The 238,137-nt window shown below is 53.8% G+C and overlaps 5 protein-coding genes and 1 long non-coding RNA gene across 7 annotated transcripts; 4 read left to right on the forward strand and 2 right to left on the reverse strand.

Annotated features, from left to right (window-relative positions):
• Positions 1–9,990: 9,990 nt before the first annotated feature.
• On the forward strand, positions 9,991–13,054 carry MIURF (mitochondrial elongation factor 1 upstream open reading frame). Of its 2 annotated transcripts, none has more exons than XM_070790443.1 (2): positions 9,991–10,374; positions 12,814–13,054. In XM_070790443.1, exon 2 carries the CDS (start codon positions 12,842–12,844, stop codon positions 13,052–13,054), a length of 213 nt encoding a protein of 70 aa, XP_070646544.1. In that variant the 5' UTR covers positions 9,991–10,374; positions 12,814–12,841. The 2 variants fall into 2 exon arrangements, with proteins under 2 accessions (XP_070646544.1, XP_070646545.1); XM_070790444.1 differs by lacking the exon at positions 9,991–10,374 and adding an exon at positions 10,391–11,079.
• A 5,719-nt stretch (positions 13,055–18,773) lies between these two features.
• On the forward strand, positions 18,774–25,224 carry MIEF1 (mitochondrial elongation factor 1). The gene is made up of 4 exons (XM_019961836.2): positions 18,774–18,917; positions 20,588–20,765; positions 20,964–21,226; positions 21,754–25,224. Exons 1-4 carry the CDS (start codon positions 18,774–18,776, stop codon positions 22,558–22,560), a joined length of 1,392 nt encoding a protein of 463 aa, XP_019817395.1. The 3' UTR covers positions 22,561–25,224.
• Positions 25,225–28,672: 3,448 nt separating this feature from the next.
• ATF4 (activating transcription factor 4) lies at positions 28,673–30,774 on the forward strand. Its single transcript, XM_019961837.2, has 3 exons — positions 28,673–28,874; positions 29,460–29,774; positions 29,869–30,774. The coding sequence occupies exons 2-3, from the start codon at positions 29,555–29,557 to the stop codon at positions 30,693–30,695; spliced, it is 1,047 nt and encodes a 348-aa protein (XP_019817396.1). The 5' UTR covers positions 28,673–28,874; positions 29,460–29,554; the 3' UTR covers positions 30,696–30,774.
• A 2,580-nt stretch (positions 30,775–33,354) lies between these two features.
• RPS19BP1 (ribosomal protein S19 binding protein 1) lies at positions 33,355–37,031 on the reverse strand. Its single transcript, XM_019961838.2, has 4 exons — positions 36,873–37,031; positions 36,591–36,719; positions 34,190–34,287; positions 33,355–33,810 (listed from the first exon to the last, which is right to left on the reverse strand). The coding sequence occupies exons 1-4, from the start codon at positions 36,922–36,924 to the stop codon at positions 33,676–33,678; spliced, it is 414 nt and encodes a 137-aa protein (XP_019817397.1). The 5' UTR covers positions 36,925–37,031; the 3' UTR covers positions 33,355–33,675.
• A 38,812-nt stretch (positions 37,032–75,843) lies between these two features.
• On the forward strand, positions 75,844–190,692 carry CACNA1I (calcium voltage-gated channel subunit alpha1 I). Its single transcript, XM_070790445.1, has 36 exons — positions 75,844–76,117; positions 94,455–94,566; positions 96,082–96,215; positions 116,543–116,640; positions 133,405–133,564; positions 140,181–140,496; positions 141,865–141,957; positions 145,187–145,493; positions 148,498–148,922; positions 158,447–158,598; positions 159,374–159,559; positions 159,870–159,987; positions 160,609–160,764; positions 161,265–161,358; positions 162,023–162,225; positions 162,873–163,340; positions 163,692–163,792; positions 164,449–164,572; positions 164,852–164,920; positions 165,444–165,628; positions 166,066–166,192; positions 167,491–167,616; positions 168,979–169,068; positions 170,755–170,947; positions 171,528–171,679; positions 172,938–173,047; positions 173,658–173,791; positions 174,549–174,619; positions 177,957–178,035; positions 178,749–178,870; positions 179,424–179,768; positions 180,023–180,169; positions 181,154–181,276; positions 183,195–183,360; positions 184,887–185,083; positions 186,340–190,692. The coding sequence occupies exons 1-36, from the start codon at positions 75,885–75,887 to the stop codon at positions 187,006–187,008; spliced, it is 6,585 nt and encodes a 2,194-aa protein (XP_070646546.1). The 5' UTR covers positions 75,844–75,884; the 3' UTR covers positions 187,009–190,692.
• Positions 190,693–197,426: 6,734 nt separating this feature from the next.
• On the reverse strand, positions 197,427–206,553 carry LOC139183012 (uncharacterized). Its single transcript, XR_011566490.1, has 2 exons — positions 206,456–206,553; positions 197,427–199,959 (listed from the first exon to the last, which is right to left on the reverse strand). It is a non-coding gene; the product is annotated as an uncharacterized lncRNA (long non-coding RNA).
• Between the last annotated feature and the right edge of the window lie 31,584 nt (positions 206,554–238,137).

Below are 238,137 nucleotides of genomic sequence, written 5' to 3' on the forward strand. Positions count from 1 at the left end.
GGGACACCGGTTCGATCCCAGGTCCTTGAAGATTCCACATGCCTGGGAGGAACGAAGCCCGGGTGCCACAACTATGAGCTCTCGAGCTGCAACTCCTGAAGCTCTCACCACAGAGCCTCTGATCCACAAGAAAGGCCACCCGGCCCCCGAGCCTCTTCTGTGTCCACACCAGGCCCTTTGGCTATATGATCTCTCCCGTAATCCGAACGAAGGGTTTCCTCCCACATTCCAGAATATGAGATTGGAGGTGGGGAGCCTAGGATTTCGGGAGATTAAGGGTAGAATTGCTGAAAGGCTGGGAACCGCTTCCAGCCGGATTAAAGACCAGGGCTCTACCAGCCTTCTCGTGGCGCAGCGCTGCCCCCTAGTGGGAGAGCCAGAACCCGCCTCGCTTGCTCCCTTCTTTCCTTCCTCTTCCTTCTCGCTGGACACCACCCTGGATGTAAGCCAGATGATAAAAATACAGGCCACAGAATGGAAAAGCAAATGTATAAAAATTAGAATTTTGGAAAATGATAAAAGAAAACCAATCTCAGGAAGTAACACAACACGATGAAGGCGATGCTGGGGGCATGTCAGAGTGCTGAAGGCACAGCGGGGTAGGAGGTGGGGGTGGGGGAGCGAGGAAGGGAACCTTCTCTCCCCTTTACAGAGGAAGTGAACCAGAGGTGCTGGAGCTCCGAGAGAAGCATGAACAGAGGACATACCTCTGGAGCATCTCTCTTGTCTACGCAGAGGGGCTGGGCCTCACTTTTGGGTCTCCAGTGGTCTGCCCCAGGCCTGGACACACTCACTAAATCCTCCATGAATTGTACTGACCTGGGCACAGAGTAACTCACCCTTCCTCGGGTGACTGGTCTCCCTGGCCTCTAACTTGTAATAACAGTAGTAGACACTGGAAGGCAGTACCCTGACCTGGAAGTCGGCTAATGTGAAGTTGCCACTCTGTTCTGAAGACTTGGAGACGGGGTCCTCAAATACACACAGGAATTTGATATATGATAAAAGTGGCATTGGGGGAAAGAAGGATAGTTTCATAAATATCAGACAGTCGTTTCAAAAAAAGATTAATTACAATCCCTCCCTTGCTCCTTGTAACAAAATGAATTCACCATAGACATAAGATTTTTTAAAAAGTACAATTTGGCCAGTCTTTTCTGTCTCTTGAGTGGCTGTACAGTTGAAGAGGGGGGTCTGTGCAGGGGAAAAGTTAAGCTGAATAAACTCTCAGGTCTAACCCTCAGCCCAGCGACCCTCAGCCCTCCACACCCACTGCTGCTGCTGCTGCTAAGTCACGTCAGTTGTATCTGACTCTGTGCGACCCCACAGATGGCAGCCCACCAGGCTCCTCTGTCCATGGAATTCTCTAGGCAAGAATACTGGTGTGGGTTGCCATTTCCTTCTCCATCCACATCCACCTGCTTCCTGTAATACTTTGCCCTTGACTGGAATAATCTTAACTCTCACTTCTTCAACTCTAGCTGCCCCACCATGCCTGGATTTTCTCCTGGGACTTCCAGGAGGCGGGTTTGGGAGCCCTGCAGGTCCCAGCACTCTCCAAGAGTCCACCTTGGCTCCCAGGCTGTACCAAGAACTTCAGCTTCAGTTCCCGTCCTGAGCTGTGGAGGTATTTATCTTGGCTTTGAGCACAGCTGTGCTGTTCCAGTTTCCTCTTTCTATATTTTAAGGTTTGATGCTTTGTGATTATAGCTGGGAAGATACGTCAGAGAGGGTACCCATCCTGACTCTGGTGGGCAATCATGCTTTCTCTCCGAATCCCTTTCCTTTCCAGCTCAGATGAGAAAGCCTTGTGAGGCTTTGGAAGACTCGGCAGGATACAGGAGCCCAACGAGTCATGTAGATGAATGAACACCCATGGATAAGATGACAGGGAGCAGTGGGGATCAGCGTGCGGGGGGAGCTCAAACTCTGAGCCAGTGCTTCCAGATATTCTAAACATTTAAGCCGAACTAGAAAGCTGTCTTTTATATTTGTCTGTATCTTACAAAGCTTGATGTGAAGCAAGAACACATCTTGGTCCAGCCCAGCACGGGGACTTCCAGTTTGCCCCTTGAGGAGGTGAAAGCCTGTTCAATAGCTAAGTCATGAAGCTGTCTGAATGGTGCCTCATCTGTCAAATGGGTACACTGAGAGAATTCGCTTGTGATCCAGGGGTTAAGAATCTGCCTTCCAACAAAAGAGGCGCAGGTTCCATCCCTGAGTGGGGAACTAAGATCCCACACGCAGCTGGGCAACTCGAGTCACATCATCCCAAGTGATGAAAGATCCCATACGATGCAACTAAGACCCAAGGCAGTAAAATAAATATTTAAAAAATTGTGGTACACACACGTAATGGAATATTATCTAGCAGTAAAATGGAATAAACTGATATGACAACATGGATTAAGCTTAAAATAATTTTTAAAAGGCAATGGCACCCCACTCCAGCACTCTTGCCTGGAAAATCCCATGGACGGAGGAGCCTGATGGGCTGCAGTGCATGGGGTCTCGAAGAGTCAGACATGACTGAGCGACTTCCCTTTCACTTTTCACTTTCATGCATTGGAGAAGGAAATGGCAACCCACTCCAGTGTTCTTGCCTGGAGAATCCCAGGGACGGGGGAGCCTGGTGGGCTGCCGTCTATGGGGTCACACAGAGTCGGACACGACTGAAGCGACTTAGCAGCAGCAGCAATTTTTAAAAAGTGGGTACGCTAGTGCACTGCCCTGGCGGGCTGTAGTCAATCCATGGGGGTGAAGGATGTGAAGGAAAGCCAACTGCCACTCCCCGAGCAACTGCCCTGGGCTGGTCACTGTACTCAGTCTCCCCGTCTCTCTTCTACGTCCTGGAACTCCCCGAGGTGCACAAGTGGAAAGTGGGGAGCTGGGATCTGGGCTCTGAGCCCACACATCTTCTGCCCTCAGTCCGCTACTCCTGGTGCCTGCCAAAGAGAGGTATTCAGTGAACAAGCTTCCGTTCCCTTTGCCCATTTCAGCACCACCTGGCACAATGTGGGCAGCAAAGATTTCACAGGACAATGGGAGAAACACCTGTCCAGGGGTATCAGGTTCTAGTCTGGTAAATACAGAATCGATGACATCTGAAGATAGCAAACCCCATGAGGATGGAGTTAGCTCTCAGAGAATGATTTCCAGGTCCCTGGCCGCTTATATCACGGAGTCTTCATTGATCCGGTCATAGTCAACATCTCCGTCATCCTGGGTAGTAAGAGCATCTACACTTTCCTACACCCTGAGTCTCCCTGGGTAGGCTGGGGAGGGTTGGTGGGCTAGGTTGGCTTTCTGTCTTGTTGCTGTTCAGTCTCTAAGGCACATACAACTCTTCGTGAGCCCCAGGGATGCAGCACACCCAGATTTCCTATCCTTCACTGTCTCCCAGAGTTTGCTCTGAAGAGCAAGAAGAGTCTGCGGGAGCTTATCTGAAGGGCAGATGCCCAAGGGGCCTTCCTCTTTCCTTCCTAAAACTAATGTTCTCCAGAACAGGAGGGTCAGGGGAGATATAAAAGTTCCCTTGGTCTTCCAGCTGGGAATGTCACCAATTAGGCTTATGTGGGTCACAAAATTATTTCCTTAAAGAGCAAAGTAGGGCAGCCTCGAAGAGTTGGAAGAATACACATTTTGGAGTAAGACAGACCTGGGCTCCACAGTGAGCCTCTCAGCTGCCTGGCTTGGTGTCTTAGGGAAATGCCTGAACCTTTCTCTGCTTTGCTTATCATCATCAGGACAATCATGCTGACCCAACATGGACTTTTGACATAAACAACATTTGTAAAGTACTTAGCCACGTGCCTGGCACACAACAGCTGCTTCATAAAGGCACATGTAGGGTCTGCTGCCATTTCGGTGTTTCTCCCACACCAATCCAGCCCTCGGGGAATGATGCCTAAGATCCCAGATGCCACACACATTATTACTCCTAAATCTTAGCCTCCTCAAGGCCCCTATCCAGGTCCCTCCCTTTCCTAGATGTTCCAGGGGTCCACGGTCTCCCCAGTATTGATGGGGCTCCCTCTGTCATGGGAGATCTTCCTTTATGTGAGTGGAGACTCTAGACCCCAGAAAACTGCCTTCTCTTAGAAACATGGGAAGCCTGGAAGATGCTCTTGAATAGGTTGGAGCAGGGGAAGCAATAGGGCATTACTCAGGCAGGACCCCAAAGCCATGGTTGACCCTCCGTCTCACTCCCCCATCAACAAACTGTGGCCCTACCTCCGAATACTTCCTGGATCCGACCACTCCCCTCCACACTGCTGCCCCCTGGGCCAAGTCCCTGTCCTCTCTCCCCTGGGGCTTTGCAGCAGCCTCTTGACCAGTCACTCTGCTTTAGCCCTTCAGCCTTCTATTAGTCTCCAGTCAGACTGATCCTTTGAAAATAGAATGCAGGGGCCTTTTTCTCAAAGATGACACCAAAAGTGAAGAAGAAAGCCCCTGCCCTCCCAGAGCTAACGTCAAAACAGACTTTGAAGGTCAGGAAGGCAGTGCTGAAACGCAACCAAAGACACACACACAAAAGAAAATCCACATGTCACCCACCTTCCAGAGGACATAGACACCATGGCTACAATGGGAGCCTAAATATTCTCATAAGTGCATCCCCAGGAGAACCAAGCTTGACCACTATGCCAGTACCACGTCCCGCAGGCCACTGGATCCACTGTGAAAGAGAAGACAGCAACACACTCATGTTCTTTGTGGAGGTCAAGGCCATCAACACAGGTATCAGACAGGCTGGGAAGATGCTTTTATGACATCACCTAGCCAGGCCAGCACCCTGATGGGGTCTGATGGAGAGAAAAAGGCATATAGGTTCGACAGGCCCTGTAATGCTTTGGGTGGTGCCAACAAATTGTATCATCTAAACTAAGTCCAGTTGGCTAATTCTAAGTATAATTTTTTTTTTAACCACAGACAAACTAATGGATGTCAGATCCCATCACTACTTTACTCCAAATCCTCTGGTGGCTCCTGTCTCAGATGGTCTCCTCTCCCCGTCTGTGACAAGGACCTCCTGTCTTGCCTCTTCTTCACCTCTTGCTCACTCTATTCCCCCAGGCACTGGCCGCCTCCCTGGCTGCTCCTAAGATAGACTAAGGGCCCACCTGAGGGCCAATACCTGGAATGCCCCTCCTGCAGGTCCTACTCAGGTCCTCTTATCAGACAGGCTCTCCAGCAACGTTTCAGGTATAAAAGCAGCTCCTTTCTCTCCATCCTTACGCATTATTTTTTCCTCCCAATTCTTATCACTTCCTTTTACATCTGGACGTGATCTCATCTCATCGGCCACTCGCGTGGCAGTGCAGGGCATGTTGTTGTTGTCCATTCATTCAGTGTGTCTGACTCTCTGCAACCCCACAGACTGCAGCACACCAGGCCTCCCTGTCCTCCACTATCTGTTGGAGCTTGCTCAAACTCATGTCCATTGAGTCAGTGATGCCATCCAACCACCTCATCCTCTGTTGCCCCTTCTCCTCCTGCCCTCAATCTTTCCCAGCATCAGGGTCTTTTCCAGTGAGTCAGCTCTTCGCATGAGGTGGGCAAAGTACTGGAGCTTCAGCTTCAGCATCTGTCCTTCCAATGAACATTCAGGGTTGATTTTCTTTAGGATTGACATTAGAGACCCCAAACAACGATTTGTGCAAGAATAATTGGACGGGTGGGCAACTGCTCTGTGGGTGCCCACCCCTTCCTGCTCAGTTCAGTTCAGTTCAGTCGCTCAGTTGTGTCTGACTTTGCAACCCCATGAATCGCAGCACGCCAGGCCTCCCTGTCCATCACCAACTCCCAGAGTTCACTCAGACTCATGTCCATCGAGTCAGTGATGCCATCCAGCCATCTCATCCTCTGTCATCCCTTTCTCCTCCTGCCCCCAATCCCTCCCAGCATCAGGGTATTTTCCAATGAATCAACTCTTTGCATGAGGTGGCCAAAGTATTGGAGTTTCAGCTTCAGCATCATTCCTTCCCATGAACACCCAGGACTGATCTCCTTCAGAATGGACTGGTTGGATCTCCTTGCAGTCCAAGGGACTCTCAAGAGTCTTCTCCAACACCACAGTTCAAAAGCATCAATTCTTTAGTGCTTAGCTTTCCTGACAGTCCAACTCTCACATCCATACATGACCACTGGAGAAACCATAGCCTTGACTAGACGGACCTTTGTTGGCAAAGTAATGTCTCTGCTTTTTAATGTTATCAAGGTTGGTCATAACTTTCCTTCCAAGGAGTAAGCGTCTTTTAATTTCATGGCTGCAATCACCATCTGCAGTGATTTTGGAGCCCAGAAAAAGAAAGTCTGACACTGTTTACACTGTTTCCCCATCTATTTCTCATGAAGTGATGGGACCAAATGCCATGATCTTAGTTTTCTGAATGTTGAGCTTTAAGCCAACTTTTTCACTCTCCTCTTTCACTTTAATCAAGAGGCTTTTTAGTTCCTCTTCACTTTCTGCCATAAGGGTGGTGTCATCTGTGTATATAAGGTTATTGATATTTCTCCCCGCAATCTTGATTCCAGCTTGTGCTTCTTCCAACCCAGCATTTCTCATGATGTACTCTGCATATAAGTTAAATAAGCAGGGTGACAATATACAGCCTTGATGTACTCCTTTCCCTATTTGGAACCAGTCTGTTGTTCCATGTCCAGTTCTAACTGTTGCTTCCTGACCTGCATACAGGTTTCTCAAGAGGCAGGTCAGGTGGTCTGGTATGCCCATCTCTTTCAGAATTTTCCACAGTTTATTGTGATTCACACAGTCAAAGGCTTTGGCATAGTCAATAAAGCAGAAATAAATGTTTTTCTGGAACTCTCTTGCTTTTTTGATGATCCAGCGGATGTTGGCAATTTGATCTCTGGTTCCCCTGCCTTTTCTAAAACCAACTTGGACATCTGGAAGTTCACGGTTCATGTATTGCTGAAGCCTGGCTTGGAGAATTTTGAGCATTACTTTACTAGCGTGTGAGATGAGTGCAATTGTGCGGCAGTTTGAGCATTCTTTGGCATTGCATTTCTTTGAGATTGGAAGGAAAACTGACCTTTTCCAGTCCTGTGGCCACTGCTGTGTTTTCCGAATTTGCTGACATATTGAGTGCAGCACTTTTACAGCATCATCTTTCAGGATTTGAAATAGCTCAACTGGAATTCCATCACCTCCACTAGCTTTGTTCGTAGTGATGCTTTCTAAGGCCCACTTGACTTCACATTCGAGGATGTCTGGCTCTACGTGAGTGATCACACCATCGTGATTATCTGGATCGTGAAGCTCTTTTTTGTACAGTTCTTCTGTGTATTCTTGCCACCTCTTCTTAATATCTTCTGCTTCTGTTAGGTCCATACCATTTCTGTCCTTTATCAAGCCCATCTTTGCATGAAATGTTCCCTTGGTATCTTTAATTTTCTTGAAGAGATCTCTAGTCTTTCCCATACTGTTGTTTTCCTCTATTTTCTTGCATTGATCACTGAAGAAGGCTTTCTTATCTCTCCTTGCTATTCTCTGGAACTCTGCATTCAAATGCTTATATCTTTCCTTTTCTCCTTTGCTTTTCACTTCTCTTCTTCTCACAGCTATTTGTAAGGCCTCCCCAGACAGCCATTTTGCTTTTTTGCATTTCTTTTCCATGGGGATGGTCTTGATCCCTGTCTTCTGTACAATGTCATGAACCTCCATCCATAGTTCATCAGGCACTCTGTCTATCAGATATAGTCCCTTAAATCTATTTCTCACTTCCACTGTATAATCATAAGGGATTTGATTTAGGTCATACCTGAATGGTCTAGTAGTTTCCCCTACTTTCTTCAATTTAAGTCTGAATTTGGCAATAAGGAGTTCATGATCTGAGCCACAGTCAGCTCCCAGTCTTGTTTTTGCTAACTGTATAGAGCTTCTCCATTTTTGGCTGCAAAGAATATAATCAATCTGATTTTGGTGTTGACCATCTGGTGATGTCCATGTGTAGAGTCTTCTCTTGTGTTGTTGGAAGAGGGTGTTTGCTATGACCAGTGCGTTCTCTTGGCAAAACTCTATTAGCCTTTGCCCTGCTTCATTCCATACTCCAAGGGCAAATTTGCCTGTTACCCCAGGTGTTTCTTGACTTCCTACTTTTGCATTCCAGTCCCCTATAATGAAAAGGACATCTTTTTTGGGTGTTAGTCCTAAAAGGTCTTGTAGGTCTTCATAGAATCATTCAACTTCAGCTTCTTCAGCGTTACTGGTTGGGGCATAGGCTTGGGTTACTGTGATATTGAATGGTTTGTCTTGGAAATGAACAGAGATCATTCTGTCATTTTTGAGATTGCATCCAAGTACTGCATTTGTTGACCATGGTGGCTACCCCATAGTAGATATAATGGTCATCTGAGTTAAATTCACCCATTCCAGTCCATTTTAGTTTGCTGATTCCTAGAATGTCGACATTCACTCTTGCCATCTCCTGTTTGACCACTTCCAATCTGCCTTGATTCATGGACCTGACATTCCAGGTTCCTATGCAATATTGCTCTTTACAGCATCGGACCTTGCTTCTATCACCAGTCACATCCACAACTAGGTGTTGTTTTTGCTTTGGCTCCATCCCTTCATTCTTTCTGGAGTTATTTCTCCACTGATCTCCAGTAGCATATTGGGCACCTACCAACCTGGGGAGTTCCTCTTTCAGTATCCTATCGTTTTGCCTTTTCATACTGTTCATGGGGTTCTCAAGGCAAGAATACTGAAGTGGTTTGCCATTCCCTTCTCCAGTGGACCACATTCTGTCAGACCTCTCCACCATGACCCATCCGTCTTGGGTGGCCCCACATGGCATGGCTTAGTTTCACTGACTTAGACAAGGCTGTGGTCCATGTGATCAGATTGGCTAGTTTTCTGTGATTATGGTTTCAGTGTGTCTGCCCTCTGATGCCCTCTTGCAACACCTACCATCTTACTTGGGTTTTTCTTACCTTGGATGTGGGGTATCTCTTCACAGCTGCTCCAGCAAAGGGCAGCTGCAGCTCTTTACCTTGGACGAGGTCGCCCCTCTTGACCTTGAATGTGGGGTAGCTCCTCTCGGGCCTCTTGCGCCCGCGCAGCCACCGCTCCTTGGATGTGGGCTTGCTCCTCTCAGCCACTGCCCCTTCCTGCTAGATGCTTTTTAATCCTCACAAAGGCTGAGAGGGGCTGAGAGGGTCTGAGAGGGGTCAGGTTAGGAAAGTTGCCAGAGGGCAGGCTGCTCTCTTTAAGGTAGAGCTGAATTTGGAGCAGGCTGGGCCTGATTTCAAAGCCTGCCTTTTCCCCTCCCCTTCTGAGATGCTGAGCTGGCAAAAGGGGGAAAAGGGCTGACAGATTCCATAAGGACATGGGCTCCTGCCCTCAAATCTGATGAGAGACAAAAAGTAATGGAGAAATTTAAAAACAGTGCCTAGCAAATAACAGGCGCCAATAAACGTGTTTGTGTACTTCCCTGGTGGTCCAGTGGCCAATATTCTGCACTCCCAACGCAGGGGGCCCAGGTTCCATTCCTGGTCAGGGAATTAGATCCTACAAGTCACAACTAAGAGTTCGCATGCAGCAACAAATATCCTGAGTGCCCCAACTAAGACCCGGATTAGCAAAAAAAGAAAAAAAAAAAAAAAAAAAACACACAAAACCCAAACAATACATTTCCTTGAAGGACTGAAGCCCTAACTGGGATGTGCAAACAGTTCTGTGGGACTCAAAAGAGACACCTAGGTGTGTTGGATGAGGGGCGCGGAATGAGCTGGAGACTTCTAGTGGGGATGTTTGAGGAGGACCTTGAACAGTAGGTCTTTAACAGTCGAGCGGTAACAGCGCGGAAGGATGAAAAGAGAGCAATCTCGAAGAGCTTTAAAACCCACGATAGAGAACATTGTTAGTGCTAAACCTCCCCAGGGACCCTCCACGGCTCCAGCCCAAGATCAGCAAACAGTGCTGGGGCCTGACAGGTCATAGGGCTGACAGCAGGTTGGGTGACCAGCCCGCACAACGGTTTCCCCCTCTTTTCCACCGGACCACTTGTCCGCGGCCCTCTGGGGCCCTCTGGGCGGGGTCCAAATGGCCTGGCCAGGCCCATCCTTAGGTGACGTCACGTATAGAGGCGGGACTCAGGACTGTGGGGCGGGGCCCCGAGAGGGGCGGGGCCCGACGCGGCTCCTGGCCCCACCCCGAGAGAGGCCTAGGCAGGGGAGACCGGAAGTCCTTCAGCCACCGTCGGCTTCCCGGCTCCCTTCGGTTCCTCCTCTCAGCTCCGGTCGCAAGGTCGTGGCCCGGAAGTAAAGGGGCCATGTTGGTGGGTGACCCTAGGAGAGGTACCGGGCGAGAGGCGAATCTTGAGTAGAGGAAGTGCGCGCGGTCCTCAGGTGAGCGAGGGGAGGAGTGACGGCTAGGGGTGGGGGTTCGCCACGCCTTCTCTCAGGGTCGCTGTTTGAGTCCCCAGCCCGGCCGGGGCCCACACTACCGGCCTGATCACCGGGGGTCTCGCCCCAGCCTGCCTTGGGTTTTCCCCTGGAGGCCGCTCCGGGGCCTCGCCCCAACCTCCGGAGCTCTCCCGGTGCCCCAGAGCCCCCCTGCCCCAGCCTCAGGGTCTTTCCACCCTGGTTCGGTGCGATCCCCCCAGGTAGGGGGAGGACCTGGGGACCCTCCAGGGCCCACCCGCCCATTCGCCTGTCGACCTTGTAACAGCTCTTGCATGCCAGTCCCCTCCTACTTCGTAAAACACTTTACTGTTGATTTCTGGATTCATCTGTCCCACTCAGGGAGACTTGGCGCCGAGGGGCGCTCTTCTGCAGTTGAGGGTAAAGGGATGAGGACGGTGGCTGGCTCACCCTCGCGCAGCAGGCTCGCAAAGCCAGAGGCTGACGGTAGCTGACTTTGGGCCCAAAGTTTAGACCTTTTTACCAGTCAGATACCTCTCCCATTCAGTCTCATTTATTTCAGAAAGAGGGGTGATCATTTTTTCCACACAGGGACACTGTGAGCGTCCTTCGTTATTTTTTGAGCCCTCGGTATGTGCCAGGCGCTGAACTGGGAAAGTCTGTACAGCACCTAGAAGTGCTGTATGCATGGTAAGATCCCAGCCCACGGTAGTTTTCATTCCACAGGCAGGCTGAGTCGGGGTCGGAAGTGCACCCCCCCCTTTACAGCCCTGCCTGTGGGCGAGTTACTTCTCTCTGGCAGCATCAGTTTCCTCCACTTAAAATGGAGATACTGGTGACACTAGAATTGTTGATGGAATGAGATGTCACGTGGGACCTGCTTGGCCAGTGCGTGCTATAATAGTAAACAATCAATAAACATTAACCATTGTTGTTATGAACCCTGTCCACTTCATAAGTTCCTCAGTTTAAATGTGATAATGGATGACAAAGCACTTTGCAAATGGTAACACTCCTGGTTCTGTAAGGGTTTATTGTTACTGAAGGTAGATGATGGTGGTTTATGTGTAACTAAATCTGATACTTATTGAACACTTACAAACACACAAGGGGAGGTAGCATTAATCATAGCTGCCACAATAGATGGCTTGGCATATGCTGAGTGCTATTCTAACCACATTTAATCCTCATACTAACCATATGGAAAATACAGTTTTAATCCTCATTTTACAAATGAGGAACTAAGGTAAGCCCAGAGAGGTTAAGAAACTTGCCCAGGGTAATTAGCTTACTAAGTGTTGGTGCTAGGATTCAAGTATGACTGAGGCCCCTTGTGGTGAAGTTATATTACGTGTGCTTCTTCCCTGGTGGCTCAGATGGTAAAGAATCTGTCTGCAGTGCAGGAGACTGGGGTTCAACCCCTGGGTCGGGAAGATCCTCTGGAGGAAGAAATGGCAACCCACTCCAGTTGCCTAGAGAAGCTAGGCTCCAGAGGAGCCTGACGGGCTACATACAGTCCATGGGGTCACAAAGAGATGGATGTGACTAACTAATATTTTTACTTCCTTTCACTTTACATGCGATATCTCAGGCAAGTTTCAAAATAATCCTATGAGGTAAGTACTATTAGCATAAAAGTACATAGCAGTATATAAATGTAGATAGCATTATTTCTATTTTACAAGTGAGGAAACTGATGCTCAGAGAGGTTATGTACTTTGCCCAAAATCATATGGCAGGTAAGTGGCAGAGCCAAAATTCAAGCCCAGGTAGTCCAGCTTCCAGTCCCTGACCTTTCAGCGTAGCTGGTAGTTTCCCAGGAGCAGGAGTCTGTAGGCTGGAATCTAGTCCCGGCCCTGCCACTAAGTCACAGTGTGACCTTGAGGGGCTCTCTGAGACCTGGATTAAGAACTACAGAATTACTGGTGACTCAGATGGTAAAGAATGTGTCTGCAACAAGAGAGATCTGGGTTCAATCCCTGGGTCAAGAAGATCCCCTGGCAAAGGGAATGGTTACCTACTCCAGTAGTCTTGCCTGGAGAATCCCATGGACAGAGGAGCCTGGCGAGGTACAGTCCATGGGTTTGCAGAATCAGACATGACTGAGCAACTAACACTTTCACATTTCACTTTCATAGGTCCTTCTGGGCTTTCCTGGTGACTCAGCGGTAAAGAATCCACCTGTCAATGCAGGAAATGTGGGTTCAATCCCTGGGTGGGGAAGATCCCCTTGGAGAAGGAAATGGCAACCCACTGTAGTATTCTTGCCTGGAGAATCCCATGGACTGAGGAGCCTGGCAGGCTACAGTCCAAAGGGTCACAAAGAGTCGGACACAACTGAGCAACTGAACGAGAACAACAGTGTAGTTCCCTTCTATCATTAATTCTGATTCTAGGCTTCTCTTTCTTCCCTCCTGTGTATAGCTTGACGCCCAGCCCCTGTCAGTCCCCCATGGCCTCATGGAGCCGAGAGGCGGTGCTGAGTCTCTACCGGGCTCTGCTTCGCCAAGGCCGACAGCTTCGCTACACTGATCGAGACTTCTACCTTGCCTCCATCCGCCGTGAGTTCCGGAAAAACCAGAAACTGGAGGATCCCGAGGCCCGGGAGAAGCAGCTGGAAAAGGGCCTGGTCTTCCTCCACAGCAAGCTGGGAGGGATCATTTAGGATCCTCTCCTTTCCCCTCCCATCCTAATTCCAAGGGAAAGAGGACACAGGTGCCTTCCAGAGACACGCCTGCCTCTCTCCCACCTCCACCTCACAGATGCATTAAGAAGTCTCAGGTAGGTAGGCCTGTGTTCCTGTAGGTTTCATTTTTTCTGATACAGGGGACCAGGAAAGGGAGAATCTTTCCTTTTAGGGGCCAGAGTTCTTCAGGCATACTGAAGGAAATACCAACATAAATAACAGAATGTTCCCTTATAAAATGCTCCCAGTTAAAAAGGCCCTTAGTTTCAAGTCCTACTAGGGATCATTTTTCTTCATAGAACATTTAATGTATGAAAATGCTAGAAAAATTACTGGTTAAAACTTAGATCTTGTTCCATCTGGCTCATTCTTCAGTGGATTCAGTTCTCTTGAGGATTAGATCATGTTCCCCCAAACATAACTATGTGGTTTAGTCACATAAGTCCAGTCCTACTCTTTGTGACTCCATGGACTGTAGCCCACCAGGCTCCTCTGTTCATGGAATTCTCCAGGCAAGAATACTGGGGTGGGTTGCCATTTCTTTCTCTGAGGATCTTCCCAACCTGGGGATTGAACCCAGGTCTCCTGCACTGCAGGCAGATTCTTTACCAACTAAGCCACTGGGAAGCTGTAAACATAACTATACTCTGTTTCAAAAGTCTCTAAAGCAAGTATAGTGTCCAGACCTCAGAGGACTGCCTTTGTGGCTCTGCTGCTAACAACTGTGGGATTTAGGGCAAATCATTCAATCTGTCCAGGCCTCCATTTCCTCATTTGTAGATGAAATAGCATCCCACTCCAGTATTCTTGCCTGGAAAATTCCATGGACAGAGGAGCTTGGCGGGCTAGCTACAGTGGGGTCGCAAAGAGGACACGACTGAGCACCACCACTAAAATAGTACCCACTTCTTCAGCTTATTGCAAGAGTTAATGAGAAAATGCACAGAGTGCTTCAGTGGTTCTTGGCCAGTGGTATGTGAGCTCTGTTTCCTGTCATGCCAAGGTGACCAGCAAGTTCCACTGTAACCTGATGACTGTATTTAATTCAGCAACTAGATGGGGAAACAGTGGAAACAGTGTCAGACTTTATTTTTGGGGGCTCTAAAATCACTGCAGATGGTGACTGCAGCCATGAAATTAAAAGACGCTTACTCCTTGGAAGGAAAGTTATGACCAACCTAGATGGCATATTCAAAAGCAGAGACATTACTTTGCCAACAAAGGTCTGTCTAGTCAAGGCTATGGTTTTTCCAGTGGTCATATATGGATGTGAGAGTTGGACTGTGAAGAAAGCTGAGCACCGAAGAATTGATGCTTTTGAACTGTGGTGTTGGAGAAGATTCTTGAGAGTCCCTTGGACTGCAAGGAGATCCAACCAGTTCATTCTAAGGAGATCAGCCCTGGGATTTCTTTGGAAGGAATGATGCTAAAGCTGAAACTCCAGTACTTTGGCCACCTGATGTGAAGAGTTGACTCATTGGAAAAGGCTCTGATGCTGGGAGGGATTGGGGGCAGGAGGAGAAGGGGACGGCAGAGGATGAGATGGCTGGATGGCATCACTGACTCGATGGACGTGAGTCTGGGTCAACTCCGGGAGTTGGTGATGGACAGGGAGGCCTGGCGTGCTGCAATTCATGGGGTCGCAAAGAGTCGGACACGACTGAGCGACTGAACTGACTGAATTGAAGACAGGTGACTGGAGTTGAGACTGACCCAGGTCTAGAAGGACATCCAATCTCCTGTTGAGGAAGTCGTGATATCTGATGAGGGGGTGGTGGGCACCACAGCTTTGTCAGCCGGGGAGTGGTGTGGATGAGGGGTCAGGGCAGGGGCAGCATGCAGAATAAATCGGTGAGAGGCCTCAGAGTGGGTGAATCTGAGCAGATGAGGGACTGAGGCGGTGGGGTGGCTGCATGTAGGTGCAATGTGGGCAGCAGGGGACTTTACCAAGTGGGGGCTGGTGTAGCAGGAGGAGGGAGGATGAAGGATGACTTTGAGGTGGAAGGCATGCCAGCTGGGTGGAGGGTACTGTTTTCAACAGAGAGGGAAGGCAGGAGGAGCCATGTGGAATGGTTTTGGGTTGATTGGCAGACCTGCCTTTGGGAGTAAACAGCAGGTACGAAGTGATGCCCACTTCCCTATGCCTGCATAGGGAAAGTGGAAGTGAGTACTGAAGACTTTGTGTTCAGAGTCTGTTTTGAGTGTGAGTCGCGTTAAAGGTGCTGCCACTACCTCCTCCAAAAACCAAAAATAAACATAGACTTAGTAGCTCACGGGTGGAACAGATGCATCAAGTCCTGTCTGTCAAGTACGGCCCTGGGGGCAGTGAATGAGCCAGAATGGTCCTGGGGCATATGGTCTAGTGGTGCGTGGAGAGCAGGTGGGTACAAGGTGGGGCTGCAGGCTGTTTGGGACCCCTGTAACCTGCACCCCAGCACCGTGAGCTCTAGGTTCAACTCACGACTGCACAGCTTACTCGCATGGTGACTTTGGGCCAGTTACCTGACCTCTGCCTCAGTTTCTTCATCTGACAGGGGAGCTAACAATGTGACTGACCTCATGGGATTGTTGTGAAGAGTAAGAGAGCAAAGAGGGGAAAAATGCCCAGCACATGGTACATGCTCAATGTATGTTAGTTCTTATCATGTATACTTAAGCCAGGTCATGTTTAGTTCGAATCATATGACCTTTTCAAGTAAAAGAAGTTGGAATGTTCAGAGTTCTGTGTCGTCATCCTAGGAAGCCACAGGGCCAGTGTTACTCATCACCGCCACTGCCAGTACACGGGGTGGTGAGTATGTCTGTTCCCATTCTTGTGTCTGAGGAGGCAGGTTAAACACCGTGTCTGAAGTGTCAGCAGAGTTCACATTCTGCATCCTCAGCCCTGCCCACTGGGACAGTGGTTCCTCCTTTTTTTTAAAATACTTTTAACTAGTTGTATGTGTACAGTTCAGTGGTGTTAAGAATATTCATCTTATGATGTAACAGATCTCCAGAGCTTTTTCATCTTGTAAAACTGAAACTAAACCACAGGGCTCCTTCCTAATTGCGCAAGGACCCAGGCTCCTTCCCCCTTGTTAGGCAGAGCTCCTACCCCTCACTGGCTCCCAGCTAGTAGAGCACGGCCTGAGTGGAGGGTATACTGTGGATAAGCAGTTTCAACTGGAACAGGTTGAGTTCAGTTTTAGAAACTCTGATCTCCCTGGGGGAGCTTGTGGGTGTTCTCTCTTCTTGCTGGTTGCTAGGTCATCAGCACCACCTGGTCCTTGGATGGGGCAGGGAATATACTGCGCTGGTGTAGAAAAGCCTTTTCCCAAGTCTGCTCAATGTAATAGTTTTGGTCTCAAGCCCAGGATGGCATCAGTGTGGGTTTCAGAGACCGTTCCTGGCTCCATTTCAGAAGGTGAAATGGACCTCACAGGACAATCTGGATTGCTGAGTGCCTTCTGAAACGTGACCTTTGTCCTGTGGATGGAAATCGTAAAAGACTTGATAGCCCACGTTCGTAGAGTCCTTTAACAGTTGATAAAATGTTCACGTGCAGTATTTTAGTAGCCGTGTTGTCCTTACTACAACCCTGTGATTGAGGCCGTGCCGGCGTCATTATCCCCTTTACATAGCTGAGGGGCTGAGTAACTCATTTGAGGTCACCCAGCTAGTCAGTCAGGGCTCAATGGCAAGTTCTCAAGATTTCTGACTCTAAGATTTAGCCTCTTCTGTCGTGCCACCTCACTGCCTCATTCTCACCAGCCATCAGAGGGTCAAGGACTAAATGGCCCAGAGAGGCTCCTTCCAGCTTCCGCGCAGAGGGGAGCTGGGCCCTTCTTGCTCTGCTGTATCATATGCAAGGATCATTTAGGAGATGGTTCTCCCTATTGTAAATATATCCCTAAAGAGCCTTTTGTTTTAAAAGAAATAAAACAGTGGTTGGAATAGAAAATGGCAGCCCGCTCCATTATTCTTGCCGAGAGAATTCCATGGACAGAGGAGCCTGGCGGGCTACAGTCCATGGGGTCGCAGAGTCAGACACGACTGAGCGCACACAGAACAGCGCTCATCATTCTGTATGGGGACTGTACCTGTCAGCTTTGTCCTGATTGTGTTAGTTTGTCTCAGTGGCTGCTGGAGGGACGATAATGGCTGGAGTTCCTGGCTGACCCCACCTGCAAATACAGTTTCCCTCTTCTCAGCCTTGCTTGCTCTGAGCATTTGAAGTGGAAGTGTATTTAATTTGGCCAAGTCTCTCATCCTGTCCCTGAACCCGAAGCGTCTACTAACTGCAGAAGGTGAGAAGAGAACAGAAAAGTGCCAAAGTGGTGAATTCTAGTTAGAGAAAGAGTAAGGCTCGACTGCAACTGCTGCTGAAATAAGTGGGGTCAGAAATACTCCTTCCTTGTTGAGGAGGGCAGAAGCACTCGGTGTGAGGTGAGCAGTGCTCGGTTGTAAGGGTATTCGAAGGAGATCACTTCACACTGGCGGGCGCACCAGCGATCTTGCCTCTCTGTCCTCCCATTCTGGGTATACGGGTGAATGGTACACAACTGTTTACAGGGAGTTCCTGGGATACAGGGCACGGGGGGAAGAAGCAAGCAGTGTGAAGCGCCGTGCTCAGATCTGAGCCACTTTGTCATCCCTCATCTGGGTTGGGCCCAGGGTTTTAAGTCCATGGGAAATGGGTTTTTGGGGGGATGAGGGGAACTTCAGTCAGGATGACCCCGTTGTTGCCAGGGAACGAAGGTGAGCTCACCCTGCATGAACCCTGTACGGAGGCCAGCCTCGTCTGCACTGTGCCTGTGAACTCCACTCGGGGGGCCACATTTTCAGCGCATTTTTCAGGTGCATGTGAACGGGTGGATTTTCTTGTTCTCCAGTTAGCAGCTTAGTCTCCAGCAACCGTCGTGTTTATTCAGTCTCTGCCCCAGAGCCAGGCTCACCTGAGCTTCTCATGGTCCCCTGCGCACTCTCCCCGAGAAACAGCATTTGTCAAGTGGGACTGTCCGCAGAGAGTTCTTTTCTTCTTTGGCCCTTCCTCACACATGGACTTGTAGTTACACCTCCGTGTGCCAGGGTATTCAGTCCGTGTCATCGTTGTTACCGTTGTTCGCAGAAAGTTCGCAGAATAGGAACAGTTTGATCTGGGCGAGGGTAGACATGATAGAGGAGGAAAAGCATCACGCTAGGAGTCGCGAGTTGTGCACGTGGCTCTGTCATCCCTTTTCTCTGAGCCCTCTGACAAGTCACCTCCCTGTGTGTGAGGGGATGTGATGGGACTAGATGGGCCACCTCTAATTAAATGAGACCTTCTCTGCTCTTCTTTCCACAAGCAGTGGCCGAAGGATCAAAGCACTATCTGCGCTACAGTGTTGGGAAAGGGGCCGGAGGATTGGGTTTCATGGTGGGGTTTTCACTCTAATACAAGAAAGGGTTGACCATGAGCTTAGTGCTCTATAATCTCAATAGACGGGTGGGGTGGTTTTCCCATAACTAGCATGATCATTTCCTCCGCCTGCATCTAGGTACATCCAGGACACACTACCTCCCTCCTGGCCCTCGAGCGTGGAGCCCTAGAGTCAGGAGGATTTGGTTTGCTGGAACTCAAGAGTACCCTGGACTGGCCCAAAGCAGGAGGGAGGAGGAGGTCTGTTCTCAGGGTCGCAGATGGTGACAGCTGTGTTCTGCCTTCGTCCTCAGGTGCGCGATGGCAGGCTCTGGTGAGCGCAAAAGCAAGAAAGATGACAATGGCATTGGGACGGCCATCGATTTTGTACTCTCCAACGCCCGGCTGGTGCTGGGGGTCGGAGGAGCAGCCATGCTGGGCATCGCTACGCTGGCGGTTAAGCGGGTAAGTGCACTCAGCCCAGGCCAGGCATTGGAGAGGTGGTGAGGCTGCCAAGTGGAGCTGACCTAGAATAAGACCGTGATACTGCTAATGGGAATGTAATATGGCAATTTGACATTATTAGACAAGACCTTAAAAGACTTAAGTAAATGTGCTTCTAGGATCCTGTTATAAAGTAACTGTTGGAAATACAAAGAAAGTTTATCCCAGGGTTAAATTGCAAATAACCAAAATAGCTTCTTGTGACCACCTTACTTAAAATAGCAGCACCCTCACCACACATATATTTCCTATTTCCCTTTCCCGCTTTACTCTTAATTAACACCTGTATCTGCCTGCTTTTGCTTGTTGATTATGTATCTGAATCCCTGTACTGGACTGCAGACTCCATGAAGGCAGGAATTGGGTTGGGAAACTGATTTATTTTGTACACCTAGAACAGTGCCTGGCACAGAGTAGCCATTCAGTGATGTGTTTGTTAAATAAATGGATCGGTGTTTGACATTACGGTGCATTGATAAGGTACAGTGTTGTATCATCAGAAATTGTACCATATTGTTCAGCCCTGATTCATTCTTAGTGATACGAGGAGTGATAAAAATGACAAGTAAAAAATCAGTTTTTTAAGGTATATATAGAGGAAGATTGGAGAAGGCAATGGCAACCCACGCCAGTACTCTTGCCTGGAAAATCCCATGAACCGAGGAGCCTGGTAGGCTGCAGTCCATGGGGTTACTAGGAGTCGGACACGACTGAGCGACTTCACTTTCACTTTTCACTTTCATGCATTGGAGAAGGAATTGGCAACCCACTCCAGTGTTCTTGCCTGGAGAATCCCAGGGACGGGGAGCCTGGTGGGCTGCCGTCTGTGGGGTCACACAGAGTTGGACACGACTGAAGTGACTTAGCAGCAGCATAGAGGAAGATGCTAATTATATAAATACATATTTCCAGAAAGAAATATACCAAAATATTATTAGTTATCTTCTGGTGTGACTTCCCTGGTGGCTCAGGCAGTAAAGAGTCCACCTGTAATGCAGGAGACCTGGGTTGGGAAGATCCTCTGGAGGAGGAAATGGCAACCCACTCCAGTATTCTTGCCTAGAGAATCCCTTGGACAGAGAAGCCTGGCAGGATACAGTCCATGGGGTCACAAAGAGTCGGACACGACTGAGCAACTAAGCACACAGCACGGCACTTAGTCTGTCAGACCCTGTCATGTCCTGAAATGGGTACTGAGGCCCCGAAAGCACCGATGGGGCCTGACTCAGATGTCAGCCGCTCCTTGTGGGGTCCGGCTGGTGCCTGTGCCCCCAGAACAGAGAAGTGGCCCTGTGGACAGGCCTGGCAGGGGCACAGGTCTGACCCACGTCAGGGAAGCCCTGGGGCCTGGGTGGAGGAGGGGGTGTCCCCGAGTCACCCAGCAGGGTCTTATGAATAGAACTAGTAGAAATTCTGAGTTTTTTTTTTCTGGGTTGTGACATTATAGATAAATGTGTTTCTTACTTATTTATATGATTTAGTATTTCCTGAGATTTTTCTGTGTGGAGCAAAGCATTCCATAATCTAAAATAAAATGACATTACTGAAAAGTAGTAGTGGAACTCAATATGGGAGAACTGGTGGGAAGCAGGAAAGAAGGTCCACATGCTGGGTCCTCTCTGCTCTTTCAGATGTACGACAGGGCTATCAGCGCCCCCACCAGCCCCACCCGCCTGAGCCATTCAGGGAAAAGGAGCTGGGAAGAACCAAACTGGATGGGCTCTCCTCGACTGCTTAACAAGGACATGAAGGCAGGCCTGAGCAGGTCCCTGCAGGCCCTTCCCACAGGCTCCTCTGCCTTCGACACAGGTGAGGAAGGCTGTTTCCCTCTGGGACTCATCTCGGGCTCTTGGTGCTACTCTTGCCCTCAACATGTTTCTTAAGGACACACGCGCCAGGCACCACGCTGGCCTTTTGTGCTAAGCCCTTCTCCTCTCTGGGGCTGAGGTGGCTGTGGATGAGCAAGCATGGGATGAGCTCACAGGCCTCTCTTTCTTGCCTTGGCAGATACATTCTGCCCGCCCCGGCCCAAGCCATTGGCCAGGAAGGGCCAGGTAGACTTGAAGAAGTCACGACTCCGCATGTCCCTGCAGGAGAAACTTCTCACTTACTACCGGAACCGGGCGGCCATTCCTGCCGGCGAGCAGGCTCGGGCCAAGCAAGCTGCTGTGGACATATGTGCTGAGCTCCGGAGCTTCCTGCGGGCCAAGTTGCCTGACATGCCACTTCGGGACATGTACCTGAGTGGCAGCCTCTATGATGACCTGCAGGTAACCAGGGGGTGCTTACGAAGGGTAGGGTGGTTCTGACCACGATGCTTCTCAATAGTGCCATTGGGGCAGAAGATCAGTGTCCCAGGCTTGCCAAAAAAGATTAGTCTTACTCCTTCTGAATTCTGCACATGTGGTAACATTTGATCCCTGCCTTTAACTCGTTTCAGTCATAAAACTTCTAGGAAGCTTTTAGAGGCTTCCTCCTTCCTTATTCTTGTTCCAGTTTCTCCTTCCTGGCTTTCTGTCTTCTGGGATCTTGAAGGCATGGAGGATGTTATATGTACTTCTGAGTCCATAAACAGTGGGGTGTGTGGAACGAGCACAGGCTCTAATGTCTAACAGACCTGGGTTTTAAGTCCTCACTCTGAATTGATGTGGTCATGTGCAAGAATTTTTAGTTTCCTTTTTTGCTGGGTTCGGAGGGTGGTGGTGGGGGATACAAGATGGTGAGACCTGTGTTTGGGGAAACTTGTCTCTTGAGGAGATGAAGGTCCCTCAAACCCTTTTTAATTTTGCTATAATAGGTGGTGACAGCCGACCACATCCAACTCATTGTGCCCCTCGTGTTGGAGCAAAACCTGTGGTCATGTATCCCCGGGGAGGACACCATCATGAACGTCCCTGGCTTCTTTCTAGTTCGCCGGGAGAATCCAGAGTATTTTCCTCGCGGTAGCAGTTACTGGGACCGCTGTGTAGTAGGGGGCTACCTTTCTCCGAAGACGGTGGCAGACACGTTTGAGAAGGTAGTGGCTGGCTCCATCAACTGGCCGGCCATCGGGTCCCTCTTGGACTACGTGATTCGGCCAGCCCCGCCCCCAGAGGCCCTGACTCTGGAAGTGCAGTATGAGCGGGACAAGCACCTTGTCATTGACTTCCTGCCATCAGTGACCCTTGGTGACACTGTCTTGGTGGCCAAACCACACCGGCTAGCCCAGTATGACAACCTGTGGCGGCTGAGCCTGCGTCCTGCTGAGACGGCGCGCCTGCGGGCCCTGGACCAGGCCGACTCGGGCTGCCGCTCCCTGTGCCTCAAGATCCTCAAGGCCGTATGCAAGTCCACTCCGGCCCTGGGCCGCCTCACTGCCAGCCAGCTCACCAATGTCATCCTCCACTTGGCCCAGGAGGAGGCTGACTGGTCCCCGGACGTGCTGGCCGACCGCTTCCTGCAGGCCTTGAGGGGGCTCATCAGCCACTTAGAGGCCGGCATTCTGCCCAGTGTCCTGAACCCCAAGGTGAACTTATTTGCAGAGCTCACCCCTGAGGAAATAGACGAATTGGGATACACTCTCTATTGCTCGTTATCCGAGCCAGAGGTGCTGCTGCAGACGTAGGGCAGGTGAAGGCCAAAGCAGGTGTCGGGTGCTCAGGCCCGATTCTCCGTTAGAAACACTTGGCTACATAGTTGGTGCCTCACAGGGTCCCTAGGTGCCTCCTGTCTTGCTGGTCATCACCCTGGTGATTAGATTCTAATCTAATGGCAGATTAGAATGCCATTTCTGTCTCCTCTTTTCTCACCTTCCCTTTCGACTTTTGTTATCAAACACTGTGCTCCCTACTCTTCCCCTCCCCATGCTCCAGGCTAGTTTTCCTTGAATGAACTGAGAAGGTGGAGCCCTAGCCTGAGCTGTGGCGACCACTTGGTATTTTGCATCTTGGCCTAGGTCTGTCGTGTCGGCTGTGCCGCCTGCCCTTCTTCGGTGTCTGCTCTGTCTTTCCTGCCTGTTCACATCTTCTTTGTTGCTCTTTTTTCCTGGAGCGCATCTGCCTAATTAAGATGTTGCCTTGCAGTTGACTGTCACTGAAGTTAGGATTGCATGTTTCAAACTCAACTCTGCAGGGAGTGCTCAGACAGTATTTAGGATTTCCGGGGATAAAGCTGGTGGAAAAGCTGGTCTTTGACCCAAGTTCCTGGAAAAAAGAAGCCCACCCCCACCTCTTGACCAATTCATATCCAGAAGGACCAAGAAGGTCTCCTGGGCACCCTTTTGGCTGCCGCACAGGGGAGTGAGGGCTCACGGTAAACTGGATGCAGAGTTATTCGGAGACTGTCTCTCAGTGGCCATTGGTGAGAGTGCAGGTGGGTGAACCTGGAGGTGGCGGTGGGGTCTGCGTGCCTGATGTCTGTGCCTCACCAGGGGCTGCTCCCGTCCGGCGCCGCTGGGTGCAGGTGTTGAGAGACGCGGGCGGAAGGGCTGCTGTTGGCCCCTCCCTGCCGTATTGCTAATGAGGACAAGGCCTTCAAGGACACAGTCCTAGTGCGTGAGGTTGACAGGCAGCTGACCATCAATGACCAATTCCTCCCTGTCAGGCCTGCGTTTCTCGGATATTGCCTTAGCCCAAGAACAGGTCCAAGAGCCAGCCCAGTGTGTGCCGTGTGAACATGAGGGAGTGTTTGCTGAACTCTGCAGGCATCACCAGAGGGCAGGCAGACATGCACAGACCTCCTCCCTCCATCCCGTCTCTCACCCAGCACCTGGGGAGATCGGTGCTACCCAGGAAGAGCACATGGCTAGAACACATGAGAGGGAGGTGGGTACTTCCCACATTCCTTCTTGTTTTCTGCTGCTAAAATTGCACTATTTATTGCAATGTAAAAAGTATCCTGAGAGTGGGGAGGAATATTTAATATACAATGTCAGTGCATCTTGTTTTGTGTGGTTTTTTTCCTGTTTGTGGCAGGAGGCTGATGATAATTCTATTTCTGATCTTCCCATCCAGTATTTTGTTCTCCCATCAAATCTTATTTTTATTCTTACTACCTCTCCATCAATGAGATTCTGGTGAAGCTCTCTGCAGCTGTCTCATTCCTTTCCAATGACAGCGACATGAAATGACTCTTTAAATAGCATTGAAACCTTAGCTTCCCTTTGAATTTAAGGTAGAGACTCCTGTCCCCTTTTTTGTCATGGTTTAGTAGGTTGAGCAGTAGGGTTAACATTGGCTATATTTAGAGTCTTCCTGTCTCTTCTCTTACATACATGCAAAGGCCCCCTGAAATGGTTCAGTTGTTCCCTTTGTATGAAGACATTGAGAGAGAATGAAAAACAACAGCCCCGAAGCCTGAGAGAGGTTCTCCCTCTTGGCTGTTCATCAGTCAGACCGGGAGTTTACAACGCTCTGTATGCCTGAGTACCATCCAGGGTGACTAGTGTAGAGGCTGTGGGGTGGAGCCGAGCACTGATGCACCCATCTACTGTCATTAGAAGAAAAGGACAGGGCCACGAGTGTTTGAAAAGCATTCCTTCTTGTTTTTCTTCATTCAGAGAAAGGATCTGGTTTTCCCCATGTGAATATTAGAAAACCTGGAATTTTCCCAAGGTGTCTCTGACCAAATTCTATATAAGACATTGGATGGAGACTCAAAAAACAAAAGACTTTAAAGACCAGATCCCAAATCATCTAAGCCAAGTGTAATTGTGATTTGAGTTTATCTCCGAGCACCCTTCTACAGGCAGGTCCGTCTCTTACCTGTTTTCAAAAACCAAAATGCCTAACTCTGCCATTTCACAAGCAAGAATCTCTTAGCGGTCCTCAGAACTAGAAGCAGTGGGAATTCTTGACTCTAGTCCTGGTGGATTTGCTGACTGAGATGGGGCAAGTCCCATCATCACATGTGGATGAAGTTCAGTGCTTTGAGATTCTTGGATGGAGGAGGGGACCCCCCACACACACCTACACACACACACTTTTTTTTTTCATCTTTGGGGAAAGATGTAGGGCCTTTCCCTGCCTTTCTACTCTGTAACTTTCACCTTTGCCTGAAGTAACAGCATCTGCTTCTACTCCATCTGGAAATTTTTTTGCACCATCTAGGTTAACAAACCACATAGTTAGCTTAATGCTTGAAAAAAGACTCATCATCTCGAAAACCCAATCAATTCCAAAGTGTATTTTGGTTTTCCCTGTTGCCCCTTCCTAAAACATGAGTTCAATTCAAAGTACTTTATACTCTTGGTTGTGACTTTTTTTCCAAATAAAAAAATAACTGAAGCTCATGTTTGGAAAAATTGTGTTGTGAGACCTATAATCTTTCCTCTTGGGCTCAGCCCCTGTGGTCCTCCTGTTCATATTCTTGATTGGCTGGTGTTGCTCCCTGGTACTTCACTCAAGTTGAGAACGCAAATGGTTTTGATGAGGAATCAGCTTCGGGATCAAGAAGCCCTGGAGAGGATTGGGGGGTGGGGATGTGTGAGCGGGGATCCCTGCCATGTGTCCAGAGGCTCTGTTGTGGCCCATCTTTGAGACTATGACCCTGGCCGAGAACTGCTCTCACAGGACGTGTTAGAACCCTGACCTTTGAGCCGAAGCTTAAAGCCAAAGAGAATGGTAAGAGGACCCAAGACTAGAGCTGTGAGGCGGTAGCCCTCGTAGATACACTTAGCTGATTGGAAGAGGCCAAAATATCAGAGGTGTGTGTTCTGGGGCTAACTGTGTACAGTGCGTTGCTTATCTTTTCATTACAGTCACCTCATGCTCTCTATTCTTCACCCCTGAGGCCAGGCCCACAACATGCCATCCAGTCATTTGCCTGCCCTTCAGTAAGAGGTTACTATGTCTGGAGGATAGGTTTGGAATCCAGCACCAGTCTTTTCTGTCCTGTCTGGGCTAGGTCCAGAGAGAAGCAGCTTAGCCCTGAGACCCAGACAACTACTATCCTTTTTCTCCTTGAGGGAGGAAATAAAGCCGGGGAATGTGCTGTCTGTCTACAGCACGGGAAGACGAAAATAAAGAGTTTCCAACAGCTTTGGCTTGTGTGTGTGGTATGAAACATTTTCCTACAGGACTGGGACTGGTTCTCCATTTGCAGGTAGGAGACACTTTGAACTGGGTTACCATAATGGAAAGGATGGGATGACCTGCTACTGGAGTCATTCTCCCACCCCTCTGCAGTGTCAGTCTGGAGCAGGATTACTTTAATTCTCAGCCATCGATATGGTCATCTGTCAAGAAGCACTGACAGCTCCCTCCATACAGCAAATGGAGGACATGTCCCCCAGGGTCCTTGGTGACACCTTGGGAACACTTGAGTAGTGGCCCAGGGGTTCTTACTGTCTTTGCACTAGACTAGATGCCTTATGTATGTCGAGATATTTGTGATTCCTCAAGGGGAAAGAAAAACCGCATCTAGTATGCTTTGCCTGTACTAGTTGTTCAGTTGTTGATTTCATCTCTGTAAATAATAGTCCTCTGAGGAAGCAGGATGATGTAATGGAGATGGGGACGGGGGACCTAGGAGGTTCAGAAGACCTCAGTTCTAATAAAAGTAGTAATAGGAACTATTTATCCAGCACTTACCAGATACCAGGAGCTTTGGCTCAGTGCTTGCATGTATTATCTTACTTCATTCTAAGCATACTCATCATGAGCCTCATCTTACAGATCAGGAATCAGACTCAGCAAGGATAACTCACTCAACCAAAACGTCTCCACTAATAGCCAAATTTGGGGGTATTTGCCCCTAAAAATCTCTCAACTCCTACCTCATACTGCCTTCACGGCGCAAGAACACTTCATCCCTTTAGTCCTCAGTTTATCACTGAAAAGAAATTGTTAGGCTAAACCGAATCAAGTCAATAAAATGGTCAGTAGTCACGGAGGACAGTGCTTCCTCAATTTTTCACATCACAGTCCTCAAAGGAATATTTGTAGAGCCCACTTAAGTGGATGGAAGCAAAAACTCAAGGTTTCCACCTCTACAGGGCTTTCCTCACCACTCTTAACAGTTCCCCAGTAGAGAGTGCAACACACACACACACACACACACACACACACACACACACACACACACACACACACACACGTCGCTCAGTCGTGTCCAACTCTTTGCGACCCCATGGATTGTAGCCCACCAGGCTCCTCGGTCCATGGGATTTTCCAGGCATGAATACTGGAGTGGGTTACCTGTTTCCTTTGCCAGGGGATCTTCCTGACCCAGGGATCAAACCCAGGTCTCCCGCATTGTAGGCAGACGCTTTACCGTCTGAGCCACCAGGGAAGCCCATCGAAAACACAGAAGAGTAGGAGTAAGTTTCAAAAGGATTGTCAGTTGAGATCTTTTATAGATGAAATCTACTTCCTAGAAGTCAACTCGCCAATTATATGCACAGTTGGAGACAAGAGGCTGCATTAAAAAAGGTCCAACTGGAAAATATCTCGGGTACCCAATTAGATCCAGTTATTCTGCGTCTGTGGATTTAAAATGATCATCATCCACGGTGGAATAGATGTGTCCCTCGTTGCTTAGAAAACCCACAGCTAGCTTGACTGAGGCTACGGACATGTGTTGGAGTTGGTTCTTGAGATCCTGAACACAAACTACCGCAATTGGGCATTGCTGGGAAGGACTTGCTGGGAAGCGATTGTGCCTTGGAGTTACAGCGGTGGGAGATAATTGAAACTACCCGAGAGACAGCAGCTTAATAAAATCTCTCCTTGTTCTTAGCGGAATTCAAACTACATAAATGGAAAGAAATCTCCCCTGTAACAGAATAGCAATTTATATTTTAGCAAAATGGATTATGTAAAAATACATTGGGCTGTAGGATTATGCATCTCCTCGACTTTTATAGTCAAAACTAGGGACGCGGAGCTGGCCTTTGATGGTAGGTGGGCACAGATGAGGCGATTCGACTGACGTCATCAGCCAATCTTTTCACAAGTGTCTGCATGAAAACGACACTGTGAAAACGCACTCACGAAGTGGCACTTCCTTTTGCCTTTTATCTTCGGGCCTGAAACTGGTCGCTAGTTAGGGGCTTCACTGAGAACGGCAGGAAAGGACTGCATGGCCGGGACCTAACGCCATTATTTGGGACGCACTAGGGGAGGGCTGCCCCAGGCAATCAAGACCGGCTCCGGGCCGACCGGCCTGAGAAAACCACTGCAAAGCGTTACCACAGAAAAAAGCGAGTGGGAGACAGCGCCAGACGGCGGGAACCTCACCGGCCGCTCCGCCCCTTCCCGCGCAGATCAGGAGCTTGAGCCAATAGAAATTGAAGATATATATGACTCACCGTGCCTGACCAATCATCTCGACGCGCTCTCTCCTCCATTATCTCGCGCGAGAACCAGGAGACCGTCTACTTCACAATAAAAACCTTTCTTGGGGTGAAAGACTTCTTTCTCCGCCCCTCGAGCCAACGCCGGAAGTGAGTGTACGGATCCCTCCGCGCTCTCTGGCGGAGGCCTGGAGTGACTCTTTGATTTTAAAAGCCTTGTAAAAAAAGTGCACCTTTTTCCTGAAGCCGTAAATAAAAAACTTAACAAACTCCCTCTTCACTGATATGCCCTAGACATAAAAGTCGGAGATTTGTAAACGATCGGGGCGTCGGAGAGCTGACAATACGTGGGCGGGAGGTGCGAGTCACGTGACGGCGGCGGAAGGATGTGGTCTGTGATGCGTCCTCACAAAGGCAGAGTCTATAAAGGATCCGCGCTCGGCTTGTTGCTGCCATTTTTCCTTCTTCCCGTCCATAGATGTAGTTCCTCCGGGCAAGTGCGCAGTCTCTACTCCCGCTCCCCCAGGGTCCGCGGCCACCATGGCGCATTAGAGGCAGCAGTGCCTGCGGCAGCATCGGCCTTTGCAGCGGCGGCAGCAGCACCAGGCTCTGCAGCGGCAACCCCCCCCAGCGGCTTAAGCCATGGCGTAAGTACCAGGGAGGAGCCGCTCTGGCCGTGATCCCCGGGTCGGTGAGGGGTTTTCGCCTGCTTGGGTGCGGCCGAAGGCCTGGCGGCGTCGCGGAGGGGGAAGCGGGTTTACGAGCGCCCAGGACGCGTGACTCCTGCTTGGGTGTCCCCGAAACGCCGGCGCCCTTGTGTCGGGAGATCGCGGCATTTTGCCGCGGAGCGAAGCCCTGGGCGGCCCCGGGCTCCCCGGAACCCACCGGAGTCCCATCTGGCGTCCCGTGAAACGTGGCAGCAAAGATGGCGGCGGGGCAGGGCGGCGGCCGCGGCTTGAGTCGGAGGGGCGTGGGCGGGGCCGGGAGGCTGGTGCCGGATTTGGACGCGAGGGTGGGGCGACTTCCTCTTGTGGCCGGTAGGGAAGGGCCGGGCGTCCATCTTGTGCGGCCTAATAGAAAGGTGACACCATGGCCTTGGGGTGTCACCATGGCCGTCCCTGTTTTCAACACGGAGTGGAGTTTTGATTTGGCCATCCTGGTTAATGGGTGAGAAGATGAAATTCTCGGACCAGCTGATGTCTAATGGGACTCGGTTTCTAATTGCTATCCAGGCTTTTCACGGCATTCAGCAGCAGCCTTGCTGTAACCGACAAAGACATCTTCGAATTAAGCACATTCCTCGAGTTAAGCACCAAAACCTCGCAACATGGCCGAGATGAGCTTTCTGAGCAGCGAGGTGTTAGGGGGGGACTTCGTGTCCCCCTTCGACCAGTTGGGTTTGGGGGCTGAAGAGAGCCTAGGTCTCCTAGATGACAACCTGGAGGTGGCCAAGCACTTCAAACATCATGGGTTCTCCTGCGACAAGGCTAAGGCAGGCTCCTCCGAATGGCTGGCTGTGGATTGGTTGGTCTCAGACAACAGCAAGGGTAAGAGGGACTTTTTTTTTATCTGCTCGTGGGATCTGGTGATAGGGGCTCCTACGTTTGATTCAAGTTTCTTCCAACTTTTTATCTTTTCCAGAGGATGCTTTCTCCGGGACAGATTGGATGGTGGAGAAAATGGATTTGAAGGAGTTTGATTTTGATATCCTGTTCAGTAAAGATGACCTGGAAACCATGCCAGATGAGCTCTTGGCCACGTTGGATGACACGTGTGATCTCTTTCAGCCCCTAGTCCAGGAGACTAACAAGGAGCCCCCCCAGATAGTAAACCCAATTGGCCATCTTCCAGAAGGTTTACCAACAATTGACCAGGGTGCCCCCTTCACTTTCTTTCAACCTCTTCCCCCTTCCCCAGGGACCCTGTCTTCCACTCCAGATCATTCCTTTAGTTTAGAGCTATGCAGTGAAGTGGTTATCCCTGAAGGAGATAGCAAGCCAGACTCCACCACTACTGGGTTTCCTCAATGCATAAAAGAGGAGGATGCCCCCTCAGATAATGATAGTGGCATCTGTATGAGCCCTGACTCCTCTCTGGGCTCTCCCCAGGATAGCCCTTCCACCTCCAGGGGCTCTCCAAATAAGAGCCTGCTATCTCCAGGTGCCCTCAGTGGCTCTTCCCGCCCCAAACCCTACGACCCTCCTGGAGAGAAGATGGTAGCAGCAAAAGTCAAGGGTGAGAAGCTAGACAAGAAGCTGAAGAAAATGGAGCAGAACAAGACAGCAGCTACTAGGTACCGCCAGAAGAAGAGGGCAGAACAGGAGGCCCTCACTGGTGAATGTAAAGAGCTAGAAAAAAAGAATGAGGCTCTGAAAGAGAAGGCAGATTCCTTGGCCAAGGAGATCCAGTATCTTAAAGATCTGATAGAAGAGGTTCGCAAAGCAAGGGAGAAGAAAAGGGTCCTCTAGTTAGGGTAGTCAGGAGTATGTGCGCTTGTATATAGAAGGCTGAAGCTGTGTTTTAATAAATTATTTTGTAGTGAAAGTACTACTGCACAGTCTGGTCTGTTGCCTCTGGTAAGAGTCCTGATGAATCCCAAGTCTCAACTGCTGTGGGATTGGCTGTCAGTATTCAAATGCACAGTGAGATTTTTTAATTTCCTGACCGGCTGGGCCATAGGTGAAGATTTTTAAATAACTGCTGTGCTAGGTTTTATCCTTGAGTAGGGATGGAACCTGGACCTTCTGCATTAGGAGCAGGAGTTTTAACCTTTGGGCCACCAGGGAAGCCCCAGGATGACTGATGCGGTTGGGCCTGAGACAATGAGTGGTTTACATCCCTTCAGTAGGTTGATGGGTTTTTGCTGAAAACCAAGAACTATCAGACTTGATGCTGGTGGTAGGAAGAGCCTGGACGCCACTCCTGTTTTTGTGCCAACATTAAATACCCAGATAAAACCCCATGAGGCTGCACTAATCTGAATTCTGTACAGGCTTCTTCCCATAAGGGTCTGTTTAGAGAAAGTGGGCTCTAAAGTGGTGGCTGAAATGGGTGAGTGGGGTCAAAAGGCTGGCTGGTTTTGAGGCTCCCCTCTGGCACCTAGGCCAGCTGGAAGGCCTGCTATGCATTGGGGATGGGTCGGGGGAGAGTCAGCATGGAAGGGCACGGGCTGCGCTGCCCTTGGCAACCCTGGCTGGTAATGTCCTAAAGCGGGATATGGCAGACATTTTCTTTGGGATTGTTGAGATGATCCCAGCCTGGGTAGGTTTCTTCCCTTATGTCCTTTGGGGCCTGTGGAGGGAAGATGAGTGTACTATCATGAAGGACAGTGTAGCTGAGTGTGTGTCATAAGGGTGATGGGAATGTGGCACCAGGCACTGTTCTGAACACAGTGCCCATGTCCTACAGCAGGGGGTGTTCAGAGTGGTAGGCCTAGCTGTTTGAATCCAGGGCTGGGCTGATTGGTGACCTAGGTGTGAATTTTCCTCCAGCACACCAAAGGTGTATGTGGCCTTGGTGACTTGGAGAAGGACAGGGAAAGTTGTGGAGACACAGAATGGGGAGGGCACCTGAGAAAGGAGCTCAGGCAAAGCCTTGGAGGTGGGGATGAAACCCCAACAAATAAACCTCTCGCAAGAGGACGGCCCTACCCCAGCTGTGCTAGAGAAAGTCACTGGAGATGTGTAAGCCTCCCACCCACACGTGCCCATGCGGCTGTCTGGCTAGGGCCTCAGTCAGCCCTTCCACTCATGGAGGCTCAGGGCAGTGGATGGCTGGAGCAGCCCACCCCATGTGGAAGCCACAGGAAGCCTGGGCTGGGGCTCTGTTGGTTACCCTAGGGTCTCCTCCAGGCAAATGTGCCAGCTGCTCCAAACCACCAGAGACATGCTTCCAGGTGCTTCACAGCCACTCAGAACTGGTCTTTCTAGCCTTGGTCTCAATATGGTAACCCAGTGTCCCCTTTCTTGGCTCCTGAGCCTTTCTTTCCCATCAGATCTGTCATGTGCATCTTTGTTAGGAAGGGGGCCTGATCAGCCTGTTCTTCAGAGAACAAACTCCTGGTGAGAGGCAGTGAGCAGCTGAGCCTGCTTCTTGCTAAGCTACTTAAAAGAGGAAGCACACCCAACCACCTTGCTCTGTGGGGGGAGGACGGTGGAGAGCTCAGGGCACACCAGCCTCTCCCTTCTTAGACAAGCCCATCTGAGGACATTGGCACAATACCGATGTGGAGTCTCAGCTCCTTTCCTCCCACCTTGACTTCCTGAAAGGCCGGCCAGCTTTCTACTCAGATGGTGGCCACCTGCAGACAGGAAGGATTCCAACTTGGACTCAGGCAGGTCTGTGGTCCTCTGAATCCCCACTGAGGATGGAAAGCTGGCTAATAACCAGGGAAAGTGCTCCCCATCCCAGGATGGGTGTGTAAGGAGTAAAACCACCTGCACTAAAGAGGCCGTGGTGGGATGGGCCAACTCTTCCTAGCCACGGGGCCCTTCGGAAGTTCTCACCAGCTTTTTAGGCATGGGTGGGTGGGGGCCCTACAAGAGCCAGACTAGCAGCCTGAAGGCCTCCAGGGCCCTTTCTCCACAAGGCCCCCAACCTGTCCTCAGAAGGAACTCCTGGGGCTACCAGGACTTGTCACCAATACCACACTGAAGCCCAAACTGGGCAGCACCACTCACCCACTTGGGCATGCCGCTCAGCACTGCCTGCGGCCGCCAGATGCAACCCAGCCTCCACCTTCCCCCTCACCTCGCTAGTTCCCACCTCGTGACAGAAGTAAGAGGAAAAAAAAGTAGCCTTTGATATCTGTCCCCCGACTGCGTGTGCACGTGCCCTGGGCACTGGCCTGAGGCAGCAGTGATCCCTCCCTCAGACCCTGGTGTTGGCTTCCCTGGAATGAGCCCCCAGCAGCTGTGGGTGCTATTTTTGCCTCAAGAGCTGCCTTCTCAGCCGTGGCTGCCCGCCAGGGGGAGGAGGCTCATGGAGGCTGTGAACTGCTCTCCGCTGGCGCCTGCACTGGGGCTGGGCCCAAGGACTTCTCATCTGGAGCCTAAGCAGCAGCTGGAGGGGTGGGAGGGTGGTGGTGGAGGCTCCTTGGTACCAGGGGAGACAACGGGAAACACCCTGTTAGAGCACTACACAGCCCCTGGGCCACATTTATTAGAACCCGAAGCCTACCCAGTGGCCCTCCTCCTATCAGAGGTGTGGTCCCCAAGGGCCCAGTGACCGGCCTCTCCACAGCAAATAGCTCAGAGGCCCTTCCTGGGTTAAAGCAAACAAAACAATCAGAAAGGTTTCTTCCTGGCAGGCAGGTGGCACCTCCTGAGCCTGGAAATGTCAGCTCAAGTCTGAGCGAAGGTCCTCCTGTGGGCTTCCAGCTCGCCAGCTCCCCCAGGGGTTCCCCACCCCGGGCTGAGAGATCAGAGGAGGCTGTGCCCTCCTGGGAGCCTAGCTGCCGAAATATTCCCGCTGGAACTTCTGGAAGTCTTCCTCGGTGAACACGGTGCCCTCGGCCTTCTTCTTCTTCTTCGTCTTGGTCACAGGCCGGTCACAGGCCTTGCGGCCCCGGTTCTGGCGCATAATCTGGGGGCGTGTGGGGGTCAGGAGCCCTGGGTGGTGACTCCACCACCTGGAGCTCCACAGCCTAGCGCAGCCGCCCAAGGGCCGCCCTCTCCCCCGGCCCTCACCACGTCTGGGGAGGGGGAGGGCACATCGTTTCCATTCACAGAGGAGCCAACCGAGGCCCAGAGGGGTAGCAGGGGAGTGAGGCCAGGCTCCCACCTCCCCTGTTATGCTGTCAGCCCTCTGAGGAGGCCCCTCACTGCACAGCAGTGTGTCCAGCTCTCAGGAGCCTGGAGGGGGGCCCGCCCTCCACCCTAGGCTCAGGGCTGAGACTCCCACGGATCCGCGGGACAGCCTCAGCTTTCACCCCCACTTCCCACAGCCCATCCCCCTGACGAACCTGCCGGGTGACGGATTCGTCCACTGTGCTTCTTGCACTGGTCATAAACCTCAGGTTTACTCCAAGGTAACCTCGACGCTCTTTCTTCCGGAACTCAGCTGTGGAGGCAGGGAGGGTGGTATCATTCCAGATTCACTCCCTGGAAGCCTTCTGGGGTCCCTTCTGACATCTCCCCACTCCACCCCTGCTCCCCAGCCCTGCCGAAGGCCCCATGGTCCATTCCCCACGTCACTGCAACAGGCTGACTTCTTATGTCAAAACCACACTCCACACAGATCCCACTCAGAGTCCCCCGTGGTTCCAGCTGCTCAAGTGATTTATTCAACAAGTGCGTCCTGGGCATTCACTGTGTGTCAGGCATTGTTCTAGGTGCAAGAGCACAGAGCCGGAAACAGAACAGCCCAAAAGTCCTGCCCTCGTGGAGCTTCCATTCTGAAGGGAGAGAGACGGTAAACAAGGCAAGCAGTAGTTTAGAGGGTGAACATTTTATGGAGAAAAAGAGAACGGCAAGCAGAAAGGAGGAATGCAGGGGATGGGGGGAAGGTGGCAATTCTAAAAAAATAGGAGGCTCTGAGAAGACCTGAAATTCACTGAAAGAAATTCTGAGCAAAGACTGGAGGAAGAGAGCATTAAACTGTGGGCGGAAGAGCATTCTGGATAGAGGGAACAGTCAATGCAAAGGCTCTGAGGCAGAAGTGTGACTAACGTGCTTGAAGGACAGGGAGGGGCGAACCTGAGGGTTGGAAGCTGGAGGGGGCAGATCACGGGGGGCCCTCAGCAGGCACGGAGGCATGGAGGCATGGAAAGAACTCAGGCTCTCACCAGGCCGATGGGAGCCCCTGGAGGGTGAGAGGCAGGGTAGAGACAGGTCTGACTTAGGATTTTACGGCATCACTTCAGCTGCTGTGGTGAGAACCAGATGACTGGGGGAGGGGGATCAAGGAGACCAATTAGCAAGTTTTTGTAATAATCCAGGCAAGAGATGGTGTAGCTCAGACCAAGGTGGCAGCCACAGAGGTGTCCTTTAGGTTGGCCCTGAGAGTCCCCTCACTCATGTGCCATGGCAGGGTGGTGGGATGGGGTGGGTGGGGATGGAGGGTGTGCCCGCTCCACCCTGGCATCACTGTGGCTCAACCCAGGCTCACTTCCCTGCTTTCACACTTGCTCCTGTTGTCTTACCTCCCCGAGATTCATAGTTCTTTTAACAGATACTTGAACACCTTTATATTGATTGCACCAGGCCCTGGGGAATTGAGGCTTCTCCTGTGGCTCAAGACAGTAAAGAATCTGCCTGTAATGTGGGAGACCTGGGTTCGATCCCTGGGTTTGGGAAGATCCCCTAGAGGAGGAAATGGCAGCCCACTCCACTTTGTTGACTGAAAAATCTCATGGACACAGGAGCTTGGTGGGCTACAGCCCAAGGGGTTGCAAAAGAGTCAGACAACCACAAAACTAACACTGGGGATTTGAAGACACACTAGGAGCTCAAGTCCTGCCACAGGTCAAAACATCCAAACACCCCACGATCCTGCCCACCCTGTCCCTCTTCAAGTCTGTACATCTCATTAAGTGGCACCAAATCCCTCAAGATGCTCCCTCCATCCTCACAGCCAATCCACCACTGACACCATCAACACAGCTTCCAGCCGCAGGATTCTTGTTATGTCTGCACTGTCACCGCTGCTCAGGCCACAGCACCTTCTACTTGAAGGGACAGGTGGGAGCAGGGCTCTGGAGACACACTGCCTGGTTTCCACCGGTACCATCTGGGCAGGGGTCTGTTTCTGCATCTGAGCAATGCGGGTAATGACAGCGCCGGCCTCACAGGGTTGTGATGAACAAATGAGCAAACATCTGTCAGAGACTGAGAACAGCACCCGCAGTGTTAACTTGTACTCAACACTCAGTCTCTGACCCTCGTTTACTATATGTCACCTCGACCAGACTTCTTTCTTTCAACATTTCAAAGATTAATAATAAACTTCTGATTCCACATATGATAACAGTATACGTCCCCCATCATTCTTATATTTCCATCAGGTCTGTGCTTAAATGTCGCTTCCTCAGAGAAGTCTTTCTTCTAAGTCCCTTTCGAAGTACCCTAGTTTTACAGCACAAACCTCATCACAGAGATCCAACCTGACGCAACCCAAACCCAAAATCAGTTTCAAAACGCTGATTTTGAAACTCCTCAGTGTTCTCTCCCCACTAGGACTGTAGACCTTGAGGGTCGGGACGATGTGATTCGTTCATCTCCGTGTTCCCAGGACCCCGCTCCGCGGCCGTAGCATGGCAGGTAGTCTAGTAACGCCTGGGGAACATTTGAAGCCCTGACTCCAGCGCCAGTTCCTCCAAGGCACCGACCCCGGAAGCAGCGCGTTCAGCCCCTTCCCAAGCTCACCCAGCGCCGACTTGGGCACCTTTCCCTTGGCGGAGTTCCGCAGTTTCTGGGCCTGGGTCGCCTTCGCCTTACGGGTCCGCTTCATCGGAGCCTGGCTCGGTTTGGTGTGTCCTGGAGCGGCGCCGGGGGCTGTAAAGAACTGACTCGGGTCGGAGGGCGCTCAGGGTTCCCATCCCACCGAGGCTAAGACTGGTTTGGATCGCTGGGCGCCCTCGGGGTTCCTGCCCCCAGCCCCTGCCACCTTCCCGCCCGGCCGAACGTCCTCGGGCAGAGCCTCCTCACCCTCAGGAGCCCCCAGTAGTTCCAAGCCCCGCCGCAGCAAGGCAGCCGACATAGCTGCCCTGAGTTCTGCCCACAGTTCTGCCCACACGTCTCAACTACTTCCGCCTTGGCTCCCGTGGTGGTTTCGACGGAAACCTGAGCCAGAAGCAAAAGTTCCACAGTGAGCGGACGGAAGTGCCCACCTTCCTTAGAACGCATGCGTGAGGTTTACTAATCAGCGGGAAGGAGGCGGGATCTGGAGGCGGGGCCAAAGCGCCGAAGGAAGCATTTGTCGTCCAATCGCAACCCAATCAACCCTTTGCGAGACAGGCGGCACCTTCTCCCGGAAGCCGCCCACCAGTAGCTCAGCCTCGTAGGTACAGCCGCTGCGGTCAGGCCGCTACGTAGTGGGCAAGGCAGGGGAGGGGACTTAGTATTCTCAATTTTTACGAAAAAGGAGAATATGTTTTTGGAAATATTTTTTTATATACTTCAACCAGAGCAACGTTTAGTTCGGCGTGAGAATCCAGCTGTCTTGCATTAAGCCAGATATTAAAGATATTTGCAAAAGCGTAAAACACTATCAGTGGTTTTAGTAGTTTTTTCTAAATAGTTTTTAATAGTATTTTTTGAACTATTTTGTTTGGTTTTGGAAAATACAACCATTTTCATTAAAATACGTCAGTTACGTTAATATGTGAGTTTGATACTGTTATTTTAAATTAATATTTTAAAATGTATCTTTTAATTTCTAACATGGTAACCCTCATTAGATAGTTATGTATGCAGAAGCTCTTAGGGATTCTGAAGTTTTTTAAGAAGGAAGAGGATCCGGGGCCACCTCTTTACCTCTCAGTGGTAAAGAATCTGCCTGCCAGTGCAGGAGACACAGGAGCCACGGGTTCGATCCCAGAGTCAGGAAAATCCCTTGGAGGAGGAAATAGCGTTCCACTCCAGTATTCTTGTCTTGGAAGATCCCATGGACAGAGGACCCTGGCAGGCTGCAGCCAATGGGGTTGCAAAGAGTTTCTTAGATAAAATACTGATAGTTTGAGAAATCCTGGCTTAGAAATTAGTGCTCTTCTTGCTGCGGGGAGGATCCCTGTCTTGTTCACTGCTCCTGTGCTCCTAGCCCAGTACCTGGCATGCAGAAGGCACTCAATAAATGAGTGGAGAATGAATTCGCAGGACAAACATGTTCTGAGGGCCTTTTGTGTACTAGACACTGTAGAGTGTAGGACATGGAGGGGACTCAGTTGCTCCTATGTGAATGAACCTTACTAACCTCCACCAGCTTGTCCAGAAGGGAGAGAAACACCTAAACAAACATTAATAACAAACACTACCTCGAGGTGCTGTTTTCAGTGTTTTACATTTGTTGGCTCACTTATACCATCCCCCTCACTCTGAAGTAGAAACCACTGTTTCCCTCATTTTACAAATGGCCCAGAGGGTCACACAGGTGGTGTCAGAGCTGGGAATAAAGACCATGGGGCCGGAGCATTTATGCATTGCTGGCCTGTGCCAACCACCCAAGATGTGGTGTGGGTCAGGAGGCCTCTGGAGAAGAGCTGACAGTGTGGGAGGGGAGTGTCCGGGGCAGGAGGACCCTGTAGTGGGGGCATGTCCCTTGGGACAGGTGTGGCCCTGGAGGAGCAGAGGGCTGGGTGGTTTCATTGGCATCAGGGCCACAGATTTGCCCTGAGGGCTTGGTGGGGGGGTGGTCCCAGCATTCCAGTGATGTTGTCAGACAGGCTCTTTTTTCCTGCTTCTGAAATGACCAGATTTTCTTATTTCTGTTATTATATATTCATTGGAAGGACTGATACTGAAGCTGAAACTCAACATCAGTTTGGCCACCTGATGCGAAGAACTGACTCATTGGAAAAGACCCTGATGCTGGGAAAGATTGAAGGTGGGAGGAGAAGGGAACGACAGAGGATGAGGTGGTTGAATGGCATCACTGACTCGTTGGACATAAGTTTGAGTAAGTTTCCGGAGTTGGTGATGAACAGGGAAGCCTGACGTGCTGCGATCCATGAGGTCGCAAAGTCAGACACCACTGAGCGACTGAACTTAACTGATACATTCATGCAGTGTTTAATGAATGTTTCCCCACCCATTCCTCAGTGTAAACTCTATAAAGAAAGGCATCTTCCTTTATTCACTGTTACATCAAGCGCCTGGAACAGAGTCTGGCATAATGTAAGTGTTCTGTAAACGTGTAAATCAGAGAGAGGAAGGCAGAGATGTCCAGGTCCACTCAGCGTGGGATGAGTGAGTCTGCCTTTCAGGAGGGCAAAGGACAAAGCCTGACTGTAACCCATTTCTCCTCCCTACGTGGGATGGTCAGCACATGGTCGTCGTCGTGGAGGGATTTTTTTGTATCCCGATGTCCCAAACAACCAGTTGGATTCCTGTAGCATTTCCGCCGGCCTCTGGAGGGGACAAGCGGCCACTCCGGCCACTAGGTGGCGCCGCAGGACCACTTTCTCCCATCGCGCGGCCCTGCAATCTGGTTTGCCACTGTCCAGGCTCGGGTGCCGGCGTGGAGTGGGCACATCCCTCGGAGTCGGCTGGCTCTTTGTGGTCAGCCCTGCATGGCCCTGGCTTCCTGCTGTCCCTTCCCCGTGGCCTTCCAAGACTGGGTGGGGAAGCTGAGGTAGAGCCACCAGGTTGGACTGCCCAGTGGGGCGATAAGGCTTTCTTATGCAAAGGTGTGCAAACGACAATGGGGCATTCACCCAGTCCCTTAACAGACAGTGCCTCAGTTTCCTCATCTGTTAAATGGGGCTTAGCTCCCTGATAAAGTGAGGAGCCAGTAAGTTAATACTGATAAAGTTTGTATTACCCGACTAGAAACTGGGGAGGAAAGTACCCCACGAGGGTTCCTGGTGAATTTTACAGCCAGGTCTGCCCCACTCTGATCAAGAACTAGGTGCCTGCAATTGGGCACCTTAGAAGGGCCAGGCCTGTCCTGGTCCAGCTCCAAGAGGGCAGCTCCCTCCTGCTCACTCCTGCCCCTGGGGAGCGGGGGGTCCTGAGGTCTCACAGGTGGGTTTCTGTCCTGGCTGCCTGACTTCCTGATGCTTTCCTGCTCTCAGCCTGTTTCTTCATCTGTTGGTGGAAGCGCTGGGTTCCTGCCTGAAGTGAAGTGAAAGTTGCTCAGTCGTGTCCGACCCTTTGTGACCCCAATGGACTGTATAGTCCATGGACTTCTCCAGGCCAGAATACTGGAGGGGATAGCCTTTCCCTTCTCTAGGGGATCTTCCCTACCCAGAGACTGAACCCGGGTCTCTTGCATTGCAGGCAGATTCTTTACCAGCTGAGCCACTAAGGAAGCCCAAGAATACTGCAGTGGATAGCCTATCTCTTCTCCAGCGAATCTTCCCAACCCAGGAATCGAACTGGGGTCTCCTGCATTGCAGGCAGATTCTTTACCAGCCTGCCCCCACCCTTCTCTGGGTGCCCCTCTGTGCCTGCTTGGCCCGGGCCCTTAGCCGCACAGAAGAAGCATCCAGGTGAGGTGGCCGCCTCCCTAGCCCCTGTTGCCCACACGCCCCATCCTGGTCTCCTTCCTGGCCTTTCTGGAGCCAACTTAACCTCACCGGGCCTGGGGGCGGGGAACCTCAAGGCTCAGAGGGAGGTAGGGTCTTCTGCAGAGTCACAGGGTATTTCAAGAGCAGGGGGAGGACTAGGACCCACAACTCTGAGTCCTGATCAAGAGCACATGTGAGTGTGTGTATGAGGCCATTTTGAAATTTCTTTCTTTTTTTAAAAAAATTATTTGGCTGTGCTGAGTCTTAGATGTGGCCTGTAGGATCTTCAGTTGCAGCAGATCTGGTTTCCACTGTCCAGGAACTAGGTGTGGGATCCAGTTCCCTGTCCAGGGGTGAAACCCGGGCCCCTGCACTGGGAGGAGGGGTTGGCCACTGGGCCACTGGGCAAGTCCCTGTGTGGCTGTTCTGACTTGTGTGTTGGGGAGCACCTGGGATCTGGTGACTTGCTTTTGCCTCCCCCTCTTTGTGTGTCTCTTTATCTCCTCGCCTTTATCTCTGACTCTGTCTCTCCATGTCTCTCTCCTCTCCTTTTCTCCCTATCCCTGAGTCCTCTCTGTCTCTTTCTCAGTCACTGCACTGTCCCCTCACCCCCACCCCAAGCCCCCAGCCTCTCTCCATCTTCAAACTGAAAACCCAAATGGAATTTCCAATTGCCTTTTCCGACTGGTGATTGTGCGTCTCCGAGCCCCGTGTGCCCGGCCCTCTCCCTTCCCTCTGCCGCCTGGCCTCTCTGCCTCCTTCCCTCTCACCTCCTGCTCCTGCTATCAGTGGCTTTGAAGTGTGTTCACAAGAGCGTTCAAGAGAAAATCCATTTCTGCTCTGTCGGGTTCTAAATGGATGGGGAATGGGCTCTTTTCGGCCTCTGGTCTCATCGCCTCCCTCTCAGGGTCTCTGGAGCTTTCTTTTCTGAAAGGTGATGCTCGTGTCTCCTGTCTCATCTCCTCCTGACCAGGCTGTCACCAGGCAGTCACTCGTCCGCAGCCCCCATGGGTAGGGGAAGGCCCTGTGGGCCAAGGGAGGGGTTGGGAGGTGGGCAGGGCTGCGGCTGGTGCAGAGGCTCTGGGCTCACACAGCCGCGTGCCCCAAAGTAGGCTGCCTTCCTTGTGTAGGGCTGTTTCCTCCTCTGTCAATTGGGCTTTGAGAAATATTGTCCGGCCCTCCTCCCAGGGCTGAGGGTTGGGGGCGGGGGGCGGCGCCCAGAGCTCCTGGCTCCAGGGTCCTGAGGTCTGGAGGGGAACATGGGTTCTGGAGCCAGGCTGTGTACGTTCGGATTCGGGCTTCTTCATTCACTAGCTGTGTGACCTTGGGCAAGTCACATAACCTCTCTGTGCCTTGGTTTCCTCATCTGTGTGTTCATTATAATAATGGTCCCTGCCTTCTGGGGTGGCTGTGGGGATTGAGCGCAAAGTGTTAATACTTGGAATAGCACATAGGGTACAGAGTTTAAGCACAATGTGTTTGAAAATGAAGGATCGGCAGTGTGCCCTGGGACCTCTGTCCACGTCTGTGAGTGTGATCTGTGTGTCTGTGTAGCTGCTGGACCTCCATGCTCTTATGATCACACAGGGAGAGTGCTGTTCAAGAGCCTGGAGTCAGCAGGCTTGTGTTCAAATGCAGCCTTTGTCACCCTGCTAGAAATTCTCCATGGAGCTCTGGGGTCAGATAGTGACTCTGGGTGGGGGTCAAAGATGAGATCTTTTTTTTTTTTTTTGATGGGGACCATTTTTAAAGTCTCTATTGAATTTGTTACAATACTGCTTCTGTTTTTATGTTTTGGGTTTTGGGCCAGGAGGCAAGTAGGAGGGTAGCTCCCCGATCAGAGATCAAACCCAACCCCCTCACTGGAAGGTGAAGTCTTAACCACTGGACTGCCAAGCAGGTCCCAAAGCTGGGATCTTTTTATGGACTTAGCCCTGACCAAAGACACTAAGTTGCTTGGGCCTCAGTTCCCTCTGGAGTGAGATGGGAGGGTTCTCACCCCCGGCCCCGGCCCCAGAGACCTGCCAGGTCCCCAGCGTCATTGAGATGTTGTGAGATTACAGGGAGAGGAAAAGTGAGCTTGGAAGAGTCAGGGGAGGACCCGAGGGGCCCTCATCAAGCCAGCACCCCTTGCTCTTGTCAGATGGGGGGGTCCTTAGGCAATGCAGACTCTGGGGACCTGTCCTCACTGTGAGATTTTGAATAAGTCCCTTCTCTGCTCCAGGCTTCAGGCTGCCCATCTGGGCAGTGGGGACAGACACTAGGAACCTGGCTGCAAAGTGTCAGGATAGGGCTGGGGGACGGGCGAAGGGTGGGGAATAGAGGATGGTTCAGGTTCCAAGTGGCCAGGAAGGGTCTCATCCCTTCCAGCCTCAGCTTTTTAATTCTAATTACATCTCCATTAAAATGCAAATTTCCACAAACACCCAGGAAGGAGGACCTGTTGTCATGGAAACTGGAATCTGAGGGATGGGGGAGAGGGGAGCCGGTCTCCATCTCCTGAACTTTCAGTTTGCTTGGAACTGCTCTTCTTCCCTCTCATGCACCACCTGGGGGTCTCCGGCCCCAAGGCTGGGTCTTTAGGGGAAGGGAGCTGGGTAACCTTGATGAAGTCATTTCCCTCCTTGGCCTCAGTTTCTCCATCTGTGAACTGGGGATAACACTATAGGCCTCTTTTGTAGGATCGCCCTGGGGATTCAGTGATTAAATGTACAGGACATCAGAGCAGGGTCTGCTCTCCGGATGCAGTTCCAGGGTACCCGATTAAGCCGTGGTCTGGACCCCTCCCCGTGACGAACCGAGGAATTCTAGCTTCTGCTGCATCCCTAAACCAAGAGCCAAAATACTGGCATGCGTGACCGTCAAGTCCTGTGTATGCTCAGGTCCTCCGTTGGAGCCACTCTTACATGCATACTGCAGCCCTTTGACTTCATGCTGTTCCTTTCTTGCAAGGGAGATGTGGATGCCTAAAAAATGGTGGCGGGATCTTTGTACCCCAAGTGAATCTGAAAACAGGGAGGATAAAGAGAAGGGCAAAGACAGCTGGTGAAAGAAGCCAGAAGGGATGATTACATGAAAGAAGCTGTATCCCTTTTTGCCTCTGTTACTAGGAAGCTCAGATTGGATGGCATTATTACTGTAATACAGTAATAAATGTAACCGATTACATTATTATGTTACCATATTATTCAGCTGTACTGTGTCCATTTCAGCTTTCTAATCTATCTAGCTCACTCTTTTTCCCTAAATGATTTCTAATCTTTTTATTTTGCTTCCTGAGAAACCCTCTTTAGAAATAGCTGAGAGTATACATGTTTTGATAAATAAATCATGATGGCAGAGAGAGAAAGAATGAGCATGGGCTGTTCTGTGCAGACCTTTCAGCCTCTGAACCTGTGGGTGACTGTGGCCTTATTTTAAGTGCTGGAAGCGGGAGACAGGGAGTGGGGGCAGGGAACAGTGGCTATAAAATGTGTCTGATGATTGATTTTGTGTTCTTAATGCTAAGTGGTTAAGATCACATCCCTACAAGAACAAGGGTGGGGCTCGAGGGTCTGGTCTCGGAGGGGCCAGATATTGAACAAGGTGGGGGTCAGTTCTCAGGAGAGGCCAGGAAGTGTGCATCAACCCCCTTACCCATCCTGACGGCTCAGTGCTGGAGTTTACAGCAGCTCACCAACCTTGATCGCTGGGTGGGGTCAGAAAATGAGTTCTGGCTGATGGTGTGTTGGTGGAGGAAATGACACAACTCTGGGCCTGGCCTGGCTCTTGAAAGCACCCCTTGCAATCTCCAGCTCATTTTCTTTCTTTTTTCCTTTTTTTGGCTGCACTGCATGGCATGTGGGATCTCAATTCCTTAATCAGGGGTCGAACCTGCGCCCCCTGCATTGGAAGCTCGGAGTCTTAACCACTGGACCCCCAGGGAAGTCCTTCCAGCTCATGTTCCTTGCTACCACGACCTTGGTACAATATACTATGGAGGGCAGAGGACAGTCCAGTAGAGCTGTGACACTCATAAGAAATAAACTATTGTTACAGTTTTTTATAACTCTGAGATTCAGGATCAGTTTGTTACCATAGCATAGCCTACCACATCCTGACTAATACACCTCCCAGTTCCTCTCCTGAGCGTCCCCAGGAGCCCCCAAGAGGTCAGGCCGGGGCTCCAGGATGACCTATATCGTCTATGCACAAAGGCAGAATGAGAAGGAGCAGGCTTTGTCACGGTTTCAGGATCCTGTGTCTGCTCAGTGGTGAAACTCCTGTCCCTGAAGGCTCAGGCTTCATGCATGCAGAGGACTGAGAGGCCTGGAGCTGGGGCTTGAGGCCTGTGGGTGTGCTGAGACCTCAACCAGGTCTCTGGGGCTTCCTCAAGCTCAGAGGAGGACACCCCAGGGTCCTGAGATGGCTGACAGGGAGGCTTAGTGAGGAACCAGGGTCAGAGGCTGGGGCAGGGTCATCCCACTCCTGCATGTCCTTGCTGGCAGCCCAGAAGAGGCTCCAGCCAACCTGTGGAAAGAGAAGGTGTGGAATGTCTGAAGCTCTTCACCGCACACAGGTGGAGCTGAGGGCACGGGTGATTGGGGCAGGGCCAGTGATGGGGGCTTCTCTGGACCCCAGAGCCCCGAACTGGGTGTATCTTGAGAGGCTGCCTCCCAGTCAGGACCCTGGGACCAGGAATCAGGATGTGGTCAGAGGGGAATCCCAGGATCTCCCAGGAGGACACAGAGTTAGAAATTTGGGCCAAAAATTCCCCCAAGGAGGCTGAGCGCCAAAGAATGGATGGTTTCGAATTGCAGTGCTGGAGAAGACTCTTGAGAGTCCCTTGGACTGCGTGGAGATCAAACCATCAACTCTGAATATTCATGGGAAGGACTGATGCTGAAGCTGAAGCTCCAATACTTTGGCCACCTGATGTGAAGAGCTGACTCATTGGAAAAGACCCTGATGCTGGGAAAGATTGTCGGCAGGAGAAGGGGACGATGGAGGATGAGATGGTTGGATGGCATCACCAACTTGATGGACATGAGTTTGGGCAAACTCTGGGAGATGGTGAAGGACAGGGAAGCCTATTGTGCTGCAGTCCATGGGGTCGAAAAGAGTCAGACACGACTTAGCAACTGAGTAACAATGACTCCACCAAGAACCCCCAGGAAGGGTCAGTTTATTCCATCCCAACCCCACTGGTCCGACCCAGCCAATACTCCCCAGGGGTCTGCTTTTGCTAGCCCCATGCTGGGCTTTGGAGACACAGAGAAGAATTGCTCTGACCCCACCATCATCAAGGAGCCTGGTGGGGAAGACGGTGACAGTGTCCTTTGACTTGGTGTGATTAGGGCTGGCAGGCCTGAGGAAGTGGGGAAGGGAAGGAGGGAGCATCTGTCAGAGTCCTTGTTCCCTGAGGGCAGGACTAGCTATTTGTGGATCCCTGTGCAAAATAAGTGTGGCGCCCCTTGTTCAAAATGGAGACGGTGAGCTGAGAGCAGAGCCTTTAACCAAGCATGAGGCCCCTGGGGGTGGAGGTGGGGAGCCCAGTGGGACTGCCCATGCCTGGAAGGGTTTTTCAGCTTGGGATTTTTCTAAGGCACCCCTCACCCCTCCCACTGCAGCACAAGAACCAGCCGGTTTCCTCATCTGCAAAATGAAAAAAAAATGACACCACCTTCTAGAGTTGTGAGGATTCAGGAGAGTGTAAAGCCTTGAGGTGGGGTGGGGCAGTAATGGATCCACAGGTGATCCACCCTTCGATCTCAAATGACCATCACACACCTCCTGCCGCCCCTGCCCCCCACCCCCGCCCGTGTTCACTCCACAGCACTAACCACTGTCTGACCACCAGATATTTTATTCCACTTCTTATTCTTATTTGTTGTCCGTCTTCTCAAACGTGATGTGAGGCCCACAGGGCTTCTATATAGCCTTTTTTCCTTCTGTGTCTTTTGATTGAAACCTTCAGTCCATTTACGCTTAAATTAATTATTAAATGTAATAGGAATGCACTTATTGCCATTTTGTTAATTGTCTGTGATTGTTTTTCTTGTTCTCTGCTCCTTCTTGCTCTCTTTCCTTATGATTCGATGACTTTCTTTAGTGTTATGTTCATCTTCCTTTCTGTTTATCTTTGTGTCATGGATTTTTGGTTTGTGTTTACCATGAGGTTTTATATAACAACCTACGTACATAGCGGTCTAAGTTGATGGTTGCTTAAGTTTGAGTGCATTCTAAAAGTGCTACGTTTTTATTATCCCCCTACTACAGAGTGAGGTGTGTTTTTGATGTAATATTTTACATCTTCAATTTTGTGTATCCTTTAACTCATCACGGTGCTTCCATGGTGGCTCAGATGGCAAACTGTCCGCCTGCAATGCGGGAGACCCAGGTTCGATCCCTGGGTCAGGAAGATCCCCTGGAGAAGGAAATGGCAACCCATTCCAGTACTCTTGCCTGAAAAATTCCATGGACAGAAGAGCCTGGTGGGCTACAGTCCATGGGAACGCAAAGAGTTGGACATGACTGAGCGACTGCAAACTCACTCACACTCACTAACTCATTGTAGATTTTCTGCTTTTATCTTTCGACCTTCATATTAGCTCTATAAGTGGTTGCTCTACTGCCTTTACTACTTATTTGCCTTTATTGTGAGATTTTTTTCTTTCATAATTTTGTATTCCTACTTATGGCCTTTTCCTCTTTTTCCTTTTAAAGGAATCCCTTTAACATTTCTTGTGAGGTTTTGCTTGTTTGGGAAACTCTTTATATCTTCTTGGCAGCAGCCACAGACCCTCGAATGGTGCCTGGCAGATATTTGTTGAACGAATGAATGAGTGTCAAGCCATTTGTTAGGTAAAAAATATGTACTGAGCAGCTACTGTGTGCCAGGGACTGTCTGAGGTTTCCTTATGAGTGAGCTTTGGGGCAGAAGTGAGGGAGGGGAGCAGAGTGAGTGTGGATGCCGGACAGTAGAGGGGCAGGCGGGGTGCAGATGGTGTCCACAGACTCAAGGACAGGGAGACCGGGTTGGGGAGAACGGGCTGGGGGAAGGCTTGGTCGGGAGGAGGGAGCATCCGTTCGTTGTACGGCTGTAACCTGTCACGGGGAGCCCACTCCTCAGCAGGCAGCCTGTTTCCTGGCAGGATGGCCTTCAGACCTGAGTCAGCCCCTGGCGCCTGCACTGTCTGCAGCATCTGTGCTGAAGGTCCTGAGTCTGGAATTGCCGGGAAGCGGGGCAAAGCCCAGCCTGAGGACAGTGTCACTTGTTGCTTCAGTCTGGGAGGGCGTCCTGGGTGATCGCCCCTTGTGGGGGTTCTGACTTGGTGGACACTGGCAGGACATGTCCCCAGTTGTTCTTGTTCAGTCGCTCAGTTGTGTCCGACTCTTTGTGACCCCGTGGACTGCAGCACATCAGGCCTCCCTGTCCTTCACCATCTCTTAGGATTTGCTCAAACTCATGTCCATTGAGTCAGGGATACCATCCAACTGCCTCATCTGTCGTCCCCTTCTCTTCCTGCCCTCGTCTTTCCCAGCATCAGGGTCTTTTCCAATGAGTCGACTCTTCACATCAGGTGGCCAAAGTATTGGAGCTTCAGGTCAGCATCAGTCCTTCCAATGAATAGTCAGAGTTGATTTCCTTTAGGATTTACTGGTTTGGTCTCCTTGCCAAGGGACTCTCAAGAGTCTTCTCCAGCACCGCAGTTCAAAAGCATCAATGCTTTGTCCCCAGAGGGTCCTGGTAGTTCCCCTCAACTCCTCTCCTGAGAAACGGATCAAAGGAGGCTGGTGAGTCCACTGGTCCTTGGCCAAGCCGTCTCAGGCTGTGTGGCTTCTGTGTGAACTCCGGCCTCTCTTTAGGGCCCAGACTCATTCTCCATGGGCTCCTGGCGTGTCCTCTGCTCTTGTGTGTTGCACGGGCCTCTCAGCCTCAACCTGTCCCTAAGGGAGCTTGCTCTCCTCACCCAAACCTGCTTCTCCTCTCCTCTGTCTCACTCCAGCCAGGAACTGGGGTGCCAGTCTCCCCTTGTCCTTTACCCCACCTGAGAGGAGTCACCCGTCCTGTCCATTCAACTTTCTAAATCACCTCAGAGTCTGCCTTCTCTCCACCCCCAGGAATGTGCCCCCAGGGTCATCAGGCCCTAGAGATGACTTCTCATCTGTCCCGAGGCTTGTGCCTGCAGATGCTTGCTTGGGATGGGAGTTGCTTGCAGGCCTGCCTGGGGAGTGGGCAGCTTTTGCCTGTCCAGCTGTGGCCTTTAGGGTGGCTGTTGCCTCCTCTGCTGGCCCCAGGGTTGGGAACACACCCTCTCCCCCCATACAGACCTTTTGTGCCTGAGGACCCATGGCTTAGGCTTCTACACCGACAGGCTGACAAGACCCCTTGGTCCTGGGGATGGGGCGCTAGGCTGTGCCTCCACCCCAGTCTGGTCCCAGAATTGTCCCTTCTTCTGCCTCTGCCTTCCTCTCTTCTCTGTCAGATGACCTCCTCCTGTGTCCTCCCAGGCCTGGTTGCTGGCTCCCTTCCCTTCCCTTTCCTTCATGCTCCCAGGTGGAGGGAGCAGAACCTGATGGTTAAGAGCATGACTCCGGAGTCAGATGTCTGGGTTTAAATCTTAGCCCCACCATCTATCTGCTGTGTCTTAGGCAAATTACTTAAACTCTCTGTGCTTTGGTGGCTCCATCATAAACTGCTTAATGATAATGTCAACCCTGTAGGTTGTCATAAGGATTAAATGAACACATTCTAAGCACCTTAGGAACCTAGCTGTTAAGTTTTTTGGTGCCTATCCATTTGTAGAGTGCTTTCCCAGTTAAACTCTGGGCCTCACACCTAGTCTATTTGGTGAATGCGGAAACAGAGGTTCCTACCTACTCGATGCAGTGGAGAGCATGAGACTGGGAGGTCAGATCTGGGTGTGAGTTTAAGTCAGGTCGTTTCCTGTGTGTCTCTGGGAGATGCCTCCTTCTGAGCCTGTTTCCTGACCTTTAGAGTCAGAATTATAAGCCTTACTTTCCAGGTATGTGAACTTCAGCCAGGTTACATGTCTCTCAGTGCCTCAGTCTCCTCACCTGTAAAATGGGGGTGATAATCCGAGCACCTACCTCACAGGGCTGATGTGAAGGTTAAATGAGGTCCTATGTGAAAGTGCTTAGAACAGCGCCTAACTCACAATAGAGACTGTATACATGTTTGCTATTATTATAAGTTGATGAAATTTGCACATGGGCACAAGATTTCCCAAACATTTCCAAGAGGTTCATTCCTGGAGTGTCAGCATCCTTGGATTAGATATCCCCTGGGATTCCTTGTCAGAAATGTGTGAGTGGGTGTTGGAGATCCCTGTGGAGGTAGGACATTGAGCTGGGGCTTCTAGCCAGAAAGAACACCTCTGAGTCCTGGTTACGTTTCTTACCTACCTGGTGGTCTTGGGCGAGTCATCTCCTCTCCTCGAAACCTTGGTTTCCTCTTTTGCAAAACACAGATGGTAATATTGGGAGGTAAAGGTTAAATCGGATGCAGTGCCTGACAAGAGAAGACCCTCAAGAAATGATCACAGTGATTAAAATGCCCCAGCACGAAGCAGGCAGTCCACAACCAACTTCCTGCTATGCGTGTGAGCTCTGTGGCTTTTATTTCTTTAAAATAGTGAGCTTACTTATTCATTTTCTTAAAAGCAGATTAAAAAAATTTTCTGTATTTATTTTTGGCTGTCTGGGTCTTCACTGCTGCACAGGCTTTTCTCTGGTTGTGGCAAGCCGGGGCTGCTTTCTAATTGTGGCGTGTGGGCTTCTCATTGCGGTGGCTTCTCTTGTTTTGGAGTGCAGGCTTTAGGGCTCCCAGGCTCTGGAGTACAAGCTCAGTAGTTGTGGCCCATGGTTTTAGTTGCACCGTGACATGTGGGATCTTCCTGGATCAGGAATCCAACCCATGTCTCCTGCATTGGCAGGTGGATTCTTTACCACTGAGCCTCTAGGGAAGCCCTGAGCTTACTTTTTCTTTCTTTCTGGCTGCACCGGGTCTTCTTTGCTGCTCGAGGGTTTTCTTTAGTTGCGGCGAGAGGGGGGCCACTCTCTAGTTTTGGTGTGTGAGCTTAGTTGCCCTGTGGCATGTCGAACCTTCCTGGACCAGGGATTGAACCTGTGACCCCTGCACTGGCAGGCAGATTCTTAACCATTGGACCACCGGGGAAGACCACCGTGTCTTTTAAAATATGGGGATTTCCCCAGTACGCCTTGCTTCCTCCACCAGCTGCCTCCTTACCCTCTGCTAGCACCCTGCTTACCCCCAAGTCTGATGGAGGGATTCCCTGCAGGGAAAGTGGGGGGCACACACAGTCCCAGAGGAAAAGGGGACCATGGCCTCTCTTTCTCCTGTCCCTGAAACAGGGAAGGAAATCCTCCCCCCATCTTGGGAACTATTGAGCATCCCCTCAGACTCCAACTCCAACTCAAAGCTCCTCAGAGACCTGAATGAATTAAAGATGTAATTAAATTAGGAATCCTTCATTATTTGAAGGCTGGGATTCTCTGGCAGGTGGGGTGATGGTGGAGAGGGGGCAGGGCCATTTTTCCTGCAGAGGCTGTTAGATTCTCTCCTCGGGGCATGTGTGTGGCCAGGCTGGGGCCCAGAGACCTGGGAGACAGAGCCAGCTCCCTTCCCACCTGCTCCCACTCAGAAGGACCTCCCCTCAGTCTCGGGCAGCTTCAGGCTGCCCACTGTCTTCCTGGCCAGCCCTGCACCAAGGCCCTTCCTCTCTCAGCCGCAGTTTTCTCATCTGCAAAATGACACAAAGCAGGGAGGGAGGATTCTGTTAAACTGCTTTTCAGGTTGCTGTAGGCAGTAAATTTCCATCTAAGAACTTGGGAGACCTCTTCCTTCGAACGCCTGCAACACTCTCCTTCTAGAGGAGTCAATTTGCACCCCTCCTCCTCAATCCTAGGGCATTTAGTTAAGCATTTCTTTGACTCAGCTCACTCATCTAAAAGGAAGGGAAACCCAGGAAATGGATATGACAGGTTCTCTGCTGGCTACCGGGGATACTGAGTGTGGTATTTCCTGCCCTGCAATGTCCAGAGGAGGAGACAGAGAAGCTGGGCCTAGAAGGAGAAGAGGGGGAGGGAAGGCTCTCCGGGTTGGGGGTGGGAGAGGGTCACAGCATGTGTAAAGACCTCAGAGGCAGGAGACAGCAGAGGGAGGAGGCGAGTGTAACTGGAGCACTGGGGGGCAGGTGTGTGCAAGGGAACAAGGCTCCAGAGCCTGGTGTGTGATGGAGAAAGGGAGGGCTAGCACTCTGCTACATTCCCAGAGGAAAACAAAAATTTTCGAAACTGTCAGAAATGTGATGGAGCTGTCAGGAGTACATGAAACAGCCACGTACCCTGGGAAATGGAAGTCAAGGCTCTGTTTGTTCCATGGCAGTGTGAAAACTCACAACCTTTTCATCAAGATGGGTAAGAAAAACACAGGAACACTAAAAGCGTTTTGGTTCAAGTCTGCTGAGGATGTTACTCTCAGCCCGCCCAGTTTCCGCCCTCCGGCCTGGATTCGTTTGTGCATGTCAACACTCGCCCAGATCAGCAGACATCTCTCTCTGCTCTGGTTTCTCGACTTGTCAGCCATCTTCGCTGTGGTGTGCTTGGTCACTGTGGTTCTTTGAAAACGATGTCAAAGGAGAAATTGCTCTCCTTGAAAATCTTTGGCTGGAGTCACCTCTCTTACAATCCCTGTCCTCTGTCTCTGTCTCCCGCTTCCTTCCTGCCACTCTCCTCCCCCAACCCTGCTGAACTGCTAGGAGGGGTGTGGGTGGGAATGGACACTGTCCAGGCTGAAGAGAGGCATTGAGAGGTTCAGCACCACGGACAGCGACACAGCCTGCCATCTATAGAAAGTGATTCTGCAGGCTTAAGACTGAGCGAGTGGAGGGCTTTCCTGGTGGCTCAATGGTGAAGAATACACCTGCCAATGCAGAAGACACTGGTTGGATCCCTGACCTGGGGTGATCCCACATGCTGTGGGGCAACTAACCTCGTGCACCACAGCCGCTGAGCCTGTGCTGTAGAGTCTAGGAGCAGCAACTACTGAGCCTGTGTGCTGCGGCTACGGAAGCCCCTGCACCCTAGAGCCCGTGTTCCATAACAGGAGGCCACCGCAGTGAGAAGCCCGCACACCACAACTAGAGAGTAGCTCCCACTCTCCACAACTGGAGAAAAGCCCGAACAGCAACGAAGACCCAGCACAGCCAAAAATAAATACATAAAATGATCTAAAGAAAAAAAAAAAAAGACTGGTTGCATGGCCTTGAGTGCCAACTCAGGAAGTTGGGGTGCAGGTGGCTGGGTTGGGGGTGATGATGTCAGAGAAGCTCCCTGTGGGTCCAGAGATGCTTTTTCCAGTGGAATTCTCTTTTATTTTTTCAAGACCCTCAGTCACCAGCCCTGCCCCCAGTTCCATTTCTTCCTCTTCTGCAGGACTTTGCTCATGCTCTGTCTCCCCCCAGGTTCCATGCTCCCTTCTCCAGGCCTCAGGTTGCCTGTCCACAGGCACTCAGCTCACCTCCTCAGGTCCACACCCCTGGCTCATGTGGGAGATCCTGGCCTGGCTGTCACAAGAGGCTCTGGTGAGGCTCAGTTACTTGCATGCTGTGTGACCTTGGGCAAGTGTCAACCCAACCGCCCCCCCCCCACCACCGCCTGACCTCCTAGCATCAGAAGGGGCAATTTGGACCATGTTATTTCTGAGCTTGGAGCCAAATCTCATGGTCAACTCCTGGCAGTCAATACACTGGTGGGGAGCTGTAGGCAAGGGCAGGATGCGTGCTGTTGGCCGCAGGAGGCCACAGGCAGGGCTCTGTGGGCTTGGGGGAGGGAGAGGCAGGGACTCTGAGTGTGTATGTGTGTGTGTGTGTGTGTGGGTGCTGGGGAGGGGAGGCGAGGGCGGGAGGAAGAACGCAGAGGAGCTGCTGGACCAGAACAGAAGAACCCCTTAGCCTGTATATTTAGCTCATCGAGGTATATAAACAGAAACCTGGAGCCAACCCAACGCTCCCCCCGAGTGTGAGTCATCTGTGCTTCTGCAGCTAAAGTTAGGCTCCAATCACAGGCTCCCTCTCCCTCTCTTTCCCTTCTTCACTCTCAGTCCCTTACTGCCTCCTTATCTTTTCCTCCCCATCTTTCCCCTCTCCTGTCCTCTCTTTCTCCCTAAACCTCTCTCCTCTTGGATGCTCTGAACTCCCCCCTTTCCCTGATCTGCCCATTCCCTCCTTCTCTCCCCTCCCTCGATTTTTCCACCTTCCTCCTCTTTCTCATCCCTTTCCCTCTGTCTCTCTAACACTTAACTCTGTCTTTCTGCCTTCACGAGTGCATCTGAGAAAGGGTATTTTTTGCTCTTGTGTTTGTGTGAACCTAATAACAGTAACGCTCAAGTGGCTGTGTGTACTTGAGAGGGAGTGTGAATGTATCTGTGTGAATTTGTGTCTTGCTGTGAGGATGTATTCAATAAAAATTCTGTCTGGGTGTATATATGGAGCTGTCTGTGGTGTTTGTGGTTCTGTGTACACACAGGAGTGAGGGGATTGTGTGTCTCTGTGTGTTTCTTCTCCTTTGAGGGGTGCAGCTCTATGCCCTGGAAGGGAAAGCAGTGGAGAACCCCTCCCCACTTTTACACAGAGGCTTGGGGTGCATGGAGATCGCCAGATGCCCTAAAGACTGGGAGCAGGGTGGTTACAGGCTCTAGACTATCTAGAGAGTGGACCCAGGCTCGGGCTTTTTGGCTCTGTCACTTTCTGCTGTGTGACCTTGAGTCAGTCTATTGGCCTCTCTGGTCCTTGCTTCTGCATCTGCCAGAGGAACATGATCCCTGCTCACCCTACAAGGCTGGAGGTGGGGACCGAGGGAAGTCCTAGGTGTGGAGTTGGTGAGGACATGCTGGTCACCAGAACACCTGAGGCCCCTTCATCAGGTGTGAGCTTTTCTGCTTCAATGGGTTGGCTCATGTTGCTTCCCCAACTGTGTGTTTATAATTTGATGTTCAAAGAATTGGAGGCTGGGTCCTCCCACTGGAAGTATCCCCCATCTTAATCCGTGGATGGCTAATCTCACCTTCAAGATGCATCTTGAAAGCCACCGTCTGCAGGAAGCTTCCCAGATCTCCGCCAAGGGTGTGTATCTGCGTCCTCCATCCCCCTGTGAGCCCTCTAACACCCCCACCATGGTCTGTGTCTCTGCCCTTGATGGAGGGATCCCTAGAAGCATTTTATGAAAGGAGATGTGTGTGTCCTGGGAATGGTGGAAGAGAATGGAAGATGAGAGGTGGATGGGAGGGGCAGAGATAAAGTGGGGCAGCTTGAGCCCCAGGCTCTGCTCACCCAGAGGGAGAAGTAGGAGCCTGGGCCTTCAGCTGGGCAGGTGGGCCCCGATGTCAGGGGCCATTTGCATCAGGGATCAAGGAACCTGCTGAGAAAGCATCAGTCCTCTGGCCCTAGAGCACATGGAGATGGGTGAGCAGTGCCCCTCCCAGTCTGGTCACCATGCAGCAGCCAGGGCAACCCTTTTAAAAAAATATTAATTTATTTGGCTGCTTCAGGTTGCAGGGAGTGGGATCTTTGCATCATGAGAGATCTTTTGTTGTAGACTCTAGTTGTGGTGCGTGGGCTTAGTTTCTCCGCGGTATGTGGGATCTTAGTTCCCTGACCAGGGATCGAACCCTTGTCCCCTGCATCACAAGGTGGATTCTTAATCACTGGACCACCAGGGAAGTCTCTAGGGAGATCTTTTAGGATCTGAGTCAGATCACTACCTCACTTTAAATGACCCATCTGTCCTCACTGTCCATCTTGCTTTATTTTTCTTTGCCTGGAAAATTCAGTGGATGGAGGAGCCTGGCAGACAATAGTCCATGGGGTCACAAAGAGTCAGAAACTACCGGTGAACTCAGCACAACACACGACGTGTAGGCTGATCGTATCTGGTGTACTGTGCTTCCCTGGTAGCTCAGCTGGTAAAGAATCCGCCTGCAATGCAGGAGACTCTGGTTCGATTCCTGGGTTGGGAAGATCCCCTAGAGAAGGGATGGGCCACCGTTCCAGTATTCTTGGGCTTCCCTTGTGGCTCAGATGGTAGAGAATCGACCTATAATGTGGGAGTCCTGGGTTTGATCCCTGGGTTTCAAAGATTCCCCTGGAGGAGGGCATGGCAGTCCACAGGGTCTCAGAGTCAGATGCGACTGGGCGACTAAGCACACATGTATTTCACACTTTTAGTAATGGTAGCAGCAGTGTTAGTAGCTCAGTCATGTCCAACTCTTTGCGATCCCACAGACTGTAGCCTGCCAGGCTCCTCTGTCCACGGGATTCTCTAGGCAAGAACACTGGAGTGGACTGCATTCCCTCCTCCAGAGGATCTTCCTGACCCAGGGATCAAACCTGGGTCTCCTGCGTTGTAGGCAGATTCTTTACTGTTTGAGCTACAGGGAATATTTTCTGACTTGCTCACTACAATATAAGATCCAAGATGGGGCAAAGACTTCATTTTGTTCATTGCTGTGCCCCCAGGGCCTAGAAATGTGCCTGGCACATAATTGGGGCTCAGAGAGGAGCTGATGAACAGACAGAGCAGCCCTGTCACGCTCTCCTGTGTGATAATCATTCATTCATTCATTCAGCCATTCATTCGTGCTGCCACCTGCTCTATGCCAAGTTCTACCCTTCTTTGCAGGGGACTTGGCCTGGCAGGGCAGGACAGAGTGCTAGGCCATCAAGATGGGGAGGGGGTAAGGAGTGAGGACCTCTGACTCAGCTGGTGTGATGGGAAGAGGAGGCTGAGCGGGGCTTGAAGGTGCAAAGGCACTCTCTAGGTGGAGACATTTGATCATGGTTTTTCATCTCCTCCCCACAACCCCCAAGACCAAGGCTGAACAGAGGGCAGGATGGGGATTACTCTCTAAAGCTCAGAGTAGGCATGGGTACAGACCTGGCCCCAGAGCTGGGGCAGTGGGCTCCTTGATTCTTCCCAGGGTCAAGAGTTGGGGTGAGGGGTGGGAGTGGGTGGGGGTGGAGGGGTGTGGGGTGGGTTCCAGTTTTAACAAAGATCAGAACCTTAAAAGAAAGGAGAAATTTCAGCCATCCTGGGTGGCCGAGGAGATGGTCCCCAGAAGGCCCATCCTGAGTCAGCAGGGGTCCCGAGGTTGCAAGGCCAGGAGGCCTGAGGCCAACCTGGAACAGCCTCTCCAGCCCAGGACCCCGCTCCTACCTGGACAGCCCCCAGCCGTCTCTCCTGGAGGGTGGCATTGAAGGTGGCTTTCCAGAGGCCTGACTGCAGGGGTGCCAGCCTTTGTCCAGCTGAGGATAAAGGAAAGAGCGGCCTGCTCTATTATTCTGTCTCCAAACAGCAGGCAGGGCAGAGGGAAAAAGGCAGCCAGAGCATGTGTGGGGGGGAGACTTACACACAGAGGATGGAGACAGAGCAGCCCTCCTGAGTTAGGGCGAGGGGAGATGCTGGGGAGAGGGGACAGGGTGGCGGGGGGAGGGGGGGTGGGGGTGCGGGGGAAGAGGGGCAGAGCCGGAGAGAGGGGGAGACAGAAAGCAGCCTTCCTGAGTTAGGGCGAGGGGGAGATGCTGGGGGAGAGGGGACTGGACGGGACGGGGGCAGGGTGGGGGTGGTGCTGGTGGAGGAGGAGCAGAGAAGAAAGATGGGCAGAGCCCGAGAGAGGAGAAGACAGGAGACAGCTGAGGAGGGGGGAGCCGGAAAAGAGGAGAAGGAGAACAGAGAAAGACGGAGAGACCGAGACAGAGAGACAGACAGAGACAGAGAGACGGAGACAGAGGGACAGAGACAGAGACAGAGAGATGAAGACAGAGAGACAGAGGGACAGACAGAGGGACAGAGAGACAGAGACAGAGAGACGGAGACAGAGAGACAGAGACAGAGAGAGAAGGACGGAGGGAGAGAGGGACAGAGAGACAGAGAAAGAGAGATGGAGACAGAGAGACAGAGGGACAGAGGGACAGACAGAGGGATAGAGACAGACAGAGAGACAGAGGGACAGAGAGACAGAGACAGAGAGACAGAGACAGAGACAGAGAGACGAAGACAGAGAGACAGAGGGACAGAGACAGAGAGACAGAGACAGAGACAGAGGGATGGAGGGACAGACAGAGGGATAGAGACAGACAGACAGAGAGACAGAGGGACAGAGGGAGAGAGGGACAGAGAGACAGAGAAAGAGAGATGGAGACAGAGAGACAGAGGGACAGAGGGACAGACAGAGGGATAGAGACAGACAGACAGAGAGACAGAGGGACAGAGAGACAGAGAAAGAGAGATGGAGACATAGAGACAGAGGGACAGAGGGACAGACAGAGGGACAGAGAGACAGAGACAGAGAGACGGAGACAGAGAGACAGAGGGACATAGGGACAGACAGAGGGATAGAGATAGACAGAGAGACAGAGGGACAGAGGGACAGAGACAGAGAGATGGAGACAGAGAGACAGAGGGACAGAGGGACAGACAGAGGGATAGAGACAGAGAGACAGAGGGACAGAGAGACAGAGACAGAGAGACGAAGACAGAGAGACAGAGGGACAGAGGGACAGAGGGACAGACAGAGGGACAGAGACAGACAAAGACAGAGAGACAGAGGGACAGAGGGACAGAGAGACAGAGACAGAGAGACAGAGGGACAGAGGGGCAGACAGAGGGACAGAGGGACAGACAGAGGGACAGAGACAGACAGAGACAGAGAGACAGAGGGACAGAGGGACGGAGACAGAGAGACAGAGACAGATGGAGACAGAAAGACAGAGGGACAGAGAGACAGAGACAGAGAGACAGAGGGACAGTGGGACAGAGACAGACAGAGACAGAGAGATGGAGAAAGAGAGACAGAGGGACAGACAGAGGGACAGAGACAGACAGATAGAGAGACAGACAGAGGGATAGAGACAGAGAGACAGAGGACAGAGAGACAGAGACAGACAGACATACAGACAGAGGGAGCAACAGAGATAGAGAGATGGAGACAGAGACAGAGGGACAGAGGGACAGAGACAGAGAAAAGGCAGCAGAAGCTGCTTTCCCTGGTTCCTCCTTCGCTCTCCCCTCCGGCTCCCCCATGTCTCCTGTCTCTTCCTCCACCCCTCTCTCCCCAGGTCCTTCATCTCTTCCTCTCCTCTCTCTCTCCTGAGCCGTCTCTCCGTCTCTCCCGCACTGTGCCCGTCTCACTCCCATCCCAGAGCCTGTCTTGCTGGGAGCAGCCCTGGGGGCTCTGTTGGGGGAGATATCAGGCATCGCCACCCGCCTGGGGAACGCCAGAAACCAGAACCCTTCTTCCTCAGCTTCCTCAAGTCCTGTCCCTCTGCCTCCAGCACATCCCTCGAGTCTGCTTCCATCCCTCCGGTCAGCAAACCAGCCCAGGCTCGGTAGGCCTCTGGGCCTGGGTTCTGCCCTCTGCAACAGGCTCTCACAAGGTACCCAGGTCCAGGCTTCACCACAAACCTGATGTTGCCACTCACGACTCACCCCCCACCCCTGGGCCTGGCATTCAAGGCCGTTGGTTCCCAAGACAAGCCCTGCTCCTTCAGAGCCCCAGGCCTTTTTTCCTGCTCTTACCCCTGCCCGGGATGACCTCTCCCACCGCCCACCATCCCTCCAGAACTTCACAGGGCTCTCTGCAATAGGAAACCTGCTTTGACCCTCCTCACGGGAAAAGATGGTTTCCTTGTGGGGGGCCCCTTCTCCACTGCGCTTCATCAGGCTTGTCAGGCCATCGCCCTGCTGGGCTGCAACACCTCCAACACCTCACACACGGTAGACGGTCCCTAAGTGTCACTGAATGGCCCCCTGGAGTGATTGTCCGCGTGCCACATCTTCTCATGACCTCATTTTCTCATCAGTAAGGTGGACGTGCAAACAACTGCTCAGAGTGCTGGCACTCAGGAACGCACTGTGCAAACAGCGAGCACCTACTCTCTGCTGTTACACACGCCGGATGTCGAGAGGCACCAAGAGGGTGGTGTGCTCACGGTCAAGCACCAGCCGGACGTGAGGGGGTTTCTGGTGTCGTCTGGGGGTCTGGGCAGTCCTCCCTGCGCTTCTCTTCTCTGACGTTCATCCGGGAATGCAGGTGCTGGTGCTCCTGGCCCCCTGGTCCCCACACCCACTCCTGCCCTTTGCAGACCGCTGGGGCATCAAGTCACCCTGTCCATCTGCACTCAAGCTAGATTCTTCCAGCCCCACCCAGGAAGCTTCTAGGGCATCAGAGGCTTCTTTTGGGGCTTCCCACCAGGCAGGAACCTGGGGGTCCTGAGATCCGTCTCCTCCCCCTCTGCCCATCTCCAGCCTTCTTCCTGGGCAGGCAAGTGGGGGACGGGTCTCTATGCTCTCTCTGTCTCTCTCTCACACACACACACACACACACTCACTCACTCACTCACTCACTCTAGCACAGAATCCTGTTTCTGCCGCTCATTAGCTGGGTGACCCTGGGCAATTTACTTAATTTCTCTGGATCCCGGCTCTCCCATCTGTAAAATGAGCTTCCTGACCCCTCTCACTGAGGACTGCTGTCAGGTTAAGTGGGCTAACGAGGAGAAGGACACCTGTCTGGCAGAGGGGGCTGCCGTGCCTCAGCTGGGTACGGAGGCTGGACCTCCCCTCCACCTTCCAGCTTGGGTGGAATTCCTGGGGCTGCAGCAACTCTGGAGGGTTGCCAGCATCCTCCTGGGCCCCTCTGGCTCTGACCTTTGCTTCTATCAGCTTAGTCGAGTTGGGGGATGGACTGGCTGACCTGCCCAGGGCTGGCCTCGTGCACATCAGGTCCAAGGGGAATCCAGCCCCATACTGAAAACCCCACTCTCACAAGGCCTGTGTGCATCTAGCAACTTCCCCCGGGGCTTGTGGGGAGAGAAGACTGGCATATCCAAGTCCTCCTGTCTGGGGGCTCCTCCCTGGGGGCTCCCCCTCGATGTGACTCCACCTCCTCCTCTCCTCTCTTCTGCCATCACTTTCTGCTCATTCCCCTCTGAAACTTCCGATTCTCCCCTGACCAATCCAGCCACGATCCTCCAGACTGGGCTCTGGGTCCACCTTGGCCTCTCTGAACCCATCAAGCGCCTGCTCCCGGGAGGCCCAGCATTTGGTTCTCCTTCCCTCTGAAAGTAACTCTAAATCTCCTCCCTGTTTTCATCCACAGTCAGCATTTCTGGGCCTTTCCATCTCGTCACATTCTGCAGCCCTGGCATAGGCCTGGTACCCAATAGATGCTTAATAAAATCTCTTGGAATGTTGAAGTTTGTTTTCTGCCATTGATTTGCTAGCTGCTCCCATGGTGGACTGCTTCCAGGGCCTGGTTCTTAGGCGTCCAGGGAGCTGGACTGAAAGCAGTTCCTCTCCATGCCCTGGAGGGGATGCCCTTGAAGGGCACGGGGTGGCCAAAGTGAGGGTATCACAGGCCATCCCCTCTCTGCTTTAGTGGATGGGGTTACTCTGCCTGTTTGGAGCCCTGAAACCTTGACTCTTAAGAGTTTCTGGGTCTTAGAATCCAGGAGCCTAGTGAAGAGTACACACTCTGGCCCCCTGAATTCAAATTATTAGCTGTGTGACCTTGAGCAAGTTACTTAACTTTTCTCTGCCAGTGGTTCCTCATCTGCAACACAGTAGTGACGATTTACAAGACTGCAGAAAGGACTCAAAGCGTTAATATTTGTCAAGGGCTTAGACCAGGGGCTGGTGCACATAAATGCTCTGTAAGTGTTTGAGAAATAAATCAGTGTGGATTCGGAGGAAATTGGAATCTGTGTGCTCTCAGGATCTTTTGGCCTGGGAGGGACCTGTCTCATGTCCTTGGGCAGGAATTTGACCCCAGCTTCCTTTAGTCCCAGCTTGCTTATCCCCACTGACAGATGTTCCCTACTCTTGCAGCCATGACAATTGCTAGAAAGTTCTCCTCAGGGATGGAAAGGAGTCTGGGCTTCTCTGCTCAGCAGCTGCTGGAGTGTGAGGACCCAACAAGGCCTGGACTTTGTTCTGGGGAAGGGGATGGTGAGCCTGGTCCAGCTGTCAGGTGGGTGCACAAGGGGACTCCAGGCCAGGGCCCAGCTCACTTACCTCCTGGCAGGGGCCTCCCTGCTCCCAGGGCAGGACAGGGCCTAATGAGTGTGTGCGGCTGCTGCAGCCTTCTGCAAATACCAGGCGCAATATAAATAGCAATAATGAATAAATGAAGCTCCAGCAGCCAGCGAGGGCCTCCAGGAGGGACTGGCACAGCCCTGCTTCTTGTGGAGACCTGGAGTTGCAATCCCATCCCCCAGCAGGTTTGAGGGTCACCCCTCATCCACACTGCTTCCATGACCTTTACTCCATGTGCACCCTTCATGTCCACAGAACCCATCCCGATGTTGAGCGGTGGGGTGGGCAGAGGGTAAAGGAATGCACCAGGAAGCTTTTTGCTGAAGCAGAAAGCATCTAGGTTGGACACAAAGCAGGACTTCTTGCCAATGTGGACGCTTGAAGGAGGCTGGGGAGGGGGTGTTAATCCTGTCGGGACAGGGAGGGGACTGGGATCATGGAGGGGGGCAAATGTCTCCTTCAATCTGAAAAAGAATCGTGAATGATCGGAGTTGCTCAGAGAACAAAGGAGCCGTCCCAGGAGGTGGTGAGATCTACGTCACCTCAGGTATGCAGGCAGGAGCTGGGCCCTCACTTCAGGAGACTGTGAAAGAGAAGCCCCGGTCCTGAGAATTCACCATCTGCTGGCTTCTCAGGGTCCAGCCTGTGAACTTAATGAAAACGTTGCCAGAGGAGACTGGAGAGAAAGCGAGCAGTAGCTGGCATCTTCTCCCTGCTTCGTCGTCTGATCTCTTTCACTCTCCTAAGCCCGGGGCTGTCCAGCTGGGTACTCAGCCGGTCAGGGCATGGAGTGCCTGCTCACGCCACCTCCTTCCTACCTCCGAGTCTTTGCACATGTCCCTTTTCCCTCTTCAATGCCAGTTCTCCACCCACCTCGTCTCCTCTTATCTCAATCCTGCACGTGCCTTTGAGGTCCCGTGCAAGCCTTTGGCCCTGGATGAGGTCTTCCCCGAGACGTCTGATCTGCAGCCCACTCTGTTCTGAAATAAATCCATCCCGCCCGCGGACGCCTTCTGGCCTGCTCAGTCCATGCCTGTGAGACACCACCGCCCAGGCTGGTGTGTGCTTACATGACCTTGCGCTGCGGTCTGGTGATGAAGGTTTGTCTGGTTTCCCTGGACAGATGAAAAGGTAAGGAGCAATGAATGTTTGTTGAGCACCTACTATGTGCCAGGCATGGTGCTAAACCCTTTTTAGACTTCTCATTCTGCAGAGCATGAACTTAAATTCTTTTACGGGGAATCTGTGTGTTCCTTTCACAGAAGAGGAACCTGAGGCCCAGAGACTTCAGGGGGTTTCCCAAGGCCCTCTAACAGAAAGGGGCTGAGCTGGGATCAAGCTTGTAGGCATCCTCTTACAACTCTGTCCATTTAGCAGACCAAGTGGTTCCAAGGGAGGTCTCAGCATCCCTTCGCTAAAGCCCCAGCCCAGCAGGGTGTCCCCGCTCCCCCAGTCTCCAAGGAGATGAAGTGGGGGTGGGAGAGCTGAGCAGAGGTTCTGACCCTTCTGGGTCCTGTGGCCCCCGCTTCCCTGGAGGAAAGTGGTGAGGCTGGGGCATTTGCAGGTGGGGTGAGGTTTCCTTTCCACCTGAGAGCCCTCTTGGAAGCCTTCCTGGAGGAGATGGCTTTTCAGCCAAGCCTTGAAGAGTGGGAAGAAGCTGAGTGTGGGTGAGAGGAGGGGAGGCTGCCTGGGCTGTGGAGTGAACCTTTGGATTTGAGTTCTAAGCCGGGCTCCACCTTGGAAAAGCTGGTGGTCTTAGACAGGCAGCCCCTCACCGGGGCAGCAAGGACCCTCTCCCCGCCCTTCACACAGCATCTCGGTTAGAATCCGGACAGTAATGTGGCCAACCAGGCAGCGGGTCAGTAATGGGGTCCCTCCCTTTTTAATGCATGACGCAGCCCCCTTGTGGAGGGGATAGGACCCTCCCCCGGGCACGACCCTGATTGCTGAGGAGGTGGCCTCAAGGCTAGGGCGGCTTCCTGTCCTCTCGGGAGAAGAGGGGGCTCACCAGCCGCCGCCGTCGGTCTGTCTGTCGCCTCCACGCCTCCCCCCTCTAGCGTCCCGCGCCTGCAGCTTTCCCCGAAGACATTTGGTGTCAGTATAAGGACGGCTTTGCCTCGCACGCGGCGCGGCTCGGTCTCGCCGCCGCCGCACGTCCCCGCACCGCCCGGCGCTCGGGCTCCTCCGCAGCCCCCGCCGCGCGCAGACCCCGCGCCTGGAGCCCGGGGCCGGAGGCGCGAGCCCAGCCGAGCGGGGCGAGGAACGCGGCCCCGACCCCGCGCCTCCGCCCCGGGCCGCCGCCCGCGCGGGCTCCTCTCCGGGCACTTGCCCCGCCGCGCAGTCCCCGCAGCGCCCCCGCCCCCGGCCCCGGCCCCGGCCCGGGAGCGCCGCGCTCCCGCCCGCCCGCCGCGCGCTCCAACTCCGGCTCGGTCCGCGGCTCGTCCGCGCTGCCGGCTTCTCGCCGCCCGCCGGAGCCGCGCGACACTCCCGCCAGCCCGCCGCCTCCTCGCGCCATGGCCCGGGCCCCGGTGCCCGCCGCCCACCGCCCGCCGCCCCTAGCGCCCCAGGGGCTCAGCTGATCCTGAATTGGCGGGGGGCGCCTGGCGGGGCTGCGGGTCCCCCTCGATTTCCGGCTTCGGGGGACGCATCGCCCCCGTAGCTCTAACGTGGACGACCCCCCCCTCCCACCCCCCGCGGCCCGGCCAAGTCCATGCCAAGGTAGGTGGGGGTGGGGGTGGAGCGGGGGAGGGAACTGGAAGCAAGGGAGGGCTCCGCTCCGATGCCAATTTCTTGGCGCGTCGCGTTCTTTATTGGGGCGTTTATTTATTTCTGGGGACCTGTCCCCCCACCTGCGCGTGCCCATCAGGTCGGCCCCCCACCCCGAGCCTTGTGGGTAGGTGCCTTGGGAAGAAGGACGGGAAACTTTGACCGGTCCCTTCTCCAAGGCCACGAAAGTTCTCTCCGTGCCAATGCTGAAGCCGGCTGAGCCAGCGCTGCAGAAATTTATTCAACAAGTCAGGCTGCCGGCCGGGGGTTGGGGGCGGGGGGGCCCAGGCTGCCTGTCCGTCTATCCCGCTGTCCCTCCGTGGCTGCGGCTCTGCGGCCGGCGGGACCAGAGCTCGTGCCCGTGTCCAGGGGGCTGAGCTGGGAGTGTTGGCGGAGGCAGGGCGGCCGCAGGGGGATTGAATGGGGGAATCCCAGGCAGCGTTTAACTTTCCTCGAGGCCGGGGTGGGAGCCGGCCCCCTCCTTGGTCAGCACCCCGAGGGTGCCCAGAGCCTGGCTGTGGGAAGCCAGGCGGGGGTCGGAGGTGGGACTCTAGGGGGTAAAAGGAAACCTCAGTAGGTTGGGGCTGGTTATATAATGAGTGTTTATGATGACTGGGTTTTAATTGTGTGCTGGGTGGTGTGTGTGTAGGATGTGGGGGGACAGGAGGCCTTGGCAGGGGTGGCAGGCCTCTGGGTGGGGGGAGGGCATGATGCCTGGTGGGAGGGGGCTCTTAGATGGGCCCAGGCTGAGGCGTCAGTCAGCTGCTCTGCCTGTGTCTTTCTTTCCCTTCAGGGTCCTGGGGGCTCTGGAGCTGTGAATGAGGTTGGCCTCTGGAGACACCTCGGAGCTGTATTCTGGCCCTGGGAGTCTGTGGTCTGGGGCCAGGTGTGTGCATGTGTGTGTGTGTGTGTGTGTTTGTGTGTGTGTGTGTGAGAGAGAGAGAGAGAAAGCGAGAGGAAGCTTGCTTGCATCTGCTGTGGGGTGTGATCAGGTCTGACATGTCGACACGCAGTGTGACGGCATCCTAGGGGGCTGGGGTGCTCAGGATGGTCTGACCAGGGAGCGGGTCTGTCCTGCTGTCTCTTGCTGCCTAGGGGACTCAGCCAGCAGATTCTGGCCCTGTCTCGTGCCAGGGTGCTGTGCAGATGGAGCTGTGGGTCCGTGGGCCGGGGCCCGTGGGAAAGGGTCTGGCTGAGGAGCTAGGCTGCTTGCCTGCTGCTCAGGCCCTGTCCACTCTGTCAGACCACCACTCAGATCAGTGTCTCCCCTCAGCCGCCAGGACTGGCCCTGGAAACTCTTGTCCACCCTTCAGGACAAACTTTCTGTTCAGGCTCCAGACTCCTGGGCCTTGGATGGGGACTGGGCTGGGGCATCTAGAGACCTCCCTGTCCCCTTCCCTCCTCCACCATCCATGCTGAGCCCAGACGGGGAGGACCCAGGGGGTGACAGGGCAGGTGGCACTGAGCTGGGACGATTCTGGGGCTGCAGTCTGGGGGAGGAAAAGGGAAAAGCCATATCCCGAGGGAGTGCTAAGCTGGCTGGCGCCAAACTCGCCCTGCCCCCCAACACCCCCACCCCCGGGGGGCCTGGGTACCACTCCAGGATCTCTGGGCTCCCTGCCTGGCTGAAGGTAGGGAGCCCAGAAGCTCAGCTCCCAGCTCTGAGCTGCCCAAGGCTGCCTCTGGAGCTCTGTGGGGGGCAGCTTGGGGGAGGGGCGGCCAGCCTGGCTGAAGGTCTCTCCCGGTTGCTTTGATGGAGGTCCTCCGCTCCTTTTCCCTCCACCTCTGTTCCAGGTGCTTCCAAGAGGGCATCTTCTAGGCCCACCAGGGGGCACCACGCAGCAGTTCTCTGTGCCCTGACTCCCCTTGACCTTGGGTGGGGAGGTGGGGGCGGAGGTAGCTGCCAGAACCCCCTCCCTCCCCTTCCTCTCCCAGGTGCTGGCTCCAGACAAGCCTGTCCCTCGCGAGCCCTGAAGCCAAGCTGGGAGCAGTTTCAGGGACTGGCATGTGACCGCAGCCTCCCGGGGGTCCTGGACCCAGATCCACATCCCGAAACCGCAGCGGGGGGTGGGGCGGGGGAGTCGCCTCCGACTCACCTCCCCCTCTCCCCCTCCACAGCCGTCTCTGCCCCTTCACCCTGTGCCCCAAGTAGGGCTCCTCGGGAAAGTCTGCTTCTGGGCCCCGCTCTGTCCCTCCCCAACGCTCGAGGGGCTCCCGTCCCTGGCAGCTTCTGAAGGCACACAAGGTAACAACAGGCTCTCGTGAGGCTCCTTGGTTTGTGCCATTTCCTCCTGGGCTGCCTTTTTCACCGGATGCCCAGTCAGTGTACTCAAAACTATGTCTGGAAAGAGAGGCTGGGTAGGGGCAACAGGGGGTGCATGGCTCTTCTCCCTTCTTCCCCATCCCCTCTCCTCTTCTGGCTTCCCGCTTCCTTTGGTCCGCCCTTCCCCTTGCTCCTTTCTGACCTCTCCCCGCCCTCTGGTTCTTTTCTGCAGAGCCTTTTCTTCCCACAAGTTCCCAGGAGGTGCTCTTGGCTAGTGCCCTCAATCCTTCTTGCCTGCAGGAGGCTGGCGTGTGGCTCTGCTGGGGGCCCAGAGACCACCCAGAGCTGGGAGCGTATGGTCTGTGGGCCTGTTCTCCGACATCCATGGATCTCTGTGAATGTGTGAGTGTGTGGGTCTGAGAGCCTTTAGATCTGTGGGACTGTGGGTGAAAGTGTCTGCGAGCCGGTAGATGTGTGGGTTCGTGGGTCTGTGTGTCCGCACTTTCGTGGGTCTGTGGATCCTCATATCCAGGAAGATGTGGGCTAAGTCTCTCCCCTTCATGGCTGCCAGTCTACAGAGGGAAGAAAACAAATCCGATTTCCTGGATTCCCTTCTCTCTTTTGTGTTTGATAAGCACCTACTATGTGCCAAGCCCCGATCTGGGCGCTGGAGGGATGTAGCAGTGAACAGAGGGAAGAAGACGAAGGCTTGGAGCATCTGTGTCCCTAGGAGGGGTCTGGGCCATCCCCCCTGCCAGGTGCCCAGGTGTGGGCACGTGGTCATAGGGCCTGCTTTCCTCGTTCGTGCTCAGAGAGGAGAACCAGGCTGTGTTTGGCACCTGTGGGGAAGGGTGCAGATCATGGAAGCCTTTGGAAGCACGAGGCGTTTGGGTTCCCTGGGAGCTAGTGCTGGGAGCTTCCGGGGCTTCTTGAGCAGGAGAAGATGAGAGGGAAATGGTTTCTCCAGGGTGGAGGCCACAGTCTTTTGGGGCCAAGGTCAACACAGGCCTGGTCCTGCCTTGCCGACCTTCTCCCTTCATCTTGGAGGCCCTCACTCTGCCAGTTCCCCGTCTCCTGCACTCTGGCCTGGGCAGTCTCGCTGAGAAGAGTGTCAGGGTTTTCCTTCTTACCGCTGACCACCGGCCCTGATGAGCAGTCAGGGTTGCCCTTCACTTGCCACTGGTCCAGGGACTCAGGCTTCCTCCCTGGATCCCTCAGCTCTTGTCCCAGCCGGAAGAGACATGAGCCCGTGCAGGGTCACAGGCCTGGCCCCTGAGGGGCAAGGCACTTAGCATCATGGGAGCATTGGCTTCTTATAAAATTGGGAAAATAGCATCCACCTTAAGGGATTTTTGTGAGGCTTAGAAATGTCTCTGCAATGCCTAGCACGGGGTCTGGTACAGGGAAGCTGCCTTTTTTCCTTAAGGTGCTTTCTGAATCTCCTTCCCCATTCACTGCCCCGTTTGAGAGATAGAGAAAGGACCCTGTGTTGCATTTTATACAAGAGAAATGAAGCTTGCTGTGACTACGATTCAGAGCAGGTGGAGCTGGGACTCCAGACCCAGGGTTCTTCCTGCTAGAATGCTCTTCCTCTGTCAGGGGCCACCGTCACCCTGACTGGTTCACTGAAGTAAGACCCGAGGCCCTACGTCCTGCAGAGGGACTGAAAAATGATCAGCAGAGTCACCAGATGGGAGATGTTCAAACACATGGATGAAGATTCAAACACAGCCCCACTTGCTGGGACTTGTCTTGAGGCCGAGGGCCGACGAACAAATGATGATGCCTAGTGACAGACACGTGGACAGGTCCTGGGGGTGAGAGCATGACTTCAGCCTTCCGTCTACAGCCTGGCCTGGACAACTCTTTAACTGGGGAGCTGGATTTGAATCCCCTCCATCCAAATCCTAGCTCTTTGACTAAGTACCTCTTGACCTTGGGAAAATCCCTGCATCTCTCTCTACCCCGGTTCTTCGTCTCTAATTGGAGAGGGCAAAAGTGCTTACTTCATTGGTTTGTAAAAAGTGCCTGGCACATAGCATGTGCTCAACAAACAGTGTCGGCTGTGAGTCTTGTTAGCTGTCTTGGAGGGGTTGCTCATCCAATTCATCAATTGTAGCAAGGATGGAGGGTGAGCTGTTGATTCTGGTAACAGAACCAAGGTGACTGCAGTATGTGGGCAGGCTCAGCTGGCCAGACCAGAGCAAGTTTTGTGTCAGGTCCCGCATTTAGAGGCCAGATTTCAGCCATTCCTCTTTAGGCTAGAGGAGCCTTGACTTGGCTGCTGTTCCTCTGAAGAAGATTAGAGGAGACCGGTGGACCACACACCTCATAGTTGCTTCAGTCTGGCTGCTAGGCTCCCAGACTGCATCAAAAGAGTTCCCTCTCCATCTCCGCAGAGTCAGGAGCGGACCTGTCTGCTCTACTCTGGGTGACGTGGTGCAAACCTGGTCTAGCCCTTGCAGGGGGGAGGTCGGCAGACTCTAGCATGACAGGGGAGAGGGCCCAAGGAACAGATGATCTGGAAATTGTCACCCAAGAAATGGATCAGGGAGCTGGTGACAAGAGGCCTGGGGCAGATAAGGTTTGGGGGTGGGCGGGTGGTTGTCACACATCTGCTGGGCTGTCATCTGGACGAGGGAGCAGACAGAGGGTGCGGGGGGCTCTGATATGCCAGCCAGAAGATTCTGGTAGGCAGGTTTCCCGCAGCCTCATAGAGACTTTTTCCCAGGCTTTGCATTGGAGGGTGTGGTGTTTGTGTGTGTGTGTCTGTGCGTGTGTGATAATGAGTGTATGAAGTGTGTGCATGCATGTTTGTGTGAGTGAATGTGTCTGTGTGTGTGTATCATGGTGTGTGTGCGTGTTTGTGACTGTGACAATGTGTAAGACATCTGTCTGTGTGAGTGTGTGATTGTAGGTATGTCTCTGTGTGTGATTGTGATTGTGATTGTGTTATCTTGTGCTGGTGAATGTGTGTGGTGATGATCAGGTCACTTTTGGGGTCTCAGTCTTTTCAGAAGTTCCTTGTGTGGAAATCTGGAGCCACTGCGTTTCTGGGACACTTGAGTTCCAGGGTGCTGGAATTCTGCGGCTGATGCGCTAACACGTTTGTGAAACCATCACAGGTTCTTTGTGCACCGGCCCAGTGGCTGGTGGCGTGGTCAGGTGCTGATATGTGTGTTACCCCATTCATCCTCCCAGTGGCCCCACCACAGAACAGCCAATAGCCTCACTTTATAGGCAGGGCATCCGAGGTCCCTGCCAGGTTGTCATGTGCTAAGGTGAGTTGGTGTCAGAACTTGGACTCTGATACAAGTCTTGGCTTCCAGCTCTGGTGCTCTGAAGCACACGTTATAGAGTGTAAGGTCATCATAGTTAATATCTTGGGTCTCTAAGGTTCGTTCTGGGCGATTCTAAGATATTCTGATTCTGAGATTCCTGGATTCTAGGATTCCCAGAATAAATCTGTTGTCCTTGGAGCTGTGACATTAGCTGATGTGTGGTTGTTGACAAAGGGATAAACAAGTTGCTGGCCTGTGTGTACCTGTGAACACACACACAAGCACGCACACACACATGGCTTGGGTAACCCGGCCAGGCCTTGGGTTCTTCTCCACGAGGACTCTGGGCTCTGCAGAAACAAGGCTTCCCCATACCATACTCTAAATGCTCTGGCATGCCTGTGGAAAGACCCTGGCAGGCAGATTACCCCAGAGACTTGGGAAGACTTGAGGGGCCTTTGCCCACACTGGGGGTCTTGGCTGGACCAGCAGCTGTATCTTCAGTGCCTGGTGACTCAGCTGGGAGGGAAAGACTGGCTCCAGGGTACCTTTCTTTGTCCCAAGGTGGTGCCTGTGATGGTTCAGTGGGCTTGGGCTCAGGGTTGGCAGGCCAGGCCTGGAACCTGACTCTGCCCTATCCTGGTTGAATGATCTCAGGCACTGATGGACTTCCTTGGTCCCCAGTCACATTCTCCATGAAGTAGGAATAAGCATGGTGTGTATATCATAGGACTGTGGTGGAAATCAACATGGACAGTGCATAGGAAGCCCTTTGCCCATTGCCTGGTATAGGGTCAGACTCAGTCAGAGCCTCTGTGATGCTGTGATGGTGGTGGTGATGGTGGTGGTGGTGATGATGGTGGTGGTGGTGATGGTGGAGATGATGGTGATGATGGTGGTGATGGTGGAGATGGTGATGATGGTGGTGATGATGGTGGTGGTGGTGGTGACAGTGGTGGTGATGGTGGTGGTGATGGTGATGGTGGTGGTGGTGGTGATGGTAGAGATGATGATGATGGTGGTGGTGGTGGAGATGATGATGATGGTGATGGTGATGATGGTGGTGGTGGTGATGGTAGAGTTGATGATGGTGGTGGTGGTGGTGGAGATGATGATGGTGATGGTGGTGGTGGTGGTGATGGTGGAGATGATGGTGATGGTGATGGTGGTGGTGGTGATGATGGTGGTGGTGATGGTGATGATGGTGGTGATGGTGATGGTGGTGATGATGGTGATGGTGGTGGTGTTGACAGTGGTGGTGATTGTGGAGATAATGGTGGTGGTGGTGGTGGTGATGATGGTGGTGATGGTGGAGATGGTGATGATGGTGGTGATGGTGGAGGTGGTGGTGGTGATGGTGGTGGTGGTGATGGTGGTGGTGTTGACAGTGGTCGTGATGGTGGTGGTGATGGTGGAGATGATGACGGTGGTGGTGGTGGTGGTGGAGATGATGATGGTGGTGGTGGTGGTGGTGGTGGTGGTGGTGATGATGGTGGTGGTGGTGGTGGTGGTGGTGATGATGGTGGTGATGGTGGTGGTGGTGGTGATGATGGTGGTGGTGTTGACAGTGGTCGTGATGGTGGTGGTGATGGTGATGGTGGTGATGGTGGAGATGGTGATGATGGTGGTGGTGGTGATGGTGGTGGTGATGATGGTGGTGGTGTTGACAGTGGTCGTGATGGTGGTGGTGGTGGTGATGATGGTGGTGGTGATGGTGGAGATGATGACGGTGGTGGTGGTGGTGGAGATGATGATGATGGTGGTGTTGGTGTTGGTGATGGTGATGGCAGTGGTGGTGGTGGTGGTGGTGATGATGGTGGTGGTGATGGTGATGGTGGAGATGGTGGTGATGGTGGTGATGATGGTGGTGGTGATTGTGGTGGTGATGATGATGGTGGTGATGGTGATGGTGGTGATGGTGGAGATGGTGATGATGGTGGTGATGATGGTGGTGATGGTGGTGGTGATTGTGGTGGTGATGATGGTGGTGGTGTTGACAGTGGTCGTGATGGTGGAGATGATCATGGTGGTGGTGATGATGGTGGTGGTATGATGGTGATGATGGTGGTGGTGGTGATGGTGGAGATGATGGTGGTGGTGGTGGTGGAGATGATGATGATGGTGGTGGTGGTGTTGATGGTGTTGATGGTGGTGGTGGTGATGATGGTGGTGGTGATGGTTATGGTGGAGATGGTGATGATGGTGGTGATGGTGGTGGTGGTGGTGGAGATGATGATGGTGGTGGTGGTGTTGATGGTGGTGGTGGTGGTGATGGTGGAGATGATGGTGGTGGTGGTGGTGGAGATGATGGTGGTGGTGGTGTTGATGGTGGTGGTGGTGATGATGGTGGTGGTGATGGTTATGGTGGAGATGGTGATGATGGTGGTGATGGTGGTGGTGGTGGTGGAGATGATGATGATGGTGGTGGTGGTGTTGATGGTGGTGGTGGTGGTGATGGTGGAGATGATGGTGGTGGTGGTGGTGGAGATGATGGTGGTGGTGGTGTTGATGGTAGTGGTGGTGATGATGGTGGTGGTGATGGTTATGGTGGAGATGGTGATGATGGTGGTGATGGTGGTGATGGTGGTGGTGGAGATGATGGTGGTGGTGGTGGTGGAGATGGTGGTGACAGCACAGAGACGTTAGGGTGACAGCCATTGGGGATGACACCACTGGCCCCATACCTGCTTGGGCAACCACCTTCATGGGTCCTATAGCATCTTTCCATCTGTGTCACATTGCCTCTTCACAGGAGCCTGCAGAGGGAGGCAGGAGGAAGGCTGAGCTTCACAGAGAGAAAACTGAGACTCCAAGAGGCCAGTGGAGTCAGGAGTAGGTGGGGGTATGCTGTAGATACAGTGGGGTCCTGATCCTGCCCTGGTCGTGGAGGCCAGTCTAGTCACACACCACTGCCTGTGGGTCCACCCTGGGAGCACTTAGGGGGAGGAGGCTCTGAACATGGAGGCAGCTCAGACTCTGGGGGCAGATGGACCTGAGTTTGAATTCATCAGCGCTGCCTACCACCTAAGGTGAGTGGTCTGCTTTCTCTGAGGCTCCATCTGCAGACAGGACAAAGCCCAGGGGGGCCCAGCTGCCAACTCCCCAAGAACCTTCAGCCACAGACAATGAGCAGCGGGGGACAGGAGCTGGGCTACAGGCACAGAGCAGAGGGGATTGGGAAGGGAGAGCTGAAGCCAGAGAGCTATGGCCTGGGCAGCTGCGAGGGAGCAGGCCAGCAGGAGATGGCCTGGAGGGTCACGGGGTAGTAGGTCAGAGGGTGGAGGCTGGTGGGGTGGTGGGCAGTGGATTGATGGCCTTGGCAGTCGTGGTCTCTAAGAGCCCTGCAGTGTGCGAGGAGAGGCGTGAAAGCAAGGGACAGCACCGTGTGACAGCTCTACACAGGCCAGGTGAGGCAAAGAGCAAGTCAGTACCGAGTGGAATGAGCTGACAGCGAGGAGAGGAGGCGGTTCTGTGCGGTCCCAGAGGCCACGGCAGCTGTTACCACCTCTGCTGCTCCCAGCAGGGCTTTGGTGGAGCTGGGCGAGGTGGCACTGGGGCCAATGCCAGGCCAGGCTCTCCTGCCTGTAAAATATACCTCAAAGCCACCCACCCCTTTCTTTTCACCTCCTCCAGCATCCCAGGCCAGCCCAGCCCATCCTCCCAGGCTCCTTCTGGTCCTCCCCTGCCTCTCCACCTCCTCTCCCTGCAGCCCACAGAGGGGTGGGGTTAAAACGCAGCCCCAAGCACACCACTCCCTGCATAAACCCTTCCGTGGCTTCCTGTCGCACTTGGACTAAACCCAAGCTCCTTCCGTGGGCTCACAGCGGGCCCTGCCAAACTCTTCAATTTCATCCCTCCTCCCTGGCGCCGGCTCCGCCACACTGGCCTCATTTCTGTTCCTTAGACGCACCAGCTGTTCCTGGTACCTGGAGGCCTCTTCCCACCGAGCATCCGTGGCTGGTGCCTCCTATTCTTGTTTTTATTGTAAAGATCTGTCTTTAGAGGGCAAGATGGGTTCTTCCCGAGCCCACCTTTCTCCCTTGTTTGTTTACTTCCCAGCACTTTTTACTTATTTAGTCACCAACTGTTTGCTGAGCACCTGTTATGTTCCAGGTGCTGTCCAGACGCTGGGGTGAATGACGCAGACCACAGTCCCTGCTCTCTTGCAGCCCCCTTTCAGGTCGGGAGACAGACGCTAAATCATAAATATGTAAATACATAAATTATGCGGCATGTTGGGTGGTGATAAGAGCTTTGGAAGCCTAGAGAGAAAAATGAATTGACCCATGTTCCTCTCTCTTTTGCTGGACTGAAGGCTGAATGAAGGCTGGTGCCGAGTCTGACTTCTTCACCAGTGTAGCCCCCTGAGCCTGCACACTGCCTGCACATAGTAGGTGCTCAGGAAATCAGTGTTGGGCAAATGAATGAATCGTCAGGGCCTGGGAGAAGGGAGGATGGGAGATGGGGAGAGGGTGTTCTCGGGAGAGGGAGCCGCATAAGCAGAGGTCTGAGAGGAGGCAGCCTGCGCCCAGGATGGGACGAGGCAGTGTTTGGCAGGAGCGCGGGGCCAGTGTGGGGAGCGGTAGATTCGGGCTGGCACAGCCGTAAGCAGACCTGCAGCCACCCCGGGGAGGATGTTTTTCCGCCCAGTGGTTGACACGTGGCGGGCCGAGGTGCCTGGGAACTTATGTAAGGCCCGTGGCTATTTCTCTAGAACCAAGAGCAAAGCTCTGAGCTCAGGAGAAAACTCGGCCTCACTGACCAGCCGGGCGAAGAGGCAGGAGGTGCCACCTCCCGCCTGTTGCCCCCAAGAGCCAGAGAAATGTCCAAATGTATCAGCTCTGGGTGGCCCAGCTGACAGCTTAGCAGCCACAGGCAGCAGCTGGGTGAGTACCACTCATCCCTGACTCCCACTGCCCAGCCTGGCACTGCCAGGGTGTCAGGGCCCAGGAGACTCCCCTGGAGGAGGATTCAGGGATTATTAACCTCTTGGGTGATATGGGCAGGGGCAGGCCCTACCCTTGACTGGCTGTGGAAGGAGCTGAGCAAGGCCACAGTCAGTTGTCACTGAATCTGGAGGCTGGTGCTGGGCTTCTGGCCTCTAGACCTGCCCTAGTTTAGCCTGTGCCTAGGTGTAACCTGCGCATGCCCCTCCCATCTCAGTTTCTCCATCTGCTAAATGGGCCCAGTAAGGCTTCTGGGGTTGTAATGAGCATCAGATGAAGCCAGGCTGTCAAAGTACCTCTGAGTGGAAGTCAGGACCAGTTAAGTGAGTTGCAGGTCCCAGCGCAAAATGAGAATGTGGGCCCCTTGACGAAAAGTATTAAGGATTTCAAGTTTGTGACAGCAGAACATTAAACCAAGTGGAGGGTCCTTCTGAGACACCAGGAAGCCAGCCCTGGTGGAGTTCTGTCTCTGACTTTGTGTCTGTCTTCCTCCTTTGCCGTGTCTCAGTTCCTCCAGCTGTAAAACCAAGAGGTTGGTGTGTGAGGTCCCTCTGGGTTCTCAGCTTTATGGAGCAGTGGGTGGGGTGTCCCTGGGCTCCCCTGTAGGTCTCGGCTCAAGGGTCACTTCCTCAGGGAAGTCTGCCCTGATCCTACCCCAGCTTGCTCGGGTACCTAGAAGTCCCACGGCACCTCTGCTTTGCAGCACACGTCATCCTGGCAACGTCTGTCTTCCCGATAACTCTTGTCTTTCTCCTGCAACTTTTCTTCGATGATGCAATAAATATACAACTCTGGTCTCATTGGAAAAAAACAAAAAACAAAAACTGTGTTCTAAGAAGGTTTTATTCTCTCTACATTTCATCTCCTCCGAATGAGGTTCACCAAGGTTGACCAGACCTGCCCCAATACCACCAGCCTGGAAATGGATTCCAACTTGGGTGCCTCCGGGCCCTCGACTCTTCTGACCCTCACAGCCAGAGTGTGGGCGAGGGGCCTGCGGGGCTTAAGGCTGGGCTGTCTGACCCGTGTCCCTTTGCCGAGGGAGGCAGGTGCCAGGCTCGCCCCCAACCCCCTGCCAAGTGCCGCCTCTTTTTCTTCTGCAGGGCTCCCTGCTCAGCGCCGACATGGCTGAGAACTCCCCACCGCCCCCTTCCCCCACCGCAGCCCGAGTGGCTGAACCCGGAGTCACGGAGCAACTGGGGCCCCAGAGCCCCCCTCCCTCTCCTCCTGGCCCAGAAGAACCCCTGGACGGAGTTGACCCAGAAGTCCCTCACCCGGACCTGGCCCCCGTTGCCTTCTTCTGCCTGCGACAGACCACCAGTCCCCGGAACTGGTGCATCAAGATGGTGTGTAACCCATATCCTTTGTGGGGCCTGGGTTTATCTGGATTCTGCCCGGGGCCCCGCCGGTCCCTCTGGCCAGGAGGCCTGCGGCCCAGACTGAGGCTGAGAGGCTGTGGTGTCGGTTAGCAAGCTCAGGGGCTGGGCCTGGGAGATCTTGGACCACAGAGCTCGGACGGATGAGGACCTGGCGTCCTGCTGATGTGAATGTTCTGGAAGTTGCTGATGACCGTGGGTGGTCAGTGCAGTGTCCAGGCGGCTCAGGAAGCCCTCTGGTGTGAACTTTAGGTCTGCAGGAGGAAGCAGAGTTAAGTCAGACCCTGGCCTGTGGCCCAGCTCCTGGTGATCGAGTCATTTGGGGGTTGCTGACCACAGGGGTGATGAGAGCCTGACGAGAAACTGTGGGCCTGGACCGTTGGCAGGTGACTCTGACACGCAGGGTGAGGCTCCACCCACCTCACCTCCTTACAGAGCTTCCTGCCTCCACTTGCTGCATCTCCTCCACTCGGGTCACCCCCTGGTGAAGACCGTTCACCCTTTCCCGTGGTCTTGGAGGCACGAGCAGAGTCCTACCCAGCCCCCAGGCCCTGCCCCGCTCCCCTCATTCTGCTTCCCCTGCTCTTCCAGGCCTCAGGGCCTTCTCACACACTCTCTCCTTTGAAAAGCCTTCCCTTCCCTCTTCACTGGGCCAAATCCTTTGTTGCCTCCTTCAAAACCCCACTTACACGTCACTTCCTCAGGGCAGCCCTCTGTGGTTCCTCCTCCGCCTCTCTTGCTTGTCCTGAGCTCGTGTGGGACTCAGACTCTGGCACTGTCTCCTCCAGGGCTCTGCCAGGTGACCAGGACACAGACCAAGCCTATCTTTTTGCCTGCGGGACCCCAGCACCCAGCACAGTGCCTGGCACATCGTGGGTGCTCCTGCAGTGTTCGCTGGGCGCGTGTCTCCACAGTGAACGGAGCAGAGGCCCCATCACGGGGCACTCAGGCTGGGCTTTGGGATCTTGGGGGGATGTAGTGGGATTCTTTGATCCCGTGCCGAGGGCTCCAGGATTCTTCCCCAGCCACAAACCTCCCTCCTGCCCCTCCTTCCTGGGAAGGAGCTCAGGAAAGGAGCATTGCGTAACCCAGTGTTCCTCAGTGCGGGCAGGGTTGGCATTTGGAGCGTGATGGTGTTGTGTGGTCTGAGCTGTCCTGCAGGGCACAGGACGTTTGCTCTTCCTGGCCCCTAAATATTGGTAGGGAGCAGCCCTCCGTTATTGCAACAACCAAAAACGAGCCATTGCATCTGCAGGCTTTGCAGGAGCCTGCTCTCCATCAAGAACCCAAAGGAATGGTGGACATGGAGGTGTCAGGGTCAGGCCAGTAGGGAAAGGCTGTCAGGACCTGCAGGCCGGGGTGGGAGCAGGGCGGTGTGGGAGGTCCGCCCGGGACAGACTGTTCCAAGTGCCGGAGTCCCTGGTGCTGAGGGGCCCTGGCTCAGAGCCAGCTGCCCTTTGAAACTTGGTGCTTCCTGACTCAGCTCCTCCCCCAGCCCAGAGGCAGGCCCTGAGTCACCGCCTGACTCACTGGAGAGACAGAAGGCCGCTGGGACCCTCCGTAAGCTGCCAAGCTGGGGTGGCAGAGGTCCAGTCACCCAGAGGTCAGCACTGTTCCTTACCTGGCCTGGGCCTTAAGCTCACACTGTCAGCCGGGTTTCAGCTGGGAGGACTCTGCGTCTGAAATGTCAGGGGGTCCGTTGTGCTGTTCTTTTTTTTTTTTTGAATCAACTAATTTATTTTAAAAAATATTTATTCTTTGGCTGCTGTGGGTCTTAGTTGCCATCCATGGGGTCTTTGTTACATCATGCAGGGTTTTCACTGAGGTGCAGGGATTCTCTAGTTCTGGTGTGTGGACTCAGGAGTTGCAGTGCCTGGGCTTAGTTACTCCATGGCACGTGGGATCTTCGTTTCCCGATCAGGGATCGAACCCACGTCCCCTGCATTGGAAGGCACATTCTTAACTATGGGACTGCCAGGGAGGTCCCCCGTTGTGCTGTCTGACTCATGGGTAGGTGGCATGTGGAAAGCACTGGGGACCGGAGTAAGACAGACCCATGGGCTGGTTCTGCCTGTTATTTGCTGTGTGACCACAAGCTGATTTCTTAACCTCTCTGAGCCCCAGTTTCTCCATCTGTTAAACAGAGACGGTATTTACACATTTCACTCTTATTACCTGTGCCCAAAAGTGATCAGGGCCCTCACTTACAGCTGAGTAAACACTGCTCGTGGTAGATTCAACAAGACACCGGGCATCACGTCTTTGGGTAGAACATAACGCCTTCAGAGGGCATTGTTCCCAGGGAAAATCAGATTCTGTCTCTGTGATTTAGGTAGATTTGTGCCAGTTACCGTGCTGATAACTGTGCCCTCATCCGTGCAGACATTGCTAATCGATCACAGCGTCCTCCAGCAGGGCGCCCTTGGCAGCATGACTAATCAGTTTGAAACCCGTTTTCCACCCTCGATTAGATTTTAAGAGCCTTTCTTAGGCATGTCACCGGCGGTGTGCGGGAGAAAGGCCAGTGGTGGGTTGTATGTACTCTGGTTTCCTTTCCCTGAGCCTTAGTTTTCTCATCTCTGTGATGGGACAAAGACGATTAGAGATGATTCTTGCAAAGCACCCAGCCATGTGTCCAGCCCAGAAGTGGGGTCAGGGAGGAGGGGCGGTGATAATAACAAGAGCCAGCACTTCAACTGTGCTGAATGCTTTGCCTGCAGTATCACCTTTTAACCCCTATAACCACCCCCTAGGAGGTAGGCTTTCAGAGCCCCATTTACACATGGGGAAAGTGAGCTCAGAGAGGTTGACTAACTTTTATCCAGGTTGCACAGCCAGGATGTGGTAAAGCTAGCACAAAAACCTCAATCTCTCTGAATTCCCCAGGCTCAGCTTTTATCCAGGACACGGCTGCCACCTTCGGAGGCTGGAGACAGGTTCTCCACACTCCACCGGAGCAAGGATGCTTTGCAGTTCCGGGCGGCTGGGCGAGGGTCTTCCTGGGTTCCAGCTTCTACCTTCGGCAGCCACCTCACTGTGCCCTGCCAGGGGCCACCCCCCAGGAGGACTTTGCAGCCCCCTGCCTCCCCGCGTGCCCCTGGCTGCTGCCTGCCCCATGCCAGCCTGCGCTGAGCCAGAGCCGTGGGAGCCAGCCATGCATGGTGGGAGCCGGTCGGCTGTGGAGGCTGCCTCTCTGCTGGGCAGGGGGAGGGCGCCAGCCTGGGCCGGGAGGCGGGAGACACCAGCTGCCGGTGACCTTGGGCAAGTCACTTCCCCTCTTTCGCCCTTGGCCTGCCTGTCTGCAGGATGGGGAGACTCGGGCAGTCTCCCCGAGTCAGGAGGGGCTGTCTGGGGTGCTCACTTCCCTGCTGCCTTTGTCAGAAAGTGTCCCCGTGGTGTGCAGGGATGGGGCTCTGTGTTCCCGGTGGGCAGGTGTGCTCGCTCTGTGCTTTCATGGCTGTGGTCCTGGTTCTCATCTGCTCCTCCGTCCCTGCCTGGCTCTGCTGCTAGGACTGAGGGTCTGTGGGTGCGCTTGCATTGAAGCCCACCTGGCTGAGACCCCTGCCACCTTGCAGACCCTCTGACCTGGGTCATCATGGGGCAGGAAGAGACAGGGTCCATTTTCTCATCACAGCCCTGCGGTGTCAAGCTTTGTGCTGTTCGCTGTGAGGGTTCAGTGAATTTGCTGAGGTGGGCAAACGGGCTCTTGTTCATCCGTCCTTTACTCACCCATTCATGAGCTGGGTCGGCAAGCCTTTACTGAGTGCCTGCCATGTACCAGGCTCAGAGGCCAACTATGGCTGTTTTGTGCAGGGGAGGGTCACTCTGGCTCCCTTGGTGAGAAGCCAGCTAGGAGACCATCATGAGAGGAGATCTGGGGAGGCTGGTGGCTGAGGGTGCTGGTGGGGCCGGAAAGGGGGTCCGAGTGGAGGCATGGCTGCCTTGGGGGTCACAGAGGTGACCCCAGGGATTGTAGCTTGGTCAAGCATGAATGTTAACCTTCTTGGCCAAGGGGCTTTTGTCTTTGCTGAGCCTCAGTTTGCTCATCTGTGAAATGGGAACTTCAACGACCCCCAGTTGGGAATATCAGGGGTTCCAGTGAGAATTCCAGGGCAAGCATTGACTGGGAAAACTGCTAAGTGTGGAGTAGCAGCTGTGCGCACCCTGGAGCCAATGATGGAGCTGACGGGGACACACTGGGGTGACTTGGGTGACCCGGCTCAGGACAAGGGTTTTCAAGGTTGGTGGATAGCTGGGTCCTGTGTCTGGATGATGGTCTGAGAAGCCTGTGGGCTGGGTTGCCCCCAGGGAGAGAGATGCCGACTCCTGCAGGGTGGAGGGAGGGCATGAAGTTTGGGGAGTGAGGGGGAGAAGGCCAAGAAAGCCCTCACCACAGGAAGAGAAATGGGGTGTCACCACCCTCCCACCGCCCTGCTGCCCTTGCTCTGGTCATTTAGTCCATCCCCCTGCCTCTGGTGGGCTACGTCTCTGCTGCATCAGATGGGCCTGGGGTCAATTGATAAGCACCTTTTGGGCCTTCTGAGGCTCTAGACTGACTGTCAGGAAGTCCTCCTTAATCTAACCCCCCTCCCCCTCCTGTTCTGAGCCCTTTCCCTGGGTCGGGGTCATTGGGAAATCCGAGCCTGTATTCCTCCACCTCTTCCTGTGTAAACAGGTGGCCTCTGGGATCTCACCCCTCCTGCCCCACTGACAGCTGGCATCTTCCTCCTTCCTCTTTCCCACATGGTGGAGAGAACCCCCGAGCAGGAACCCAGAGCGTAGCGCCCTCTGCTGAGTGCCTGTTTCCTGCACCCCTCCTCCCCACTCGCCTTCATCCTCCGGGGGTCCTGGGCTCCCGGTGTGGACGCGGTTTGTCATCAGTTAAGGGCTGTTCGCTCCCTCCCTCCCTTGCTGCCTTCTTCCATTTGTTTGCTTATTCATTCCTCCCTCAGAAACCTTCAGCGGCAATCTCACCCCCAGAATAGTCTCACTTAGCCTGGATTCGGGGCCTTCCACGATCCACCTGGTTGGCCTCCAGCCGCCTTTCTGCTGTTTCTCTTCACACACTCTGTCCTGAAGCCCAAACACGCTGCTCGTGTTTCCTGACACCCCTGCCTGCCCGTCTTTGCTTACGCTGGGTCTGCCCCCTGAGACACCCTCTCCCCCAGTCTCTAGGGTGCCAAATCCTGCCAGCCCCACCAGCACCAGCTTCCTGGCCACCACCTGCAGGAATCTCAGCTTTTTCCTCTCTATCCTCCCGCAGTCCTTCCCTAGCCTCCGGCCTCGGGAGATTGTTGGTGGCTAGCCTTGTCTCCTCCTCCCTCAGTGGGGTCCCAGAGGGCTGGGCCCGTGGCTCTCACTTGACTCTGTCTCCAACGCACAGGCGTCTCATCACTTTCTGCCTTACAAAGTACTTTCCTGCTTGCCACGACCTCTCAGATACTCTCCTCCCGTGGGGTGCCGGGACCAGAAGTCTGCTAGCTCCCCATTCTACAGCTGGGAAGCCTGAGGCTGAGGAAGGGAGCCTGACCTGCCTGAGGGCACGTATTGAGTAGTGGACAAAGCCAGCACAGATCAGAGCCCAGGACTCTCAGGCCAGGGCCTGCTAGTGGCTGGGGAAGGGGTTCTTTCGGGGAGGGTATCCCCTCCTCCTTCAGCACTGGCCCAAAGGGAACGTCCAGACGGACGGCAAGTGTTGCTGGAAGAAGCAGCACATGTCTGGGAAATTGTCCGTTTCCCTCCATCTGGCGTAGAGAAGGTTGTTTTTCTCAGAAATACAAGTCAGCACCAAGCTGTGCCCTGGGGATGCTCGCGGTGGTCAGAGTGGATGCTGCACACTCATTGGTCAGCAGGGTGGACCTGACAGCCAGTCGGAGGAGCCTGGCTGGGCCAGGGAGAGCCTGACCCACAGGGCAGTCTCAGGTATTGTCACCTGGAGATGTCTATATAAACAGAGCTACAGGTGCAGAAGCTGCCCCTGACAAAGCCTAGGAGGGTTGGTGAAGCCTACCTGGAGGAGGGGACATTTGGCTGGGTCTTGCTGCATGAGTAGGAGTTTCCCAGGAGGGCAGATGAGGAATGGTGTTTTAGGCAGGGGGACTAGTGTAGGGAACAGGAAGGAGTTTAGTGTGGCTGGAGTGGTGTGAGGAGGGGCGGGATAGCAGGGTATGAAATGCCAGGTTAGAGCTTACTCTCCATCTTGTGGACACTGCAGAACCACTGAAGGATGTCCAGCAGGGATAGGGCACATGTAATTTCATTTATTAGAACAGTTCCTCCTGAAGCAGAATGGCAGGTGCTTGAGGGAGAGAGACTAAGGTCAGGAGACCAAGCAGGAACCACCTGTAATAGATACAGATCAATCAATTGATGGATTCAACAAGCGTTTAGCGAAGCCCAGCTTCAGTAGTGTTGAACACTGTCCTAGACAGAAGTGGAGGGCTGTTCAGCCACGCTGGGGGGGGCCACAGTGTACCAGGCCTGGCACCCAGCCTTGGCCCCCGGGAGACCCCAATCTGATGGGGGAGGCAGAACTACACCCAGATCATACTCTAGTGAAGAAAAACGGGGTAAAGACTGGGCAGAGGGACCCTGAGTGGGCTGTGGGCACCAGGAGGCTGGTCAGTCCGTTGTGATTGGGAAGCCGCAGGAGCCCTCCGTGGACGAGGAGTGGGGCAGGAGAGACTTTGGTGGGGGAGAAGGTGGGGACGGGGCATGATATCCCAGTGGAGGAAACAGCCTGATCGGAGGCTCAGAGTCAAGCTGGGGTCACCAAGGTCGCTGACTACAGCCTGGGGGCTGGGCTGGGAGACCAGAGGAGTGGGGTCTGAGCACAGAGGGACATTCGGGGTCTAGATTCTGGAAGGCTGTGCCAGAGAGGATGCTGGTGATCCCTAAGGGCCTCCCATGCACTGCCTGGTGCAGCTCAGGTCCCTCCTTGAGATTTCCCATTTGACAGCCGAGGCTCAGAGAGGGGACATGCTTGTCCAGACCACCCTGCCAGGCGGTGGCTGAGGAGGCTTGGGGCAGGGGCCCGGGCCTGTGTCGCCAGCCCCTCGAAGCCCCGAGGTGAGCCCAGCTGGGAAGCCTCGTTGTGATTGATATAGAGCGGGCGGATTAGAAGGAGGGCTGGCTGGCTAATGAAGAGTCAACCCCCTCCTGGGACATTTAAAACACGATTGGATTTTTACTGTTCAGTCCCCCCTCAGCTGCAGCTTCATGTCAGAGGCCGACTTTGACCTGTCGCCTCCCTCAGACTGCCTCGCGGCCCTGTTGGGAGACAAATGGCCCCGTTCATTTCCCTGGGAGAGAAATCGATATGTCTTTTTAATCAGCCAGAAGGTCTTCCTGCTCATCTCCCTCCAGCTCTCCTATGGGGCCGCCATCCATGTTTCCTTCCCCAGCTGCCCTGGGGAGTCCTGCGTCCCCTGTCTCCCGTCAAGTTCAAATCCTGACTCTGCTGCTGACTGCTGTGTGGTACTGAGCAAGCCACTTGACCTCTCTGGGCTCCAATTTCTATCTGACTCCTGTATATAGATGAGAAAGCAGAACGAGAAGCCTTGGCTGACTGTGAGATTCTGTATGAATATTGGGGGCTGGGCTAGGGGAAGAGACCCAGCCCAAGTATAAGCCCTGTGACCTCAGGCGGTCACTCCTCCTGTCTTCATCTCAATTTCCAAAAAACAAAAAAACCAGGACTGAGGAAGGGGTTGAACCGTATCAACCGTGATCTTCAGTTGGGTGTGATTTTGCCCACGGTATTTGACAACGTCTGCAGACATCCACTCCAGTGTTCTTGCCTGGAGAATCCCAGGGACGGGGGAGCCTGGTGGGCTGCCGTCTCTGGGGTCGTACAGAGTCGGACATGACTGAAGTGACTTAGCAGCAACAGCAGACACTGTTGGTCGTCACAGCTCAGGGAGGGTGTGCTACTGGGCATTGTTGTCTTTCAGTCGCTAAGTCGTGTCTGACTCTTTCCGACCCCATCCACGGACTGCGGCACATCAGGCTCCTTTGCCCTCCAGTATCTCTCAGAGTTTGCTCAAATTCATGTCCATTGAGTCAGGGATGCTATCTAACTATCTCATCCTCTGCCACTTCTTTCTTCTTTTGCCTTCTATCTTTCCCAGTGTCAGCATGTGTTACTGGTTGCCAGTGGGTAAAGGTCAGACATCCTACAACGCACAGGCTAGCCTACAACAAAGGGTCCTCCATCCCTTGATGTCAATAGTGCGGAGGCTCAGAAGGTCCCTGAGATCTCCTGAAGCTCCGAGAGTGTGGAAAGCATGGAGCTGAGGGTCTTGTGAGGAGGAGGGCTGAGACGGAGGGAAGCTGAGGATGATCACTGAGAGAGAAGAGGAGGACATGCAGAGTCCCAACTGGCAGGGTTTCTTGTGGTCTCCTAGACTTGAGTTTGAGTCCTGGAGCTGCCATTTACTAGGAGTCACATTCTCGATCACCCCCTTCCTTCCACCCACCCATCTCCCCACCCGCCTTCCTTTGCTTCATGCATCAATTCATCCAGCCACTCCCCAACCCACTCATCCATCCATCCACCCATCTATCCATTCATCTTTTCATTTCTTCATCTGTTTATCTGCACACCCACCCATCTATTCACTCAGTCCTTACATCTGTGCATTTATCTACCCACCTTCCCAATCATCTACCCATTCAATCATCCATCGCTCCAACCACACAAAGGCCTCCTTCTCACCCTCCTACCTACCCATCTATCAACCATTCAGTTATTTGGCAAATGCAGAATACCCAGCCCAACCCTCTGTTGGGCACCATCACTCTCTCCTTGTAGCACTTACAAGACCTCTTGTACCTGACTTCTTATTTTCACCTTCTGCTAGACTGTGAGCTCCCTGAGGGCAGGCTCCATGTTCCATTAATGCATGTCTCTTCTTCAGCCTTGACCCTCAGCTCTATGCTGCACATAGTGGGCGTGCAGCAAAGCTTTCAGCAAAGCACATCCTAGTCAACAAGGTTGGAGGTGGAGGTTATACAGACAGAGAGGAGGCTGGCCAAAAGCTCTTACACAATGGAACGCAGAGCCAACGAATCTGGAAATTCTCTGGAAGGCAGTAGGGAGCCATGGAAGGCTTTTGGTTTTGGAGGAGCCCTCGGACTGCTGCGTGGAGGGTGTGTAAGAGAAGGCAGGGCTGCAGGAGGAGCAGGCTGTTCATGGACTTAGGAGTGAGAGAGCGAGGCTTGCCTGGGGCAGTGGGGTTCAGAGGTGGGATGGAGAGGAGAGATTTAGGGGGTGAGATGGACAGGTCTCTGAGATGGACGTCAGGGGTGAGGGGAAGGAGGGCTCTGAGGGGTTCTAGCCTGGACAGCTTGCAGGATTGGTAGTAGTTGGGGTCATCGTTCATGGGGTGGGAAGTTCAGGGGGGCGTTTGGTGGTCTGCAGAGAGGATGACCTATCCCATTTTAGACATGATGACTTTGAGAGGTTCCCTGGGACATCCCAGAGCAGTGCTTGGGAGGCTGTGGCTCACTCTGGACCTGTCAGTCCAGGGAGGATCATCGAGGCTGTGGCTCTGGGTGTGGGTTCAGTGGATGGAGAGGGAATCTCAGGGGCCTGGGGAGCCCGAGAAAGGCCAGCAATTAAAGGGTGAGGTCCATCAAGCAGGATGAGGGTCTGTCCAGGGGCTTGTGGTGTCCCCAGCGCCCAGCAGGAGTTTCTGGAACAAGGGTCTCAAACTGAGGTTCATCCACTTGAATCGGGACAAGCTTCGTGTTTGGTTTCATTGACTTCCAACTGAAATGTAGCATTTCTTTGTGTTATGAACAGAGGCAGCCGAGCACAATGGGGTTGCCGGCAGTTCCTGCGACTGTCACCAGCAGCAGTCACCGATATTTTGAGCCACATCACGGTTCCTTGTAGAGCTCTGGGAATGTCATTGTCATTCTCCCCAGCTTCCCAGGCACACAGGCTCAGACCCGCCCCTGGCTTTGGTTATTCATTGTGTTGATAATGAAGCACACAGAGTTCTCCATCACAAATTTGTTTTCCTAAAAAATATTTTGACAACTATTTTAACATAACTGTCTTCTTTCTTTTCTAATACTAAGCTTTCTTAAAAAAAATTATGCACTTAAAAACAGTATTCTGAGAAAGGGTTCATGAACTTCCCCAGGAGGTACAGAAATGCTTAAGAGCTGCTGGTGCAGGGAAGAGAGTGGGTCGGCCGTGCCCAGTGCTGCTGCCCCCAGGGGGCCGTGGAGGCTGGTGTGCACACACTTTGGCGTGTGTAAGTGTGGGAGGGGCTCCGTGTGAATGCACATGTGAACATGTACACATGTGTGGTCAGGGGCAGGCAGAGAAGACATGTGGTGGGGGATGGGCCCCCAGGAGGCCAAGGAAGAGCGGCATCACCCTCTGTCCAGCCCTCACCCTGTCCAACCGCATCTCCGTTAGTGTTTGTGTCTGCCCATGGCTTCTGCAGGGCAGGGACCATGTCATCTTCATTCAGGGCTTCCAGGGTCACTGTGGGCCAGACAGAGCGGGGGCGGGGGCTCAGTGAAGAGGGGCTGAGTATAGGAATAGTGAGTGATGGATGTTAGAAAGGAGAGGAGGGGGCGTTCGAGGTGGGGAGCGGGGCTGCAGATCCCTTCAACACAGAAATCCCTCTTTAGCCTCCTCGATGCCTCCAAATGACGGGCACCTCACTCCTTCCTGAGGTTGTAGATGCCCTGAGCTGCTGCTCCAGGTGGGCCTCTGGGCACAGAGAAGGTCGGATATGCGCTGCCCTTGGAGAGCACGGCCTGGTTGGGGGCAGGACACTGGGACAGAACCACACTGTCATCAGGGGCACGTCTGAGGTTCTGTAAGGGGCCCGGGGAGGCCTCCGCACCCCCTGCTAGGACTCCAAGAGGCTCCCCGGCAGGTGCACCTTCTTTGTGGATGGGCTCCTGAGGCTGGGTCGGCTCGCAGACAGCGGGACCCTGGTCCCCAGGGGCCTTCCCTGCCCGTCTCTTCAGCAGTGGCTGAAGTGCGGCATCTGGTGGGTCTCCTTGGCGGGAGCTTCCTTCCATGGACCATCCACCCCGGTTTTCTTCCAGGCTGGCGGCCCCAGTTCCCTCGCCACTGCCTCCTCCACTTCGGCTGTCTGCACTGGGCATGGAGGCCTGCTGGGCATCTGGGAATCAAAGACTTTGGCCAAATTCAATGAGTTGTCAAATTACACAGACTCTAAGAAGTGGGCTTGGGGGCAGCGACACTCTTTCTAAGGGATCTCAGCCCCCTGAACTTATAGCTTATCACTAGAACCAGTCAGCCTGGGGAAGGGCTGTGTGTCGTGTGGGGAGCTCCCTGTCACTAGAAGCACGTAAGTGGAGAGAGAATGAGGACCATCTGCCTAGCGGGTCCATTCACTTTGTGGAACAATTTTCTGTCTCAGCTGAACCACTGTGTCAGCTTGGCCAAATCCTGCCATCTCTGAACTTTCATTTTCTTTCTTTTTTTTTTTTTTGGCCACACCATGAGGCATGTGGGATGAGAGAGCTTAGTTCCCTGACCAGGGATCAAATACATGCCCCTTTCAGTGGAAGCGGGGAGTCTTAACCACTGGATCGCTAGTGAAGTCCTGGGACCTTCATTTTCATATCTGTAAAGTGGGTGGAATGATGTCTGCCATGCCCATCTTCCAAGGTTGCCGTGGGCTCGGACAGAAGAAATTCTTAAACGAAGACAGGATGCTGCGAGGTTCAGATCCCCGTTCCGTCCCTTGCTGTGGCCTCGGGCAAGTCTGTGGAACAGGGGTGACACCACTCCTTTGCAGGTTGTGGTGAAGGTCTTCTGGGGGGTCCCTGACAGCCAGTGCCCCAGCAGGGGTTGTGGCTTTTTAATTGTTGCATTTTATATTTCCCTATAGCTGTCGCTCGGCATCACTTTTTGTTACACTTTTCATTGTGATAAAATGTGCATGCAATAGAGCTCGCAAATCTTAATGTCTAGCTCAAGGCATTTTTCCATGTAAACACACTCCTGTGACCTCACTCCGTCCAAGAAGGACATCTCCAGCCCTCGCAGGCTCCCTCACTCCACCCGGGATGAACTCTCTCTCCTCTAGAGTTGCTGCCCTCTCTCACTGTTGCTTCGCTTTGCCTGGGTTTTCACTTCGTATGACTTGGACACTCTTTGCTCATCTGGCTCCTGTTACCAGTGTCAGGTCTGGCCGCTCCATCCACGCAGCTGTGGTAGCATGTTCTTTTAGGTCACTGAGTAGTGTTCCATCAAAGGAAATGTGTCGCAGTTTCTCAGCCTTGGCACTGTGGGCATTTCAGGCTGGAGAATTCTTTGTGGTGAGGCTGCTCTGTGCATTGTGGTGCGTTGAGCGGCATCCTTGGTCTCCACTCACCAGATACCAAGAGCCTCCTTCAAAACCCAATTGTGACAACCCAAAACATCTCCAGACATGGCCGTATGTCCCCCCGGGGGCCCAAATCATCTCCAGTTGAAATCTCCTGCCCGACTCATTCTCCTGTCGATGGCCACTTAGATTGTTCCCAAGTTGGGACTGTTAAAGGTAACACGTGCTTTTTTGTGGACTTATTTGGGCATTTCTCTGGGGGGCGTGGACTCAAGAGTGGCACAGCTGGATCCTAGCATGGGCTTATGTTTTTTAAAGTCACCCTTCTTTTTAAAAAAATACTTATTTATTTAATTTTTGGCTGTGCCTGGGCTTCATTGCTGCACAGGGCTTTCTCTAGTTGTGGAGAGTGGGGGCTGCTCTCTAGTCACGGTGCGTGGGCTACTTGTTGCGGTGGCTTCTCTTGCTGTGGAGCCCAGGCTCGAGGGTGCTCAGGCTTCTGTAGTTGTGGCACATGGGCTCAGGAGTTATGGGCTCGAGAGTGAGGGCTCAGTGGTTGGTGGCACATGGCTGTTACCCTGTGGCATGTGGAACCTTCCTAGATCAAGAATTGAGCCCATGTCCTCTGTTTTAGCAGGCGGGTTCTTAACCATTGGATCCCCAGGGAAGCCCTCTGTTTAGTTTTAATAAATGCTGCCAAGCAGCTTTCCAGAGTGGTTGTGCCTCATAAAGATAAGTCGAGTGAATGAGTGAGTAAGTGAATGGATCTCCTCCTTAAAGCCCAGGGCCTGAAGCACAGCTAACATTCAGGATGGTAGCCACTTCTAGTACAGTGCATACTACGTGGCCTCAGACCATGGCAGGTCCTAGAACAGGTAAGCACTCTGGGCACCTCCAGCCTGGCTCATCTCAGTACACTGATTCACAGGTCAGGTATCCGGTAGGTGTTCCATGGATGCCTGTGAACCTGGCCTTGGAAGAGCACAGAGCTGACCCAAGAACAAGGGTCTGGAACCTCGGGCCCTGGTCTGTGAAGGCCTGAGGCCTGGGTGCCCATCCTTGGATGCCCTGGAGACAGACAGAGGAGGGAGCTCTGTATAGGGGCAGGCTCACCTTCCCTGCCTCCCTGGTCTAGGAGGATGTAGCTCCCAGCGTGCTTCCTCCACCTGATTTATTTAGACAACCGAAGTGCACACTGGGAAATGGATCTGATTTCAGATTTGACAAAAATAAAAACAAACTTGGCTGTCCCAGCCAAACCGAGCACTCCCATCCCCTACCTACCCTCCCAGAGCCCCCTGGAATTGCAGAAACCATGACTGTCAGCTGAGCCTGCAGGATGGAGGGTGGTGGTTGCCATGGTAACCGTGCAGGCCTCTGGTTCTGGTTCCTGAAGAGGAGGCTGCCCTGAGGGGCCTGGTTGGGCTCTGGACATTGCCCAGCCAGTCACTCTTCTCTTTAGGAAGTGGCGGGTTCAAGGGGGCCCCTGGCATCGTAGCTTTGCTGGTGGCTCTGTCCTACCAGGTGACACCCCAGCTTCTTAAGACAGCAGCCAGGCATGGGGTGGAGATGGTCCTGGTCTGGCTCAGCTCTTGCTGGGGACTTTGAGGCTGGCACCCTCTCCTCACTGGCTTCCTCTCCCATCCTCTCCTACACCATCTCCTTCCTTCCTAGTCAGAGTGAGTGAGTGAGTGAGTGAGTGAAGTCGCTCAGTCGTGTCTGACTCTTTGCAACCCCATGGACTGTAGCCTACCAGGCTCCTCTGTCCATGGGGTTTTCCAAGCAAGAACACTGGAGTGGATTGCCATTTCCTTCTCCAGGAGATCTTCCCGACACAGAGATTGAACCCGGGTCTCCCGCATTGTAGGCAGATGCTTTACCGTCTAAGCCACCAGGGAAGTCTCCCAGTCGGAAGGGAAAAGCAAATATTCCACTGAGCATGTGCCAGTCCAGGCCCTGTTCCCTGAGGCCACAGCATGTGGCTGAGAACATGGGGTTTGGAGTCAGGAGAAGCATGTTCAAATCCTGACTTTGCCACATACCAGCCATGGTATGACCCTAGGTGGCTGTGGCTGGAGCCCTGGAGCCAATGCTGGTGCCTCAGTTTCCTCATCTGTAAAATGGAGTAACAGTAGCACCTGCCAGTTGAGGGGACTCGGCTGAAGGTGAAGGACGACTCTCCAAGTTGTTGATTGATTGTATTTAAAGCCTGTGAGTGAAGGTTCAGTCCTTGGGAGGCAGCCATGGTCTAAAGGGTTTGTGATCGCATCTCTTGTCCTTACTCAAGGTCATGTTAAGTAATCAGCAGATAACACCAGTCTGAGATTCTCAGTCCTTTGCTGGTGAGGTGGCTTTTTTTTTCGCCCAAAGTCAAAGAATGAGAAACCCTGGACCCTGTTATAGAAGAGGTGGACAAGGATAGGGGCTTCCCTGTTGCACATACATGACAAGCCCTGGTTCTTGTCCACGATCACATGGGTTCTGTGTTCTGGGGCCTCTGGGGTCCCTTCCTCATGTGCTTACTGTAAGGTTTAAATGACATATTATTAATATTTGCTATTTCATTAGAAAAGTGAAAAGCTCAGGGACCCTGTGGCTGGGGAGTCTCTTTCCTGAGGGTCACTTCCGCTCCAGGGTCATCGTGTCCCTGGGATGCTCTCTGCCCCTCTGTGTCCCCTCTGTGCAGTGGGGATGGGATCAGGGGCTCTCTGAGGGCCGGGATGGGGTTGTTCTGTGGCAAAGGTCACCTGGAGAGGCGTGAGGGTCTGGGCGGCCAAGGGGGCAGAGTGGCAGGGCCCTAACCACAGAGCCTTGGGTGCCGGCGGGGCCCTGAGCTTCGCACCAGCTTCCCACCTGGAGCTGGCACCCAGGCCCCAGCCTGCCCTGTTACCCAGCAATCCTGTACCACCCTCTCTGGGCCTCTGTCCTCTCTTGTGCTGTCCCAGAGTCCCGGAGCTCTGCTTGACGGCTTTCAGAATTGCCCGGTGCTTGTGACTAACGATGGCAGCTCTGGGCGCTGGGCCAGGCCCTTCACGCCTTCCACCACTCTCCTTCCCCACGCCACGTGGTCTGGTTTAACTTCAAGGAGGGCTTATGCCTTTGATCCCCGAGCCAGTGGGGAGTGTGTCAGGATCTGCAGACAGCGATGCCCGCTCTGGCCTGACTTCTGAGCCTCGCAGGCTCCTGGAAAGGGCCCAGCCCTGCCATCTGGGATTTCCCTGAGTGCCTTGGGGCAGGGCTGAGACTGTCCATCCCTGAAGCTGAGCCATCTAGAGGTGAAAGCCGCTCCATCTGCCCCTTTCGAGGGACGTGCACCAGAGGTGGCCCTGTGGCAGCGGCTCCGGCACCACTAAGTCAGACCGTTCGGGCATCTCATTGACTGTGACCTTGGCCAGGTCATTCCAGCTCTCCAGGCCATTTCTCCATCTGCTCCCTGTGGGCTATGAGAAGAGTTAGGGCCATGTCCCTAGGGGCCTGGCAGGCAGTAGTCATGACTACTGCCAAGTTCATTAACGCAATATGAGCTAGACCAGGTGGGTGGGGAGCACTTTGGGAAGGAGGCTGAGCCACCACTAGGTGAGTGGGGAAAGGTGCTTCAGGAAAGCTTCCAGAAGAGGTGACAGATGACCTGGGCTGTGAAGGATGAGTAGGAGTTTGCCTGGTAAAGTTGGTAGAAAGATATGCATGTTGGTAGAAAGGTATGCATGCATATCTCATTCAAAGGGTATAATTGGGGACAGCAAGAAGTTCAGTGCATGCCAAGGCTGGCGGGAGAGGCCAGAAGAGTTCATTGAGGTCAGAGTGTAGGAGGCTGTGGGTGTCAGGCTAGGGAGGCTGGAAGGCTTTTGAATAGGGGAGAGGTCTAATCAGAATTGGACTTCAGCCAGATTAATTTGGCGATGACGAAATGGGGCAAGAACAGCAGGCTCTGTTTTTGTAGCTCAGCTCTGCCTTTTTCCAGCTAGGGTCCTTGGGCAAAATTGTGTTCCCCTTTGTGACTCTGTTTCCTCACTTGTAACTGGGGCTTGTAATAGGGCTGGAGGATTAAATGCGATAATGCTTGCAAAGAGCTTGGATAGTATTGGCCACACAACAAACACCTCGGGATTGTATGCAGGGCAGATTGGAGCGGCAGAGACCAGAGCTGGAGGCCAGCAGGGAGGCTGGGCAGGGCTCAGGTGAGAGGTGCTGAAGATGAGCTGAGGCCTCAGAGGCTGGCAAGGAAAGACACGGGCAGAGACAAGCCCTGCATCACAGAGGAGAGCAGGTCTGGGGTGAATCTCAGCTCCAGCGCTTCCCAGCTGTGTGAGCTGGGAGAGGCCCCTCATTTCTCTGAACCTCAGTTTTCCTAATCCGTAAAATGGGTCTGCCGACCCCCACTGCTCAGGGCCTTGGTGAGGAAGAAGTGGGAGTGCCAGGTTCCTGGAAGACACCTGCCAAGTGCACTTTGAACTTGAAGCTGGCAGGAAGGGCAAAGGGAGCAGAAGAGGTGGCTGGAAGGAGAGAGAGCACGACAGGCCAGGGGAAAAGGCAAAGAGGATGGGGGACGTTTGCTGGTAATTAGAACGTTTGAACTTCAAAAAAGTTAATTAATGATGAAGCTGCTGCTGGAGCGATGCTCAGGCTAGAAGGGGGCCCTGGCAACGACTGAAGTTAATTACAGGCTGTGGCGGGAGAGTGGCAGAGGTTTGAGGGGGCAGGAAGGAGCAGAGTTGGGGCAAGGAGGGTCTGACAGGGAGGCGGGAGGGAAGGCAGTATCCCAAGGTGAGCAAGGACCGGGGATGGGAGGGAAGCGGTTGCCAAGGAAACCAGGTCAATCTTCCATTAAGCAAGAGATCCTCACCCCACTGCTGGGTGGGGTCTGGCTGAGAGTCTGACTGGCATTGCTGCATCTGAGCTCAGAGAAAGGGCTTTGAAATTGAGGGGCCAGAGCTTTCATGTGGGGACACTCAAGAATCTTTGGGTGTCAGAGTGGGCAGCACCTAGAGAGGTTTACTCAATCAGACAGACATTTATTTTGCTCCTCCTAGATGCTTGGCACTGTTGGGGCATGAATGCCACCCCCCTGTCCCCTTGGAATGTAGGTTCTAGCCTTGGATAAAGACAATGAGCCTGCCAGCAAGTTAACCCATAAATGACCCAGGCCCTCAGGCCCTTCTGGGTTCTGGCTCCCCTGATTCCCTTGGGGGCTTGGGGATTCTAGGTTTGGGAGGGAGGGATGGGGCTGAACATCAGTGGGCTGTGTTCTAAGATTGAGCAGGAACCAGCCAGGAAGGAGCAAGGTGTTAGAGAGGAGAGCAGCCTGGCCTGGAAAGCCCACTCACCCGCGTCTAAGCATGTGCCCTTGAGGCCTGGCCCAGGCTGCTGGCTGCAGGAGCCTTTCTGCCTGGACAGGCCTGAGGAGGCTGAGCCCCACCCTGACTTGTGCAGGGGTCGGGGGGAGCCCAGGCACAGACCTGCTGGAGTCTGGCAATGAGCTGTAACCCAGCCACAGGAGAGGAGAGAAGTACAGGGTGTCTGGCCAGTCTTAGCCATGCTGGATGGACGCTCTGCAGGGTTCAGCTCCAGGGCTTGGGTAGAGATGGAGGGGGTGTGGGTGGAGGAGGGGAGGGATGGTCAGAGAAGGGAGGCAGTGACAGTCAGAGGAAGAAAGTCAGAGTTAGAGAGGCTGGGAGAGTCTGGAGATGGTCCCCCAGTCAGGTCTCTGGGGACCTCTTCCTTTCTGGTTCTGGGGAAGTTCAGGCTGGGGCAAAGAGGTCAGGGGAGGGCCATGGGGAGGGCATCCTGGCAGATGGTGGCTTAGTGGAGTTCAGGTTCTCTGGTGGGTTTGGCCATGTCTGTTGTGAGGAGTCGGGGTAGGCTGTTTAAAAGGTCTTTGAAAATATAGGCACTGACCCACCAGGGGAGGCACCTGGGGGACAATGGGGTGGATATCTGTGTTGGTGGTGGGGGAGTGGCCCCCCAGCTGTTGTGTCCTTGACTTGGTGCGCACATGGTTTGAATGTATCAGCATGCTGGTGATCCTGCTGAACTGCGTGACCCTCGGCATGTACCAGCCGTGCGACGACATGGACTGCCTGTCAGAGCGCTGCAAGATCCTGCAGGTGAGGCCGGCTGCCCCGCCCCGCCCCGCCCTCAGGCCCCGCCCATCCTAGCTAGGCCCCGCCCCGCCCCTCCCACTCACTGCCAGCTGGTCCTACCTGCGTCTCTTCCATCCTCTCTCCCTCCCGTCCTCTCCTCTCTGTCTCGAGACCTCTGCCCTAGTCCATGCCCTTCCTTTTCTCCCATCTCCAACTTTCTCCTGGTCTCCCCATCCCCAACCCACTATCCAGTAAAGCACAAGTGACCTGACACTCCCTGAAGAAAGCCTTGCCCTTCACGCCCAGTGATCGGGATAAAGGCCGAGCTCCATCACTATGCTGATGCCGTTAGGAGCCGCCTCCTGGACCTCTCCTATTCTCATCTCACAGAGATCCCAGGTGGAGGCCTGACCTTTGGCCCCTGTGGCACATGTACACCTGTAGTGCAGGGTGTTAGGTCTATACCCATTTTACAGATGTGGAAACATCTAATTCTGTCTCCCTTAGAAACTCAGATTCCTCCTGAGAGGAACTGCCCTCTGCTTCCTGTGTTCCCACAGGACTCAGAGGTTCCCAAGCAGCCCAGTTTCTCCGATTCCTTTGGGGGTACATGTTCAAGATCCAGACCCCTGGCCCATACAAAACCTACAGAATTAGAATCTCTGAGGTGGGTCTGGGGTCCAAGTGGGTAACAAGCTCCTGGGCCGGCCCCAGGGTCCTGGGTGGAGTTAGAACCCATTATTAACCTCAGTGAGTACTAGACTGGCTTCCCTACTAGGTGGTGAATTTAGCGAGCATTCATCTCTGGGCCCCCAACACTCAGCCTATGAGCTACCCAGAGAAGGTGCTCAGTGTCCATTTGCTGAATTGAATTGTCTTCAACCTTCATTGATTCTGGAAAGAGGGATTCCACCCAGGTCCCATCCTCAGCAAATAGACGCTCACAGAGCCCGTGATTGTGGCCATATTTGGGGCCTTCCTTTCCGAGCAGAGGAAGACATCACAGGGACCTGTGCCCACTGCAGGTGTCAGGCCTATTTTGAGAAAGCTCCTTCCGTGTGTGTTTAGGAGTCAGGGAGACCTGAGTGTCATTTCTTCCCTTCACTGCTGTGGGAACTGTGGCGAGTTTCTGAAGCAGTCTGAGATCCCGGTTCCTCATCTGTAAAATGGCAGCATTCAAGGAGTCACTCAGAGAACTGAAGAGAGAATGCAGGGCAAAGGTCTAGCCCAGGGCATGGCAATTATTAGGGAGACCCCCCTTTGCCCACTCCCATCTGGGTCCCTTGTCATTATGCTTGCTTTTAGGGAACAAATAGAGGGGGCTGGAAAACCCTGGGCAGTCTCCTCCTCTGTGAAATGAATGCCTTGGACTAGGATCTCTGAGGTTCTCTCCCGGACCAGGAGAAGATGTTTCCAGGTCTCTCCCTGGGCCCGGGTGTCCATCCCCATGTTCCCACCTCACACCGTGGCTCCAACGCTGCGTCCTGATCTGGGACCTCACGCTGTCCCTTGCTTCTTGTCTTCCTCCTGCCCCTGCAGGTCTTCGATGACTTCATCTTTGTCTTCTTTGCCATGGAGATGGTGCTCAAGATGGTGGCCCTGGGCATTTTTGGCAAGAAGTGCTACCTTGGGGACACATGGAACCGACTGGATTTCTTCATTGTCATGGCAGGGTAGGTAGACCATATCAGACAGGTCCTAGCCCCTGATGCATGCCAGACATCATGTAAATAATCTCTGGGGCTTCTGGGTAATAATGAAGAAGCTGTGTGTTATTGTCTGGATTCTTCCTGGGCCTCTCTGATGGAAGGAATGATGTCCCTTCCCTGAATGGCCTGGACAAACAGACATTCCTTCCCCCTCATTCTGGTGAACTGTGTGTCTTCCTGCACTGTCAGCTGATACTGGATCTGTTTTACACTAACTAACTGTGACCTTAAGAAAGCTACTTAACCTCTCTAAACCTCAGTGACCTCATCTGTGAAATGGGGATAATGTATAACGAAGGCCAGCTCCATTAAAGTGAGCACCCAACAAATGTGAGCTATTATTATTATCATCCTAGATCACTTAGCAAGTTAGAGATCCAGCACAGACTCTACTGTCTGACTCCAAACTGTGGTTATTTCTGCCAAGATGTTAGCTATAGTCAGAAAGAGGTCAGGGGACAACTTAAACTGTTTGGAGCATCTTGGATTCTGCTCTGTGCCTTGTCCTTCCTTTCCTGGGTTAAGCCAGGCTGGTGGCCCATCCACACATTCATTCCACAGTCAGCAGTTGACTGAGCTCCTACTAAGTGTCAGCACTGTCTTCAATGCAGGGCAGGAAGGATGGCAAATCTAGACATAAACTTTATCCTTCCCAAGTACCATCTGGAGAGAGGCATTCAGCAGCTACATGGGTGAGCATGCCACATGCTGAGACCAGGGCCCTGGGAAAGAGTTATGATTCTCTGAGAGCATCTTTGGGCCAGGCTGGGGGCTTGGGGATTTGACGACTTGCCTGAGGAGGTGACGCACACACAACAGCTGGAAGATAGACAGGTGTTAACCATGCCCAGTAATGGTCAATATGGCAGAAGTGAAAAGCAGGGACAAAAAGGCTAGAGACCCACGAGTGTGTGTGTGAGTGTGTACACGTGTCAGTGACCTTGAGAGCATGTGCATTTATTTGCATACATGTGTGTGCCAAGATATGTGTGTGATGCCCTTGAGAAGTTGCAGGGAGGGTGGCCAGGCACGTGGCTGAGATGGGAAGTCAGTATCACCATGTACACACTGAATTCTGCGGATGTGTCCTGAAGGGCCGTGGGTTGCTCACTGGTGTTCTTTAGAATGTGACAGTACCCTGTCCTCAGCGCTGTATTCAGTTCCACAGCCACATTATCAGTGACGATGTAGACCAAATTAGAAGTTAAACTGGGTCCCTACGTGGGAGCTGTGTCACCCTCTTTGTCAGATTCTTCCTTCTCATTCTCATCTTGGTTTGGCTGGAGGACATCCTTAAGTAGTTTTGTTTTTTAGAGAGTTCATTTGGGTTTTCCCATCACATGTTAAGGAAAAATCCGAACGAACTTTTTGACCAACTCAATAAAAAGAAAAGGTGCTTGGATAGTGTCGTTTTTCAGTCTTGCCTGTCCACGCATATATCCCTTTGACCTTGGTGGGTGAAGGGCAGTTTTTGTCTGCACTGCACTGGACTCGAAGTTTTTCTCCCTCAGAGCCCTGTGTGTGGTACTGTCCAAATCGACACCATATATTGCAGCCGAGGCCACTATAGATCTGGTTCTTCTTTGTTGGGAGAAACCTGCTTTTTCTTTGCTAGAAGCTTGAAAGTTTTCTCCTTACCTTCAGAATTCAGACATTTCACAAGGGCAGGTGTTAAGTGAAGGATCGCTTCTGGTGGGGCCTTTTGGAACTCAAGACTTGTGCATCCTTCAGGTCAGAAAAAAATTATTCTGTATCTTGTTTGGTGACTGGCCATTCTTCTCTGCTCTCTCCTAGAATTCCCAGTAAGTGGTTATTTCCATCATCTCTCTATTCTCTGCATGTTTCGTTCACCTCTCTTACAGATTTCATCTGTACTAAGAATTCCTTGACTTGGCCTTCTGAATCACTATCAATGTCCTTTTCTCAATTTACTGCCCCTAATGGAAGTGCTCATCTCCTCTGTGTCTTTTTAATTCTCAGGATCGCTTGTTGCTCTTGAATTTCTTATTTTTCAGAGCAGCTTGTTTTTATGGATGCAATATTCACTCACATCTCTTCGTAGATACAAATTAGGCTTTACTGATCCTGAAGTCAAAGTATAATTTCCAGAAAGTTAAAAAAAATTACCCTCACACAAATCTTAGAAGGAACATGTATATTACAGATTTATTCGACTCATTAATGAGGAATCAGCAGGATGGTAATCGTCAGAACCAGAAAAACAGGCAATGGAAAAAAAAACCTGGGGATATGAGGTGCTTAGAATCAAAGCTGGTTAATGGCCTTATAGGGTCATAAAACCGTAATCTTTGGGGTTATCTTTTTATATTGGGCAGAAACCACTTACAAATACCTCCAAGTTCACATGTAATTTCATAGCAGCCAGACCTTTAATTAACAGTAAAGAGTGAATCAGAACAAGGTGTGTTCCCCCAGATAATGAAATAATCTTTAGATGGGTCTGTTAAATAATGCTCCAAATGATATCACGAGAAATGCTGCCCTTCCTTTGCCGAAGTTCCAAATTTTAGGATGATTTTTCTTAACTCCTGTTTCAGGGAAGTCATTTGTTTTGCTGGCTCCACTGACTGCCTCCCATGAGTGCCCCCGCTCTGCCCTTTTGCCTTGAAGAGTCTCCTCTATTGCTTAGCGGTTCCCCTCTGTCTGCTCATATTTATAAAAAAAGACAATAAAGATCTAAACTGAGTGGTCTAAGGACCTGGGCTGGCTTCAGCATTGTGGCGAGGTCTCCGTTTGACATCTTCTCTTAGTCTTTGGGGTGGAGATGGGGCGGGGATGGGGTCCACAGGTCAGCAGCCTCCTGGGGGGTCAGGGAGGGCTGGGTACATGTGCAGCCCCATAGGGCCCCATACTTGGGTTAATGCTCTGCTTTCATCAGTTTGAAATTCTTTTTTCTTTTTCTAGTGGTTGCTGGTCTTCCACAATGGAATTCTTTCTTTGAAAATTTTTTTATTGGAGGATAGTTGCTTTACAATGTTGTGTGGGTTTCTGCTGTATCAGCAAAGTGAATCAGCCATATGTATACATATATCCTCTCTCTTTTGGATTTTCTTCCCATTCAGGTCGCCACAGAGCACTGAGTGGAGTTCTCTGTGCTACACAGGAGGTTCTCGTTAGTTACCTGTTTTAGACATGGAAGCCCCATTTTATATGTAGCAACATATCTCTGTCAACCCCCATCTCCCGATTCTCCCCCCCACCCCTTCCCCACCTGGGTGTCTGTGCATTTCTTCTTTATGTCTGTGTCTCTATTTCTGCTTTGCAAACAGTTTCATCTATGCCTTTTTTCTAGATTCCGTATATGTGTGTTAACACGTAATATTTGCAATTCTCTTCATAAAAAGATTTCACTGTATATTATTTTTTCTTACTTTTGGCCGCGCTGAGTCTGTTGCTGTGTGCCTGCTTTCTCTAGTTTGGGCCAGCAGGGGCTCCGGTTGTAGTGCGTGGGGTACTCATTGCGGTGGCTTCTCTCATTTCGGAGCATAGCTGTAGATGCCTGGGCTTCGGTATTTGCAGCACATGGGCTCAGCAGTTGTGATCTTCCCGAACCAGAGATCCAACCTGCGTCCCCTGCATTGGCAGGCAGACTCTTAACCGCTGTATCACCAGAGAAGTTCTGAAATTCTTAATACATTTTGAACAGGGGCCCTACGTTTTCACTTAGCCCTGGGTCCTGGGAGTAATGTAGCCAGTCTTGGCTTGGCAGTGGGCTCAACAGAGACATTTTTGTGAGTCATGAACAGCCCCATGTGGGATGCTGGGAACTCTGGGTCCTTCCTGTCCTTTGTGCCTAGGGATGGTGTGGGTGCAGAAGGCAGGATGGGGAGCCCTAAGCCTGGGCTTCAGAGCCCAGCTCCCCCGACCCAGTCCCACCCAAGCCTGCAGCTATAAATGTCCTGTTTCCTGAGCAACAGGCTTGCCATCCTGAGGACGTTTTCTTCCTTCCTGCTCCTCCTTATCCCCAAATTACCGGCTCCCTTTTCAAGTGACAGAGGAGACAGAACCCCCACACTGGAAGGTGCCTGCAGAGGTCAGAGCCTTCACCTCCGTATCCAGTCAGCCCTGCTTGCGTGCTGCCACTGGGGGCAACTCACAAGGCAGCCAGTTGCAAACTGGGACAGCTTTTGTTTCCAGTCCCTAAGTTGTGTCCAACTCTTTGCGACCCCATGGACTGCAGCACGCCAGGCTTCCCTGTCCTTCACTGTCTCCTGGAGTTTGCTCAAACTCATGTCCAGCCTAATGTGCTGGAAAGTTCTTTCAAGGAGTTTGAAATTTGTCTTCCTGTAGCTCCCGCCCGATGGTAGATCTTGACACTTACTCATTGACAAAGTCAGCATTTATTGAGCACCTGCTGCACCCCAGGTGCTACGCAGGGAGCACATGAAAGGAACAAGACAGATGCTGCTGTGATTTCATAAAGCCCACGATCTAGGAAACAATATAAAACAGATAATAAAGTTCTAGATAAATTCTACTTGGGACCAAAGCCATTGCAGCAAAGTGTAGAGGGCCACGAGGGCATGGACTGGGTTTGTATACAGCTTCCTGAGGAAGAGAGGCTTGGGGGTAGGAGTTGCCCAGCAGGGGTTTGGGGAGGGTGTCATCAGTAGAGGGGATGGCACGCAGGGGGCCTGGAGGGGCTGTTTGAGGAAGAGGAGGCTGTCAGAGCCCAGGGACCCGTGGGATGGGTGGGTGGGTGCTGAGAGATGAGGCAGAGAGGGGGCAGGGGCCTGACCGTCCAGAGGTGTTAGTGGCTCAGTCGTGTCCGACTCTTTGCAACCCCATGAACTGTAGCCCACTAGGTTCTTCCATCCATGGAATTCTCCAGGCAAGAATACTGGAGTGGATTGCCATTGCGGCAGGGGTGTCCCCAAAAGACTCGTGACAGCCTTCACACATTCGAAAGCGGCTCATTTCCTCCCCGAGTCTCCCCTTCCCCACATAGAATGTTTCCAGCCTCTCCCACTGTTTGTCAAAGGAGGGGAGGTGGCCTCCCCTGCCGGACCTACTTTAGGCGGTCTTGGTCCCTGGCTGGGGGGAAGGACCCCGGCTTCCCACTGATGACTTGTGGGAGAGAAAAGGGATTGCCCTCTCCTGGGACCGGGTGGCAGTGTGGCCTGCGGAGGGGCTGTGCTCTCTGCCACCCCTAGGTTGTGTGCAGTCTCCAAGCCAGGCCTCTTCTACCCTGGAACTGAACACAGGTGATTTTTTAAAAAAACACACAAATACCCACCTTTGCATTTATTGTTATTAATTTCATCTTACAATGATCTCTTGGAGTCTTGTTTCCGTCACTCATTACATTTTCTTCCTGTGCTTGATCAGCCCAGGACAGTGAGGCCCTGGGCACCTCACTAGAGGCTCTTCCAGTGTGGACAAAGCCCCACTCATCAGTGGGCAATAGTGGAACCTACCTCATTGTGTTATTTAAGCTATGCTTCTCTGCCTTAGTCCATTAGGAGGTCATGAAATATTCAATGACATTCTCATTGAACTTGAGATTTTCTTTATCTATATATCTCCCTTGCTGCATCATACTGGTAATACTGCCACCTCCCTTAACCAAAAAAATAAAACCACATGAACTGGCTGTTGACAGCTGTGGAGAGGGGTCTGGGTTCCTCTGTTAAAGTCTTTCCCAAGAATTCTGATGACTGGTGTCTGGGAGGAGGGGTGGGTATGGTGAGCCAGGGCTGTAGGGCTGGGCTGGTAGGGACCTTTCTAGAATGAGTCTGAGCCAGTGCCTTTGCCAAGGTCATGGCTGGTGTGGGCCCCGCCTTGGAGGAGCTCAGGGAACAGGAGTGGCCTTGAGTCTGATGTCCCTTAAAAGTTTTGACTATGATGGTATCCTGGAGAAGGCCTTGGCGTGGAAAGTGAAGCTGCTGAAGGATAAGCATGAGCCGATCAGGAATGGGCTCTTAAACATATGTGCAACCTTGTACCCCTTCTCTCTGCTCCTTGAAATTAAGAGAGCCACAGGGTTACTGGGGCACAGGTTAAAATACAGATTCTGGGGCCTCATCCAGGGGATCCTGACCCAGCAGGTACAGAGGGCCTAGGCATCTGCATTTTATGCAAATGCCCAGGTGGATCTGGGTTCTTTTGACCCTCAGAGAGCCCCTCATCAGGAGTCCGAGTGGTGAGCATGATTCCCGGTTCTGGGAACCACAGGAAGGAGAAGAGGCCTGGGGAGGGCTCTGTCTCTGATCTGTGCCCAGGATCTGAATTAATTCTCAAGATAAGCAGATGTGCTCTGTCAGTGAAACAGTGGGGACTCGTAAAAATTTCTGTCATCGTTAATAATATTAACACGAATAGCGCTAACATCAGGCACTCTGCACCTTGGCCAGGGAGGAAGGAGGAGGGGCTGGGCCAGGATCTATCGTGCCCTGGAAATAGCTTCTCCCCAGAGTGCGTGGGGAGCAGCTTCTCCAACCCGACTCTTACAAGCTCTCGGGCAACAAAATGTCAATAAGAATTGTTCCTTATCCCTGAACTAGAGCTTTCTAAAGAGATCAGGCAGGCTTGTCCCCTCTGTGGTTGCTTGCTGAGAGTTCCTATTGTCCAAAGTGGCCCATCAGTGGGACTTTAAAAAGCAAAAGGAATTGAATCCTCTTAGGCATTATCCAGGTGAAAAAAAAATAAGAGCATCTACTGTTTGCGGAGTACTCACTGTAGGCCTGATGCTGTGCATTATCTGGCCTAATCTTCAGACTAGCACTGTGAGGGAGGCACTGTGGTCAGTTCCATTTCACAGATGAGCACAGCGACAGGGAGTGACCTGCCCGAGGTCACGACAGACCTGGTAAGGGGCAGAGCCAGGAGTTGCATCCAGGCAGCTTGGCTCCGTGGACTGGCATTGAATCCTGGTTCTCTGTAACTTGCTGGGTGTATCTGTCAGGGATGCATTGGACTGCAAGTTCACAGGACATCTGACCACAGCGCAAATGCTGGGATGTTTTTCCCGACATAACATGACGTTCTGAGGTCAGCGGTTACCAGTGATGGCTCTGTGATGTGGGGACTGACATCCTTGTGATTTTCCAGATCTTCTTTTCATGGGCACAAGGTGGCTGTTGAAGCTGTGGGCATCGTGTCTGCATTGAAGGCAGAAAGGGTGGAGGGAGACAGGACTATGCCAGCTGTGTGTATCTACTTGGATCTGGAAAACAACATTTTCTTTTCTAGATCCTTCCCCATCCCAGCACACTTGGCCAGAACTGGGTCTCATGGCTGTGCTTAGCTGCAAGGGAAGCTAGGAGAATAGAAAACATCATTGAATTTGGGTAAATCAATCAAGAATTGTTCCCTGGGGCTAGGCAAGATTGGAAAGAGAGAGAGTGCACTTTGGGTGGGCAACTCTCAGAGTCTGCCACCCTCTTCTCCTACAGTCTGTGTTTCTTCATTTGCTCTTGGCCAAAGCTGTGGCCCTACTACGTCTCCAAGCCCTAATTGGAGCCTCAGGAGCCCTGCCTGGGCTGTCTGGGGATGTACGTGATCTGCTGAGAAATCTAAAGTCAATTACTGACCCGTGTAATCTCCGCAGAGGCTGGTGCCCACTAGCAGACTTGCTGTGGTTACTGGTGTGAGAGGGTCACCCCTGGGCTGTTTCCAGAAGCCTTTGCTGCCTGCCCACCTCCTGCACGGCTCTATGTGCATGATCTCTGGTCAGGGAAGCACGGCACATGTCCGCAGGCCCAGGTAGAATCCTCTTGGTTCTATGAGTTTAGACCCTGACTTATCCTGGGCTCTATAGGTCTGTCTACTCCAGGACCTGCGTGCTCCAGGGCAAGGTCAAGGCCAAGGCCGAGCCTGCGTCCTGGAGCCCCTGGGACTTGGCTCCGGGGCCAGCACAGAGGGGAAGCTCCATATTTGTTCTGTTTCTTTGTGTCCCTGCGGAGCTGGGGCATCTGGGGCCATTTTCTTTCAGCTGAATTGGCCCTTGGGTGGGTGTGGACCTGGGAAGGTTCCAGGGAAAGTCCTGGTGTGGATGATTCTTCATTTGCATATGGAATAAAGTGGGCGGGAGAGACAGCATGATGATCACCACTCCGACCCGTTTCCATGGAAACAGGATGCTAGATGACATGGAGGACTGGGTAGGGGGTAAATCACCAGAGATTCTCAGGCTACAGGTTGACAAGCCAGACACCAGTCAGTCATAAATCAGTCAGGATTCTCTCAGTTTATATGAACAGGAAGCCTCTGAACCTTTTTTAAAGAAGCTTACTATCCCTTTTCCTGAAAGTCGAGGGGTCTCTGACTTTAGGACCCGCTCAATCCAGAATCCTGAAAGATGTCACCAGGCAGTGTGTCCTCCCATCCTACAGCTCTTCTCAGTCCTCTGACCAAGGACTTCCATCCATGGCAGCTTTCCTCTGGTTTGGAGCAGGGTGGGCAGAAGAAGAGCACAACTCCTCCCTCCAGTTCAACAGAAAGACACCTCTGCTTCCTTAGCCACTCTAAGCAGAGTGGGAGAGAGCCTCGTTGGCTTGGATTGGCTGGAAAGGGTCATGTGCTCATCCCTGAGCCAATCAGTTCAGTTCAGTTCAGTCGCTCAGTCGTGTCCGACTCTTTGCGACCCCATGAATCGCAGCACGCCAGGCCTCCCTGTCCATCACCAACTCCCGGAGTTCACCCGAAGTCACGTCCATCGAGTAGGTGATGCCATCCAGCCATCTCATCCTCTGTCGTCCCCTTCTCCTCCTGCCGCCAATCCCTCCCAGCATCAGAGTCTTTTCCAATGAGTCAACTCTTTGCATGAGGTGGCCAAAGTACTGGAGTTTCAGCTTTAGCATTATTCCTTCCAATGAATACCCAGGACTGATATCCTTTAGAATGGACTGGTTGGAGCTCCTTGCAGTCCAAGGGACTCTCAAGAGTCTTCTCCAACACCACAGTTCAAAAGCATCAATTCTTTGGCATTCAGCTTTCTTCATAGTCCAACTCTCACATCCATACATGACCACAGGAAAAACCATAGCCTTGACTAGATGGACCTTTGTTGGCAAAGTAATGTCTCTGCTTTTCAGCCAATCACTGTAGCCTAAATGAGGCAGCACTCTGATTGGCCAGACCTAGGGCAAGGTCTATGCCCTGGGCCAGGTGTGAGGTTGACCTCTCTCATACCACATGGTCAGAGAGTGGGGAGGGTGCATTTGGCAAATCCCAGGACTGTTACCCTACAAGCAGAGAAGGAAGCTCCAGGTAGGCACAAATCCGTGATGATGCCTAGGTGGGTTGCCAGAACTCAGGTTTCCTGACTGGGTTGTGCTTTCTTACTCCCCCACTGTCCTGAGAACTTGAGGTTGTTAACCTCACTTCCCAACTGGGGAAATGGAAGCTCAGAGAGATCAGCAGCCTGTCTCAGGTCACACAGCCTGTAGGGACTGTGTGATGTGTTCAGGTTCTGGGGACAACTACAGGCTGACTCACAACATGAAGGGTTTTACCCTTTCAGAGGCCAAAAGATCCCAGTCGCTCTGCCCCGGAGGACTTGGACGACCTCACCAGCTCTCAGAAGGATGTGGGATGAGTCCCGGAAGAGGGATTTTTTTTCCCTGAGGCTGTGGTGGAGCCAAAAGAATCCCTATCTGGTTTCCAGCAGCTGTGCCCACCGGCCGTGGTGCCAAGACTACTCTGGAGTAAGGGAGCTGAATGTTGTGGGAGGCAGTCAGGAGGTATATTTGGGATGTATACTAAAAAATGATAACACTGTTTGCCTGAAGTTCAGACTTAACTGGGCATCCTCTATCTACTTGGCAACTCTACCCAGAGATAAAGCCAGTGAGTGTTGTCCCCTGCATAGAGCCTTGTGGAGAGATGGTCCAGGGTCTCCTGCTGCCGAGGTCCCCAAATTTCTTTTGTGGCCCCCAGTTCCTGCTTTACTCTGAACTTGGCCTGACTTGGCTTCAGCCCATCAGTTTGTCAGGTAGGCTTAAGAAACCCAGTTCTTGTACTTCCCTGATGGCACAGTGGATACAAATCCACCAGCCAGTGCAGGGGTCATAGGTTCGATCCCTGGTCTGGAAAGATTCCATATGCCGTGGAGCAACTAAGCCTATGCATCACAACTTCTGAGCCTGCACTCTAGAGCCCTTGCTCTGCAACGAGAGAAGCCACCACAGTGAGAAGCCCGCGTACCCCAATGAAGAGTAGCCCTGCTCGCAGCTAGAGAAAGCCTACATGTAGCAATGAAGACCCAGTGCAATCCCCTCCACCCAAAAAAGAAAGAAACTTTATTCTGGTCTCATAAGAATTGTGTGATGGTATCTGGGCAATAACGACCCACCAATCATAAAACACTGGCCAGAGTCAAGGGTTAACATTATCAGTCCCTAATTTTCTCTTTCCATGATTTCCTCTCTCCCGCCTGCCCTCCCTCCACTGAACACCTACTATGTGCTGGGTGCTGAGACAGTAGCATAAGCTGGTGGTCTAGTTACCACCCGACACAAGCCTGAGTCATCATAGAGCTGCCTCCTGACAGATGAGTTGCCATTTCCAGCATCTCAGCTTCCTTTCCATTAGCTACATCTTACATTACATTTTAAGAAAGCCCCTGTGAGTCCCTTGTAAAGACTGAGGAAACACCCTATTTTTATCAGTAACACTCAGAAATCATCTCCTGGGAGGGGTATTTCCTGGAAAGATGTTAAGTCTCAGTCATTTTATGTTGCTTCTTGTCAGCTCCTAGTTTTTTTCTTTTTTTCTGATCTTGTCCCTCAAGTTATTTGTTTGACAAGCTGGCAGGGGGAGCTGCCTCCAAGCCAGGTGCTGGATGAGGGGCTAGGGACCTAACTAGGGCTCTGAGCCATGACCTGAGGAACAGGGACATGACAGCACCCCTTCGAGCCAGAGATGCCCTGGGGTGGGATCTGAAAGCTGGGAAGGGCGTCCCAGGGAGAGAGGCTGACAGATGCTGAGGCATGTCTGCTGGTGTATTCTGGGAAACTGAGATGTTCGGGTGTTCCTGGCTGCTGCTGCTGCTGCTGCTAAGTCGTGTCCGACTCCGTGCGACCCCATAGGTGGCAGCCCATCAGGCTCCCCTGTCCCTGGGATTCTCCAGGCAAGAACAGGAGTGGGTTGCCATTTCCTTCTCCAATGCATGAAAGTGAAAAGTGAAAGTGAAGTCGCTCAGTTGTGTCCGGCTCTGTGCGACCCCATAGACGGCAGCCCATCAGGCTCCTCCATCCATGGGATTTTCCAGGCAAGACTACTAGAGTTGGGTGCCATTGCCTTCTCCGGGGTGTTCCTGGACTGCAGGGCAAATGGTGGGCAGTGATGGAGTCTTGGTCGGGGAGCCTCCAGAGGCCCTTATCGCCTGGGCTCCCCCCGGGAGGAAGTGGGATCCAAGGAGGGTTTAAGCAGGTAGCATGTGATTTGTGGGCCAGTGTGCCCCGAGGCAGCAAATAAGGCTGTGATGTAATAATGGCTGGCTTTCATGTGCCAAACCCTGCCCTAGGTGCTGAATCCATATGTGAACGCATTTCCTCGACCCCATGAGGTCAATTCAGTGACTTGCCCAAGGTCACCCGGTGCAAACCCCAAGCTGGGATTGGAACCCAGGCTCTGTGCTCTAACATCGGGTAACACAGCCTCCATCGTTGCTGGCCCTGTTCCAAATGCTGCCGGTCCGATTTACTGGCTGGCTGTGGCAGTTGCTCTGCCTGACCTGATGATTGATGAAGTGTGGGGGGCAGGTCATGCAGAGCTCCTGGGCCCCCCACTGCTCAGTTGGGTTCTGTCTGTGCCTCAGCTTCTGGGGTGGGTGCCCTACTCCCTCCAGGGGAAGGGGCGTAAAGTGCCTGGCACACGGCAAGTGCTCCGGAAAGCCCTCTGAAGCAACAGGACCCTGCAAGTTGCCAGGGAGAGAAACCAGTTCACATGACACCTAGGCCCCAAAGGGAAGGGGCTGGCTCGTGTGCCTGGGCAGAACAGAGCACAGATCCACGGTTCGGGTGCAGCTGGGGAGGAGTGCTCCAGCCATATGGTCAGGATCCTGCCTTGCCCCGGTTCTGGCCTCCGCCTTCCTCTGTGTTGGCAGAGCTTTCCGGCCACCACGGAGGCAAGATGGCCATTAGCGCCTCCGGGTTTCCTGGTGGTGGCTTAGCCAGGGAGAGCATCTCTCCTCTGCAGTCCCGGCTCAAGGGCCAGCAGCTCCTCACGGCCCATCCTGAAGTAGTCACGGTGGCTGGTGGTGGTCGTGGGGGCTGGTGTCTGGCGGTAGACCAGGCCTGGGTCTCTGCGCTCCTCCTGGGAACCAGGGGAACAGTACAAGGGGGTGGCTTCTTAGCAGGAATACGTGGGGAGGGCCCTAAGAGCAGGTGTCCAACCTGCCTGCCCACTCTGGCATGGCCCACACTTCAGCACGGCCACACCCGAGCCCCTCTCCCCAGACGACACCCCATCCGGGAGCTGGGTGCAGTCACCCTCCTCCAGGGGTGATGTCAGGACGAATGTGCTCGCTTTAAAGCAAAATTACTTACCTAATTAGGCGCTTGGGAGCTGGCAGGAGGTAGTGGGGGGGGGGGGTTTGTTGGTTTTTTTTTTTTTTAGACTTTTAGCACTGAAGCTGCGCGATAAAGTAACTGTGTAATTAGGGATTAATTTCTCACTCCCGCAAGTGATGTCTTACTTGGGGCCTGAGGGAAGTCAGCCGGATGGTTATTCACCCACAGAGCAGCTCTCTTCCCCTTCTCTTTTGTCGGCTGGGGGGAGAATGCTCCTTCAGCTCTCCCGAGGCGGGAGGTGGCTTCTTCCGTCCCAGGTGTTCTTCGTGCTGCATAGATTCCCGAGTCAGTGCTGTGCCAGCTCTGTGTGGTGGGGCTGGAGCAGGCTGTGTCTGAGAGATGCCCGGCCAGCATCCAGCCGGTCGTCCAAGGATAGCGCCTCGGCCCCACCCCCGGCTGGTCCAGGTCTGATGCACACAGCCTGTCAGGGTCCCCACTGAGATTGCACCCCGTTTGTGTTTGCAGGGTAACCTGCTCACGAACAGCCCCTTGCTGGTTTTTCCCTCTCTGCCCCTTCTCTGGGCCTCCTGGGATCACCTCCCAAATAAACTGAGTCTCCTGAGTCCTTGGCTGAGGCAGTGTTGGGGGATCCCAAGCCAGACTGGAGTTGTGAACAGAGTGTGGGAGGAACCAGAGCCCAGAGGGGTGAGGGCAGCCCGAGGTGCAGGGAGGGGAGAGCAGGACTTCTGGAGGAGGGGGTCTTGTAGGTGGAGAGTACGGAGGATGGGCTCCACTCAAAGGAAAGGGACAGGGAAGTGTGTTTGGTGAGCTCGGTGCTCATGGTGCCCGAGATGTGTGGAGTTGGAGCAAGGGGTGGGGGAAGGGGGCTGAGGCCAGACTGCAGGGCCATGAAGACCCTGCTCAGGGGCTTGGACTTTGTTCTGAGGGCAGTGGGGAGCCATTGAGGGTTTAAGCCAGGAGTGACGCAGCTAGCTTTGCGTTTCAGGAGCTTTGGGCTCACCAAGGCTGCTGCAGCTGTCAGCAGAGAGGGACGGTGGCTGGGCAGGGGCAGGGTGCTGAGGCTGTCAGTGACTGTCCACGTTGGGCTGGTGGGTACAGTCACCATCAGGACGGTGTGGTTCCAGGGCAGAGACTCAGACCTGCAGTTCCTACCTCCCGGCCCCTCGCTTGGCGCCTGTCTCCCCATCCTGGTCCAACATGCAGCTTTCTATCCTCTTCCTCTCAGGGAACTGTGAGATCTGCTGGATTCCTCACCGTGTACCTGCTATTTACTCTTTACCTCTGAAAGCATTTACACCTGGTCTTGCTCCCCTAGACAGGAGATGCGGCTGCGGCAGGACACCCTGATAGGTTCACAGAGAGTTAGGACCTGGGAGTAGTGTTCAGGCAGAGGAATTCCCAGGGCCAAGGTCGATCATGCTGCCATGAACTCAATGACTCATCACATTTCCCCTTTTGACTCGACTGCCAGGAAGCTCAGAGCCAAGATCTTGGCACTAAGTTCTTCAAGAAATTTCTCTGGGGGAGTTTTTCCATGGGGACCCGGGGGCTTGCAACTGACGTATTCTCAGGGGGATTTTTGCAGTAGAGGATGAGGTCAGAGGTGAAGGGAAGGGGCAGAGCCACTGTGTTGGTCTGGGTCTGCCAGGCTGTGGCTGTGTAGTTCCCTTCAGAGATGGGACAAGAGTCAGATCAGCCTCCATGAGAGGGCTGGGGTCTAGGAGGTGTTAAGATCCTAGGGCTCACTGACTCTGGGTTATGGTGAGCCTTGGTGACATCCAGTCATAACTTGCATTGCACTCAGGAGGCAGGGGCCAGCCTGGCTTGTTTTAGAGAAACACATGAGGAGGGTGAACCTGATTTTTCACCATCGGTCCTGAGTACGCAGGGCATCTGTAGTTTCCCATTCCTGCCCTCCAGCCTGTCCTGGGTCAGGGCCACGGTGGATGCTCCTGACTTAATTAAGAAGCTTTAGTCCCAGACTGTGGACTGCAGGTTCTTTGAGAGGGGATCGACAGCACGGAACCTGCTTGGCAGAGTGGGGCGGGGGAATCAGGGACCAGGCACGACTGTCTTGAGGGCTCCCAGCGCGGAGCGAGCCCTGTGTGGCTTGTAAGCGTGGGTCTGCTCTGGTCCAGGGGAGCAAGGAGAGGGTTGAGGCAGGATCTGAGTGATGTAGAGGGCGCTCAGGAGGTTAACTCAGGTGAATAATGAGAACACACGCAAGAGGCCCTCAAAATCCATTCTTTTCTCTGTCTACCCCTCTGCCTGTGAAGCAGCTATTTATTTTTATTGTGAGACGTGAACAAATCCTGGACTGGCACCTGCTGGAGCTCAGAGGTGTGCCCGAGGCTCCTGGAATGTAGTCCCTGGGTGGGTTCCGTCTGGCATGGCTGAGGAGCCCCCCACCTCCAGCACACGAAGCGAGGCACCAACCGAGCCGGTTGTCAGGATGGAATAGAACAAGGCAGAAGGGGGAGGGTCTGCATTAGTGGGGATGGGGGAAGAGGGAGGGGAGGGCTGGAGCTGGGCCTAGCTGCCTGCCCTGGGGTGGCTGTCCCCGGCTTGGTGTGTGTGTGTGTGTGTGTGTGCGTGCGCCAGCGTGAGAGCCTGTTTGTGTGCCCACGTGTGCCACCCCCACAGCGCCTCCATCACGCACATCTCCCGGGCTGCCTGGAGAGCTCTTTCTTCCAGATAGGAAAACAACAGTTTGGCTTGCCCACGCACGGAATCCTCATGCAGCCCCCCTCCCCCGGCGCCCCTTCTCACGTCACCTGCTGCCCCTGGGCACCTCGGCCCTCGCCCTCTCTGCCTGGCTGCTGCCCCCTGTCCCCCTGCTGCATCCCCTCCCGCCCCTCCTCTGGTCCCCCTGGTGGTCTCTGTCTCTAGTTCTTAGGTCTCTGTCACATTCCTTCATCTGAATTTGGGCTCTGGTAGGCGCGAGTGTGGATGAGGGCATGCAAGGAGTGCGTGTGTATGTGTGTGTGCACCAGAGGTTGTGTGCAGGGGTTTGACTCTGGGTTGTGTGTGAAAGAGAGAGAGAGACAAAGAGAGGGAGTGAAACCTGGGCCCCAGAAAGCTGGGGGATGGATGGAGGCATTTGAGGCAAGCAAGGCTTTCACTCAATTACTCTTCAAGCAGCGGGGGAAGTGGGGGGGGGGCGGGCAGCTTCACAACAGTTGGACAGGTTTGCATGGTGTGCAGGAAAAGCCTTCATTCCCGTTGATGGCGGAGACAGGTGGAACTGGCAGCCTGGCCTGAGCCTCAGGCTTGAGTTGCTCAGGTCTGGTGATTGGGGCGCCTGGGGTGAGGCTGGGGTGGCAGGCCCCTGGGACCTGTCTTTCAGAGGTGGGGAGCAGGTAGCGACTGAGCAGGGAGGATCTGGTGGACGTGCTGGGAACTACAGGCCCCCCCTCCCCTGAGATCTGCCTGCTGCGGAGATCCAGGAAGGCCTCCTGGAGGAGGCAGACTGTCTCTGAGTTGCTGCTGGACTGGTGGACGGTGGGGGGGGGGCGGGCCTGTGGGGAGAGGCCCCAAGGATGAGAAGGAGGGCAACGGTGAGGGCTCCAGGGCCGTCTTTGCCTTTGAGTCTCTGCCCTGCCTCCATGCGAACTCCTGAGGGTAGGGGCCAGTCTGAGTCGTTCTTGGGGACATAGCACTTGGACTGGCCTGGTTCATCATGGACCCGGGTGTGGAGAAACTGCTAAGTCTCCAGGGACTTCTGTACAAAACCCGATTAAGGCTTCAATAGAGGAGGGAGGTGTTCCAGGCAGAAGGGACAGTGGGGGGAAGGCCTGGAGTGGGACAGTGCAGTGAGCCCTCGAGGCTGGAGCCTGCGCACCTTGCAGGGGCTGGCCGATGGGTGTGCCCCAAAAGAGGGGATTATTCCTACAGGGCGAGTACCACCTGCCTGCCACACCCCTGAGCCATGGCCTGTGAAGCCTGGCCTCGCAGAGCCCAGGTCAAACTCAGAGACGGGAGAGGGGGCAGAACTGGGATGGCTCCTGGCTTGAGCTTCTAAAGAAAGGCAATGACAAAGAATGCTCAAACTACCGCACAATTGCAGTCATCTCACACGCTAGTAAAGTAATGCTTAAAATGCTCCAAGCCAAGCTTCAGCAATACGTGAACCGTGAACTTCCAGATGTTCAAGCTGGTTTTAGAAAAGGCAGAGGAACCAGAGATCAAATTGCCAACATCCACTGGATCATGGAAAAAGCAAGAGAGTTCCAGAAAAACATCTATTTCTGCTTTATTGACTATGCCAAAGCCTTTGACTGTGTGGTTACAATAAACTGGAAAATTCTGAAAAAGATTGGCATACCAGACCACCTGACCTGCTTCTTGAGAAACCTGTATGCAGGTCAGGAAGCAACAGTTAGAACTGAACATGGAACAACAGATTGGTTCCAAATAGGAAAAGGAGTACATCAAGGCTGTATATTGTATCCATGCTTATTTAACTTATATCCAGAGTACATCATGAGAAATGCTGGGCTGGAGGAAGCACAAGCTGGAATCAAGATTGCCAGGAGAAATATCAGTAACCTCAGATATGCAGATGACACTACCCTTATGGCAAAAAGTGAAGAAGAACTAAAGAGGCTCTTGATGAAAGTGAAAGTGGAGAGTGAAAAAGTTGGCTTAAAGCTCAACATTCAGAAAACGAAGATCATGGCATCTGGTCCCATCACTTCATGGCAGATAGATGGGGGAAACAGTGGAAACAGTGTCAGACTTTATTTTTCTGGGCTCCAAAATCACTGCAGATGGTGATTGCAGCCATGAAATTAAAAGATGCTTACTCCTTTGAAGGGAAGTTATGACCAACCTAGACAGCATATTCAAAAGCAGAGACATTACTTTGCCAACCAAGCTCCGTCTAGTCAAGGCTATGGTTTTTCCAGTGGTCATGTATGGATGTGAGTGAGTGAGTGAGTGAGTGAGTGAGTGAAGTCTCTCAGTCGTGTCCGACTCTTTGCGACCTCATAGACTATAGCCTACCAGGCTCCTCCGTCCATGGGATTTTCCAGGCAAGAGTACTGGAGTGGGTTGCCATTTCCTTCTCCAATGGATGTGAGAGTTGGACTATAAAGAAAGCTGAGCACCGAAGACTTGATGCTTTTGAACTGTGGTGTTGGAGAAGACTCTTGAGAGTCCCTTGGACTGCATGGAGATCCAACCAGTCCATCCTAAGGGAGATCAGTCCTTGGTGTTCATTGGAAGGACTGATGTTAAAGCTGTAACTCCAATACTTTGGCCACCTGATGCAAAGAGCTGACTCATTGGAAAAGACCCTGATGCTGGGAAAGATTGAGGGCAGGAGGAGGAGGGGATGACAGAGGATGAGATGGTTGGATGGCATCACCGACTCAATGGACATGGGTTTGGGTAGACTCCGGGAGTTGGTGATGGACAGGGAGGCCTGGCGTGCTGCAGTTCATGGGGTCACAAAGAGTCGGACATGACTGAGCGACTGAACTGAACTGAACTGAACTGAGTTTCTTAAACCCATTCGCTAGGTGACCTGGGACATGTGACATTACCTCTCCTACAGCCTTCAGATCAGATCAGATCAGATCAGTCACTCAGTCGTGTCCGACTCTTTGCGACCCCATGAATCACAGCACGCCAGGCCTCCCTGTCCATCACCAACTCCCGGAGTTCACTCAGACTCACGTCCATTGAGTCAGTGATGCCATCCAGCCAAGTCATCCTCTGTCGTCCCCTTTCTCCTCTTGCCCCCAATCCCTCCCAGCATCAGAGTCTTTTCCAATGAGTCAACTCTTCAAATGAGGTGGCCAAAGTACTGGAGTTTCAGCTTTAGCATCATTCCTTCCAAAGAAATCCCAGGGCTGATCTCCTTCAGAATGGACTGGTTGGATCTCCTTGCAGTCCAAGGGACTCTCAAGTCTTCTCCAACACCACAGTTCAAAAGCATCAATTCTTCGGCACTCAGCCTTCATCACAGTCCAACTCTCACATCCATACATGACCACTGGAAAAACCATAGCCTTGACTAGATGAAACTTGTTGGCAAAGTAATGTCTCTGCTTTTGAATACACTATCTACGTTGGTCATAACTTTCCTTCCAAGGAGTAAGCGTCTTTTAATTTCATGGCTGCAATCACCATCTGCAGTGATTTTGGAGCCCAGAAAAATAAAGTCTGACACTGTTTCCACTGTTTCCCATCTATTTCTCATGAAGTGATGGGACCGGATGCCATGATCTTCGTTTTCTGAATGTTGAGCTTTAAGCCAACTTTTTCACTCTCCACTTTCACTTTCATCAAGAGGCTTTTGAGTTCCTCTTCACTTTCTGCCATAAGGGTGGTGTCATCTGCATATCTGAGGTTATTGATATTTCTCCCGGCAATCTTGATTCCAGCTTGTGTTTCTTCCAGTCCAGCGTTTCTCATGATGTACTCTGCACGTAAGTTAGATAAGCAGGGTGACGGTATACAGCCTTGATGAACTCCTTTTCCTATTTGGAACCAGTCTGTTGTTCCATGTCCAGTTCTAACTGTTGCTTCCTGACCTGCATACAGATTTCTCAAGAGGCAGGTCAGGTGGTTTGGTATTCCATTATCTTTCAGAATTCTCCACAGTTGATTGTGATCCACACAGTCAAAGGCTTTGGCATAGTCGATAAAGCAGAAATAGATGTTTTTCTGGAACTCTCTTGCTTTTTCCATGATCCAGTGGATGTTGGCAATTTGGTCTCTGGTTCCTCTGCCTTTTCTAAAACCAGCTTGAACATCAGGAAGTTCATGGTTCACATATTGCTGAAGCCTGGCTTGGAGCATTTTGAGCATTACTTTACTAGCGTGTGAGATGAGTGCAATTGTGTGGTAGTTTGAGCATTCTTTGGCATGGCCTTTCTTTGGGATTGGAATGAAAACTGACCTTTTCCAGTCCTGTGGCCACTGCTGAGTTTTCCAAATTTGCTGGCATATTGAGTGCAGCACTTTCACAGCATCATCTTTCAGGATTTGGAATAGCTCAACTGGAATTCTATCACCTCCACTAGCTTTGTTCATAGTGATGCTTTCTAAGGCCCACTTGACTTCACGTTCCAGGATGTCTGGCTCTAGGTCAGTGATCACACCATCATGATTATCTGGGTCGTGAAGATCTTTTTTGTACAGTTCTTCTGTGTATTCTTGCCATCTCTTCTTATGTATATTCTATATATTATGTATATAATATATATATATCTTCTGTGTATTCTTGCCATCTCTTCTAACCCTAACCCTACAGCCTTATCTCATCATAAATCCAGGCATCTAACCCTGGCTTGGGGGGCTCCTGGGGACTTGGGGAGATGGAGGGACTGGGGAGCTCCACCAGACGCTGCTGCTGCGGCTGCAGCTGTGATGGCCAGTCACTGTCTGAGCTCAGCTTGGGGCCTCTGGGCACCTCCATTCTCCCCCTAGGGAACAGGGTGACTGCTCCCTGTTTGGGGGGCTGCCCTAGAAACGAGGGCAGGAGCTGCCAGCGCATTGCTGGACAGGCTTTGGGGACCCAGGGCCTCTGCTCCTTATTCCCTCTGCCCCCGGCCACATCTACCAGGCACCTCTGGGCAGTCTACATGGTGGACGTCACCAGCCCTGCTTACAGAGGAGGAGATGGGCCCAACGGGACAGTCCGAGGCCACAGGGCTGACTGTGGCTTAGCCGGGGATGCTGACCACTTTTCTTACCCCATCCAGACAGGTGTGGGCGTGGCTGGTCTGGCCATGGCCCCGCTGTCCTTCGAGCTCCGGGTCTCACTCTCCTCCCCTCTCTTTGCAGGATGGTCGAGTACTCCCTGGACCTCCAGAACATCAACCTGTCGGCCATCCGTACCGTGCGCGTCCTGAGGCCCCTCAAAGCCATCAACCGTGTGCCCAGTGAGTTGGTGCCCCCGGCCCTGCCCCAGGCCCTGCCACTCATGCACTCAGCAAGACTGCCCAGCACCTCCCAGTGCCAGGCCTGTGCTGGGCACGGGACCCTTCCGTGACAGGACAGATGTGGGCCCTGTTGCCCGGGCCTCTTGGGCCATTACTCGGGCCTGAAGATGCGGGAGGGTGGCCCTGATGCCTCTGGGTCCCCAAGGCACTCGTATTGCAGCAAGTTTCTGGCTTGTTGGGGACAAGGGTCCTTGCGGGGGGCAGTCAAGGTGGCAGGTGTGTGAAAAGAAGCTGGTTGGTTGGAGGGAGGTGTCATGAAGCTTTCTACTGAGGAGGGGCTCCTGGACTCCCCACTTGTGCCAAGTGACCTGGAACTTGAGCTCCTGACCCCCCACCTCATCCCCCATAGGTTCACCACCCCCCTACATGCAGGTCCATCCACCCACTTGGCTCCCCCATCTGACCAGGTGCCCATCTGTCCACCCACCTAGTATTGAGAGAGGTTATCTAAGAACAACAATCCCTGACATCTGCCTAGACTCACACCTCTTTCAAAGCCTTTCATCTCTGTGATTTCTTTTGAGCCTTACCGTCCCCCTGGGCGGGAGCGGGAGGTGGGCTGTGCTCATGAAAAACTGAGATGGAAAAGACCGAGACTTGGAGGAGACACGAGGTTACTTGCCCAGGAGGTCCCCTGACTCTTTTCCACTTGGTGTCAAGGATGGAATGGGGATTCGGGAAAGGAGTGAGGGGCCCTGCCCCAGGGAGCTTCTGTCCTGATGGAGAAGGACAGGAACTTCCAGGAGCATCCGCCCATCTCCTGTGTGTCAGGCTCTTGACATGCTGATGGCTGACTTAACCCCCTCAACAACCTATGTGAGGTTCAGGGAGGTTAAATGGCTTGCAGAAGGTCACACAGCAATTCAGGGGCAAGGCAGGGATCTGAGCAGAGTTCTGTCTGTCCCGAGCCCCGCTCTTCCTGGACTCCATCTGAACTCTAGTTCTGTTCCCTGCCTGAGCCTCCGTTTCTTCTTCTGCAGAAGGGGAAGGGGCTCCTGGCACCTCGTTCTCCTCCCCAGTTGGTACAGACCCCGCTCCACCCATTCCCAGCCTGCCCACCTGTCTGCAGCCGTCCGCCTGACTCTGGGCTCGTGTCGGTCAGCCAGGGCAGGCCTGGCGTTGCAGGGGAGGCTGTGCTTTGGGATGTTTGTGGAGCAGAGGGACTTGGGGAGGGGGCAGGCTGGCTCAGGCTGGATGATGTGCAGAGGGGGAAGGGCTGATGTCTCAGGATCACATGTACAAGGTCACCTCCCCACACATGAGCCTTGACATGATGGGGAACTCGGGGGCCCCTGAGAGCTGCTGTGAGGGTCCCCAGGGAGGACTTGAGAGGTAGGAATCCAGAGGTGGGCAGTGGGAACTCAAGGTGTCTGGGAGCGGAAGGAAGAGTTCATCTTTGTCCCCTCCTGGTCCTAGGGAGACTCCCTTGGGGCAGAGAAGGGGCATCCAGAGAGGCCATCCTGGCTGGCAGCCTTTCTGTCCTTCCCACTTGCCACCAAGCCTAGGAGTCTCCTTAAAGATCACCTCATTCTAAACCGTCTTTACCCCTTTTAACAAATGAGGCCAGTGAGGCCCAGAGAAGGTCATGGCCAGTCCAAGGTCACACAGCAGGTCAGTGGCAGGGACCAAACTGGAGCCCATTTCTAAGCAGCACGCTTCTCCCAGGGGTGCATGCTTCCCTCCCCAGGCCCTATCTCCTCCTGGGAGGCCGGCCACAGGCAGCCTTTGTTCCCGCAGTGCCCACAACTCTGTCTGGTGTGTAGCAGGGGCTCAGTAAATAGGTGTGAAGTGGACCCGCTGGGCAGGTATATCGAGCAGCTGTCCTGTGCTGCCCATGCTCGGACCGAGGGTTGCCGGGCATGTGGAGGGCACAGGAGTGCAGGGAGGGGCACAGCGTGGGGCACTGGGGGTCTGAGGTGGTGTCTGAGCTGAGACCCAGCTGAGCGTGGGGACTGAGCCGACAAGGGAGTGTTTTATAGATGCCTGGCAGCGGTGGGCAAGTGGATACAAGACTGCTCTGGCAGTGTGGGTGAACGAGGGCCAGGCTGGGCAGGCTGGAGAGGAGCAGGTGGCTGGGAGGTCTGGTCCTAACTCTGGAGAGTCCTGGAGGAAATCAAGTGTCTGACCCGGGCAACCCCACAGGGAGGGCAGGCAGGGGCTGCATCTCTCCTGGGCGTCCCCCATAGAGCTCCCCATTTCAGTCCCAGAGAAAGGCAGGGCTGCCCCCAGGGGGCGGCGACCACATGGCTACTGTCACCCTCCTGGCCACGCAGCCCGCAGGCCTGGCCCCATTTCCAGAGACGCGTGTGCTGGGGTCATACAGGGGTGTTTGGAGGCCATCCTGCATTCTGCATCTCCCGTCAGGTCTCAGGGTCTGACAGGCATGGGAATAGCAGTGTGACAGGGCATTTCTGAGAGATGGTCTGGGTGGGGGGGTGGATGGGATAGACACACAGGGTATGGGTCTCTGTGGATGGGTTTCTGTACATTTGTGCGTGTGTGTGTGTGTGAGGGTCTCTCCTTGAGAGACCGTGTGTATATGTGTGTGCACATGTGGGAGTGTGCACATGTGGGAACATGTACATGTGGGTGTGCACATGTGGGGGTGTGTACGTGGGGGTGTGCACATGTGGGGGTGTGTACGTGGGGGTGTGCACATGTGGGGGTGTGTACGTGGGGGTGTGCACATGTGGGGGTGTGTACGTGGGGGTGTGCACATGTGGGGGTGTGTACGTGGGGGTGTGCACATGTGGGGTGTGTACATGGGGGTGTGCACATGTGGGAATGTGTACATGTGGGTGTGCACATGTGGGGGTGTGTACATGGGGGTGTGCACATGTGGGAACGTGTACATGGGGGTGTGCACATGTGGGGGTGTGTACATGGGGGTGTGCACATGTGGGAACGTGTACATGGGGGTGTGCACATGTGGGAATGTGTACATGGGTGTGTGCACATGTGGGGGTGTGTACATGGGGGTGTGCACATGTGGGGGTGTGTACATGGGGGTGTGCACATGTGGGAACGTGTACATGGGGGTGTGCACATGTGGGAACGTGTACATGGGGGTGTGCACATGTGGGAATGTGTACATGGGGGTGTGCACATGTGGGGGTGTGTACATGGGGGTGTGCACATGTGGGGGTGTGTACATGGGGGTGTGCACATGTGGGGGTGTGTACATGGGGGTGTGCACATGTGGGAATGTGTACATGGGGGTGTGCACATGTGGGGGTGTGTACATGGGGGTGTGCACATGTGGGGGTGTGGCCCACGTGCCTCTCCTCCCCCCTCCCTCACTGCCCCTGTGAGGAACTCATTTGCGGCTCCTGGCTGTCAGGGGTCACTGGCAGGCCCCCTGTGCCAGTCCGTCTAGTTCTCTAGAGAAGGGCCAGGCTGGGCCCCACGCTCATGGAGGTTCTGATTTCGGAGGCTGGGCGGCCCCCAGGGCCCAGAGAGGAGTCCGGGTCTTTCCTCAGGGGCTTCTTTCCTGCTAATAAGCTTTGCCAGGAGGCCCAGGGCTGCCTGAGGTGGGCAGTTCTGTTCCCACTCTGAGCTGTTTCTGCCTCTCAGCTGACAAACGAATCTCTTGCTTTCTCAGAACCTGGCCTGGGGGAGAGTTATTGAGAGCATGAGCCCTCTGGGATCCAAAATATAGCTCATGTGCCTCACCCCCCTCCCTGAAAGGGACCTTAAGATAAATCCATCTTCACGAGCAACTTAACAGGAGCCTCAAACTGTTGGAGCGCGTGCACTAATCCAGACCTTGCCACTTCCTTCCCAGGTGCCACGTGCTCTGCCCAGAGTCACTGGGAATGAGTGGCCTGTAGGGGTGCGGGGTCACTTAGAAGTGTCTGTTTGAGAGGTTTGGTTGGTTGCCTTCTTTTTTCCTAGCTGTTTCCCTGAACATTCCAAGTACTCCCATTTATCTTTTTTAGGCCGTGCCACATGGCATGGGGGATTTAGTTCCCTTAGTCCCAACCAGGAGTTGAACACGCATCCCCTGCATTGGAAGCATGGAGTGTTATCCACTGCCAGGGAAGTCCCCCATTTATCTTTATTGCTGCTTCTGCCCTGGGACTCGTTCAACAATAGCCTGTAGCTTTCAATTTGGCCACTAGATGGCAGGCTAGAGGATTGGGATGGCGAAGTCAAATTATGGGTTATTAATTGCAAAGCTGTGGAGAGGGAGGTGGCTGCCTGAAGTTTAAAAACACAAGCAACCAGGAAGACTCAGTTGGGTTGTCAGGGAATGTAAGTTCTGCTTCTGAGCTCTGCTGAGAGTCTGCTGTGTGACCTGGGAAGCCCTTGGGAGTCTCTGGGCCTGTTTTCCTATTTGCACAAAGGAGGAGGAGAGGCTTTGTCCAGGATGGGTGGGGCACCTGGGGGTCGTGCTCTTTACAGAACATCAGAAAATGTGTCCCTCCCTCCACCCCTGTAGGTGTGTGCTGGCCACTCAACCATCGGTGGATAAAGGGCAGGAGGGCATAGAGGAGCCAGTTGGGGAGGGAAGGAAGAAGCACTAGACTGCCAGTCAGGAGGCTAGGTTCTGACTTTTTATAAGTCCTTGCTGTGTGACTTTTCATAAGTCATTATCCCTTTCTGGGCCTTGGCAAGATGGGGCTGGTTTATCTCTGAAAGTGCTCCCTCCTGGCACCAGCTGACTCCAGGTTTCACCCACCCTACACACCCCTCAGTCAGCTGACTCAGTCGTGTCTGACTTTGCAACCCCATGGACTGCAGCACGCCAGGCCTCCCTGTCCATCACCAACTCCCAGAGTTCACTCAGACTCACGTCCATCGAGTCAGTGATGCCATCCAGCCATCTCATCTTCTGTCGTCCCCTTTCTCCTCTTGCCCCCAATCCCTCCCAGCATCAGAGTCTTTTCCAATGGTCAACTCTTCGCATGAGGTGGCCAAAGTACTGGAGTTTCAGCTTTAGCATCATTCCTTCCAAAGAAATCCCAGGGCTGATCTCCTTCAGAATGGACTGGTTGGATCTCCTTGCAGTCCAAGGGACTCTCAAGAGTCTTCTCCAACACCACACTTCAAAAGCATCAATTCTTCGGCGCTCAGCCTTCTTCACAGTCCAACTCTCACATCCATACATGACCACTGGAAAAACCATAAGCCTTGATTAGCTGGACCTTTGTTGGCAAAGTAATGTCTCTGCTTTTGAATATGCCATCTAGGTTGGTCATAACTTTCCTTCCAAGGAGTAAGCGTCTTTTAATTTCATGGCTGCAATCACCATCTGCAGTGATTTTGGAGCCCAGAAAAATAAAGTCTGACACTGTTTCCACTGTTTCCCCATCTATTTCCCATGAAGTGATGGGACCGGATGCCATGATCTTCGTTTTCTGAATGTTGAGCTTTAAGCCAACTTTTTCACTCTCCACTTTCACTTTCATCAAGAGGCTTTTGAGTTCCTCTTCACTTTCTGCCATAAGCGTGGTGTCATCTGCATATCTGAGGTTATTGATATTTCTCCCGGCAATCTTGATTCCAGCTTGTGTTTCTTCCAGTCCAGCGTTTCTCATGATGTACTCTGCATATAAGTTAGATAAGCAGGGTGACAGTATACAGCCTTGACGAACTCCTTTTCCTATTTGGAACCAGTCTGTTGTCGGCTGAGTATGAACTGCTGGCCCACCTGTGCCCATGTACGCCCTGACCCAGGCTGTGGATGGGGTTGGGAGGGAGGCCTAGGGAGCTCGGGGCAGCTGTCCACCTCCTGGAGCCCTATCTGGCTGACAACCCCTGGGTCAGCAAGGACCCACCTCTGTGCAGGGGCCTCTGGGCTCTGGCTGGGCTGGGCAGGGCCCAGGGACAGGGGGGCAGAGCTGACAGTGCTGTGTGGAAGGCCCCTGTCGGGCCCCAGCTGCAGGCTCAGGACTGGAGATTAGCTCTCTACTGACAGGCCCCAGTTCTGGTCCTTCCACCCACCTGTTGTGGGACCCTGGGCCTCTGTTTCTCCAGTGATAAGATGGCATTAGTGATACCAGTTACTATATGGTTTTTTAAGGACAAAATGCTCCCATGTGTATAGAGAGCTTGGCCTGGAGCCTTGTATGCAGTAAGTGGTCAACAGGTGCTACTCTAATGAAGAAGGTGCTTGGGAGCATTGGGGTTGGAGGGTGAGGGCATCAGGACCTCTTCACAGAGGTTGCCTGTGGAAAATGCTCACCAGCAACACAGAGAACTGGGAAGAACAGGAAGAACAGGAACGGTGGTCCTGGCAGACGGAGTGGAATTGCACATGCCAGGGTGGAGGAGAGGAGCTCTCCTGGGACTGTGTGTATCTGTATGTGCACATGTGGGGTTGTGTGCACGTTTTAGTGTGTAGGTGCAGAGCACTGCCCATCACAGGGAGGCGTGAGGTGAGCGTTCCACATCTTCTAGGGATTTACTAATAATGATAAGTGGCTAAAATTTATCATATGCTTTACACAAACTGTATCATAACAGTCCTAGGATGTTGGTACCATTGTGATGCCCACTTTACAGATGGGAAAACTGAGACAGAGAGAGGTTGAGTAACCTGCCCAAGGCCACACAGCTGGCCAGCGCTTTATGCTCCCTTTCACAACCTCCTTCCATTCCTTTTACTGGGTAGGCATCTTAGCCACCCACTCCGTCTGCATAGGGGCATCAGGAAAGACACCTGCCCACGTCAAAGGTCAAAGCAGAAAGGCCCCATGGGCTGAAGTAGTGGCCCCTTCTTTACCCCCAAGTTTGGTGTGCTCCAGACCTCTGAACACCTTTCACTGTCAGGGTGGAGAGTTCTCGTGGTGCTGAGCCCTTTGCAGCCTGAGGGGTGAGTCAGGGCAGGAAGGAGGAAGGTAGAGTGGTTAGTGCGGAGCATGGTGTCTGAGTTGCCCTGCCAGTGTTCAGAGCGTGGGCCTGTGTTGGTTAGCTGCAGGACCTGGGAAAAGAAACCTCTCTTGTTTTGGACCCCTGTCCTCACAAGGGGGATGACACACGGCACCTCAACGTGGGATAGTCTGCAGTGCCAGATGCAGAGCAGGCGCCTGGAGAGCTGCTCCATCCCCACCCCCTCGGAGGGAGGGTCCCAGTGTCGGGGCTACAGCATCCAGAGCAGTTAGACCAGGGTTTGTGCCTGGGATCTTGGCCACCTCTCAGACCTTGGTTTCTCGGTCCATAAGATGGGTCCCAGCACTTGCTTGCTAGGCTTCGGAGTAGCAAAGCATCTTCATGACACCTGCTCCTAGAAGGTGCCCAGTGAAGGTGCCAATACCGTACGTTGATCTTGGGTCTCATGTTGTCGTTTAGTTGCTAAGTTGTGTCTGACTCTTTTGCCACCCCATGGACTGTAGCCCGCTAAGCTCCCCTGTCCATGGGATTTTCTAGGCAAGAATCCTGGAGTGGGTGGCCGTTTCCTTCTCCAGGGGGTCTTCCAGACCCAGGGACTGAACCCACATCTCCTGCACTGACAGGTGGATTCTTTACCACTGAGTCCCCGGGGAAGCTTGAGTGACTTCTCATACTCCAAATGTCATACTCCAGATCTATTGGCAGAGGGGCTGGGGTATCTGGAAACAAGGCTTGCATGAGAACCTCAGCACTTTCAATCTGTACATGTGTTCAGTGGGGCTTGGGGCGCAGCTGAAGGGGGCTCTGATCCCAAGCAGGACCTTGAACTTCAGACTGTCTGTCCTTGGCACCCACACAGCTCCCCCAGATGCCCCGTGGAAGAAAGGTCTGGCAGCCACCTGAGAAGGAAGGGAGGGAAGGAGGGAGGTGGGGAGAGAAAAGAGAAGACAGTGAGCAGGGGCCCGATTTCCCCAGGGCTGCTGCCTTTCAGAAGAGATGGGGGTGGGCCGGAGAGCATCTGGACAGACCATCTGATGAGAGCCTGACTCGGGAACAGGAAAGAGCAGCCAGGACTTTGAGAGGAGAGATGCTTGGGGTGGGGCTGGGGTGAGGGCAGCCCTCTCCTCCCTACTCTGCCTCCGCAGTGGGTCAAATTCCTCTTTACACATCAGGAGGGCGTGATTCCTGGACACCAGATCAAGGGAGAGAGCCACTGCGTGTGTGTTGACGCCTTCATCCGTTCATCCGGAGTAGCAGCCTCTGTGGGGCCACGGAGCCAGGCCTTGGGGCAGACGTGGGGGTCATGGAGAAGGCTCTGATGCTGCCCCGACTCTGTAGACAGATGCTCAAGCTGGGCGGCCGTGGGCCTGGGGCCAGGTGCCCTAACGGAGGCAGCCAGGCCGAGGCGAGGGGCTCCCGACACCGTACTTTGAGGAGGCTTCAGAGAGGAGCGGGCAAGAGACTCTGGAAGAGTGAGCGAGAGGACATCCGGGGCCATGGTGGGGTTGGGGACCTTCAGCAGGACAGGGCCGGGCACCCCCCCTCCAGGGTGAGTGCTGACTGCCCGGGGAGGAGCCAAGGCCTCCCCTGTGGTGGAGGACACGATGCCGCAGACCCCTTGTGTGGGCACTGCTTCTCGTCTCAGGAGTGAGCACTGAGGCCCCCCTTCAGTCCACAGGCCCCACCCCTCAGGGCTGGGGCCAGCAGCTGTGTCCTCGGCCGCCCGACCGTATGCTGCCTGGCCCGGCCTCCCGGGCACCCACTGTGCCTCTGATTAGTTGGCACTGGCTGTGGCAGGAGCAGCACACGGCCTCTCTCAGCCTCTGCTGACCTGGGAAGACCAGGGAGAGAGGGGAGCCCCAGGGCCAGCCACTGCCTCACGGCCCCTTGCCCCGGGCCTACTCCCGTCCTCCTGGCTGCGGGCTGAGCCCCTGGCAGAGGCTGGCATGAGCTCGGCTCTTTCTACTTGAGCTGCCCTGGCAGAGCGGCTGCGCTAATCTGGGCTGACAGCTCCTGTCTGCAGAGAGCACCCCAGACCTCCAGGGGAGAGGCCTGTCAAGAAGTGCACCCCCTTCGCCTCCTGGGTGCCCCGCTGCCACCAGGGGCCCTTGTCTGGCTGATGCCCATCTTTCCTTAGGGCAGAGGGCCTGGTCCAGGGGCTCACTGGCGAGAAAGGGGTGAAAAGGTTGAGCAGCTCCATCAGTTTGCCCACCTGTCATTGTCTCCCTCAGCTCCTGGCATTTAAAATGCCACCTAGAGGGACTCCCCTGGTGGTCCAATGGTTAAGACTCCACGTTTCCTACGCAGGGGGCGCAGGGTCGATTCCTGGTCTGGGAACTAACATCCTGCATGCCTCACAGTGCGGCCAAAAAATTAAAAAATAAAATACCACTTACAAACTGTTTCTACCCTGATGCCACCCACGTGATGCTCCAGGCCATACTTCTCCCTCTGAACCCCAGACCCTGAGATCTGATTTCACACAGGTATACACCAGGCACCCCCAATTCCACATATCCTCGCAGACCCCCATCTCCGCTGAGGGCTGCTGTGTGCCTCTGGACTTAGGCCCCCAACCTTGGAGATGCCCCAGCTCCTCTATTCCACTCACACCCACATCCTACCCCTGACTCAACCTTTGGAATGCCTCTAGAACCCCGCCTTGACATCCCTCTCCACTGCCACGTCATCTGAACCCAGCCAGATGTGTGTTATCAGGATGGCAGGTGCGCGAGGGCTGGGCCAGGCCAGGTGGCCTGAAGTGGAGCAGGTAGACCGAAGGCCCGGTCCCCACCCTGGAGAGTGCCCAGTCCCAGCATCTGGCCTGGGCAACCTCAGCAGGGAGGGCACTGGGCAGGAGCCTGAGTCTCTCCTGGACACCCCCTTGAAACAAAGAAAGAAAGTGAAGTCGCTCAGTCGTGTCCAACTCTTTGTGACCCCATGGACTGTGGCTCACCAGGCTCCTCCATCCATGGAATTTCCCAGGCAAGAATATTGTAGTGGGTTGCCATTTCCTTCTCCAGGGGATCTTCCTGACCCAGGTATCAAACCACTTGTCTTCCGCATTGCAGGCAGACGCTTTACCGTCCGAGCCACCGGGGAAGTCCCCAGGCACCCCCTTGAGGGATCCCCATTTCAGTCCCAGGGGAAGGCAGGGGGTGCCCTCAGGAGGCAGTGACCACGTGGCCACTGTCAGGCTCCTGGCCATGCAGCCCACAGGCCCAGCCCCCTTTCCAGATGCGTGTGCGGGTTCCGGGGTCACTCAGGGGCGTTTGTAGACCATCCTACAGGCTGGGTTCCGTAATGGCCTCCCTCTTCCGCCCCAGCCCACACAGTTGTTTTCTCTCCAGCAGCTGGGAGACCACGTCTGTCTTCTACCCGTGACTCTCAGTGCCAGTCAAAGCTGGAGTCACACGCTCTCCTGCAGGCAGCCCTGTTGCCCTCCCACATTTGCCCGGCTCTCCCCTCTCCTGGAGAGCTCTCCCCAAAGTGGGCACACAGCTGCTCTGTGCGTCTTGGTAGGGTGGCCTTTCCCAGCCCCCGCTTTATACCAACTGGGCCCCTAGCCCCAGCCTGGTCCTCCTGCAACTTACTTTTTGTTTTTGTAGCGCTTACCACCCAACAAAGGAAGAAATGTACTTATTTATCATGTTTGCTCTTTCTTTGTATCTCGCTTGCTGTTTAGACGCTCAGTCGTGTCGAGTTCTTTTGCGGCCCTATGGACTGTAGCCCGCCAGGCGTCTCTATCCGTGGGATTTCCCAGGCGAGAATACTGGAGTGGGTTGCCATTTTCTTCTCTAGGGGATCTTTCTGGCCCCAGAATCAAATCCACATTTTCTGCATTGTAGGCAGATGCTTTACCGATGAGTCACCGGGGAAGCCCCTGCCTCTTCCTACCCTTAACCTGGAATGTGTGCCTCATAAGGGCAAGGGTTTGATCTGTTTGTGTGTGTGTGTGTTTTTAAACTGATATATCCCTAGAGCTTAAAACAGTGCCTGGCATGTAGTTGGCCCTTGCTCAACATTTGTAGTTGGAGAAGGCAATGGCACCCCACTCCAGTACTCTTGCCTGGAAAATCCCATGGGCGGAGGAGCCTGGTAGGCTGCAGTCCATGGGGTCGTGAAGAGTCGGACACGACTGAGCGACTACACTTTGACTTTTCACTTTCATGCATTGGAGAAGGAAATGGCAACCCACTCCAGTGTTCTTGCCCAGAGAATCCCAGGGACAGGGGAGCCTTGTGGGCTGCTGTCTCTGGGGTCGCACAGAGTCGGACACGATTGAAGCGACTTAGCAGCAGCAGCAACATTTGTAGAACAGATCCATCCACCCAGCGCATCACTCCTACGTTCGTTCAGGCTGCCCCCCTTGGAGGGGTTACCCTGTACTGGGCCCCAGGCTGGATTGGGGGATGCAGAGCACCCCAGGTGGGCTTGCACTCGTGGTTTCTGGGGAGAGAGGAGGGCAGAGCTGTGATGAAGGGTGGCAGTGTAATAAGTGGTGTGATGGAGGGCGGACGGGGCTGTGACAGCTCATTGCAGGGACACGAGCCCAGCCCTGGGATCCAGGAGAGGTGACCACACAGCAGAGGTCTGAAAACGGAGGAGAGATGGCCTCCTGAGCATGTGCGAGGGCCCGGCAGTGACCCAGAACCTGAGCTTCCCAGGGATTGGAAGTGGGTCAGTCTGGCTCCGGCATGGACCCTATCCTGCCTTGGCAAGTGAACTTGGCATTGCTCTCAGCAGCGCAGTAATAAAGGAACTCCCCTGGCAGAGAGTGGGTGGGGGGTCAGTGGGGGGCAGGATGTGTGCACAGGTGGGGAGTGGGCGTGCTGGGCGTGTCTGCAGTCTGGTGGAGCAGCAGGTCCAGGCGTGGCCTGGAGGACAGAGCGGGGTGAGGCTGGGGTGGCAGACTGGAGCCTGATGGTTGGGGGTCCTGCGATTGGGGGGTGGGATAAGGATTTATACTTTCCCCACTGGAATGGGAGGCTTTGACTTTGGGGGCACCCCCCGCTGAGGTGTTCTGGCCTTGGGGTCTTCCTGAGGCTGGACAGGAACCACTGTCTTCTTTTGTAGTTGAGGCCTCTGGGGCCCAGAGAGGGCCAGCTCTGCCTCAAGGCTGCCCAGCCAGAACTGGCTCCCAGATGTCCTGTCCTGAGTTGGTGCTCTGTCTGCTCATCAGAGAAAGGGCTACACTGGATGTTCTGAGGACTCTGGGGTCCTCTTCCATCTTAACTAGGGGAGCAGGGCCCCAAGCTACACTCATGGGTCACCTGCAGCCTGCCCTCATCAAGGCCCACCTGGTCTCCATCCAAGGCTCAAGAGTCACAGAGACCAAAACCAGGTAATCTCACCCCGGGAGAGGAAAAGGGAGAGCCATAAGGGAGTGAGAGGCAGAAAGCCTTCTAAGTATCTGGGGGTGAGAATCAGAGAAGGCTGCCTGGAGGAGGAGGCCTTGGCTGAAGAGAGGTGTGGAAGATAAGCAGAAAAGGTAGTCTGAGGTAGATGGTGATGGGTCTTAAGAGCAGTCTCTGCCTCTTTCTCTCCACCTCTATTCTCTGTCTACAATTCTCTCTTTGTTTCACTTTCTCTGTCTCTCTCTCCTGTAGCGGTTGCCAGGGGAATCAAGGGCATGGCGGAACCCTCCGACTTGCTTGAGCTAATTACTTGACTGTGGGCGTTGAAAGGAGGATTAGCTGGGTTCTCGTGAGGTCCTTCCTGGCTCCCTAATCCCGTGGCCCCTGTTCCCTGGCACGGAAGCGATGAACTTGCTCTGAGTCCCTAATTAGCTAATTATGCCCTGGCTCTGTGGCCCTGGGACTCCCTGGGCCCCAGGGGGGCTGTGAAGTGAGCTGGGGTTCAGCTCAGCAGAGGGGAGGAAGGAGGGGAGGAGAGATCGGGCTGCCATTAAGGGAAGCCGGCGGCCAGGCAGGTTCTCAGGAGCCTTTCAGAATTTCAATGTCCTGGAGAACTGGGAAATGTAATTAATTGAGCAACAACAGCTGGGCCCGGGGGGAGTAGGCGGGAGCAGCCAGGCTGGGATGGTGCAGAGCGGCCTCCTGCAGGCCTCTCTGAGCCCACCGCTTCTCAGGGCTGCTGCCTGGCCCTTCATGCTTGCCTCCTGCCTCTGTCCTGTCCTCCAAGATTGTTACATCAGCTTTAAAGCCCAGAGCTGGTCAGGGGCTCAGCCTGCTTAGAAATCTCCCAAGTAGCCACCTAGCAGAGACCCCCGGATGCCCTCTCTGACCGGTCACTCCTCTGTGCCTTTGCCACGGCTCCTGTCATCCTGCAGGGCCCAGCTCGAGTCAGTGCCTCCAGCGATGTGCCTAGAGCTCCCTTACTCCGCAGGCCTTGTCCCTTTCCCCAACACTGGGGTCCCCTGTCCCTCTGCTGGCAGACTGCAAACTCTGCAAGGGGTGAAAAATGGGATTTGGGATTTCCCACGAGCCCAGCACTGTGCCTGGTATGCAACAGTTCTTGTAAGTGTTTGATGAATGAATGAATGATGGGGCACCAGAAAGGCCTGCGACTGACTGACTTGATGTTTGGATGGATTGCAAGCTGATTGCTCTGATTTTTCACTTCCCTCTTTCTGCACACCCCGTGTTGTGGGGGCGGATGTGGAGGGAGCAGGGTACTGAGCCCTCACTCACCCTGGCTTGCTCTCAGTTGGAGAGCAGGAGCCTGCAAGGGAGCCCCACTGTCTTTCCCAAGAGGAGGCTGACCTAGTTTTGTGGGGTGGGAGGATGGGGGTGAGCATTAATTATTGATTGGAAATTGCTCCATACAGAGCTCGTGATGCAAATCCCAAATAATTATCCTCGTTAATAACTACCTCAGCCATTGCCCCTGGAATAAATAAAAATCTGGACAGAGCCAGTCTTCTTGTCACCATCCTTTCATCCTCCCCTCTCCAATATTCCACCCCTCCCCATGACTTTGCACATTGTTCATTCACAAGCAGTCATTCAATAAATGTTGAATGTAAATGGCTGAGACTCTGCTCTGGGCCAGGACCTGCTGGGTTCTGGGAGTACTGAGGTGACTCAGACAGACCCTGTCCCCAGGAGCGTATAGCCCAGTGGAAAAAACAGGAGAGTAAATGGGTAATTATATATTAGGGTTAGAAGATTAGATGTTGATGTAAATGGTGCCTCCAAGGTTGTGCAGTATGCAGCCTGCACAGCTGTACATGACAGCCTACGCTGGGTCAGAGGTGCTACAGTGGCCCAGAACAGATGAGCGAGAGATGGGTTTAGAAGGGGTATGGGAAGTCACAGAGAGACTTCACAGAGAGAAGGCAGATCCTTAACTGAGCTATGGTGGCTAAATAAAGGTTTGCCAGGCACAAGAGAGGTGGAAGAGCGTTCTAGAAAGAGGGAACAGCATGAATAAAAAAAGCATGGAGGTGTGAAATCCCATGGTATCTTTGTGCATGTGTGCTTGCTAAGTCAATTCAGTTGTATCCGACTCTGTGTGACCCTATAGACTGCAGGCTGCCAGGCTCCTCTGTCCATGGGATTCTCCAGGCAAGAACACTGGAGTAGATTGCTGAGTCGTCCTCCAGGGGATCTTCCCGACCCAGGGATCGAACCCTCGTCTCTTACATCTACTGCATGGGTAGATGGGTTCTTTACCACTAGTGCCACCTGAGACCTAGGGTGTGCCTGGGGACAGAGGGAGGGAGAGAGGAAGATGAGGCTAGAGAGGGTACACAGGAATCACAGGATCTTGGGTGGTGTACACTCAAGGGTGACCCACTAGCTCTTGACGCTCTTTGGAGCCACAGACACTTATGTGGACCTTCTTCCCAGAAAAATTCATGGCATCATACTTGCATATTTTATAGCAATTTCATAAGGTTCAATGACCTCTTGTAGTCCTTCCAGTGACCTCCCCCCCCACCTGCCAGGGGTCCACAAACCCTGGTTGCTGAAGAGAATGTCATCTGTTTGTACACATAGTGATGACATGTCCCCATTTGTGTTCTAGAGTGGCTGTTACCAGAAATTATCCCCTCTCTGTCCTGGGCTCTGCTTTCCCTGGGCTGGCTTCAACCCCAGACAGGCACTATCCCTGGGAAGCAAGATGGCCCCAGCAACTCCAGGCTTCACTCCTCCCAACTTTATTCCCTGCAGTAAGAGAGCGTCTCTTTTCCTGTAATTCCATCAGAAGTCTCATTGTCAACTCTCATTGGTCCTAGGTAGAGTCACATACTCATCCTGGACCAATCACGGAGCTAGGGAAACAGACTATGCTGATTGGCCAAGCCTGGGTCATGTGATCTCCATGTCAGCGCACGCAAACCATGGAACTGGAATGGAAGAGTGATGCTGTGTTCAGAGGACTGGGAAAGAGGGCTGGGCAAAGCCACAGAGGTGGCCCACCTGTCTGGGACGTGCATTCCCGTGGGTTCTCCAGTGACTGGGGTGGCTGGATCTTCTTGAGGAGTCAGGAGGGAGTGGGTGACATGCAGACCATTACCAAAGCCATGGCAGTGGATGACATCACCCAGACTTGAGAGAGCAGGTGCTTTTCGCAGCTGGGGGCTGAGCCCATGGGGAGAGAGGGCTTGGAGGGTGCAGATGGGCCAGCCCAGGCAGGCGGGGCAGAAGGGAAGGGTAGGGGAGACAGACATGAAGAGCAGCAAGTGTGTGAAGTGGTGCCGAAGCTGAGCCTGTTCCCCACTTCCTCTGTGGGTGGGGGCCCCAGTGTTTGCTGAGACTTGGGTGTGGGCCCTGAGCTGGGGGATCTTTGTAGCGTGGTTGCTGTCTTCTTGGGCCCCTCTGCTGAGGGGTCTTATCCTCCAAGAGGGGAAGGGACTGGTTCAAGGTCCCACAGGTCCCAGAGGCCAGCAGCGTGAGGATTTGAACCCTGTTCTCTCTTCATCATGGGCTATGTGCTTTCCACAGGCTTTCCCTACCTGCAGAGTTCTGGGATGTCAGACCTCCTCAGGAAGTGACTGACATGTTCTGTTCCCCTCTCCATGCCTGCCTGAAGCCCCAAACAGGGCACCCCATCACCCTCCCTGGGGACGTCTATCTCCTCTCTCATTTCCCCGTTTTCTCCTCTTGTTGCCTCTGGCTTGGCTTGTTCATTGTAGCTATTTCTAAGGAAAGGAAAAGTCCTCTTCCTCTGGCATCAGGACAGGTCTGGGTACCTTGGCTGGCCAAGGTTCATCTCTAGGTGGTTCTGAGAACTCTTCCTGATTTCATCATGCAGTGGGGTGGGTTAGCAGGATGGTTTTGGTTGGTACTGATGTGTCCTGGCACGGTCAGGGCACTGACTGTTCCAGAGATAAAGGACACTCAGGACACATTTATTAGGGTACCAGTGCCCATCCTGGGTGGGTTAGGGAGATGAGATAGCCTCAGTCTCAGACCTCTGGGTACTTGGGGGCTATGGAAAGAGTGCTAACTTGGTGTCAGGACACCTGGTTTAAATCCAGACCCTGCTGCTTCCTATCTGTGCGAACTTGGGCAAGTAGCTTCAGCTCTATGAACCTCCAGTTGCCTTTTCTATAAAATAGGGATAATATTACCACCCTCATAGAGTTGTCATGGAGACTGAAGAGCTCGTATTTGTGCATTACCCCGAAAAGCATTTGGCACATTAAAAGCGCTCCGTAAATATCTGCTTATTCACCCATGATCTAGTGGAAATATAGCGGGACGCAGAGCCATTTGCATGGCTTCTGGGAGAAGGGGTCTGGTGGCCACTGAGCAGGTTGAGGGCAATAAGGAGCCCCTGCCCACGTGTCCCACCTCTCCTCTCACCACCCCCTCTCTGTTCCTCTAACCCTGCTCCCTCCCTCTCCTCTCCGGGCCCTCTGCCCCTGTCTGCCAATCCCTCCACCCTTCCCTCGCCCAGGTATGCGGATCCTGGTGAACCTGCTCCTGGACACACTGCCCATGCTGGGGAATGTCCTCCTGCTCTGCTTCTTTGTCTTCTTCATCTTTGGCATCATCGGCGTGCAGCTCTGGGCCGGCCTGCTTCGCAACCGCTGCTTCCTGGAGGAGAACTTCACTATGTGAGTGCAGCCCCCCATCCCCTGCCCTGGGACTCCTGGCCGGCTTTACCTGGGGCATTGTTCATGCAGAATGTTTCCAGGCTAGGAAGGTCTCCCCATTGAGCACCTGGTCCCCATCCTTACTCCCGGTGGAGCAGAGAGATTAAGGGATGTGCCCAGGTGAGTTGGTGGTAGGTGTCCCATGAATGGTTGGACACCAAAATGAGAGCAAAAGGCCTCTGAGCCCTCCAAACTGTTATCACAAAGTCCCAGTCCAAGATAGGCCTTTAGATGCTAATTCAGCTCCTACTGACTCTTACTTAACACATAGTTTTAACTTACTGGGTGAAAGTGAAAGTGTTAGTCACTCAGTCATATCCGACTCTTTGCAACCCTATGGTCTGTAGTCTGCCAGGCTCCTCGGTCTATGGGATTTCTCAGGCAAGAATACTGGAGCAGGTTGCCATTCCCTTCTCCAGGGGATCTTCCCAACCCAGAGATGGAACCTGGGTCTCCTACATTACAGACAGATTCTGAGCCACCAGGGAAGCAGGAAGCAGCTTACTTGGTAGTTGGGACCAAAAGAGTGGAAGCATCGAACCAGAAGGAGGTTGGGTAGGAGGGGGAGACCCAAGCAGAAGTGACGACAGCAAGGAAAAGCAAGACAGAAAACCTCAAAAGCAGACATGAAGCCTGGCTGCCTAATTACAGCACAGACATTCCCATCGGTGACTCTGAGTCATCAGGGAAAGGTCAGCTTGCACTTGGCCCACGTGTGTCTAAAAGCAGTGGGGGTGGACAGCTCCCTAGAGAGAGGCTTGTCCAAAGCTATGTAAACAGAAATTGAGCTGTGGCTCTTGGAGAAGTTGGGTTGAGTCGTCGGAGAAATTGGACCTCTGTAGCATCTCAGCGAGGAGGGGTGAGCAGCACCTTTGAGTACACATACATGGCCATATGTAGTTGGACATGACTAAGCTTTCATTTCGTTTCACTAATATGCGTTAGTGCACTCCTGCTGTGTGCAGGCCCCAGGGACACAGGTAGGAAAGCATTTTCATTCATCCTGTGACTTGACACGCTCACCGAAGCGGCGGCATTTGCGCAGCTCGGGGGAGGATGCAGCAGAAGGTGGAGTTCCAGCCCTTGGGGATCGAAGGGTGCAGGGACGTGGGGGCACTGCACAGGCAGGGGCTGGGCCTCCCTGTCCGCCTGACTGCTGGTTGTGGGGATGGAGCTACGCTGGAGAGCCAGGGGGAAGCCTGGGGAAAGAACTGGCTCCCTCTGCAGGGCTCCCTCTGCAGCGCTGCAGGGGCAGATCAGGGCCAGGGCACCCTTGTGGGTCAGGGCCCTGTTTGGGGGAGGGGAGCACACAGTGTCAGTCACTTGTAAGGGGCAGGCCCTGCTTCTCCTGGTCTGGCCTGCACAGATGGAGATGGGCAGGTGTGAGCTCTCAGCTTTGGGGGTTCAGGTCACATCCAGGCCCCTCTGCCTCCCATGGATCTTTTCCTAGTTCATCCTGAGGTGGCCCCCTCTCATTCACCCAGCTCAACCCCAGTGTCACCTCCTCCTGGAGGCCTTCCCTCACCACCCCTTTCCCTCAGACATTATCCCGCTTGATTTTCTTGGCACTGTCTCTGTCTGAACCTGTCTCACTTGTGAGTTTATCTTCTGGGTTGTTGGGCATCTCTAGTCCAGTTCATCACCTTGGTTAGCAAGGATGACACGCTCCTGTGTGACACGGGTGGTGACGATGGTGCTTGACTTTTGACCCCATGCGGAGACCCGGAAACTGAGGCTGAGAGAGGAGAACCTTGCTCCAGGACCTCCAAAGCCTCCCGTGACCACCCCCCAGTGAGTGTGCACAAAGCCTGCCCCAGGCACATAGGCCCCCAGGGAGACCCCAGATGGCCAGATGGAGGGTTCTTGATGAGCAAAGGCGATGTCACCCACCTAGGAAGTGGCAGGGCTCCGTCTCGTGTCCTTTGCAAAGCATCTGCTCTCTTCTGGCAGATTCTGTCTAGCCATTAATGCACACGCACGACTGTTTACACCCCAGACAAGTTTTAAAAATGGGAATTGCTTTGGCAATGTGTCCTGAGTGTGTCTTACATCAGTGTTTCTTATTCTACAAATGAACCACAGCTCAGTGAGCCAGCCTCTGTCTATGGACTTTGTGCAGTTACCAGGTTTTTGGTTTTACGTGGAAGCCTGCAGGGAGCATCGTGTATGCTTGCCATCTTTGTATGCCCTTGTGTGATCAATAACTAGACTCATAATTGCTAGTCGAAGTGTAAGGCACACCTCTGAGATACTGTGGGTTCGGTTCCAGACCACGGAAATAAAGTGAGTCATGCGATTTTTTTGGTTTCCCAATGCATGTTAAATTATGTTTACACCATCCTGTGGTTTTTTTTTTTTTTTTTTAATATTTCTTTTTATTTATGTGGCTGCACCAGGTTTTAGCTGCAGTATTTGGAATCTTCGATCTTTGTTGCGGCGTGTGAAATCTTTAGTTTTGGCACGCAAATTCTTAGTTGCAGCATGAGGGACCGACTTCCCTAACCAGGGATTGAACCCAGGCCCCCTGCATTGGGAGTGTGAACCACCAGGCAAGTCGTCTGGAGTCTGTTAATTGTGCAAGAGTATATAAAAAAGAACATGCCCCAACTGAAAATATTTTATTGCCAAAAAATGCTAGCCATCTCTGCTGAGCCTTCAGTGAGTCATAGTGGTAACAACAAACATCATTGATCGAAGATCACCATAACAGACATAATAATAATGAAAGCTTGAAATAGTGCAAGAATTACCAGAATACGACACAGAGACACCAAAAGAGCAGATGCTGTGGGAACAGTGGTGTTGGTAGGCTTGTTTGAGGCAGGGTTGCCATAAACTTTCACTTTGTAAGAAGGATAATAAAGCAAAGCTTAATAAAATGAGGTATGGGGGATTCTCTGGTGGTCCAGTGGCTAAGACTCCACATGCCCAATGCAGGGGGCCTGGGGTTTGATCCCAGGTCAGGGAACTAGATTCCGCATGCTGCAAGATTGCACACACCCCAACTAAAAAGATCCACATGCCACAGCTAAGATCCAAGATCCCACATGCTGCACCTCAGACCCAGTGCAGCCAAATAAGTAAGTAAATAAATATTTAAAAATAATAAAATGAGCTATGCCCTGTGTCCATTAAAAAAAGATTTTTTTTTAATTTTTAAATTGAAAGATAATTACTTTACAGAATTGTGTTGGTTTCTGCCAAATATCAATATAAGTCAACCATAGATATACATATGTCTCCCTCCCTCTTGAACCTCTGTGTCCATGTTTTTTATTTGCCTTTTTTGGTTAAGGTATAAATTACACTCAGCGCCAGGCACAGCTATTAGGTGCTGTGGGGGGCGGGGTGCTCAGTGAGGTTTTCCCTGGATTAAGCACGGGTGTAAATCTACCCTGAGAAATTCACAGTGCCCAACAGGGCTCCATCCTGCCCCTTCCTCGTCACCCTCCCCCTCGCCCCAACGTAGTCGCTATTCTGATTTCTTATCTCCATGGACTCCCTTTGCCTGTTTCTGAGGTTTCTTTAGATGAAATCATACAGGCGGTTACCTTCTGTGTCTGCATCTTTGGCTCATGGTCCTGTGTCTCTGAGGTTCATCCAAGTTGCTGCATGTATCAGTAGCTCCTTTTTTATTGCTGCAAGGCTCCCACTGACTGAATACACCACGAAGTGTTGTGTTTTTCCATTCTCCTGTGGATGTGGGTGGTTTCTAGTTCTTTGGTTCAGTGCCTCATGAATATTCTTGCCCATGTCTTTGGGTGGATATGGCCGTTCCTTCTTTTGGGTAAATTCCCAGGAGTAGAAATGCCAGGTGAAGGGAGTGCCTGTGTTTACTGGCTTGTAAATTTTGTCAAGCCGTTTTCCAGGATGGTTGCACTGAATGTTCACTAGCAAAGTCTAATGAGTTCCAGTTGCCCCACATTCTATGCCGATGTTTGGAATTGTCAGTCCTTTAATTTTTACCATTCTAGTGAGAGTGCAGTGGCGCCTTATTGTGGTTTTAATTTGCAACTTAATTTGAATTTTCCTGATGGCTAGTGGTGATAGGCACTTCTCTGTGTGTTTATCAGCCATTGGTATATCTTCATGTGAAGTGCCTGTGTGGTTTTTGCCATTTTAAAATTGAATTGCCTTTATTTTTCTTATAAATTTGTAGCAGTTCTTTATATTCTGGATTTGAGTCCTTCAGTGGATATATATGTATTTATGACATATATCATATATTTGATTCCAGTTTGAATTTTATGTTTTCACTCTTTTCTCCCCCTTTAAAATTTTTCTTAATTTTGTTTTTTCTTCTTCCATTTTTATTTCTTTTTAAAAGTTTTTTTGTACTTCTGTATTTTTTCTTTTCTAATTTTCTTTTTGTCTTTTTGCAGTTTTCACTTTCTTAATGGTATCGTTTGATTGATAAACAGAAGCTCCCCAGTTATAATGAGGACCAGATTATCAATTACTTTTCTAGTATTATTTTTTGTATGCAGTGTAAGAAATCTTTTTCTAACCCAAGGTTATGAACTGTCCTCCAGTGTTTTCTTTTAGAAGCTTTCTTGTTTGTGTCTTTCACATTTAGGTGTGTATTCCATTTCAAGTCATTTTTAGTATGGCATGCGTTTGGGGTCAAGATTCATTTTTCATGTGGATGACCAGTTGTCCCAGCGCTGCTGCTGGAGAAGTCCATCCTTTCTCCAGTGAATTGTCAGAGTGCCTTTATTACCATTGGGGGACCATATGTATTTGGGTCATATGTCCACATGTTAATTGTTGATGGATGTTGCCAAAGTGCCCTCTAGAAGGGTTGTGTCAATTTAAACTCCCACTGCTAGTGTATGAGCGTGTCTGTTTACACTCACCCCCACACTCAATATTATCAACCCTGAAATGTTTGCTGTTTGGATGGATGTAAAGTGATCTCACTGTAATTTTTGTTTGCATATTCCTGTTATTAGTGAAGTGAGCATCTCTTCCTGTATGTTGGTCATTTTGATTTCTTCTGTGAATTTTCCATTCTTTCGTCCTTTATTTCCCTAGTGGATTCTTTTTCTTATTGAGTTATTAGAGATTTTAATATGTTTTAGATGGTTATATTGTATTTGTTTTATGTGTTTCAAATACTTTATCACAGGGGATGGCAAACTCTGGCCTGTTTTTGTGAATAAAGTTTTGTTGGAACACAGCCATGCCCACTTGTTTATCTGTTTTCTGTGATGGTTTTCATGTTACAGTGGCAGAGTTGCATGGCTGGGACAGAGACCATGTGGTTTTCAGAAAGAAAAAAAACTTTCTATTTGTCTCTTTATGGAAAAAGTTTGCCTACTTCTGCTTTATTGCAATTTGTTGTTTGTATACTATTATTTGTCTCAGAAATTTTGTATACACTCAATCCTGTCAACCTTTTTCCTTATAGATTTTGGATTTTATGTGTCTTATATAAGAAGGTCTTACCTATCCTGAGTTAACAAAAATACCTCATATTTTCTTGTAAAGTTTTTGTGGTTACTTTTGTTGCACTTATGCTTTTTTATTCACCAGGATTTTATTATTTAAAATTTTATGATATATTTTACTTAACCTAGTATGTCCAAAATGCTATTTTCAGTGTGCGATCAATACAAACAATTGAGGAGATAATAGATGTTCTTTTTTCCTTTCAATACCATGTCTTCCATAAGTTTATTTTTGTATGTGGTGTGAGGTAGGGATCTAACTTTATTGTTTTCCAAATGGATAGCAGATGTCTTAACACCGTTGATTGCCTAGTCCTTCTGTTCTCCATGGGTCTGAAAAGGCTTCTCTGTAATACACCAAGTTCTCTTTTATGCCTGGGTTTGTGCCTGTGTTCTGTGGTGCTCCACGAATCTTTCTGTTCCTGTGCAATACCACAGTGTACATTTTGACCTCTTGTAGGGCTGTACTCCACTCATCTTTATTCTTTTAAAAAATTGTCTAGACTAGTCTCCCATTTATATAAATCCTAGAACCATCTGGCCAGGTTTCATAGACAAAAGCATGTTGGAATTTTCATTGGGATTGCCATGAGTCACAGATTAGCTCCATAGGATGGGTAGGGCAGGGATCGCTATCTCTGTTTTACAGATGAAGAAATTGAGATCCAGAGAGGGGAATTGACCAGCCCAAGGTCACATAGATGGGACAGGGTGGGACAGGAAGGTATCTTACCTTGATTCGTTGAACCGGTAAAATTCAGCATTTGTATATTGAGCACCTGATCTGTGCCGAGCAGACAGTGTGCAGGCACTAGGGGTGCTGAGACCCAGTCCTCGCCCTGAAAGAGCTCCAGGATCCCAGGGAAGTTGGGTGCATTTTCCCCAAGAGCAATAATGGAGTTTGTGCAGGGCCTCAGGCTCCCTGAGGAGGGGGGACCCTGGAACGTCCCTCAGTGAGGAGGTGGGAGTTTTTGTGACGATGCCAGAGGTGGAGAAAGGTGTCCCAGGCAGCGGGAACAGCCTGTATGAAGGCCTTGAAGTGATGCCGGCTGGTGGTCCCAGTCCTGCCATGCCGCGTGGCGGTGACCCCTCCCCTTCTCCTCTTTTCTGCACCGTCACCTGCGCAGACAAGGGGATGTGGCTCTGCCCCCCTACTACCAGCCGGAGGAGGACGACGAGATGCCCTTCATCTGCTCCCTGTCGGGGGACAACGGCATCATGGGCTGCCACGAGATCCCTCCGCTCAAGGAGCAGGGCCGCGAGTGCTGCCTGTCCAAGGACGACGTCTACGACTTCGGGGCGGGCCGCCAGGACCTCAACGCCAGTGGGCTCTGCGTCAACTGGAACCGCTACTACAACGTGTGCCGCACGGGCAGCGCCAACCCCCACAAGGGCGCCATCAACTTTGACAACATCGGCTATGCCTGGATCGTCATTTTCCAGGTGAGGCCCTCGGGCTTGGCACCGGCCCCTGTGCTGGGGGCTGGGGGTGGGCAGGGGTCGGGGGAGCAGCTTCACCCGGCACTCTGTGCTAGACGCTTGCCACCTGTGTCACTGAAGTCTGCCTGACCTGCAGGCACGACAGGCACTATCATGCCCATGTTCCAGACAGAGCAACTGAGGTTTGGAGAAAGGACTGTAGGCCCTCGGGTGTATTGCCTGAAGTCTCTGTGCCTCAATTTGCTTATCTCTAAAAATGGGGGTGGAACTTCCCTGGCGGTCCAGTGGTTAAGATTTTCACCTTCCCATGCAGGGGATGCAGGTTCATTCCCTGGTCGGGGAGCTAAGATTCCACATGCCTTGCAGCCAAAAAACTAAAATGGAAGTAATATTGCAACAGGTTCAATAAAGACTTTAAAAATAGTCCACATCAAAAAAAATTTTTTTTTAATTAAAAAAATGGGGGTTATATCAGCTCCCTCCCCCTGCCCCCCAACCTTGAGTGGCTGAGAAGAATAAACCAGACGATGTGAGCAGAGCCCAGCATGCGGTGAGTGCTCGGTCAGGGTTACTTTTCTGCTGTGGTTGGAAGGAAGGATGGGGCAGGCGCAGAGTGTGGTGGCTGAGAAGCCGCTGAGAGGGCTGCTCTGCGAGCTTTGCTCTGGGGAGCATCAGAATCATAGACTTCAGAGCCGAAGGTGTGATGTGATCATAGCCCAGCATCTGTGTTTGGAGACCTTCCGGCCCCAAGAAGGGGAATTGCTCTGTGCAATTGCCCAGAAGCCAACAAGACCGCAGTGCTGGGAAGGATCCAGTGTTCATCTTGCCCAAGACTGCTCTGCTTTTCCTCTCTGGGGAAGTGCATGGGGGACAGAGTCACACCAAGCTCAGCACAGCCACTGTCCCTGGCTCAGCCGAGCTGCACCCCCAGCCCTGCCGGGCGGGCTCTGTTAATCCCATGCACTGAAGAAGCAGCTGAGGCTCAAAGAGTGAGTGGCCCAGGGGGTGAGCTGGAGTTGCAACCCAGACCCACTCCCGGCCACCTGCTTCCTCCAGTCCTTCTGCTTTGCTGTGGAAGACTGAAAGGTAGGGAGCTCTGGAGCGAGAGGGACCAGGTTAAAAGTCCCCTATCCACTCCTTGCTGGCTATGTGACATTGGACAAGTGTTCTGATCCCTCTGGACCTCAGTTCCTCACCTGCATGTTGGGGATGAGGATGCCTGCCCAGTGGAGCCCTCGGGAGAAGTATGAGAGAGAACACGTGTAGTGCCCAGGTGCTGGGGGACCTCTGTCTGGGGCACTCGTTTTGCTGCCTGCCTTTCCAGAGGCTCGGCCAACTCAGCCTGTCTCTCCTGCTCTGTTCCGGCTGCAGGTGATCACTCTGGAAGGCTGGGTGGAGATCATGTACTATGTGATGGATGCTCACTCCTTCTACAACTTCATCTATTTTATCCTGCTCATCATAGTAAGTGTCAAGGGAGCTGGTGCTCTCCAGGCAAGCTCCAGGACCCACAGGCCAGGGGACCAGAGAGTCTTTGGGAGTCCCCAGGGAGACCCTCCGAGCCCACAGAGCTGAGTGGGAGAGAGCAGGAGGGGCAGTTTTAAAATGCACCCGAGCCACGGGTGATTGAAGGGTCTCGTTGGGGGTGGCTGCTGGAGGCATCCATCACTTCTGATTGCCTTCGTTTCTCATTTCTGGGCATTGAAGTCCACCCAGCACTCAAGTTTCTCTGCCTTGCAGTCTCTGGGAATACATTCTTTTATGACCATAGCAGGGATGCAGCCCCCAGATGAAGCTTCTCAAGAGCTCCAGCATCTCCCTTGTTTCCTGGGGCGGGAAGATGAGATGCTGTGAAACTGAAGGCTGGGGTGGCTTCCCAGGCAGGGTCTGGAGGGGAGACTGAGCCTGGGTGTGGGCTCCTGGAGCTCCTTGGAATTCTTGGAGGGACCCACGCCTCTCGGGCATCTCTTCCTTGTGGGGGAGACTTGGAGGTGAAGGGGGGCTCTCTCTACCCCCAGAGAGGGCTCCTCTGCTGACCAACCCCTCTACCCCCACCACAGTCTCCTCTAAGCTTAGAGCTCATCCACTCTGTCATGCCTGACAGTCTCAGCCACAACACAGTCCTCAAATGTCAAGGTGATTCACTCCCAGGAAAGTCACTGCTGGCTCCCCGCTGTAGGGCTGGGTTGTCTGGCTCCCTGGTGTTAGGAGAGGGTGCGCTTAGCGCTGCACCCCCTCCTGGGCTGCTGGGACTTTGACCTGGGGATTCAGGACAAACTAAGCTGAGACACACCCAGTGCTGGCTTAGCTTCAGTGCCTTCCTGGGGGTGCTGGAATGCCTTCCTGAGGGTGCCAGAATGCCTTCCATAAGGAAACAGTGCCTATAAAAGAAGATCCCAGGCTTTGTTCAGCATCCCTACCCATCCACTGGTTCGTTCATTCCCCAGCACTTTCAGGGAAGCCTGCACTGTGCCAGGCCCCAAGTGCTGGGTATCGAGCAGTGGATCTGGCCTGCCCTGCCCTCTGGGAGCTCACAGTCTCACTGGGAAACAGGCTGCAGCATCAGGGACCAGCCGCATCTTAGGAGCTGCCGCAAAAGGAAGCCCAAGAGGCTAAGGGAGTCCAAAGGAGGCTTCTTGTCCAGCCTGGAGAAGGGATGGGGAAGTGAGAGGTTTCCTGGAGGAGGTGATGCCGGAATCAAAGCTTAAAAGCTGGAGGGGGAAGAGCCAGAGGAAGCGCCTTTCTGGGCAGGGGGCGCCTTGTGGAGACCTTGAACCCAGACAGAATCCTGCAGTGGGGCGGACTCTGAAGCACTGGGGTGGCGAGGGGAGCCTTGAGATTCAGCGAGAAGCGGCCAGATGCTTCATCTGCTTCTCCTGATGGAGTTAGGACAGGGTCTGGGGGTGGCACCTTTCAGCGTGATTCTGGGCAAGCCCCTTGGCTCCCAAGCTCATGCTGAAGTGAGGAACAGAGGTGACATCTGGTTCACGGGCCCTGGGAGGGTTAGAGGAGACAGGGCCTGCCGCCTGCACAGCTCCTAGCACGCAGTACTTGCTCAGTAAATGAGTCCCGCTGCTATTGTTGCTGCAATCATTGGGCCCCAGGTGGTGACCCCATCTCAGGGAAAAGGGTGGCTGGCGGGAGGCCGGGGTGCTGGGTTGGCCAGGTGCTAGGAAGAGGGTAGCGAGCAGCGCCTGAGCGACCATTCTGTCCTTTGACCTTCACAGCCCTGGCCAGGCCGGGTCACCTGCCCATTTCTCAGGTGTGCACCCTGACCCTCAGAGAGGCGAGGCGCTTGGCTTGGACCATGCAGCCAGTGAGGGTTCTCATTCCTGAGACCCAGGTCCCCTGTGCTCCTTCTGGCCGGATAAGTCCTAAGCTCGTCTGAGCCCTCCGTTTGACAGATGGGGAAAATGGAGGTCCAGGGGGGAAATGGGGCGCTGTCTGGTCACCCAGGGACAGCGGCTGCAGAGGCAGGCTGGGCAGAGGCCGCCAAGTGTGAGGTCCCAGCGGGCGGGGTCCATGCCCCTCACGCGGGCCTGCGGAGCCCGTTTCCCGGAAATACAGAGAGCAAACGAGTGAGGCATCTTCTTACTTTAGAAGCAGGGGATTTTCCCAGAGTCTTCTGGGCCAGGAAGCCCCCTACAACCCTCACACCTCATCTCCAGAACCCCAGCTCCCAGCCGTGCTGTCAGGGAGAGGAAGGAAGAGGGGATGAGCGACCGACTGTTGCCTGCAGGAACCTTCTGGTGGGCAACCTGGAGGAGGGTGCAACGCCATCGCCTCTCTCACTGCAGCTGAGTCTGGTCCAAGGCTCAGCACGTGTCTGGGAGGACCTGACTCTGGAAACTGGGGCGGGAAGGGCCCTTCTGGCTCTGGGGGCCCCTGGAGTGGGGCCTGAGGACTTGAGGTAGCAGAATCCCTAACCTTTCCCTACCACCCAGTCCAAGCACACAAGGAAATGCTTTCTAAAGCAAGCCTCTCTAGTGGGATCTGCGGGCTTAACTAGGGCCCAAGTCAAGGCCATAGCGAGGGCAGGGCTGGAGTGGGTTTCAGGGCTAGCAGAGCCTGCAGGGTCTCTGCCTCCCTCCCCTGCCTCAGTGTCAATGTCCCAGGTGGGAGGGCAGCTGTGGTCAGGACCTAGGGGTCTGAAGTGGGTGGGCTTGGAAGCAGGCTTCAGGGAAGCAGCCTTCTGGGGGGCTGTCCGGGCCACCCCTGTCCTGGGCCCCAGCCTCCTCTGGGAGCCAGGCCTCAGTGATCTTTTCTTGTTCCTATCTGTGCCCGTGCCTCTCCGTCTCTCTGGGCCCTCCACACCTTGCCCCCTCCTCTCTCTCCCTGTCCCCACCCGCCCCCTTCTCCGTGCCTCCCACACCCCCCACCTCTGTCCTCTCTGAGCCTGTCTCACCCTCCCTCGGCGTCTCTCCTTACCTTTCTCTCTGCATCCCGCTGTCTCTGGCCGTCTCTCTGCCTGTTTCATGTCTGGGATCTGCCCTGCCCCTTCCCCTGGTCCTCTTTCTGCCTCTGCATCCCCTTTGCTCTTCGCCCTGCCTCCATCCCTCGTCTCCACCGCTCCCTCTCCCGTCCCGTCTCTCCTTCTCCCTCTCCCACTGTCCTGCGGCCCCTCACCCTCACCCCCACCCGCTCTCACCCCACCATCCCCTCTGTCCCTGTCCTCTCCTCCCGTTGGTCACAGGTGGGCTCCTTCTTCATGATCAACCTGTGCCTCGTTGTCATAGCGACCCAGTTCTCGGAGACCAAGCAGCGGGAGCATCGGCTGATGCTGGAGCAGCGGCAGCGCTACCTGTCCTCCAGCACGGTGGCCAGCTACGCCGAGCCCGGCGACTGCTACGAGGAGATCTTCCAGTACGTCTGCCACATCCTGCGCAAGGCCAAGCGCCGGGCCCTGGGCCTCTACCAGGCCCTGCGGAGCCGGCGCCAGGCCGCAGGGATGCCCGGCTCTGCCACGCCCGGGCCCCGCGCCAAGGAGCCCAGGCACTACAGTAAGTCGCGGGGCCTCCAGGGTGCTCCACCCAGGCCTGGTGTGTCTCCAGCTGGGGACTCAGACGCGGCAGTTTGAAAACGTGGCCTGTCTCTCCAGCACAAGCAGAGGTGTCCATCTAGTTCAGAACCTGGGCCTTCCCCGGGAGCTGCAGTCCACACTCTCAGTTGCCTGTCTCCTTTCCCGATCACCTGCTGGGGCCTGGGCTGGCCTGGCCTGGCCCTGGACTTGGGGAGGCCTAGCCCCACCCTGGAGGAATTCCCTTCTGACCCCGTGTGTGCACAGGACTCAGGCTCTACCGTGGCTCCCTGCACAAAACAATGAACAGTTACCTGTCCTTTGTTGTTCTGCAGCTCAGTCGTGTCTGACTCTTCGCAACCCCGTGGACTGCAGCACACCAGGTTTCCCTGTCCTTCACTATCTCCCGGAGTTTGCTCAAAATCATGTCCTTTGAGTCAGTGATGCCCTCCAACCATCTCATCCTCTGTCATCCCCTTCTCCTCCTTCCTTCAATCTTTCCCAGCATCAGGGGTCTTTCCAATGAGTCAGCTCTTTGCATCAGGTGGCCAAAGTACTGAAGTATCTGTCCTTAGTTTTCAGTTCAGTCGCTCAGTCATGTCTGACTCTTCGAGACCCCATGGACTGCAGCACGCCAGGCCTCCCTGTCCATCACCAACTCCCGGAGCTTGTTCAAACTCATGTCCAAGTAGTTGGTGATGCCATCCAACCATCTTATCCTCTGTGGTCCCCTTCTCCTCCAGCCTTCAACCTTTCCCAGCATCAGAGTCTTTTCAAATGAGTCAGTTCTTCGAATCAGATGGCCAAAGTATTGGAGTTTCAGCTTCAGCATCAGTCTTTCCGATGAATATTCAGGACTGATTTCCTTTAGGATGGACTGGTTGGATCTCCTAAGCATCAGTTCTTAGGCATTCAGCTTTCTTTATAGTTTTCCTTAGTTTCCTTTATAGTTTTCCTTAGTTTTATGAAACTATAAAATCCCTTTCTGCTGCAGACCATCCCCCCTCCCCGACCCCGCCCATGGCTTCCTGCTGCTACCTGCCTGCCTGCTCGCACACCTGAGCAGGCATGTCAGGCACCTCACACACTGTGATCTGCTCCTGCCTTGGGATCATTTCTCTTGCTCGACTGTAGACGGTTCCAGAGAGTTAGCCCCTTAGGCTTCAAAGGGTTTTCCATTCATTTTCTCATCTGTTCTAGAAAACAGTCTTAAGAAGGGAACAGAGTAATATCGGCTCCCGTGTTCAGATGGGAATACTAAGGTCTAGAGGGATGAAAGGAGTCACCCAAGGTCACACAGTGTGTTAGGGACATCAGAGTTACAGGCTCTGCCGCTCCCCGCCCCCCACCACCCAGGGGGACGTGAACCTCTCCGGTAAGAGGAGGCGAAGGAGCCACAGGAGGTGAGCCCCAGCCCAGGCCCAGCCCTGCCCCCCAGTTGGTGCCAGTGAGGAAGGCAGCCGGCCTCAGGACTGCACCCCAGAGCAGCGGCAGCTGTGACGCTGGCTGGCCTGGCTCCTCTGCGGCCCTCTGGTCTCCATCCATGGCGTGAGGATGAGGCCAGGCCCTGTGGAGTCAGCCACCCCAAGCCTCGCTCCTGCAGCTCTCATGTTCTGGGAATCTGAGATGCTCAGAGACAAGCTGGAGAATTCATCCTCAGGGCGGCCGCCCAGCCATCCCCGAGTGCCAGCCATCCAGGTGTGGTCTTGGAGGAGGCTCCAGGTGGCCCGTGGGCTGGCCCAGCACGTGGTCGGGGGAGCGGGGGTCTGGGCAAGGCTGGCACCCTGTGTTCCTGGATGATGCGGGTAGGGTGTTTACCACTTGGGGACTTCCTGCTGTCGCCTACCACTCTCTCCCGAGAAATTGCGTGGAGAGAAGCCCTTAGAAGGCTTCTGGAGGGAGGTTGTCCCCTGCCCTGGGCCTCCGTGCCTCCCCCAACTCCTCCCTTCCTTGGGAAACAAGCCTTAGGGGGTCAACCCCATGCACAGCTGGGCTGGGAAGTGCTCTTCTCTGACCTCCAATGCTGAGGTGGGCCCACCCCTGGCAGCCCCACCGGTCTAGAGGATGAGTGAGTCAGAGAGCCTTATCCAGAGGTATTTGGTAGCAAGCGTGGAAATGAAGGGTAGACATTTCAGGCTTTTCTTCCCCTTTAACGTTATATATTTTTTGTTACACAAGCAAAACCCGTTTATTCTAGGAAAACATAGACAAATATAAAGAAGGAACCAAACCACCCAAACGGAGCCTCTCTGACGCCTCTTTGAAATGGTTCACGGATCATAGAACTTGGATCCAATACTGGCCGAGCTCCTCACCTCTCCGGGGACAGCCCTGGGATGACAGCTCCTGCCCCTGCCACGTGTGGGGACCTCCTGCCCGCTCCCCAGGGCCCACCTCGACTCAGCTGTGTGGAGGGGAGCCTGGGGACGGGGAGAGGTGCTTCTAGAATGAAGACTTTCCTTTGCCCAGGGCTCCTGCCTCCTTCTTCCCTGGATGCGATAGACCCCAGGAAAATTGAGGAACATTGAGGCCACCTTGGCTTCCTCTGAGGGGTGTCTACCCTCCACACCGGCCTTTTCAGCCGTTTTCCAGGCTCCATGATGCTATGAAGCAAAACAGTGGGGACAGGCTGGGGTACCTGAAGGGTCTTTTGGTGACTAATCTTGGGGGGCCACAGGTCAGGAAGTGATGGAGCAAGGACACTCCTCAGGGCTCATCTGCGTCTTAACCAATAGAACCCACCCTACAGCTCTGTGGGGTGGGTGCTTCTGGTCCCTGCTTTTCTTTGGGGGCCAGGAAAGCCGAGAAGGGGAAGCGCATTTCCCCAGGAACCACCAGCCGTCGGCCTCCAAGCAGCGCTGGTGGGTTCCAGGCAGACCCTGTGGGCTCACGCGGGTGGTGACCCAGGTTATGCCAGACCCACTGCAGGTGGGGACTGCTTCCTGCATGACCCGAGGCCCCGACCCTGACCCCTGCTTCCTTTCCAGAGTTATGCCCCCGACACAGCCCCCTGGACCCGACACCCCACACGCTGGTGCAGCCCATCTCTGCCATGCTGGCCTCCGACCCTGCCAGCTGCCCCCGCTGCCAGCACGAGAGCGACCGGCGGCCCTCAGGCCAGGGCAGCAGCAGTGACTCGGGCCAGGAGGGCTCGGGCTCCGGGGACGCAGTGGGCAGCGAGGATGAAGTCGGCGCGGATGTGGCCCGGACCAGCGAGGACGGGGCCTCCTTGGAGCTGGGGAAGGAGGACGAGGAGGGGCCGGCCGACGGGGCGGCTCGGCTGTGCGAAGACGTGTGGCGGGAGACGCGAGCCAAGCTGCGGGGCATCGTGGACAGCAAATACTTCAACCGGGGCATCATGATGGCTATTCTGGTCAACACTGTCAGCATGGGCATCGAGCACCATCAGCAGGCCAGTGGGGAGCGGGGCGGGGCGGGCATGGGGCGGGCTGGCATGTGTGTGGCACACATGTGCTGGCACACACCTGCTGTGTGTCTGTCTCCCCTGTTCTGGGTCCCGTTCAGCCACGTGACCTCAGTGCCCAGCCCAGGGCGAGGCACGGAGGAGGCAGAGCTCAGGGTGGATGAGTGATCGAATGGCGACCTGGGGTCAGAGCCAGGGGGAGCACTTCCTGTCCCTCTCAGTGTGGACACCAGCTCACCCACAGCCCATCCCCAGCCAGTCCCCGCTGAATCCTGACTTCCATTCCTCACCTCTGCACCCAAGCCTTCCTGTCTCTTCTCTCCAAAACCCCTGGAGTGGTCTTTCCAGAAGCTGGGAGCGCCCTGGCCCCAAACTTCCACAGCCTCCGTCGCCCTCGGCACAAAATGCAGACCTTTTCACTGACGGTCAAAGCCCCTTGCGCTCTACCCATGACACACCTTCAGCAGGTGGGGCGTCCTTCTATCCCTGACCCCCACCCCAACTTCTTCTCCCCTTCCACTGTAGCCCCACGGCACTGAGGACCCCTCTGGGGTTGCCCTGCTGCCCCTGTCTCCCCTTCTTGGCTGAACTCGTGGCTTCTTCTGTCTTCAGCTCTGGAGGCATGGGGGACAGAGACTGTGTTGACGGAGTTAAATGGTGGGTCCCAGGTCCCCTGGGCCGCCAGGGGTACTGCCCAGGGTTTAGAGGTGAGGCAAGTCAGACACGACTGAACGACTTCACTTTCATTTTTCACTTTCATGCATTGGAGAAGGAAATGGCAACCCACTCCAGTGTTCTTGCCTGGAGAATCCCAGGGATGGGGGAACCTGATGAGCTGCCGTCTCTGGGGTCGCACAGTTGGACATGACTGAAGCGACTTAGCAGCAGCAGCAGCAAGTTCAGAGAAAGGGTCCTCAAAGGGGGGGGGGGCTAGCTGCCCATGGGGGCCGGGATGGCTACTGGAAGGTGGCAGGAACATAGGGAGGATGTGTGGTACCGGAGGGTATTTATGGGGGCACAGGACAGAGGGCTAGGGGGTTAGCACAGATGTCTCCATAGCTCACACTTGGCTGACAGCCTGGACAAGTCAGTCCAGCCCTGGCTCCTTTTGGAAAAACATCATTTTCTGGCTCCCACTGTTCCCCAGCCGCTAGGTGGGGGCCCTCCCTTAACCTGCACCCCAGCTGTGTAAGGAACTCTATCTAGGAGCCAGAGGGGGAGGCTTGAGGCCCAGGGAGGGGATGTTACTGACCCAAGATCCCATAGCCAGCTGGGGTCAGATTTCATCCCCCATAGGGTTTCAACACCCCCTTGGCTTCCCAGTGGTCCTCTTTCTGTGGGGCCGTCCCACCCGCCCACAGCACCCCAGGGTGGGCCCCACTCTCATTTCCCTCTTCATTAGCTCACCAGGCACAGGCTCCATTCAATTTACTTAAATGCGGCCCCTGGGGCTGCCGCCACACTCTGCTCGGAGCTGCCCGTTTGCCAGCCATTCCAGCTTAATTACGAGGGTCTCTGGGGAGGGCCAGTGGGGAGGCTTTCTGCAAGGGTAAAGTTGGTGAGACTGGCAGCCCGGACCCCCTCACCTCGGGTCTAGTCTGCTGGCCTTTGCCTGACCCAGTGTCCCCGGGGACGGTGCTGCAGTGAACGGGTGCTGCGGGGGGTTGGTCTGGCTTCTGGATGGAGCGGCACCCAGGGTGCCTGTTACGGTCCCGCCCCACCAACGCCTGAGCACGATCCCTGTGCTGGCTTGTGGAACCAGCTCACAGGAGCCCGTTTTCTCAGATTCCAGGATTTTGCAAGCCCACCCTTCCAAACGGTTTGGCCATGAAGTGAGGGGTATTTACTCGTAGAAACTGCCGTACGCTGCAAATCAGGGCTATTTTTCAGAGGCCTGTTTGCTACTGTGCCACTGGTTCCCACCTTCTCAGCCATCCCTCCAAGGCAACACAGTGGCCGCAGCTCTGACCTCTGGGTCCAGCTTCTCCCTCTCCCTGCAGCCCCAGACTCAGGCCAGGCCATGGTCCCTTCTCGAGTCCTCTCAGGGTCTCCCCACCTGGCCTGTCCCGCCTTCTCCTTCTGCTGCATCCTTTTGGGCAAACACTCCAGCCTTCAGATGGCGGGGGTTGGGGGGGCTCTTCTCTTTGGTACTGCAGGCCCCCTTTGGTCAGATGGCAGGGAGGGGGGCTCTTCTCTTTGGTACTGCAGGCCCCCTTTGGTCTCCCCGCTGGGGTGCCCTCACTGGCACCCTCTGCCCCTTCACAGGATCCTCCCTGGCCTCTTCATCCACAAGCAGATGCCCTGACTTCGTGCCCTTTCCCTCATAGGGATTGGCTCCCTGGCTCCTACTAAGCGCCAGGCCCTGAGCCAGCCTGGTGTATTGAGTTTTCACCACCATCCTCAAAGCAGGTATTAACACCCCCTGCCCCACCCCTCAACCTGACATCTACCACTGGAATGCTGAAACCCACTGCTTCATCCTTTGGTTCTGCTGTTGCTCAGGAGGGTGACCTTGGGCAAGTCACTTGGCCTCCTTCAGCCAGTAGCCCCATCTGGAAGTGGGCACATGAACCTCTCCTCCCAGAGCAGCCGGGAGGGTCGAGTGCGTTAAGAAGCCTGCAACATAGTCCGCACCCACTAGTTAGGAATGGTTTGTGAACTTCTGTTGGAACCTTACACCACCCTTGGGGTTTCCCTCATAGCTCAGTTGGTAAAGAATCTGCCTGCAATGCAGGAGACTCCGGTTCAATTCCTGGGTCGGGACGATCTGCTGGAGAAGAGATAGGCTACCCACTCCAGTATTCTTGGGCTTCCCTTGTGGCTCAGCTGGTAAAGAATCCGCCTGCAATACGGGAGACCTGGGTTAGATCCCTGGGTTGGGAAGGTCCCTTGGAGAAGGGAAAGGCTACTCACTCCAGTATTCTGGCCTGGAGAATTCCATGGACAGTCCATGGGGTCGCAAAGAATCAGACACGACTGAGCGACTTTCACTATACCACCCTTGGGCTGAGTTTACCCAGCTACCGTCTGGAGCTTAAAAAAATTATTAAGGAAGAAGTGAGGGGGAGGGAAGATTTTTAAAAATATTCTCTTTAAAGCAGCTCGGAGCGGCAGCCATTGTTTGGCGGAGCTCTGCGCAGGGCCCGCTCGTGGGGCACGGGCAGCTCTGTTCCACGCCCCTCGCTCCCATCCCAGACGGTGCTGGCAGGAAGCGATCCGCCCCCGAGTCTATTTTGAGCAACTCCCGTCTGAGGTGGTGCCGGTAGAGAGAAAGGTGGCCCAGGGCTGCCAAGGGGCAGAGAGAGAAGCTGGGAGCAGGAAGCGGAGGCCGGGGAACACATGCAGTCCGTCTCCTGCAGGGGAGGGCACCCAGAGGGGAGGCATCCTGGGGGGTCCCTCATATGGCCCAGGCTGCACACCCTGCAGGCGGCGAGCTTGGTGTGGTCGCCAAGGTGACGAGGGCATGACAGAGGTCAGGTGTCACTTTCCTTTTCCGTCTGTGAAGGGGCTACCCCTGTGTGGTCACAGGGGCTCAGATGAGAGGTGAGACGGGGGTGCCCATGGCCTGTAGGTGGTCACTGCTGCCAAGATCATGAAGGAGCGTCTCCAGGTTTCTCATGGTCATGGATACTCCGTGCAGGGACTGGCCTGGGAGGAGGTGGCTGGGAAAAGCAGGAGTCAGCCAGGCAGGGGCCTGTGTGTGACCCATGAGGTGGTCAGATGGTGCTGAAGTCTGCTCCTGACCCGGCGCAGCCCTAGAGGGGAGGGGGCCCAGAACCGTCTGGGATGGAGTCCACGTGACAGGCAGGTGGGTGGGGATGGCTTGGGCAGCCAGATTCCTCCGTTGTCATCTGCTCTCCTGTGTTGTCATATCTCTTCCTGGTATGACCTCTCGGCAGCCCCCGGGGCCGGCGGGGCGAGTGTCTTGTCCCCACTGGGCAGGTGGGGAAACTGAGGCTCAGAGAGGTGAACTGGCTTGCCCAGCGTGGCATGGTGAGCGGCTGTCAGCGCTGGGCTCCGAGATGCTGAGGTTGAATTGGAGGTTCCAGAAGGCTGATAGGAGGTGAAGGGGAGGCACCATTTCTGGGAGGGGGCTGTCTCAGCCCCACCCTCTCCTGGCACTCTCTTGACCATGCCCATGACTCCTCCCGAGCTGGGCAAGGCCTTCCTGAGACTAGAGAATGGTTGGACAACACAAAGAGGATTAGAAGCTTCCCTCGTGGTCCAGTGGTTAAGGCTCTGCCTTCCAATGCAGGGGGTGCAGGTTCGATCCTTGCTTGGGGAATTAAGGTCTCATATGCTGCAGTGTGGCCAAAAAAGAAAAAGAGGGTCAGGTTGAATGGAGTGCAAGGCAGGGGTGCAGAAACCCTCCCTAGAGCAAGGCTGACCCCAGCTGGGGTATGTCCACTGGCTCTAGCTCCCAGGGGACAGCATTCAAGGCCTCCAAATCAGTGGATGGGTCAGAACAGGTTTTATTCTTTTCAGCAGTCCTGTCAAGTCACTGCCAACCTAGATCTGGGTGACTCTAGGAAGAGGAAGATGGGATAGCTTAGTGCCTGACATTCCAGCTCTATGGGGGCTTAGGAGAGAGACACACCAACATGGGCTGCAGTCAGGGAAGGCTTCCTGGAGGTGGTGGCACTGGAGATGGATCCTGAGAGTAGACAGAGGAGAGACAAATGCAGGCACCAGGAACATAGGTATTCCTATGGAAGACCCTCTTGAGCCCTCAAGGTGCATATGCACATGGGCCAGGGCAGATAGCCCAGGAGGCCCGGGGGCTGTCCAATCATGAAGAGTCTTGAGACTGGCTTTATCCTTAGGGCAGTGGGGGAGGGAGGGCATGGAAGGCTTGTAAGCAGGTCAGTGAGTCTGTGCTGAACTGGAGCCTCAAGTCAGAAAGGCAGGGGAGGCGCAGGCACCTGGACCATGGGGAGGTATTGGGCCAGAGGGAGGAGACCTGCGTGTGAGATCTGATTCTTCCGCTGCCTGTCTGTGGCCAGGGGCAGTCACTTTTCCTCTCTGGGTCTCAGGTTTTCCGGCTGTCAGATGGGGCTACTATAGGGTAATGTTTTAGCTTTGATGGAATAATTCATGGAACGTGCTTAGCACCACCTGGCACATGGGGATGTTTTTAACACCAGCTAGCATTGTTGTCATGGGGGTGATGCTGGGCTTGAGGGGTTCCTGGGGGGCAGCTTAGGTTCCTGCCCAGCTGGGCCCTTGTCTGCCCCTGCAGCCAGCCCTCCCAAGCCTGGCGTCCTTCAGGGGTGAGCTGGCCCTGCCCCTGCCCCTGTCTCCCTCTGCTTCTGGCCTCTCCTCCAGGTTGCAGCCCCCTCATCTGCCCTCCATCCTCCCACCTCTGGTGTAACCTGGTTTTTCTGCCCTTCCGCACCTCCCCTTCCCCTGGGTGGGTCTTTGCCATCTCCAGCCACCTCTCTGCAGTCTCTTCTGTCTGCCTCAGAGCTCTCACTTTCTGGCTCTGTCTCTGACTTACCCAGTGTCGTGATCGCAGTCCTTCATTCTGTGTTTATCTCTGTTTTCCTCTCTTTGTCTTGTCTCTCCACACCCTGCGTTAGCTTCTCACTCCCTGCGTCCATATTGGTCTGTCTGTCCATCTGTCTTTTGCGTCTCCCTCTGTCCGTCTCTCTGACGGCTGCCCTGTTCCCCTCCACATGCCTCCCCGCTTGGTCTCTCACTCACTGTGCCTAGGTTTGTCTACCTGCCTGTCTCCCGCTCACTGCCTCTCTCCCAGAAAAATGCTCGCAGGAGTGATGGATGGTCCATTAGAAAAAGATTAACAGGTGTGTGCTTGACTAGAGAAACAGCTGTTGCAAGGGAGGAGAGGAGGAAGCAGGTGACCTTTCGGGGAGAGCCGGGCGGCAGGCTTCCCATCAGTTGTGGGTGGGCGGGCGCGTGTGCGGCAAGTGGCCCCAAGTGGGGTGACCGCGGTCACAGACTGTCAGCAGCCACATCTCTCATCTCCCTTTTGGCGGGCTGGGAAATTGGTGACTCTCAAGAGCATCTGGGCCCTGGCTCAGCCTGGGATGCTGGGCCCCAGCCCCTCCCACTCTGGGGGCCTCTCTTGGGGTCCCACTCCCCTTTCGGGACCATTTTGTGAGTCAAATGTAATTACAGATGGAAATGGTGCCTTCTCCTTTGATCTGGCCTTGAGAGGAGCTGGCAGTTTTATTAGATTTCCCAGGCACCAGGCGGGAAGCAGAGGGTTGTGTTGCTATTTTTTTCTCTTCTCCTTTTGACCCAAGTGGAGTCAAAGTCAGGCCCTGAGTCCCTGTTACTCTATGGGAGAGAGTCCCAGTAACTCTATGGGCCAGAGCGGGCAGACCCGATACTGGGATTTCTCCCACCTCCCTCCCTCGCTCTAGCTGGTCCCTCTGCCTGGACACCTTCTCTTCTCCATGTTACCCACTCCCCGCTTGGCTTTGAGCTCTCCTTGAGATGTCACTTCTTCCAGGAAGCTGCTCCAGACTCCACTGACCCTATGGCCCAAACCACCTGCAACTTCCCTCTGTTTTTATCACCTGCCGACTGGTTTGTTAAGCTGCACAATGGGCTTTGCCAGTGGAGCCTGCACTCCTCAAGGGCAGGAAGAATGTCGTGATTGGCTCACCACTGCCCAGCCTGGGTAGCACAAGCCCAGCCTTTGACCGACGCTGGGGAGAGCCTGCAGCAGTCCACGAGTGAATGGATGGATGGATGAGGTCGGGGGTGGGGGTGGGGACTGGGAGCGCAGGTTGAAGTCTGACTTGGTGGTTCTGCCACAGCCTTGCCAGGTGACTCTGAGCACGGCGGTTCCCTTCTCTGAGCCTCAGTTTCCTCATCTGTAAACCGGAGACGACAACAGTTGCCTCGCAGGCTGGCTGAGGTGTCAGTAATTGAGTTGGGGTTGAGCTCAGGCCTGACAAATGGCCCTTTCCTGCTGCATGATTTGGGCAGGAACAACCTGACCCGGTGGTGAGTAGAGACCAGACACTTCACCAGTCCTGGCAGAACCAGGGGAGGGGAGAGGGGTGGAGAGAGAAGGGGCTGGAGCCCTGTTTGGCCCTCCCCTCACTCCATCTCCCATTTTATGGATGAGGAAACTGAGGCCTGGGCAGTGAGGGCGGACTTGGAACCCCACCCCCAGTCGTGCTATAGGGTAGCTTGTTTCATACACTGGCATTCCGCGGGTAGTCCCACATGTAGGGGTGTCACGTGCTGCTAATAATTGGCAGGTATACAGCTCCAGGGGCAGAGGGTGGGTCTGTGGACCGAGGGGCTAGTCTCCCTCTGAGTAGCTGGGACTTTGACCTTCAGGGGCTTCCCTCATGGCTCAGATGGTAAAGAATCTGCCTGTGATGCGGGAGACCTGGTTTCGATCCCTGGGTCAGGAAGATCCCCTGGAGAAGGGAATGGCAACCCACTCCAGTGTTCTTGCCTGGAGAATGCCATGGACAGAGGAGCCTGGCAGCTACATACAGTCCATGGGGTCGCAAAGAATCGGACACGACTGAGTGACTTTCCCTTTGACCTTCAACCTCTCTGGGCCTTAGTGTTCTCCTCTGAAGAGCAGGTGAAGTAAGCCCCACTGACTGGGTGGCCCAGTGTACTGAAAGCCGTGGTGGCACACGGTAGGGGCACCCTCTGTCTGCCCTTCACAGTGCTGGTGGTCTCCAGCCACCCACAGTCTTGAAAAGGCAATTGCGAAGGAAGGAAGGAGGTTGGGGGAGGGCTGGGTATGGAGGGCCAAAGGGCAGAGCCTTGGAGTTAGGCTGCCTGGGTTCAAATCCAGGTACTAGCTGTGCAGCCTCAGGCAGGGGACTGGCCTTCTCTGAACCTGTCTCCTCATCTGCATAATTGGCTCTTCAGTTCAGTTCAGTCGCTCAGTCATGTCCAATTCTTTGCGACCCTATGGACTGCAGCATGCCATGCTTCCCTGTCCATCACCATCTCCTGGAGCTTGTTCAAACTCATGTCCATCAAGTTGGTGATGCCATCCAACCATCTCATTCTCTGTCATCCCCTTCTCTTCCTGCCTTCAATCCTTCCCAGCATCAGGGTCTTTTCTAATGAGTCAGCTCTTCGCATCATGTGGCCAAAGTATTGCAGCTTCAGCATCAGTCTTTTCAATGAATATTCAGGATTGATTTCCTTTAGGATTGCCTGGTTTGATCTCCTTGCAGTCCAAGGGTCTCTCAAGAGTTTTCTCCAAGACCACAGTTCAAAAGCATCAATTCTTCAGCGCTCAGGCTTCTTTATGGTCCAGCTCTCACATGCAAACATGACTACTGGAAAAACCACAGTTTTGACTAGACAGACCTTTGTCAGCAAAGTGATATCTCTGCTTTTTAATATGCTGTCTAGGTTGGTCATAACTTTTCTTCCAAGGAGCAAGCATCTTTTAATTTCATGGCAGCAGTCACCATCTGCAGTGATTTTGGAGCACAAGAAAATAAAGTCTCTCACTGTTTCCACTGTTTACCCATCTATTTGCCATGAAGTGATGGGACTGGATGCCATGCATGATCTTCAATTTTTGAATGTTGAGTTTTTAGCCAGCTTTTTCACTCTCCTCTTTCACTTTCATCAAGAGGCTCTTTAGTTCCTCTTTGCTTTCTGCCATAAGGGTGCTATCTTATCTGAACATCCCCATAGCCTGAGGAGCTATGGGAATGTCGTGGCTATAGGGTGGCTTGCTTAATACACTGACATTCCTCGGGTAGTCCCACGTGTAGGGGTGTCACGTGCTGCTAATAATCAGCAGGTATACATCTCCAAATCCCCATAGCCTGAGGAGCTGACCAACATCCTGGATATCTGAGCTTATTGATATTTCTCCTGGCAGTCTTGATTCCGCCCGTGCTTCATCCAGCCTGGTATTTCACATGATGTACTCTGCATATAAGTTAAGTAAGCAGGGTGACAATATCCAGCTTTGACTTACTCCTTTCCCAGTGTGGGACTAGTCCGTTGTTCCATGTCTGGTTCTAACTGTTGCTTCTTGACCTGCATACAGATGGGCTCTTGTGAAGGACTAAGTGACACGATACTTAAGAAGTGCACAGAACAGGACCCGCACACACTCACTAAATGGGTTAGGGTCGTGGGCAAACAGGGATTTCAGCAGTCACTGGTTTGCCTTCCTGTCTTGCTCTCTGTCTAACTGTGTGACCTCAGGCTGCCTTCTGAGCCTTATCTTCCTTATCTGTAAATTGGGTATCATAACGTGGCCCTCAGTGAGCAGTACGGGCATCATTGCCCCGTTGATGGGAGGTCAGCCCCATGTGTTCTCATCTCAGTAGCCCTCTTGGGACAGCAGAGACGATGCAGAGGCCAAGTGCAGGGGGAGGATGGAGGTCCAACGAGGACACGGGCCTGCGGGCCATGGGGCCAGGGTGGCAGAGCCAGGCCCTCCCTGGGGATTTGAGAGCTGATGGGTGTCCAGAGTGGGGGACCCACGGCTGCCCTCTGGCCTGACCGGGTGTCTGTCGCCTGCCCCAACATCCCCACAGCCCGAGGAGCTGACCAACATCCTGGAGATCTGCAATGTGGTCTTCACCAGCATGTTTGCCCTGGAGATGCTGCTGAAGCTGGCTGCCTTCGGGCTCTTCGACTACCTGCGCAACCCCTATAACATCTTCGACAGCATCATCGTCATCATCAGGTGCTGACCCCACCTCCCCAGCCTGCGAACTTAGAGCGAGGCGGGAGGGGGATTCAATGCACTGACCCCAGCCAGTAAATGTCCGACTCTTTGCAACCCGATGGACTGCAGCACACCAGGCTTCCCTGTCTTTCATTATCTCCTGGAATTTGCTCAAACTCATGTCCATTGAGTCAGTGATGCCATCCAACTATGGATGTAAAAGAAGTACATAAGATCAAAGGAAGTCAATTATACTGAAAACCAGTTATGAAAATATTTGAAAATGTCTGATTTATCAATATAGATGTGCTTCTGGGTGAATGAATTAAATATCAAGATCAATAGTAGTGGGTCCATGACAACCATATTCCAGAGAAATGATGAGCATAACTAGCGTCTGGAAATATCTGTATCAGCCATCACGTGATAGAAAACTACCAGTTATTTCGATTGGCCACAGGGTCGTAGGGACTGCTAATTAATTCTCTGCTGTTTGTTGTTGACCTTCATAATTAAAGGAATGTTGAATCTCAAAAAGAGGTCAGCAATATTCATGAGCTGTAGACTTCTTGAATGGGGCGGTCCGTGGAATCCAGGTTCAGAGCCCCGGGATTAGGGTGCACGAGCCGCAGCGACCTGGCAAACAGTATCTGTTGGGTGAATGAGTGTCTGAACGGAAGGTGTGCGTCTGTCTCCCCGGCCCCGCTTCTTCCTCTGCCGCCCCCGTTCCGGCCTCCCGCTGACCCCTCCTGCCTCTCTCCCCTCCCCGCCCTGCCTGCTGGCCTGGCCGCAGCATCTGGGAGATCGTGGGGCAGGCGGACGGCGGGCTGTCAGTGCTGCGGACTTTCCGGCTGCTGCGGGTGCTGAAGCTGGTGCGCTTTATGCCCGCGCTGCGGCGCCAGCTCGTGGTGCTCATGAAGACCATGGACAACGTGGCCACCTTCTGCATGCTGCTCATGCTTTTCATCTTCATCTTCAGGTGAGCCCTGCCTACCCTGGCGCCACACCCGCGGGGTCTGCTAGGGCCCATGGGAAGGGGCCTGGGGGAGTGTGACTGAGCTTCTCCACGCAGCACCCCAGACCTGGGTGTGAATCCTGGCACCGTCACTTCATCCCTGATGGCTCTGGGCAAATCCTGCCCCTCTGAGCCTCAGTGTTCACATCTGTAAAATGGGACCAACTCTGGTGCTTCTCCTCTTAGTGGGCTGTTCTGAGAATGAAACAGGGTGGGCGGGCAGAGAGCTTGGTGTGTGTGTGAGTCCCTTGAGCCACCTGCATCCTTTCCCCAGCATCCTCGGGATGCACATCTTTGGCTGCAAATTCAGCCTGCGCACAGACACGGGAGACACGGTCCCCGACAGGAAGAACTTCGACTCCCTGCTGTGGGCCATCGTCACGGTGTTCCAGGTGAGCCCCGGCCTGTGTCCACGGGTGTCTGTCGCTTTTTGGAGGTGTCCCCAGCCTCAGAGAGTCCGGGGAAGAGCAGCAGCCTGCAAGGAGGCCCCTCAACCCCAGCCTCCGGTGGCCAGACTGCCACAGCTCTGGCTGTGAGAGCTGGACTGACCGCCCAGTGCCCATCCCTGTGCATCCACTCCTGCCCCGAGACTTTGGGGTTAGGATTCTTCCCTGAAACCGTTTCCTCATGGGTACTGTGGTCGTGGGGTGAGGTTGTGGGGGCAGCCAGGAGGGAACGCTGGTCACCAGGGAGCGAGTGTTAGGGCAGGAGTGTGTGATGCAGGCCTTGAGGGTGTGGGCAAGCCAGACAGCAGGAAGAGAAAGGTGTGTGTGTGTGCACATGTGTGTGCATGTGTGTGTGTTCACATGTGTGTACACACACGCACATGAGCTTGGGTCTGTGGCTGTGCCCCAGCCGAGGCCATGATACGTGAGGACCCTGGGTGTGCACGATTGTGAGAGGATGCTGTATGTGGGTGTGCATGGGCTGCTGCGTGCCTGCAGCTAGGACACCCAGGGGGCTGGGGCCTGGGGATACTCAGGGGCTAAGCAGTCGATCCTCTCCCCCCACAGATCCTCACCCAGGAGGACTGGAACGTCGTCCTCTACAACGGCATGGCTTCCACCTCCCCCTGGGCCTCCCTCTACTTCGTTGCCCTCATGACCTTTGGCAATTATGTGCTCTTCAACCTGCTGGTGGCCATCCTGGTGGAGGGCTTCCAGGCGGAGGTGACTGTGGCCTTGGTGGTGGAAGCACCTCTTTGGAGCCTGTATGAGACTGTGGGGGTGGGCAGTGGCCTGGATAGAGGAGGACCGCAATTCAAACATCTAGCAGGCAACGGGTCTCCAGAGGAGGGTGTTACCAGTGAGGTGGTGAGCTTCCCATCACAGGAAGCATGCAAGTGGAGGCTGCATCTAGGACCCCTGCCTATCCCCCAGGGATGTAGGAATAAGCCTCTCCATCTCTGAGGTCCTAGAGTCCCCAGGATCTGGGATGCTGGATCCTGCCTGCTCCATTTTCTGAGGCTTGGGGGACACTTGCAGTCAGGCAGATGTGGATTCTGGCTGAGGTCCTCATTAGCTTCTCACTTCCCTTTTCAGAGCCTCAGTTTTCCCATCTGTAAAATGGTGTGTGTGGGGGGGAAATGGTAAAAATACCCATTGAAAAATTCAGGAGGGAGGAAAGGGCTAAACTGACTTTCATTCCAATGTGAGGGACGGTCTCCCAGGGTGATGCCAATCGCTCCTACTCGGACGAGGACCAGAGCTCATCCAACATGGAGGAGTTTGACAAGCTCCAGGAGGGCCTGGACTGCAGCGGAGGTAAACAGATTTCCACTCATCACCTGGGAGGCCAGGACTTCTCCCCAGAGCCCCAGGTGGGCAGAGGGTACAGCATCTAGTTTCCCCTTAAGCCAAGGCTCCGGGACTGCTAACTCTCTATGGTTTGTTGTTTACGTTTATAATAGACAGAAATGCTGAATCTCAAAAAGGTCAGTGACAGTCATGGCTCTCCTGAATTCTAGCCATGCAGCCCACCCTCACCCCTCTACACAGCTGGCCTGTTAGGAAGAGCTTTGGGCCTCAGGATGCCTGGGTTCTGTTGAGTACTTCTGGGCAGCTGGGAAGAAACCTCCCCAGCCCATGCTGTGTCCTTCTCAGCAACTGGGCTAGACAGGTTCTGCCTTCTTCCTTCAATGAGTACAGGAGTGAGGCTCCTATGCTGGATGAAGCCCAGAGCTGGCCTCTAAACATGGAGGGCAAGGGCTTCACTCATCCAAAAGTAAAGCTGAAAGCCTTGGAGATGGGCATAGGGGAGGCATGTGTAATGGGGTCCAGCCAGGAGGACTTCCTGGGGAGGAGGTCTCTCCAGAAAAATTCTTCTTTTCTGTTACTGTCCATGTCTATTTCTTCATCTCATGGCTTCTTTTGCTCTTGTTCTGTCCTCCTGTCTGCCCCTCCTTCTGTCTCTATCTGAACCCTCCAGATCCCAAGCTCTGCCCAATCCCCATGACCCCCAATGGGCACCTGGACCCCAATCTCCCACTGGGTGGACATCTGGGCCCCACTGGGGCTGCAGCATCTGCCCCCCGCCTCTCACTGCAGCCAGACCCCGTGCTAATGGCCCTGGGCTCCCGCAAGAGCAGTGTCATGTCACTGGGGAGGATGAGCTACGACCAGCGCTCCCTGGTGAGTCCTTGTGTGGTGCTCTGGATGGCTGCTTCCTGCCGGGTGCGTGCTGAGTGACCCAGAGAAGATGTGTCTGCCAGTCTGGTGCCAGCCTCAGACTGGTACCTAGGCTTAGGACACCAGACTGCCCAGCCAGAACCAGGCAGGGACCATGTCTTTGTATTCCTAGGTGCCCAGGGAACAAGGAATGAATGACTAAGTGCCAGTGGGTCTGGTGTAGAGTTGGGTTTTTGTCTTAGCAGCAATGTGCAGGGTAAATAGCTGGGCCTTGGGGTTGGGGAGACCTGAGCTTCAATCTGGCCTCTGCCACTATGAAGCTTTGTAACCCTGGCCAAGTTACAATGCTTCTCTAAGCCTCCGGTTTCCTTTCCTGTAAAATGGGCAGATGCCCTAACTTGCTGTACCTTTCTTACGAGAAATGAGGTGGCAGGAGGGACAAAACCACAGGGTGGAGGTGATCAAATGTCCCAAGATGAGGATGGAGTGAGAGGCAGAGCAGGGACAGGTCTCTTGGGGTCTAGCCCATTCTGTCCCCCAGTGGCCAGGTGCGTGGCCCTCTTTGGGCCTCAGCGGGTGTGCAGGTTGCCTTCAGTCACAGCCGTGACTGTGTGTGATGGCGCTGACCAGAGCCCCGGGCTTCCTCCCAGTCCAGCTCTCGGAGCTCCTACTACGGGCCGTGGGGCCGCAGCGGGGCCTGGGCCAGCCGTCGCTCCAGCTGGAACAGCCTCAAGCACAAGCAACCGTCAGCGGAGCATGAGTCCCTGCTCTCCGCTGAGCGTGGCGGCGCCCGGGGCTGCGAGGGCGCCCGGGACGAGGGCCCGCTACGGACCGCGCCCCTGCACGCCCCGCACGCCCACCACGCGCATCATGGTCCCCACCCGGTGCATCGTCACCACCACCACCGCCGAACGCTATCCCTCGACACCAGAGATTCGGTGGACCTGGCCGAGCTGGTGCCCGCCGTGGGCACCCACTCCCGGGCGGCCTGGAGGGCGGCAGGCCTGGCCCCCGGGCACGAGGACTGCAATGGCAGGATGCCCAGCATCGCCAAGGACGTCTTCACCAAGATGGATGACCGCCGGGATCGCGGGGAGGACGAGGAGGAGATCGACTATGTGAGTGCGCGGGGCTCTGGGGCAGCCGAAGGGACCACGAGGTGGAGAGCGGGCATAGAACAGGGAGGGGCCGAGGGGCGGGGCTTGAATGGGGCCCCACCTGAGTGGGCGTGGGGAGAGGACTTCAGGAGAGTGAGCAGGGGGCAGGGCCTGGACTGCCCACCTCTGAGTGGGCCTACCCTTGGCACAGAAGCCCTCCTGGCCTACCCTGGGTGGGGCGAGGATTCTGGTCTTGCTCGCAGAGTTCGGAGGTCATCCAGTGGCCACACTCTGCTAGATAGCCAGGATGGGTGGAGGCGAGCAGCTCTGGGCAGCACTGACCTGCCTGACCCTGCGGCCTTCTCTTGCCAGACTCTGTGCTTCCGAGTCCGCAAGATGATTGACGTCTACAAGCCTGACTGGTGTGAAGTCCGAGAGGACTGGTCCGTCTACCTCTTCTCCCCCGAGAACAGGTGGGCAGGGCCAGGCTTGGGGTGCCATTAGTGTAGGGGATTGATGTGTCTGGGAGGGAGAGATTTCTGCCAAGCCAAGCAGGACCATTGGAGGGGCATCACTTATACCTCAGAGCCTGCAGGGTAGGGAGGGGTTTGGGAGGGGGCTTTTCTGAGCATCTTGGATAAATCTTCTGAGAACCTGGAGTGCTTCCCTCTGGAGGGAGCATCCAAGGGCTTCCTGGAGGAGGTGGCCTTTGTTCTGGGCTTTGGAAGCAGACAGCATTCTGCAGATGAAGAAGGAGGTGTGAGAGGGTGGAGGCCGGTCCAGGTGGAGAGAGTAGCCTGAGGAAAGGCCTGGGGTCAGGAGCTGAGGGTATCTGGCCATGTGTGCCCATGCGGCTGAGGACAAGGCTCAGGGACACGGGCTGGTGTTTGGAAAGCTTTGAGTGTCGAGGCTAGGTGGGTGCCCTGCATCCTGGGGTGCTAGGAGCTTGCAGTGTGGTCAGGTGGCATCCTGAGAAGATGTGAAATCGCCACCTGTGATGTGTCCAGAAGAGAAGGGTCAGCTTTCCAGGACACCCTGGTCCCCATGTGTGCCGGGGCCTTCTGCCTTCCTTCCGGCCAGGGTGAGGGACAAACCGATACTCACGTGGTCCCCTGCCCACCCTGCCCAGGTTCCGGGTCCTGTGTCAGACCATCATTGCCCACAAGCTCTTCGACTATGTCGTCCTGGCCTTCATCTTCCTCAACTGCATCACCATCGCCCTGGAGCGGCCCCAGATTGAGGCTGGCAGCACCGTGAGTGGCTGGGGCCTTCAGGCGGTGCAGGGAACAAGCCAGAGGGACAGACTGCCAGGGCCTGCTGTGGGACAGCATGCCGGGCTGGGGGCAGGGGGTGGGAGAGCTCTATGAGGCCGGATGCCATGGAGGGAGGTGTGGCCGGGAGCATGCTTCTGGAGAGGGGGCCACCTCCATGGACTGTGAAGTGGCAGCCTCTCCTGGGTGCCCCTTGGCTGAAGGCAGAGGGTGACAGTTCTGGGAGGCCCCTGGACCCACGGCCTCTCCCGGCTCTTTCAGGAACGCATCTTCCTCACTGTGTCCAACTACATCTTCACAGCTATCTTCGTGGGCGAGATGACACTGAAGGTACTGGCTTCACTGAAGGAAGGGACCTCTCCTTCCCCCTGCCAGGGGCCCCAGGCTCTGGTCCAGCCTCCATCAGCTGGTCATCCACTTGCCCCTCAGCAGCATTCCACAGGGGGCATTGGAGGCCCATCCCCACTTGGTGCCAGCCACTGGGTGGGGCTCCTGGGGCGGAGGAAGGAGGAGGGGGGGCGGAGGAAGGAGGAGGTGGGCGAGGTCAGCTTCATGTCTGCCGGGCGGGCGCTCACAATGCATTTCCAGTGTCATGGAGGTGCCTGCTGGAGGCGTGGGGCACAGGAGAGGGTTCCGTGTAGGATGCTTCCGGGAGTGCTTGGCTTCCAATGGGGGTTAGCCAGATATGCAGGGAGAAGGGAACCGGGCAGTCGTGGGCCTGTGCTTCAGGGAGCGGCCCCTTGGGTAAGGGGACACCTGTAGCCTGCCTTCAGAGGGGTGGCAGTGACGCGTCCACTCCCGCCCACCTGCTCCCTGGACACCTACCTGACCCCGCCCATCGCCCCGCCCCCAGGTGGTCTCGCTGGGCCTGTACTTCGGGGAGCAGGCGTACCTGCGCAGCAGCTGGAACGTACTGGACGGCTTCCTCGTCTTCGTGTCAATCATTGACATTGTGGTGTCCGTGGCCTCGGCTGGGGGAGCCAAGATCTTGGGGGTCCTCCGGGTCCTGCGGCTCCTGCGCACCCTACGACCCCTGCGGTAAGGACCCCGCCCCTGCGGATGGGGATCCCTGCACTGTCAGAGGAATCTCCCAGGGTCTAAGTGGACTTACTCTCCCTCTCTGCACCCACGCGGTCCTCTGTAGCATGTGCCGGGCACCATCTGAACCCCGGGCTGCGGGCCCTACTCCTGGGGGCGGGGCCTGCAGCAGGTGCTGGAAGGCGGGGGCTGAAGGTGGTCCCCAGGGCTACTACCCACTCTCTGTGTGTCCTTGGGGGGCTCACTGCCATCTCTGGGCCTCTAGTATCTAGAGGAGGGTGCAGCATGTATCCCAAGGGATTGGGGTGAATGCACCCTGCCTTGCTGTGCATATAATCTGTGACCTGGGGCCTCTGCTCTGGTGACTCAGGCCTAGTAGGGGCTGTCCCAGGCCTGGCTGATGGCTCATGGTATCCTTGGCCCCTCCCCGCCTGCAGTGTCATCAGCCGGGCACCTGGCCTGAAGCTGGTGGTGGAGACACTCATCTCCTCCCTAAAGCCCATCGGCAACATCGTCCTCATCTGCTGCGCCTTCTTCATCATCTTCGGCATCCTGGGGGTGCAGGTGAGGGGCCCCAGGCTGGGCTGTCAGTAGGCTGGGCTCTGTAGTTGAGGAAGAGGCTCCACGTTCCTGCCCAGCTCTCGGGACCTTGTGCCAGATGCCCTGGTGGAGCAGCCGTGGTCTCGGCCAGCAGGGAGCTCCCATTCCAGGCAGGGAGGCAGACAGGCCCCAAAGTGCTGAGCGCAGAGCAGGCGGGGTAAATGGGATCACAGGGGGCCAAGGGAGGCAGGAACACAGGGCTGGGCCGGTGACAATGGGGAAGGAGGTGGCCTTTTCACAGGGCCTTGAAAGACAAGTGGTTTGGGCAGGTCACAGTAGGGGCAATGAATGTCAGGGGCAGATGGGCGCATGGGGAGGCAGGGACAAGCAGAGCACTGGCGGAGAGAGTCCTGGAGCTATGACTGGCATGCAGAGGTGAGCTGGACCAAGGTGGGCGAGACCTGGAAGGGCAGCTTGGCTTCACTGGGGTGGGCGCCATGGAGAGCCTCCAACCCAGGCAGGGCCCTGAGCTGACTCAGATTTTGGTTTGGAGCCCAGTCTGGGAATAGGATGGAGCCTCAGGGCTGGACGGGGATGAGGGGTTGCAGACCGTAGACTGTGTGTTGGGGGTGGCCAGAATGACCTGGGCCTTCTGTGGTCCAAGTGCCACGGAGACCCTGTTTCTTGAGGGTCCGAGCCCTGTTCTGAGGCCCCCAGGCTCCCCACCTGGTCCTGTGTTCTGGGCTGTAGCTTTGGAGGAGTCCCATGCACAGGTGTCCTGTGGGGTCGCTGAGAGATCACAGCGTGGCTGCCTGGGCAGGAAGGGCTTCGTGCAGACAGTGGATCTGCCCCTTCTAGGCAGCTGACATGGACAGGGCTTGGGTCCCTAAGAGGGTCCCCTTGCTTCTTTCTGTCTCTCCTTTGGGGATGTACAGGCAACTTTCTTGTGTGGAGTCCCTGCCCGAATCCTCAGTGTACATACTGGGGTTTGATCTCTGGGGTCTGTGGAAGAGCTGGAAATCAGACCAGGCTGTGAACTTTGGCTCTGCCTCTTCCTGAACCTGAAATGACTTTGGGAAATTAACCTAACATCACTGGGTCTCAGTTTTCTTACCTGTGAGATGGGATGAGCGTAGCCCTGCCTCATGCTGGAGGACTTGGAGAGCGGGTGGGGTAGAGTGGGTTGGCTCAGGCATGTACAGAGGACGTGCCCCTGGAAGGGCAGGTCCTTTTTCTGATTTGCACCCCAATTGTACCCCATCCACCACCATCCCCTGGGAGCACTGGCTAGATGGTCACTAGCCCTGTGTCCCTACCCCCAGCTCTTCAAGGGCAAGTTCTACCACTGTCTGGGTGTAGACACCCGCAACATCACCAACCGCTCCGACTGCATGGCTGCCAACTACCGCTGGGTCCATCACAAGTACAACTTCGACAATCTGGGCCAGGTGAGCACCCCCTCCTGGTCTTGACCTGCCCCACCCCAGATGGGTGGGGGTGACAGCTCTTCGGTGCCAACAGCCCTCTTCAGCGCCAACAGGACTACAGACCAGGCTTCAGTCCTCCCCTGCCAGGGCTTCTACTTTTCAAGCCTTGATTTTCTTTTCTGTAGAATGGGTAGGGGTAGAACTCCCTTCACAGGTACTGTGAGGCTTAGGGACCCTGAATACAGAGTGTCTGGCAGGTGCTTGGCATTTAGTAAGTGCCTTAGTGGACGTTGGTTCCTGGTCCCCTTCCCCCGCCCAGCCCTTTTCCATTCTGGAAAATCTGCTTAACGGCAGGCTGATGACCTTAGACCCCTGAGTAGGTCTCCGCAGAACCACATGGGAGGTTCCAGCATGGCCTGGAGCCTTAGGTCCCTCCTGGACCTCTTAGCAGCTGTGTGCCCTCACCCAGTTCTGCCCCTCTCTGTGCTTCCGTGTCTTCATCTGTAAATGGGAGTAGTGATAGCAGGTCTGTGATTCCAAGGTCCCCAGGCTCTCTGCACTTCAGAGCTCTGTGATCTAAGGGCTCACAGGGACATTTGCCTCTTGAGCTGTAAGGGCTTCGTGTGCCTCCCTGGTCGAGAGGGCTCCCTTTTTGTCCCCTGTCCTGCTCCTGGGCCTGAGCCCTTTCCCGGCAGCCCTCAGCACCATTCCCTCTGGGAAGCAAAGAGGAAGGGTCTGAGGCCTGGATGGATAGGATGGAGGGGCCGGTACAGGGCAGGAGACCTCTCCCGTGGATGCTTTGGCCTGCTGTCCATATAGAAGCCTTGGCTGCCTATCCCCTGGGGATCACCTCTGTTTCTAATATCATTAGCGAGGGTAAATATTGCCATTTACAGACAAAGAAGCTGGGGCCTAGAGACATGAAGGAACCTGCCCCAAGACACACAGCCAGTGAGTGGCAGAACTTGAACTGGTCCTGGCTTCTCTTGAGAGCTCCTGTTTCAGGCACTGGAGGCAGGGCCCCTCGTGTTTTCAGGAACCTTCCAGTTTAAAGTCTCTGCTGATCCTCCCAGCCAATGTGGCAGGCAGGCCCTGAAGGGTTAGCGCCATTCTGTGGGTGAGGAGAAAAGATGTCATGAATTTTTTGCCTGTTAATTTCAGAGCTGAGACTGGAGCCCAGGACTCCAAGTCCAGTGCTCGTTCTCCTGCAGCAGTGCCTGCGGGGTACATGGCAGGCACACGGTGTGTTCTCAGAAAAGGTCTGTTGGTCAAGGACACAGCTCTGCCCTGGACTCGGGGAAGGCCTCTCTGTCCCTCAGAGGGGGCAGATGCAGCTTGAGATGCCCGTGCCATCTCCCTGCCCCCTTCCTCCCGTGTTTCCAGGCCCTCATGTCCCTCTTCGTGCTGGCCTCCAAGGATGGCTGGGTGAACATTATGTACAATGGACTGGACGCCGTCGCGGTGGACCAGCAGGTGGGCATGGCCGGGCCGGGTCTGCCAGGCAGCAGGGGAGGGACACGGTGTCTTTGGGGCCCCCGGGGTCTGAAGCTGGTGTCTCCCACTGTCAGCCGTACCCGCCCCTCCCTGTCCTGGCCTGCACCCTTCCGTTAGGGCTGTGCTCTAGCTGGTGTAAGTCCATGCTCCGATTGCTTCTGCAAGCCTGCTGTCTGCAGGGAGAGCGCTGTGAGCTGGCTCTGTCCAGAGGGCTGCAGAGCCCGTGGATGGAGAAGCGAGAGTAAGAGGAGGCCCAGGGCCGGGCCAGCTGTGAGGACAGCAAGTGCATGCTTGGGTGGGACAGTGACAGGCTCAGGGAGTCATGAGGCCAGGGCCGGGGGTAGGAGGTGGAAGGAGAGTGGCAGGAGGCAGGTGGAGGAGGTAAGCAGGGCAGGAAGGGCAGGAAGGCCTAGGTGCACAGCTGGGGCTGGAGCAGAGGGCAGTGGGCATCAGTGAAGGGGTAACAGTGAGGTGAGCTTGTGGGAGCCTCCTGGGGCTGCTGAGTGAGGATGGATTTGGAAGTGGGAGGGTGGAAGTGGTCAGCAAGGAGGCTGGGTCTGAGCCCTCACCCCCAAGATCCCTCTGAGAGCAGGGGTCCCCTCAGGGGCTAGGTGGGGGCCTTAGGCAAGACACATGGCTGATCAGGGTCAGCAGTGTCCTGGCTATGAAAGTCATCAGAAGAAGGAGCAGGGAGATGCTCTAGGTCATGCCAGGACCCACTCAGTGAGGGCATTGGAGCTGGGGATGCCCCTAGGCCTGTAGGTCCCCTCGGACTCTTGGCTTCACCCTGGATGGCTCTGGAGTGGACATAGAAGTGGAGGTTGGGGATGTGGAGGAATGAGAACATGTGGTGACATCACCTTCCACTTCTTTGTCTGTACACTCTTCCTGCCTGCCACCCCCACTAACACACACATGGACACACACAGATGCACACACACACACACACACACATACACACCATCAGGGCTGTGATCACTCCTCTGCTGGCTGCTTTGTTTCCTGGTTTGTTTCTAGATGAATTAATAAATGAATGAATAGCTGGATGAATAGATGGATGATGAGCACATGGATGAATAAGTGGATTGGTGGGTAAATGGATGAATGAGTGGATTGGTGGGTAAATGGATGAATAAGTGGGTGATGGATGGGTAAATGGATGAATGAGTGGATGGATGGGTAAATGGATGAATAAGTGGGTGATGGATGGGTAAATGGATGAATGAGTGGATGGATGGGTAAATGGATGAATGAGTGGGTGATGGATGGGTAAATGGATGAATGAATGGATGGATGGGTAAATGGTGAATAAGTGGATGGGTGGGTAAATAGATGAATGGATAATGGGTGGGTAAATGGATGAATGAATGGATGGATGGGTAAATGGATGAATGAGTGGATGAATGGATAGGTCGGTGGGTGGATGAATAGATGGTGGGTAGAGGAAGAAGACAGAGGGCAGGGAAGGGGGCACTGTCTTTGCTGAGCACCCTCCTTGTGCCAGGCAGGGTAGGCACTTCCTACCTCCACCTTCAAATCTCCCAGTTGCCCGGGAGGCTGTTACCAGTGCCTGCCCTGCACGGAGGCTCGTCGAGGGAGGGTACCCCCGGCAGTGGGCCCCATGGTGCCTGGCCAGCCTCCCTCAGCCCCGTCTGGTCCCCGCAGCCCGTGCCCAACCACAACCCCTGGATGCTGCTCTACTTCATCTCCTTCCTGCTCATCGTCAGCTTCTTCGTGCTCAACATGTTCGTGGGCGTCGTGGTAGAGAACTTCCACAAGTGCCGGCAGCACCAGGAGGCCGAGGAGGCGCGGCGGCGCGAGGAGAAGCGGCTGCGGCGGCTGGAGAAGAAGCGCCGGAGTGAGTGGGTGACCTGCGGGGGAGGGTGATGGCTCCCTGGCCCCAGGGCTCCTCTGCCCGCTGCTCTGCGGAGCCCCGGGCCTGACCCCAGCCACTGGGCCTCTGGACCCAGAGGGAACGGAGGTCTCTGTGCCCCTGGCCTTGCCCTTCCCCAGCATCTGCCTGACCTGACCTCTGTCATCAGTGTCCATCCAGAGTCTAATGGTGACCCCACTGCCTGTCCAAACGAGGCCCAGCAGCTCAGTCCAGGCAGAGGGCAGAGACAGAGCCCAGATGCCCAGCCCTGAGCCGTGGGACCCCTACCCTGCCCCCAGCAGAACCAGAGCCCCTGAATGGGCACATTTGGGGTGAATGAGGACAATCAGGACAAAGAGGACAGTCCCTCTCTGCCATCCTGCCTCATGTGCTAACCCCTTTCCCTCGAGGTGCCCTGGTTGGGTGGGGTGGACCTAGCTGACTCCCAGGGCCTGGGGTAGACCCCTGGCCTCCCCCCTCCTGTCTGCCTCTCCTTCTGTGTGCTCTGCCCCCACCTCTGCCCCAACCCTCTGCGGTCTGCACCACCCACCCCGCACCCCTGCAGAGGCCCAGCGGCTGCCCTACTACGCTACCTACTGTCCCACGAGGCTGCTCATCCACTCCATGTGCACCAGCCACTACCTGGACATCTTCATCACCTTCATCATCTGCCTCAACGTGGTCACCATGTCCCTGGAGCACTACAACCAGCCCACGGTGAGCCCCGGCCTGGCCCCTGGCCCGAGGTCGTGTGGTAGGGTTGGGTCCTCAGTGGGCCCGCACCCCAGGGATGGGCGGGCCAGGGTCTGAGCAGGTCCTGCACGGGGTCCTATGCTTAAGAAGCTCAGGGCCTGGTAGGATGGATGAGTGAGAGGGAGAAGTCACCCCTTTCCAGGGCAAGATCCTGGTGAGTGGGGTGGGATGGGGTGGAACGGGGTAGGAGTGGGGTGGGGGTGACATTCAGGCCCAGCCTTGAACGTGGGTGACAGTGGCCGTGGTGTGTTCACTGAGACTCTTTGCAGGACACACTACAGATATTAACTCTCCAATCCTCGCAGCAACCTTAGTGTGTGTGTGTGGTGGGCTTTCTCCAGATTTTGTAAAGAAACCGAGGCTCAGAGACATAAAACACGCTGCCCTAGTCATTCAGCCAGTGAGTGGAGGTGGGACTGAAACTGTGGTTTGCCACCTGGCTCCACTGCTCCTGGGCATTTGGAGCCTGGCAGAGGGGCAGGGCCTCTGAGGGCAAACACTGGGGTAGGAGAGGTGACCAGTCCCCAGCTGGTTGCAGGCAGTGTTCATGAGGGACACGAGGGGTGTGTTATGTAGGGGCGAGTCTCTGGGAAGACTTACTGGAGTGGGGGAAGAGGGGAGAGCAGAGCCTCCAGATGAGGAATTGGTACGTTATTTTAAACGGTAGGAGTGAAATACAATGAGTGCAGGCAGCCATTGATGGGATGCGGCCGTAATGGTAGAACTTCTAAATTAACATGAAGAAATGGAATAAGAATAAGTTCATATTAACCAAGTATTTATTCTGTCTGGTCTTGGACTATTACCTCGTTTAATTCTGAGGTGGGTGCTATTATCATCCAATTCATAGACTGGAAAACTAAGTCCTGGAGAGGTCAAGTGACTTGCCAAGGCTTCAAACAAGGAATAAGTGCTGAGTCTGAATTCACATCGATTAATACGCGGCCTGGTTCTTAACCACTACCTTAACCATTACCCCATACTGCCTCCACTGAGTGGCGATTGGACCAGACCAGCAGAAATAAGGAAAAGGAAACCGCAATCTAAAATAAATAGTGCACATTAAGTAAGGTGGGAAGAGTAAAAGCAGATATGTAAATCACTGCATTAAGTGTGAATGGAGTAAATTCTCCCCTTACAAGGCAGAGATTCTTCTGACTGGAGTAAAGGTGGCAGACAGGTCATGGGGCCTGGGTCATGCTTCTTTTTGTTGCTCCTGCAGTCTCTGGAGACAGCCCTCAAGTACTGCAACTACATGTTCACCACTGTCTTTGTGCTGGAGGCTGTGCTGAAGCTGGTGGCATTTGGTCTGAGACGCTTCTTCAAGGACCGGTGAGCAAAACTGGGCTGGGCTGAGGCAGCGGAGAGTGCACTGCAGGAGAGAGAAGCAGTCCTGACCCCCAGGGAAGCTATCCTGACCCCAGGGGAAGCTTGGAGCAGCTGGAGGAGGGGAACCAGTGAGTCCGAGGACTGATGGTCATTGACCCCAGGTGCTGCCTTCAGCCCTGATGGGTGCCGGGCATTCTGCCAAACCCCTCTCATGGTCCTCCATACCCCACAGGTAGAGCAGGGCATACCTCATGCGAGTCCTTCTTTTCAGAGGGAACAAGTGGAGCTCAGAGAGGTTGATGGACTAGCCCAAGGCCACACAGAGGGAGCAGCTGGCTCAAGATTCAGACCTAGGAGTCAGAACCCATTCCTCCTCAGATGTTCTTTTAGCCTGGTCAGCCTCTTGCTTGAGGGATAGAGGCTGTGGTGGGGTTGGGGTTGGGGGGCAGCGAGGGAGCTGGAACCACTGGGATCTGGAGGGGCTATTAGGGATCCCCGAGGGCCATGGCAGGAGGGTGGAGGGCTGGGAAACTCCTCCCAGCTGGAGTGTGTCTAAACTCAAGTGCTTCTCACCCTGCATCTCACTCCCGCTCTCCTCTGCTCGGCCGCACAGGTGGAACCAACTGGACCTGGCCATCGTGCTGCTGTCGGTCATGGGCATCACGCTGGAGGAGATTGAGATCAACGCGGCGCTGCCCATCAACCCCACCATCATCCGAATCATGCGGGTCCTGCGCATCGCCCGGGGTGAGGGTTGGGCGGGGCAGGATGGGGAATAGGAGCCCGTCCTTGACACACACTTGACGCCCCCATGCTGTGTGCCCACACTTGCCCTCGTCCTGACAGCTCTGTACTGCGCCCTGGCATGCCCCCTCCATATAACACCCTGCCCAGTGTGGTCCAGTCTCAGGTGGGGTTGAAAGGACCCCAGGGCAGCCAAGAAGACACTGGGTCCTCACCAGCCTTTCTCCAGCTCTGGCTGGGACACCTTGTCCTTGAAACCCTCTTTGTTCTCCCAGAAGTCTCCCTTTCGCCCCAAGGCTGTCCTCATCCTTGTTTCAAAAAACCTCCTGCCTCTGGCCTCACCCTTCTACCTGCCCCGCCCGTTGCCCCCAGATTCCGAGGTGGTGAGGGATCCGGTGGAGAAACTCAGCAGTCACCCTGGGGCCTCTCCAGCCAGAGAGGAAGGGAGAGACCCAGGGGCCCTCACGCGCTGCTCACTGTGTCCTCATCATGGTGAATTACGTGCCCACGCGCACACTTGATATCCGTCTGCTCCCTTGTGCCTGTCCTCCTTCTCTTGGGCTTTTTTACACAGACACCCACCCCAGGGGGGACGTGTTTTTGTGCACCACCCCCATTCATCTGCACCCAGGGGATTGTAGTGTGGCGTCTCGTTCACGCTCCTCCACTTTCTCGCTCTACCGCATTCACATGCACACACACACACAGGCCTGTCCCTGCTGGTCTGGGCTGAGTGGGCCGGGTTGGGTGTTGCCCACAGTGCTGAAGCTCCTGAAGATGGCCACGGGAATGAGGGCCCTGCTGGACACCGTGGTGCAAGCTCTGCCCCAGGTAAGAGCCGCCCCTCCCCGAACCTGGCCGTCATCAGTGTCACGCTGGGCCCCCGGGGGGCGTGGGCTGTGACTTCCCTTCTCTCCAGATCTGCCCAAACCGGAGCTGAGGCAGAGTCCTGCCTCCAGAGAAGCAATTGTGAGCTCAGGGCGTGAGAGATGGGCGGGTTCCCATCTACTTCTTCCTTCCCTTCTTGGCTGAGCCCTTGGTCCCTCTCCCCACCCCTCCCCCGCCTGCCTGCTCTGTACCAGCGCCCTTGGGCTGGACGCTGAGGACCCAGGTTCTGCCCTCAGGAGTCTAGGGGAACGACAGAGGCCTCAGGGCAGTGTGGGGAGAGGCCCGCACATGGGGAATCAGAGAAGGCATAAGGCACTTCGAGCATGACCTTATAGGGCGGCTTGACCTTGTCGGTGGCTTGGTAAGAGGTGGTGATGTGGATAGAGAGGTGACAGGTATGACATTCTAGGAGGGGATAGCATGAGACACTGACCTGGGGGTGGGGACCCTGGGAAGTTAGGAAAGCGCCCCCCACCATTGGTGAGGGGAAGGGAGATGGGGTCAGAGCCACAGGGGTGCATCTTCGGTCCTCCTGGGAGCTCTGCAGTCCCAGGCTCCTCCTCCCCTGCTGTCCCAGCTACCGATGGCTCCTTTTCTCCCTCCCCTCAGTGCAGCCTCACCTCACTCTGAGGTGAGCCTCATATACATTCATTTATTCACTATGACTCATCTAGTCTTAAGGAACTTCAGCTGTCTTAAGGTAAAAGGCACAGATACAGCATGCTGAAGATGAGGATGAAAGATAAACAGCCCAGGGAAAGTGAAAGCAAATTCTCTCAGGTACTTGGGCTGAGGACGTTGAGTTCCATTCTCAAGTTTGGTGTGAGCTTCCTGGCAGCCTCGTTGCAAAGGGCAAGCGACACAGCAGACAGCCGGTCTGGATGGAAAGCAAGGGCTTTCATTCAGAGAGCTGTGGTCTTTCCTAACATGAAATTCCTTTGGAGGGATTTGTCACATGGGAGATGGGGGTGAGTTCTGGGCAGATAGTAAATGGGTTGGAGACCAGACTCAAGCCTCCCTGAAAGTCAAAATGTTAGTCACTCAGTCGTGTCCGACTCTTTGCAACCCCATGGATTGTAACCCACCAGGCTCCTGTGTCCATGGAATTCTCCAGGCAAGAATACTGGAGTGGGTAGTCATTCCCTTCTCCAGGGGATCTTCCCAACCGAGGGATCAAATTCAGGTCTTCTGTGTTGCAGGCAGATTCTTTACCATCTGAGCCACCAGGGAACCTATGGTCAAAGCCTAGTGCCCTGTGAGAGCCTGGGGACGAGGTGCCTTTATTTTTCTTGCCTGTGAAATTGGGGCGAGGGGTGGTGGTAGCAGTAGTTCCTATCTCAAAGGGTTGTTGTGAGGTTTAAAATAGTTAAAGCTTGTAAAGCACTGGATCATAAGCAGCACCGTGGAAGAGTCTGCTAAGGACAGGAATGGGGGTGGCAAGTGTGTGCCCCCCGCCTGCCTGGCCTCCTGGCCCTTTCCCTTCTCCCTTTCCCCTTGTTCTGACCCCTGGGCATCCTAACCCTACGTTGGTATGGGGCACATGGAGATGCCTAGGAAGTCCCAGCTTCAGGTAGGAGACATGGGATAGTAATTACAACTACTTTAAGAGATATGTGTGCCTAGAACCATGTGGTATTGGGGTGAGGGCTTACCCCTCAAAATCTATTAGCTGATTCTGGACATTTCCTTGGTTCTTTGTAAAGTGACAGGAAAACGAAACCTCAGCCCTTTCCTTCCAGGCTTTGTCTCAGGCACCCAGAGAGGAGGCCTGAGGGAAGGTTTCTCAGAGGAGGTGACCCATGATCCAGGTATTGAGGGGTGGGGAGTAGGCATTTTCTAGGCAAAGGCAGAGAGAAGGTCTTCCTGGCAGACAAAACAGAATATGCAAATGGGGTCTGTTCTCTGTGTGGCTGGAGTCTGGAGTTGGGTGATCAGTCTGGGAGGGGTCCACAGGGCTGGACCCCAGCAGCTGGGGCCTCACACCTGGCCTCAGAGGTGCTCAGTGAGAGCTTGTCTCTTTAATAAAAAAGCATCATTTAATTAGACTCTGTTGGTGTGATTGTGGCGCAGCTCAGAAGGAAACCCTTGTCTGGAGTAGAGAAACATTAGGAGCCCGTGATTAACACGGTTTACTTTTCAGCAATTAACACGAACATCCTCAGATTCCATTCATGCAGGTCTTCTGAGGGTTCTCAGAGACACTTCCTTTCTAGGGCAAGAACATGTTGGAGCCTTATCTTACCCATAACATGAGTTAAAGGTGGTCTCTGGCCTACAGATAGACTTGAAATAGGTTTGAAATCTGCGATATTTTTCTCCCACCGGAGCTGTGGGAGGGGGGTGGCTGGGTCTGCAGGAGGGTGGCTGGGTCTGCAGGAGGCTTCTGGGGGACCCAGTCTTGCATGATTCCTATATTCACGCCTTTCTGGGGCCAGGGCTCGTGCTGACCCAAGGAAGCAGATCTGAATTACTCCAGCCATGCCCCTGCTCTCCAGGACTTCCCAGACTGGCAGAGACAGTGACAGGGATACACCAGTTACACTCACGCTGTAAGACTGAATCCCTGTCTGTCTGAAGGAATTCAGGCAGGCTTCATGAAGGAGGTAGCATTATTGATGTAACTTCCTTTTCTCCCTCTCTACATTCATCTGTGGGATGGTACTGACCACACACAGGTGTAGAAGCTATGTGCAGAGACCCTGGGGCCAGCCTGCTAGGCTTGACCCCAGTCCTACCACTACTAGCGACGTGGTCCTGGGCAAGGACTTCACCTCTCAGGACATCTGTTTAATCACTTGAAGAATGGGGGTAAAAGAGAGTCCATAGATCATTGTGTGCAGCCATGACTAAGGAATGCTTGAAATCGGACTGCTCATAGGAAGGGCGTCATGCTCAGTCACTTCGGTCCTGTCTGACTCTTTGCAACCTCATGGACTATAACTCACCAGGCTCCTTTATCCGTGGGATTCTCCAGGCAAGAGTACTGGAGTGGGCTGCCTTTTCCTAACCAGGGGAACTTCCTGACTCAGAAATCGAACCCACATCTCCTGTGGCTCCTGCACTGCAGGCGGATTCTTTACCACTGAGCCACAGGGACCACCAGTAAGGGCTTCACACGTGTCTTGTGCCCTGTGCTGGACCCAGCCGGCCCTCCAGGAGGTGGGGCAGGGGTGGCCGACACAGACACAGAGCCTGCCCTGACCTTCAGGCTGGCCCTTTGCCTGGAGCCTGCCGTGCCCCCTCCCCGGACCCTGCCCAGCCCCACCCGCTGTCCCCACAGGTGGGCAACCTGGGCCTCCTCTTCATGCTGCTCTTCTTCATCTACGCCGCCCTGGGAGTGGAGCTCTTCGGGAAGCTGGGTGCGTGATGCTGAAGCCGGCCTGGGGGGTGGGCTATGGAACAGGTCTGGTAGTGGAGGGAGGGTCCCGGCAGGGTGGGGAGGCCTGAGACACCCTCCCCCAAACAGACTGTCATGCCATGGTCTCTGTGATGGGGAAATGTTCCCACAGCGAGCCTTTGGGGGCTGGATGGGTGACCCTCCGCCATCCATACCCCGCTCCCAGCGTGAATAGAGGCTTTGGAGAGATGCTCGCCTGGGTCCATGGGCACTCCCATACCTGTGCAGTGGACCCCCCACTTGGAGCCCCCCTAGCTGTCTGACCTATCAGGGATGCCCCTTCCAGTGCCACCTGCCAGTGCCTATCCCCAGTCACTGCCACCCCAGTAGGCAGAGTGGACAGGGCCCAGACTGAGGGCAACACAGCCCACATCCAGGCAGCCTTGCACAGGGCCAGCTCCAGCAAGCTGGGCTCCTCTGGGCATGAGCCCTTACCTACCTTAGCCCAACTTCTCCCTCAGAAATTGATACTGGGTGGAGCAAGGAGCCAGGCTCACCTGAGCTTGAGTCTCCACCAGCATGCCACCTCTCTGAGCCTTAGTCTCTCCATCTGTGGGCGTGCACAGGCCGCACACGCCTCTGAGGTTATCTGAGATAAGGCTGAGAGGCAGCAGCGCAGGGCAGGCCCTGCAGGGGACTCTGCAGCGGGCCAGGCTGACCCCACTCTCCTTCCAGTCTGCAACGACGAGAACCCTTGTGAGGGCATGAGCCGGCACGCCACCTTCGAGAACTTCGGCATGGCCTTCCTCACGCTCTTCCAGGTCTCCACTGGTGACAACTGGAATGGGATCATGAAGGTACACGTGGTGGGCAGGGGAGGGAGAGTCAGGCTGGATTCTGCCTGCCCAGTGGCCCGTCGCACATGGAGGGTGTGCAGGGCACAGAGACGCGGGGGTCCACCCACGGCCCTGGGGCACAGCAAGGTGGACATGAGGCCAGAGCGGGTTTTCTGTCCGCCCTGAATGCTGTGCTGGGATCAGGGCTCAGTATCTAGGGGACAGGACTCTGCTTGGGGCCAGAGGGGGTGCTGGGGGCCCGAGCCCAGGGACTCCAGGCACCACTGCTCTGACGCTGAAGCCAGCCTAGGGGGTGGGCTATGGAACAGGTCTGGTAGTGGAGGGAGGGTCCCGGCAGGGTGGGGAGGCCTGAGACACCCTGCCCCGAACAGACTGTCCCTTGGCTTGGGCTTCACTGTCCATCACCCAACACGGGTTCCCTGGCTCTGGCCTGCAGTTCAGCCTGGGCTGGGTGGAGAGGGGCCTCATGAGGACAGAGATGCGGCCTGTGTCCCAGACCCCCGGGCCTCGTGGCTAGCTCCCTGCTGCATCCCTCTCTCCCCCGTCGGTGCAGGACACGCTGCGGGACTGCACGCACGACGAGCGCAGCTGCCTGAGCAGCCTGCAGTTCGTGTCACCGCTGTACTTCGTCAGCTTCGTGCTCACGGCCCAGTTCGTGCTCATCAATGTGGTGGTGGCCGTGCTCATGAAGCACCTGGACGACAGCAACAAGGAGGCCCAGGAGGACGCCGAGATGGACGCCGAGCTGGAGCTGGAGCTGGCCCACGGCCTGGGCCCCAGCCCGCGGCCACCGGCCAGTGCCCCGGGGGCGCCCGCACCTGCCCACGGGCCAGGAGGGGCGGCCGGCGAGGGTGATCCCGAGGGCCGCCTGCGCCGAAGCTGCTACTCGCCAGCCCAGGTGGGCGGGGCCCGGAGAGGGCAGCGGGGTTGCTGAGGGCTGGGAGGACAGCTGGGCTGGCGGGGGGGCTCGGGCAGAGAGCTCGGTCATTCCGGGCCCCGCTTGCTCAGCTCCGTTTCAGGGGCGACCCTGTGATGTGGGGTCGGGCCCAGGCCACGGGCGGAGAACCAGGAAGGCAGACCGTGCCCGCCCACCCGGCCATCCCGAGCTGGCCGATAATCCCACCTGTCCCCACCCCGTCCCCGTCCGCCTAGGAGAACCTGTGGCTGGACAGCGTCTCTTTAATCATCAAGGACTCCTTGGAGGGGGAGCTGACCATCATCGACAACCTGTCCGGGTCCATCTTCCACCACTACTCCTCGCCGGCCGGCTGCGAGAAGTGTCACCACGATAAGCAGGAGGTAATGACAGTGCCCCCAGGGGAGCTGGGGCCTCGGGGTTGGGGCGTGGCTCCAGTCCTGGTGGAGGGCCAGCCTGAGGGGCGAGCTGCTCTGGGTGGAAGCCCACCAGGGCCTACTTGATCAAGGCTGGTCCCATGGGGCTGTGGTGGACAGGCCTCCTCCCTGAGCCCAGCCTGGCCTGATCCTCTGCTCGGTCCAGGCCTGTGCTGTGGCCTCAGGAGCTGCGAGGCCCCGCTCTGGGCCTGTACACAGCAGGTGCTCAGAAAGGGTGGCTGCCCACTGTGGTGGTGTGCTGCGGGTGCCAGCAGGAAGCCCAGGCGTCACCTCTGGTGCAGTGTGCCTTTTCTGTGACGTCAAGGGGTCACCCAGGACCATCGTTCCAGAGCTCAAGGCCTGAGCACCCCAGAGCCTCTTCCCAGGGCCCCTGTCCTGGTTCCAGGGCTCAGCCCCACCCTCCCCAGGTGGGGTTTCCCTGATGGGCACCGCAGGGCATCCGTGGCCTTGGGCCTGTCTTGAGCAGGCTCAGGCGGGCCCTGTCCCCTCTCCCCAGCCACGTGGGGCCCTGAGCACCTCCCTAGGAGTGGCCAGCCCCCAGGGATCCCCTTTAGCCTGAGGTGACTTCAGACTCCCCAAGGCCCTAGGGGCTCACAAGCACCCCCAGCCCATGAGGGCAGCCTGCACAGAGCCACAGGTGAGTCATTCCCAGCAGCCTTGAAGGGCACTTGGTCTGCTTGGACCAGCTTTGGTTCACAGCCCTCAGCAGCTCACCTGCCCGCTGGCCCAGCTTAGGCCCAGCACTCTGCCGTCTGTGACATCCTCGGGTCGTCTCCCATTCCCAGCCCAGGCTAGGTCCCTGCACAGGATGGACGTGCCATCTGTGCTCAGATCTCTTGCCCTCTCTGACCACTGCCCTGTGTCTCTCTGGAGGACCCCTGCCCCACCGCAGCCCCAGAGGTGACACGAGGTGGCCCGCTCTCCCTGCAGGTGCAGCTGGCCGAGACGGAGGCCTTCTCCCTGAACTCAGACAGGTCCTCGTCCATCCTGCTTGGCGATGACCTGAGTCTGGAGGACCCTGCAGCCTGCCCTGTCGGCCCCAGGGACAGCAAGGTGAGCACAGTGGGCTCCTGGGCAGGCGGATCTGAACTTGCAGCCTGGCCTCTGCCTGCCATGCTGGGACACTGCCCCTTCCTGGCGCACCATTTAAGTGGCACCTGCTGCATGCTGGGCCCTCATCTCCTGTTGGTCAGATGAGGGCTGGGGACAGAGAGGTGGAGTGATTTACCTGAAGTCACACAGCAACAAGCCAGAGCTCCAGTCACAGCATCCAAGTGGCCCTGGCCACTCACTGTAGCTTTGGATGTTTTTGCTCCACTGGGAGTTGTCCCTGGTGGGCACACTTTACGGGGGCACCGGGGGAGGCTGGAGAGTCTCAACAGGTGCAGGCACCTACTGCGTGCCCTTTGTCTGCACTCAGTGTGCCCGCCCCCCAGCTCTGTGCGTTGGGGGTAATGTGACTCCATTCCACAGGCCAGGGCATGAGGGCTCTGAGAGGTGAGGTGGCTTGTCCTGTCGCATAGCTGGGCACAGTCCCCAACCTCTGCCCTCGAGGTGGTCAGTCTAGGGGAGGCCAGGAGGGCTGGAAGGGCTGCTCTGTTGATCCTGCAGACTCAGGGAGGGGAGGTCTGCCACAGGGCTTGTGACCTGGAGGCAGAGTCGTTCTTTTTTTTCTTTTTTAAAGTATTTATTTCTTTATTTGGATTCCCTGGTGACTCAGATGGTAAAGAGTCTGCCTGCAATGCGGGAGACCCAGGTTCAATCCCCGGGTTGGGACGATCCCCTGGAGAAGGAAATGGCAACCCACCCCAGTATTCTTGCTTGGAGAATTCCACGGACGGAGGAGCCTGGTGGGCTCCAGTCCATGGGGTCGCAAGGAGTGGGACATTTGGGTCTGAGTTGTGGCATTCAGGGTCTTCACTGCATCGTGTGTGGTCTTTTGTTGCGGCACACGGACTCTCTCGTTGTGCGTGGTCCCAGTAGTTGCATCAGGGGGCTTAATTGCTCCGAAGCATTCTAGTCGTGCTTGCCCAGGCTGGGGGAGGTGCGAGAGCCCCCGGCCCAAGGTGGGTATGCAGTGGGCCTCCCCTAAGAGAGTCTCTTTCCCCCTGACCCCTGGCGCAGCCTGGATTTGGCACCACCGCCCCCAGGGCTGTCCTCCATCAGCTCCAGGAAGGCGGGGATGGGGGGAGTGGATCTTGCCGGCCCCTTCTGTCCCCCTCTGACAGCTGACAGCCCCTGTCCCCCGCTGCCGCCAGCCCCTTCCTGCATCTCCTGTACCCCTGCACTATTTTCCCACACAGGATGTTAGGGTGCAGTTTCTAGGGTCTGGTGGTGTTGGTGGGTGCTGTTTTATTAGGACTCAAATAATAGTTCATAGGGGGCTCAACTATCTTGGAGGGGGCATAGAGGCAGCTTTTGAGACACATACTGTTCAGAGGTAACCTTGGGCTGCAGGGTTGAAGAAGGGCAGGGCTCAGGGAGTGCCAGGAAGGAGAGCTGGTTGCCAGAAGGAGTGGTTCCTCTCTCATTTATGGATGTGGAAACTGAGGCTCAGCCACAGGAAGGGACCTGCCCAGGGTCACGCTCACAAGGAGGCTTTGAAGCTGCTTGGTCTGTCTTCTGGTGCCTTCACCAGCCTAGGCTTGGCCTTTCTGCTGGCCAGGGTCTGTACCACTTGGCTACAGAGACAAAGAAGAGCCTCAAGAGTCTCAGGGTCACAAGGGGAGTGAGTGGGGGAATTGCTACCTGCCTGGGACATCAGAGAGGGCTTCCTGGAGGTGGGGTCCTTTTACCTCCAGGAGGTTTTGGAAGATGATGATCGCTGGCCAGGTGAAGGAGGGGAGGAGAAGGCCGTCCCAGGCAGTGAGAGCAGCGAAGCAAAGGGGTGTAGAGCAGGGGCATGAAGGCAGCTATGGTGGGCTGTTCCCCCCTCCACCATCCTGCCCCTTCCACCTCCCTTTTCCTGTAGGGCGAGCCTGACCCGCCTGAGCCCATGCAGGTAGGGGACCTGGGCGAATGCTTCTTCCCCTTACCCAACACGGCCGTCTCATCGGGTCCGGAGAACTTCCTGTGCGAGATGGAGGCCATCCCATTCAACCCCGTCCAGTCCTGGCTGAAACACGAGAGCAGCCAAGGTGAGGGTGGGAGCCCTGCCAGCTCCCATGGCCCTGATCTTGGGTGTTGGCTTCAGAGGGAACTGGCTGAGATTTTTCCTGAGTAATTTTGCCTAGACTATTACATCGAGTCCAGAAAGAACCAGATGGTTAATTGACAATAAAAGATAGGAATCTCAGGCCTGATAGAACAATGACAAAAGACCAGGAGCCAAATAATACAGAGAGATGAGGTCATAATTATACCGAAAATCTGGGCTAATGGATGATTCATGCTGAGTGTCCTGGGAGCTGTGGTGAAAAAGGAAACAGGTTGGCACACACAGCTCTCATCAAGCAGAAGGCAAGCTGCCTAATTATTGAAGCGTTTTTCTAGAGCTGAATTTGAGAGGTGTTTATCCCACAAGATCGTCATACAAGGTGATGCTGAACAGCAGATGCCTGTGGTCCTCAATAGCTCTTTCATACAAAGCCCTACCCTCAGCGTCCTCTGTTTGCACTTTGGGCTTGTGGCTGGGCTCTGGGCTTGAGGACAGAGGACTCAATTGACTGGTCCATCACAGGTTCACCTTCACCTCCAGTCTCTCTGGAAGGTGATGGAATCTGGCTTCATAGTCCCGGCTGGGGAAGGGGGGCAGAAAGATGAACTCGTTGGAAGAGCGGCCCTGAGATCCTGAGCCCACCCCATGTACTCTTCTGGGAGGGGCCTTGGCCTTGAGCACCTTCCAGGAGCTAAAGGTGGAGTGACTCTTCCGAGGACTTTCCTAAAGCTGACGGCCTCTGGCCTGGATATGATGGCTGAGGTGCCAAGACCCCAGACCTCCTGAATCAAAAGTTAGGGCACAGGACCAAAGAGCCATTCTGATCAGACGAAGTCCCATCTTCTTTACCTAACCTTTCATTAGCATTTTTCCTTAAATAAGATGCCAAAGATGAGGAATCCCCCTTACCTGGGGACATTCGAGCTTCCATCCTCATCCTGGAAGCCACTGAGGGGACCATGGGCAGAAGTTGCTTCCCCCCACCTGCAGAACTGCCCTCATCTCCACCTCACCTTCTCTTTGCCCCCTCCATCCCCAGCACTCTGTCTGCTCTGCTGTCCAGCGTGGTGCCCACCTGTGTGCTGTCCTTGGGTGGGGGGCCCCAGGCCTGGCCATGCCCCGAGGGTGTCAGCACTGTGGAGTGAGTGTCTTAGTGAGCGCTGCTGTTCATGGGGCTTGAGCTCCATAGCTGCCTCTTGCTCTTACAGCCATGTCTCCACTCCTCTAGGTGGGCAGCTGGTCCCCATTTAAAGAGGAAGGAACCTAGGGGGCCTTGAGCCTGGGTCTGCTTGGCTCCAGAAACTGCCATCGCCCAGTGCCCGTCCTCCCAGGGCTCACAAGTCAGGCTCAGTGTTTCTTGCTCTCACGATGGACTCTGAGGCTCAGAGAGGGAGGCTTGCCCATGGAGTCACAGCCAGTTTGTCAGGGGGCCCTTCCTGCCAGCCGACCCTCAGGGGCCTGCCAGCCTGAGCCTGTTCCCCTGTCCCTCTCCTCCCTCCCCAGCAGCGCCCCCGAGCCCCTTCTCCCCGGATGCCTCCAGCCCACTCCTGCCCATGCCGGCCGAGTTCTTCCACCCTGCCGTGGCCGCCAGCCAGGAAGGGCAGGAGAAGGGTGCCGGATCCCGGACCCTCCCCAAGATCGCCCTGCAGGGCTCCTGGGCCTCCCTGAGGTCGCCGAGCGTCAACTGCACCCTCCTTCGACAGGTACGGTCCCTCCGGGCTCTGAGAGCTCTCCTGTCAGGGGACATGTGAGGGGGCATCTTGAAATCCAAGGTGAGGGAGGAGGGAACGGGCCCAACCAAAGGCACCAGGCAGGGCGGTGCCAGGGACACTTGGGAAAGAGGGGCATAGTGGGAGCCTGGAGGGAGGAGGTGACACTAGAGGCTGATGAAGTGGACAGGGCTGGGTCCTAGGGCATCTGGGGACAGCAGAGTGTGGGGAGTGCCCAGGTTGGGGGCCCTGGAGGAAGACCTGGGCTCTAGCTTGAGGGGACAGGGAGGAGGGGGTGTTAGGAGTCATTGCAGGGTTTGGGGGTGGGGTGAGGGGGTTGGCATGTGATTGCTAGGAATGGAGGTCTCGGTCTGTGAGGCCGCCTGTATTGAATTGGCCAGGGCTACCACCTGGGCACCCCTCAGGGCACAGAGCAGAAGGGTCTGCAGACCTGACATCCCTGGTCTGGGGGTGTGGATGGGGGGCAGCGGGGGCAGGGGGAGGGGACCAGGTCTCAGGGAGAGGCACAGTGAGGCACAGGGAGAGGCATAGTCAGGCCAGGGCTCTTGCAATTACTTGTTCGTCCAGTGACTGTTGACCCCAGCTCCCGCCAGCCAGGCTACAGCCGGCTGCAGGGTGAAAAAATCCCTGCCTTCTGGGGGGTTTACCGTTTAGTGTGTAGCAGGGATGTGCCAGGAGAGATGATCAGAATAAATGCAGGGAAAGTATAGTGTGTTTGGCAGTGATGTGGGCCAGGAAGAATGCTGCGGGGGAGAGGGGAGGGAGCTGGTGGGGGAGTGGGGTGCTGACAGTTCAGGTGGAGGGACTGGGAGGGCAGTGAGTGGTGACACAGGTGTATCAGGGAAGAGCTTTCCAGGCAGAGGTGGGGGTGGGGGTGCGGGGTGGGGTGGGAGGAGCCAGGCGAGTAAGGGGGGAGGGAGGTCAAGAGGGATGGGGTGGGGCCCAAGGGCTTTTCCTCCCAGTGAATTGGATCCTCCTCTGCTGGGTGCCTGACTGGGGTCTGAGCAGGATGACGCTGGTGGCACACTGAGGGCCAGGCAATGGGGTGGGGTGGGGCCCAGTCGGAAGCTGCTGCAGGGACCACCCGGAGGGCCACCCTGCAGCTCAGACAGCCGGAAAGCCTCGCCAGGCCCGGTGTGTTCCTGAGGGGTCGGAGGGGCTTGAGGGGGTGCCCATCGGGGGAGGGGAACACCGGGCAGCACCCCCATCCCCTGTGGCCCTCCCCGCAGGCCACGGGGAGCGACACGTCGCTGGAGGTCAGCCGCAGCAGCTCGGCGGGCAGCCTGCAGACCACGCTGGAGGACAGCCTGACCCTGAGCGACAGCCCGCGGCGAGGGCTGGGGCTGCCCGCGTCCGTCCCGGGCCCCCGCGCCGGCCCGTCGCCCGCCGCGCGCCGCCGCCCGAGCCCACGGGGCCGGGGCACGTTCAGCCTGCGCGGGCTGCGGGCGCACCAGCGCAGCCACAGCAGCGGGGGCTCCACCAGCCCGGGCTGCACGCGGCACGACTCCATGGACCCCTCGGACGAGGAGGGCGCGGGCGGCCGGGCCGGCGGGGGCTGCGGGGGCGCGGGCAGCGAGCACTCGGAGACCCTAAGCAGCCTCTCGCTCACCTCCCTCTTCGGGCCACCGCCCCCGCCGCCCGGCCTCCCGCCCGCGCGCCGGTTCAGCAGCGCCAGCAGCCTGGCCGCCGGGCCCGGCCGCCCCCGCGCCGCCGCGGCCCCCGGGCCCCGCGGCCTGGCCCGCAGCCCATCCTGGGCCGCCGCCGATCGCTGCAAGGACCCGCCGCGCCCGGCTGAGCCGGCGGCTCCCCGGGACCCCGAGGCGCCCGAGCCACAGCCCCCGCCGCCGCCGCCGGGGGAGCCGCCGTCCGGGGACTCCGCGAGCCAGGGGAGGAGATGAGGGCCGCCGCCCGCCCGCCCCGTTTCACTTCTTTACCTCAGGAGCCAGGGGCAGACAGCAATACTTCGTCCAGTCCACCACCTGGACCTGGGCGCCGCGCCGGGGGGCCGCCGTCGGGGCGGGAGGAGCAGGCCCCCCCACGCCCGCCCGGTAGCCGAGGCTCAGAAGGGCCCAGCGGAGGTCCTGCCTGTGTGTATACGTGTATACATATGCATATACATAGAGAGAGACAGACATATATATTTATTTTTTCTACCGAGAGCTTATGACTTCCAGAAAGTGCTAAAGTTGAGCATAGCCGGTGGGGGCCCACTCCGGGGGTACTGGCGGCTGGAATTTCTGGTGTCTCCCTCCCGGGTTGAGAGTGGCTTGGAGAGGGCTCTCAGGCCTCTGAGGGTCCCCACCGTGGCCGGGGAGACAGGCCCAGAAGAAGAGGTGGAATTCAGGGTGCATTTTTCTTTCCTTTAAAGAAGAAACGCTGCTAAGATCCCGCCCCTCTACATGTTGGGGTGTCTGTCTTGTTCCTGACCGTCTAGCTGTTGTGACAGTCCTTCATAGATGCCCCAGAGCACACAAACTCTCTTAGTCAACCAGTTAGATGTCTTTCTTTAGAAAAACCAGGGGTGAGTCCTGGTATTACTTTAAGGACAGCGGTGGGGGTGTAAAGTGGCTCCACGACTGGGCAGGGTTGGGGGGCCTCACCTTTAGGTGAGGTTCCAGGGGCTTTTGCCCCCAAGGAGCTGAGAGCAGCAGGGCTGCAGGAAGGAGAGGGACGGTGAAGGTATTAAGCAGATGAGATGTTTGGAGGTCATATGCTGGTCGGGCTGCCCCCCAGGGCTCCTGGGTTCTGACAATCAGTGACCAGTTACTTATTGCCTTTTACCCCCAGCCCGGGGTGGACCCTGAGCCACGGCCATTGCTGGAGGTTGTACACACCCCTCCACTCCCTGTCCCCTGACCAACTCTGCTCCCTGCCCCCCATCCTCCATGGAGTTCAGGGTAAAATAGATCTGACAGGACCCTAAGTAGGGGTGGGGGTAGCTGCCTGGGCCCTGGGATCAGCCCTGGGCCCTGCACCTTCCCACGCCCGCCTGGCACCTGGAGACCCACATCCCCACATCCTCTCTCCCTGCTGCCTGCCTCTAAGTCTCTGTTTTATTCCCCTTCCCAGCTTTCCCAAAGCTGCAATACTTCTCAAATGGGTTCCCAGATGGGTATTTATTTGAATAGACTTGCATTTATCAGATGGGTATTTATTTGAATAGTTGTGCATTTATTTCAGTACTTATTAGAAAAAAAAAAACCCAGTACATTGGACCCATGACATCACAGATATAGTGCTCAGATCAGGGCTGGGTTTTGAGCAGTAAATGGACTTGAAGTCATTTTGAGGAAGAAGGCTGGGTCATAGTGATGCAGTGATCTGCAGACATGCAGAGGTTGTGGGGTGGGAAATGCCGAAAGCTGGGGACTCACCGCCCTTCAGCAATAACCAGGCCCTCTGCCGGTGTGAGAGCCTCTCAAAGGCTTTGGCTGGCCCTGCTGAGGGGCCCTTGACCTTGTTCCCCAAACCTGACCTTAAAGAGTTTGGCTTTGGGCTGGGCAGACGGGTTCGGGAGAAGGGTCTTCTTGACAGGCTGTGGGTCTTCTAGATGGCAGAGGGACCCCTGGGGTCTGGGCATCGTGCAAAGGGAGGAGGTAATGTGGCCTGCAAAGCCTTTCCCCAAGAGCTGGTAGGGGGAAGGGTTGTTTGGTCCACTTCACACCTGAGGAAGCCAAGGTCCACCCCAGGGGGTGAAGGGGCCACCCAGGACCCTCAGAACCCGGGGAGCAAAGAGGCTGGGGCCCTGTGGGCAGCCAGCCCCTGAGTACCTGAAATGTGAAACAGGGACCCTGTTTCAAAGCAGGTGGATTCAGAAAGTCACAGCCGGGCTGCAGGCCTCTCTGCTGGCAGTGGGGGAGTTGGGCCATCTTGGTGGTCAGTCCTGGACTTGCCCCTGAGCCTCTGGAGCCTCCCTCTCCTCACCTGAAAGTGTGATGGTGGGCAGTCCTCTTTGAGGGGTCGCTGTGAGGCCACACAAGGCAGTGCCTACACGCTCTGCACTCTCCCAGGTGGCAGCCTCCAGGGGAGGGGTTGGCTGGGCCTGGGGTCATGTCCCCTCCTGCCCCCCAGGGGCCCATTGGCTGGAGGCGGAGGCTGGGCCCTAGTCCTGAGCTGCTTGCTCCAGAGAGCCTTGCACTGGCTGCCCTGGCCATGCTGGTGGTTTCATCACAGGGGTGCTTGCTTGTCTGGGGAAAAAGAGGGCACGGGTAGCCTGCTGGGCTCTGCCTCACCCTCCCTCCGTGAGCCACGCTGGCCCCAGCAATCGAGGTGGAGGGGAGGCCGCACACACAGTAGCTGTGCCCGACAGCGTGTTCCTGGAGGGACGTGTGTGCCAGGGGCTGGAAGATGGCTTGTGGGGCCTGGGAGGCCCGTGTGGAGGGTGGGTGGGATTCAGGGGATGGCATCTGACTCCGGTCAGCAGCTCCCGTTTTCTGGGCTCAGGTGTCATCGGGAGGCCCTGAGCCGCGTGCACTGCTGCTCCACCCGCAGACCAGGGAACTGACTTTCCTGATGTCACGAGGTTATCAGTGGCTGGGCAGGGAACACATCTCGGGTGTGTCTGACATAAAGCCATCCTTTTGCTGGGATCTGTGTGACCTCAGAACAAGCAGACACGTGGGAAGAGTGATCCAGCCGTCACCTGAGTGATGGTGGGAGGTCTGGTCAAAGCAGGATATGTCTCAGAGCTGAACACAGAAGATAGAAGCTTTGCCTGAGGGAGTCGTGAGAGATGGGCTTGTTCCTGGAGGGCCTCAAATGCTGAACCCAGGCACTTGGTCCTGTTCCTGGGAGTTACAGGTGATAGGGGACCAGGGAAGCTGTGGTTGGCTGGCCAGGAGAAGCCCAAATGGCTAAGGGTTGGGTGATTAGCCCCTTTGCCCTCTCTGATCCTGCGGCCTGTCTATCACAAAAGCACAAACCTACCCTAACCCACGTGGCCTGGCCCTGAGGAGAGTGGGGACCCTGGTGCTGGACACCCCAAGCTGTGTGTTTGCAGATCTCTGCAGGATGGTGGCTGGCAGGCACCTCAACACCTATACAAAGGGACCCAAGACCAGATGGGACATGGCCTGCCCTGGCCAAACCCTTTTCCTGTCTCCTGCCAGGCCTTCTCCTGCACCAGGCAGCCCCCTAAAAGTGGACCAAATGTGCACAGTATCAGCCTGTCTGCCTGTCTTCCCCCCACAAATCTTCCCACTGGAGCTTTGTGTTTCCAGGGCCACCTCTGGCCCCCTTTGCTGCGCTGTGTAAGGGCTTGGGGTCTTAGAAACCGCTGTTTAGCCCAGATACACATACTCTTTTTTGTCTTTGTGCAATAATCAGTGTTCCTGGCGGAGCCTGGGCTGAGCCAGGGTTTGAGGAGGAGACAGAGGCCGCCTCCTCCTGGAAGCCCTCCACCCAGCCCTGCTGCTGTGACTATCGCACTCCCAGTCGCTGTACAGTTTCTATGGTGTGAATAAACTTCCCTCCTAGTTGCTGATGGCGCTGGTACCTACTGGCCCAGACGGCCTGGGGTAGAGAAAACAAGTGGCAGCCGCCACCAGTGTTGTTTTGAATAAAACCCGAAGCCTATTTCAGAATTTTTCTGTGTGTCTGGGCTGTTCTTTCCCTAGTGGCATGGGTGTTGTACTGGGGGGTTTCCCGCTGGGGGGTGGGTGGGCGTGGTGGTGGTGATGTGTTTATTATGCCCAGGCTGCGGGGCCTGGGGTGTCTGGGACCTAGAGACACGGATGGAAGTTTCTCTCCTGGCTTGGGTGTGGGTCGGGGGCTGCTGGGCTGGGGAGGAAGCAGAACCTGGCTCTTTAGTGAAGATGCTGGACCTGGGTGAGAAAGTAACAAGAAAGAAGTCATCTACCTACATGGCACTGTTACCTAAAGTCATACTGTGGGTATTTTCAGGACTCTTGGTTCAGTTCAGTTCAGTTCAGTCACTCATTCGTGTCCGACTCTTTGCGACCCCATGAACCGCAGCATGCCAGGCCTCCTTGTCCATCACCAACTCCTGGAGCTTACTCAAACTCACGTCCATGGAGTCGGTGATGCCATCCAACCATCTCATCCTCTGTCATCCCCTTCTCCTCCCGCCTTCAATCTTTCCCAGCATCAGGGTCTTTTCCAATGAGTCAATTCTTCACACCAGGTGGCCAAAGTATTGGAGCTTCAGCTTCAGCATCAGTCCTTCCAATGAATATTCAGGACTGATTTCCTTTAGGATGGACTGGTTGGATCTCCTTGCTGTCCAAGGGACTCTCAAGAGTCTTCTCCAACACCACAGTTCTCAAAGGACAAAAATCCAACTCAAATGAGTTTGAAAGAAAAAGCTGGAAGAGAGGAAAGGAAGGCAGGGAGAAAAGAGAGAAATAAGATGAAAGTAACTTGGTGGCTCCAGTAGCTAGAAAGCCCAGAGGTAGAGTCAGCTTCAGGTGCAGTTGGATCAAGGGCTCCAACTAGGTTGCTAGGACGAGGTTTCTCTCTACCTCTGGTCTCTACTTCCTTCTGAGTTTACCTCCCTCCTCTCCGAGTGGCCACCAGAAGCCCAGGCTTGGGGCCTATCTGCCCATCCCCAGATGAAGGAGGGCGTCTCTCCCTGACAGTCTGGCAAAGTTCAGGGACTCTCATAGGTTGACTGGGGTACGTGCCATGCTCTGATTGGCCAGGTCTGAACTCTGGGATCCAGGGATGGGGGTGACCCACCGGCATCATGGTCTGAGAGCAAGAAAGGGAGAAACTGTCAAGGAGAACCACTGTGTGCTTGTTGGAAGGAGGGGCTGAAGGCTGGACACGCAGAGAAACCTGGGTGGCCTCTCCTCCGGCTAAGCTGCGTGCAGCCTCATCCCTGGGAAGGGTGCTCTCATCACTGCCCTTCAGATCAGACCAGGGACCCAGAGAGGTCCAGAGACTGAGCACCTGGACGTCTATAAGCTATGGGAGTGGAACAGCCAAGCAGTGGCTAGAGGCTTACTTGGTCCCCACCAGCCCTATCTAGTCCCCCCACCCCCTTGGTGTGTGCTCTCTATACTTGAGGGCCAACTAGGGCTTGGCCTGGACAGGAGAGGGACCTGGGGACAACGTGGGTGACCTCCAGTGGTGTCCACTTCAGAGAACAGCGGAGAACAGGAAGACCTGGGGCCACCCCACAGACAGGCCTGTAACCCTGGCTTTCCCATCTGCTCTGAGACCCCTTCTGGTGGCCCCTGGGGGCTCTGGGTGGGGTGGTGGTGGTGTGGACAGAGACATCACTGCAGCCTTCCAGGTCTCTCTGCATGGCGCCCACGTGGACGCTTCCAGCTGCAGGCTTTACTGCTCAGAGCACTAGGTTTTCCCTGCTTGAGGAGGAGGAGGCAGAGGGGGTCTCACCAGGAGCCCTTTTGAGGCCTGGGCGTCTGCCTCACCATAGATGAGGCATGGGGGCAGGGAGAGCGGCGACAGCTGGTGGGGGCTGCTGCACACGCATTGGTGCATGAGGGCCCGCCCCCACTCTTGGATCGGCCTGCCTCCACCTGGGGAGGGGTCTGACCCCCATTTTCAGATGAGGAAACAGGCAGGGCAGGCCTTCCCCAGAGCAGGCAGGGCTCTGAGTCCCAGTGTACATCCAGGCCCCAGCCTGAGCCTCGCTCGTTACCCGTGAGACTTGGTCCATCTGCCCAGCCTCGGCTCTCATGGCCGAATCGTCCAGCAAGCCCTGACTCCCTGGGGAGACGCCCTGCTCCAGCCCCTCCTCTCCCAGCCCCCAGAGGCAGGCCTGCTGGACTCTTCCACGGGGCGCTTCAGACTCCACCTGTTTAAAACCTCTAGACGCCTGACCCCCAACACCCATCCCTCTCTGGAAGCCTGGGCTCCAGACTCCTCTCCTCCCCTACCAGGGGCCCCTGGCCTGACTGCCCACCTCACCCTTGCTTGCCTTCTGCTCCCCCACCCAGCTCCTTCTCACCACCTCCCAACCCTCCCTGCTGACCCCCCAGGGCACATTCCTTGGCCCCTTGGCTCACCTTGCAGGGCCCTTTGGAGGTGACTGTCCCTCCTCCTGGAACTCTGCTCCCTCCCCAGGCTGTCTCTGCCTCCTTTCCAAGCCTCATCAGCCTCTGTCACTCTGCAGACCACCCACGTGCTGCCAACCACACGCCTCTTCCCCCCCCACCCCGTGTCCTGTAAGAACAGCCCCTCCCACACCTAGCGTCCCTTGTTCCCTTTCTCCCCTTCCCTGGCTCTTGCCTACCACTTTAGCTTACTCGAATGCCACTTCCTCCAGGAAGCCTTCCCAGCTGCCCATGGCTTTGCTCTCCAGCTTCCACTTCTCCCTCCACACCAACTCTTTATCCCCGTGTCCTGTCTGTTTCCTGAGTCCCCATCACACTGCATCAGTCCAGTAATGGCAACTATGGTCCCTCCGCCCAGCCCAGAGCCTAGTGCCCAGCTAACCCCTCCCCTCATTTCTCTCCCCGAGGAAACTGAGGCCCAGAGAGGCAGTATGACCTGTGCCAAGTCACACAAGGAGGCAGTGCCAGTGGTGACCGTGGCCCGCCTGCCCCTCCCATAGCTGCGGAGCAGCAGCCCTCTCCGCGCCGAGGCCACTGCGGGCCCTAGAGAGCAGAGCCCTGCTTTGTTTTGCTCTCCCTTACGCGTTAATAATGGGATTAAAGGCAAGTTGCTGCCAAGGAGAGAGACTGAGAGAAAAAAAAAAGAACATTTTAAGAGAATGAAAAACTTCACCCATCAGCACTTTTTATTTAGACCTGAATTCATGAATTTTAACCAAATAAACACTGGCATGTTAGGTATTAATATATGGACGATTATGCAAAACCGCTATTATGGCTGTAATGAAAATTAGATTCTGACTCGGAGGTAGCGTTCCAGGAGGGAGGCGTCCTCCAGTTTCCTGCGCGGTGACCTCGGATTGCCGTTGTCATGGTAACAGGGTTGCTCTGGGAATCAGTGGATAGGATAGGATATGTCCTGTGGGGAGGGGCCGCCAGAGGGCCCCGTTGGGCTGGTGCGGACCTGCAGGCCCCCGAATTCGGGCTGGGCCCCCACGGCTCTGTCCCCTGGGGCAGCTTGGAGACTCACGGACAGGTCACCAGTGGGAGGGGTGGGGTATGCACAGCGTCCCCACGTCACCCACGACTCTTTCTCACTCCCCTTCCTGATGGCTCTGCCCTTATGTGTTTCAGTAGGTGTTTGCTGAGCACCTACTATGCACCAGGTGACAGTTGCTGGGGATACAGTGCTGATGGGTCCCCGAGTTCAGGAGCCTGCTGGCTCAGATGGGGAGATAGAAAATGAACAGCAAACAGACACACGCGTTGGGTTGTTCCAGAACCTGAAAGCGCCAGGACTGCTCTGGACCAGGGGCTCTAATGGAGGGTGACTGAGGGGAGGCGGCAAGGTCCTTCCGCCAGGGGAGACCTCTCTGGGGGGGAGTCCTTTGAGCCAGGGCCTGGAGGACAAGAGGTAGACAGCCATGCAAAGGCATGGGCCACCCCTCAGAGAGTCAGGCCGCCAGATCAAATCCAGGACGCACGGTTAAATTTGAATATCAAATAAATCATGAATAAACTTTTAGTGTAAGTCCCATACAGTACTGGGGACATACTGACACTAAAGCCCTACCTGTGGTTTGTCTGGAGGTCAGATTCTTATTTGCTGATCTGCCAGTCCTATCAGGGGGAGGAGGTGACTGACTTGCCCAGGTCGAGATCTGGTCTGATCTTCTCCTGAGTGGCTGCCTGGGGTCCCTGAGCACCCCCACCCGTTGATGGCTCCAGATGTCAGCTCCTCAGGATGAGGTTTTTGAGTTTCCCCTGGGAGATGCCGGGCGCAGGAAGGAAGGTCTCCTCGTGCTGCTGCCGCCACCCCCATTCACCCCACTGCAGCCTGCCAGCGTTGGCCTCCTGGCCCCTGAGTTTCCTCTGCTGCCGTCCCTCCCTCTCTGCCCCGCTCCACGTCTGTCTCTCTCTGTCCATCTCTCCATCCGCTTCTGTCTCTCTGTCTTATCTTCCTCCATCTCTGACTCTCCATTGGTATCCTGACCATTTCCCCTGCATATTTGCAATAACAGAAAGCACGTCACCAGCCATGCGGCCACCCTAGGCCCTCTGTGTTCAGTCCCCGCAGGGAGGGCGTGGAGGTCTGCAGGTGGGCTGGAGGCCGGGTCACAGCCCCGACCTGATTCTATTCTCTTTCCTCCCCACACGGTGCCTGTCTCATGCGCTCTCACCTCCTCTGTCTTGGGAGATGGGAAGGACACTCAGGTCAGGGTCCCTGTCCTGCCCACCAAATGACCATGGTCCACAGTCACCCTGCTGGGGCAAATCAGGGGACAGCCTGCTGTGCTGGTGCTGAAAAGGGCCAGCTCTGGCCCTGAGGAAAGATGCCACCAGGACTTGTCAGCTAAATGAAGAACTGAGGGGGGGTCCTCACCCCCACTCCAGGGCACCCCATATCACATACTACCGGGAAGGGTGTTCCCCACAAGACACTCCATCCTGGGAGGATGGAGAGGCAAACGTCAGGGACTCAGGGTCCCAGCTGGATTTGGGACCATAACCTCTCCATAACCACGGAGAGGAGGGTCTTCCCTCCAGGAGGCCACCACAACAAGGGATACAGGTACCATCACCATGGTTACCTCCCAGAGCCAGAGGAAGATTTGGAGAGAGAGCATCCAGGAAGACCGTTCCCAGCAGGGGATGGACAGGCCCTGGGTGTCTCACCCGAGGAAGGTGGCAGCTTGTCAGATGGTGCTCAGTGAGCCTTCCTCCTGGTACCCACTCCCTTGCAGAGTCCCCACCCCTAGCGTGTGGGCTGGACCTAGTGACGTCCTTCTGATGGCTAGACTATGGCAAAAGTGATGGGATGTCACTTCCGAGAGCCAGTGGCAGGAATCTGGCTTCTATCTCTGACTTCTATCTTCCTCGCCTTGTCTGGCCCGCTCACCTCCTTGCTCTGATGGAAACTGCCACACTGTGGGCTGCCCTATGCAAGGCCTGGGTGATAAGGGATTGAAAGATGCAGTCCTCAGGCCAGCATCCATGGGGGTGAGGCCCCGAGTCCAACAACCCTCAAGGTGCTGATCCCATCCACACCCATTCCAGTGAGCCGGGAAGCTGACCTCCCTCAGCCAAGCCTGCAGATGAGAGACTGCAGCCCCTGGCAGTGTGTGGATGGCAGCCTTAAGGGACCCCCAAGCCAGAAGGTCCAGTTAAGCCAGGGGGCTCCCCAGGTGGCTCAACAGTTAAGAATCCACCTGTGATGCAGGAGACGTGGGTTCGATTCTTGGGTTGGGAAGATCCCCTGGAGGAAGAAATGGCAACCAACTCCAGTATTCTTGCCCAGGAAATCTCATGGACAGAAGAGCCTCTCAGGCTACAGCCCATAGGGTCGCAAAAGAAACACGGCTTAGCGACTACACCACCACTGCCCAGTTAGCCATGTCCCGGTTCCCAGCCCAAAGAAACTGTGAACTCTTAGGTGGTGATGTTTTAAGCTGCTCAGTTTAGGAGTAATTTGTTATATAGCTGCAGATAGTTGACACAAGTACACACAGCCCTGTGTTATGAGTCATGTTCTGCATCATGTGAAATTCTACAACAGGAAGATTAACCTGTAGTGGAAACAAATCAGAACAGTGGTTGCCTTCTGGAAGCAGGGGCAGGACTGCCTGCAAAGAGGCGGGAGGACACTTTCTGGGATGACGTGTGCTCAGTTGCTGGGTCGTGTCCAACTCTGCGACCCCATGGACCTTAGCCCGCCAGGCTCCTCTGTTCATGGGATTTTCCAGGCAAGAATACTGGAGTGGGTAGCCATTTCCTTCTCCAGGGGATCTTCCCAACCCAGGGATCGAACCGAGTCTCTTGTGTCTCCTTCATTGGCAGGCAGATTCTTTACCACTGAGCCACCTGGGAAGCCCCTCTGGGATGATAGTCATATCCTTTATTCCGATATGGGTTTGTATTACATGTTTATATGCAAACGACTTTTAAGTTTTGTGCATTTCACTGTATGTAAATTTCACCCCCCTCCCCAAACAGTAAACCAGGAAGCATTGAAGGGGAATTGGACTGACATCATCAATTTACTTTGAAATGCATCAAAAAGTAAGACAGATTGATGGATGGATATTGATAAAGCAAGTATTATGAAATGTAAATGGTAGAATTCTACTGTTATAGAATCTGGGTGTTCATTACAAATTCTTTCCACTTGGCTGTGTATTTGAAACTTTTATAATACAATGTTTAAAAAAATCACTCATTTAGCAAATACAGAGTGCTTAATGGGAGAAAATTAGAATAATAGCACTGTGGTCTGGACAGTCATTTTAATCAAGGTTTATTATCTTAGGCATCTGATGAGGCTCTTTCACATGAGTTATTTCATTTCATCTTTAGGGACAGGGCACAGGATACTTTGATGTCTTTAATTTTTTACAGACAGGAAAACCAAGGCACAGGAGAATTCCTTCCATCAAGTTTATGTAGCAAGGAAGCTGCTGAGTGGGGGTTTCCTTGGGTCCGAGTCCTCAGAAGGCTTGAGCTGTGTCAGCCCAGGGGTGTCACACCCTTCTGGGCTTCAGTTTCCCAATCTCTGAAGCCCTTTAATAGCAGCTACATGTCTCAAGGGCTGCTCCATACTGGCTCATGTTGCAGCCACAAGAAGCTTGTGGAATGCATGGTAAGACCCTCCGCCCCCATGGTCCTGCTTCCTCCATGGGCAGAAGGAAGGCGCACAGTAACGGCGGCGCACAGTAGGTGGTTCTGGACAGGGAGACAAGTCCTCCTTTAGAGGCTGGCCTCCTCTCTTCTGCGGCTCTCATGCCTGGCCAGGGGTTTCTGGAGCCTCACTCCTGTGTGGTCCGATTCCTCAGGAATGTGACTTGCTGTAGAGATGATGGTGCCTCACGGCCTTGGGACTCCACGGGGCCCTCACCACCGTCCTTCCCTTCATGAAGAAGGAGGCTGCTCAGTCCATCTGTAGCCCTGGCCTGAGAGGAAGCCTTCATCTCCTCCATCCAAGCCCCTACTTCTTCTTTTTTTTTTTAATTTTATTGTCTCCATAGGGTCTTACATCATGTGGGATCTTTATTGCAGAGCGAGGGCTTCTCTCTAGTTGCCAGGTACGGGCTTAGTTGCCCTGTGACACGTGGGATCTTAGTCCCCCAAACAGGGATGGAACCCACATTGCCTGCATTGCAAGGCGGGTTCTTAACCACTGAACCACCAGGGAAGTCCCAAGCCTCTGCTTCTAAAGTGTAGCCAGGGGCACAGAAAACGCCCCTAAAACGCCTTTGAGACCCTCCTCCCCACCTGAAATCCCTCCCTGTCATTCGCATCATCTTCTCTGACCCTCCCATCCCCCTCCCTCCCCCGGGATCGTGTTAGTTGTTACACGTCCTGTGTCCCCACAAGCTTCTCAGGCAGGGACAGAAGGAGGGATGAGAAGAGGGGTTGGGAGCTCTGGGCATAGAGCGCCAGATGCCAGCTAAGCACTTCCAGTGTGGTCCTTCACCCTCATGGCCGCTTGGTGAAGGGGATGCTGTTATTCCCATATCTGTGGGACAAGGAGATGGAGGCTCAGAGTGGTGAGATGAAGCCCAGGGCCCTCCACCACTCAAAGGCAGGGCCGAGATTTCCAGTCGTGACTCAGTTGACACTGCTGCTGTTGTGCTGAGCCCAGTCATGTTCGACTCTTTGTGACCCCATGGACTGTAGCCCACCAGGCTCCTCTGTCCGTGGGATTTTCCAGGCAAGAATACTGGAGTGGGTTGCCATTTCCTATTCCAAGGTATCTTTCTGATCCAGGGATCAAACCTGCATCTCTTTCATCTCCTGCATTGGCAGGCAAGATTCTTTACCGCTGAGTCACCTGGGAAGCCCGTAGTTGACACTGAGGTCTGTGCTATTCCCAGTTGGCTCCACGGGGTTTAAGATGCAAGTGAAAATGAACTACCCTTTCCAGTAGTCTGCAGGCTTCTGAGTTTCCTTAATATCAAATTGCTGGGCTCATCTGTGTTCACAGCTTTCCCTCTGCTCTTTAACCCTAAACACCCAGAGGCTCTACTCCACGGTGGGATAAGCAGAGGAGGAAGGGGCAGAGGAGGGTTACTTTTCTCTGGAGTGCAGGGCAGTGGCCAGAATAGTCCCTGTCAAGGTCAGAGGGCTGGCCCAGGAAATGTCGGGGGCTGACAAGGATGCCAGGGGCTGATACCACCCTTTGCACCTTATTCTCTGGGGGCCTCCATCTGCAGCAACGGATGGAGCAGGGTTGTGACCTCTGCCCCCAGCATGAGCCCCCTCTGCCCTCTGGAATTTATGATCTATGGAGCTCAGGGCGGGAGGGCGGTAGGAGACGATGGGCTTTTAAGTGGCACTTTGTCTCCCAAAACCCTGGGCTCCCTGTGGCCGTGAAGTGAGCGCTGGGCAAGTGCAGCCCAGTGACTGTCCATTTCCCCAGATGGCTGTGCGGGTCTCCTCTGTCCACTGAGTTCTTCTGGGGGCGAGGCTGGGCTGGGCTGCCCTGGCCGCGATCTTGTCCCATTCCGGCAGCTCCCCAGGGTGTGGAATGCACTCAGACATTTTATTTTGGGTGGGTGGGAGTCAGGCTCAGGTTGAGGTGGGGTGGGAATAACATTCCAGAGCAAAGTGCAGAATGCTCAGCCTGTCCCTCAAAGGCCTTTTCCAAGCTGGGCCACCTTCGCCAACCCTCTGGCTGGGGTCTGGGATGCGTCAGGGTTGGCGTCCTACGTGAGTCTGAATTCCTTGCAAGGGCACCAGGAATGGAAAGACAGGGGCCACCCCTCTGTGTGTGGTCCACAGGAAGCTCTTGAGACTGTGGTTTGGTTGAGGAGGCTGAGAGGCAATTGAGAGGAAAAGAGAGAGAAGGGAATTGAGAGACATATTTGAAGAGATCAGCTTGCATGACTGGAGGCTGGCAAATTCCAGGCAGCCTGGGAACTCAGGCAGAACTTCCATGTTCTAGTCTGGAAGCAGAGTCCCCTTTTCTCTGGAAAGCCTCTGATTTTGCTCTTAAGGCCTTTTACCCATTCGATGAGGCCTACCCACCTCATGGAGAGCCATCTCCTTTACTCAAGGTCAACTGATCGTAAATGTTATCACACCCACAAATTACCCTCAGAGCCACGTCTACACAGCGCTTGACTAAGCAGCTGAGCACCACAGCCCAGCCAGGTTGACACATAAAGGCGACATCACAACTGGGTCATTCTAACTCACACCTCTGCTAGTAGGGACCACTTACCACACGTGTGATCTTGTGGGTGGGAGGTGGGGGGACTGTGGACAGAGCTGTTACCAGAGCTGGAGGGGGCAGAGGAGGAGACGTGGTCAGTTCCCAGCAGGGGGCCCTTCCTTTCCTTCTAGGCTGTGAGCCATTGAGGGTGGGGATCCGGAAGCCCACTCTCTGGCCTGGTGTGTCTCCGTGTTGCAGGAAGGGGGACCCCTTCCAGGTCCCAAAAGGGGGCTCTTGTCTAACACTCAGAGATGAATTGTCTGAGGAGACACAGAAGCTGACTTTATTGGGAAGGGGTGCCCGGCGGGAGAGCAGGAGGATAAAGGAACCCAGGAGGACTGCTTGGCCAGGTGGCTCCAAGTCTTGGGTTTTATGGTGATGGGATTTCTTTTTCTGGGCTGTCTTTGGCCAATCATTCTGACTCAGGCTCCTTCCTGGTGGTGCACACATTGCTCAGCCAAGATGGATTCCAGCGAGAAGGATTCTGGGAGATGGCAGGACACATGGCACCTCCTTTTGGCCTTTCCTGAACTCTTCCAGTTGGTGGTGGCTTATTAGTTACCTGTTCCTTGCCAGGACCTCACGAAAACGGTTACCATGGTGCCTGGCCAGGGTGGGCAGTTTCAATCAATGTTCCCCTAACAACTGTATCCCTACAATGTCACCAATGCCCAGTGGTGGCCCTCATCCCTGCAGAAGTGGTCAATGAATGTCTGTGGCCTCTTGAAGACATGCATGCACAGTGGGTGAGCTGAGGACTCCAGAGACCGCAAGGTGTCATTAAGGACTGTGGAGATGAGGTTTTTCTGCATGGGGCAGCCTCAACGTCCTGCCGGCTCTGGGCCACATGCCCACCTCCAGAGCATGCCCGGGCCCCTCCCTGCCAGGCAGGCCGGGCTGCCCTGTGGAATCTCGCCTGCAGGGAACAGAGCAGGGCCCGCCTGATTCTGTCTCCAGGGACCTGAAGCTTGGAGCTGGCAACCTGGTACTTCCCAGCCACGCCCTGACCCTCGGTCAGAATGGGCCATCACCTGAGTCATCACTCCACTACAACCCACGACCACCATTATCTTCTCATCCCAGGATGGCCTATGTCTGCATCTGTGTCCCCAATACACAGGAGCTCCTCAAGAGCCGGCATCACCTGCATGGTCTGGGGACCTAGTGGCCAGTGCCGGCCTGGCATAGAATGGTGACAAGGCAGAGAAGGGGCATCTTTCTCAAACCAATATCCCACTTGCAACTCCAGTAAGCCACTCAGGCTCTGTGAGCCATGGTCTTGCATCCTTGAATACACACACTTGAAGCCCCTAAGGCCTGAAAAGATTGTACAGGTTTGAGTTAGGAGATAGATGGGCCCCAGGTTAGACATTTACAACTGGCCTCCTGTTTGCATTTCATGGGCCACAGAGCAGTGGGCTTCAGGCTGGATACTTAAAACTGTTAGCATTTCCTGAGACAAGAGATAGGTGGGTTCCAGTTAAGGTATTTACAAACAGGTTCTTTTTTGCCCTCTGAAATGAAAGTAATAAAAGAAATAGGGTAAAAAGCCAGTGTTTCTCTCTTGTAAACATCTTAAGGTAATAGCCATGGCAAGGACAAAGAGGGGCAAAACTCTGTTTGAGTAAAGGATTAAGGGATCTTGGCTCCCCACCTCTTTGGGGACAAGGGAGACACTACATATGCTCATAAAGGCTCCTTGTGGGTCAAAAGTCACGGGATAATGCCAGGTCATATGAGTCTTGCTCCTCCCAGAAGACTTCACTTCGAGATTCATCTTGGCTGAGGGGTACGTGCACACTCAGGGGAGGGTCTCAGGGTAGGTCAGGTGTGGGAAAAAAATCAGATAATTGGCCTGAAGGAAGACAAAGACCCCGAAGAACTGACCTATATAACTGACTTAGCCGCCTCTTTACTGCCGTCTTCCTCGCTGGGGGCACACCCACGCCCTTCCCGTCCGGGTGTGCATACTGGCCTTGCTTCTATCTCATTTAATAAGCTGTTTCTCTGTGCACTCCTCCACTTGTTGTACTTTGTCTCTAGTAATAAACTTGGTGCCTGCATTTGTAGTTTCTGCCTTCGTAATAAATGCATTTTTCACTGGGGGCAAAGATCCAGGGAAAACTATCTTCCAGCCTCTAGCCTTTGCTGGTCTGGTGGCTAGGGTTCCTGGTTCTCATCCAGCTTAGTCACTCAGTCATGTCTGACTCTTTGTTACCCCATGGATGGTAGCCCGCCAAGTTCCTCTGTCCATAGGGATTCTCCAGGCAAGAATACTGGGGTGGGTTGCCATGCCCTCCCGCAGGGGATCTGCCCAACCCTGAGATTGAACCCAGGTCTCCCACATTGCAGGCAGATTCTTTACTACTTCAGCCACCAGGGAAGCCCTTCATCCAGGCTACCCAGGTTCAATTCCCAGGCAGGTAGTTAAGATCTTGCTTCACACCCTTGCTCACTGCTGCCTCGTGAGATTAATACTAAACTACAGGACAATTCTACGTGAGACTTTAATTCTGACAAATGGTGGACCAGTAGCCTAAAGAACACAAGCTGCTGTCACAGGTTAAGTCCCAGGGGCTTTTTTTCTTATTCATCTAACGTTTGAAATGGCAGGCAGTGCTCCTTCAAGCAGTGATTAAGGATGCAGGCTCATCTGTCTTGTCACTCTGCCATCTTTCCCTGTGGATCGTGTGAGAGGTTTTCACAATCCTGACTTGGGAAGAGTTCCACTGGACATGCTACATGCTTAGCTGCAAGGGTTGAGGGTAGCTAGGGTTGCGGTCTAGGTGTGAGCCCCAAAGGAAGAAGAGATGGTTTGGTGAACAAGTATTTGTTCTGCTATAGTCAGATCCTCTGGGGGTTGAGGGACACTCTTGCTACAAAAACACCTAAAAATGCAGGTTCAGTTATTACAAACTTCTTTACTCAATGCATAGCTAAGTTTGCAAGAAAGTAAGGGAAATTCCTGAGAGCCAGTAACGATGTGGGAACTGATACCGGAACTAGAAGCAAACACTGCCTTGAGGCATTTGCTAACAGGAGCCTAGAACTGGGTTTTAACCACAATGCACACGTTATCTTTGGGGCCTCCTAGGTGACTCGGTGGTAAAGAACCCACTTGCCAAGCAGGAGATGCGGGTTCAAGCCCTGGGTCAGGAAGATCCCCTGGAGAAGGAAAGGGCAACCCACTCCAGCACTCTTGCCTGGGAAATCCCATGGACAGATGACTCTGGTGGGCTGCAGTCCATGGGGTCACAAAATGACACAACTTAGCAACTAACCCACAAGACATTGTCTTATCTAGAGCTTGTGGGAGCTTGGGAGTGTGAAGTGAGATCTGTATCTCAAGCTGGGACCCTCCAAGGCAGTACACTCAGCATAAGGTTGGGCTGTAAAAACCAAACTTTTAGCAAAGAAAGAGAGCAAGGATATTCATGTGTCCGGGGCCCTACAATGAATGAAGATAAAAAGATTTCTTCCTGAGAACGTGTCAATTTAGGCTGACCTTCACTAGCAATTGGGGCTCCAATTTGTGAGATCAGTGGTCCAGAAAACCCCAAGCCCAGAAATTAACCTAAAGTGGTGTTGGGTGGATAGACCTGGGGCACACGGCCAGAGCACACCCATGAATTCTAGGTCCTTCTGGGTTCCTACAGAATATCATTTGGGTACAATCTCAAATTGCAAAACACACAAGAAAACAATCCATGATGAGTCAGAGTCAGCAGAAACCACGCATGCAAAACTAGATCAAAAGATTTCAGATGTTTGAGTGATCAGAACTAGAATAAAAATAAGTTAAAAATGTTTCAAGAAAGAATTGAGAATACAGACAAGGAGGGGAAAAAAAAGACTATAAAAGTGATCCAAGAGATTGAAAAAGAGCCAGGTAGAACTTCTAGAAATGAAAAACGTAATAACTGAAACACAAAACTCCGCAGATGGGAGGACTAGCATGTAGACCCAGTTCAGGAGGGGATCAGTGAACTAGAAGATGGAGCAGAAATGCGCAAATGCAGGACAGAGGAAAAGCCAGAAAATATGAGATATAGGCTAAGAAGAGGAGGTTGGGATGAGAAATAATGCACAGCTACACGGAGGGCCAGAGAGAAACAACCGAATACAGGAGAGACAGTCGTTATTCGAAGAGGTGATGGCTGAGAATTTTCCAGAATTGATAAAAGACATTAATTTCAGTTCAGGGAGCACAATAAATCCTAAGCAAGGGATTAAAAAAAAAAACAAACCAAAACCCCACACACGGACCCATCACAGTGATGGAAAATAGCAAAGAAATCTTACAAGAAGCTGAGAGAAGAGAAAATGACCCACCTGTGAGTGGCAGACTCCTTAATGGCAGCGAGAGAGGCTAGGAGCCTGGAAATCAATATTATCAAAGACTAAAACATAAGTGAATTCATTGTCCAACTGGAATCTGTATCACGTAAACATGTCTCACAAGAACAGGATGAAGGCATCTTCAGACAAAGCCCAGAGGGGACAAGAGACCCCCTACGAGAGCCACTCCTAATGGAAGGTGATGGAAGGATGGAAGGAGGTCCAAGAGGCAAGAGCAGGGGGCAGGGAGATGGTCCACACGTGGGGAAAGCCTGAAGGTACGTTGACTTTGTAGAACAACCCTGTTGTTGTTTAGTCTCTAAGTCGTGTCTGACTCTTCTGCGACCCCACGGACTGTAGCCTGCCAGACTCCTCTGTCCATGGGATTCTCCAGGCAAGAATATTGGAGTGGGTTGCCATTCCCTTCTCCAGGGGATCTTCCCAACCCAGGGATTGACCCCACATCCCTTGCATCTCCTGCACTGGCAGGCAGATTCTTTACCACTGAGTCACTTGGGAAGCCCTGAGCAATCTTAGTACTGTCTAATTTGGGGGATAAAATAGATAAGATGTCCAAGATTCTGGTATTTCACATGATGACGATCTTCATGCTCTTTGGAAAAATACTAAATATCAAATTTTTTGAATAGCATTCTCTGCTTTGCCCAGAACCCAGGAGCACACTTTATAGACCTGAAGGATGGTTCAGCACCTGGACAGAAGCCCAGAACACGCTTTGAGGCCTCAAAGTCTTGGCCAGAGGGAAGAATTCCCAGAATTTGCTTTCCTGATGCTGATTTTCCCACGGTCCAGCCCAGCGGGTCTCAAAAACACTGGGAGGACATTTTATCCTCTGTGTCTGATTCAGCCAGAGAATCTATATTTCTGAAAGTTCCCAGGTGCCCCTGGGCTTGGCCCAGTTTTAGAACCATTAATCTAATCATTCGAAATCTCTCCCGTCTGTTGCAAGGTTAACACCCCTCCTCCAGGAAGCCTTCCAGCATGCACACACACCTCACGAAGCCAGAACTGTATCTTTATTATTACCGCTGCATTTTCATCATTTGCCTGCTCAGAACAGAGCAGATGCTAAGTCAATTTTAGTTGAGCAACTAACTACATAAACTTAAAGTGTATCTTTTGGCCAGTGGGTCTTTGAGTGGGGGTTCAAGTCAAAGATGTCTTCCCAGGTGGCTCAGTGCTAAAGAACCCGCCTGCCAATGCAGGAGACTGGGTTTGATCCCTGGGTTGGGAAGATACCCTGGAGAGAGAAATGACAACCCACTCCAGTATTCTTGCCTGAGAAATCCCATGGACAGAGGAGGCTGTCAGTCTACAGTCTATGGGGTTGCAAAAGAGTCAGACACAACTTAGCGACTAAACAGTTCAGTTCAGTCGTTCAGTCGTGTCTGTCTCTTTGCGACCCCATGGACTGCAGCACGCCAGGCCTCCTTGTCCATCACCTCCTGTCCATTTCCGGAGCCTGCTCAAACTCATGTTCATCGAGTCGGTGATGCCATCCAACCATCTCATCCTCTGTTGTCCCCTTCTCCTCCCACCTTCAATCTTTCCCAGCATCAGGGTCTTTTCAAATGAGTCAGTTCTTCACATGAGGTGGCAAAGTATCGGAGCTTCAGCTTCAGCATCAGTCTTTGGGATTTGTCCACACTGAGAAATCACTGACACGCCTACACAACCCATACATATACACAGTGCACACACCACACACACACACACACACACACCATTTCTGTTTACCAGAGCTGCCATATCTCCTCTGCCATATCTCCCTGTGCGCCGGGCCTGGCACTGGACTCCGCTGGTCCTTCCGCCCCTCACGGGGCTCCCCAGGGGCTATGGGGACGGGGGGGTGGGGGCTACTTGTGGCTTCTTCTAAAGACTCTGGGCTGCTTCTAACTGCCCCGCCCCCTCCAGACCCTGCTTTATTCTCCGCCCCAAAGCTGTGTCCCTTAGGGATTGGTCCAGAGTCCTGGAAAGCCCTTGTTTCCTCCCCTCCAGTGAAGATGTCAGGGTCTGGCAGGGGGACTAAGTGGAACGACACGGGCAATTGATCCCAACAAGCTTAAGATGTCCCTGTTCCGGGAGAGGGGTCTGCTGACAGGAGAGGCAGCTGCCCGGGCTGCTGGTGGGAGTCCTGCTGGAGCAGCTGGGAGCCCCCGACCTGTCGTTGGTGGCGGGGGGGCACGGTGGGGAGGAAGGATGGTGCTGGGCATTTTGGGGGAGCAGGCCCTCTCCTGGAGGGTTTGGAGGTCTCAGTGGGTGCTGCCCTGAGAGGTGCCCAAAGGCCTCCAGGGGTGGAGGGGGCCATGGACGGGTGCCTGAGGAGGCCTAGATGGCTGATTTATGAGGTCAGATTAAGAAGATGGATGGCCTGTCCCTGGGCCAAGAAATGAGTCCTGTTGCAAACCTCTGAAGGGCACGGACCAAATGTGGAGGAGGAGAAGACTAAGAAGGAGTCGTTCAGGAGAGTAATGAGGAGTAATGGGTTGAAACTGAGCCGATTTCAGGAAAGAGATCTTGGCTGTGACATCTACTTTGGCTGGAAGCTGGCTCTGGGAGGAAGAGAATCCTGGGGTAGCTACTGGACCGGGCTGGGGAGGCACAGGGAAAGAGACATGGGGCCCTTCGGAGGCCCTCCTGCACCACCTCACCCTGAGCTGGTGAGACCCGGCCTGAGTTCTCCGCCACCCCCTGCCCCTCCCCAGCAAGGGGAGGGTCACAGCTCTAGGGCTGCCTGGAGTCGGGAGAGGTGGGGGCCCAAGGGATGACAGCTGACAGAGAACTGGGTGTAGCCCGGCCCTCTGCTCTGCTCGTGGGGGACCGAGTGGGCACCACCACCCACCCTTGGACAGGGGGCAGGGTCACACCAACTCAGACACTGAGCAGACTTGTGTCAGAGCCCAGCTTTCTGTTCAGAGTCCCTGCAACCGATGGCGTGGGAGCTGGACATGTGGGGACCTTGCTGCGTGGCCATGTCCTCGGGAGCAGAGCACCTCCAGAGGTCTCTGAGATGCCTCCAGGGCCTGGGGGAGCCTCTGCAGCCTGGAGCTCACTCCCAGGTCCCCTGAGTGACTCGGCTCCCAGACGCAAGGCTGCCCTTCCTTCCACGTGGGGCCACGTGCCACGGCGGCTCTCACGCTGGGAGATGATCCCCATGACTCAGGCACCAGCCTGGGGCAGGAACAGGTTGCACCCTCAGAGAGCCTGGGAGGGGGCGGCAGGGCTGGGGGGCCTTCAAGGGGGCCCCCTCCCACATGCCCAGCCTCCAGCATGCCTCCTGCTGGGGTCGGGGGGCCTAGTTCTCCCCTTTTGTAAATGAGAAGGTTGCCGTGAGGCCTCGCCCACCGGGTTCTGGGTTGTCGAGGGCTGATGGGGTGGACCCCTCATATCCGCCATGTGCAAGGCCGCGTGTCTCTCTCTGTCATTAGTTAGGAGACCAGTTGCTTCACCACCCTCAGTCTCCCAGAAAAAGGAGTCAGGACCTGATACGCACTCCACAGGGTCCAGGGAGCTGAAGGTCCAGCCTGGCCCCTGGTAGGTCCTTCTGCAGACCAGCACGGGCCGTTTCCCTGCTGAGGCCCTGGGCTGTGAAACAGGGGTGTCCGCCTCATGCAAAACGATTGGTCCTTGTGGGCCTGGCACCCACTCTGGCAGCAACTTGCTTTGACCTCTGTCTCCCTGCGCAGTCTGGCCTGGTCATCCTGGATCTGTCTGGGCAAGTTCCACCCACCGCCAGGCCTCACCCAGCCCAGCAGCCAGGGCCTGCCCTCCTCTCCCCATTCTGAACCTCCCCTTCCCGTCCTGATTCCCCTCTGGCTCTCCCCTCCCAGCCGCCTCCCCGCCACTTCCAGCCCTCCACTCTGAAAGAAACTTGCTGCTGTCTTTGCGACTTTCTTGCTGTCAGAAGGCAGCATGTGGAACGTGACCTGTTCGTTTGTGGGATATTTAGTCACCCATGGAGCTGAAGCTTGATACTTGACAGATGAGGAGTAAGAAAGAAGTGTGAATGTCGGTTCTGCCTCCTGAGGGGACCCCCCCCTCCACAACCAGGTCAGCGCTGGTTCCTGGGGGGGCCCGGCCTCCCCAGAGGGGAGCTGGGGTTCGAGTGCTGGGCTGCGGAGCTGACGGCGCACTAAGCCACGCCCCTTCCCCATACAGATTTGTATTCCTGGAATACTTGGGGGGAAAGTAATAAAACATGAAGGAAAAAAAAAACCAAACCCCAACACGTCCCAACAAGATTTCTCATCAGTTTGAAAGATGGACTAGGACCTAGGTTTATAATGAAGAGACTGGGTTGTGTCCTGATTAAGCTGTCTGGCGCTTGCCAGTGGCGCTACATCTCCATCCTGACCTTCACAGAGGTCTCCAAACAATGAGGCTCACTCCCAAAGAGACACTGCCCAGTTTCAGGTGGATTTAAAGCCCCCCATCCCCTCACCCGTCAAAGAGCAGGCCCCCAGCCCTCCCAGCCTCCCCTGGGAGAACAGAGGGGAGGGTGCTGGTGGAGGGGCTGTGTCTTCTCTTTCTGGACCACAGACTCCTCCCCGTTGCCTGGCAATCCTGCCTGGATAAGCAGAGGATCCTCAGTGAAATACTGCAGGCTGCCTGGTCCTCAGCCCACCCTCACTCAGCACCCCTTCCTCTCCTGCTCTTGCAGCGCCCCGCCTGGTCATCTGGTGAGAGAGGCCCACTGGCCTGCCCTGCCAAGCAGGATGTTGCTTCCCTTCCGCTGGGGCAGAAAGCCATCCCTCCAGCTCTGGTTCCAGGGCTCAGGCTCACCCAGCGGTTCTAATTGGAGGTGGGGAGCGACAGTGCATGAGTCCTGTGGACTTGGACTATGCTAAACCAGGAGTCATTTCTCAGCTAAGGGGCATCTTCTCCCTGGAGAAAGGTCTTAAAGTGTCTAATGAACAAGCACAAAAGCAGCTCGGGGCACTCTACGTGAAGCTCCGGTGGTGACAGCCGCTACATAAAAATGATAAGGGCCATTTATCTTCTGTCTTTGGAACATGAAAGCAGACTCTTAGGCCTGAGACTACAATATGTGAACGGAATTGTTATTACCTGCAGCTGACCGTGGCACCCGGCTTCTGGAGGCCAGGCCTCCGGGGCAGCCTGTAACCATCATTAGAGAAGGTTTTACACGCTCTTAAATAAGAGACCAGGTTTAACGGCCTCTCTCGCCCTTGGGCTCTGAGTGCAGTGGCCTCCCTCTTGCTCTCGCCCTGGACCACCTCACTGCCACTCTTCTGCCACCTGCGGGCTGAAGCTCACCTTGGTTCTGGAAACTGCTCAGGCCAGTGCTGAAGGAAACTGAGCTTCAAGCCCTGAGAACTTTGCCTCCTAAGTGTTTCTGGGGTCCTTCTTCCGTTGCCAAGACCTCTGTGCTGAATCACCTTGCCAGCTTTCCCTAGGACCCCATGGGGTCTCCTGACTCGCCTGCCACACTGACCACGGGATCTACGTGAAGCGTGAATGAATCTGACTGCATCAACCCCTCAGCTTTTATGGCTGCTACTGCTGCTATGTCGCTTTAGTCGTGTCCGACTCTGTGCGACCCCATGGATGGCAACCCACCAGGCTCCCCTGTCCCTGGGATTCTCCAGGCAAGAACACTGGAGTGGGTTGCCATTTCCTTCTCCAATAGCTTTGATGGCATCCCAGTGCTTTTCCACAAGGCTCTCTTGACCTGATGTCACCTGCCCTCTGCCTACTCTTCCAGCCTTCTCTCTGTGCCCTGTCTCAACACTCCATGCTAGCGGACTTCCCTGGTGGTCCAGTGGTTAAGAATCCATCTGCCGATGCAGGGGACACTGGTTCAATCTCTGGTCTGGGAAGATTCCACATGCTGCCCACGTGCCACAATTACTGAAACCAGAGTGCCCTAGAGCAAGCCCGTGCTCTGCAACAAGAGAAGCCACTGCAGTGAGAAGCACTGCAGAGTAACTAGAAGGTAGCCCCCGCTCTCAGCAACTAGAGAAAACTTGTGCACAGCAATGAAGACCCAGCACAGCCAAAAATAAAAAACAAACTCTGTGCTAGCTACAGCGCCCGCTCATATTGCATGGCCCCCTCCATCTTTGCTTATGCTAATCCCTCAGCCTGGATGCTCTCCTTCCCAACTCCCTGCGCTTTGCTGGACTACTGGTTTTATAAGTGTCTGAGTTATTTCCTCTGCCAGGAAGTCCTTCTGGAGCTGCAAACCCTTACCCTCTCTCAGTGTGCTGTGTCATGACCGTGCCCATTTGGGATCTGTCTGACCCCAGTGGCCCATCTCCCCAGGAACGCTAGCTCTGCCTATGAGGCTACTTGACCCTGTCACTCCCTGGGTCCCTGCAGCAGACAGAAACTGACTTCACCTGGATGGAGCCCCGAGACCAGCGTGAGACCCCTGCCCACAATGCCTGAGGCCGGATGCCAGCACATCTGGGACCCTGAGGGAGGAGGCCCAGAGCCCTTGCCCTCAGCTCCTGGGACCTCCCCTGCCACCTCCCTCCTTGGAGACCAGCTGGCACCGAGGAAGGGCAGGAGCAGCGCTGGGCTCTCCACTCGAGGGGAAGGAAGTCTAGAGCCCACCCTTCAGACAGCATCCTTTTCTCCCAGGTCTCACTCGGTTACAGCTGCTCTCAGCCAGCACCTTCTTGTCCCTGGGAGAGGGCTGCTTGGTTCTCAGCGCTCCGGTCCCCTCAGTCACCCAGCTCAGCGTCACTTCATTTTGTTTTCATCACATGTTCTCATCAGGGAGGCCAGGGGAGGGCCCGGGCGGCGCCAGGATGTGGATCCATCTGGAAACCTCTTGTGTCCTTCAGCAAAGAGGCCCCAGACTCTCAGAGCCCACAAGGAGGTCATGACAAGGACAAGATGGGGTCCCCGCGGACAAGGGTCACATGTGCCTCGAATGCTCCCGTCTTCCCTGGAAGTGTCCCTGCGGTTGTCATGGTGATAGGGAGGTGGGGGCAGGGTTGTGACATGTCACATGGGGAGGAAACTTCCTCATTTTCTAACTTACATAAGCCCCAGCCACACGGTGCCCCTGTTGCAACAATTCAGGCTCTCAGAGGGACAGTAAACCCCATGTGTTCCCCAGTGAGGCTGGTCTTGTCACCTCCTCCTTCTCTTTGGGGACCTGCAAGGACTTGGGCACAGCGGTGGAGGCACCCGCAGCCCCAGGACTCTTAGGAACCCAGGGACCCTTGAGGCCACCCCAGGGCAGGATCATGTACGACCTAGTGCTTTTGAACAAGAGCATTTGCCTGGTTATCTGCATTCCTTCCATCTCAGAAATGCGACTCACTCCTGCCACACGGGGGATCCCGGGCATGCACCTAGGTTAGGGGGTTGGACGGGAGCGCAGGGGAAACTGGGTCCGAGTGGAGGGAAGGCTGGATCGGAGAAAGTGTGCAAAGTCCCTGTACATAGTCAGATGATGAACACGGACTCGCAGCGAAGATCTGAGTTGAAACCCTGAAACTGTCAGTCATTTCTCGGCCAGACACAGACTTTCCTGGCCTGATGTCCTGATTTCAAAGGGGGCACGTGCTGCCTCACAGGGTCGAGGCGGGTACCCTTGGAAGTGGCTGTCAGCCCTTGCTGGGTGCTGAGGATGCAGATCCAGAAGCCGGGTCTCCGCCCCAGGGGCCCACAGAGGAGGGAAGCACCTCTAGGCTTGCTGTGTTAGAAGGAATAACCCTGTTCGGAGCCAGTTTAAATAATGTGAGTGCTGTCAGGACTCAGGGGGATCTCCCAGGACTTACTGCAGGGAGGGCGCACCTCTCCCAGCCTCTCGAGGCCCCCTGCCCCTCTCTGCATGCAGGCGCCATCCTCCACGTGCAGGCAGAGCAGGCTCTGCCCTCCAGAAGGGCAGGGGCAGGCAGAGGACAGGGCGGGGTCCCAGGAGATGAGGAGATTTTAACAAGGCCACCAGCTTCCGAAGGCTGACTGACCTTGGCCTTGTGGCAACCCCAGCACCCAGCAGAAGGCTGGCTGGAGAAGCGAATGAATGAATGAATGAGTGAATGAATGACGCTCAAACGTGAGTGGGCCTGGCTGTCAGGCCTGCACTGGAGCTCGTGGGCATAGGGGTGGGCAAGCTGGGCAGGACTAGCACAGGGCAGCTTGCAGGCTGGTGGCTGACCCCTGGGGAGCGGAGTCAGGACGAAACGTCCACGGAGGCCTTGACTTTCAACCAAGTAGTTCCACTTCTGTGGAATTACTGGCATAAATATACAGAGATATTTACTACAGCCGTGGAAGCCACGGAAACGACCGTCACAATGGGATTCAAACACTGTACACCACGGAGCAGTCACACCATGGAATTCCAGGAGCCGTTAGCGAGAACCACGGCACAGAAGAGCAAGTGGAGCCATTTGCCCAGGCCACACACCAGCAGGGGGAGAGGGTCATTGGCCTGATGCTGAAGGGCTGCGAGCGGCATTGTGAGATGAAGAACAGCGCGTGGGATGGTGTAAGAAGCAGCAGAGTGGGTGGCCGGGCGGCATCAGAAATGCTTGTGGGAAGAGGCTGGGAAACAGCCGAGGGTGTTTTACTAGCTGTAAACCCTTTTGCTTTTTTCCATGTTTGTTTCTGTCTCGGTTTGAAAAGCGGTTATTATAGATGGAAAATAACAAAATACAAACTTATTTAGCATCTTTCTGGCAGAAAGGAGCAAGTTGCTTGCAAATAATGTGATGAATCTTTAAAAATATCGCCCTCAAACTTAGAGGCGGGGTGACCTTGGTCTAGATTGGGGCGCAGGCTGGTTCTGGGGGAGGTGGTGTTGGTCCCCTGAGGGCATCCGGGAGGGAATGACCAGCAGTTGACAGCCGCACTGGGCTCAGGTCTGGGGCCTGAGGGAGGGTGGGAGACGGGCCAGCTTGTGACCGGCCAGGCCGGGTCCAGACCACGATGCTGCAGCCGGGCCTGGGGAGCAGACGCTAGGAAAGAGCAGCAGAAATAACTGCGCTCAGACGAGACACATGTGACGATGACAGCTGCCACTGTGTGCCTGGCGTGGTGCTGGGCCCTGCCTCTGAGCATCTCACTGGCTCCTCTGAAGGTCACAGGCTGCAGGCACTCAGTGTCCCCAAGGCACAGACAAGCAAGGGGAGCCATCTGTCCAGACCACACACCAGCAAGGAGAAGAGGGTCATCAGACTATCTGGGCCCCGCCTCCAGAGAGCCCAGGGCCCAGGTGCACAGTGGACACCAGGGCGAGCGGGCACCTTGACTGGCCCTGGGTCTGGGCTTGGCGGTTTAGGATCCCAGAGCTGGCAGCACAGGTCTGGGAGGCTGGGACTGAGAGCTTGTATTTGCCACCTGCCCCAGAGCGTCCTTGGGGGCTGCAGGTACCCGTATCCCCCACACTGCCCTCTGTGATGAGCAGCACAGAACTTGTATGGTTGAGCCTTTATGCCAGCTCTGATTAGGGATGGTATCCGTGACCCCAGACCCCCAGGCCTGCTGGGCAGGGTCTGTGTTCTGCTCTGTCTTGGGGCCTGAGTCCTAAGGCAGTGCTTTGCCTGCACGTGACCTGGCAGGTAGAGGCTTTGCAGAAAAGATTCGCTGATTCCTCTACAGGTGTTTTCACTAGGCAGAGGCTCGGGGCATTATGAACTTGACCCCTAGGGGCCCCTGAGAAAGAAGGGGTCCAAGGGAAGCAGAGGAGGGGGCTGCGGAGAAGGCCCGGCTGTTGTCTCCTAGGGTCACACCCCACCCACCTCACCCAGGGCCACTCGGTGACTCCGTGTGTCTCCCTACAGTCCACTGACACTGTGAGAGCTGCACTCCTAGCTGGGCATTGGCTGTGGAGTAGGGTCAGGGCAGAAGCTGGAGGAGTTTGGTGAGTTATGATTTCTAATAAAAGTCACTGCAAAGCAGGATCAGCGTGAGAATGTTTTATTTATCCTTCTCAGTTTTAGGGAGGGCATTTCTTGCACAAACAGGCCATGCCCGAGTCCCCCAACTGCTGGGAGCCTAGGGCTTTGTTAAGCAGGAGTATTTAGTATTCATCTATCTGGGCTTCCCTACCCATGGGGTCACAAAGAGTCTGACACGACTGAAGTAACTAAGACACACACACACACACACACACACACACACACACACACACCGGGGCTTCCCAGGTGGCACTAGTGGTAAAGAACCCACTTGCAAATGCAGAAGATGTAAGAGACACAGGTTCTGTCCCTGGTTGGGAAGATCCCCTGGAGGAGAGGAGGGCATGGCAACCCACTCCAGTGTTCTTGCCTGGAGAACCCCCATTGACAAAGGTGCCTGGTGGGCTACGGTCCGTGGGGTTGAAAAGAATGGGACATGACTGAAGTGACTTAGCACACAGGCACATATTTGGGGGTGGGGATGGGCTTGGTTGGATTTAACATATTCAACTAATATTTCTTGAGCATCTGTAGTGTTTCCATACATCCTAAAAGTCTGCCTGGTTTCACCCACATCACTTCTGGTCATCCCAGTAAGAGGCCTGTGAAGTCTTCATCCCCATTTTACAGATAAGACAATGGAGGCTCAGAGAGCCTGGAAGCTCGATGAAGGTCTATGCAGGCAGAGGCCCGGCAGGATGCTTGGCACACATCTGGGCCTCACCTGACTCTGCTGGGTCTCCAGTTCCTCCCAAGGCTTGACTTCCTTCTCTCCTGAGTCCTCAGGGGACTGACTCAGACAACACTGCAGCCCCAAATTCTATGAGCCAGATCCTCCACCCCAGGCTTCCCTCCACTCCCAACACCCAGGCAGGTCCAGACCTCCACTGTACACCCCAGGCCTGCCTACCCCAGAGCATCCCAGCTCCTGGTTGGGAGAAATAGACTCAGATCCCGAGTTTGGGACATCCTTGTTGGGTAAGCCTGGGCAGTGCGTTCCAGAACACCAGAACTCAGGAGGTGATCTTTCTTGAATCTGAGCATTCAGGAAGGTCTGAGCTCCTGGGAGATGGGGGCTGAGATGACCCAGGAGCTAGCAAGGAGGAGGACACACCCCTACAGACGCACACTTGCTTTCTTTACTTTTCATCTGCAAGGCATGTAATGCGCAAAGTGCACACGGCTTGGACAGCAAAGAGATCAAACCAGTCAATCCTAAAGGAAATCAACCCTGAATATTCATTGGAAGCACTGATGCTGAAGCTCGAATACTTTGGCCACCTGATGCAAAGAGCCAACTCATTGGAAAAGACCCTGATGCTGGGAAAGATGGAGGGCAGGAGGAGAAGAGGGTGACAGAGGATGAGAGGCTTGGATGGCATCACCGATTCAATGGACATGAGTTTGCGCAAATTCTGAGATGGCTAAGGATAGGGAAGCCTGGCTTGCTGCAGCTCATGGGTCACAAAGATTCGAACATGACTTAGGAACTGAACAACAACAGCTTGGTTTGCCTTTCCATGTATGTACCCTTGCGTACGGTCATCTACGCCAAGATACAGGAGAGGCCCCTTGCCCCTTCGCACTCAGTTCTAACTCCTCCCCGCACTGAGGTAATCGGTATTCTGACCTCTTTTATTCTATACCAGTTTTGCCCGTTCTTGAACTTCATATAAATGGAATCATACGACGTAGTCTTTTGCTTCTGACTTCTTCCATTTAACATGGTGTCTGTGAGATTCATCCATGCTGTTTCATGTCATGTATTAAATGCTCATCTCTGTCTCTGAAGTGTATCCATTGTACAAGTGTGACTCAGTTTACCCATTCTCCTCCCAGTGGACATTGGCCCATTTCTACTCTTCATTTTCTCACTTCCACTGTATAATCATAAGGGATTTGATTTATGAATGTGACTTTATTACGAATGTGGCAGCTAAACCATTTTGGCCCTTGTCTTTGGATGGATGGACTCTTTTCTCTTACTTTTCACCAAGAGGTGGAATTTCTGGGTCATCGGGTGGGTATGTTAAAAAACCAGTTAATAAATGCTAATAAATGTTTAACCACCCAGCTCTTTGGGGAGAAAAAAAAAAAAAAAGCCCTGCTGTGTAGTGCTGGCCAGTTTTCATGGCATAAATAATTCCACTATGGCTGACTTCAAGCTACCCACGTGCAGTCACCATATCTAGACTTAAAAGAGAGGCACGTGATGGGACCTTGGTGCCCCTAGGAGCCAGCTCAGGATCACCACCACCTGGGCTGCTCTTTTCCTCTGGAACTTGTTCAAGCAGAACAGGGCCTCTGAACCCAGAGACTGGGCTGCTGTGTGTCCATTCATTGTCCCTGCAGAGTCATATTTGCTTTTCTGCTGTCCCCCAAGTCCAGTCTGTGGGTTCAAGGGCAGTGCCCACCTCTCAGCAGAGCATTAAAGGGGGTGCGTGTTCACCTGGCTGGCAGTAGGGATCAATGAATTGTGGAGAGCTGCCCACCCTGCAAGTATCCCTTTGCTGCCAACCTTGGAGGATGTAGGTCTTATTATTAAGGAAAGTGGTCAGTTCCTTATAGAAACTGAGGCTCACTGACTCGATGGACATGAGTTTGAGCAAGCTCCAGGAGTTGGTGATGGACAGGGATGCCTGGTGTGCTGCAGTCCATGGGGTCACAAAGAGTCGGACACGACTGAGTGACTGAACCGAACTGAAGCTGAATGGCACCTCTCAAGCTGAGGCCTGGGAAGAAAAGACCTGATGTCAGAGAAATGAGCCTCTAGTGACTTTTCAGGCTCCTTTACAGGCTGGTCGGGGGTGGGTAATGGCCCCACGGGCCTCATGACACCCTGAAGCTCCCTCAGAGGGCTGGGCCAGCCAGTCAGGCCTTTCTGCCTCATTTGAAGCCTCCGATTCCCCACTGTGTAGTCGCGGGTGGCATCTTACAGGCATAGCCAGCCAGCCCTCAGTGAGCTGGGTGCAGAAGGCTCTTCAGTCCTGATGCACGGCAGCTATTAACAGACATGCTGCTCTGAGGACCTGAAGCCTCCGAGGACACATCTGCTCCTCAGAAGGCTCTCGGATGTGACAATCTTCTGTCCCTGCACCCTGTTTGCCCTGAGGGAAGGGGGGTACCGTTCCCATTCCTTCCCCGCAGCTCCCCTGTTCGTGTCCATCAGGCACCAACTGGCCCCTGACTCCCCCCACCCGCATCCACCCCTACCTTGCAATAGACATCTCCCAGCTCCACACTGCCTGCAAGATCAAGGAACCTCCTGGGTTTCTTGTCTTCAGGGTTTTAACAGACGGTGCATCCGCTGGTTCCCAGAACATCTCCTGTCACTCACCATCCGGCCCTTCTCTGTGGACTCACTTTGTTGTTCCACTCACTTTGCACAGCCTGTGCCCTTTGTGGAGCGTGGACCCCCGTCTCCCACCTGGTAGGCTCAGCCCCGAAGACCTGGCTCAATAACATCTCTTCTGCACCAGGCCTCCCCCTTCTCTGGGAGAATTTGCCCCTGACCCAGCGCCGCAGGTCTGCCTCCAGAACACTTCATTGTATGGTGATGGGGTGGAGGCTGTCTGCCCTCAAGGTCACAGACAAGGTCATCTTCCTCTTGGGGCCTTGGGGCTTAGCCTTGAGCCCAGCACTTAGCAGCAGCAACTCAGGAAGTGTCCACATTTTATTGAAAATGAGTGAAGAAATATCTCGGCCCTAAGGAACGCCGCCAATACCTCCTGGCCTGAAGGTGATCCAGAGAGGGTGCAGAGGGTGGGGTGGCGGGTAGGGAGATGGGGAGGTGGAGAGGTTGGGGGGGAGTGGGAGAGGTTGTGGGGGAGTGGGAGAGGTGGTGGTGGGGAGTGGGAGAGGTGGTGGGGGGGAGTGGGAGAGGTGGAGTGGGGTACGACCTTTGGCGTCCTGTCTCTGAGGAGGGTCTCCAGGCCCTGCCGTGGTGGCAGCCATGGAAAGAGCCCCTGGCTGAGCGCTTGTCATGGGTCCCCCATCCCGAAGCTGCACGTGCAGAGTGGTCTCACTTTCCTTCCTTCAGCCCGGCAAAGGCAGAGCCAAGGATGAGGCAAGAGAACGTGGACTTTGGGGCTACAGTTACCCGCGTTGCTTCCTGCCTGTGCGACCGACCGTCTCAACCCCGGGGGCAGATGCTCCAGCCGTGAGTTGTCAGACGTGGGACCGAAGGCCCCTGCAGAGGACCTGCGGCCCCAGGGGCTCGGCCAACATAAGCTGCTGTCACCTCCCCGGCTTCCCTGGCCCAGCCTTGTGTGGTTTTGCTCCAGTTTGACACGGTCTCAGCTGCGTGTTTTTTAAATGCAAATAAGAGGTGTCCTTCCACTGTGTTCCCCCAAAACCGTCATGATCTCCTATAAACAGAGTAGAAGTTAGACTCAGCGGGTCACTGCTAGGGAACTGGGATTGGGGCCGGGTTTTTCTTTTCCTTCTTCTTTCTCAAATGTTTTTTTTGAGACGAGACTCTGTTCCTGCCCCAACCTTGTCTGAACCCCTGCTTGAACATCTGGTTCGTGGGTATATGTGAGGAGCGAAATAAAACGGGAAAGTGAACATCAGCCCAAACAAAGAATAAGTTCTGCTTCTAACATTCCAGACCAGGGTGTCATGGGTGGAGGTGGGAGGGAGCTGTGGGTCCAAGGCCCTGGCGTCCACTCGTGAACTGCCGGGACATATCCTGAGCTTCTCTGAGACTTGGTTCCTCATGTCTGAGATGGACTAATCACATCCATCTCCAAACACTGCTGGGGGATCAAATGAAATAAGGTGTGGAGACAACATTTTCCACACTGAGATACAGGGTATAACTACTAACCATCAAGGATCTTTCACCATTTAAAAAATGTGTGGTCTATCCATAAATGGAATATTATTCAGCCTTTAAAAGGGAGGAAATTCTGACATATGCTACGACATGAACGAACTTTGAAGACGGACTACTAAGTGAAATACGCCAGTCATAAAAAGATAAATCTTTTATGATTCCACTCATATGTGATACCTGGAGGAGTCAAGTTCATAGAGATAGAAAGTAGAAGGGTGGGTGTTGGGGGCTGGGGGCAGGGAGGATGGGGAATTAGTGTTTGATGGGCAGAGAATTTCAGTTTGGAAAGATGAAAAAGTTCAGGAGATGGATGGTGGTGATGGCTAAACAAACATGTGAACATACTAAACGCCTCTGAACTCGACCCTTAAAAACAGCTGACATGCTAAATTTTATGTTATATATATTCTATCACCAAAAAAAAAGGTGTGACAGCCACTTGGGGAACGGAAATGAAGGGATGGAAGCACACACCTCATTTCCAGAAAACAAAGGGTGTGTGCGTGTGTGGGATTTGCTTTATGTAGATGACAAGTAAAATAAAGGGAAACGAGAAAACTTTAAAAAGGAAGCATGCCAGTCCACGGAGCTGAGGTTTTTATAGCCTCTCAGCCAGTGTCCTTCAACACTGGAGAAAGACTGATATGGCTTGTAACATTTTGAAAGGTCAAAACCAAGTGAAACGCCAGCCTACTGCCTAAATGCATGATAATAGCAAATTTAAAAATTAATTACAGGGTCCTTCCTGCTGACGCCTGGTGCCGCTCAGAGGTGCCACTGTGCTCAGATGCCTTCCACTGCTTCTATTCTCAGGAGCAGCTCAGCTCTGCCTCATGCCATTGTTCCCGGACAACGATACGTTTTGAAATGAAAACCATTCTAGTTGGACACAAAGGAGACAGCTTCCGGATTCCGAGCCCAGAGGGGAATAAAAACTCTACTCAGCTGAGGGCGGAAGGGGCAGCCATTCAAGGAGGGCATCTGGGGAGCCCTGAGTCAACTTCAGACTCCCCGAGGTGCATGAGTCCGCGCGAGATACATGCTGGGGGAGTGGGGAGGGCACCCATTACAGCCAAGCGATCCATGTGATGGTGTCTGATCAAGTTCTCCCAACCGTCCTGCCTCCATCATTTCTGTTTCCCAGAGGAGCAAAGCAGCACCCACGGAGGCTAAGCTTGCCCAATGTCATCCGTTCTAACACTCAGGCTGGATTCAATGCTTGCCCCCCCCGATGGCCAAGAAGGAGCAGGAGACCGAGGATCCATTGCCAGCTGGTATCTAGGAGGCCTTAGGGAAGCATGTTTTCATTAGCTTATTTTGGAGATGGGGCTAATTTCTGCTCCAGTCAGTATTGAAACCAAGCAGGATCCTGGGCACAGAAGCTTTTCTTTCACCCCATTTCTTGTTCGTTAGGGAATGGCCTTCTGACTCTGTGATCTTCTCTGAGTTCCAAAGGGCAGATTTGAACAACTACTTATCAGGGAAGGGAGGGGATGCAGAGACAAGGGAGGAACAGCCAGGAAACGGTGTCACAGCCTTGGGGTTCTGTCCTGGTTCTGCCTCAAGGGATACACACAAAAATATCTTGGAGTTCTTTACAGAACTAAAACCCCCAACAGATGGAAGGTGCTAGCATTCTTTATTCTAGAGAAGACCATGAAAGGAGTGCAGGCCCTGCATGTAACCTCATCCTGGTCAGCAGACCCCTCCCTCATTAGGAAGCTCCTCTCCCAATCCTCCCAGGTTCGCACACATCGTTTTGAGAGGCAGGAGCCTGCTGTGTCCCCCTCCCTGGCAAAGCAATAACGCTATCCTTTTCTACTTCACCCAAAACTCTGAGCTTCAATTCAGCACCAGTGCACAGAAGCTAAGTTTTCAGCATCAGTTTGGTAAGAAGCTGCAAGGTTACCTCCATCTGTACCAACCCAACGCTTGCTGGCTGGGGACTCTGCGGTGTTGCTGCGTGGCAGGGAACAGGTGACTCAGAACATAAAGGCTTCAGGCAGGTTTTAAGTGACACAGCCACACCTAACCTCCAGGGGAGTGGGAGGCGCAGTTTTGCCCTGCAGCAGGGAGGTTGGGACCAGGTTTATCTGATTCCATGGTGTTTTCCTCACTTGCTTCCTACGTTATTTGCCAGGGAGAGAGGAAATGTATGAGATATACTTTGTTAAACATCAAATTCTCTGCAGGTGTAAATTCCTCATGTGAAATACAAATGTAAGCTACTAATGTATTACTGTTGTTGTTATTAGTGATATTAATAAACCTTTTCAGAGGAGGAAATGGCAACCCACTGCAGTATTTTTGCCTGGAAAACCCCATGGACAGAGGAGCCTGGTGGGCTACAGTCCATGGGGTCGCAAAGAGTTGGACACGACTGAGCAGACAGCACACACCTGTGTTTCACAACATCCGAGAATCAGACATGACCATGAACCCAAAGTGGTGGGAGGTGCACTCTTCCGGCCAGGACAGAAGGCTCTGAGCGGACCCCACACTGTGACCATGCTCGCTGCATTTGGCTTCTGCCGTACTGGCTGTCATTAGAGTTTTTCTTCCTCTGCGGAAGTTTCTATCATTAGCCAATCCCAAAGCCACAGAACCATCAGAATTTTAACAGACTTGGGCTCCAGAGCTTGACTGCAAACATTGTGATGCACAGCTATGGATGGAAAGCAATGGGTCTTTACAATGTGACTGAACAGTGTGCCTTTTAAGCTATTCCTCGGGGCCCCAGGGCCCTGCAGGGGTGATGGAGAGGTTTCTGGGAAAACAGTCAGTGGTGGGGGGATCATTTAATTGTCTCCATTTTTCTGTCCCTGGCGCTCTCCCAAAGTTATGTCACCAGTTAAAAAAAACTCATCAAGAAAGATCTGACAACTTCTAAAATTTCCAAAGGTCTGTCCTTGAGTTTCATGCTGGCAACTGTTCCTTTATTCTCTTCCTCTGCAGTTGTTTCTTTTCCTTTCTCCTTTCCAGCTGATGGCATCCTCTTATCTCCACTCTCCCGCTACCACCCTATCCCTGCCCTGGACACACACACACACACACACACACACACACACACACACCCCCTTAGCTCTGGGTTCTTTCTTTGCACTTCTCTGACGGGACGTGCAGTGTCTTGCGTTGTAAGAACACTTCTTTGGACTCAAGCAGATCTGCGTTCAAATCCAGCCTCTGACTTGTACTTGGCTGTGTGTTCTTGGGCAGTTCCTTAAGTTCCCTGAGCCTAATTTCCTCACTACAACATGGGGAAGGTAATACCTGGTTTGCAGAGTTTGGTGTGTGACTATGACTAATTTCCACCTCTTCTTCCTCCCTCTCCCACTGCAGCTCTGCCCTGAGCCTTTCCAGCCCTGTGTGTCCCCCAGTTCCACGTGGGGCCCTGGCTCACCCAGCACTGGAGGGCCTCAGTCCCCCTTTCTGGAGCTCGGGAGAGATTGGGCGGGGCTCACAGAGCTTGGATGCTGGGGCTCTGGCAGAGGGACAGCCCAGGAGAGGAGTGGGCTGTGAAAGGCAGAGAGGATCCACATACGTCCCGCTCAGAACACAAGCTGCCTTAGAGATGTGAAGGTTAAAGGGAGAATTTCTGACGATCGCTTTTGGCTGTTTGCATCGGGCTCCTGGCCCATGGCTCCATTCAGAGGCTGCCCCATGTATGTCCACGACCCCAAGAATCACCCTCACATCAATGTTTCATCCCTTCACAGCTCTGTCCCTGGCACAGGCTTGTCCACAGCCCTGCATGTGCTGGGCCCTCAGGAAACCCTGGTTCCGGCCCAGGCCCCTGTCTGCCAGTTTCTTGGTAACCCCGGGCTCAGCTTCCTGCTGGGGCCTCCAGCTTCCTCAGCTCCCCATCCTGGGCCTCCTGCTCGGTCACTCCTTGCCCCCTTGCAACCTTCTTTGCATTGTCACTAGGCAACCTGGACTTGGGGTGCTGGGATGACTTGAAGCCTCTTCCGTTTCTGGGGCCTGCCTCCTCCTCGATGCCCTTGCCTGCTCCCAATGCCCACTTGCCTGTGGCCTCTGATGGGAGGGTCGTGTGAGACACTTTCTAACTAGATCGGGGCCTGCTTCTGCTTTTCCCCGACTGCTCACCTCAGTGCATCCCTTTGTTGTCTCTGGGGCGTCTGACGCTAAAGAGGCCCCTGGCTAAGGAGACGCCATGGACCAGGAGGTTGGCTGATTCCTGGCATCAGCCTGGTTCCCAGGGCATGGCTGCCCTAGAAGGGGTTCCTCAATGGACTGATCCCTTCCTGGTGGAAGCTAAGCCTCCGGTCAGGCTTGGGAAGGTCCAGTGGGTGTCCTCTCCATGACTCCTTCGACCCAGGTGTGGCTTCTGCTCACCATCCCTCCCCAGAACTCCCGTCAATGCTCCATATATAGTCCCACAGTGGTGCCCCCTTCAGGATCACGCAGTGTCAGAGTTAGGGTGGGCTGTGCTGAGACCATCCACCCCAAGGCCTTTGTCTTACACCTGGGGAACAGGTCACCAGCTCAGGGGCCAGCCAGGGCCAGAGTCTGGTCTTCTGATGCTCAACCGAGCACACAGGCCTCCTCCAGAGCCATCCCTGCACAAGCAGCTCCGGGCTTCACTCTGAAGTGAGCACAGACAGTGGAATCACTTGTATGGCAACTCCCCACCCTACTCCCCGCTGGACCCCTGGTAAGGCTTCCCCGTGAGGGTGACGTCCTGGCTTATGGCTGGTGGCTTGGCCCAGGTGTCCTCCACGCTGGCACCGAGTGTGATCGCTTTATAGGAGCCAGGTACCTTCAGATTGCCCATATCTTTTAGCACTAAGATCTCCAGGACCACGGAAGGAAAGATGCTCTCACCGCGAGAGCGCTGGAGCAATCAGGGAACGGCTGAGTCTCCTTTCCTATCCCGGCTCATTCTGAGGCCCGAGTTCACCGTGTTACTTGTTACTGGCTCCTCTTCTGCAAGCAGGCATAGCTGAAGTATGGAGGTGGAGTTAGATGTGCATACTATGTGACTCCACTGTTCGTGGGGAGTGAGAGCTAGGTCCCCCAAGCAAAAATCACCCAGAAATCCAGGCTAAGGCCGGTGGCTGCCATGGTTTGGGGGCAGAGCTGACAGCAGTCACAGTGGATGGGATTCATTCTGGCCCATCCCACACTGCGGTTTGGGGAGAGCTTATTTGTAAGAATGAAGTACATCTCTAGGTCATCAGAAAGCTATAATTTTGGAAATTGTAACATGTCATGGGGTGATGCTGCACTGAAAGAAGTTTCCAGGGGCCAGGGAGGAACCAAGGAGGAGAATCAAAAGGAAGGAACGGGCAGAGCATCCACAGCCCCACCACGGGAGGAGCCCTGCCTCTGTGGGGCTGTCGATCCATCCTGCTCGTTACTCTTTCTTGAAGAGATGCTTCCTAGACTCTGGCTGTGCCCCAGGCACTGGGCGAGGTTCTGGCAGCCCTGGAAGGACACAAGAAGAGGGGCGGAGGTCCCTGCCTCTTCCTGGCTGCCTTCAGAGTGGGTGCCCCCTGCACTCAGGATGCGCTGGCCTGAGCGTCTTTGTGTTCCTTAAACAGTCAAGCTCATCTCTGCCCGGGGCCTTTGCGCGTGCTCTCCTCCTTCCGTTCAGGATGCTGGTTCCTAGATATTTTTCCATGAGTGGCTCCTTCTCGTTAAATGGGTTTCAGCTCAAAGTTACCTCTTGGGAGGGGTCTTTGTCGATGAGTGTCATTCACTTTCTGACCTGTTTTTATCCATTCTGCTTTATTTTCTTTACAGCTCTTACCACTCTCTGGAATTCTGACTTAGTTCTTTATTGTCTGTGCTCACTAACTGGGCTCTCAGGTCCATGACAACAGGAAGCCTGCCTGTCTCATTCTCCTCTAGATCCCAAGATCTCTCCTAGAATAGCGCCTGACAGACAGAAAGGGCTCAATAAATAAATATTCATTGATGAATCAAGTTCCACATAGAACTCTCGAGCCGGCTCTTTGTGTCAGGCACTGTGCTTGGCACGACAAAGCTGTAAGTAAGTTGATGGTGCACATGCTTCCATACAGTTGCACTGTTTTCCATTTAATCTTTATAGGAGCCTCGTTGGGAGAGAATTAATATTATTTCCATAGTGTAAACAAGACCATTGTAAATAACTTGTTCAGCCAGTCCCATCACTTCATGGCTAATAGATGGGGAAAAAGTGGAAACAGTGGCAAATTTTATTTTCCTCGGATCCAAAATCTCTGTGGGCTGTGACTGCAGCCGTAAAATTAAAAGACACTTGCTCCTTGGAAGAAAAGCTATGACAAACCTAGACACAGTATTAAAAAAGCGGAGATGTCATTTTGCCAACAAAGGTCCATATAGTCAAAGCTATGACTCTTCTGGTAGTCATGTATGGATGTGAGAGTTGGACCATAAAGAAGTCTGAGTGCTGAAGAAGTGATGCTCTCGAACTGTGGTGCTGGAGAAGACTCTTGAGAGTCCCTTGGACAGCAAGGAGATCACACCAGACAATCCTAAAGGAAATCAACCCTGTGTATTCACAGGAGTGATGCTAAAGCTGAAGTTCCAATACTTTGGCCACCTGATGTGAAGAGTCGACTCATTGAAAAAGACCCTGATGCTGGGAAAGACTTAGGGCAGGAGGAGAAGAGAGCGGCAGAGGATAAGATGGTTGGATGGCATCGGTAACTCAATGGACATGAGTTTGAGCAAACTCCAGGAGATAGTGAAGGACAGGGAAGCCTGGCATGCTACAGTTCATAGGGTTGCAAAGAGTCAGACATGAGTTAGCGGCTGAATAGCAATGAACAACAACAACAGACCATAAAGGTAAATAACCTGTTTCTTTGTGTGGTTCCACCCTTCTTCTTTTGCCCCTGTCATGAGAGCACATCCCAGGGAGGGGCTGTTCCTTCATTCTGGATCCCAGAAAGAAGATGCCATGGATAAGAGCCTTGGCTGACCAGGGGTTTAACTTGAGAGAGAAATACACTGTGGTGTTCGTAAGCCATGGAGAATCTGGGTTGTCTGTGACCACAGCATAACTGAGCAAGACCTGATTAGTGCACTGGCTATAAGAACGTTGATAAGGAAACACTTTCTGGAGGAGGGCGCAGGTGTGGTTAGCTAGAGATACCCTGAAGAAGAGATGGGAAGATGCTGGGCCACAGAGGCACCTACAGGCAAGCATTCTGACCCCACACGATTTCTCATCTCTGCACTGACAGTCATGGGGATGCTGGTGTATTGTTTCCTGAATGGACACCCCATCACCCCAGGTTTATAACCAGGCCCCAGTCTGCCTCGCCAGCCTCGTCTCCCTACTGCTTTTCTCTCTGGACCCTGTGTTCTTTCCTGTCTCTATCCTGAACTCACAAAAGGGCAGGCATCTGGGGAAATGACTTCCTCTTTCCAAACCTCAGTTTCCCACCTGTGAGAGGAAGGATAATGAGAACTCTTGGGATTAAGAGTTGAGTTAATGCGGGAAAGTGCCTGGCCCTCTGTAGATGCTTGTTGAATGAGTGAATGAATAAACGAATGGATAAACACTCGAAGTCTGGTGCCAGAGAATGATCCAGCTCATGAGGGTCTCTTCCAATTTGAGTTGTTACAACTCAGTCTCTTCTGGCTTGAGCACTTCTGGAAAAGCTGATAAAGCCACCATTTTTGAACCTCCAGAAATTGAGACAGCGGTGACCTCGGCAAGGGGCACCCCTCCCACGAGTGTCATTTTGCAGCAGGCTACAGCCTCATCTGCCAGAGGCAGGGGCGGGGGAACCAGGGTCAGCTGGAGTCATTGAGCAGAGAGACGCGTGTTCCAGGGCAGCTGTTCTCTTCTGAATGCTGCTCCTGGGTGTGCAGGCTCCTGGGAACACGGCAATTGATTTCTGTACAGCAGACACAAAGGCCCACGCGACATGGGACCTGGAGAGACACTGTGACGGTCAGTCATTGCCAGGCCCGGCGTTGGGCCTGTGTTCGTTTCAAAGAAGGCAGCCCACCAGCTGGCTAGGTACCCCTTAGTGGATTCTTAAAACCCAGACACTGAAAAATGCTCTCCTTGCCAACTAATTGAAACACAAGTTCAGCTTGAGAAGCACATATATGTTGCAGAATTGTTTATGTAATAATATCAAGTCACTGCCAAATCCAAGGACTGTGTAAGGTATGTGGGAAACATGGAGATGGAAGGAGAGAGCTAACACTAACTGAGCATCTACTATGTACAAGGCGTCTTGTAGACATGTTTTCATTTAATTCTCACAATAGCCAGGCGACATGAGTGCTAATAACTCATGATATGCAGTGAAACACCTACTTCTGCTTTATTGACTACACCAAAGGCTGTGTGGATCACAACAAACTCTGGAAAATTCTTAAAGAGATGGGAATACCAGACCACCTGACCTGCCCTCTGAGAAATCTGTATGCAGGTCAAGAAGCAACAGTTAGAACTGGACATGGAATAGACTGGTTCCAAATCGGGAAAGGAGTATGTCAAGGCTGTATATTGTCACCCTGCTTATTTAACCTATATGCAGAATACATATCATGTGAAATGCCAGACCGGATGAAGCACAAGCTGGAATCAAGATTTCTGGGAGAAACATCAATAACCTCAGATGTGCAGATGACAATACCTTTATGGTAGAACTAAAGAGCCTCTTGATGAAAGTGAAAGAGGAGAGTGAAAAAGTTGGCTTAAAGCTCAACATTCAGAAAACTAAGATCGTGGCGTCTGGTCCCATCACTTCATGGCAAATAGATGGGGAAACAATGGAAACAGTGAGAGACTTTATTTTGGGGGGCTCCAAAATCACTGCAGATGGTGACTGCAGCCATGAAATTAAAAGATGCTTGCTCCTTGGAAGAAAAGCTATGACCAACCTAGACAGCATATTCAAAAGCAGAGACACTAGTTTGCCAACAAAGGTTCGTTTAATCAAAGCTATGGTTTTTCCAGTAGTCATGTATGGATATGAGAGTTGGACTATAAAGAAAGATGAGCACAGAATTGATGTTTTTGAACGGTGGTGTTGGAGAAGACTCTTGAGAGTTCCTTGGACTGCAAGGAGATCCTAAAGGTCAATCCTAAAGGAATCAGTCCTGAACATTCATTGGAAGGACTGATGTTGAAGCTGAAACTCCAATACTTTGGCCACCTGATGCAAAGAACTGACTCATTAGAAAAGACCCTGATGCTGGGAAAGATTGAAGGCAGGATGAGAAGGGGACCACAGAGGGTGAGATGGTTGGATGGCATCACCCACTTGATGGACATGAGCTTGAGTAAGCTCCAGGAGTTGGTGATGGACAGGGAAGCCTGGCGTGCTGAAGTCTATGGGGTTGCAAAGAGTCGAACACGACTGAGAGACTGAACTGAACTGAACAGGTGAAGGAGCAGAGGCTCAGGAAGCTTGAGTAGCAGGCCCAGGGCTGCAGAGCTCAGAACAGGCAGAGCCTGGACTCAAATTCTTGCAGTCTGATCCCCCAACTGTGATTCTCACGTTGCTACCTCTGTGACCCTGTGTAGCCTCTGAATGGCTGAAAGGGAACACAGGAGGGCTGGGCTCTAGTTACACTGTGTTCTCTTGGGAGCAGGACTGAATTGAGGCAGGTGAGCCTTCAGACTGTACCAGGTCTTAGCTGCAGCAGACTCTTGTTGTAGCATGCGAACTCTTACTTGTGGCCTGTGGGTTCTACTTCCCTGACCAGGGATGAAACATGGCCCCCGGCACTGGGAGCAGAGTCTTAGCCACCGGATCGCCAGTGTGTGTTCAGTTGTGTCTGACTCTTTGTGACCACGTGGACTGTAGCCCGCCAGACTCCTCTGTCCATGGGATTTTCCGGGCAAGAATACTGGAGTGGGTTGCCATGCCCTTCTCAAGGGGATCTTCCCAACCTGGTTATCGAACCTAGGTCTCCTGCATTGCCGGCAGATTCTTTACCTGGGAAGCCCCCAGATCACCAGGGAAGTCCCTAAATTACTGTTATTTTAAGCTACCAAGCATGTGGCCAAGCAGCCCTAGGACACTAACACAGGGATGACAATGGTGGATCAGCTTCTCCTCTCTGTGGGGGCAGTGAGTTCGGGCCCAGCTTGAACAGGGCACTTCCTCAGTGAAACCAGCTCTACCCCATTGGAGGCCTCTGGTTCTACCATTACACCCACTGGAAGTCCTCGCCCCCATCCCAAGGGTGCTGTAGTGAAGACATGGCTATCACATTTCCCATCACATTTCCCAAGGGGCAGGGGAACACTCCATGTAGATTAGAGGGTTGGTTGCAGGGCAGAGGGGTCTGCACAGGCCAGCTGCCAACACAGAAGAGAGAAATTACAGAAAGACACATTCCCAACCCTGTCCCACCCCCTAGATTATTTTTAAAATTCTTTAAAATTCAGAATTTTATCAACTGCTTGTTAATATCCAAACATCTCTATTTACTGTATTTTTCCATGCGGTAATAGTGATGGGCTGAAAAGCTGGCAAATACAGCTATGTTCTCATGCTAAACAGCAGAGCCAAGCCTCGGCAGATTAGTCATTGAAATTCACCCCTTTAAAGATTGTCATTTAGGCATCAAGGCAGAATCAGAGTGGATAATCATTGCTAGCTCGCCCCCCCCCCCACCACCCGCCCAGCTCATCTCAAGAATGTGAGGTGTTCTGATCTTTGTGTAATACTGTTTCCAGTAACTGGCTTTTAGGGGAAGAAGTGGCGATTAATGAGCCAATGAAAACACTAATTTCCATATATTAGAGATGATGAAATATGTTAATGGCTTAAACAAAGCTAATCTACAAGATTAAGAATATAAAAGGCAATTTTAAGGGCAGAGGCTCCATATTGAGTTTTTGGCAGCTGATTAGAATGCTGACGCGTGGCTGTGCAGGGAGAGTGGCTGGAGGCGGCACAGCTCATGGGACAGGATGCCTCCAGCATCGGAACGTGGGGGAGGCGTCCTGCTGGCTGCTCAGTGCTGTGTGACCTTGAGCCACTGACTCAGCCTCTCTGAGGCTCCAATCCCTCATCTGTCTCCCTCTCAAAGAGTCATGAGACTAAATGTTAGTCACTCAGTCGTGTCCGACTCTTTGTGACCCCATGTACCGTAGCCTGCTGAGCTCCTCCGTGCATGGAATCCTCCAGGCAAGAATACCAGAGTGGGTGGCCATTCTCTTCTCCAGGGGGTCATATTGACCCAGGGACTAAAGACAGACGTTCAAGTGCTTTGCAAATGGTAAGGCGCCCCACAAATGTTAGGAAGCCCAAGGCCAAGGGGATTTGAATAGACTGAGCAGTGAAAACCTTCTGAGGTGAATTCCCGGTAAGCGCAGCGATCTCTTGTGTTCTTTTTCCTCCTGCAGCTTCCTAAGATGCTTTAAAAGGAAATCTAGGACTTCCCTGGTAGTACAGTGATTAAGAATCCTCCTGCCAATGCTGGGGACATGGATTAGGTCCCTGGTCCAGGAAGATCTCACCTTGGGGTAACTAAGCCTGGGCGCCACAACTATGGAGGCTGTGCTCTAGAGCCCAGGACCCAGAACTTCTGAAGCCCGTGTGCCCAGAGCCCGTGCTCCGCAAGAAGAGAAGCCGCTGCAGTGAGATGCCCGAGCATCACAGCTAGAGAGTAGCCGCTGCTCACTGCAAGTAGAGAAAGCCTGCATGTAGCAGTGAAGACACAGTGCAGCCAAAAGGAAATAAATAAATACAGTGTTTTGTTTTGTTTTACAGAGGAAATCTACAGGCTTCAGGATGAGGCTTGTTGGTCACCCCCAACCTACACGGCAGGTAGAGGAATGTCTGGACCTTTCGTTCCTAAGTTGCTCGCCACTACTGTCCCCGCTGGGAACCACAGCTGGTGAAGGCACCTCCCCTTCAGTAGAGCAGTGACGATTAGAGGACACCGTGGCAAGACGATGCTCAGCAGTGGTTCTCAGCAACAAGTGACTAAGCTGGCCGGGACCCGCTCAGCCACAGACAAGATGGTCCCCAGGGCCGGGCTTGCACAGGATCGAGCTTCTGGAAGGTAGCCAGCCCAATCCCCACTGCAACTTTAGGGGAGAAGGCAAGACAGCTGTCCTCTCCATGGGCTTTCAGAGCCTCCAGAGGCCCCTGCTTATTTGGGGGCGCATATGTAGATATTGAAAGGTGGTGGCATCTTCTGGAAGGGCCCTTGTCTCAGGAATGTAGGAAGTTTTGGCTTTGGGCTTCCTGTGTCCTCTTTCATGGTCCCCATGAGGTGGACACGTAGCTGCCAGTGCTGCCTTGGTCCCACTGGGGCCAGGCCCTGCCTCTCCGCCTCCCGTCACAGACCGACCTCCCTCACCTACCACTGCCTCTTTCAGGCTCAAAGCAGCTTTTCCATTAAGTCCCTTCTGCTCTCTTGTCCGGAGGCTCTGCAGCCGCCAGCTGACAGTGTCCACAGCGGGTCTGTATCGACCGCCATCTGCCCTGTGAAAGGGACGGGGCGCTGTGCCCGCTGGGCCCCTGCACCCCCAGAGTCCGTGTTTGTTTGCCTCTTTCTTGCCAGCTCTCTTTATCTTTGGAATTTGTGCTTTTCAAGCTGTGTGTTTATTCTCACCTTCAGCTTAATCTAACGTGTTACTGCTTCTGGCTCAGTCCTTTCTCTGTTTTTGGTTTTTAGGGGGGTGGGGGCGGGTGGAGGAAATACAGGTGGAACAGACTGTTTGAGGGTTAATAGAAGCAGCTCCCCAGGACTCTTACACAGCGAGTGTGGACATAAAGCAAATATCACCCCATTAGCCCGGAGATAACGAAACCAACCACCAAGGGTCACTATGGAGAAAGTGTTCCCCATTAAAAAATGAAGTACGAGCATATTATTGTATATGAAACTGAAGTCAGAACTGATTTTTTCTTTAGCTTCTGTTGGCTGTTTCTGGGTTGCTCTCTGTGGTTTTCAATTGCACATTATATGCTCCAGAGGCAGAGATCCATTAAAGAAATGAAAATTCTCAGACTTCCCTGGTGGTCAGTGGTTAAGACTCCATGCTTCCACTGCAGGGGGGTTGGGTTCAGTTCCTGGTCAGGGAACTAAGATCCCACATGCCATGTGGCTCAGCAAAAAATAAAAAAGGGAGAAATGAAAATTCTCTGTTGCTGGGGTGAACCAGTGAAAGCAGTCCCCAATTAAAATCCTGTGTGTGTAGCCACATGACATTTCCCAGGTTTAATTGTGTGGAAAAAAGAAATTGGGACAGTCTCTTCACCTCCAAACCAGCTCTTATGATATTCTAGCTTTCTCCAGCTTCTGCTAATTTGGTCTAGACATGAAAGAGGGCAGGGAACGGCTGGGGAGTGTGTGTGGAGGCAGATAGCTCTTCAGAAAAGGGATACCAACAAAAGAAAGACCCAAAAGGTCTGGGATGGATGCTTCTGCCAGGTGGCTCTAGAAGTTGGGGGCGACCAACTGGAGGGCAGAGTGCGAAGGGGACAGCTGCTGTGGAGGCAGGAGCTCCAGCTCCTCCCCAAACCCGGGGCAGACAGGCTAGCCCCGCCCATCTTCCTCATCTGTCATCCCAGTCAATGACACCGACGCCCACCTTGTTAGCCTCACCCTGAATTGTGAGGCAGTGAAGCCAGTGATTATAAGCACAACCTCTATACTCAGACGGACCAGGGTTCCTGGTCTGGCTTTGACCCTTACAACTATCTGTGTGACCCTGAACAAGCAAACTCAGCTTTTCTCAGCCTCTGTTTTCTCATATGAAACGTGGCAATACCTTCCCGGTACGGTTGTTGAGAAAATTAAAATGTGCTTAGAACATAGTTAGCAGTCAGTGAATGTCAACTATTCTTATTGTTGATGTTGATACACACACACACATCCCAGAACTCTGGATCTCATCCTGATTCATTTCTTATTTTGCATCTCCCAGATTTAAGCCATCATCTAGTCCTAGACCTACTGCATTTTGCTTCGGTGTTCTTCAGTGTTAAGAACGATGCAGCAACACTATAGGGACAAGTTCTCAACTGCAGCACAACTGAACACACATATTGTGATCTTTTATAATGGAATTTTACTGTTTGAATAGCTTCGAATGCCCGAAGCCATCATTCTGCAATAATTACCCGTATCTTTAAGAACTTTCTGCATCATCCGTGAGAAAACAGAATTTGAAATTACCAAACACAATCATCTTCAGAACCTAGCTTCTTCTGAGCCAAATGACTCTTTTCTGAGCCTGCCTGCTGATAAAAGGTGACAATATATTCTAGCATAACAATAATATGGTTGGCCTCCCCAAACGACTTGGTGTTCTGCAAGAAATAAAAATTTCTCAATTCCATGTAACTAAACCCTGCCCGCTTTTAAAAATCACATCTCAGAATCCATTCTATTAAAAATAAAGTGAAACTAAGAAAAACAATCCCCAGGATGCTGAGTGCATAACTGTTCACCAAGTTGTTCTCTATTCCCTTTCTCTGTAAAATGAAGACACGGGAGAGAAGGGACTCCTTGAGCAACCAGGAACAAGCCACTGTCACAGCAAACTCATTTGGTGGGACGATGAGTCACCAAGATCTCCAAGCCCCGCTCCCTCACTCTTAAAGATTTTTCTTTGATGTGGACCATTTTTTAAAGTCTTTATCAAATTTGTTATAATATTGCTTATGCTTTATGCTTTGGTTTTTTGGCTTCAAGGCAAATAGGATCTTAGCTCCCTGACTAGGGATTGAACTTGCACTCCCTGAATTGGAAGGTAAAGTCTTAACCACTGGATTGCCAGGGAAGTCCCATCCAAAACCCTTTTAAAAGCCTCTTTTTATCACTTTGTGAGTGGATTTTGGAAACCCTTTAACTCTCACATTTCTGTGATGGTTTATTTTCAATATGATACATTTCCTTGTTGCTTGGTCCTTTTCTGTTACTCAGTCTATAAATGTTACCTATGTGTGTGTGCGTGTGCTGGGTCATGTCCAACTCTTCATGACCCCATGGACCATAGCCCACCAGGCTCCTCTGTTCATGGAATTTTCCAGGCAAGAATACTGGACTGGATTGCCATTGCCTTCTCCAGGGGATCTTCCCCACCCAGGAATCAAACCTTTGTCTTCTGCATCTCCTGCATTAGCAGGCTGGTTCTTTACAAGCTGAGCCACCTGGGAAGCCCTAAATGCTACCTCTCATCTCCTATTGTAGATGCATAAAAGGAAACTAAAGTGCTCACATTTTTTTTTTTTAGATTCCTATTTAACATTTATTTTTAATTTATTTTTAAAATTTATTTAATTGGAGGCTAATTACTTTACAATATTGTAGTGGTTTTTGCCATACATTGGCATGAATCAGCCATGGGTATACATATGTTCCCCATCCTAAACCCTCCTCCCACCTCCCTCCCCATTCCATCCCTCAGGGTCATCCCAGTGCACCAGCCCTGAGCACCCTGTCTCACGCATCGAACCTGGACTAGTCATCTATTTCACATATGATAATATACATGTTTCAATTCTATTCTCTCAAATCATCCCACCCTCGCCTTCTCCCACAGAGTCCAAAGGCCTGTTCTTTGCATCTGTGTCTCTTTTGCCATCTCACATATAGGGTCATCGTGACCATCTTTCTAAATTCCATATGTATGTGTTAATATACTGTACCGGTGTTTTTCTTTCTGACTTAATTCACTCTGTATAATAGGCTCCAGTTTCATCCACCTCATTATAATGGATTCAAATGCATTCTTTTTAATAGCTGAGTAATATTCCATTGTGTATATGTACCACAGCTTTCTTATCCATTCGTCTGCTGATGGACATCTAGGTTGCTTCCATGTCCTGGCTATTGTAAACAGTGCTATGATGAACACTGGGGTACACATGTCTCTTTCAATTCTGGTTTCCTTGGTGTATATACCCAGCAGTGGGATTGCTGGGTCATATGGCAGTTCTATTTCCAGTTTTTTAAGAAATCTCCACACTTTTCTCCATAGTGGCTGTACTAGTTTGCATTCCCACCAACAGTGTAAGAGGGTTCCCTTTTCTCCCCATCCTCTCCAGCATTTATTGTTTGTAGACTTTTTGATATTTTTGACCCACCAGTTCATAATCCTATTCTCAGACTCTCGTTCTGGCTCCCAGCTTTTGCACATGCTGTTCTCTCTGCCTAGGAAATTCTCTCTACCCTAACTCCCTTTGCTTGACTAAATTCTGCTTATCCTTTAGGATTCAGTTTGGATTTTATTTCCTCTGGGGGGCGTTCCCTGACCCCAGATTGGAGCTGGTTGTGGTTCTTTACCAGGCTCTCCACACCATCCTTTGCCTCCCAAATTCACAGGACTTACACATTATACTCTAATTACCCATTGATCTGTGACTCCACCAAACTGTGCCTCTGAAGACAAGACTGCATCCATTTTGTTCACCACTGTATCTCCAATGTCTAAGAAACTGCCTACTTATAAAGGGTGCTTAATAAATATTTAAAGAATGAACACATAAGTAATTTGACAGAAAGTAAACTAGAAAATATTTTTATAATTGTCTTACAATAAGATCCTCAAGTTCCAAGTAAAACGTGTAAGAGAATAACATCTAATGAAGTATTTTTAATCTGAGATAATTACAAAGTCAATCAGAACATACCCACTCCTAATTTAAGCCAAGTTTGTTCTATTCGTTTAATGGAGTTGGCTAAATAGAAACTGAAATAAGTGCTTGTTAATTATACTAATTAACAAACGGTTGAATTAAAATATATGAGCTATGTAAAACCTAGTTAAAATCTGAAGTTACTATGTGCATGTAATAAGTGCATAGGAAGTAAGTTAGTTTCTCAAGAGGATAGTTTTCGTTCTCTCCGTTATTTGTGGGGTTTCTCTGAGTAAATTTCAAGATGTCTGATATAGCACTTTTCAGTGATGGGGGTGGGGAGGAAAGAATGCTGTATCTCTGGAAGCTTTTTATTTTTATTTTTTTGGAAGCTTTTTATTCTCAACTCTTGGCAATGTACAACTAAGAAATTTTATAGCTGTTACAAAAAAGAGATCTTCCATCTTTCTATCCCTTAAGAATCCATTGGTGGATATTCCCAGATGATGAAGAAAGCCAATAGAAGGTGTCTTATGATTTCATACTTATTTTATGCTCTGCTTTATTTCAGAAAGAAGTTTTATTTGCCCAACATGTCATTAGTGGCATTTATTTCAATAATCCTGGAACTTGTATTTCAGCTCAAAAGTTATTTCCTTAAAGAATTCTTACACCAATCAAATCCTATATATTATTTCCCAGAACTATTAGCCTCTCACATTTTAAAACACAACTTGATTAATCCGTCAAAGTTCTCCAGAATTCTAGAACTCAAGCTGTCGGAAAACAGAAGTTATATCTGATTTTGTTCGGCACTGTATCCTCAGGGCCTGGTATAGAGTCTTACGGCACTGAAAAAGATGGAGACCTGATAGACAGATGATTGCAGAAGCCACTTTTCCCTAAGGGCACGTGTTGAGTTCAACACATTCCAATTTTCATTTTGGTGGCCTTGAAAGGTGATGAGAACAAATTACTTGACATAAGGTGGGGCGTTAAACAAAAGACACTCCTTATGGTGAAGTGGAACCATATGGCTATGCATTGATAATGAATTTGAAATGAACAATCTCTTATGAGGAATTTAAGTCTGAGATTAACCTGATTATTCTAGAAGACTTCAAGCAATGGCCATGATTTACCTAACTACTATGAATACTCATTGGAAGGACTGATGCTGAAGCTGAAGCTCCAATATTTTGGCCACCTGATTTGAAGAACTGATTCATTTGAAAAGACCCTGATGCTGGGAAAGATTGAAGGTGGGAGGAGAAGGGGATGACAGAGGATGAGATGGTTGGGCATCACCGACTCAATGGACGTGAGTTTGAGTAAACTCCGGGAGTTGGTGATGGACAGGGAGGCCTGGTGTGCTGCAGTGCATGGGGTGGCAAAGAGTTGGACATGACTGAGAGACTGAGCTGAATGGAACTTAAATTATATCTCAATTTTTAAAAATTTGTGGATTGCAGTTATGCAAAGGAAAATTTATAGCCTTATGCATGTATTAGACCATTCTTAATAGTTTGCTAGCAAGAATACTCTTTAGTTTACTTATTATTCTTACCAGTAAGAATTTTATACTAGTTTACTTACCATTTCTACTAACAAAGATATGCTTGACACTATCTGTAATAAACAGAGGTCTGTGAAAAATAATATAGCCAATTTTACAAGAACCAAGTCAGTCAGTCAGTCAGTCAGTTCAGTCGCTCAGTCGTGTCCGACTCTTTGCGACCCCATGAACTGCAGCACACCAGGCCTCCCTGTCCATCACCAACTGCCGGAGATCACTCAAACTCGTGTCCATTGAGTCGGTGATGCCATCCAGCCATCTATTCCTCTGTCGCCCCCTTCTCCTCCTGCCCCTAATCCCTCCCAGCATCAGTCTTTGCCAATGAGTCTTCGCATCAGGTAGCCAAAGTATTGGAGTTTCAGCTTTAGCATCAGTCCTTCCAAAGAACACCCAGGACTGATCTCCTTTAGAATGGACTGGTTGGATCTCCTTGCAGTCCAAGGGACTCTCAAGAGTCTTCTCCAACACCACAGTTCAAAAGCATCAATTCTTCGGTGCTCAGCTTTATTCACAGTCCAACTCTCACATTCATACATGACCACTGGAAAAACTATAGCCTTGACTAGATGGACCTTTGTTGG

This window comes from Bos indicus, chromosome 5, assembly GCF_029378745.1.
Source record: "Bos indicus isolate NIAB-ARS_2022 breed Sahiwal x Tharparkar chromosome 5, NIAB-ARS_B.indTharparkar_mat_pri_1.0, whole genome shotgun sequence".
Lineage (NCBI taxonomy): Eukaryota > Metazoa > Chordata > Mammalia > Artiodactyla > Bovidae > Bos > Bos indicus.

Bases quoted from the DNA above. Each gene is read 5' to 3' on its own strand.
- ATF4 (XM_019961837.2), top strand. From the start codon at position 29,555: ATGGCCGAGATGAGCTTTCTGAGCAGCGAGGTGTTAGGGGGGGACTTC. The intron at 29,775-29,868 runs GTAAGAGGGACT...TATCTTTTCCAG, and splicing joins GGTCTCAGACAACAGCAAGG to AGGATGCTTTCTCCGGGACA.
- MIEF1 (XM_019961836.2), top strand. From the start codon at position 18,774: ATGGCAGGCTCTGGTGAGCGCAAAAGCAAGAAAGATGACAATGGCATT. The intron at 18,918-20,587 runs GTAAGTGCACTC...CTGCTCTTTCAG, and splicing joins CTACGCTGGCGGTTAAGCGG to ATGTACGACAGGGCTATCAG. The intron at 21,227-21,753 runs GTAACCAGGGGG...TTGCTATAATAG, and splicing joins GCCTCTATGATGACCTGCAG to GTGGTGACAGCCGACCACAT.
- CACNA1I (XM_070790445.1), top strand. From the start codon at position 75,885: ATGGCTGAGAACTCCCCACCGCCCCCTTCCCCCACCGCAGCCCGAGTG. The intron at 116,641-133,404 runs GTGAGTTGGTGC...TCCCTCGCCCAG, and splicing joins AGCCATCAACCGTGTGCCCA to GTATGCGGATCCTGGTGAAC. The intron at 133,565-140,180 runs GTGAGTGCAGCC...TCACCTGCGCAG, and splicing joins CTGGAGGAGAACTTCACTAT to ACAAGGGGATGTGGCTCTGC.
- RPS19BP1 (XM_019961838.2), bottom strand. From the start codon at position 36,924: ATGTCGGCTGCCTTGCTGCGGCGGGGCTTGGAACTACTGGGGGCTCCT. The intron at 34,288-36,590 runs GTGAGCTTGGGA...CTGCCTCCACAG, and splicing joins GGTGCCCAAGTCGGCGCTGG to CTGAGTTCCGGAAGAAAGAG. The intron at 33,811-34,189 runs GTTCGTCAGGGG...ACACGCCCCCAG, and splicing joins ACGAATCCGTCACCCGGCAG to ATTATGCGCCAGAACCGGGG.
- MIURF (XM_070790443.1), top strand. From the start codon at position 12,842: ATGGCCTCATGGAGCCGAGAGGCGGTGCTGAGTCTCTACCGGGCTCTG.